The 288,358-nt window shown below is 50.7% G+C and overlaps 4 protein-coding genes and 1 long non-coding RNA gene across 9 annotated transcripts; 4 read left to right on the forward strand and 1 right to left on the reverse strand.

Moving 5' to 3' along the window:
• Positions 1 to 19,702: 19,702 nt before the first annotated feature.
• Positions 19,703 to 32,694, forward strand: LOC133352768 (uncharacterized). Its single transcript, XR_009756300.1, has 3 exons — positions 19,703 to 19,801; positions 31,366 to 31,476; positions 32,558 to 32,694. It is a non-coding gene; the product is annotated as an uncharacterized LOC133352768 (long non-coding RNA).
• On the reverse strand, positions 28,224 to 138,062 carry LOC133352743 (sodium/calcium exchanger 1-like). 3 transcript variants are annotated; one of them, XM_061568591.1, is made up of 8 exons: positions 137,603 to 138,062; positions 128,276 to 130,103; positions 54,006 to 54,112; positions 47,009 to 47,029; positions 41,168 to 41,295; positions 36,505 to 36,604; positions 35,634 to 35,906; positions 28,224 to 35,019 (listed from the first exon to the last, which is right to left on the reverse strand). In XM_061568591.1, exons 2-8 carry the CDS (start codon positions 130,093 to 130,095, stop codon positions 34,643 to 34,645), a joined length of 2,826 nt encoding a protein of 941 aa, XP_061424575.1. In that variant the 5' UTR covers positions 130,096 to 130,103; positions 137,603 to 138,062; the 3' UTR covers positions 28,224 to 34,642. The 3 variants fall into 3 exon arrangements, with proteins under 3 accessions (XP_061424575.1, XP_061424573.1, XP_061424576.1); XM_061568589.1 differs by having other exon boundaries at positions 128,276 to 130,176; XM_061568592.1 differs by lacking the exon at positions 47,009 to 47,029 and having other exon boundaries at positions 128,276 to 130,176.
• A 25,371-nt stretch (positions 138,063 to 163,433) lies between these two features.
• LOC133352752 (atlastin-2-like) lies at positions 163,434 to 180,445 on the forward strand. 2 transcript variants are annotated; one of them, XM_061568607.1, is made up of 13 exons: positions 163,434 to 163,721; positions 165,298 to 165,563; positions 167,586 to 167,717; positions 168,509 to 168,613; positions 169,922 to 169,972; positions 170,500 to 170,556; positions 171,374 to 171,466; positions 173,427 to 173,565; positions 174,122 to 174,249; positions 175,574 to 175,630; positions 175,770 to 175,841; positions 176,257 to 176,688; positions 177,774 to 180,445. In XM_061568607.1, exons 1-13 carry the CDS (start codon positions 163,673 to 163,675, stop codon positions 177,882 to 177,884), a joined length of 1,692 nt encoding a protein of 563 aa, XP_061424591.1. In that variant the 5' UTR covers positions 163,434 to 163,672; the 3' UTR covers positions 177,885 to 180,445. The 2 variants fall into 2 exon arrangements, with proteins under 2 accessions (XP_061424591.1, XP_061424592.1); XM_061568608.1 differs by lacking the exon at positions 163,434 to 163,721 and having other exon boundaries at positions 165,406 to 165,547.
• A 33,641-nt stretch (positions 180,446 to 214,086) lies between these two features.
• On the forward strand, positions 214,087 to 239,803 carry LOC133352785 (alpha-actinin-1). 2 transcript variants are annotated; one of them, XM_061568670.1, is made up of 21 exons: positions 214,087 to 214,324; positions 219,326 to 219,440; positions 220,616 to 220,735; positions 222,918 to 223,004; positions 223,124 to 223,211; positions 223,874 to 223,952; positions 224,166 to 224,247; positions 224,649 to 224,734; positions 227,004 to 227,096; positions 227,707 to 227,937; positions 228,365 to 228,512; positions 228,714 to 228,864; positions 229,296 to 229,404; positions 229,600 to 229,740; positions 229,927 to 230,109; positions 230,837 to 230,971; positions 234,484 to 234,663; positions 235,596 to 235,742; positions 236,167 to 236,247; positions 237,318 to 237,476; positions 237,937 to 239,803. In XM_061568670.1, the coding sequence occupies exons 1-21, from the start codon at positions 214,214 to 214,216 to the stop codon at positions 238,093 to 238,095; spliced, it is 2,685 nt and encodes an 894-aa protein (XP_061424654.1). In that variant the 5' UTR covers positions 214,087 to 214,213; the 3' UTR covers positions 238,096 to 239,803. The 2 variants fall into 2 exon arrangements, with proteins under 2 accessions (XP_061424654.1, XP_061424655.1); XM_061568671.1 differs by lacking the exons at positions 214,087 to 214,324; positions 219,326 to 219,440; positions 220,616 to 220,735; ... (3 more) ...; positions 224,166 to 224,247; positions 224,649 to 224,734 and adding an exon at positions 225,983 to 226,003.
• A 1,935-nt stretch (positions 239,804 to 241,738) lies between these two features.
• Positions 241,739 to 253,001, forward strand: LOC133352789 (calcineurin subunit B type 1-like). The gene is made up of 6 exons (XM_061568678.1): positions 241,739 to 241,840; positions 243,735 to 243,774; positions 246,453 to 246,629; positions 247,175 to 247,234; positions 247,453 to 247,637; positions 247,757 to 253,001. Exons 1-6 carry the CDS (start codon positions 241,838 to 241,840, stop codon positions 247,802 to 247,804), a joined length of 513 nt encoding a protein of 170 aa, XP_061424662.1. The 5' UTR covers positions 241,739 to 241,837; the 3' UTR covers positions 247,805 to 253,001.
• The last annotated feature ends 35,357 nt before the right edge of the window (positions 253,002 to 288,358 follow it).

Consider the following 288,358-nt stretch of genomic DNA (forward strand, 5'->3'; position numbering starts at 1 on the left):
CCTGCATACAGCGCACGTGTCCCAAGCCATCTCAGGTGCCTATGACTGAGTAGAGAGTACATGCTGGGCTTGTTGGCCAAGTTGAGGACTGAGGTGTTGGGATTGCGATCTTGCCATCTGCTACCGAGGATGCGCCTGAGACATCGTAGGTGGAATGTGTTTAGTCGATGTTCTTGATGGGCGTATGTTGTCCAGGATTCAGACCCATAGAGGAGGGTGCTAAGGACGCAGGCCTGGTACACTAGCACTTTAGTGTTGAGCGTTAGAGATTTGTTCTCCCACACTCTTTTGGTCAACCTGAACATAGCTGTAGACGCCTTCTCAATGCGCTTGTCAATCTCTGTGACAAGGGACAAATTGCAGGTGATGGTGGAACCCAAGTAGGTGAAGTCCTGAACGACTTCCAGGGTGTAGCTGCCAATGTTTATGGAAGGAGTGTCTCTGACATCCTGGCCCATGACATTGGTCTTTTTCAGACTGATTATCAAGGCAAAGTTGTTGCAGGCATTGGCAAGGTGGTCGATGAGTGTCTGCAGACCTTGTTCTGTGTGATCTGTCAGCGCGGCATCATCAACGAATATGAGTTCTCTGATGAGGACTTCGCGAACTTTGGTTCTGAATCTGAGATGGCCAAGATTGAAGAGTTTGCTATCAGATCTTGTATGGAGAAAGACTCCCTCTTTTGCTGTCCCAAAGGCATGTGTGAGCATAAGTGAGAAAAAGATGCCAAACAGTGTTGGGGCAAGCACGCACCCCTGCTTTACACCGCTGAGTATGGGAAATTCCTCTGGGGTGGTGCCGCTGTGCTGTATTGTTCCTTTCATGTTGTCATGGAAAGAGGAGATGACTGCCAGCAGCTTCGGTGGGCAGCCGATCACTTTGAGGAGTTTGAAGAGGCCTCCCCTACTAATGAGGTCAAAGGCTTTTGTAAGATCAATGAATGCCAAGTACAGGAGCATTCTCTGTTCTCGACATTTCTCCTGGAGCTGACGCAAGGAGAAGAGCATGTCATTGTGGACCTTCCTGCTCTGAAGCCACACTGAGCCTCAATATAAGTCCTCTCAGCTTGTATATGTAACCTGCTGAGGACCACACGGGCAAAGTTTTTCCCCACGATGCTCAGCAGGGAGATGCCACGGTAGTTATTGCAGTTCCCACGGTCACCCTTGTTTTTATACAGGGTGATGATGTTGGAGTCTCTCATGTCTTGAAGCACTGCTCCTTCTTTCCAGCACTGGCAGATAAGTTGATGGAGTTTTGTGAGCACGGCGGGTTTCGCACATTTCAGTACCTCAGGTGTGATGCCGTCCTGTCCTGGGGACTAGCCGCTGGCTAGTGAGTTGATGGCGTTGTCCAGTTCCTTCAAGGTTGGAACATTGTCCAGTTCGTGTATTGTTGGTAAGGGCCTTACAGCAGCAAGGGCAGCTTCTGACACACCGTTGTCTCGTGAGTAGAGCTTTGAGTAGTATTCTACCCACCTGACCATTTGCTCTTGTTTATCAGTGATGATGGCCCCTGTGCTGGATTTAAGGGGGGCAGTCCTCCTGATGTTTGGACCAAAGGCTGTCTTGATGCCTTCATACATGGCACGGATATTGCCAGTGTCAGAGGTGAGTTGGATCCCACTGCTGAGGTTCACCCAGTAGTTGTTGGCGCAGCGTGTGGCGGTCGTTTGAGCTGCACTGCGGGCAGCTTTCAGAGCCCTTAATGATCCTGTACTTGGGACTTGCTTGTATTTCAGGAGCGCCATGCACTTGGCTTGGAGGATGGGTTCCAATATAGCCAGGTGTTCCTTAAACCAGTCTGTGTTCCGCCTTGTCTGCTTACCGAAGGTGTTGATGGCTGCATTTACTATGGCGTCCCTGATGTATGCCCACTTTGTCTCCACGCTCCCATCTGGTTTGTCGTGTAAGGACTGCTCAAGGATGTGTTGGAATGTTTGAGCTGGCATCAGGCACACGGGTCACCGGTCGCCCAGTCTTGTGCTTCAAAGATGTCTGTAAAGAGCTGCGACATCAACCCAAATGACTGGGAGAAAACTGCCGCGACCGACTCAGCTGGCAGCAGGCTGTGAAAACAGGCCTCCGGAGAGGCAAGGAGAAAAGACACACTGCTTGGCAGACCAAGAGGGAGCGACGTAAAGAAAAAGCAATACCTACCTCTGGAGCTGCCACCGCATTCACTTGCAATTTCTGTGGCAAGGATTATCACTCAAGGATTGGCCTACTAAGTCATTCTAGGCGCTGCAAAACCTGCAGCTGACCTCGTAAGGCGCAAAGAATTGTCTCTCGAGACACAAAGGCCTATGACGTACTCAAAAATCCCGACTGGATGATCATAAAAGCATCCGTGGTCAAATCTCACGATCACGTGATGAAAATAAAACAACAGTCGAATGTGTTGTAGTGGGTCTGAAACCAGGGAAGACACCAATTGAGGCAACACAATATTTATTACTCTTTTCTACAGGGTCCCTAACACAAAGTGGTAGCGGCCCCTTTACCCGATACCTGGGGAGGTATGGCCTCCAGGCTACACGGGCCTAAACACTGAGACCCTGTTAATTCCCCGTCATCCGGGCTTAGGTCCTAGGGGAGGCTATGCTGAAACCGACCGTGCCAGGGTCTTCCGGTCCTGACCACTGGCCTCACTCAGCTTCGGCCCTTAGAAGGACGGCGGAGCTTGGGAACCAGGGTCCTAGCTTCAGCCCAAGTCTTCGGAGTGGAGGTGACTGACTATCGTTCAGAGGTCCAACTTATATACAGGTCCGGAGCTTGCTCTGCCCTGGCCCCACCTTCTTTCCAGAACCTTCCACCAGGTCCTGGAAGGGTGATGTCATCCCCCAATCCCCCCTCCCGGGGTTTGTGGATTGTGTCCCAGGATCCGTTATCCCAGAGATCACCGTTGGCCCCTTTGGCCAGAGTCCTTTAACATTGGTGTAGCCACTCTGCCGCCCCCTGTTGACCCAATAGTGATGCTACCCGCTGACAACATGGGGAGTGCGGAATAACACCTCTACAGTATCATGGTAACGCGACAATATAACAGGACCCTGCGGGGTGGGCTGGTAGGAACGAATAACCAAAGAATAAAAACATAATGTATTTTTACACTTGTTTAGCCAGGAAAGCCCCACTGAGTCTAAATGTTTATGTAGGGTCCTGCCAAGTGTTTGCAGTAGGGGGCGATGTTGCTACACCGAATTGGACGATACGAAGGGAGAGTGTGAGGCCTAGTTCTAGGCTTTAGGCCTAGCTGTAGGCGTTAGGCCGCTGTGAGTTAATTTTTAATTTAAATGTTTTAATTATTTAGGTAAAAGCTTTAAATGTAAATGTTTCTATTTAAAAACACCAGGGAATGTAACATTGTTAAACATTAACTCCCTTTCACACACGCGGGGGTACGATACGAAGGGAGAGTTTGAGGCCTAGTTCTAGGCTTGAGGCCTAGCTGTAGGCTTTAGGCCGCCGTGAGTTAATTTTAAATGTAAATGTTTTGATTATTTATGTAAAAGCTTTCAATTTAAATGTTTCTATTTAAAAGCATCAGGGAATGTAACATTGTTAAACATTAACTCCCTTGCACACATGCGGGGGTACGATACGAAGGGAAAGTTTGAGGCATAGTTCGAGGCTTTAGACCTAGCTGTAGGCTTTAGGGCGCTGTGAGTTAAATTTAAATTTAAATGTTTTAATTAAAAGCTATCTCAGGGAATTAATAAGGGAATGTTACACTTGTTTAGCCAGGAAAGCCTCATTAATTAAAATGTTTTAATTAAAAGCTATCTGAGGAAATTATAAGGGAATGTTACACTTGTTTAGCCAGGAAAGCGTCACTGAGTCTAAATGTTTTTTGTAGGGTCATGCCAAGTGTTTGCAGTAAGGGGCGATGTTGCTACACGGACAGACGGACGGACAGACGGACGGACAACCAGACGGACGATATAATCTATTGTAGGCTGGTCCACTTCGTTCCTACCAGTACAATTTCTTTGTCATGGTGTGTGATGCATGCAATCTGAGATTCGTCTTGGCCCACAACCTCTACAAGGTACAGTTAAAAATAGTGAATGAGTTAAATCTTGACTTAAAGCTTTCGTGACTGCAGAAATTTATATTCTTTTGGTCTTTCGCTGAAGTCACGTAGATAGTCCATAATAAACGTTTTTTGGTTAGATCGCGTTATTTATAAATGTGTCGTAACCCTCCACCACCCGACACGGCCAATTAGCAAAAAAGTGTCACGTTGACAAATAGTTCACTACTTTATCTCACCGGTGTGTTGAAGAGTGAATCCACAACATTTACAGTTTTTGAGTACGACGTTTCGCTGGTAATTACGGGCGAATTGCCCGATTATGCTGGATGTACCGTATTTTCCCACATATAGCCCGCATACACATATAACCCGCAGAAGCATATACCCCGCAAAAATAGCGTTTTGTGTAAAAACAAATTCAGATAGCCCGCACCTCCATATACCCCCATGCATTCATATATGTAATGTCGTTACCGCAGCTTAATTCCATCATATTAATACGAAGTTTACATTTATAATACATTCCACTATCAATTGTTAACATTAAATTATAACGTGCACAAAGAAAACAAACTAACCGGAAACGAGTGGACTTAAAACAATAAATAAGTAACAAAAGTAAATATCCAATAAATAAGTAACAAATAACTGGTAGATACGTAAGTCCAGTTTTAGCCGTGGTAGATTGCGCACTGTGCAGATAATCGCATCACTTCGGTAACAACGTCGCCTCTCCCCCCACCACCTCTCTCTACCCGCAGCTCTCTCGTCGCCGGTAAACAGTGCGCGCACTTCAAACATTGTCGTTTAATTGTACAAACAATTAATTGAAAACGTGATAACATGTGCAATTTTAGTGTGAGTGGTTTATTCAGCAGTGCTTTGGTCAAAGGTAAGTGTTGCATAGTGGATAGTCCTACCATGAAAACAAATTACGAGTAATGACATGTCACACGTGTCAAATATTTTTGGGATAGCCCGCACCTCCATATACCCCGCAGGGTCTTGTTTTGTTTGTAAAAAGTGGCTCTACCCCGCGGGTTATATGCGGCAAAATAGGTAATTACCAGCGAAACGTCGTACTCGAAAACTGTAAATGTTGTGGATTCACTCTAAAGTAGTGAACTATTTGTGTTTTGTCAACGTGACACTTTTTTGCTGATTGGTTGTGTCGGGTGGTGGAGGGTTACGACACATTTGTAAATAACGCGATCTAACCCAAAAACGTTGATTATGAATAATATTGGTCGCGAAAGCCTGCTACGTGTTAAACTAAGTTGACCGAATCTTCTGATTGCCTGGATATCCTGTCGGCAGGAGTAAGCAGCTCGGCCATACGTCCCCCCTTCCATCCGTAGGTCATCCCAAGACTTGTGTGGACACAGATGTTCCTAATTGCCACTTGCGCGGCCTTTTTGATTCGAAGGAGCTGACCCCCGGGTGTGGTGTGTGTGTGTGTGCGTGTGTCTGTGGCCATGTATTGTGAAATGGCTTCTAGAATTATCCATGTAGTGTGGGAGCTGCCTCCATTCCTCTCTCTCTCTTGTCCTCTCTGTAGAGCCTCGTTTACCCAGTTTGATTCTCCCTCAATCAATAAAGTGGCGGTTATCTGCTCTGGTTATGATTCGACTCAACCCAAGTATGAATAACGTGGTCTGGCATGTAAATATTGCCATCGGGAAGACAAAGGCGGTGGGGTGTGGCTTTGGTTGTACCCCTTGCATTATCGTTAAGTTTTACATGCTTAACACAGACGCGTGACAATCATTGTTAGTAAGAATATGCAAAATAGTCACATTAAACCTTTTCACCCTGAGCTGCAAGGTCATATACCAGTACACCCTATCATCAAGTTAACGTTTAACACCATTGATGTTTGAAAATATTCCTATGCGGTGGTGGTCAATTTAAACTTTATAACTTTCCGAGCCAAGACTTTGTTGTCTCAAGGGAGAAGTTTCAGATGCCCATCGTTACTGAGGGTTTTTTTTTTCAGAACGCGCAAAAATCCAGAAATATGTAAAAAAAAACGATTACATAAAAAAATAGGGAATCACTATTAACATACACATTTTCAGGAAAACACAACAGCGGACACCCAAATCATTTGGCTATAATCCATCAAACAAACGTGGATTACAACTTATTTGTGAACGTACGAGGCGGTGGAAGGTACGTCCACCTTTTCATCTAATGGGGATCGGGTGCACATCTGCCCCCGTTTTCGTGGGAACGCGTGCCTATTGCCGGACTGATTGCTGGCTGAGTGGAGACGTGGGAGTCTGTCCCACGGACCCCGGTGATCTGCGGCGCCTGGTGGCAGTCGGGCGCCTGAAATGAGGCCAAGCTGAAATGGTCACCGTCCACACGGCCACCTCCAGGTCGTCTCAAGCTCAAATCTTTTACGAAACAATTGCGGCGACGCTGCTACTGCTGCTGTTGCGTTGGCAGTGCGTTGTGCACAATCAGAATAAACAGCAACAGCAAACGCGACACATTCGCCAGTATCACCGTGTGTGGCCATAAATATGCCGTTTCCGGCAATGGCCGTTCTTCGAAGCACATACACCCTATGAAGAAGGGCTATTTCCCGAAACGTAACCTAAAACCTTTACGGCGCATCTATACGCCCGCCTTTGCCTACCGCGTGGTAAATCTTGACTTAAAGCTTTCGTCACTGCAGAAATTCACATTCTTTGGGTCTTTCGGTAAAGTCACGTTAGATATGTTCAAAGAAAAAAAACCGATGACGTATCGATCGCAACACAAGCGGTCGTCATCAGGAAACTACGACGTTTCGATCGCAACATCAGCAATGATGACGACCGCTCGTGTTGCGATCGAAACGTCGTAGTTGGTTCTGTTATTTTCTTTGAACCTATCTACGTGACTTTACCGAACGACCCAAAGAACACGCATGGTAAATCCTCCCGAAGCGAATGACAACGGCAACGTTCTTTCGCAGCTTTAGTTGCATGCCGTTTCGTGCAATGCTTCGGTGGCTTGGTTTCAGTTGAGAAGGGTACACTACGATGGCGTGCGGCACATTGCCTGCGGGCCCCCCCTCGCCTAACCGTGTCCACCATTGCAGTTGTCGAGCGGGCGGTGTGCAGAGAACGCGTGAGGATATATGGCCACGGTAATACCGGATTGCGATGGAGAGACATACCTGGTATTACGGGCGGCATTGCTTTAAACTAATTAGCCCCATTCCAAGCCGGCAACTAAGTGAATTGAGAAATTAAGCCTCGGTTTATGCCGTTAACGGCGGTGCAAGGTGGCGGAGCTCTGCGGGGGTTGATCGGCGGTGCGTGCGTCCATATCCGATCGTGCTTTTGAATTGTCGCAATTTACACATTTATCAGTTTGTGAGATTACTGGCGTTGTTGTTGTTCCAGTCCTATTTTGCAAGGTCACGCAGAAGTGAAAACATTGGAAGCTCACCTCCCTCCCTCCCCCGAGCACCCCTCCCCCCCGTCCAGTTGTGACATAATTCGCCGAATTTTGGTGTAATTGATTTTACACAACGTTGAGGTAAAAAGTTTACAGATAAACGGAGACACTTTCGTCGGGGCTGATGCTCTTATTGTCCGGTCAAAGGAGTCCGCTTCAAGCCGGCTCAGTTGACAATTAAGTTCTCCTGTGTTGCCACTGTGGCCGTTGTGCTGCGATGGTGGTAATCTTAGATTGTTTTTGATCGCACAGCCGATCGGGACAATTCGTTTGTGCGAAAGGCCCCCTAATGCATACAAATGTGTACGATTAATTTTGATTTGAAGCTTTCGTGACTGCAGGAATCCATACTCTTTGGTTCTTTCGGTAAAGTCACGTAGGTAGAAAATAAATCACGACGTTTCGGCGCAACACAAGCGTCCGTCATCAGGTGGGAAAGCATGGTCCGCTGCTGATGCAGACTGTTTAAAACAACAGGCAGGCATCTCCAAGCCTCTCTGCTGCTGTTTAAAACAACAGGCAGGCATCAGCAGCAGGCTATGCTTTTCCACCTGATGACGGACGCTTGTGTTGCGCCCGAAACGTCGTGATTTATTTTACACCTACGTGACTTTATCGAAAGAACCAGAGTATGCATGATTAGTTATTATTGTATTCCTACCGCCATGGCAATGTGGAGTTTCCCCGAGCAGGGCAGGCGTTCACGCCTCTGCAGCAGCTGCATCGCGGGCAAGCAGTTGACAAGCACACACACATTGCGTCGCGCTCTCGTGTTCAAGATTCGTGCAAAAAGGTCACTCATTTGAATTACAAAATGGAACCACATTGCAATATATGCAAATGTACATCTCCTGATGCGCTGTTGTTGTGCGATTCAGGTCGAAGAAATATATGTGGAGTGGCGTTATTTCACGCGGACAACTTATTTTTTAAAATCCTTTATATTAAGTTCGCATGCTTGCTTGCGTGCTTGCTTGCTTGCGTGCTTACGACCGTGCAAATCTTTCGGTCGTTTTTTAACCCACTTCCCGTGATCCAATCGAGCTGACATTTTCCACACAGACTCGTTGTGCCAGACAATTAATGTTCGTGAAAAAAAAATTCCCAAAATTTTACACTTTTTAGGCAAAAAATAATAATTTTACATATATTCAAATAGAACTCATTTATCGTTTTGGCTGAACGTCACAGTATAAGAGCCCAGAGCGTAACCCCTCCACAGGCCGTGGCGGAGTAGCGCAGTTGGTAGCGCCCTCGCTTCCCATGCCAAAGGTTGCGGGATCGATCCCTGCGTCCTCTACAGGCGAATATATTTTTAAATCCTTTATATTAAGTTCGCTGCCACGCATATAAAGGATTTATAGTGAAAAACTTTGTTTTTACGGGTTATACTTATTTTCTCCTGCGTCACTTTTATTCGAACAGAACTCCTCGCGTTCAACGCCACCGTGACTCCGTCGAAACTCCCCCGCTTGCGCTGCTCGCTTCGCTCTCACTCTCCTAGCCTCTCCGCTGCTAGCCTGTTCTCTCTCACTCTCCTAGCCTCTCTACTGCTAGCCTGCTCTCTCTCTCTCACTCTCCTAGCCTGCTCTCTCTCTCACTCTCCTAGCCTCTCTACTGCTAGCCTGTTCTCTCTCTCACTCTCCTAGCCTCTCTACTGCTAGCCTGTTCTCTCTCTCACTCTCCTAGCCTCTCTACTGCTAGCCTGTTCTCTCTCTCACTCTCCTAGCCTCTCTACTGCTAGCCTGCTCTCTCTCTCACTCGCCTAGCCTCTCCACTGCTAGCCTGTTCTCTCTCTCTCACTCGCCTAGCCTCTCCACTGCTAGCCTGTTCTCTCTCACTCTCCTAGCCTCTCCACTGCTAGCCTGTTCTCTCTCACTCTCCTAGCCTCTCCACTGCTAGCCTGTTCTCTCTCACTCTCCTAGCCTCTCCACTGCTAGCCTGCTCTCTCTCTCACTCTCCTAGTCTCTCTACTACTAGCCTGTTCTCTCTCACTCTCCTAGCCTCTCCACTGCTAGCCTGCTCTCTCTCTCACTCTCCTAGCCTCTCCACTGCTAGCCTGCTCTCTCTCTCACTCTCCTAGCCTCTCCACTGCTAGCCTGTTCTCTCTCACTCTCCTAGCCTCTCCACTGCTAGTCTGTTCTCTCTCTCACTCGCCTAGCCTCTCCACTGCTAGCCTGTTCTCTCTCTCTCCTAGCCTCTCCACTGCTAGCCTGTTCTCTCTCACTCTCCTAGCCTCTCCACTGCTAGCCTGTTCTCTCTCTCACTCTCCTAGCCTCTCCACTGCTAGCCTGTTCTCTCTCACTCTCCTAGCCTCTCCACTGCTAGCCTGCTCTCTCTCACTCTCCTAGCCTCTCTACTGCTAGCCTGTTCTCTCTCACACTCCTAGCCTCTCTACTGCTAGCCTGTTCTCTCTCACACTCCTAGCCTCTCTACTGCTAGCCTGTTCTCTCTCTCACTCTCCTAGCCTCTCCACTGCTAGCCTGCTCTCTCTCACTCTCCTAACCTCTCCACTGCTAGCCTGCTCTCTCTCTCTCCTAGCCTCTCCACTGCTAGCCTGCTCTCTCACTCTCCTAGCCTCTCTACTGCTAGCCTGCTCTCTCTCTCACTCTCCTAGCCTTTCCACTGCTAGCCTGCTCTCTCTCTCACTCTCCTAGCCTCTCCACTGCTAGCCTGTTCTCTCTCACTCTCCTAGCCTCTCCACTGCTAGCCTGCCCTCTCACTCACTCTCCTAGCCTCTCCACTGCTAGCCTGTTCTCTCTCACTCTCCTAGCCTCTCCACTGCTAGCCTGCTCTCTCTCTCACTCTCCTAGCCTCTCCACTGCTAGCCTGTTCTCTCTCTCACTCTCCTAGCCTCTCCACTGCTAGCCTGCTCTCTCTCACTCGCCTAGCCTCTCCACTGCTAGCCTGCTCTCTCTCTCACTCTCCTAGCCTCTCCACTGCTAGCCTGCTCTCTCTCACTCTCCTAGCCTCTCTACTGCTAGCCTGCTCTCTCTCACTCTGCTAGCCTCTCCACTGCTAACCTGTTCTCTCTCTCACTCTCCTAGCCTCTCTACTGCTAGCCTGCTCTCTCTCACTCTGCTAGCCTCTCCACTGCTAGCCTGTTCTCTCTCTCACTCTCCTAGCCTCTCTACTGCTAGCCTGTTCTCTCTCACACTCCTAGCCTCTCTACTGCTAGCCTGTTCTCTCTCTCACTCTCCTAGCCTCTCTACTGCTAGCCTGTTCTCTCTCTCACTCTCCTAGCCTCTCCACTGCTAGCCTGCTCTCTCTCACACTCCTAGCCTCTCTACTGCTAGCCTGTTCTCTCTCTCTCGCTCCTAGCCTCTCTACTGCTAGCCTGTTCTCTCTCTCGCTCTGCTAGCCTCTCTACTGCTAGCCTGTTCTCTCTCACTCTCCTAGCCTCTCTACTGCTAGCCTGCTCTCTCTCACACTCCTAGCCTCTCTACTGCTAGCCTGTTCTCTCTCTCTCGCTCCTAGCCTCTCTACTGCTAGCCTGTTCTCTCTCTCGCTCTGCTAGCCTCTCCACTGCTAACCTGTTCTCTCTCACTCTCCTAGCCTCTCTACTGCTAGCCTGCTCTCTCTCACACTCCTAGCCTCTCTACTGCTAGCCTGTTCTCTCTCGCTCCTAGCCTCTCTACTGCTAGCCTTTATACCCTCGCTTCTCCAACCTCGCCCTTGCTTCCAGCTGGGATCAACCATCACCGCTGGAGAGGACGACGTGTGTGTGGCGAGCAGGGCCCCGGACTTCTCTCGTGTTCACTCTTCACTCCACCCAACTCAACTCCCTGCCTCACACGTTGCCATATTTATCCTGCTCCTCATTAAACGCCCTAATTAAGCTGGCGTCCTCTCGTGCGTGGCTTCTGCTGCTATCGCCTCAAGCTGCAGACTCCGAGGCGCCTACACCGCGTCTGCATTTGCAGCCAGCCAATCACCGCTATGCATCTTAATTGGTCGTCTCTCTCTGGATTACTCTCTCACCAACACCTGTTTGCCCTGACGTGACTTCACTGTCCGCGGTTCACACGTGCATGCACACTGTTTGCAAAACCCCGTACGCGTTACTCCACTACACATGTAACTTTGCGGGGGCTTTCGCGACCGATGTCACAATCCAGAATTGAATGATGCGTCAGTTCCCCGCGTGGGTACAATTCCCAATGTGTGTCGTACATCCCTCCTCCACCCGACACAGTCGAATTAATAAAGCTGTCACGTGAACAAACGCCCCTTTTCGTTTTTCATTGCTTCAAACACGCCGGTGAGTTGGAGAGCGATCCATGCACACGCGACAATTATATTAACAAATCGCCTATCGCGGAGTCGACTGGAACAGTTGCGTCCGACCTGTTGATGCTGCGTCGAGTTCCAAGGCAGCGTTTCGGCGGTATTGGCAACAACAAGCTCGTGAGCACTGCGTCTAATCTCCTCCTCCCCCTCATCCCCCTCGCTCCCTCCCTCCCTTCCTCCACCCTCCTCCCCCAGCCCTCTGTCCCTCCCTCCTCCTCTTCATCAAGAGAACGATGTCCCCCAAGAGTTACGAGGACTCTGTGCCCAATAAAGGCCTCCCACCCACATGGTCCATAGCAGAGGTTGGTACCCAGCTAAGGTAGCAACACTACCGTAGCACTATTCTACCCTTGCGTGTGGCAATATGTTCAGGAGCTAAATTCCCGTTGTCGAGTTTTTGCTAGCCACGAGAAGGCGTCAGGAGAGAGTCCATGGAGTTTTGCTATTCCTCCTCCGTCGAAGGAGCACAAACTACAGTAGTTTACCGTGTGGTCCATAGCTCGGGTTGCATAGCCACAGTCGCACTACTGTGGCTTGTGTCTTTAATTTCCCACTCATGAAGTAGATATTCACATCGTCCTGTTAATATCGATGGTTCCACCAGTGTCTTCAAGGAATGTCAAACTAAGGCGGTTGTGATGTTTGATTCTCGAAATAGGTATTTTTTTCTGGACATCCACGTTGTTCCAATGTGTTTGCCATCGTTCTTCCGGATCTGGGTGAGATTCGAGGATGATAACTGATGTCACTGTGTGGTGCCGGCCCTTGAGGGGCACGGCGTGCGATGTACTCACATCGCGGACATCACGTATGTAGCAGCATCGTGATTGTCACTGAGTAATGCCGGCTCTAGCGAGGCACGGCATGCGATGCACCATCATCGCGGACACCCTGCAGGTGGGTGTAGTACCAGCCCTAGAGGGGGCTCGGTGTGAGCTGGGATAGCGCAGTGGCACCACGTGTGGCGTGCAATGCCGTCTCCCACCGGAGGGAGTGGGAGAGTGTCAGCCCAGGGACAGGGTTATCCTGGGCCATGGCACTCTGGTTGACCCCGACGGCACGTGACCAGTAAAGTCTACAGGGGGACCTCCAGATGTGGGCTAAGGGGTTGTCACATGTCCGGGGAAAAGTGGGCTCGAGAAGAGTCGAGAGAGAACCAGAGCTCTCTCGAAGTTGGGCAAGGCCAAGGGCGGAACCAAGGGCAGAGCCAAGGGCGGAGCCGGCCCCGACCCGGGAGCATATAAGCAGGGTCCCCGCAGGGACCACGGTCGTCGTTGCTACCGTCATCTAAAAGATCTACGTTCTACGTCAAGAAGAAGCCTCCAACACGTGGTCCGGGACCCAAGCCGGGGTCCGGTACATTGTCACTAACTCCCAGTGTGTTAGTATGGTTAGCTGGGTGGTCCAACACCCTAGGCTGTTATCTGATAAAGGGGCAGCTACTCCTTTGTGTATTCGTGTTGGTGTAATTAACGTGTTGCCTCTAAGAAGTATGTCTGCGACTCAGTTGGGCCCACTACACATGTGTAGCGACATCACGGATGTCACTGTTTAATGTAGACCCTAGAGAGGCACGGCATGAGATGTATTGACATCGCTCGCACCACGTGTATGTGGGTGCAGTACCGGCCCTAGAGGGGCTCGATGAGCACTGACTGGGAGTGTTGGATGGCACCACGCTCTGCGTGCAGTGCCGACCCCTACAGGATAGAGTGTGAGAGTGCCGGCCATGGGAATGGAGTTACTAAGGGCCATGGCACTCTGGTTGACCCCGAAGGACACGTGACTGGTAAAGTCTACACAGGGCCTTCAGGTGGGGGCTCGGGGTGTTCACGTGTCAGGGCCGATATCCTGCTCGAGGGTTCTCGAAGGTGGTCGTGGCTAAGGGCGGAGCCAGCCACACCATGGAGGATATAAGCCGGGTCCCCGAGAGGGACCGGCTACTGTTGTTATCCTGAAGAATCTACGTTCTACGTCCTAGAAGAGTCACCAACACGTGGACCTCGACCCCAGCTGGGGTCCTGTCCGTTGTAGCTACTCCCAGTGTAATTAGTGTAGCTAGCCTGGTGGTTACATAGCTAATTACGGTGTAATTAGTGCAGTTAGCCTGGTGGTCCACCACCATAAATTGTTATCTGGTGAAGGGGCAGTCACCCCTTTGTGTTGGTATCAATAAACGTGTTGCCGCCAAAGAGTACGTCTGCGACTCAGTTGAACTCACGACACGTGTAATGAGAGTGAAGTGCGTGATAACCACACTCATTTCACACGGTTATCCCATAATCCACCGTTATTGGCCACAGGATGACGTTGGAAGCACTGAGGTGATGTCTCCTCAGGTGGTACTGACAGGTAGGGGATCTGGTCCTGGTTCATGTATTATAGACTCCGAGATTCGGTGTTTGATGTTTCATTTTGAAAATCAAGGTTGCCGAGCACAGACCCAGGAGGCCAAAAGCCGCGAAGCAGCCAGCGACAGACAGTGGGATAGATAAGAGTGAATACATTCCGTGAATTGAGCAAGGTTGTAATGACTTGAGAAGAGAGACTGCTCGGGATGGTACGAGTTATAACAAAATTCACTTGAAGGCAGTCGTTCCCCCGTATTTTGTCCATTGAAGTTTGCGATTTGCAGCAGTTTTGAAATTGGGGTTCAGACGCCCTTGATTAAACAGGGCCCTTCAACTTCTTTGTTCTTTCGGTAAAGTCACGTAGAAGGGAAATAATAAAATAATAAAAATAAAACGTAATAAAATAATTCTCACGACGTTTCGGCCACAACGCAAGCAGCCGTCCTCAGGTGAAGAACAGGTCTGTCGGAAAGACAGTGTCTGAATTCAGACACTGTTTTTCCGACAGACCTGTTCACATGGCCGTCCTCAGGTGAAGAACAGGTCTGTCGGAAAGACAGTGTCTGAATTCAGGTCTGTCGGAAAAACAGTGTCTGAATTCAGACACTGTTTTTCCGACACCTGTTCTTCACCTGAGGACGGCTGCTTGCGTTGTGGCCGAAACGTCGTGAGAATTTTTTTATTATGTTTTATTTTTATTATTTTATTTCCCTTCTACGTGACTTTACCGAAAGAACCAAGAAGATGAATCCCTGCAGTCACGAAAGCTTTACATCGAAAAGGGCCCTTCAAGTCTATGAAGTAGGTGGACTCGGCTATGTCCCCAATGTTACGTAACATTACATTTGATTTTGCATTGAATGCTGTGCTTTCCAGCACAGACGAGAACAAATGTTTATATTAAGGTTTTAACTGCCATGTGATTATTGTTCCTTCTCTGTAGCAGGGTGTATGTTGAAATGTAGTGCGTCTAAAGTTTTCACATGAAGACATCTCAAATGTAGTTCTGTCATATCTCCTTCCGCAGGCCGTCAATAATACCCCAGGAACAAAAGTCACAAGGTGTGCCATGCATCCGTCGTAAGTAAAAGATAATCCGTGCTTTCCCGTGACTGCAACACCTCGAGGCCAGCGGTTCCGGTGAGGAGCCAGAAGGCACCTTGACTCCACGTCAGGGATTCATCTTCTTGGTTCTTTCGGTAAAGTCACGTAGAAGGGAAGTAATAAAATAATAAAAATAAAACATAATAAAATAATTCTCACGACGTTTCGGCCACGACGCAAGCAGCCGTTATTACTTCCCTTCCACGTGACTTTACCGAAAGAACATGAATCCCTGCAGTCACGAAAGCTTTAAATCTAAAATTTTCCACGTCAGGGAGTTAAACTCCACGATGGGACCGATTGAAGCGGCACAGCTTGGCAACGTCGCAGCGATTTCTTTTCAGACGGACGCCGCGCTTGGCTTTTGGCACTTGCCGGCCGGTCTCCCGTGATCCGTGGCGAGCTCCACTGGGCCGTGGCGTGCATCCCGCACGCAGTTTCCCATGCGCGAGTCGTTCATTTGCATTGTTCACATTTACACATTCATTAGTTTCCGAGCTCCAGTTGTTTGTTCCATTTTAATATAAATCTGCAAGGTCATATAGAAGTGAAAACATTGGCAGCCCATCGCGCTGTCCGCTCCCCGAGGGTACAATGCGATGGGCTTGCCAATGTTTTTCTAATCGTAAAAGCGGTTACATAACCTATATAATTTGGTATATTTTTTTACTCATATTTTAAAACCGAATATTAACTTAAAGTTCAAAGTAAAGTTACCCTATAGGAAGAGGTTCTATTTGGAAGCAATTTCCAAGCCGAATTGTCAGCTAAAGACTGGCGCAAGCCCAGAGTGCTCTCCTGCTCGACTGGTCGTTACCGTCAGTTCCCCTCGATCAAGACTCGAACTCGTGACCTCGTGATCGCCAGCCAGCCGCTTGCCTTCATCGCTGACGCCAATCGGAAGTGCCAAATGAGGCGTTCGCGTTGCCCATGAATTGTTACCAAAAAAAAACGCGCTCTCCTTTCCAGGGTCACAGTGACCCTTCTGGAGTTTGATCTGCCACAGACGGCTATAGAGTTGCAAATATGCGTCCCGCCAGCGGTGAAGATCTATAAATTTCCCACTGAGCCCATCCGGACGCGGCATAACTGAAATTCCGAACCGCATTCCTCCGCGTGTCACTCGCTTCGGGCCCGCACGCATTAGACCGATGCCACGCGGTCCACTGCAGCCGGCAATGCCCTCTCGCCCGCGTTGGGCAACGCGAAGTTGCCCGCTCTGCGTGTATCCGGCCACGTGGCTCAGCGGCAGAGCGAAGAGCCGCGCGCGATCGGAAGGCTGCGGCGTTCAAATTGATTCAGCCCATTAGCCCGCAAGGGTCGATACAAAAAAATTGGTACCACTTTGTGGGGGGAAGTCAACCTGAGGTTGTCCTATGGAAAGACGTGGGAATGTGGAACTTCCACGAGTGGTTTGGGGCTGAGACGACGCTCTTTTGCGCAGGAAATCACTTTCTATTGCCTCAGCGCTGCTGGTGCCAGCTGGACAGGGCACCTCGGGTGCTCAAGTCGGATGTTTGAGGCTCGTGGCTCACACGCCTTCACGGGGGTAACGCACGTTACCGCCACCTTGAGCCGCCAGCGTGGACGTGCAGGCGGCACGCTGCACTCCAGCGATCCAGAGGCCGACGGGTTGGTTTCGATCTCCCGGCGCGGCAGCTGAAACGACGGGGAAGTGTCTTAGACAGCGCGCCCCAACCTCACCCCGCCGACCACCGCGTCCACCCAACAGTCGCTCGGCAAGTCGTCTTAAGTGGGGTAAAGTGTTGGGCACCTTCCATACATGCCTCCACAAGCTTGGTGAGCGCAGAAGAATAGGTTGATGGACAGCACCCTCGAGAGGGTGCTGCCTTGTGTCTTTCTTTTGATGCCCTACCCCCGCGCACCTCCGATTGTTGGCTACATACGGCGCGAAAGAAGTTAAACATACATATCTAGAGGAGCTCCCTCTACCGGGCGCCCTTCTGCCAGCAGTTGCGCTTTTGAGCAATTGCAGAACCGCGCCTTGCAATGCCGACTGGGTTTACGTTTTACCTGATCCAGGGCCGCAGGTAACCGTTCACTAGAGCTGTGGATCCGTGGGCTTGGAGGCCGCGTGTGCCAGGCCGCAAAGGGCTTAGCACCGACTTCATGTTTCACTTTTGGTGCTATACGTCCTGCCACCCCCAAATCCCGCTTCGTTCACGTCGAGGAGATAAGGCCGCGTTTTATTTTATTTTCAAAATAATAACGTTCGTACCGTCGACGGCCAGCCGTCAAAAGTGTCACATTCTCACGGCAGCTGCAGTGGGACGGCAGTCGCAGGCCTGCGGGCCTCGCTAATTGCCACGGCAGACGGGGAGGATCAATCGGTGGCGGGTGGCAGCAGCTTCAGGTGACACGCGTGCGAGTTCGCAAGGCTGCGGATTAGCGCCCCGGTTACAAAAAGTCGCTGTTGGTCGTTATTAGGAAGCCACGGTGGAGCGCGTACGGATAGCTCCTTGTCCTTCAGCAATGACAACAGCAGGTAGCACGTGAACCCAGTGGGTATTGCAAGGTGCGGTTCTGCAATTGCGCCTCCGATGAGCGCGCGTTGGCTACGTGCGGTGCGCAAGAAGTCCCACATACGCATATACACACACACACGGGTCGTCTATTCGTCTCGTCCTTGAGGCCCCGAGGCAGCCGCGTGTGAAATCCCACCGAGGGTACCAAGGCCGACGCGTCGTGTCGACGCGAATGTTGATTTTCGTCCAGATTTGTTTTTTTTGTGTGTGCAGCGGAATTGCGACGACTCCACTTCCGACGAACGACGCGAGATTCGTTCGCCAAGGTCGTGATGTTTGTGTTTGAAACTCTGAAATGGATTCGACTCGGTTGGTTTGTGCCTCTGACGCAGCCGTCACGTCGTGTGGTTGCCTCTCTCTCTGTGTGTGTGAACGTGGCCGCGGGAGTGGTGCCCAACACACCATCGTATAAAGCCCCTGGCCTTAATAGGTGCTCGCTAACAGCACTTGATCGGGCGTTATAAGTGGAGGATTTTTTTTACGCGTGAATATTTAAAGTTGTTCGGCAGTGTAACTAGCAATGATTGTGATAATCCTCACTCCATATCAAAGAGGACCTCTCCCCTGCAAGTCAACATCGCCGTCTGCTGGTAACTGGAAGGAAGAACACGTGGATTCAGGGACAAAGACCCCACGTGTCGCTTATAACATACTGTTGGGGCAAATGCCGTGAGCGAGCACCTATGAAGGCCGGCACGGCTTTTGTCTCCCCAGTGGCGATGTTTACACACCGCACCAGGTACTCTTTTTAGGCTGAGTCAGTCTAGGGGAGGCCCAGCACTGGTTCAGATAATCGTCGCTGGTGTTAGCCGTGAGCGGTAATCGAACTCTGGTAGCTGGGTGCGTAGCGCAGCGTAGCGCTAACCGCTACACCACCGCTCTCACACAGCTGGCGTTCACTACGTGGCGGTGATATCACCAAGGCGCCTGTGCCAGGCTATGTGCACCTTGAGGCCACGTGAAGTGTCGAATGCTCGCTGACAGGAGGTCACGGGGCAGACCCAGATGCCACAGGTCGACTGACTGAGACGACTGGCTGATGCACCACCTGTGCCCCCTACTGTGCTAACTTGCTGTGGTTTAGCCACTCGGCGCTCCGCTCGTTCTTGTGAGCGTCGCTCCTCCGCCCTCCGTTGTTGTTGGAGGGCGACTGCCTCCAACTGCCCAGTAGCGTCCTTCACGAGCCTCCTCCGCAGAGGCCGATCTTTACACCGCTGGTACCAGTCATCGGCAAGTCCACTCAGCTCCACGTCCTCCTGTACCACATCACTCCATCTCTTCTCTAGCCCGTGCCGCGCCCTTTTAGCTTCCTCGATCCGGCCGAACAAAAGCTGTTTAGGCATGCGGTGGCTGGGCATGCGGGCTGCATGACCCAGCCAACGCAGCCTTGCCTGCCGGAGGAGCTCACCGATGGGACTTTGCCCAGATCTTTCAAGGATTTGTGAGCTCCTCACACAATCCAGCCTGGTTAAACCCAGGATAGATCGTAGGCAGGCCAGCCTAAATGTTTCTAACCGGCGAAGATGTTCCATTAGAGGTGTCCATGTTTCGCAAGCGTAGAGAAGGGAGGGAATGACCGTGGCCGAGCAGACCACACAGTAACAACCGCCATTCGCCACTAAGTGGCGGTGACGTCACCACAGCGCTTGTGCCAGGCTATGTTCACGTTAAGGCCACGTGAAGTGTCGAACGCCCGCAGGCAGGAGGTGACGGGACAGACCCAGGTGCCATGAGATGACTGGCCGGTGCACTACCTGGGCCCCACACTCTGCCAACACAGGCACGCACACACGTACAAAGATTCCCCGCATAACCGTTATGCAGAGTGCTGTTAGCGAGCACGTACACACAAGCACACACGTGCATCAATCAACATCGACCGTTACAGGGTAAAACAAATGGGTTTGGGCAGGACACGTGCCGGAAGGGACGTTGATGGCCTAGGGATGCGACTTGGTGATGGAATGGAAGCCAAAGGGGGGTTTACGTGCCCGAAAGGAGATGGAGCGATGAGATCAGGTGATGCGCGGATGATGGATCGTGGCATCGCAGCCCCCGTGAGAAAGTGGCGGCGGCACGTCGGGAGCGTTCGTGCGACACGCACCGGTCCTTGATCAAGGGCGAGGCACCGAGTACACGTGGAACGTTGGGTCAACGTTGGTGTGACGGTTCCAACCGCTGGACAACGTTGACCCAACGTTGAGCCAACGTTGTGGACATGTTTGCCCACGCAGCTAATTGATGTGAAATGGCGAGCATCAGAATAGATGCGTTTTCATCATAACACGGTGCACGAAATGGGCTCACGTGACTGCCAACCGCTAGAGGCCGCTACGCTGATTATTGAATTGATATGTGGCCCGGAATCGAATCCGCCGTATCGGCCGGTGTTTTTTGAGTGTGTAGAAATTCCTCTTCTCGACTGCAGGTGGCAATGCAAACCCACTCGAAATGTTCGGATCTATCGCCACGCTGCACAAGATACCAGTGTGTACATTCACAGGAAATATTGGTAGATTCTTGTCATTGTGAATGTTTGACAAATATCGTCTGTATTCTCAAACCCCCCCCGGCCCCCACAAGTATTTGTAAAACGGGCAACATTTATGGCCACCCATGCACTAATTTGGATTGTAACGCCACAAACATTATTTATTACTTCCATATCGACACGCTTTTTAAATGGACGTGTTTCTTGAAGGGTTCACAGACGTAGTTCTATAATAGCTGCTTCCACGGACCATTCTCTAACACACCGAGGTGATACACGGCTCTGTGAGAGTTCCAAATACTCCTCATCTCGTGATGTCGACAGGACACTGAGCAAAATTGTGAAAACATAACAAAGATTTTGTTGGTTGGGGCAAGTGCTGTTAGCGTGTTATTGAGCACATATTAGAGCCAGTACTGCATGAATGGGGGGGGGGGGCAATACAACGCCCGGCCGGCCGCCTTTGTCTCCCCAATGCTGATGTTTACACACCGCACTAGAAACCCATTTACGGCTGAATCAACCTACAGGAGGCGTTGTACCGGTTCAAATATTCGCCACTGTTATCGCTCGTGAGCAGGAATCGAACTCATGTCGCCGGACCGGTAGCTCGGTGCATTTGGCACTCGTCTCCCTGGGGAAGCGGTGGTGTAAGCGGTTCGAGTGAGCAACTTAATTATCGTGCATCCACTTACACAGCCAGTGTCCGCGCCCTGGTCACCTTACCCATCAGGGTTCATGACTTAACGCTCGTGTGGAAAGGTCTTCGTCTGAGCCCCGTATCCCACACTGCACCTGCCACTGCCTTTACAGACGGAGGTGGCAGTCTGCCACGGGTTGTCCACGCGTGGCATCTCGTGTTCTCGTCAATAGACAACATGCTAACGTTGCGGCAACAGTTGGCATGTGGTTGGAACCGCTGGGATCAACGTTGGCCCAATGTTCCACGCGTATTGCCAATAAGTGATGTTTTATTCCAGCGTCTGAATTCGAGCTGATATTTGATGCACCCGAATCGTACCTCGGGGGTGCCTTGAGCTGCTTGGGGCCCCTACGCTTGCTCCTCGGGGGTTGCTGATGCCCCCGATTGCCCACGCGGCGTTCCTCGGTGCGCTCCAGATGCTCCAGCACGCGGCAGAGGCTCCCTTAGTGGCCTGGCCGACCGGGTTGTGCTCTACCTAATGGCCTGTGTGCTATTTCTGTGAGCGATGTAATTGCAAATTGTAATAGACCTTAGGGGTGCGGGGGGGGGGTCGGGGGAGGGAGCTGAGCGGTAGACGGATGAGTAAACTGGTTTTCATGCAACACAAATAACTGAACAAATTAGTCAATAACCCGGCCTAAATATATATCGGCGACGTTTCAAACAATGGCCCATATTCATTGCAGAGACGTCGACACACCCATTATTCGTTGTTGTGCGTGGAGCTTCATGGGTAAACTCAATTATGAACATCACTGCAATGTGTCTCCACGTAAACATTCTAAATGTGTTAGTCCGTCGCCCGACGAATCCTGGACCAGTCACAACCAAGCTCCATTTGTCCACGCAGGCAAACTGAACGGGCCGCTTGATGACACGGCTCTGGAAAACCGATGGGCACAAGTGACAAACAGCGCCGTCTATTTACATTCACAGACACAGAGCGGAGTTTGAAAAACAATAGAGATATTATATCACGATCTCTCTATTTGCTTTGAAGAAGGTTCAAGTGCCCGAAACGTCCGCCTAATGTTGTTGTTTTCCTTTTTTTTACGGAGAGTTTGTCTTATTGACGGCGTAGAATTTTTGTTATCATCGCGACCGTCGTATAGGCAACTGTTGTATAGGCAACCGCCGTGTAGGCAACCGTTGTATGCCACCGTTGTGTAGGCAACCGTTGTATAGGCAACCGTTGTGTAGGCAACCGTTGTGTAAGCAACCGTTGTATGCCACCGTTGTGTAGGCAACCGTCGTATAGGCAACCGTCGTATAGGCAACCGTCACATAGGCAACCGTTGTGTGCCACCGTTGTGTAGGCAACCGTCGTATAGGCAACCGTTGCATAGGCAACCGTTGTATAGGCAACAGTTGTATGCCACCGTTGTGTAGGCAACCGTCGTATAGGCAACCGTTGCATAGGCAACCGTCGTATGCCACCGTTGTATAGGCAACCGTTGTATAGGCAACCGTCGTATAGGCAACCGCGTACCGATCGTACTCTGCGCGCGCTGCCTTAATGAAGGGGCTTGGTTATAAACTGAGAGGTTTTTTTTGTTGACAAGTCGTGCTGCGTAAAAAAAAAACAAGCCGTTAGCGCGTGCAGCGGTCGATTTCTTACATGCGAGTGCCTGATGAGATCTCTATGATAATTCGATTGCCGTACTCTGCGCATTACTACAAAAAACTATCCGGGAAATAAGTTCTACAGATCTGGCCACCCCCACACAAAGACAAAGATCCCCCGTATATCCTTAACTGAGCGTTGGGACAAGTACTGTTAGCGAGCACCTATTAAGGCCGAAACGGTACACGAGACTGTGGGTGGCCAGCACCAAGCCTGACCCCCCCCCCCCACACACTACCGGATTATAAGACGTACCTGAAACTTTCGCGTTTAAATCCAGGGTCAGAGTGAGTCTTATAATCGAAGGAATGCGGCGCTGTTTGAACGCTGATGACTGTCATCACCATTATTGATGGTGCTTATATTATTATTCACGCCGATTAGTAACGAGGTTGTGCAGCAGAGACCTCCCCCCCCCCCCCCAGGGTTTCCAGACTGATTGGGCTTCTCTGTGGCTCTTCAGCGCTCATTCACTCGAGCTAATTAACTCAGGCCCGGCCTGGGCCACATGGCTCCGGTTAATTCCGTCTGCCTGGAGATGACCAGGTCCTATCACGAAGGCGAATTTAATTAGGCTCCCAACAATTGGGCCCCCCCCCCCAACCAACACCTCTTCTCCCCTCCCACCTATTCTTTTGTTCTTTCGGTAAAGTCACATAGATATAACAATAAAAATTAAGTGAATACAAATAATGAAAATAAAAAAAACACGGATGTAGACTGTAGCCTGGTTCTTAACCTGAGTGAGTGCACTGACAGTCTATAATGTAGACTTATTCTGGTTCTTTCAGTAATAAAAATAAAATAAGAATAAAAAACCCATTACGTTTCGATCGCAACACAAGCGGTCGTCATCAAGAAAAGGGGGGTTAGCCTCTAAAGGCAAGCTGTTTATAAAGGTTTAGAGATGGGCATAGCCCAAGTGTGTCAGAAGCATGGGCGGGGCAGCTGATGTTAATGTTGGAGAAAACAACGTCAACGCAGCAGGTCTACACCAATAAAAGGGCCGCCAGGCAATCATTTGCACCTCGCTCCACACACCCACATTGCTGATGGTGGAGGTTGACAAGAAAACACAAATCAAGTCATGACCCAAAGTGGTTGATGACATCTTTCCAATGATTGCTGAGCTTATAACCATCCTCTCGGTTGAAATTGTGTCTGTATATATGGATAGCTTCATGAACGAATCTTTGTTGATAGCCAGTAGGCTTGCAAAGTACCATCGTCTTAGAGAAATCAATTTCGTGTGAGCCAGCTGCATTAAAATAATGATCAGCCACGGCAGAAGTATTGGTCTTACCGTGTTTCAAATCTGCCTTATGCTCACAAACACGGTCCGAGACATGTCGCTTAGTATCCTCAATGTAACTGCTGCCGCAGATACAGCTTAGTTTGTAAACGCCAGGATATTGCATGTCAGGAATCTTGTCCTTCATAGATGGGATCAGATCATGGATTTTATATACTGTGTTAAATCGGATCTGGATCTTGTGTTTGTTCATGATTTTGGAAATATTTTTGGTTATCCCTATGTATGGCAAGGTGATAGTTTTGATTGGATCCTCAGATGGCTCCTTTTCTACGGTTGGGGTGATGGATTTGCAGATTGTGTAGTCAGAACATCCATTCGCCTTAAGAGCTTGGTGTACGTGTTTGAGTTTACTGGTTAGGTGTTCATGGTCGGAGATACATTGAGCTCTATGGTGTAGCGTTTTTATGAGGGAATTCTTCTGGAATGGATGGTGGTGGGAATCAGGTTTTAGGTAGGCGTCAGTGTGGGTTACTTTCCTGTCGACAGAATAGCTCATTGAGCCATCTGGTCTCTTTTTGATTAGGACATCCAAGAATGGTAACATGCCATCCTTTTCTACTTCCATGGCGAATTTGATGGCTGGGTGTATGGAATTGATGTGGTTGAGGAATTGGTTCAGAGCTGGTCGACCATGTGGCCAGATGACAAACGTGTCATCCACGTACCTCTTCCACAAGGACGGGCGTAGTGTGGATGCTTGGATGGCGTCTGTCTCAAATTTTTCCATGAAAATGTTGGCTACAACCGGAGATAAGGGAGAACCCATTGGGGTGCTTTTAGTTTGTTTGCAGAATGTTCCATTCCAGGTGAAGTATGTATTGGTTAGGCAATGTCTCACCAGGGCTGATAAATCAGCATTCAGTCCTTGTTGGACCACATTTTCAATGATTGCAATAGTATCAGGCACAGGGACTTTGGTGAACAAATAAACTACATCGCAACTAACGAGCAAATCACCTGGGGGCATTGAGATGTCTTTAATTGGCGATACCAGGTAAGTTGAGTTAGGAACAGAAGAGGTGGTCTTATCAGTGAACGGCTGCAAGGTCTCAGACAGATACCGGGCAGTTTGTAGGTGGGTGAGCCAATGGTGGAGATGATGAGGGACGAAGGGGTGTACCTTCTTTATGGATTTTTGGTAAGCCATATAGTTTGGGTGGTCTAGCAGCAGGAGGTTTTAAGGAAAACCGTTTGGTCTGTTCAATTAATGAAGCTGAATCAGTGATTATAATGTTCGTTTTTGTAACGAGGCTGTTGGTGGGATCTCTTTAAATTTTTGTGTAGCTACCATCATTAAGTAGGTCCTGAATTTTGTTATTGTACAGGTTTTTGTCCATGATGACTGTGGCATTGCCCTTGCTGGTGTTGCTGGCTGGTATCTTAGCGCTTTTGAGGATTGCAGCGATTTCAGATCTTGTCACGTCTGCAGCGATGTGTCCCAAACTCTTAAGAGCTACATCGACCTGGGCAATAATATCATCCACTGGTATGTGTTTGGGGGTGACTGCGAAGTTCAACCCTTTAGCCAAAACCGACTTTAGACCATCGGAAATTGGGCTATTATTCAGATTAATAACAACCTTGTCAACGTCTAACTTTTTAACACATGGTTTCTTCTTGGAAAGGAGGTTAAACTTGGAAATCGAGTTATCTTTACATTTAGTTGACATTGTAGCGGCTGATAAAGCAGTAATGTTATCTACATCTTCCCCATCAGATGTAAACATTTTTTTATGTCAATGTTAAATGTGATTTCAAGAGTGTCTTGTCCACATGATCTAGTTCAGTACGGAGCAGTCTAATTCTCTCTGAGATCAGGGGCAAGCTAGCCCTGAACAACATTCTTTGGTGATAGGTTTTTACCCTTTCAACTGGTACAAAAACTGACACCTTTATACAAGGCATCATGTTTGCAATAACTACAACACAAGCAGTCAAAATGAAAAAAAAGAAACAACTCTGATAATGATATGCACTGTCCTTGAAGTTGATTGGTCCACACCCGAGACAGCTTTTCTTAGAGCCTAGTCTCCACTTGCGTTGGAGCAGATGACGCCAAAAGGCGTACAACTCAAAAAACAGCGCACTATCAGAGTATTGAGAGCTCGGGGTAAGCATTTACACTATGAGACCTCATTTACCAGTGGCAAAATATAGTAATAGGTTTTTACGCTTTAAACATTCTGTGGCATTGGAAGATGTGATGGCAGCAGAAGTCAGTGTACATGAGGTCGGTATACCACCTGTAATCACCCAGGAATGTCCTTAACGCTCGTGACGTCACTCCATATCGACCAGCCCCCCTCATTGATATTCATGAGCAGGTGACGTCCTCCAAATGGACACCCCCCCCTCCATTATTATTACCGACCATAATGAGCCAAGAATATCTGTGCATCGCTCGTGACGTCACTCCACGTCGATAAGCCCCCCTCATTAATAATCATGAACAGGTAACGTCACTCCACATGTAGCACCCTCCCCCATCGTTAATAATAATGAGCATTGTGACGTCACTCCACATGGACCCCCCCTCTCATTAATAATCATGAGCAGGTGACGTAACTCCACATGGACACCCCCCTCATTAATAATAATGAGCAGGTGGCGTAACTCCACATCGAACAGCCCCCTTCATTAATAATCATTATAAGGTGACGTCCTCCAAATGGACACCCCTTCACCATTAATATTAATTAGCGGCTGACGTCACTCCACATGGGGGGGGCGAGGCGCCTCCTCCCCTCTCCTCGGCGTCAACTCACAACCCTCACTACAAAGGCAGAACCCTCACGTCATCACGTGATCTCTGTGACGCTGTTGAGACATCGAAGTAAAAAGGACGTCATCATGAACAAGGGATTATAACCTTAAAATGCAATAAGTCCGCGTCACCGCGGCCTTACAAAATGCACACGAATTGATGCAATGAATATCACGTCGCGGTCTGATTTTCGCTTGCAAGTTTCAGAGTTACTGCAATACACCTGTCCTTGGATGGGAAAAAGGCTCTGTTACCTTAGAGTCGGGCATCTCTTAAGAAATGTGACTCGATCAGATGAGCTTTCTTTCCTCGGAGTTTGTTCAAAGGGTCTTATGGCTACGTGGAAACCCTCCCCGTAGAGGCGGTTCAAGTTTGACTGAAAACTTCCGTGACCGGCAGGAATTAATATTCCTTGGTTCTGCCTGTGATGAGCGTGGTGGAACTGGAGGTAGCGAGACCAGGTGAGAGCGAGACCAGCGAAGCGAAGGGGCGGCAAGTCGTCGTGATTACGAGGCGAGCGTGAGGAGGTCTCGTCAGGATACCGAGGCAATGTGTGGGTGAGCGAGAGAGAGAGAGATAGGAGTTGGGTGGCGGTGAGTGTGTGGCGAGCGAGCCAGCGGCCGGGATGAAATGGGGAGACTCGAGGTCTGGTTTCGGCGGGGGAGATGGGGTGGGGGGTTCAGTTTAATGGGGGAAAGGGTTCACACAGCCGCGACTCGCACTCCGTGACACAGCCGAGATCGCGACGCGAGGGGGTCTCCCGGGGTTCAAGGGTCAGGGTCTTAGGGTGTTTGTAGGATTCAATATTTCACGGCGTTCGGGTTTTCTCGCAGGGTTCAGGGGTTCATTGGTTCCGATTCGAGCGCTTTGTTAAATTCGTGCGCGGTGTTGGACATCATCGGTGTGGCAGTCGAGGTCGTCAGGGTTGTGAGTGGATCGACAGGAACACGAAAGAAACTTTAACCTCACAGCCTGGCATTTTTTTTTTACCACCGCTTTGCCCGCTCACCCACCCACCACAGCCTACTCCCTCATCCCAGCCTTCCCCACTCACCCACCCACCACAGCCTTCCCCATCCACCACAGCGTTCCCCGCCCACCACAGCGTTCCTCACTCACCCACCCACCACAGCCTACTCCCTCATCCCAGCCTTCCCCACTCACCCACCCACCACAGCCTTCCCCACTCACCACAGCGTTCCCCGCCCACCACAGCCTTCCTCACTCACCCACCCACCACAGCCTCCGCCCTCATCCCAGCCTTCCCCACTCACCCACCCACCACAGCCTTCCCCACCCACCACAGCCTTCCCCACTCACCACAGCGTTCCCCGCCCACCACTGCCTTCCTCACTCACCCACCACAGCCTCCGCCCTCATCCCAGCCTTCCCCACCCACCACAGCGTTCCCCACCCACCATAGCCTTCCTCACCTACCACAGCCTTCCCCACTCACCACAGCCTCCGCCCTCATCCCAGCCTTCCTCACCTACCACAGCCTTCCCCACCCACCACAGCCTTCCCCACCCACCACAGCCTTCCCCACCCACCACAGCCTTCCCCACCCACCACAGCCTTCCCCACTCACCACAGCCTTCCCATTGTTCAATTCGGCGAGACCACCGATATTTGTACTCATATGCTTAAGAGTTATACCAATAAGTTGGTGGCACAGAAATCAGCGAGTGGCACCGCTGGGCTCGGTTTAAAATAGGGTTGTTAAAATTTGTTTTGTTGCATAACCGGTAACCGCATGTGAGGAGGGGGGGGGGGTAGAAACCGGTTAAAACCGGTTAAAACCGGTTACCGATTTTGCCGTGCATTTAGCGATGTAACGGTCGGTAGCAGCACATTGGAAGTTGCCATCCAGAAGTCGCCGGTTCGAATCTATCTCTCGGCGCGGCAGTCGAACCATTGGTGCAGGGTTTCTCAAATCTCCACCCACCCGCCCACCTCCCGTCATCCAGCAGTAGAAACGGGTTCGCCGCAGTGGATGTGCGGTGGGGTAAAGTGTGGGGGTACGGCCATCTCTTCCAAGACAACCGGTTGAGAGTAGAGTCGTAGACCAAATAGCCTCTTGCCAGAAGAAAGCAATTTCAGGGGCTGCACCTTTACCTTGAAAACTGGAGAAACGAAGGGCGAATGCACCAGGCGGTGACTTAGGCTGCGGTGCTGTTTGTACGCACACGTGTGCCAAATCGGTGCATTCATTACCCACATTCCAATGACAACGGTTAGCGGTTCATGACCTTCCGGAACCGGTGACCGATTATGAAAACGGTTACCGGTTCACCGGTGGCCCTTAAACAACCCTAAGTGTGGACCGTGACTCGTGGGAGCGAACGTAATTGAATGGAGTGGTCGCGGTTTTTTTCACTGATCAAAACCGCTTGCCCAACAGAAGACTCTGAACGTTTCCTGTCACACGGTCGATTTAAATACTTCCCTCCTCCTCTTCCTCCAAATCCGCTGTACAAAAAAAGGTGAAATTTCTGTTTGTTTCTGCTTCGTTTGGTGCCTTCTGCAGATCTGGGTTCTCGGTCGCAGACCGAGTGTGCCACGCAGTGGGGGGGTGATCTGAGAGCAGATGGCACGCGTGCATTGTAACCCAACGCGACCGACGACTCCACCCTGGTGCCGTTGTTAGGTGCCTTGTGAAATCAGTCTCGATGAGGGCCGCCCAGAGTTTACGGAGGGGAGCGCTGTTGGGAAGGGGAAAGAAGGGGGGTGGGGGGGGGGTAATTCGCCCACTTAACAGGACCCCCAAAAGGGACCTGTTTCTTTTGTTGCTAAGGAATAAGGCCCCCCCCCCCCCCGCCCATGTGGCATCTAACCCGGCCTCCAGGAACCTCTGGGCAACCGTGGTACTGACATCGTGGCAGGGCAAGCCGATCGGCAGTGCAAAGGTTACTCGATAGGGTTCCGAGTAGGCTCGTTTGCATCGACAAGCGAAGTTTGCCTGTGTAGAAAGGGCTTTGGGGATCTAAATCGATCAGACGGAACAACATATTGACAGGACCTTGAATTGAAAAAAACGCACTCAATATCAAGACAAATATTTATACATCCTTAATACATTGAATATACAGGGTGTTTGAAAAAGATGGACCCGATTTGAAATCGCTATTTCTCTGCAACCACGAACCGCCCATGAATGAAACTCTTACCACTTGAAAGGGCGGGGCATAGAGAGGGCGGGGCATATAGTTTCAAATGATCACCGCTCGATGCCTCTCCCAGCGCACAAACAGCCCCTAGCCTCAGTCATTCGCAAGATGGCGACCCCGCAACACAAGGCGTTTTGCGTTCTGAAGTTCAGCAAGACTGAATCCGTAATTGCGGTGCAGCGCGTGTTTCACCGGCGTTGTGGCATTGATCTGCCAATGTCAAAGAGCATTCCTCGTTGGTACCGACACTAATCTGGATGACCTCAAAAACAGAATCACGGCAGCGGGGACTTCAGTGGAAGAAGACACTTTGAGAGGCGTTTGGGACGAATTCAACTATCGTCTCGATGTTGTCCGTACAGCAGGTGGCGGTCACATAGAGCATTTATAAAATGGTTCGTAAACCTTGATAACTCATTAAACCGTTTGTAACTTTCTGTGTAATTGTAACATGTTGCCATCGTGAAATATACTGCTTTGAAACTGGGCCCATGTTTTAGCAAAAACACACTGTATATAGTTTTTAACATATATAGAGCCATGAAAATCACACGTGACCGGCTGATCGACTAACTGTGGGGAAACACTTTTATACTGCTGGGTGGGCAGAGGCGGAGAGGAGTTTGGAGGGGGAGTGGTGGATTTAGAAACTTGCACCATTGTTTCGACCCTATGTCCTCTGAATTGCAAGTCCGGTTGTGGCCGACCACTACACCGCTGGGCGGAAGCTCCCATTCTTTCGATAAATCACTCAACGCTCGCTTGACCAGTGGTGCACCTCATCCTGCTCCTCGTTGGAAACACCCAGCGAGGGGAAATACTGCGGCAAACGGGGGACCCCGGCTCCAGGGGGAGTCAAGAAGAGCTGCAATGCCTTAAAATCCACACCCTGACAAATGACCCTGGGAAGCCGAGCAGTGACAGATTCACACACCCAATAAATACAGTCTGTGCAACCAGGAGCTTATTTTCACACAATTCGACAACAACAACAGTCAATAAGAGAATAATAATAATACACGTGGACTCCCAGGAAATGCTCCGATACAAAGTGAAAACTCGGTCGCCTCGGTAGACATGCTTCTTCGCCGCCGGACGCAGGCCGTTCCCCTGTTCCGCGGCGCCGCTGTGTCGAGGGATTTGCGTTCAAAGTTCTTGTTATTATTTTAAAAACGACAACGCTTTCCACTCGGACGAGAGACAGGACAAACGCTCGCGCGGTCCCAGGTATCGACACGCACTGGGGGGCGGCGGCGGGAAGGGGGTCTGGGGTCGGGGGTCAAATCCACGACGACGACCGCCCCCCACGACCCCCAACACACGCACACAGCGACAGTCGTAGTTGTCCTGCGGCCACGCTCAGACGTGCGCGTGTATTTATAGGTATGTACGTATATACATGTATCTGTTATTATATATATATATACGTATGTTTATATATACTGAATATATATTTCTAATTCATTAATTTAATACATGTTTTTCTCCCCCCAACCCACCCACCCCCCCTCCCGCGCAGACCCGAGTGACACTGACGATGGATGTGGGGACGCGATGGATCAAACGGGACGAGATGGGGGGGGGGAGCTGGCAGAGACCTCGAGAGACATCAACAACAACAACAATAACGGTGGTGGCCACAACAACAGCAACAACAACATAAATAAAGTAACATCCCTGAGAAAAATGATTTCCAACGCCCACACTCCCACGTGTAACGCACATGCCCCCCTCCCATGGCTTTTATATCACACAGCCGAGTGGACTGCAGTCCTCACGGACCCACACGCACGCACGCCAGCACCACACGGGTCGACCCGCACATGCATGGTGCATTCCTACGGGACGTGACGAGGATTGGTCTCTTAGGGTGGCTCTCGCGCTCACACGTATGGGAATTGTTCATGCTCACGACAATGTGTAAATAATGCACAAAGTTTAAACTGACTCGCGTTTGGTGGACTGCCTCTGAACGAACGAGTTGGCGAGTGAGTGAGCTGCCGTTGGCGGTGCGCGAGAGCGCGCGAGCCTCGCACGGCGGAGCGGTGGCACAAGGTGCAGACGACGTTTGCTCGTCGCGCTCCGCGGAGCCACTCCGCTCCCGCAGCGATCGTGGACGTCTGAACTCTTGGATCTGGGAATCTGCGCTGATCCCCCCAAAACTTCTTTAATCGCACGTTGACCGCCGGCGTCCGCTGGTCGGTCTTACACGGCTGGCGTGGTAAGCGGGCCTTGTTCGCGTCGCACGTAATAGTCTGTGGAACGTCCGCACTTAATGGGGGGGGGGGGGGGGGGGAATCCCAACTAAAATTAAAACGAGGGAAAAAAATCTAATAAGCAGGTGATTTGAAGCTGTGGTAAAACAAGAGGTGTACACCGCTTGCATGCAGGGCTTAATTGTAGCCGGGTCTGTCCGGGTCAGGTCGGCAACCTGGATCATTATTTCTGCATCCGGCACACCACGTCCAGTATATATATATATATATGCCATCTTCCTGGTCTACCAGCGACCCGGAAAATATACGGTGAGAAATTAAGCCCTGGCCTGAAGTGGTAGATGAGAAATGTAATTCAGTGCTCGGGCCAATGACGCAGCGGCTCAACGTTCCACCACCGGTGAATGTCCACCTGCTGACCCTTCCCACCACTGAGGCTCTACCCACGAATAGGGGTGGCGGCGGACTTGAATCTGCCGTGTGTGGAATGCGCAGTTCCCGTACTGCGGCATCCCGGGGAAGGGCCGCTCGACGAGACATGGCGCGAGGTACGGAACGGGACGGACGGGTCGGCGTCCTCGTGTCTGCGCCAGGCGCTTCGTCTCGCCCACTGTACGAGTCCGCACAGGGACGGAGCATCGAGGACGACTCTCTGCCGTGGTGGAATTGCCAAGTCGGAACATTTTGTGGCCCTGTCCACATTTTTTCCCCATCGCGAATGAATGTTCTCTCCTCCCGGAATTTATTTTTTTATTTTTTTTGTAATCTTTCTTTGCATGTAGGTCCACTTTCAACTAAAACACCTTGACTTTAAGCCCACTTTTCAAAACTCGTGAAACTTTGCTTTAGTAATAGCTTTACTTGTTTTATCCCATCTGCTCGGTCCTAACTTTGTCCCAAACATTTTGACACCAGCACTGCGTGGTGCGTTCTCTCCTTTGGCTGTAATTCAAACACGGGTCTCATCCATCGCCCATCATCCCTTCTCGTGAAGCATCCAGCCCCAGCCCACTTACTCGCCTCAGCGGTCAATATCATGCCTCTATTTCATAATATATTCTTCGATCCACGTGCTCCTCTTCCTGTCAGTGTCAATTAAAAGCGCACATCTGTCCAACACTTCTCTTCATCTGAAGTGCCGCCATCTCGGTCGATGCACGCCGCGTATGATCTCTGTCCTGGCAACCCGTCTGTCACCTACGGTCCGTCTCCGCGTGGCCTCCAAACAGACCGCCTGGGCGCTAAAACACAAAGTCCTCGTAGAGATGCATCCCACACATTTGCTCCATGGCTGCAAGACGCCGTGACACGACTATGTCTCTCGCGTTGCAGGGAACTGGACTCTCTGCCTCATCTCGCCACCACCCGCTCCCCCCCCCCCCCCCCGCGGCTGGGCGTTGGCGTAGTCAAGTGCCCGATGCACGAAGCCCGCCCTACAAAGCCTCCTCTTGCGTGGGTGCGAGCCTCGGGAGGTCTACGTGTGGGGAGCAGGTTTCTGGGAGGCGGAAGAGGGGTAGTTAAATAAATAAATGCATTTTAAATCCCTGGTGGCATGGGCTCAGGAATTAAACGCCCCCTTCCCCCCTTCCTCCCCCACCCCCCACCCACCTAGTCCAATTTACCCCCCATGTTTGTAGCCCTGCAATTGGGCCCCTCCAGCCTATGAGCCCTGGGGCAGTTACATGGCCTGCAAACTTTGCTACGTCTCACTATTTGAAACGGCAACGCATGGAGGTGGGAACCATTGAGAGTTGAGAAGGGGGGCTGGTGGCCGGGCCGAATAAAGAGGAGTGTGCCCCCCGCCTCCCCCCCAATCCCCCAGCCAACATCCTTGTCACACGCGAACATCGGTCAGATTCGGACGTGGGAGTGCAACGGGGATGGACTTTGACGAGGCTTGTGTTTAAAACGAGATGCGAAGGAACGCCGCGCGGGGAGACAGCGCTAAATACATAACGGCATGCCGCGTCTTCATGCAGGTGCCTTCTCGAACTCGCAATAATTTACTGACTAAATGCCTCTACAGTGTTTCCTTTTTTTCTTCTTTTTCCTTAATCAAAATATACAAGAACCGTTTCGGGTAAAACGATGGAAATTCAGCAGCATACGGGACACACGAGACGAGCATTCAGAGCCACCTATATTACCCCCAACACGTCTCCCCCCCCACCCCGCCCCTCACCCTCCCCACCCTCCACCTCCGCACTCAGAAAAATATAAAACATAGAAAAAGAGTCGGTTGCCCGTAAAACAATACGCGCTACTCATGCAGATGGGCGCGAGGGGGGCGACGGACGGGAAGGCGCCGGAACCCCCGCACGCAGGGGCCGCCACTTCCATCGGACGCTCCAGTCCAGTCGTTCATGCAGCTGCGGACGGTGGTTTCAGCGTCGAGCCGTTAACTCATCGTCCGCATTTTCACCCTCTGTTCATGCGAGCGGTCGCAGCCTGGTAGAGCGTCCCTGCGTGTAAAAAGCCTCTCGCCGGCGTCAGATCGTCAGAGCCCTGTTGCGTCGTGATGGGGAATACTGTCGTCAGAAGGGCCGGTTTCACTTTTCGCTGCCGCCGCCGCCGCTTTGTTCAAACGACGGAGATGTGGCAGTAGGCCTCGAGGCCCGAGATGATGATATAGATGAGCCACAGCGAGAAGAAGAGCAGGCTGGTGAGCAGCTTGGAGCCACGCGGGCCCCCCAGCTCCCCGCCGATGCTGGGCTGGCGCCGGTACATGAGCACGGCGACGGTGATGAAGGCAAAGATGGTGAAGAGCGTGACGGAGAAGGCGAGCGTGCCCGCTTCGACGCGGAACTTCTCGCCCTGCGTCCACCAGTAGATGGCCGCCACGGACCACGCCAGACCGATGCCCAGGAACACGTTGACGCCGTTGCTGCCCGTCACGTTGCCGATCGAAGCGTCTGCGTACTGGTCCTGGATGGCCGCCACCTTGCTGGCGAACGTGTCTGTGGGGGGCACGGTGGGGGGGGGCAGGGAGAGGTACGGATGAGAAATGAGTCGCATTAGCAGTGCAAGTGGCTCAATGCCAAGGATTTTCTGTTGAGGTCGGAGAGAGCTGCTGCCATTGCAAAATGCTTCCAGACGTTTAGAGTGGGACAGGTGAGATGCCACTCGACGATATTTTACTGCTATAAATTCCCACATGATGAACTAACTTCGTTGATCAATCATGTTTGGCCAGGTTGCTTCTGAAAAGCAAGCTAATAGCTCAGTGGGCTTTTCCTGGTAAGATAAAAACACGTTTAGTTTAATTGAAAAATGTTTTTAAGTTGTTTGCTCACCTATCCTTTACTTTACACTTTGATCGTGGTTTTGTATTGTTGGTTATTGTAACGTTCTGACCTGCCCCTACTGGACATCTGTGAAACAAAGCTTTATAGCTTATCGGATTCCTCCCGTATATATAAATATTCTCATCTGAAACTCCAGCCCAGCACCTGGGCCCGTCTAGCCGCTTGCACACTCAAGTGTCGAATTGTATCGACCGCTGTCTACCCACGACCCAGGAACAAAAACAACATTCGGTGACGAAATTAAATCCCCCTCGAGCGCGACTCACCAGGCACGGAGGTGCCGAGCGCCACAAAAACGACCGCGGTCACCGAGTCCTTGAGCCCCACGGTGCAGCCAAAGTGCGAGGCGAGGTCACCGATGACGGCGGTGAGGATGCCGATGACGCAGATGGAGACGATGAAGCAGGCCCAGCCGTTCATGTACTCGGTGGGCGGCACGCACGCGAACAGCACCTTCCAGAAGACCGTGAGGAAGTGCATGATGTAGTCGCAGCAAGAAGGCATGCGCTCCTCCGCCCCCTCCTCGTCGTCGTCGTCACCTGGAAACGGGAGAGATGATGGCGGACGATCGGACCTGGCCCGGGCCGGGACGATCCAGCGTGGCTCGAAGACTTAAGGCTCCCAAACGTCTGGGGTGTGTGTCTCTCACGAGGGTTTGCTGCTGCCTGGACTACCTGAGCAGTGGGCGGCGCCAAAATCTGAGCCAGCCAGTAGGAGGAGGAGGCCGTTTTCTGCACGAGCATTGCTAAAGATTTAGTGGGCGTGGTCATGTAAAAGTGGGCGGGGCTGATGGAGGGAGGGGCTTCCGGCTCCCCACGTGCCCCCGGTTGAGCCTCCCAGAAATTTGGTAGCTTTGTGGAAGCTGTGATTGCTGACGACGGCAGTGCGACCGAAAACCCCACGCATGTGCTAGATATGCGACAGCCCATCGCACCGCCCCTGTCCTGCCGATTTTTAATGAATTGTTGCGATTCCCGGTCGTAAATTGTAAGTAATCTATTAATCATATTTTTTCCATCTAATACCACACGAACCCGACACGGAACGTGTTGAGTAGTTGCCAACGCAGCAGCATCACCAAATAACTTCACTTTCGGGGGGGGGGGGGGGGGGGGGGGCACACGAAGGCGTTCTCACCTGCGCTGACGGTGATGGCCTCTACAAACTGCTCCCGCCACGAGTTGGTGCCCACCACCAGAGCCAAGTTTGTCTTCTTGATCAGCTTGTCCACCGTGCTCTACAAGGTTTGTTTTGGGGGGAGAATGGGGAAGGGGGGGCGGGGTGCAGGATACAGAATTTCTTGAGGCATATCCGACTTTTAATGTAAGAGGTGGCCAGGAGATGGCAGTAGAGCGATGAATTAAGAATCCGTCTGGGCTGCGCTTCGAGTGCTGTACCCTTGTACGTTTGGTCGATGTTCATCGGTTTCCTGCTGCACGGAGCCAAATGCTCAATAAGTGAATTGGCCAAACATCCCAATGTAGCAGGACCTTCCTGTGAAGGTATTGAGACTTGGTGAAGCTCTACTGGATAAACAAATAAGCATTATTATCATCCTGGTTGTTTACCCAGGAAAGTCTCAAGACTAATTTTCAGGAAGGTCCTGCCAAGTGTTTACAGTAGGGGGGAGATGTTGTTGCTCTGTGTAATTGAGTAATTTGCGGGTACCTTTTCAGCATTGGGATGTTTGGCCAATAGCAGGTGAATGGTATGTGTGTTTTTTTAGCGATTGTAAATGTGTAAATTACAAATGCATAGGGGGGGGGGTGTTGAGGTAAATCAGGGGTGTAAATATGAACTGCCCTGCCCTGGTGATTCTATACAGTTTCGCAATTCAGAATTGCGATTCGATTGAAGAATGATTTATTTTTGTTTATATCGCGTGAACGGTAACGGCCTCTAGTGTCTTGCAGGGGTCACGTGAACCCATCACGTACACGAATCAAGACGAAAACGTCGATCCTTGCTCGCGGTTCGTCGCGTGCTTCGTGAGCCCTAAAGAATCGATATTGTGGACGGAGCAGAAGCTGCTTCGCTTGGCGTCTACATTGTTCGCCAATTTTAACTGATTGTCGAGCTGGCCATTGTGGATCTTCCCCCAGCATCTCACGAGCACCGGGGTGCGACGACGCGTCGATCCGCTGGGGACTGTGTGTGGTGAAGTGTGTGGTGCCTGAGGTATGTGGTGCGTGAAGTGTGTGGTGACGGTGTGTGGTGAGTGAGGTGTGTGGTGAGTGAGGTGTGTGGTGTGTGAAGTGTGTGGTGAGTGAGGTGTGTGGTGAGTGAGGTGTGTGGTGAGAGAGGTGTGTGGTGAGTGAGGTGTGTGGTGAGTGAGGTGTGTGGTGTGTGAAGTGTGTGGTGAGTGAGGTGTGTGGTGAGAGAGGTGTGTGGTGAGTGAGGTGTGTGGTGTGTGAAGTGTGTGGTGAGTGAGGTGTGTGGTGAGAGAGGTGTGTGGTGAGTGAGGTGTGTGGTGAGAGAGGTGTGTGGTGCGTGAAGTGTGTGGTGAGTGAGGTGTGTGGTGAGTGAGGTGTGTGGTGTGTGAAGTGTGTGGTGAGTGAGGTGTGTGGTGAGAGAGGTGTGTGGTGAGTGAGGTGTGTGGTGAGTGAGGTGTGTGGTGTGTGAAGTGTGTGGTGAGTGAGGTGTGTGGTGAGAGAGGTGTGTGGTGAGTGAGGTGTGTGGTGTGTGAAGTGTGTGGTGAGTGAGGTGTGTGGTGAGAGAGGTGTGTGGTGAGTGAGGTGTGTGGTGAGAGAGGTGTGTGGTGCGTGAAGTGTGTGGTGAGTGAGGTGTGTGGTGAGTGAGGTGTGTGGTGTGTGAAGTGTGTGGTGAGTGAGGTGTGTGGTGAGTGAGGTGTGTGGTGAGAGAGGTGTGTGGTGAGTGAGGTGTGTGGTGTGTGAAGTGTGTGGTGAGTGAGGTGTGTGGTGAGTGAGGTGTGTGGTGAGTGAGGTGTGTGGTGTGTGAAGTGTGTGGTGAGTGAGGTGTGTGGTGAGAGAGGTGTGTGGTGAGTGAGGTGTGTGGTGTGTGAAATGTGTGGTGAGTGAGGTGTGTGGTGAGAGAGGTGTGTGGTGAGTGAGGTGTGTGGTGAGAGAGGTGTGTGGTGCGTGAGGTGTGTGGTGAGTGAGGTGTGTGGTGAGAGAGGTGTGTGGTGTGTGAAGTGTGTGGTGAGTGAGGTGTGTGGTGAGAGAGGTGTGTGGTGTGTGAAGTGTGTGGTGAGTGAGGTGTGTGGTGAGAGAGGTGTGTGGTGAGTGAGGTGTGTGGTGTGTGAAGCGTGTGGTGAGTGAGGTGTGTGGTGAGAGAAGTGTGTGGTGAGTGAGGTGTGTGGTGAGAGAGGTGTGTGGTGAGAGAGGTGTGTGGTGAGTGAGGTGTGTGGTGTGTGAAGTGTGTGGTGAGTGAGGTGTGTGGTGAGAGAGGTGTGTGGTGAGTGAGGTGTGTGGTGTGTGAAGTGTGTGGTGAGTGAGGTGTGTGGTGAGAGAGGTGTGTGGTGAGAGAGGTGTGTGGTGAGTGAGGTGTGTGGTGTGTGAAGTGTGTGGTGAGTGAGGTGTGTGGTGAGAGAGGTGTGTGGTGAGAGAGGTGTGTGGTGAGTGAGGTGTGTGGTGAGAGAGGTGTGTGGTGAGTGAGGTGTGTGGTGAGAGAGGTGTGTGGTGCGTGAAGTGTGTGGTGAGTGAGGTGTGTGGTGCGTGAAGTGTGTCGTGAGTGAGGTGTGTGGTGAGTAAGGTGTGTGGTGAGTGAGGTGTGTGGTGAGTGAAGTGTGTGGTGAGTGAGGTGTGTGGTGCGTGAGGTGTGTGGTGAGTGAGGTGTGTGGTGCGTGAAGTGTGTGGTGAGTGAGGTGTGTGGTGCGTGAGGTGTGTGGTGAGAGAGGTGTGTGGTGAGTGAGGTGTGTGGTGAGAGAGGTGTGTGGTGCGTGAAGTGTGTGGTGCGTGAGGTGTGTGGTGAGTGAGGTGTGTGGTGCGTGAAGTGTGTGGTGAGTGAGGTGTGTGGTGCGTGAGGTGTGTGGTGAGAGAGGTGTGTGGTGAGTGAGGTGTGTGGTGAGAGAGGTGTGTGGTGCGTGAAGTGTGTGGTGCGTGAGGTGTGTGGTGCGTAAAGTGTGTGGTGCGTGAAGTGTGTGGTGCGGGAGGTGTGTGGTGAGTGAGGTGTGTGGTGCGTGAAGTGTGTGGTGAGTGAGGTGTGTGGTGCGTGAGGTGTGTGGTGAGAGAGGTGTGTGGTGAGTGAGGTGTGTGGTGAGAGAGGTGTGTGGTGCGTGAAGTGTGTGGTGCGTGAGGTGTGTGGTGCGTAAAGTGTGTGGTGCGTGAGGTGTGTGGTGCGTAAAGTGTGTGGTGCGAGAGGTGTGTGGTGCGTGAGGTGTGTGGTGAGAGAGGTGTGTGGTGAGTGAGGTGTGTGGTGAGAGAGGTGTGTGGTGCGTGAAGTGTGTGGTGCGTGAGGTGTGTGGTGCGTGAGGTGTGTGGTGAGTGAGGTGTGTGGTGCGTGAAGTGTGTGGTGAGTGAGGTGTGTGGTGCGTGAGGTGTGTGGTGAGAGAGGTGTGTGGTGCGTGAAGTGTGTGGTGCGTGAGGTGTGTGGTGCGTAAAGTGTGTGGTGCGTGAAGTGTGTGGTGCGTGAGGTGTGTGGTGAGTGAGGTGTGTGGTGCGTGAAGTGTGTGGTGAGTGAGGTGTGTGGTGCGTGAGGTGTGTGGTGAGAGAGGTGTGTGGTGAGTGAGGTGTGTGGTGAGAGAGGTGTGTGGTGCGTGAAGTGTGTGGTGCGTGAGGTGTGTGGTGCGTAAAGTGTGTGGTGCGTGAGGTGTGTGGTGCGTAAAGTGTGTGGTGCGAGAGGTGTGTGGTGCGTGAGGTGTGTGGTTAGTGAGGTGTGTGGTGAGTGAGGGGTGTGGGTTTTGGTGTATTGTAGGAGTGCGGCGATGGCGTTGTGTGGAGGAGTGTATGTGGTGCCGGGGTGGTGTGCGGTGTGTGGTGAGCATGCCGCCGTGCATTAACACGCCAGCACTCCGCATGATTAGAGGCATTACTTCATTTTTCTCGTGAACATGGCAGGCCATTTCTCACTCGCAGTCACGGCCGCTCGATGTGGAGGTGGAGATGGCTGCCAAAACAATTAATTTAGGGACAATACCGATGATTAGTCCTTCGCTCAGCAGCGATGCCGGGGGTGGGCGCGGGTTTGAACTCGCATTATCAAGCATCGGTGTGGCGACGCTGGCGGCGGAGGCTGCACGCTGCCGTGCCCACGCGTTATAGCCGGGCCCCTGTGCAGCAGCAACAGCAGTAGTCGCGCACCGTCTTGTACGACGGGAGCCGCGGGGATCGTGTGTGTGTGTCGGGGTTGCGCCAAGGAAGAAGCGTGGTGATCGAGGTGGTCCACGGTGTGGAGGCGGTTCAGCCTCGCGGATCGGGCCGTGTTGGTGAGACAGGAGACGCGTGTGGGAAGAGAGATTTTTGGGCCCCCTCTGATGACGTGAATCGCACCTTCGATGGGGATAGCACGAGGATGGCGATGGTGGTGGTGCTGGAATGATGACGAGGTGAATTAGGATGACGTTGGTGGGATTATAGCTGCTGGGATAGGGATGATGATGATGGTGGTGGTGGTTATGTCGGTGGATATGGACATTGATTGTGGAGGATTGGGACACATGGAAACTTTATTTATAAAGCGTGTGTATGCAATTGGATGATGATGATGATGGAGGTGACGATCGCAGTGATGGTCATGCTAGAGAACACGAAGCGGTCGAAGAGATGGCAACATGACGGGGTAGGCTGCGATGACGACAACAATGACGACGACGATGACGACGATGAGGACACCAAGGAGGCACCTTAAACTCGTAGGACTCCTCGATGACGACCTCGAGGCGGTGCGGCTCCCCCAGCATGGGTTTCCCCAGCGCCGCAATCCTCCGCGCCTCCTCCTCCTCTTTGGTGAGCAGCAGGCCCTCGGGGCCGTCTGCGGGGGTCACCAGGGGTCGTTACGTAGAGCAGGTTGCGCTCGGTAGGGGGGGGGGGGTCGGGGTGGGAGAGGGCGGGGGGAGATGGAGGGGGGGGGTCTCACCCCTTGCACTCCCGGCGCCGCTAGCCAGGCTTGGGTGCCGCACACGCCGTCGGCGATGGATTTCAACTTGCCGATGTTGTCAGCGGGCCACGTTCAAGGCCACGTTCACACGCCGTGGACAGCCCCCCTCCCTTTCCCCCTTACCCCCCGTTCCGGTTTCAAATACCGCGCGATGCGCCCCGATCCAGTTTCAAATTGAGAGTTTTTTAAAAAGTAAACGGCGGGAGAGGTGGGCGTATCTGCTCGGAGGGCAGCGGCCGACTCGGGGGAGCAGATGTGTCTACGCGCGACGGGGAATGCCGCTTGCGCACGACCGCTTCTGGGTCACGGAAATGTAATTTGCTCACGGTGGGTCGTGAGTCGCCGTGTTTGGAGAAATCCTTTAAATCTGGTTTTACGTGAACCTTTTAGCCAAATCTGGTCAGCCCACGACCAAATCGCCCTGAATGCACCCGATCATAGTCACCCTCCACCTTGCCCGGTCCTCAACCACGCATATCAGCTGGTTGTGATTTACAGCTCGGATTCCCAACATAGCGGACTGGGTGAAAGAGGTTCAAACGCAGCCATTTAACGCCATCGATCCGAGTCTGAATGTTTGGAGAACGCCGGAGGAGGCTGACGACGAGGGGGTAACCGCTCTCCGGGGCTGCTCACGGAGCTCAGCCAGAACCTCGCAGCTGAGGTCACCATGACCTTCGCTCGGCCCCTGCCACTCCACGCTGTCGCCACCACTGTCGCCGCCGCCGCCGTCGACAAAAGAATGCATGAAAGCGTGGAGTGTTAATTCATAGCGAGCGCGGGCAGTTTGTCACAGGCGTTTAATTTGCTAAAAGCGGGGTGGGGGGAGGGGGTCCTGTGGCGGCGGGGTGTGGGATCGTAACGAGACGGCGCTCCGGGTGGGGCGCACCGTGTGCCGCTGCCGCGAGCCACTTAATTCGATTACCGCCTGCGGTGACGGCCACGCCGGCGGCTGTGGGGGTTTGTGCGAGCGACACACGGGATCGATGGTAAATCACACGCCGCGTCTGGCGCGCGCGCGCACGCGAGTGTTGCCGCACGAGCCGCGTCTGAACTCTGACCCCGGGAGAACCGTATTTCGTGAGTTGGGGCTGACGGCGTGAAAGAGCAGACACGCAACTTTTGTGAGTGCGACCGCTTTTGGATGTGAACTCGCATCTTGAGTGCTCCGAGAAAAAATGTATACCGGACAATATTCGGTGAGAAATGCCTTCCCGGCCGAACTTCTAGCCACGTAACGAACAGGCCCACAAAGCGTAACGCGGGTAAGTCGCACAGGGTGGCTGTGCAAATCGCCGCGCGTTGGCACCGCCGTAGACGAGTGACGTGCATACACGGGGGGAAATCTTGGGAGTAATTAAACACATCTGTAATTGCGCGCGTAATGGGGGCCGTTGTTGACAGCTGCGGTTTTTCCATCACGGTGGTTCCCTCCTCCTGTTGGCAGCTCTGGTGGCAGCACGCCTCCCGGGTCTGGCTCGGTGGAGCGTTAAAGCGCCAATACGCTCTCGCGTGTGTCGTATCACCACGACGTGCCCTCCGAAACTAACCTCATTAGGACGTTGCGTGTTAAATGAACACGTAAATGCCATTTACTTATCGGCCCGGTGTCTCAGCGGGAGTGCGGGCGGCTTGCAGTCGGAGGGGTTGCGAGTTAAACTCGCGGTTGGCCGTTGATTCAGGCCATCGCTTTGGCTTTTATTTATGTGGCACCATTTTAAAGAGAGTCCTGCATTGAGATGTTTGGTCAGTTTTTTTTTTATAATGACTGGTTTTGCATCACGTGGGAGGAAACCGCAAGGCCCTGAGAAACCCCAAACTTTGCGAAGGACAAAGCGCAGCGGTCTCCAGTCTGCAGAGCAATGCCGGCTCCTCACCTCCACCGGCCTGACACTGCCATGAAACAATGTCGTGTCACGGACAGATGCGCAAAATTATCCCGTCCAGTCTGCCTTAGGGGGGAAGGGTTAGCGGATCCCAGACTCGCTGAGCTGTGACGTGGGCGGATGGTGGATCCATGAACCCGTCTTTGAGTATGACACTTGTACGCGAAGCGAGGCATTGGCGTGTACACCCTCATTTAACCGGACGCCACTGCCTGCTGGATGCCGGCAGTGGCGTCGCTTGGCGGGGAGGATGGGTACCCCGCAGGGGGGAGGGTGGGGGATTGAACGGTAATTCGAGATTATCAGCTAGAAGAACAGCAACAAACGAATTATTATCGGTATCATAATTATCTGCGTGCAAGCCAATTGAAATCGTAACGTCCGCAGACGTAAAATGGGGCCCTTGATTTTGGCGTGAAATTGCCACCGTAGCTCCGTTAACCATAACGACCCGTCGGAATCGAGAGGCGAGGTTCAAACGGATCGCCTGGCTGCGCTCGGAATGCAACCACGCGTGCAACAAGCAACCACAACGAGCAACCGCAAGGAGTGTTCGCGATCGGGCCGGGCCGACTCAGCCGCGGCGACGAGAGCGAGCGGCGGGTGTGCGCGCGCGGTCTCTATCAGAGACCACGCCACGCGCAGTCGGTGCCGTCGCCCGTCTCCGCTCGCCTCCATCCATCTCATTCCGAGCGGTTGTCAGTAACGTCCTTCACCCTCGCCCGTTCGTTTTTCCCGGAATCTGTGTTCGAGCGCATCCGGGCCTCAACGAATGGTAATAGAATTAAATCTTGACCTTAAGCTTTCGTGACTGCAGGAATTCATACTCTTTGGGTCTTTCAGCAAAGTCACACAGATAGAAAAAAAAATCATGCCGTTTCAATTGCAACACGAGCAATCATCTTCAGGTGAAAAAATACAGCAGGGAAGACCACTTCAGCTGTACTTAATTCAGCTCACTTGGTATCTCTAATTAAAGATATCTCACTATCTCTAGGTGATTTGATTGGCAGTTTCGATGTAGTTTCTTTGTTTACCAAAGTTCCTGTGCCTGACACCATTGCAATCATTGAAGATTTGGTGCAACAAGGACTGAATGCTGATGTACCGGCCCTGGTGAGATACTGCCTCACCAATACATACTTCACCTGGAATGGTAGATTATACAAACAAGTTGAAGGTACCCCAATGGGTTCTCCCTTATCTCCAGTGGTAGCCAATGTTTTCATGGAAAATTTAGAGACAGATTCCATCCAGGCATCCATCCTACATCCTTCCTTGTGGAAGAGATACGTAGATGACACATCCACATGGCCTGCCAGCTCTGAACCAATTCTTCAACCACATACATTCCATACACCCAGCCATCAAATTCACCATGGAGGTGGAAAAGGATGGCACGTTACCATTCTTGGATGTTTTAATCGAAAAGAGACCAGATGGCTCATTGGGACACTCTATCTACAGGAAAGCCACCCACACGGATGCCTATCTAAAACCTGACTCCCACCACCATCCAGACCAGAAAAATTCCCTCATCAAAACTCTACACCACAGGGCTCTTTGCATTTCCGACCATCACCACCTAGCCAGTGAACTGGATCACGTACACCAAGCCCTTAAGATGAATGGATATTCGGATTGCACAATCCGTAAAGCTATCACCCCAACCGTTGGGAAAGAACCATCTGAGGACCCAATCAAAACCATCACCTTGCCATACATAGCAGGGGTCACCAAAAATATTTCCAAAATCATGAGCAAACACAAGATCCAGCTTCGATTCAACACAGTACATAAAATTCGTGATCTGATCCCATCTGTGAAGGATGTGATCCCTGACATGCAATACCCTGGTGTCTACAAACGAAGCTGTGCTTGTGGCAGCAGTTGCATTGGAGAAACCAAGTGACGTGTTCGTGAACACAAGGCGGATCTGAAACACGGTAGGACTAATACCTCTGCCATGGCTGATCATTGTTTTAATGCTGTGGACACACATGGAATTGATTTCTCCAAGACCAAGATGCTATACAAACCTACTGGCTATCAACAAAGATGTGTTCATGAAGCCATCCAGATATATAAACACGGACACAATTTCAACCGAGAAGATGGATACAAACTGAGCAGCCATTGGAAGGACGTTATTAACCAGATAAAGTCATAACTGGCTGTGATGCTTCCATCCTACCTGCCGATGTTAACAGTTATATCCGACTCTCTGAGTTACATTACCTTGTTAAATGTCTTTACATTAACAGGCTAAATGTCTCACTAACATAGCCGCTACTTCCCTTTTCCTCGATGTGGTGTTGGCTCTCGTTGTTTAATAGGCTGAATGTGTCTCATTATCACAGCCGCTGCTGCGGGAGCCATCTCACATTGACATGCTAATCTCTAATCTGGAGCAATACAATGGCTTCTTCAGCACCGTAGTCGTAGGGTTACATTAACAGATTGACCTGATAATCTGTAGCAATATCAATGGGTGAGGTATATTCCTTGTAAATTCCACCTCTAGCCCCGCCCACTTACCCTTGTACCCATCTAAAACCTATATAACCTCTTGCTGCAGTAGTTCTCTCGCTATATTTCTCCTGCCTCAGCAGTTCGCCTGCTGTATTTTTTCACCTGAAGACGATTGCTTGTGTTGCGATCGAAACGTTGTGATAAAAAAAAAACCAATTATATCTACGTGACTTTACCGAAAGACCCAAAGAGTTATGGTAACAGACTTGTTCACTTCAGAGTGAAACGCCGCTCCTGCTTAGTGTCCATGTCTGACAATTATGCCTCATTGACGTCGAATGTCTCTGGATTATTCACACGTTGCTGCTGGTGGCTGGCTGATGCCACTGCGTTGGTCCAACGCTCCTCTCAATATCTCTCCCGTTTCTTTCTTTTGTCCAAAAGCAAGCGACAGTGCTGGGCATTCATCCTCCTGTGCGTCGCACCACCGCATCTCATCCCACCACACCCGACTTCCAGTCGCACTGTGTAGGGGAAGCAGAAGCACTCCTGCCCCCCATTGGGGTGGGAGGTGGGGGGAGGGGAAGCATGGGAGGGGAGTGGGGATGGCGGAATGGGGGCAGCAGCAATGAGTGATGGAGAGAAACTCATGACGCGAGCACTTTGCAGGAGAGATTTTTGAAAGATGGGACATTTTGAAATTACAGCAATTGGAATAAACAATGCCGCACTCGCCCACTGCGCGTCTCAAAAAAATTGTCAAATTTCCGTGCAAGGGCACCGCAGGTAATTGTGCCCATCAAGCGTCCACGCGGCCCATAAAGTGTCCGCAAATTGATTGTGTTTTCCGAAAGAAGGTCTTTATATTCCCATACAAAGTCCCTCCACGGTAACTTGCTGGAGAGGGTGATGCGTGCGCTGCCGTTGAAAAATCCCAAGGTGCTCTGGAAACCCGCTCATATATAAATATGAACCCCCTCCCCCGACACAACTGCACAGGAGTCTGAGGGCTGTCGAGTTAGTTATCATATCGAATCCCGGCATTGCTTCAACTCAGTCTCTGGTCTTCAATAGCTTTAAAAGCCCGGCCACTATGCGGCCCTTACACCGCCACTGCCGCCAACACCTTGGGAATGAGCAACGGTGGAAGGAAGCGAGGGAAGGAGAAGCATGTGGGGGTCGAAACGCCGAGCAGTGAGCAAGGCTCGGGCAGCCGTGAGAGCGCTTACCTTGCTCGCGCAGCAGGAGGGCTGCGGGTAGGTGAGAGAAGTGAACACAAACACAACGTTAGCGAAACGACCCCCCCCCCCCACGTCACGTTCAAGCACTGCTGCCCTTTTTGATCACAGCGCCGCCTGTGACAGGTTGACGCCGGATAGTGAGACCCCCACAGTGCTGACGTAGAATTGCGGCCAGGGCCATCAAACGTTTTTGGAGGCCCTGGAGGAAAATTCCAGATGAGGCCGCATCCGATGGGCCATTTCCCAAAACGTCCTTGATATATATATATTTTTTGAGGCCACAGTGTTGTTGACTATTGCATGTTCTGAGCCCCCCTTGCCCTCTGCCCTTCCCCCGTCGTGCTGCTCTGTCTAATCCTCAGCGCAGAGTGGATAAAACACAGGTGGAGTTTTCAGATGCCGCTTTCTTCCTCACGTGACCTCAAACCCGGACACCTCCTTCCCCGGTCAATTTGCCATATATTACGGAAAACATTTTCTAAAAGTGAGATTTGTTTATACGGACAAATGCAAACGTGCGGTAAAGCGTGGTAATGAATTGTCAATGTCCACAACAAGGCCAGGGTGTTTGCGTTGAGTGCGACGCGTAAACGTGGGATGGAAAATCTGCAGAACTGCGCCAGCGTATGGCTGCAAAATGCAAGCCCATGACCAACACCACTTGCACCGCAAGAGGCTCTCTACGGACCCAACCTACCCACGATTACCTTTTCCACTGCCCTGGCATCAGCTGCCCCTTTGCAGCACTGCCGTAGCCAGAAATGTTGTAACCCAGAGCAAGGTGCCAGCCTTGTGCTGCCGCCCTCCCACTGTTTTTCTGTGATGCTGGCGCCATTACAACCAACAGTAATTTGAGCCACCAGATGCCACTGCTTGTTTCGTTTCCAATAATTCAGCTACACGCTCGGGCAGCCTCGCTGATGAATCGCCCACAATAACGACAGAGAGCTCTCGGGCAGCTGCTGAGCATCATGGGCGGAGCAGGACAACGGAAGTGTAGATCGTGGGGCCACATGACCGGCGACTGACTTTATCTGCCCATAAAAAGAGGGGGCATGCGAGCCTCACCGCTCAAGGCGAATCGTGGCCCTCGCGCGCCGCTCTCGGCAAACAGAGAGGAGCTCTCGGGCGACGAACATTCCTTTTGCCGCGGTGTTCAATGAAAAATTAAGTATCACAACTCGGGATTGTTTTAGGCGACGAAAGTTACCGCAATTAGCCGTGGAGATTTGAAAGCATTCATTAAAATCGAATGCCACGTCGAGGTTGCTCTCCGGGCCTCGTTAAGCTCTGGGTTTTGATACGCGTTCTCCATTGATCCGATGCGAGCGAGCTACGCCACTCAGAAAATCTGATGACAAGGTCGTCGTCGTCGGTTCCAACATCGTTGTCGCTCGTTCCATTTTCGCAGCGTCTTTTGCACCGAATGCGTCTGGATGTGCAGAGAACTGGTCGCCTGTGGTTAGGCATCGCTCCTTGGAGGAGGGGTTGGCGAGAGGTTAATTTTCAAGCCCCATTCTGTGGTTATGGGTTCATCTGGTGGAGCTATCCCCGTGTGTCTATGTCGAGATCATTTGAAATTGATGTGCCTGGTCCTGTCTGATCTCAGGAGCTAAGCGGATGGATGATGGCGCTGCACGCTGGCACAGGCTGCTGCGGAGTGTGCATTGTGGGCAGCAGGGGGCAATGCGGGCAAAATTAACTCTCCTACTCCACTACTGCAGTCATTGGCCCTTGCTGACCAGCGTAGTGAAGTATGGTCAAACAACCCCCCTGACTGACTTGCATGGCAAGAGGAGGCCTCAATTCAGCCGCGGATTTATAAAAGGCTGTAAATGCACACATTCCTCCTGTAGGAGGTGTAGCTGACAGTGCTCTCCCTCGGGAGGGTTGTGGTCTGTAAGTGCTGTGCCTCCAGCACAAATATCCTTCTGTGCACCCTGCCGCGCGTATTATTTTTGCTGCCTTAAATCAAACGGAGCAATCTCCCCGACCTCCTGTGAAGAGGAGGCAAGGAGCTGAAAATGAGACTGCGTTTCACGCAGTCCTGCACACGCACCCTGCTGCACCGCGTGGAAAATGTAGCTGCCAGATTAACATTTCTTTGAAGACGGTGTTGGGCGACCGGAGGAAGGGTGGGAGTCGTGGTGGTGGTGGTCGCGGATGGTGCCGCCTGTGCGATGGCTGGCTCGGCGAGAGCGAGGGCCGACCACCAAACTGACCCAGGGATTCGCCACTGCCGGCCAAATAAGTGCGGGAAGAGGCGTCGGTTTGGCCCGCGTAGCGAGCGAGCCGGCCACTGCATGATCCACCTCCGCAATTTACAATCCGCTGACGAGGGCCGGGCTCGTGGCAGTCGTGGGGTCGGCCCACCTGCTGGTGCAGGATAGGAAGGCTTGCGGCCGTCCAGCGGCCTGGCCCGCGGGGACGTCGTGTCCGGGACACGCGGTACGATTGCGGGGAGGGGGGGGGTGATGAAAACAATTTTTTTTTTCTCGCGCTTGCCGATTTATCGTTTGAGCACGAAGAACATTTCAAGGCGTGATTACTTTAACTCGCGGAGCCCGGGAGAGAAAGGGTCGGAGGGGGTCAACGAGAGAAATGTTCTGGCGTGCGTGAGAGCGGCTCGGGAATTTCTGCTCGCGAGTGGCGAGGCCACGTCGGATCCGCACGCCGTTCCCATATACGGACTCTTCTCGCAATCGATGCCAGAAGCCGCCCGGCGGAGCGGAGGATCTTGCTTCGCCCGCGCCGCCCTCAGCTTACGGCCACCGGGTTCCTAATTTCCCCGGCAAGGTTGCGAATTCTCGCGACGAGAAGTAACGCACCGTTACCTTCTGACCCTGTAACGTAATCACTGCCGGCTGTTTCTTGCCTGCACGTTGAACTTGATCGCATTGCTCCGTCTTTCGCAGCGGTTGTCCTCCTGGGCGATCTTCCCCCCTTCTTTTTGACTGCCATTTTGTCACCGGGCTCCCTGCTCAACGTGAGCCGTGTCCTGGCCAAGTCCCGCTTTCTTCTCTTCACAGTCAATCTGCGGTCTCTGCTCTGCATTCCTTCTCCGGTCCAGGCGTGGTCCTCCTCTCATGTCTCGTATTGTCACTTCAGGCATGGATGTCCTCCGTTTCTTCTTTGCACGGCCTTCAGATTTTGTTTCATTGACTTTGCCCTCACCCGCATGCCTGACCATTCACTGCATCCGGAATCAATTTAACGAAAGGACACGAGCATATTTGTCCCTGGTCCCCGGGATATTTCCTAAAGGGGTGTATTCTCTATATATGTGTGCGTGTGTATATATGTACATTCCAATCTGTTTTCCAACGCTTTTAACTTGAATAAACAGCAATTACTTGAGAAGGGGGAAAAAAGGCAATTGAAAACTCAGCGGGCATCGAAAATGATGAATGCGGTGGCATTGTACATAGTCTGGCTCTTTTCACTCGTTTTAATCTCAGCTCGGCTGCCCGCGATCTCGCGTTGTGTTGGCGACGACTGCCGAGGCTGTGAGCCGAGCTCGCTCCGGGTGCTTGCGGGGAGCTGACAAGACGCCGGTTGCTCTGCCTGGGTAACGTCTCGCCGCAACCTTGTGTCGGTTCATCCGAGAAACTCTTCCACGACCCTTTTTACTTTAAGACTTTAAAGTGCGAATCCATCAAACTCAACGCATGAATCTGTAACAGTGGGGCATTTTAAAAAAAGAAACGTGTATTGTTCGCAGCATAAAGAGGGGCCAGAGATTTGAGGTGGATGATCAACGTCATCTCTCGTGCTTCTGTGTGCTGTGAAGACAAGCCATTGCCCCAAACATTTCCTATTACATACTTTTTATCTTTTAAGGTCACAGCAGTGTTATTGACGAATTAATTGGGATGCCTGAGCATTTACCTTTTTGATGATAGCTCCTGTTAGCTAACTATTTACAGTCAAAACCCGGCCATGAGAAAATATTTTCGAAATGTAATTCTCATCAGGCCCCACGGTGTAAACAAGTGCCATCACTAATCCTTATTATTCACCCTATCTCCCTGGCCTCTCCATTTATGTGCTCTGAAGAAGAAGTGCCGTGGCTGAAAAACATCGACTTTTATATATTTCTTCTTTTAAGGCCACACAAGAGTCACTGACGAAGGTGTTGAGATTTATTCGTGCACCACTGCCAACGGAGCAGCAGCAGCAGCAGCATCACCAAATACGTTGCTTAACTTGAAAAGTCCTACAACGCTCCACGCAGCTCACCAACACCATGGCCCTGATCTGTGTTGTTCCTGTCTAAGATCGGTATAAAATATTAAAACAAAAATGTTTATATTTCATAAATCAAAACTCCGTTGTGTTCCGAGATAATTAGCGAGTGCACGGTGGGGCGCCGGCGTGAGCGTGCATCATCACAGTTGCTGAGCACAGGCTCAAAGACCCAAAGCGCCAAGCAGCCTGCAACAAACGACATTATTCAAGTGGTAAACGATGACTGTGAATACGGATGTTTTAAATTGAGCAGGGTGTTTTATTACCGTTAAGAGAGCTTTGGAAAAGAGATGGTGTGGGGAGAGGATGTCAGCAGGGTCATAAAAGAAGCAGACATAGATGTATTGTGACTTGCCGTGTGGTGAGTGGGTGAGTGAGTGTGTTGTTGTGACCTGCAGTGTGGTGAGTGGGTGGGTGAGTGTGTTGTTGTGACCTGCAGTGTGGTGAGTGGGTGAGTGAGTGGGTGAGTGAGTGTTGCTGTGACCTGCAGTGTGGTGAGTGGGTGGGTGAGTGTGTTGCTGTGACCTGCAGTGTGGTGAGTGGGTGAGTGAGTGAGTGTGTTGCTGTGACCTGCAGTGTGGTGAGTGGGTGAGTGAGCGAGTGTGTTGCTGTGACCTGCAGTGTGGTGAGTGGGTGGGTGGGTGAGTGTGTTGCTGTGACCTGCAGTGTGGTGAGTGGGTGGGTGGGTGAGTGTGTTGCTGTGACCTGCAGTGAGGTGAGTGGGTGAGTGAGTGAGTGTGTTGCTGTGACCTGCAGTGTGGTGAGTGGGTGAGTGAGCGAGTGTGTTGCTGTGACCTGCAGTGTGGTGAGTGGGTGGGTGGGTGAGTGTGTTGCTGTGACCTGCAGTGTGGTGAGTGAGTGGGTGAGTGAGTGAGTGTGTTGCTGTGACCTGCAGTGTGGTGAGTGGGTGAGTGAGTGAGTGTGTTGCTGTGACCTGCAGTGTGGTGAGTGGGTGAGTGAGCGTGTTGCTGTGACCTGCAGTGTGGTGAGTGGGTGAGTGAGTGTGTTGTTGTGACCTGCAGTGTGGTGAGTGGGTGGGTGAGTGTGTTGTTGTGACCTGCAGTGTGGTGAGTGGGTGAGTGAGTGGGTGAGTGAGTGTTGCTGTGACCTGCAGTGTGGTGAGTGGGTGGGTGAGTGGGTGAGTGAGTGTTGCTGTGACCTGCAGTGAGGTGAGTGGGTGAGTGAGCGAGTGTGTTGCTGTGACCTGCAGTGTGGTGAGTGGGTGTGTGAGTGAGTGGGTTGCTGTGACCTGCAGTGTGGTGAGTGGGTGAGTGAGTGAGTTGCTGTGACCTGCAGTGTGGTGAGTGGGTGAGTGAGTGAGTGTGTTGCTGTGACCTGCAGTGTGGTGAGTGGGTGGGTGAGTGTGTTGCTGTGACCTGCAGTGTGGTGAGTGGGTGAGTGAGCGAGTGTGTTGCTGTGACCTGCAGTGTGGTGAGTGGGTGAGTGAGTGAGTTGCTGTGACCTGCAGTGTGGTGAGTGGGTGAGTGAGTGAGTGTGTTGCTGTGACCTGCAGTGTCGTGAGTGAGTGGGTGGGTGAGTGTGTTGCTGTGACCTGCAGTGTGGTGAGTAGGTGAGTGAGTGTGTGTGTTGCTGTGACCTGCAGTGTGGTGAGTGAGTGGGTGAGTGAGCGAGTGTGTTGCTGTGACCTGCCGTGTGGTGAGTGGGTGAGAGAGTGAGTGTGTTACTGTGACCTGCAGTGTGGTGAGTGAGTGGGTGAGTGTGATGCTGTGACCTGCAGTGTGGTGAGTGAGTGAGTGTGTTGCTGTGACCTGCTGTGTGGTGAGTGGGTGAGTGAGTGAGTGTGTTGCTGTGACCTGCAGTGTGGTGAGTGGGTGAGAGAGTGAGTTGCTGTGACCTGCAGTGTGGTGAGTGAGTGAGTGTGTTACTGTGACCTGCAGTGTGGTGAGTGAGTGGGTGAGTGTGTTGCTGTGACCTACAGTGTGGGGAGTAGGTGGGTGAGTGAGTGTGTTACTGTGACCTGCTGTGTGGTGAGTGAGTGGGTGGGTGAGTGTGTTGCTGTGACCTGCAGTGTGGTGAGTAGGTGAGTGAGTGTGTGTGTTGCTGTGACCTGCAGTGTGGTGAGTGAGTGGGTGAGTGAGTGAGTGTGTTGCTGTGACCTGCTGTGTGGTGAGTGGGTGAGTGAGTGAGTGTGTTGCTGTGACCTGCAGTGAGGTGAGTGGGTGAGTGAGCGAGTTGCTGTGACCTGCAGTGTGGTGAGTGGGTGAGTGAGTGAGTGTGTTGCTGTGACCTGCTGTGTGATGCTTGAACACGGCGTGGATGAGACTAAACACACGGGGTAAACCGAGCACTCAACGTGGGAGGGGAAATCGAGGAGTGAAGCTCATGGGAGCAGGCACCGTGGCACTCGCGACAGAAGAGCGATATGGGTGCACGTTTGCGCGTTTCCGTTTGTACGGTCGAGCCGCGACTTCCCCTCGCACGGCGCCGCAGCCCGCGGCGACACAAGACAAAGAACTTGGAAAAGGCACAAAGATTACCATTATCCGTCACCGCAAGAATCTTGGACGCACTCATCGAGCTCTAGAGGGAGGTGGTGGGGCGTGTTTCGCTTTTAGAAAACGCAGCGAGCTATCGCCTAACGCCAAGCTGTGCGTGAATGCACGCTTGTCTGCCAAAATGTGTTTTGGAAGTCCAGGTTTGGGCGCCGTCACGATGGGAGCTCTCTCGCTCGCTCACCAGTTGGGTCCGCCGGCGCAGCGCGGCCTGCGTCTCGTACCTTTCCTCTCGCTCATGTCCATGAGGCGTGGCTCGCCCAGCTCCAGGAAGAAGTTCTTGTTCTTCTCGTACTCCTCGTCGTCGATGACCCGGATCTCGATCGTCTTCCTGAAACGGAACGAGGGGTGGCACGGCGTGAGAGAGGCTGAGGTCGCGCTCATCGCCAAATAAAACTTGCTCCTGATGTAGGTCTCCTCCCCAGCGTATTGCTCTACCACGCCGGTCAGCACATGTTGGTGAAGGGGTGGGGGGTGCCCAGGGTGCTGTTCTTAATTTTCGGGGTCACAGTCCACCTAGAATCTCCATTGCCCCGGGGAGGCTCTGTAGGTGATTGCTGCAGCCAAAACTCGCGATCAAAACTCGCAAAAACCGTCAATGCTTGAAATTCCGGTCGCGAATTACACGGCACTCGCTTTCTCGACGCAATCCACGCACTCTCTGATGCTCGCCCGTCACGGCGACGCGCACGCGCTAGCGTCCGGCGTGGTTAATGTTCATGCGGGACGGGCTTCTAGAAATTCTCCCAGCCCCATTCTGGAATGTTTTAATGCTCCTAGAGGTCCGCGCTTGAAGGCAGTGCAGCCCACCACTCACGGTCACCAGAGGTCATAGTTAATGGTAATTTGATTTCATTGGATTTAAAATAAAGCAATGTGGGAGATCGAAATTCAGGTCAGGGCATTTTTAATCTTTAACGGTTTGATGAAATCAGTCAGTGTGCTGGTGCTGCGTGGATTGTTACATCGCAGCATCGTGAGAGGTGGTGATGGCTTTGGGAGGGAGGCCTCCATCTGGCAGTGGATTGACCATGGATGACGATAACGGTGATTAAAACAAATGTTGGCTTTCTAGGTGTGCACGAATCGTGTCGCAGGGGCCACATGTCCCACCGTATTTATTGTGCAATGAACACACGGCCTGCAGCGGCTAACGAGCATCAATATACGACGAACATCCATCGGAGTTTTTCCAAATGCAATCGCGCCGTTGGCTGCGTGTGGATGTGTGCACAGCGATGATTTAGTGCCACCGCGCCGCGTCTCTGGCTGCCAAGCACAAGGCCAACGGCTCTTTCAAAAACACAATCGGTGCTGGACAAAGGCTGCCGTCTTCCCCATGCCCGCCAGACGCCGCTCAAAAGATATTTCGTGCTGCTTGGTCTGGCCGTGCAACTGGGCAGTACCGCTCGCGATGCCACTTATGGGCAATTTTCTGGTGAATCCACGCCGTTGGGAGATCATTTTGTCACCTGCTGCATCACAGCGAGCGGCAATCGCACGACCGCGAGTCCATACCACCGCACAATAAACTCATGGTTACACAACCCGTGGGTGCGCAAATCCACGGCCACACCAACCCAAGGGCACGTAAACGTCGGGGAGCATAAACGCAAGGGGAACACAAACGCAGAGGCGCACAAACCCACGGACGCACGGGCAGGATGAATTGGAGCGGGTATTTTTTTGTGAGAGTGACTCCAGGCTGCTTGTAGCGGGGAGAGCGGTTTGTTTATTTATATCCGTGTATACGATGTGTGTCCCAGTGGTGTCATTGCACAGGCGTCTCTGGAAAATAGCGACACCGCGTCCATTTTCGCCGGAGTTGAGCGACGGTGGTCGGACCATCTCATCCCCCCCCCCCCCCCGCGGCGCGCGGATGATTAGAGCCACGGGGCCAGTGCCATGCCGCCGTAGCCCAAGGAGCAGCTACAAACTCCCAGTAGAATTTACACGTTTGTGGCGTCTGATGGCGTGACGTGGAGTGGACTATTCCCTGCAAGCTCGTGATGGTGAGGGGGAGATCCGGCTAATTAACCCCCCCCCCCCCCCCCCCACTTTGCCTCTGGCCATGGTACGGTCCGGTTCGCTCCGTTAGGCAATTCTTTGCACGGGCAGCGCTTGTTTGTTATCTGTTTATTGTGTGCATTTTTCAAATTATTTTCTTAAGCGCGACGACATTTATTTGCTAATCTTGAAATAAATTCAAATAGCACGTCACCGTTCAAAGAAACGCGTAGCGCAGAGACATTTCACACGGTTGCGTTTTTTACGTCGGTATTTTTAGCAGTACGCAATTGTTTGCTGTGCAAAGATAACAAACCACTCTCGTCGAGATAATGTGACTCATCGTGCAATTTCGTTTTGTAACGTTCATCTGGTTATTTCTCCAATCCCTTTATTTAGAGGAGGGTTCGGTGGGGTCACGTGGCCTAGCGACCCGAGCGAGGCCCTCACAATGGAATCATGAACCTTTACCGCAAACGACGAGGATGGAGATTTCCTGGCGCCGCCTTTTATTGTGCCCTTGACACAAAGGCAAGGGTTATGAATTTTTCATTCTCGTTTTTTTTCATTCCCCTCTCTTCCCTCCCTTTCTCTCTCCCCCCTCCGTTTCTCACCAACCGAAACGGAAACTGTACCTGCCACTGATCTCTCCATTCTCGTCCCACGCACCTCCTCCGTGGCGACCCTCCCACAACGGCGTGCGCGCGGAGACCCGACGACGTGCAGAACAACGCGGCGTGACCGGAGAACCACGATCGGCTCGCGCGCGGCCGCCCACGGTCAATTTTACCCACAAGCACCGCGGCACAAATTCCGATTTTTGTTTGGGAGATCAGAGATCCAGAGTCGCACGAAGCCCGGCGCCAGGGACGTGCTTACACAAAGCAGTACTCTCACAGGCAAGTGGGGTTGCCAGGTGTTGTAGGCGCGAGGTTGGGAGGTGGAGGCTAGGAGATGGCACCGCGGAGTGACGCACATCGGTCAGTCCGTGTGTGTGTCTGTGTGTGTGTCTGTATGTGTGTGTGTGTCTGTGTGTGTGTGTGTGTCAGGGGGAGCGGCAGTGTAGTGACCAGCTCCGGTTTGACAGCAGAGGTCTCACTCCGAATCAGTCGGGTGACATTATCGTCTGCGCAATGCTGTGTGGAAGCTACCCGGTCTGTCGCTCCGCACGAAGCTTCTGTTCTTCTCGGCCAGTCATGCCCTCCCTTCTCTATGCTTGTGATACGGGGATCCCTCTAATGCAACATCTGCGCCGGTTAGAAACATTCAGGCTGGCATGGGTTTAACCAGGCTGGATTGTGTGAGGAGCTCACACATCCTTGAACGATCTGGACACATTCCCATCAGTGAGCTCTGACAGGCAAGGCTGCGTTGGCTGGGTCATGTAGCCCGCATTTCCAGCCATCGCGTGACCGAGCAGCTTCTGTTTTGGCCGCATAGAAGGGGCTAAACGGGCACGACATGGGCTGGAGAAGAGATGGACTGATGCGGTACAGGAGGATGTGGAGCTGAGTGGACTCTCTGACAACTGGTACCAGCGGCGTTCGGATCGGCCTCTATGGAGGAGGCTCCTGAAGGACGCTACTGGGCAGTTGGAGGCAGTCGCTCTCCCGTAACAACGGAGGGCGGAGGAGTGACACAACAACGAATGGAGCACCGGGCGGCTAAAATACAGCAAGTTTCCACATAAGAGGGTACAGCTGGGTGCATCTACAGTCATCTCAGTCAACCAACCCACTTGTCAGCGAGCCTTTGACACGTCACATGGCCTCAAAGTGCACCTGGCTTGGCACAGGCGCCTTGGTGACATCACCGTCACTTACTGGCGAATGGCGGGTGTTGGTGTTGGATTGGTAGTGTAGCGGTTAGCGCACTGCACTACGAACCTGGCGGCCTTAGTTCGATTTTCGCTCACGGGCAACATCAGTGACGATTATCCGAACTGGTCCTGGGCCTCAAATGAGTACCTGGTGCGGTGTGTTAAAATATCGCCACTAGGGAGATAAAGGCGGATGGGCGTGGAGCTGGCCAACCACCCCCTCGTGTGCCGCTAACAGCACATGCCCTAACAGTCTGTTAAGGTGATATGGGAGATATTTGGCTTGTGTTTGGATACTCTGGAGGAAAACGTTACCGTAGATCATCTGATGCGTTTGCTGTAGCTGCCTCCAATATGGCTGCAAAAGCCATTAATTCCCCCTATCTCGTTGCATCTGTAAAGCTAAGCGGGTTGAGCCTGGCTATCATTTGAATGTGCAATCACCTACCAGAGATTTCCAGATGTTGTAGGCGTGCGTATGCGATGACTTCACACCCCCCATTTAAGACAGGACCTTTTCACAGTGCTGGCTACTGCCTGATGGTGCTGGTAATAACTATCAGCGAAACCTCATACCCATTGCTCGCCAATACTGCTGGTGGTACTGCTGAAGCAGTAATAGATTGGCGCGTTTGGGTGGAGGAGGGCTTACGACACAGTTTGCTCACGTGGCGATCTGACCCAAAAATCAATGACGACGGACTTTTGCGTGAAAATGCATATGCCAAGAGCGCGTGTCGTTCGAGAGGCGCGGCGCTCATAATGAGAGCGTGTGGCCGTGCGTGGCTTGGGGCCACGCAGCACGATGTGGCACGCCAGCCTTCCCAGTGAGCCAGGTCCGCGCGTCTCTTCCAATCGAGCGGCCTCTGAAATTGGCCGCTGTGATGAGGCTAATAACATCATTGGTGCCTTGCCAGAGGGAGGATAATTCGCCCCTTATCTGCATCGCAGGACAATGTCAAGAGAGAGGGCCGATCCATACAACGTAATTTATTGAGAATATTCAGAAGAGAATATTAATTGAATGTGGGTAAACAACGGTGCCGAACGCAAGCAGCTGCGACAATATTATACATCCCGGGTAAAAACCGCCAGTGCTGGAGCGGAGAAATTCAAATTTTAAATGTTTAATGAGCAGAAAAATTCTACGCACTTTTCAGCGAACGCCACTGACGGCAGCGCCCGCGATAAATGCACGCAGGGTAACGGCACTTAGGCGAGAGCGCCAGAGTAATGCCTCGTAAGTGGATTCGGTTTAGCTCCGGCTGGGGGTTAGGACGGGCGGCGTCAGGAATCTCGGCGGAGTTGGGAGTGCAGGTGGCGGGGCCGGCGGGACGCGCGTGCCGCGGTGGTTGTCCCCCCAATGCTGACAGAAAGCAGAAAGCCACGCAGGTCGTGCAACAACCGCCGCACTTTCGCCAGGCAGACGAGCAGGTCGCGTGGAAACATTACACCCCCGCAGCAGAGAGGCGGGCAAATCACGCACGGAGCGCAGGGGAGTTTTTCAAGCGGGCCTGTCTGGGTCGGTGACCCGGAAAATATTTACGCAATCTGGCACACCACATCCACTATTACCACTCATCACTATGGGCTGCGGCGAATGGTCACGTGCCATCTCACGACTTGTCAGCAACCCGGAAAATATTCAGTGAGAAGTGAAGGCGCAAGAGCACCTCCTCCCTATGAGATGTGTGAAGGTCTCAGACGCCAATGCAGCGCAGCAGAATGCCCTGGCAGCTTGCGGGAACAGAAGATGCTCAATTTGCATGAGCCCGAAAGCCCCGTACATTGCATTGAACTGCAGATGTTGAGGCTCATCGCCATCCTCGTCTCCGCCATGACCTTCCTTGTCACTATCATCCGGCACGTGCGGAACTTCGAGCAGCTGTGGCACCGTGTGTCATCACCCTCCCGTCTCTCACGATGCCATGCCTGCCTCGTCGCTCCCACCCCCCACGCTCGCCCCAAGCGTCGCTCGCACGCCGTCTTTCCAATGCATCTTCCACCTCCCTCTTCCCTACGAAATATTTCCCTGCTGGATGGTGGCGATAATGATGAAAGGCAAATTCACTGTGGGAACGAGACAACGTTCCCCATACAGCCTACATAGACTCTTGCGGCAAGCAAGTGTTTGTCAGCAAGCACATGTAAAGACCGGCGCAGCGCACAGGATGGTGGCCATCACCACGCTCACCACATTTGTCCCCCCGGTGCTGATGTTTACGCATGGCACCAGTTACTCATTTATGGCTGAGTAGACCTAGGGGAGGTTCTCACACTCGTGATCAATGTTCATTGTGGCCTGGAATCGAACTCGGGTCGCCTTTTTCACAGCACGGCGCTGTTACCGCTCCGCGCAGCCGCGCATTTGCGCATTTCTTGACCAAAGGCAGGCCAGGCTAACACGTGTCGAGATCACAGTCAGATTGGCTCGTTGTGGCTTCATGGGCATGCCGGTGGCATTTACTGGTGAGGCTCACACGGGCAATAACTCCTGATAATGAGAGGGCCACAAGCTGCGCGCGAGGCTGCCACTGTTGTGGTGACCCCTGAACCCACCACGTTCATTCTCGCCCCGAAGTCTCCTATCCAACGCTCGCACAGCACCCTCTTTTTTTTGCCATTTTCTCCGAATGTAGGTCCGTGCGTAGCAGGCATTCGAAGTCTTCGCGGGGTCGCTTTGTCCTTCACTCGCAGCTCGGCCGAGCGTCCGTGAACTCTGCGGCGTCCCGGGCCCGATCTGATCATCGGGGCCGCTGGCCAGCATCTCCCCAGGCAATCGGCCTGCGCTGACTTTGGAGACACGGCGACATTCACCGCAGTTTGCGAATGCAGATGGCTTATAATAACTACTCCGCCGTTAGGATTGCAGAGATTATCCCAGAGTGTACATTAATATTTCATGTCCACCTTTAGGCCACGCGTTTTTACATTTGTTGCCGAGTGCAGTAAGACAACAACAACAACAACGGACAGCAAATGAAAGATGCTGGCCGATATCCCACGTGGCTTGTACATTCAAATCGTTGTGAAGAAATACTTGCGCATTATTATCATCACAATAACCTGCCCAGTTGAGAAATGTCCTCCGTGCTATTTATGCATAAAGGAGAATTGACTGAGGACATGTTCACACGCGCGAGTGCCTGCGTGCATCTCCTTGTTAACGATGACCGCCCAATGCCGCGTGCACGCACGCATGCATGCACGCGACCCTTTTGTGTCGGTCCACTGCTGGATGAAGGCCTCCCCCAACAATGTGCGGGGTCGTGGGTGGGGGTCATTGGGCCACACTTGGCCCACCCTCGCGGCTGCGCGCGACTCGCCCAACGACACCGGCCAACTTGAAAACAGCAGTCAGAATAATAATGACACTCGGGGTCCCGTCGCCGTGCTGACATTCTGCGAACTTTGCATCAAATTGCTCCAAACTAAACCGAGCGGTGAAAATTAGAACGAGGTTCACGAAAATAATAACGTCGTTAGCAGTGGTGGCGCGATGCCATTTCGCGAAAGATCAACCGGGCAGCAACGAGGCGAGGAGGAAGGCCCCACCGGGGCTCAAGAGAGACCGCACGGTTTCCAGTTCGGTTGCAGTGTGTGTGTGCGTGTGTGCACGTGTTTGTGTCGTGGGGAGCAGTGGCGCAGCGGTTAGCGCACAGCGTTACTAAACTGGCGACACGACGAGCTCGATTCCCGCTCACGACCAATAGCAGTGGCGAATATTTTAACGGACTCTGGGTGACCTCCCCTAGGTTGACTCAGACTTAAATACACACCAGGTGTGATGTGTAGAGACCAGCGCTGGGGGAGGCAAAGGCAGCCGAGCGCTGTGTTGGGCACCCACCGGCTCGTGTGTCGTGCCAGCCCTGAGAGGTGCTGCTCACGAACGCACTTGCCCCAACAGTCTGTGAAGGCTACACGGGGCGAGGGGGGGGGTCTTTACAGCCTCGTGGACTATTTGTATTGAGCGCGAGGATACGTGCAGTCACAGTGCGCCACACGGGAACGCGACTACCCTGGGACCGTCGGTCACGCGCGACACTTCCACCGCCCCCCGGGGCTGCATAGCCCCCCCCCCCCGCCCCCCCTCCCCTCCACTGGTGGCGTCGGTCGTTAAATCACCGCGATTTTAGTTTTCTCCCCCCGCGAGTGAAGTATTTAGCCGAACGATGCCAGAGTCCCTTTTCCCGTGCGTTTCACGCCGCTCCGAGGGTTGATGCTGTATAAGTCCAGAATGCATGTAATTGCATCGTGAGCTACTGGCTGTGTAGGTAGCATTGATAGAGCCAGATGTATCGGTGGGGCATGATCTCCCTCCCTCCCTACCTCCTACCTCCCTCCCTCCCTCCTGACAGCAGCGTCTCTAAGCAGCGCACGCTTTTCCCGTGGATTCGCCGCGTGTTCAGCCAAGGTGACCTTGGATTGCCGACAAAAATAATATGGGTAAATGGGAGTCGCCTGGCGCGCAAGACTCCCTCCCTCGGCCGCATTGCCATCGAGAGAGACGCCCGGTCCATCCAGGACCACGCGTGCCCGTTACGGTGGGGGGGGGGGGGGGTTGAACGCACCTTTGCCAAATAAAAGAGTAAAAGAGTTCGACCTCCGCACGGGAGAGAGCCGTTTGCTCGGGGATTTCCCCGTAGAATTACCCAACGCGACAGTGTCAATGAAGGATTTGCCAAAGCCCATTTCTCCAATAATTGAGTGCAGTGTGCGCCCTCATCTCCGACGGCCGTCCCCCCCCCCTCTCCCTCTGTCTTTCGCGTGAAGACAAATCGAGAACGCTTCCGTTTACTCGCGCCTTACCCTCCCCTCTCTTCAGCGAGTCGAATTACCAGGCAGAGAGGGGACTCGCTGTACTCTCTTTGCACGCTACGGTATTTTGTAATGGGGAGCACCCCCAGCAGGCTCAACGGTGGCCCGCCCCCGATTTCCAGGAGGCTCCACGTACACCGAGGTGATTCAGAGGCGTCCGATTAGACGTCGAGGCGCGGCGAGCGAGCGCTTAATCACGCCGCTTCCGTGGCTTTTTCTTTCGCGGGTGTGGAGTTGGGAGATGCCATCAACCTTCCCTGCGCTCGCCCGCCACAAATTTCCGCCGCGACCGTGGATGTTTTTAGAGTTTATCTATGGGGGGGGGGGTTTGTCTTTTTATTTCCATTGAACCAAGAACAAATGAAACTTTTTTTTTACGCGTCTCATTTATCGCCAGTTCTTTCGCGCCCCTTCATCAGCGAGTAAACAGACGAGCCGATTGAGCGACCAAATTCGTAGGACTGTGACTCCCGTCTATGATACCATTGCGTTAGGACTTATTAATGGACGGAAAGCGATGCGTTCCGTTGATAAGTTGATAACTGTGCACATTTTCTGGGTTCAAACGGTTACAAAGGCCCTCGCAACCTTCGGGCACGTCGACCCACGTTGCGTACCGCCGCGCGTACCGGTTTGCTTTCGGCTCAACAAATAAACTGGCGTAAAACTCGCGCACCTTACCGAGGCCATTCAAGTCTCGGCGTGACCAGTATCCACACGCGCTCGCTGCCCGGGCCTCGAAATGATCACGTGGAGCGGTTTCCCAGCAGCCGAGTTGGTTCCAGCGGGTGAAGTTTTATTGGCAGCGAGTTTTTTTGCGTTCATTATTCATGGCGCCTAAACGGCGGGCGTGCGGTGCCGAGTGCTGGCTTTTTGCACGGCGGTTTCGACGCGGCGAACGCGGACTCGGATCGCGCGCCGAGGCACGTAACCTAAAACAACGCCCTCGTGGTAAATATTTAAACGAGAGAAAAAATTACATTGTGGCTGATTTTCAATAACCTTCATTTTGTATTCTCGGGCCCTGACATTTTGGAAAGTTTGCACAGTCTTCGCCTACGTTCCGCACGCTCGTGTCCAGAGCGAATAAAAAATTAAGCGTGCATTCATTTTATTCGTCAATATCCATGTTACTTATTCATGCGTTTACTGTGCGAGGCCAAGGGATCCGGTCGTGGTGATATCGTGACGCCGCTCGCAAACAGCTCCATTCCAAGCAGGTGCCTGCCATCCACCGTGAGAACTCTACGATCCCCACGAGCAGCCAATTATGCACATCGCTCATCATCCCGTCCCCCCCCCTGTCAGGCAGGCAATCAATGCTCACGTCACGCTCCGCGTTTGAAACTGCGTCTCGGCGTGCTCCATCAACGGCAGCATTATTAATGCCGCCCCGTGAAATAAAAATGAGGGCGCGAAAACGAGCATCCGCTCCCGGAAAAAATTGAAAATACAATGCCCATGACCAGATCACCTGGAATGGGGCCTGATCTCGTTGGATCGCACGAACTCTGGCAGCTTGAGCCTGGGGGAGAACCGCCATGCATGTTGACTGCTGCTGTCGGACTACATCGTCAGCGGAGGGCGTCACATCAAAATGCACTGTTGTACTGCACTATGCTCCATTGTCAGCTCTCTCCGCCTGTACCAACGTGCACTGACCAGCGTGACGTCAGAGGTTTAAATGACCCCCACGACTCGCGGTGCGGCTCATTGCACGTTGGGGATAAATACGGGGACGGCGTTGTCGCTGTGGCAAGGACGAGTGAGGTCCGCCACTCGCGGTCCACTTGGCCGGCACGGGAGAGGAAATCCCACAGGGCGCGTGCCTCGGTGGGTTCCAGGATGGCTTAATAAATTGAAATTGATTAATTTCCCCCGTGCCGATCATTCTCATCTATCGATTGTGTTTTCTTTACTCGGCTCGGCCCAAGTGAGCGGAAGTCGGAGTCGATACGGCGCTTATCGGAGCGTGCTGGCGCCGCAGCTCAACGTTTGCTCGACCGTGACAAAATAACGAAACGGGACACGCGGTGCGGGACGGCGCGAGCTCTCGCGGGGGTCTCGTCCCTTGACGACGGCCTCCCAGTGGGAAGGTCAAAGGTTGCCGTGGCGTCGGCGGTGCGTCTCTCAATGCGGTAGGTCTGCATATGACAATGTGAGGTGCCGGCGCAGCCCGCTCGGCCTGCAGGTGGCAAAGTAATACTACAATCTCCGCCCCCCCTCCAACCCTCCCCCACCCCCGTCTCCATCCGTCTTCCACGGCTGACCCCGTGTGACCCGCAGGGTCGCTTATCTTCCTTCGCAGAGGCCTCGTCCGTTCAATAGAGGTCGAGCGTGGCCACGTCAGGTAGGGCTCTGGGGCAAGATTCCAGATGGGCCTCGGACCCGGGGTCCAGGGCAAACTGGGGTGCAGGCTGCAGCATGGATACAGTGCAGGAGAGACTTTTTGAATCTGCACGCTGCATTGGTTAGACATGTCACCTCTGGGTTTTGACCTTCGGAAAAATCAAAAAGCTTGAGAACCACCGCTTTACAGAGGCCTCGGGCCACCAGCTTCGGCCTCGGAATCCGGGGCCGATGGGGCCAGAAGCCGCCGCGGTGCAGCACGTGACTCGACCGGCGTATGATCCTGGCTCTCGGATTGGCGCCGAGTTTTGTAATTGCACAACTGAGACTTCGCCTCTCTGTCCACGTCGACGTGAGTGTGAGTGCGCGTGTACACGCCACACACGCGCGCGAGTACCCACGTCGTGGAGGTGGTGTGGGTGCGTGACACCCACACGTGCCTACCAACGAAGCAGGTGGCGCATGTAAGATTCAATGTGCACATGATTTGAGTTCCCTAGGAGAGATGCGGGTTTCTCTGGGCCCTCCGGCTTTCCTCCCGTGCGCAAAAATACCAAGAAACAAGGAGGGAGACGCCGCAGAGCCGCGAGATGTCTCCCGTGGCCGCTCGCGTTTCCTGCTTCAGGGTTTCAAGTTTTTCCCGCGTTCCTGTGCCGTTCCTCTCGGACCACATTCTGCAAGGAGTCTAAGCACCGCAGTCTCTTTACAGAACACACTCACTCAAAAAAAAACATTCCGTTAATTAATCGCCGCCGCATTCCGTGGCCTTTGGGTGCCTCCGGCGCTCACGAGGGGCCCCCTTATTTGGGTGTTTCCACGGAGACGAGTTTTCCATTGCGATTGTGAGTAAGGGGTTAACGAATCAGTCGGCCACACTCCGATGAAGCGGGCCTACCCTCGGCGCGGTGGCCCGGTTAGTGGGAGCGGCACCGTGTCAAGGTTGCCGTGATGGTAGTGTCTGACGAGTGCGCAGAGAAGCGTGGAGAGAGATGCGTGCTCGGAATTATACACTGACAGACGTAAAGAGGAACACATGGCCGAGGGGAGGCACGCAAGTTACTGACGTGAATATCATAAAGCCAGCGGCCTTGGGCTGGACGCGTCGCTAGAAGGGATGATGGATGACAGTCAAGAATAATGATGGAGTGGCAGCCAGGGAATGGACTGCGTCTGAAAGAACATCCACCAAGGAGATGGAGCAATTGGTTTATGTGCAGGTGCTGGGTTGATTATTCCATCGCAGGATCGCAAGGTGAGGTGACTGTGATGTGGGGAGGCCTTCATCCTGCAATGGATTGACCACGGCTGATTGATGATGTTTAAGCAATGGCTGATGATGAGGACGACGTTGGTGCAAACGATCATGCATGCGCGCGTGCGCGTGTATTTCGCTGGGTTGCGTCTGTCCACCTGGGCCCAATCGGGCTCCGGATCGCGGATGAGCCGAGGTCAGGATGCAAGGAAATCTGTCAATTTGGGGCTTACGGTTATGTGAGCCGGCGATCGCGCACACACTCGGGAGAAAGAAAGAAAAAAAAAACCTAAACCGGAAATTCTTGGAATCTGCGGCATGATTGCCTCCCGGCGGGGATCACCGCTGTCGACCAGGAGTAGCCAAAGCCAACGGGGAAAAAAGGAGCATCGACAAAATATTTCCGCTTAAACGTCTCGCGTACGAGAAGAAAAAAAAACTACATTCTTAGCAATTGTGGCTTCTCGTGCAGAATGACGCCTCTGGGTCTGCTTAGCACGCAGCGCAATCGCACGTTAATTGTTTCTCTGTTTGCAAAATTTATTTGTTCCGATTGATGGGAAGCGCACAGTCAAATTGAAAACTAATTTCTTTGCAACTGCTTTTTATGTTTAGTTTGTTGTCCTCCTACACCTCTGATTAGTACGGTTGGTTGCGTCCGGTGCGAAAGAAGTTCAACGGTACACACATACATGAAAGAAACATGCGTACCCAGAGTGTGATTAAACGAAACGATCTCAAATACGCTCCTCTCTCTCTCCTTCCCTCCCTTTCTCCCATCCTCCGTGTATCGCTCGCTCTCCCTCTCTCTTTCTCCTGGACCCTCCCTCTCTCTCCTGCTCTCTCCGTCGCCCTCGCTTTGAATTTTGTTCACCCTTTGCCGATCCGTATTACTCGGCTCTCTGTGTTTGCGAGCGTTAGTTCGATCCTCACGTCGGCGCCTGCTCGTTTTGTCGCAGTCCCATTATTTGCTAATCGGTGTCGGCGATGCCAGGAGAGGACCGCGGCGAGTAAGGGTCGCACCGCGCGACGGGCGAGATGGCGCCGTGCTCGTTTTCACGGCCGAAACAACGCCGCCTCCGCTCGGCCGTGCAATAGTAAAAGATCAGACGTTGGTCGAGACCCGTGCCAGAATGGCGGACAAACAGGAGGGAACGCGCCCGTAGAAATGGGGCAAATAAATCGGCCCGTAGCGCAGGAAGAGAGACGGGATTAGGGCTGAACGATTAATCGATTTCAAATCGAAATCGCAATTTGAAACAATGCGATTAGAAAATCGCAAAGGCTGCGATTTTTTGCGATTTGAAAAGTCCTACTATTACTTTTTTATTGGAATTGGTTCATTATTTATTATGATAACTTTATTTATTTAACGTAACAATTGTTCTATGTTTGATTGTTCTATTTCAATTAAATGTTTAATAAATACATGTTGGAAGAAATTCATAGCTTTTAAGTTCTCATCCTTGCATTAGAATATATAGAGCAGTTCATATTTTGATGGTATCATATGGTAATGCTCCATCACATGTTTTAAATCTATTACACGGTGAATATTGAACTGAAGCTTCACTTTAAAAACATTTAATCGCAAATCAAATCGCAATATCTGTCAGAAAAATCGCAATTAGATATTTTCCCAATATCGTTCAGCCCTAGACGGGATCATCGCATTGCAGGGCCGCGAGAGGTGGCGACGACTCCAGGGCGAAGGCCTTCATCCAGCTGTGGATAGATCACGGCACGCCGTGCGCGACACCGCACGGCGTGCCGTGAGTGACGGTCCTCGCGCTCGCAGTAATTGACCGCAGAGCAATTCAGCTTCATTGCCCCCGACATCCATCACACACGCCACGGACTTAACCCCTCCCCGTGCCGTCGCTGCGTGGACACCGCCCAATCGGGGGTGGATCGAGGGGCACGAGGAGGGAATGAGGAGGAAGAGGAGGAGAGAGAAGGGTCAGGTTTGGTGGTCATTAGGGCAGTAAAGAGACAGCCGCTCCATCAACGATGCAATGAATTGGGATGCACGGCCACGAACCACGGTCACGGTTCACGAAATTTATTTTTCAAAAAAATGTTTCGTTTGTGTTGTCGTCTCATGTACTTTGTGTCTCATTTGTACAGATTTGTTCGGTCCATTAGCCTAGATGAAATGCTTGCATATTATTTCCATATTATTTTCACAGCCCGGTCCACTATTGGATGAAGCAGCACTTTGTGAGACTCGCCGTCCACCGTAGCATTGTGGAATTCCCACCACTCGCTCAGGAGATGAGCGCCAACGCCTCAATGCTCATTCGAGCAGGATAGGTTTCGTTTGGTGGTCACCCAATGGCGTCTGCGTTATTCTCTTTGGGATCCGCCTGCAGTTGGGCTTGCAGTCCGAGGTGACCCCCCCATCATCCCAGCCGTACGCATCCTCCTCTTCTCACTCACCTCACCTTGCGCTCGTACCGGGCCGGCTCCCGACGATGGCACGTCGGGTTCGAGCGTGCGTAGACGTCGCCCGAGCTGACGATTGGACAGATGGCGAGTTCGTCGCCGGATTCCGAGTGCCCTCACCTGCTTATTGCTGCGTAAGCAATCCCCGCGCGGGTAATTGAGCCAGCGAGTACGCAAGGCAGCGCAGGCCCCGGCGGACTTTCCGCGCGGTGGAGCGAAGTAAGTTTCCGTTCAACTTCTCCCATCCCGCTGCCCCTCCTCCCCTGAAATGGACCGGCGCCCTTGGCGTCAAAGCCGCCTTTGTTGACGTCGCCGTGCAAATGCAATTAACGTCACAACGTCACTTTGTTGCGCGAATTTGTAATTTCTCCGCGGAAAGGCTTTGCCCGCACCCCCTCCCCTCCCCCGCCTCTTGGCGAGCAAATTCCATCAGCGGTGCAAAGCCCTGCCTGGCGAACGCCCACCCCTTGTCAAAACACACCGTGGCTGGGTGGAATTTTAAATGTTAAAATACAGATAAAATTTTTTATAAATGGGACAAATTAGTTTTCATCAATTGGTGCCCATTTAGGAGCTCGTTGTCGTCGTTCGTGGCAGCGGAGAGCGCCGCTGTCCGCGCGCGCTCCGTCTGCGCCGGGGGCCCCACGCGCTCACGGGATCAGCGCCGCAACTCAAGCGCGCGCGCTCTCGTTTTGTTTTCACGTCGCCGTCACGGCCGATTTCCTGCGCGACTTAGCAACGCGCGGATGCGTTCCAGGTCGCGTCGCTTGCCGGCATTGCTTGTGACAACACGGCTGGTGGTGGAGGCGGCGTGGGGGGGATGTGTGATGAAGCACTTTTTTTCGCGCAAATTTCCTGTGCTCTTCTCACTTGCTCTTTCCTTCTGCCACAAAGACAAATGGACTCTTGGGCCAAGTGCTGTTAGCGGCACACGAGGGGGTGGCCAGCACCACGCATACTCGCCTTTGTCTCCCTAGTGGCGATGTTTTTACGCACCACACCAGGTACTAATTTGAGGCCGAGTCGACCAAGGGGAAGCCCAGGACCAGTTCAGATAATCGTCACTGGTGTTGACTGCGAGGGGGAAATCGAACCGGGGTCGCCGGGTTCGTAGGGCAGCGCGCTAACCGCTACACTACCGCTCCTTCTCTCACGTATGCACAAGCACGTGCGCGTGCGTGACACACGTGCTCGTGCGTGATACACGTGACACGCGTGAGAGGGGCTGCGTGTATGGCGTTACTCGGGCAGCCCGGGCGGCCAGGCGGGGTGACACGGAGCACAGCCGAAGTCTCGAGGCATGGTGCAGAACGTGACGAAATAGAGCCGTCGGGTCTGCGCTGAACCAACCCTGAGCTCCTGGAAAAATGTACTCTCTAGTTCTCAGCCTGGGACGGGGAGGCAGGGCTGGGAAGAAGCTCCACGGGCGTGCGGAAAAGTATCGGAGCAGCAAAAATGAAACGCGGTAGTGGAGGATGAGCGAGCACGGTGGTGGTGGTGGTGCTGCAACACGGTGCACGAGAGCTGGCACCGCTCGTGCTCCCTGTGGCGCCGCACGCTGCGCCGTAGCCACGGCAGCCCTCTGGGCCCCATCATAGGCGAGCGTCGTGCAGCCCTCCCCCCTACGCGCGCGTGTGTGCGACGCGGCACGGATCGGAGTGGGGGGGGGTCTGTCGCGTGCCTACTTGAGTCGCGGTGTGGGTGCAGGGCCGCACCCCCTGTGCGCTCGGTGTGAGGTGTCGGATGTGAGGGGTGGGTTGAGGTGAAGGAGGAGGGGTGAGGGTAGCGCATTCTAAACCACGTGATTCCATACGTTGCACGCTCCTCGTGGTGTAAATAAGCTGCACATTTGCAAGAAGGTACTGCTTGATTTGACAAATGTAACATCAATGCTCCTTATTTGCCTACGAAAGCCTCACTTGGGAGTTGTTTTCAGGCGGGTGCAGCATCTGCTGCTGCTGCTCTGCGTGTTTCTTTGCAATCGAGCGACACTTCACGTCACGCGGTTCCCCGCGCTCTGAGTCTGGCCAGGCGAATCCTGGCCACGGCTAACGTCAGCTGCGAGTGACATCTGGGCGGGTCTTTGGAACTCCATTCACCAACCCGCACTGACCAGCGTGGTGAAGTATGATCAAACAACACGATCCCCCATCACTGACATCGATGTGGAGAGGCCTTCATTCATCAGTGCTGTAATCATCACGATCATTGCACTCAGTACTACCCATCCAAAAATCAATTGGTCATTAAATGTGTACGCTACAAATGCAAGGACTTAAACAATAATTGTCACTGTACTGTTTAACTATTGGCATAACCTTAATATAGTTTTTTTTGGTGAGATTCCGTAAATATAAATGTGTCGTTAAACCCGCCACCGCCCAACACAGCCAATTCGTAAGGTTTGTCACGTTAACAGAACGTGTCAATTCGTCACTAGTCCAGCACACCGGTGTGTTGGAGAGCAAATCCACAACATTTACAATCCGAGACCGACGTTTCGCCAGCAATTACAACGAGCTTCATCAGGCGACAGACAGATTTGGATGATACTGGTCGCGAATGCCAACGGCGTTTATTGGCATTTACCTTCGCGCTGTTCACAGCCGACCGCCGGAATTGATGAGAGCGGCGCAGTGCGGCGTGAGAGGAGGGCCTGGGCCGGCGGTGAATACCCGGAGCTCCTTCCACGCCCACGCTCCCCACCCACACTCTCCACCCACACTCATTGCCCCTCGCCCACGCACCCCACCCACACTCCTTGCCCATGCTCCATGCCCCTCACCCACACTCCCCACCCACGCTCCCCACCCACGCTCCCCACCCACGCTCCTTGCCCCTCGCCCACGCACCCCACCCACACTCCCCACCCACGCTCCCCACCCACACTCCTTGCCACTCGCCCATGCTCCCCACCCACACTCCCCACCCACGCTCCTTGCCCCTCGCCCACGCACCCCACCCACACTCCCCACCCACGCTCCCCACCCACGCTCGTCTCTCCGCCGAGCCTGGCCCGTCCCGCCACCGCGGCACGCACCCCACCACACCCCCACCCCGGCTCCGCCGAGGATAGCGAGGGCGGTAACGCTTGGAGGCATCGGTAATGATAAATACACCTCGTTATCTCGCCGTCAGTGCGATCTATCGGTTAACAAGACGCACGCTCCCGTAGTGAATAAAATTAAAGTGTTTTCTTGCCCAATCAGCGACGGAATTCCCTTCGCCTTTCTGCGATCATTTAGCCCGGTGATATTTGCATTTTTCAGCCCTTGCGGCCTCGTGCAGCCGAGGAGGCCACAGCGAATCACAGTTCACTAACGCCACACTCAAGACCCCGTGCGCGATTCATTTCTCATCGAAGGTTTATTTTTTCTTTGGATTGCTTCGCATACTGGAGTACGCAGGTGGTACGTGACTAATAGCCACAGCCGTAGGGTGAAGTCCACTGGACGCAGTGTGCCGGATGCGGAATAATCTCAAGACGGGGTCACTGGGCCCTGCACCCCCACCACCTCCCTTACGGCACCTCGGATCTTCTTCCTGCAGCGGGGGTGGCTCGCGACCGTCGGACAAAAGGAGTACTGAGCGGTCGGAACCGCTCGCACGCCACACCACGAGCGTCCCCTGAGCTCCTGTCCGGAATGGCTAGGGTTGTAAATAAGTAAAAAAATCCCCTGTGGCCAATTGAATCGCCGAGTAGGTGACTACTCCTTACACCCCGAAGGAAAACACAGGACGCAACACACGCCCAGGCTCTTGTGCATCGCCTTTGCCAAAGCGATCACCCTCCTCTCGGTGTTTGGACTGTGTCACAGACAATTCCACACTGGCTCATACGCTAACCGTATGGGGCGGCACTCCCTCTCTTTAGCAGGCCTGAACCGGTGGTGTAAAACTCCGCATCGCCATGCTGGGTGCCAGCCTAACCGCAGGATGACCACCGCTGACTCCCCGCGGACTACGACTCATTATGACTGATCCCACAGGGCCGATGGGCTGAGTTGCTCCCCATGCCAGGATTTGAAACTTCCAACACGGTGCCAAGCTGACAGGAAATGTCTGTATAAGTGTGTGTGTCTCTTGTGTGCGTGTTTGTATAAAAGTGTGTGTGGCTATCAGTGTCTGTATCGGTGTGTGTGTCTGTATCAATGGAACATCCTCGCCGGTTAGAAACATTTAGGCTGGCCTGCCTACGATCCATCTTGGGTTTAACCAGGCTGAATTGTGTGAGGAGCTCACAAATCCTTAAAAGATCTCGACAAAGTCCCATCGGTGAGCTCCTTCGGCAGGCAAGGCTGCGTTGGCTGGGTCATGTAGCCCGCATGCTCAGCCACCGCATGCCGAAACAGCTTTTGTTCGGCCGGATCGAGGGAGCTAAAGTGCCGCAGCACGGGCTAAAGAAGAGATGGAGTAATGCGGTACAGGAGGACGTGGAGCTGAGTGGACTTGCCGATGATTGGTACCAGCGGTGTCAAGATCGGCCTCTGTGGAGGAGGCTCGTGAAGGATGCTACTGGGCAGTTGGAGGCAGTCGCCCTCCAACAACAACGGAGGGCGCAGGAGCGACGCTCACAACAACGAGCGGAGAGCCTGGTGGCTAAAGCACAGCAAGTTGGCACAGTAGGGGGAACAGGTAGTGCATCAACCAGTCGTCTCGGTCATCTCAGTCAGTCGACCCGTGGCACCTGGGTCTGTCCCGTGATCTCCTGCCAGCGGGCGTTCGACACTTCACGTGGCCTCAACATGCACATAGCCTGGCACAAGCGTCGTGGTGACGTCACCGCCACTTAGTGGCGAATGGCGGTTGTTGTGTGTTGTATCTGTATGAGCGTGTGTGTGTCTATATCAGGTTGTGTGTGTCTGTATCAGTGTGTGTGTTTGCCTGTATCATTGTGTATGTGTCTGTATTAGTGTGTGTATGTGTCTGTATCAGTGTGTGTGTCTGTATAAGGAGAGGGAAGGAGGGTGGCGGGGGGGTTTCTCTGCCCTGGAGTCCCGGGAGGGTGGACGCCTACATCTAGCTCTGGTGCAACCCGCCAAGTCCCGGACGACTCGCTCGCCGTGGTTCCAAATCCTCTGGCATGCACTCGAATACTGGTGCGTGCATGCGCGTGCGGGGAGTGTGGTGCGTGCCGTTTCCACCGCCACGCGACTCGCCGTGAACACGGCCTCGGACCTGAGTACAACGTCGTCTCCTTGTTCTACGTAACCCCCTCTCACCCACGCCACGCTCGTTCTCTCTCTCTGCAGATGTTGCCTCCCTACCTGTCTCTCTCCCCCAGGGTGCGACGAGGAGGTTTATTTTCTCAGCAAGGCTCGTGCTTTCACGAAACCGTCGAGTAACGGCACGTCCTCCCACAATGCCGCTGCGCTGTGCTCGCCGCTCCCCTTAGAAATCCATTTCGTTTACGCGCAGAGGAAATAAAAACTCGCCTCGCCTTAAAAGCGGCCGCGGCGGCGCGGAGCACAAAGACGGCGCAACAATGACATTTTTTTTCAGAAAGGAAAACCACAAGAGAAGCAATAACAAAAAAAAACCCCGTCCGCATTGTGACACGAAACCATCAGAGACGCGAAAAAATGGGCACACGGCTGCTATCGGGGGACCCTGAAGGCAGCTGTCACGGCCCCCCCTCCCCCGCCGTCGAGCGCTCAGCGGTAGAGCGAGTGGCTCGTACCACCCCCCACCCACCCCGGGGCAGCACGAGCGGCGTCGGCTCGGAGGGAACCGCGGCGAGAGGGGCAGCAGAGGGCAGGAGGAGAGGTGGAAAGGTCACGATCAACGTTGTTGCCGCGTCTGTCCCAACCTCGATATCGACTCCCTCCCAAAAACCGTGGCGCCGCGATGGATTGCGGCACGATGGGCTGCGGTGGTCACTGCGATGGAAACCCTTAAAAGGCACGCGGCATTGAAGTCACCCTCAAATATCCCGGGATTATTTCGATGCACTGAGACATCTGATCTCGGTGGCATCACAACCATTCACTCTGCCTCACCTGAAGCCACCGAATGGATTGCTAAACTCAACATTGAACTCCAACTGCTTCTCCCAGCCATACCAAGAAGAAAAAGAATGCATGTGCACATTGGGTAACAATGGCACAGGTCGGGTAGGTGGAACAGCAACGCCGGCCCGATTTCCACAGTAAGGGAGGCTGATGCGCAGACTGTTGCTGATTTAAAGCTTTCGTGACTGCAGGGATTCATCTTCTTGGTTCTTTCGGTAAAGTCACGTAGAAGGGAAGTAATAAAATAATAAAAATAAAACATAATAAATATTTTATTATGTTTTATTTTTATTATTTAAAATAAAATAATAAAAATATAACATAATAAATATTTTATTATGTTTTATTTTTATTATTTTATTACTTCCCTTCTACGTGACTTTACCGAAAGAACCAAGAAGAAGACTGCTGCTGCATAAAGGGCCTCGTGTAAACGCTGCATTTACCCCTCTCGCAGACTCAGCAATGGCCGCGTGGAAGGAGCGAAGAAAGGAGAGACTGTGCCAATTCCTCGTGCCAGTGCGCTGGTGCCCCTCATTGGTATGCGCGGCGAGCCACCGGTGCCCGGCTACTGATGCCGCTGCTGCCTTCGAAGCGCTGCGCTGCCTGTCCGTTTGTTCGCCCGTGCGTCCATCTGCGCAGGTTGAACCGTGAGCACCGTAAGGTTTACGCGACATTGCGCATCGTTGACTTCACCGTTTGAATTCTGAACGTTTTTCGTACTGAATGTCAGAGCTTGTCAAGTATCTGGCCCCGCGAAGAAAATGTAACAATCGTGAGCCATGCTGGGGATGGAAGGAGGATGACATAGCCGAGCTTTTGAGCAAAATAACCCGGTTTGTTTGAAATATTAATTCGCTACGCCGCAAAGGCACGGTGTCTGCGGCGTTTAAATTAAAATCCACGAGGAGGGTTGAGCCCTACAGTGCGGCTTAGTAGCAAATAAAAAAATGATATTGATGTGGCCAGAAGGCGATAAACCAACGTGGGAAATGGTTCACTGGGCTTCAAGTAAAATTTATACTTTTAACAAAAAATAACTGGACAAGAATTTACACCGCTGACTTAATGGTCGACCCTTTGGGGCCACGCAGAATGTAATAATTTTCTGCAATGAGTTCGCTTTATGCGATGTGGCCGTTGTCAGAATTTTGTGAAGAGGTGGATCTGCCAAGGTATGGATTTACAGAGGGGAAGGGACCGAGGTCATGATGGAGTAATTTCGAGATGGGCTCCCGTCTGGCCAAGTGGGACACGTGGCCCTGAAGCAGCCGCCCCAACTGTGAGCGCGTGAGTTAAAGAATGTCCGCTAACCAAGTCGAAGTGTGAGTGACCGCGTAACTGAGTGACTGACCTCTGTGAGTGACTGCGCAAGCAAGTGAGCGGCCGAGCGAATGACTGCACGAGCGACCGCGTGAGTGACCGAGTGACCGACTGTGAAGATCGTAGTGGCCCGTGCCCATAGTGACACAGCTCCTAAGCTGCCAACCCCAACGGAAGTCCGCTTAGAAGCGCCTGCACGTAAGGGGCACGCGCTGGGCGCCCGGGTGAACAAGTAAATAACTCCACTGCGCTGTGATCTGCGCCGCGTCGCTTCTCTTTGAAGCCTGCCCTCAAAACCACTCTGGCTTTTTCCCTCGCTGGTATGCTGCTGGTCACGTACCCACCCCCCCCCCCCCCCCAATGCTCCTCGCTCCCCTGCGTGGCCACAGTGACTCTGCCGTCAAAGCACAAGGACATTTATAAAAAATATAATAAGTACATTTGGTGTTTGCGCTATTCTCGTAGCACGGAGGCTGTTAGAAAGGCAATATACGTTCCTCCGGAACATCTGTTCCCCCAGGAACGAATGTGCAGGAATGTTGGTTCCCCGTACAAATATTTGTACCCTTTTATTTTTTCGTAACAAAGTAAATCCGTCCTTGAATGTGAGTATCTACGCATTCGTTTTCATCTAAAAGCTCTATATTAAGACCACTTTCCCAACTTACTTGTGAGCCCAGTTGCTCAGTTTGTCTTCCAGCGTTGTGCAAAACTTCAGGGATCTTGTCGCGCGAGCAGCCATTTGGCTCCTCGCGCGACGAGGAACTCCCATTGTGACCCTTCAGAGAAACAGCGGGCGCGCATTCACTACTGGAACACAATAAAAAAAAAATGTAATTCTCGTAGCACCTCAGCGGGTCCATCTTCTAACATTACCGACCACCCAACCCCAGCTCCCCTCTCCAGCATAGTTTAGACTCTACCTCCCCATTGGGGGCCCTCAACATGAATTATTTTGCCCCCCTCCACCCTCCCCCACCCCTTCCCATTCAATATATAAACTCCAAGAAGGATGTGTCGTTAAACCCACCACCACCCGACATAGACAGTTAGTAAGGTTTGTAACGTAAACAGAACATGTTAATTCGTCACTGGTACAGCATTCCAGTGTTCTGGAGAGCCAAGCCACGCCATTTACACTCTGACTACGACGTTTCGCCAGTAGTTACAACTAGCTTCATCAGGCGACAGCCAGATATCGCAAACACCAAATTTACGTGATCTAACCCAAAAAAAACTGTATTATGGATGACATTGGTCGCGAAAGCCTACGTGTTAAACTCCAAGAAGGATACAAGAAGAGATGTAAGATTTGAGATAAATATCCACTCCACTGTAAACATATAGATGCAGCGAGATGAGAGAGATGTGGACAAGAGATGGAAATGTAATTAAAGGAGAAAAAATATACCGACGAGAGATTAATTCCACTTTTCACGTTAATGCATTTTTTTATTACCATATGAATTCGAGCTGTTATCGGGTGGCTTTGTTCTCTTTTTGGTGACTCAAGGGCCCCCTCTTGAGCTTGTTGGGATTCCTGAGCTGTCGCTTGGTTTGCTTTAGCCTCGCGTCACCGCGGAGGCCACCTCTCTGCGAAGCTCGATATTTCCTGAAGAAGGCTACGTGGCCGAAATGTCGAGGCCTCGCCCACTCAGCGATGGTAAAGACAAACGCTGTCCGGTGAGCAAACCCAGAATATGGAGGTCAACATCATCACGCATTACCCAGAGTACACACACAGGGCACACGCAGGACTCCCCCTCGGAACTCGCCCCCCCCCCACCTCCTGGAGCACAAACGTTCACTCTCACGGAGCGGATTCAATTCAGTGTTTTGGTGACAGGCATTTGCGCTTAGAGATTTGCCTTGTCAATCTGAGCTTATTTGTGACAAGCGATGATGACGGTGATTTTAAGAAGCTACAAATCGCGACTCCCCATGAGATGATGGTGACATCACAGATTGACATGAACTCTAACAACAGTCACAATAATAACCTCATTAATTTAAACAGAAAAGTGTCAAGATGTTTATAGGGTAGGTCTTGCCGTTGGACTGTTGGCAAATGCCATTTTAGATGATTGCTTTACGCTTTCTGCCTCCGCCCGGTTCGGCCTCGGCGCGCGCGCTGTTGCTGCGCTCGTGATCAATGTGTGGGTATGTTGATGATCCCCAAGCGTGGCGAGGCAAGTCGCACGCTGAGTCAGCACGGGGGAACCCGCTCGTCACGCCCGCTCCTCGAGGGGACTGCGGGGGGAGGGGGGTCACGTGGAGCGTTGAGATTTAATTAACGATGCGTCCGCAGCGATTTGCGGCTAAATTCGGTTGCGATGTCCTCTGCGCGGCGTGCGATTGGTGACACACAAAGAGGCCTAGCCCCCTCTTCGGCAGCGAATTCTGCACCAAATGTTGTTGCGTAACGGACATTGCAACGCCGGTGACGCTAATACATTTTGCCAAAACCTTATATTTTCGAATCATAAGTCATACAAAAAACGAACGTTTTAATCTCCCGTCTGGCTGTTAACGCCGCTCGGGCTGAAGGCGCGCGGCGTGCGTGAGAACGTGAGCGATGGGGGGTGGCGGGGGCCGCCGGTCCTGCGCCAGAGTTAACGGAACACCGCCGAGAGAGGCAAAACGCCGCGTTTTTTGACGCGGCGCGCTCTCGAAGCATCTACCGAATGCGGCGCACGAGCCGAGCGTTTCGATGCGCTCGGAGAGCGGACAGAGCAGAGAAAAGGGCCTCGTCTTGAGTGCAAACACCCGCGGGGGCTTTGGAGGCGACGTGGTTTGGGGCTTTGATCGAGAGACGCAAATGGGCGGTAGCCGCCTCTGTTCGCTGTGCATCCGTGGCCCCGATGCTGAAAAAAAACACGTCAATAATGGAATTCCCTTTGTTGGGCTCTGTCCATGACATTTATTCAACAACTTTACATTAGAAACTCCCAGTAGCATCCAACTGTTCAAATTGCGCATGATGTAACGTGATTCGCTGTGGTCGCCGCCTTCTTGTAGCAATAATGTTTCCAGTCAAAGCAACATTCGTATTCAGTCTCTTTTGTTTTCTCACTACACGACCAATACATCTGCTTTTCTCTAATGATTCTCATTAACGTTGCTTGTTGTGTCTCCTCGTGCTATCCGCAACACTATTTACGTGATTCATCTCGTCCATCCGTGACGTTTTTAACACAACTATAAACAACTAATCCGCGCGCCGGCGAATTCGTTTTTTTCTCCCCAAAACAAATTGTCCGCTCCTCCTTCGCCCGACGATGGTGGCGGCGGCGGCGGCGTCGTTTGCCGGTGCCATTTCGAGGACTCCCCCCACCTCCCCCGGGGGTCTCGACGTGCGGCGGTCACCATCGTGAAACCGTGACCCGAGTTCCCGTCTGCCCGTAATCTCGTCCGCCCCGTTTCACGACGCAACGATCGTCGTGAAAGGTGGACGCCTCGCGCGCGTAGCAGAGCGCCCGCGTGCGGAGGGGGGGCACGTGGGGGGCGGGGGGGGGCTCCCTCTCCCTCTCCCTCTGCCGCCCCCCCTAACGACCCCGTCTCTATAGTGACGGTCTCCTGGCGGCGCTCGCTGATTAGAATTCACCGGCGCGGTGAGCGTGGACATTTAGCGCTACACACGATCCTCACGGCAAATGATCTGCAATGGTTCACGGAGTTGTTTTTTCTTTGCTTGTGAACGAAGTGACGGGCATTTGTTTAATGCCCATCAGATTTTGCATCGACAACACGTTAGTCGTGTAAATAATCATTTACATGCCTGTTGCAATGCACTGCTGGGTGAAGGCCTTCCCCACCATGCCATGTCAGTGATGGGGGTTGTTTGGCCATATTTCACCATGCTGGTCAGTGTGGGCGAGGAAGGGGGTGTTGCAGAACGAGTTGAGATGTCACCCGCTTCTGATGTTAACCGTGGCCAGGAATCGAACTGAGGTGGGCGGGTTGAAAGCGCGGTGCACGAACCGAGGCCCACCGCCCCAGCCCCTCCCTAACGCACCGCTACAAAAGACACGAATCGTGAATAAATTCGCTGATATACAAAATACTCAAATAGTGATGGCTCCTCCGCTCGTGATTGGCTACAGATTATTTTGCCAGCAGGACTTGAAACGCGCGTTCGGTTTTTTTTCTTTCTGTTCAGCCAAAATTACATTTTCCACACGGTGAGCCAGTGGTGGTGGCTCTCGATATTTTATTACCCCCATTACCCCCAAGGCCTCCGTCGGTGACGCCCGGATTCCCTGTAAACAACCACACCGCGTCTGTTTGCTCTGGGAATGATGAATATTTAAACGGGCACGTCTCTGCGGCCATCACAGGCGGCGTTTGAGCGAATCACCCGCAAATATTTACCCCGATGCGGACGGCCCAGGGCATTTTCACAAAGTTATCACAATATCGCATCAAGTTGTAAACGATTGCAACATAAAAGATTGCCTTTTGGGGCGACGTCCAAACACAGGGAAAAAAAAGGAACGAATGTAAATTTTTTTAAGCCGCTTAAATGTATCGCTGCAATAGAAGAGATGGACTGGCAGCTGCTGCGGAGATGATGCTACCGATGATGATGATGATGATGGTCGTACACATTCATCGCTCAAATGAACGATTTCGTCTATATCGGTAACGTGAGATTTACCAACGCGGTCTCGTCCACTCCAAAAATACCGAGCGATGCGGGTTAATTGCATTAAAATGGTGCAGCTCATTACGAGAGTAGTTCTCTCCAACGCCGACAGCTGCTCGCGCCTGTCCAAAGAGTTGTCTTGGCTATGAGCAGCTGTCACAACAGCTCGGGTTGAGCTTTTTGTCACATTGTCAACATTCCACGGATTGTACGCATCACTCCAATGTCCGACCACCGGCTGGTGTCTCTCTGTGTCATGGTGTCTTTCTCTGGGCGTCTATCGCTCTGTCTGTGGGACTGGCCCCTTTATGCATGTCTGTCACGATGCCCATCTGTCTCCGTCTCTGTAGCATCGCTGCTTTCGTGAAGGGGAGGTGACTGATGAAAATAAACGTGCTTGTTTATACCACAACAAACACAGAGTTCGCCCCCCTCCCCTGCCGCCTGATGTACAAGCTCTGCACGTGCATTTTCTTTTTAAAGCTCATTTCCAAGTCGTCTCAGCAGTTGCGACATTTTTTTTCAAAGCACGAGGATTCGCGGCAAGGCAGTGGGGAAGTGAAGTCATTACAGCGACATCAACCGCAGCAAGCCACCACCACTCAGGCGCAGTGCGGAGAGCGAACGATCCAATCTCGCTCTTGAACGATGGCGACGAGCGGCCACGTGGCTTTGTCACGGCGCCAGCCCCGCGTCCGTGTAATGCCGTGCGACCCACGTGTGGGTCCGCTGCTGGATGAAGGGGGCCATCGGAGTGGGTAGCCGGGCAGTTGGAAATGTCGTGATGAGAAATACTTTCCTGTCAGATCTGCAGTTCGCCAACATTGATTAGGCAAACTCTGCTCTGCTGGTGAAACTGGTCCAGACTTTTCATGTCTTGAATCAGTGCTGCTGAAATTATGCACTCCCAGAAGGCCGTGCGGCTGATGGGTTATGTAAGGAATACTTAATTTTTTTTACATGAAGAGACATTTATAAGAAGGAGAATTTGTCCGCATATTTAAATTGTCATATAAGTATACTCATTGGTTATTCCGGTAAAGTCACGTATGTAGAAATAAAATAAAATTAAAATAAATCACAAATAAAATAACATTAAAATAAATCACTGAAAGAACCAATGAGTATAGTAATTCCTGCAGTCACGAAAGCTTCAATTCTAGATTATGTCATATAAGTACTAACGAGGCTGAAATCTGCTTGGCTTGTGAAATTAGAGGAGTTTGGGCACTGGCATCACACCCAGCCTTGGGGCACCCGCCCCTCGGCTCTTAGACTACGGCGCCCGCCACAGCGCCGGCGCTCGCTGTGACGGGCGGCGTTCCCGCTCGGACACCCACAGAGCGCCAGCTGCTCGGTAATTGCCGACTTGTCACCCCCATCGACGGCTCCTTGGAGACCGAGCGCCGTGCAAGAGCTGCGTGCCACGGGGCTGCTTGACCCAGTGGGGTTGCCCGGCCGCTCGCCCGCCCGCGCGATGGGTCATCCAGCGCAGGTGTTTTTTTTTCCCAGTGAGCATGCGGAGGCCTTGACAGAGAAGTGGATTGACGAAGGGCTCTAAGTAAGTAGGAGGTAGCAGAGGTGGCCCGCTCGCTCAAAGGTCAGTGCGCCGAGCCAGCACCGCTGAGATCGAATCCAGGTTTCAGCCGCCCGTGATTAAATGGGTGCTGCAGTCTAGTGAACTGATGGTCTCAAGGGGCAGTAAGTTATGAGTATGGTTATTTATTATTAACATTGATGCCCCGCATTGAACCCAATTGCACAGTGATATGAGAAGACAAGTGACCGACATTCTGAGTGGGGGTGACGGTGGCGGCGGCGGCGGCGGTGACGATGGTGGGGCGATGGATTTAAAATCCCGGTGCCGAGCTGCACCGACAGGTCAGCAGGGTCACCACCCACGGCGTCACGCCTCTGCCAACGCGCGCAGCTGTCGGTGGAGCCGGTCCCATCCGGCCGACGTCTCGCGCCGGCGTCGCGCCCCGTGGCAGAGCCGAGCAGGTGCGGACGAGAACAACGCCGCAGCTGGTAACCCACCCCAACCCCCCCTCCTACCACCCCCCCCACCCCACCCCGGAGACGGATAGCGGCGCGGAGAGTGGCAGAGCGCCCGGCTGTGATGATTGCGCGGTCTCGGGAACGGATGTCCGTCGCATGTTCAGGTGGGCCTCTTTAACCGCACTTGAAGTTCACCGCCGTGGCTCTGCAGAGAGCACTTAGCCAGGAAAGCTTTGGTGAGATTTCTGAGTTTGACATAAAAGGACCTTGATTACAGTTTGTTTTCTTTGTCAATCCGCTCGTTCACCCAGGAGAACTTCACCAAGTCTCAAGACTCTCTCAGGTTGATGCTGCTGCTGCTGCTGTGTGTGTGATTCCAATTGAGACATTTGCAGCGAAATTTTCAGCACAGGGATCTTTGACTGATACCAGCCACATTGTGCGCGGACTCCAGGCAGAGAGGCGCCCGCGTCGGCACGAGTGTTGCCACCACGCCACCGCACCGCCATATTAGGCTGGATTATATTTCCCATCGTGATTATAGAATGAGTGTTCGAAGTGAGCCATCCGCCCTGGTTATTACCGCGGTGTGTAATCACCACAACGGTACCACGCGCCGTCTGCATCACAGTGGGACCTTAAAGATCCCATGACGTCAACCGCAAGAGTGGTGGGCCATTGTGTGCCGGCGTCGGAGGGGGAGGGGGGGGGTCCATATTTTCCCAATTGGAAAAATTACACCGCAAATTACTCAGTTGGGATTGTGCACGGCAATCATCGTTTGATTGGTAGACTCAAGCCCCAGGTCACTCTTGCAAATGAGACTTTTTTTTTATCCTCATCCCGTAGGCTCCCGCGTGGTGAAATAAATGTAGTTTAGTTGGACAGGCTGAGTGGGCCTCTACATGAAACAAGACTGCGGCGTGCAAGATGAATCCGTGTGTACCCCGAGGGAAGTTCAGGTTACGGCCCTTGAACAAAATGGAGTCGACGCAGAAAAACACGGTCTAAAGTTGCCCTGGTCAAAGCATTGGAATGCATCAGCGAGGACGTGCACCGAGGAGACGGAACGATGAAATCAGTTCTGTTCGCAGGTTCTGGGTGGAATTGTTGCACCGCAGGATCGTGAGAGGTGGTGGTGGCTTGGGAAGGCCTTCATCCAGTAGTGGAATGACCATGGCTGATAACGTTTGATGATCAATTCAATCTCGAGCTGTCAGCTGTAACTGGCTGTGGGTGTGAAGGAAGGGAAGAGTGGTGGGTGGGAGGGAGGGGAGGGTGGTGAGTGGGTGGGAGGGAGGGAGAGAGTGAGGGGGAGGGAAGGGTTTTGGGTGGGTTTTTAGGAGGAAGGGGAGAGTGGTAGGTGGGTGGGAGGGAGGGGAGGGTGGCTGGGAGGTAGGGGAGGGCTGGGGTGAGTGTGTGTGTGTGAGGGGAGGGTGGGTGGGGGGGGCAGAGGGATGATGTTGATGGGGAAATTGGGAAATGTGTAAGGCTGGAGATGAGATCAAAGTGGAGGTTTAGAGGACAGAATAAATGTCTCCAGATGCTGACATTCGTGCGAGTTTAATTTCTTATATAGTCATCAGAGATATCGCAGATTTGTTTTAAAATAGACGATGAAAGGGGTTTGAAGACAACGCCGGTATTCTGCCCGCGTCGACCTTATTCCCAGCGGCGCGCTGTCAAAACGACGCAATGCACCGGACGCTGCGCAGTGGCCGAGTCTCGCTGGCACTTATACGAGAGACTGACCAAGAACATCGGGCGCTGCAGGCGTGCTGGCCAGGAGATGGCGGTACAGCAATGGATTCTTAAATCTATCCGTGTGGAGCTTTGCGTGTTACCCCTTGAGCGTGCGTGACGGCATTCCTCCAGGTAATCCGGTTTCCGTCCGCGGTGCCAACCGGTCAAGCGGTCGCTGGAGATTGGCCAAACATCCCAATGCAGGACCCTCCTGAACAAACAAAAGTCTTCGAGACTCGGTGAAGCTTTCCGATGTGCTGGGCAACTGCAATCGCGGGTGTTGTTTTTTTTCTTATCGGAAGAACCGCTGAAAGCCACAGCCCTCGCGATTGTGCATGGCTGCACCCGCCCGTGTAACCTTGACGCATGTCCTGAAACCACAGGACCATTACGCGTCTAATATGACTGCAACAATCCGTGGGTTTCAGCTCTCTATTTTTAGAGAGGCACGGCATTTATTACGGAGTGCGGCCAGTCTTCACACATCACCTGCCCTGATGCCATTAGGCTTGCGGCAAACAGTATAATAATGGATGTGTTTATATAGAAATGTCCAAGAGAGATTTTGAGTCACACAACTGCCTTTTAGGGATGATCCTACATGGCACCGTTTAGCTGCTTACTATTTAAGGGTGGTTTTTTTTTTCTCTTCACGTGAGAGGAATCTGGAAAAATCCTACGACACGCATGAAGAAGGTTCACAGTGGTGTAAATATTAACCCACTTGCTGTACTGCCCAATTGATAATGATACGTAATAACAATGGTAATTCCTGGTCTCCTTGCAGTCGAGCAGAGTGCACCATCACGCGTGGCTCAATTATCCCGGGCAATTCTCGCCACTATTTCAGACTCACCTCACACTTTTTTGAAACCTTCCATTAAAGTGACACAATTTTAATTCGATTTAAAAAAAATTCAAAATTCATGTCCCAACCCTCTCCGCGGCACGAAAGAGCCGCTCTGCCGAGACGTTTCCGCGCGTGTCCTCCCTGCGACGTGTTTAGGGCGCATTGTGCGAAACACCGGAGGAGGTGAATCCATCTCCCAGAGAAGAGAGAAAAATAAACGGAAAAAAAAATCTCACGATGAGTTTTATACAGCGTCATCGTTCATACGAATCGCTTCTCACAACCGCCGAGGAATCGCAATCTGAAAGGCTGCCAGGCGGTGAGACGGCACCACCAATTTATCTGCAGTTCTCTATATCACCGTTTTGAGACGAGGCTCAAAAGAAAGATGTCTCTGGTGTGGACCAATCAGTTTCAAAGACAATGCATATATTATCAAAGTACGTTTTTTTTGCATTCTGACCACAAGTATTGTGGTCAATGCAGACATGATTCCTTGCAAAAGGTTTCAGTTTGGTGTTTTAACATCTTAACACCTGTTCTGTTGCCAGAAAAAAGGGGAAAACCTATCCTCAGTTCTCTAAATATGAAGATACTTTCAGCCAATGAGTGCTTCTTCACGTGGGCGGAAGCTGGAGCACGCGGAGAAAACCCACGCATGCGAGGGGGGCAACTCGATCCCGTACAGAATGGGCAGATTATTTCAGTCCACACTTTGCTGTACCACATTCTGCCGGTAATCCAGGGCATGGCTCCTCGATACCTACGGGTCTCGCAACATTTTGTTGGTTGTGCGGTGATCCACCGACCCCCCCCCCCCCCCGCTGCTGCCTCCACGCAGAGCTGGTTTGCCGGCTGCGTGCATAGCAGCCCGCCGTCCGACAACGCGAAAGCAGCGCTCGCTCATGGGATCAGCGGTAAGATCGACGCACCGCACGCGCGGACGTGTCGCGCCACTCGGCACCGGGGTCACCATTTCGTTGCCCCCCCCCCCCCCCCTCTGATGGATCTTTTCGCACGCGCTCTGATGCAAGAGGTCTCATGGTCAGGACGTCTGCATCAGTGTGGGCAACAATCAAATGGCAACGACAGGCAATAAACTGGAACATAGGGGGGTAGGGGGGTGGAAACAACATTACTCGGCGGAAAAACGATCAAGAGCAAGAAAGAATAGTGGAGGCAATGAACAATGATGCAAAGGGAAGCAATAAAATAATAAGAATAAAACATAATAAAATAATTCTCACGACGTTTCGGCCACAACGCAAGCAGCCGTCCTCAGGTGAAGAACAGGTCTGTCGGGAAGACAGCGTCTGAATATTTCCCTTCTACGTGACTTTACCGAAAGATGAATCCCTGCAGTCACGAAAGCTTTAAATTGAAAAATGATGCAAAGGTCACTGGAATATGTTGGGATGAAGTGGCACAGGTGGACGGAGGTCAGGAGTTGTGGCGAAGCTGTGTTGCCCGATGTGCTGCACAGGGTGGGAAGTGCAGTCAGCCGATTGCCTCAAGGAGATGTCCATTAGGGGCCGTCCATAAATGACGTCACGCGATTTTGGACGATTTTTGACCCCCCCCCCCACGTCACACGGCGTCACAAAAAGTCAAACCACCCCCCTTAAATATGACGTCACAAAGCTCTGCGCCCCCCCCCCCCCCAAAATAAAACATGCTTGAAATCGCTTTCAACTATTGTCATTGTAGTGCGTATTTAATGTGGCGCTGCACTCTGATGGAGGAGAAAACATTTATTAAAAAGTATATTTAATTAAGTAGAACGTGTTGTCTATATTTATTTAAAGTTGCGCATTTTGAAGTGACGTCACATTTCTCAAACCCCCATCCCCCCTCGTCACACATCGTCACAAATCTCTGACTCCCCCCCCCCCCTCCAGGTGCGTGACGTCATTTATGGACGGCCCCTTACCGCTATCATCGTTGTTATAACTCCGTGACACACTGGGCACCCCGCATATAGCCGAACCCCACCGGGCTATGAGCGAACGTGAGTGCTGTTGCCGATGCAAGCATCGCCTATGAATGCTCTAGCCGAGCCGTGCTCAAAGAGTTGCTCAAAGTGTCGCTCAGAGCAATAGGCTCTGCCACTTGCCCTCGTCCCAGCTGAGAGTCTGCGCGTGTGTGTACGTGGGGGGCCGTGCGTGCGTGTAAAGTGTGCGTGAGCACGCCTATAGGAGTGTGCGCACACGCACGCGCTCACTCAGACATGTATGTGAGTGCACGCGTACACAGAGGTGTGTGCGTGCACGTAAACCCTCTCCGCTGGGCGAGCACGATGGTTACACGAGCGAGCGGCGTTGGCTGTAACGCGAGACGCCGCGAGTCGCAGCCACGGTGACGGGGGTGGGGGGGGAGGTAGTTGAAGGGGTCGATGCGGCCGGGTGGCGCAGTGACAGACTCCACGGTAACGTCCAACTTGGCACGGAGCAGCGCCGACCACACTCCAGGTGCCCATTCTGTCTCGGAGTGTGAGAGTTACCGCCGATGAAATGACTTCTTAGCCCGCCGCACGCTCACGACGATCACAGCGGCGCTAATGTTCGTCTCGTGCCAACAAATCGCAGGATTTTCTCCCCCTCTCGCCCGCACCTCCTCCTACCACTCCCGGCGTAATAGAGACGACGGCATTCGTAACGGCTCCGCGTGTGCACGGTGCCAGCGTGGTTTGACGCAAATGGCACGAAGACAAAATCCCGAACTCCAGCCCAGGATAGAATCCACCCTCGGAATCCGAGGGTACTCTTCTGAAGCAGCAGCATCTGCGGCTTCAACAACAGCAGCAGCATTGCTGTGTGCGTGGCTGAGCTCAAAGACAGCCCCTGGAAGGTGACGGGGTCCAGTTGCCATCGGCTACGTGAGGTCATACGCGAAGACAGCGCAAGATGCGCTATGGCGGTCGGGCAAGGTGACACACGCCTTCGCCAAAGCGACTCACGGAGACACTCGGCGATGTTTTTCCCGACAGAGGATCGGAGAAGTGAAGGCAATCAAACTCGTTAGACGAAATTCCCACCTCCGGCAGCGCGAGCCCCGGGGAAGGGAGGAATCGAACGTCACTCGAGGTGTTTTAAGAAAGCGGCTTCAGGCCACGGGACAAACGTGATGATGCTGACCAACCTCGCCTCGCACGGCGGCTGGAGGGGAAGCTGGCACGGTCATGGGGTTTTCGAGTGGTTTATCGCCGCGGACTTTTGCAATTCATATCCCCCGCCTTATCGGCCTCCTTCTCGCGGGGAGTGATGAATGGAAATGTGAGCGCATCACGGCGCGATCCGCGATCTCTCCCCGCGATGCACACCGCCGCCGCCGCCCGTCACTCAGCGTCGAGCAGTGAGCGGCAAGCATCGAAGTCGCTCCGATGCCATCGCTTGCTCCCGCTCGCTGCCGGAGGCTTCGGGAGTCGCAGAGTCGGAGGTTTGGCGCGGGGCGGATTTTCTCCCAGGAGTGAACATTCAGTTTCGCCCTTCCCATCATTTGTACCCCCTTAATTTATCATTTATACGCAGGCTTTCTTGACCGATATTATGATTGGTTTATTTTGGACTAGGTCGCTTAAGTAAAAATGTCGACTCTTGATATTATATATGTAATGTTCCAATAATGTCAACTGTTGACATTATACCTACATGAACTAACACCGAAAGAAAGCAAACACAAACCCTTAATTAGTGTTACAAAAAGGTGACCGTTCGTTGTATAAACGTCTACATCAACGAATTTTTCAACCATAACTTTAAAACAATTTTCGCCAAATCGACACATTTCTTTCAGTGTAGTTTAACTCCTTTCGGCCCCAAACTTTGTCCTCGCCAATAAAGCGCCTGACCCCGAACCTATGGGGCACAAATCAGTTGGGTGGAACAAACATTTCGCTGCTGGGGAACAAATATTCATTCTCCTGGGGCGACCAATGATCATGATCTACACCGGATTTCCCGAGCATCAGAAGTTTCGTTGCGACTTGGACAGCGTGTCTTGAGACTGAGAAGACCCCTTCATAATCGGCGGACGTCTTGACCACCCCCCCACGATCCCTCCTCCCCAACCCTTGCACTTGGCCGAGAACTCTCGGTGACAGCAGCCCTGGAGGTGCCACACGCCCGCCGCAGGCCTGTGTTTTATTTGAGTTCGGCTGATTCAAAGGATAAATTTATAAATCGGATGATTTAAACCTGGGGCTGGAGATCAATGGGTTCAAACTGGGCGGTCGAAATCGATGCGAGGGAGGTTTGCGCGAGAATGCGTGATCGATGATCGATGACAGCGATAACAAAACATCGACCCGACGCAAACAAGCGCTTGCTATCGGCGCGGAACACGGTTCGCTTTGCATCCGAGCCTCGAGGAACGTCGGCGGGAGACGAATGACGAAGCGGCGGCCGGAGGAGGAAGCACGCCTGAGGTTCACGTCCGCAGCGGAGACGGAGCGATGAGGGTCAGCTCGTGCACAGGAAAGCACGAGCGTTGTTCCATCGCAAGCCCACAAGAGGTGGCGACGGCGGCTTGGGAAGGCCTTTATCCAGCAGTGGATCGATCATGGATGGTGATGACGATGTTAATATGCGTAAATTCACGTTATTACGTGGCCATCAAGAGAAGGTACGGCGCTCTTCTCTCCCACGTGCAGTTGTGTGCAGAAACACCTCAATGCCCGGCTCTGCTCTCCACTCTCTTACTCCTATTAACATCCATCACGGGTTGACCAGAGCCTTAGTCGTGCGGCAGGCTAAGAGTGGGGCTGGGCCCATCTCTGCCAGGAGCCACCAGCAGCTTAGGGCTGCCACCATAACCTTCAACAAAGTTTGGGCAAAGGGTACGCACCAAAGTGCTCAACTTGGGGATGACATCTCCTGGAAATTACGATGTGTTCAGGAGAAGAGAATCAAATCGCACAAGCGGCTATTCAAAGAGCCGAAAAGAGTCACAGCAGCGCTGGTGACACCGATGTGAAATTGGTTGTCCCTGCTCATTACACGCACTGGACTTGTCATGCCGCAGGTCGCCAGTTCGAGTTGAAACAAAGTGAAGGCTTTTCAAAGCCAGGGCCATTGTGTGCCGGGGTCAAAGGTCCGAATTTCTAAAAATTATGCCGCAAATGACTCAATTGGGTTTATGCCCGGAGACTCGTGCCCCAGATCACTCAGCTTGGCCGGCAGGTCACGTGTGGTGGGGTAAAGTGTGGGGTATGCCCACCCCAGACCCGCCCATATTGGACATCTGTGACAGAGGGCATTAAACAGAGATTTCTGAATCCAAAACGTCTGCTCAGCGTGGAGGAGCAGGCCAAACACCCTCGAGGGCTCCCTTTCGTGGAGGCCCTTCTGTCAGCAGTGGCGTTAGTGGGATATTACAGGGCTGCGCCTCTGCCTTTGCCAATTATGCTCGGGTGGCAGCCTGACCCGCAGGCCCACGCGCACTGCCGCGTAATTGCAGCCGTGCAAACAGCGAATTAATCACAGTTTTGTGTAATTCCGCCCCGTATCTTTGAAGCCTATTAATTAGTAATTAGGTATTCACCAAAAAAACATTATACAATGTTATAAATACAGATTTCAATATTTCACAAGCCAATGCATTTTCACTTCAGCGCGTTCACTTGGTGATGTTTTTCTTCCCCTCTTGCCTCGCGTTAATTATTCACGGCTGTGCGTGGCGGCAGAAGTTGGGCACGGACATTAATCTGTGACGGAGCGAAAACACCCGACAGACGCCTCCTCCTCCTCAGTAGAGCCGAGTCATCGCTACAACCCCGGCATCCTGGCACGCCCGGCCTGGCAAGCCCAGCCTCACAAGGCGACCTTATCAAAAAGTCGAGTCCGTGTGACCTCCGACTGAAATGAGCATCGACGCAAAGCTCATCTCCCATTAACTGCCCCGAGCCAATGGTGCAAATTGCACGTTCCTATGGATGGGGGATGGAGTCCATCCACAGGACAAATATTGTCGACCCCGACCGTGACCTTCCGTTTGAGAGCTGCTCGTTCTACCGCTGAGCCACCAGGCAGTGGATCGCGGCATCTGCCTGGCTCCGTAATATCGACGCGAGTGAACGAGCGGGCGGGTGCAGTGGCTGCAGGAAGTCTCGCGTGGTCGCACGGCGTGCCCCCTTACCCAGCTCCCAGCTCGCGCCTCGCGCGCTCCAAGCCTCATTTGGCACTTCACTCAAACCTCGAGCGATGCTCCCGTTAATCACTGACGGAGCCGAGAGCCACGGCGCGTTCAAGCCGGGGGCGTGCGATGCTGTCACAATGCAGCGGGGGGATTCACGTCGCGTGCGAATGCGTCTCAAGATGCGGGTGTAACGGCTCGTCCATGAGAATTGATTCTTACCGTGCCGTACCCAGGCTCGCCAGCAGAAGGCGGTACAGCAAACATTTGAACTAATATCACCTGTTCCTTCTGTATGGGATAGAGTGTTGCCCCGTCGCACGTGTGTGTTTTCTCCCGGTTGGTCATTCTCTCTCTCTTAGACAGTGAGCGAATGCCACGAGGCGACGGCGCATAACGAATGAACATTCCTCTAATTTCTGGGTGCAAGCGTCACTTCATTCAATTGGCATTTGGTGAGGATGTTCGATGGCTCGCGTGCAGAAACTTAGGGGAGTTGTTGTATCGCAGAGCTGTGAGGTATTGCGATGACTTTGCACGGTGCCTTCATCCAGCAGCGGATAGATGATGACGACAGCTCTTCACGTAGCAGAAGGGGTCAATTGGTACATCGCGAGTCCAAATCCGAGAAAGGAAATATGAAAAGGAATTAAAATGTTAAACCTATAGGTGGCTTGGAGCCCAGAGCACTGAGCCAGTTCTGTGTGAGATTAGCTTACAAGCTGGGTTTAAGCTGCCTGCGATTAAACCGGATCCTCAAGGATCGCAAATTGATGGTCTCAACCCAGTTTCAAATGACTGGTGCATAAAAAATACCGTTGTGATTAGATGACGTTCCCCACTCAATTATTGAGCGTCACGCGGAGACCATCAGCCTCATCGTGCAGTGTGAGGCAAAGTCCAACCCTCATGTAAAGAGAGAGGAGATGGTCTGTGGAAGCCTCTTTAGTTGATTGCTTTGATACAGTTGATGAACTTTAATTGTATTTTGATGCACCTCAATCCTCTACATTGCACGATTTTAGGATTTCAATGTTAATCCCCATATGAAATCAGCTCAAGCCTTCAGTAAATCACGTGACTTAAGTGTGGTGACCTCCACTCTGAATCCCTGCCCTTTGGCCGCCCCCTGTGCAAATAGACACCGCTCCGTGCAGCTCACTTCTGCTGGCTCCTTCTCACTTCTCCCTCTATTCCCATCCCTCTCATAATCATCACCACCACCACCCTCTCATCCCCAATATCTTGCCCTGGTCATTCCGTCTCCCCCTCCTCCTCCTCCACTTCCTGCCTGATGCTCCTTTCTTCCGACTACTCATCTTGAGTCGCGCCCTCCTCGTCGTCCGTCTTGGTGGGTACTTCCGTCCCGGCATCCCTTTCCTTCCTCTTATTCCCCATTCATTAGATTCTCGACCCCACTCCCATTGCCGTGGTGTGCTGCGGGCAACCGGTTTTATATTCAAGGTTACGACGAAACAAACTCGCGTCAAAGTCTTTGCGTGCATGATCAGCAGCAACAACAATAACAAACTACTTGCGCAGAATATTACATTTGTGCAAACCTTCGCAGGGTGCAATCAATTATGTCCGCCGCGCATGCCTCGTTTAAATGGCGTTCCGGTCGTGCGTTTAAACCCGCGCGCGACGCCGCTCGCGATGTCATTCCGCCGCTCGTCGAAGCCCGTCTTGCCCTCTGCAACATCCAAGAACCGCCACGCGCGAAACAAGCAACCCAACTTGTGCGGAACGCGTTCGGCGCGTAACTGCTCGCCCAAAGATTGTTGTGGAATTTCAGATGCCGCGGCGGCGTTCATGGCTCCGTGTCGTTGTCGTTCCAAGACAACGAGGAGCTTGAAGTACCGCTAATGTCGCTCCCCTCCTCCCTCTCTCTCGAAACAAATTCACGAGCGAGTATCTACATAGAACATGAAACCAAACAATACCGGCAGCCAAACGTCACAAGCAGGACTCTCTCCTGAAAAGGAGTCTTGAGACTCGGCGAGGCTCTCTCTTGAATGAGCAGAGAATAATCATAGTGATGCGAGACGGTAACAAAAAAGCCCCCGCGTGACAATGGATTATTGAATCTATCTGTGCGGAGCTTTGAGCTTTACCCCTTTAATGCGTGGGATGTTTTCTCCGGGTTCTCCCGCGTGAAGTCCTATGCTCGGCAACAGCGTTGGCCAAACATCCCGGCGCACAACCCTCCTCGCAGTGAGTCACGGTTCTCGGTGAGGCTTCCCTGTTAAATACAGGGCACTGGTCGTGTTGCTACGTGACCCATCTGGCTTGCGCACACGTCGAGGGGGCACGCTGCCCCGCCATTGTGTGGCACAGCAACAACAATCACGACGTCGCTGGTGCCACACTAAATTGAGACGTTGCTGGTTTGCAGCGCCAGCCTGGTGGCCTCCAGACGGTGCTGGTGGCAGCGCCAGCCTGGTGGCCTCCAGACGGTGCTGGTGGCAGCCGGGGCTGCCTGCCCATTGTGACCTGAGCCTACTGACTCTACCACAGGGCTGCAGGCACACTGGGTTCTGATCAACGGACATACAGCGAATATTTACGTTTTTTAATACTCCCAAGATGAGAATTGACCACACGGACAAGCTGGCCGTTGGGCCTTGTCCATTAAACAAGCCAACTGGGCGTTTGGAGGCAGCCGCCCTCCAGCAACAACGAAGGGCGGAGGAGCGACGCTCGCAACAACGAGCGGAGCGCCGCGCGGAGGTGGCCCAGAGGGGGGGCACCAGGTGGCACCCGGGTCTGTCCTGTGACCATCCAGCGAGCCTTCGACACTTCACGCAGCCTCAAAGCGCACCGAGCCTGGCACAAGCGCTGCGGTGATGCAATCGCCTGTTTTTTTGTCGCGTGTCGGGTGCGACGCTCACTGCCCTGCGATGGCATCTGACATTTTCCGTCACCTCCCCCCCTACCCCCGCACCCCCAACTCACGCCCCCCCCGCCGCCGCCCCCTCCCTCCGGCAAGCACGTGGCGCGACGCCCGTGGAATAAGAAACGCGCGTCCGCTGCATTGCGGGTGGCGCGCGGGGCGAGGGGCGAGGGGCCGGCCACCGCTCCCCCGATTGTCCGTCGGGATTTGCCGCGAGGAGTCACCTCGACGGCTCACGAACGTGCCCCTCGAGCACGGTCACACCAAGGCGAGAGGCGCGATTAACAACAACAACAAAACATTCATCAACAACACGGCGGCCTTTGAAGAAGAGAAGATGATATAATAGGCGATTGTTTGGAGCTACTGCCCTTCCTCCTTGCACACTAATAGCGAGGCCAGAGAGATCAAGTGGAGTACACGAGTTGGGGAATGCACTTTACACCATGGGGACCGATATGGTGCAGGCTCCAATTCTTATTATCCACTCTCTCTGGCCTTTCTTTGTCATCTGTTGTCTATTTTCTTTTTACTTTTACGTCACTGCCAACGCAGCAGCAGCAGCATCACCCAGTGGCATGGCTAGAAGGGACATAATGGGAGCCAAAGGAGAGAACGCTCCAGCGAGGCATTGGCTCTTGCGCAGGCGATTCGATTGTGACATCTCCTACGGATCGGATCATAGGGCAGCGAGGTGGCACGGCTGCATGGAGGTGGGGGGTGGGGGGGGTTTGGAGACCTTCATCCAACAGCGAATAAACCATTGCTCACGATGATGTTGCTTCAACGTGGAGAAGACCCTACCTAGGGTTCTGATTTCAGACGCATCGGGCTTCAATCTCGGCCGTGCGCAAGAGCGACGCCGTTTTGAATATCACGCGCACACACACGGGCAGAACGTGTTTTTTCCCCTTCAAATTTCCTCTCGAGGCGGGGGGAGTATTTTAAGCAAGTCGCCCCACGAGACGGTCGCGTAATGCCACGGCGAGCCCCGACGGCCAACATGAAAGAGCTAGGGCCTGCGCAGTGCACGATGGCGCTCGCCGCGCAGAGTTCACAACGACGAGTTCTGAGTTCCCGATCCCATCAGTTTATCGAGCTCTTGTGGAATCCATCAATTCTCATTTTGATGTCTCCTTTGATCTCTCCGTCTCTCCTTCCCCATCGAGCGAGGGCGGAGAAGACAGGCGGCAGAGACCATGATGACGACGACGCCGACGACGATGACGCACGGCTAGCCCTCTTTAAAATTCGCGTGGTGTGAAGGAGACGGGTTTCCACACGAGCGACCGGGGTGGTGGCAGTGGCGGCACCGCACGGACACACGTGCATGCGCACTCTCAAAGGCGAAGATCCCCTGTATAGCCTTTAACAGACTGTTGGGGCAAGTGCTGTTAGCGAGCACCTGTAAAGGCCAACCCCGCACACAGCTGGCTTTGTCTCCCCAGTGCCGATGTTTGATATCCATCGCACCAGATACTCAATTGAGGCTGAGTAGACCTAGGTGAGGCCCAGGACTGGTTTAGATAATTTTTGGCCATGAGTGGGTATCAAATTCAGGTCGCGGGGGTTTGTAACTCGGTGCTTTAACCACTGCACCAGCGCTCATGTGAACGCACGCACACACACGTGCACACTTGCACACACAGACACACACGCGCACACTTGCACACACACACGCGCACACACACGCGCGCGTCTGGGAGCCACCCCCGCGACAATGGCGCGGTCGCCTTTGCGGCCACCGGAGCCCCGCGGAGGGCCAGGTACATAAAGAGGGGCACGTCCCCCTCCCCTCCCCCCTCCCACGCCGCGCCACGCTTCAATGAAACCAACTTATTCATTTATTTCTCTGTCGCCTCCGCTGACTAATTGCCCCGGCTCTGTGCGGCCGCGACGCTTTGTCACGGACATTGATTTTGCGCGCGCGCTCACGAGAGGCGCTCCAGCAGCGAGTGGCGAGCGGCGCCCGTTAGCGCTCCGCGGGCTCCGCGTGGTCTTGCATCCCGAGACGCTGTCTCTCTCTCTCTCTCGTTTGGTTCCTTGCCGCTCGCTCACGCCTCTGTTTGGTCGAGGGGCACGAGAGAGCCCCTCTGGGAAGGTACCTCGTCCGCGAGTCTTGGAAGAGATTAGCTGTGCCCACACTATACCCCACGCCACCGCAACGCAGCCTACCGATCGAACAGCTGCCGGTGCACCCATTTTTACCGCAGGATGGACAGGGGCGCGGAGATTTGAGAAAAAAAACTTGAGCCACCATTTCAACTTCCGCACCCCGGGATCGAATCGTTGACCTCTGGATTGCAAGGCATTGTGCCAACCGTTACATCGACGACGTTTGGTTTTACATCGAAGAAAATGGCCGCTATTGGCCGCATACACCTGGTGAGTGAGAAATGAGAGGGCAGTGACATGGCCTGGTCAGCATACGTGGAGGTAATGAACTCAATCAGTGCTGGCGGGGGCCGTCACGCGGGGACGTGAAGCAGAACCAGAGCCGCCGGCCTGTTCTCCCGGTTCAACGAATCGATCCACAGCCTCGCAATCGGCACGCGATGCACCGCTCCGCTCTCGATCTCTCGTTCCTTAATTTTTCAACCTCGCCGTTGATAAAAGTCCACCGGACATCGAGCGCGACGTCGACAAATGCGCCCGGATAAATAACGGCCGTTGGCGGCGTTCCGCGACCAGAAGACCAGGCGTGCGCCGTGGCGATGCCATGGGGTCGAGAGGTCAAGGTCGCCGTGCCGCCCCCTCCTCCTCCTCCTCGTCGTCGTCGTCGCGCTCACGAGCACCGCTGACTCTCGCCGTGTCCGTCTCGCGACCCGAGCGGCCGTCCCGCCACCAGAACCGCCGACAAAAGCCGGAGATTCGATAAAATAATAAAAAATAACAGAGTAGAGCGTGTTGTTTGCTTGACTTTGTCTAATGGCCTCCTTGCCTCCAGAAGGCAGGGCTGGGAAAATAATCCATGATGTGGCGGGCAGCGCGGAGCGGGAGAGGTAATTGCGCGCTCGCTCTGAGCAATGACCTCTCTTTCGGCCGATTGGCGGGCGGCAGCGAGCCTGGCCCCCCGCGGCATTTCCTGCCGTCCCACCCCTCCTCCGGGGGCGATCCCGAGATAGGTCACCAGGTATCGAGGGCAGGGCTGAGATTAGGACGCACGCTAAAGGTCCTTCCGCGCGTAGCCAAAAGAAAATGAAAAAGAAGCTCATCCGCCCTCCGTTTGTTTTCCTCTTAATTGATTGAGGAGATGGAATTGCCGAGACAGATGGGACAGGGGAGACTAATTTTGCGAGGGGGGTAGGCGGTGGGAGTGGTGGGTGGTGTGGGGTGTGAGATGAGATTCCCAGATAAACGAAAGACTCGGCGTGCCAAGCTGCGTGACACGCGAGCGCGGCGCGCGGCCGGCTCGGTAACTGCTCATCTCCGGCGTTATCTCTGGCAGACCTTGCCGCCGGCTGCCACGATTTGTGTGCATATAGCATGGGACCTGCCGAGAAGAGAAATGCGGCGGTGTGTCGGCCGGACTGTTGGCCGGACGGGGTATTCGGCCGGATGGTGTTGCGGCCACACGGTGTGGCGACCGTGTGTCGGCCGGACAGTGTGCTGGGCTCTTGTGGACGCCCACACAACGTGGCTGTTCTGTTTCGCGTCCCCGTTGCTCGGCGGGGGAACTCTCCTCGCCGTTCTGGGTGGCGGCGAATGCCGGGGTGGATCGTGCGCTGCGGTGGCGGCTCGCGCGTTTTGTTGAACAAACTTATCAAGGGAAATAAAACGCGAGACGAGGCCATAACTTTAGAGGTGTTTTGCAGCCATCCCGAAATCGTATCGGAGAAAGTTTTTTTACTGGGTGTCAAATCTCAGCGTGAATCTCTATGACCTGATTTCACTTTATTTTGTTCTACAACATAAAACTGTTGGCGCGGGTATTGATCAGCGAAGCGGTGGTTGCAGCCGGTTGTGAACGTGCGTGCGTGCATGCGGCTGCTCGTGTCCATATGTGCACGGCCATACGGCACGGGGACGCTAAATCGCTGTTTTGAAAAATGTAGGTAGCCATATGGCACAAGATTAAACTATTCCCATGAGTGGAGCGTACAAAGTCTGTGCACTAAATATTTCGCCATGCAAGAGGTGCCATTCGCATCACTTACATTGTAAAACGATTATATAAGAGGATTTAGATGCATATTGCATCCTAATGTGACCACATCTGGTGATGCGGTCCAGAGACAAGAGTCATATTTACTTCATAGAAAGAGGCAACCGGTTGAAGGCAGAGGAATGAAGGAAGGTCTGGAGACTGAACTTGACCAAAGGAAGACAAAGATCCCCCGTGTAGCCTTCAACAGAGTGCTGGGTCAAGTGCTATAAGCGAACACCTCTTTTAAGGCCGGTACGGTACACGAGTGGGTGGTGTGGCAAGCATAATGCAGCCGGGCCATCTTTGTCTTCCCAGTGGTGCTGCTGAAACACCGCCTCCAGTAACTGATTCAAGGCTGAGTCGACCCAAAAGAGGCACAGAATCGATTCATATGTTACCCGACACTGGTACTAGCCCTTGGCCGGGAATTAATTTAACAGAAACACATGCGCGCATGCAACGTTAAAATAGCCCTGTAGCTCATTTGTCCCTGCTCCGACTCCAAAATGCGAATGCGAGCGATGGAGCGCCGAGACTAGAGGGTGCCAGGTACGCGCCTGGCACAGCGTAGCGTCACGTCGTATCGCACCAAGCGCCCATGACGGTAACAAACCCCCCACCCCCCGGCAATTTGGCACAAACAACCCCCACCTGCTACCCGCTCCGTGCGCTCGCCTCGCTCGCTACAATCAAATCGCTCTGCGCCGGGTGACCTTGGGATGGGCTTGCCACCCCCTTGCCCGCCCACCCGCCTCCCGCCCGCCCGAACACTCGCTCGCTCTCACTCATGGCTTCCATTGTGCGGGCAGTGCGCAAACTGCGGGGCTATGACGGTCGCACCGCCCCCTCCGCCTCCCCGCGCTCGACGAAACGGGAGAAATGGGAGCGAGAATTTGACTTTGGGCAGCACGAGCGTGCGGGTGGTTGTAGGAGGAGCGTGGAGTGGGGGATTAGCGGCCACGGAGGCCCGCGCGACGGTGCTGATGGCTTCAGTGGCTCGTTGGGCTTCTGGGTTGTGGCCGGCGGTCGTGGCGGAGTCGTGGCACGGGTGGCGGGAGTGGAACACGCCAATTGATTAATGTGTCTCTACTCCTATTTGATACGTGGCTGTGTACATACGAGTGCAATAATCGCCAAATTCCATTTGAACTTTTATTCATCTTAATCATACTGAGAGCAATTTGTCTGAGCCAACTTTTTGTTATCAGAAATTCTATTAAATTCAATATTTACTTGCATTCATGAGTGTTTTCGATTTCTCCCATAATGGGTTTTTGCTTCTCATTGCTAATTGCTTCATCGCTGCACTTTATTTTTGTTGTTCTTTTTCTACCTTCATCATTTTGAGACTTTCCTGGTCTCTTGAGTTTCTCAGCTGGTTAAACAAAATACAATTTCGATCTGTAAAACGCGTGCCTTTACAATGTGCTCGCCACGTGTGTGTACACATTGGGCAAATTAGAGGCGGCTTACGCTTGCACGCGTGTCTCCCCCCTCGTAGTCAGAGAAGGGAGAGGGCGAGAGAGACCTTCTTAGGGAATCGCCCTCCGGGGACACCTGTGCAAACACCGCATTTGGGCAAAAGCCGGGATAGAAGCGCAATGAGTGCTACCCACTATTTTTGAAAGTTTGGGAGGGGAAAAAAATATATATTTTTAAAACACTCAAATTCTCATATATGGAGTCGAGAAAGAGAAAATGGGTCGAGCCCTTTTGTCAGAATAGCTCGGATCGTGTTTTCCTTTCGTAGCCACGAGCGTTGTTTTTCGCTGAAATTGCCCCGCGCGGTCACTTCAGCGCCCGGCGTGGGCTTTGAGACCGGGGCTCACTGGGGTCACGCGGGCCCCGCGGACACGCACGGGGAAATTAAAGGTGGGAATCTTACCGCCGGTTTGTGATCTTTGGCCGCGGCGAGACTGTGCCGTGGGGGCGAGATGGAGTGTCTGTTGGTGGTACCCCGGGGGGTCAGGGTGCAGGGGTGAGACTCACGGCGAACATTACAAACATGACACGTGCATTTACAGAGGGGCATCTAAACACGAGCGCACCTCAAGATCTCAAGATGTAGTATTGAAACGGTGGCTATGTTCCCTTGGGAGAGAGAAAGAGAGCGAGAAAGAGGCAGTCAGTTGTAGTCAGAGTAGAAGGGGTACGATTGTGAGCCTGGACTTGGCAGGCAGGCGACAGCAAGGATCGCTGAAGCAACAGATTGTGGTGGTGGGGGGGGGGGGGGCAGGACCTGGTCTGGTTGAGCGGGGCGTGCGGTCCATACGTTGCGTGGAATAAAAACGTCGAAAATTTGGGCCAGAGTAATCGGACAATAGGGTGAATATTGCTCAAAGGTCCGCACGGATGGGTTCACAAACCATCTCCTGGTCACCTGGCCCCCACCAACCCCTGCCTCGATGGCAGCACATCGACAGCACGTGACATATGGCGCTCGTGTAAATATTATTTATTTATTAATCATAGTTAAACACAGAAGTAATGTCCTGACACTCAAACAGCAATCGCAGTTTGTTGACTGTGAGTGACCTCATTAATTCTACAAGCGCCGCCGTGGCCCCAGCACGCCACTCATTATTATTTACCTTGAACCCACGAGCCTCCTCCTCTTTCTCTCTCCACCGCTCACAGCTGGGAGCACTCAGCCCGGCTGTGGTGGCAGCTTCCGAGCACGCGAGCACACGCGTCGCCTCCACCCTCCTCGCGACCTTGACAGCCCATTACCCCTGCTCAATGCTGGACATCAATTAGCACTCATTTGCCTCTGTGAGTGTGCAGAGAGAGAGAGAGAGTAAGCAGCAGGCAGGGAGCAGGGAGTCCCCTTCTTGAGGGCCTCGGAGCCGGCAGTAATTCCCAAAACTAGCTGTGTGCCGAGCGGAGTTCCATAACCGAACATGATGTACCGACGTCATCGCGAGAACCTCAGTGCTCTCCCAACCCCCACCCCCCCCCTCGCGAAGCTGATGTGCCCCGAGAGGGAGGCAGCTCAAGGTTAAAAGTGGCCTTTAATGTTGTAATCTCTGGCGCCAGGCGGGTGCTCGTGGGAGATAAGGACGATCGCGAAGGTGGTCTCCGAGCTGCGCGCAACTTCTGAGACTTGCTCGGTGGTGCAGCCAGCGGAATGTTCCAGAGGGAACGAGTAGTTGCCGTCACAAGAGACGGACAAGACGCAGGGAGTTCTCTCAATTCTGCTTCCATGCCAGATGAAACACTTTGTACAGGACGCTCAATAGCGCGATCAATTTTACACTCGCCGGTTCTTTTCCTGCACATTTTTTAAACGTGCGTTGAGAGTGTTTGGCTGCTGTAATTTCCACGTGGTAAGCCACTTCGTGGAGCTATCCTTTGTGGCGAGGTCACTTCTGAAAATGAGCTCTCCGGCTCAGTGGGCCTTTCCTGGAAAAGTAAATAGTTTCGAAATTCAAATTCCGGCTGATGCGCTTTAAGGAACTGGCACGCTTGATGGCTCGATCCAGGTTGAGACGAAATTGGGCCATCGCTTCTGCCGCAATAACCGAGTGGCCCCAGCTGTGCCCAGCATGGGTCCCTTCCTCCGGCTCGGCGTAACAACCTCGCAGAGACGTGACCGGAATTCGCAACGGAACGTTACGTAATCCCGCCGTCACGTTGACAAGGCACCGATCAGAACACGTCGGTAATAAACGAGCATGCGAAGCAATTAACCATTTTAAATTAAAATAATTGGCCGCTACTGAGCATCTACTGGCAGTCACTGCTTTAATCCATTACCCTGCCACTCCTCCTGGCCAGGGACAAGATGAATCGGCGCTGATCCGAGAGAAGAAAATCAATCCACTTCAGGTTTTCGCATTAAAAAGAAACACAATTAGTTCTGAAGATATAATTGCCATCGCCCTAAGCCGGTGAATCTCTATGACTCTCAATGCGGCTGTCCAAGTGACGGGTTGTGATTTTACGTCTGCGGCCCTCACGGCCGTAACTGTGAACCAATCAATTGTTTGCCCCGCTCTCGTGTGCGCAGGGCAGGCACGTTTCAAACGACGCATGGAGAGAGAAGAGCGCCGATTGCACTCAGCACTTGAAATAATTAACCACTATGAAATTGCTCATTAATATTCGCACGAGGAGTGGGCCCTTGATGGCATTATTACTATTAATATCAAGCCAGCATGGACCGACTATACTGCCGGAGTGTTTTATGAGTTACTCTGAAGCACAAGTTGCAGCAACTTATCTTTGCCAACAAAATCTGCATCGGTCTCACCTCTGTATTCCCACCCAAGTATTCCCACCAAGGTTTTCAAACCTTCCTTACCCTCTTGATGTCAGCAGCACGGCTCGGCAGTGGAAAACAGCCTGGCTGCTCCTAAAGTGCGCCGGGCTGACTCGGCACGGGGGCCGTCCATAAATGACGTCACGCGATTTTGGATGATTTTTGACCCCCCCCCCCCCCATCGTCACACGGCGTCACAAAAAGTCAGACCCCCCCCTCAAATATGACGTCACAAAGCTCTGCTCCCCCCCACCCAAAAATAAAACATGCTTCAAATCGCTTTAAACTATTGTCATTGTAGTGTGTATTTAATGTGGCGTTGCACTCGGATGTTGTAGGAGAAAACATTTATTCAAAAGTATATTTAATAAAGTAGAACGTGTTGTCTATATTTATTTAAAGTTGCGCGTTTTTATGTGACGTCACATTTCTAAACCCCCCCCCCTCGCACACATCGTCACAAATGTCTGACCCCCCCACGGCCCTGGCTTGGCTCGTTTGTCCAATGGAAAAGAGGGTGTCGGTGAACACCCGGCATGGCTCGCACCGGCGACGCTGTGAGTGCACGTCGCCGTCCACTCACACGCCCGCCCGTCGCCATGGAGATGGAAGCCAATTCCTAAGCCTCCCCGGCAGGCCACTCAGGAAGGCCAAGGGGCGCTTCTCAAATTGCCGTCCGCGCATTGGACACCTTGGGAGCGCGAGCGCCCTTTTATCGTGGCGGGGCTTGGGCGCTTCCTGCCCGTACGCCAGTAACGAAATTCGCCCGGTGTCGGTCGGGGGCCCAGTTGGGTGGCACAGCCGCCGCGTGATGGCCGTGCCATGCACGGTGAGCTGGGGTCACACGGCCCTGCCGTCGCCATGAGCCCATCGGAGTGGCGGGGGGTTCCGCGTGGTTTGGGCCACGCTCGCAGTTAGAGCCCACGGGCAGCGAACGGCACACTCTCGGATTGAAACGGAATAAATGGGCCTGCCATGCGTGGCCCTCTCCACTCTTGGATGCAGATTCTAATCTGGAGGAGAAGGCACGCGCGGTGCGTTGCGACGGCTCTCAATGCGTCGTGAATGTTAATTTTCTTGGCACTGCATTTCATTTATTTATTTTCCACCCACCACACGGCAACTGCTGGGATGGATTCCTACGCGAGATAATGGCCTGAAACGGAGCGTGCCGACCAATAAACACCCGTGCGGGGGCAAATCTCACACAACGCCTTGCCTGGCCCAGAGAGGGGAGGGGGGCAGGGGGGTCGGTAAATGGGAGGGGGGGCTCCTAACCTATGATCATCGGCGCAAGGTCACGGGCTCGCAGTGGTGTCCCCACGCCGAGTGGCTGTTTACGATCTTAATAGGCATCTCGAATATCCGGCAGCTGTTTCTGTCACCGGGGACAGAAGAGAGGTGCTCGCGTAAGGTCCCAACGTCATGGCGAAACCGTTGCATGGGGGAGAGGGGGGGATGCAAAGTGGGGGGAGGGGGGGGGATGGGGGGAGCACAGGGGGGGAAACGTGGGGAGAAAGGGGCAGTAGCCACACATGGCCGTTCCCGGAGGCCGCTAACGGCCGAGCGCTCTCCCGTGCGCGAGCGCACACGCGCACACGCACGATGATGATTTTGATGAATGCTGATGGTAATTGCGCAGTCACCGACTATGCATTTTGCCGGTTCGTGAACCATGAAACTCAGCGCGGCGATCTCGCCGTGGCCACGCTCGCGCTGCGGCCACACGCGAGTGAGCAAGCGTGTGGGTGATGCGTTGCGGCGTGCGCGATGTTGGGGGGCAGGGCTCGATCCTCCCGTCCATTTAAATATCAGCTTCACGACTCCGGCCGCAGCGCGCATGCTCCTGAGCCCTGGCGTTTGGCACAGCTGACCCAACGCTGGATGCGCAACACTGGGCACGCACGCGTCTGCAGCGGCACCTCTCAATCGCATCTGAAAGTGGCGAGAAAAACCATCTCCGTGACGGAATCGTAGCACGGGCCGGAGAACGGCGAGTTTCAAACAGAATGCAAATGTGTATAAAAAACGCACAGCCTTTGCGCAGAAGCAAAATGCTGAGCATCATCTTCTTACGTGATCATCTCACCGCTATCTCCCCTGCAGATTCATACCCCCTTATTTGTCCAGCATCTTGAGATGCGGGCGCGTATAGATGCGCTGTAGCGGGGAGCGGTGGCGTGGTGGTTAGCTCACCGAACTAGGGTATTTGACTCCCGGCCACAATTAACATGAGTGGCGAGTGACATCTGACGCAGCCTTGACCCATGACTGACATATTCCGGGGAGGCTCTCATCCAGCAGTGGGCTGACAAGTCACGGTTAAGTTTTATGCAAAGCTATGACTGTTTGTCCCACGCAGGGCTCCCTTGATGTAGAGTATCGCCCTTGCGAGAGAGAGAGAGACGCTGGCGATCGTATTGAACGCGAGCAGTGCCCAGCCCTGAGCCCCGTTTCACCCACAGCTGCGCACACCGCACATTCGGCGCCTGATGATGCACGTCATTACGCAACACTGCCACTCATTCCTCTTGCTCCGACGCTGCACTGCTGCACCACTTGATTTGCCGGGCGCCACGACCACCATGGCGCACGACGATAAAACTCCTCCTCGTTAGCCTGGCACGTGGCCCTCGTGCCGTTGGGACGGACGACTTCCTGGGAGTTCGACCGCACCGACCGGGATCCGCATTCACCGTCCATTTCTCGGAGGCCAGGTGGGAGCGGGGGGGGGCGGTGTGCGCCAAAGACGACTTTCCTCGCGTGGCGCTCAGCGAACTCCCCCCCTCCTCCCGAGAGGCGCCGGGGAGTGATTTGTTTCCCCGATATTGTTTTTATCGCGCCGGCGCAGTGAAGCGTGGCGATGCGGTGGCAAAATACACGTCGCTTATCTATCGAAGAGAGGGAGGAAGGATTCTGCGTTACCAGTTTGTTCGCCTGAAACCGGTGCCGATGTTGTCGCGCGCATTGGAGATGGTGAGGCCGCACGGCCACCGAAAGCCACGTTGCGTCTTCTGTTGTTGGGCGCCACGCGTAACATTTGGTTCGGCGTCGAGCGTGCGATGGCCCGAGCTGAGCTGCATTGATTAATCTCACAGAGCACCGTGATGAGATTTACTCCGGGAGCATTGAATATGTTAGCAAATATCACTTTTTCAAAAGCCGCCCTGATGCATTCCTGTAATGGAATGCGTCAGGGTGAGCTATGACATGCCTTCACGCGCCAGGGAAATAAGGCTCTGTGGCCCGCACTTTATTTTCCTGCAGTGAAGGAGAGCATGGCTGCTCAGCCCCATCTCAGATGAATTTCTGCCCCATGTCATCCCCGTCCAAGATTCATCATCTCATCTCCATCATCCTAGGTCTGTCACCCTGACTCTATCACCCTGGCTCTATCACCCTGGATATAGCACCTTGGTTTATCATCACAACCCCATACCAACATCATTCGAATCATGCCTGTTTTATTTTTAATTGCTCAGTCAAACATTTTACGAGCTGTGCACCGTACGGCTTTGAAAACCGAGCATATAATTTCGAGAGATAATTTACAATAAGTAAGCATTCACAAACAATACCCCCCCCCAGACCCCACCCTGCATCTGATAATTTCGTCTGCCGCCAAGCATTAGGGTGCAATAACGCAGCCGCTCCAGTAATTTTGGTAATTCCACACAGCGCAAATATCCCTGGCATCTCTTGGGGCCCACGCGGCGAGGATGCGGTGGGCGTGGGCGCGCTTTCTGGGGACGAGGCCGCTTTCATCTTCTCACGGTGGTGCGTGTGGCACCCCCCCCCCACCCCTTGCTGCCACCTTACAGACTCCACCGCCACGAGGTGGCATCACGCGACGTTTTGTTGGTGCCAGCAGCGGATGCACCACACATCGCGGGACGCGCCAATAACCATCGCTGGGATGGTGCAGGGAAGTGATTCTCAAATTCTGCTTTCTCGCATTTCCCCACGGTCCGTAATTATGTGATTTCTCATATTTCCCATCTGTATGCAAATTAGGCTGCAACACGCCGCACAAACCCGATGATTGTCAATAACGAAAATCTGCACTGGTTGACACACGCTCGTATACACGGCCATGAGTCGTGCATTCAATTTCACTGGAATGTTAAAATGAAAAGTGGATGGGACAGGATGCGACAACTTTTGTGGCCAGGATGGAATTGCGCGGGCGGCTGAGCGCAATGCGACCTAGGCTCTATCGAGTGGAACATCGCTCGTGTTGTCATTCATGGCCTTCAGCGGCAGCAGCAGGTGAGGTGTGGTCGAGCGATTGCGCAATCCTGAACCCAGTTGCTCCCTAAGACCCGACACCGCGGCAGCTTTCCCTTCCCCAGTGACCCCGCCGACCCCAGTGCCCTCGGTAAACCCGGCCACCCCAGTGACCCCGGCGACCCCGGCACACGTGGGTTTACCGCTCTAAAGTCGCATTTCACGACCGCCGACCGATTTTAGCCACGCGTAATCAATACCCGTCGTTATCGATGTCCAATATACGGATGTATTTTTACCGTCTCCGTATCTTTTGTACGTCTATGCTTGGTTCTGATTAATGCCAATTAGATGGCATCAATTTGTAATGAAGGGGGCTGCAGAAAATAATTGCTCAGGCTGAGGTGTGAACTCAGCACTTTCCCAGTGTGACCCCGGCTCTCTCCTCCTCCCAGCTCAGAGCCCTTCTCTCCGACCCTTTAATGCAAATCTCAGTCTCCGTGCTTGGATGAAAGTGCATCATGCGCATAAACGTGTCCCCATCATCGCCATCGTCACCATCACCCCCAACCATTGTCTCATTCCTGGCGTGAAATCCAGAAAACCCCCTCCCTCGCCGAGGCTGCCTGCTCGGGGTGGAACCGAACCCCCACCCGCTCTGCACCACGGGGGTAACGATCATCATCACCATCAGCGCTATCGTTGGCAAAACCAACACAAGCTCACGGCGAATACCGTGGAGACCCAACGGCCGAGACCTCCGTGGGTGACGACACGGAACTCCACGTGCGAAAACGAGCTCCATCGCGTGCGGCAGGGACTGTGAAGTGGGGGCTAGTGGTGGGGGTTAGTGAGGGCTCCCCCCCCACCCCCACTCCCCGCAATCCGTCCGGCCACCCGTAGCGATGGCGCAACAGGGGCCGTGTGAGGTGACGGCTCTCCCCAGAGGTTCAGGGAGCGGCGAGAAGCTGGGAAATGTTCCACTACTCGTGCAGGCGCAGGCAACCTCATCGATCCCTGCTGCAGAATTCACATGCATCACCTGTTCGGGGGGGGGGGGATGGTGGATAAATGGGAAAAGGATTTCTCATGTGTTTTTATCACTCTGTGATTCACTCTGTCAAGCAGCAGATAATATGTACAAAAAAAAAACAATTCCACAAATTGTATCCCAATTGTGCTATCGGTGCCTTGTGATGATATGAAGAACACATTGAGATTTCTCACAGAGCAGTGCAACCCTTGTTGTTAGTGACTGCCCCATGGAAGCAGATGTCACAGTGCTACCTCTGAGATCTCGAAGTGATCTTTGGTCCACAAAGTAGGGGGCAGGAATATCCCACTCGCACTGCAAAGTATTTGCTCATCACGTGACAGTGCAAGCGATCTTTTTAATCCTCAGTGTTGTAACATTGCCAAATTTTGTGCTAAACTGAATTTTACTTGTTGGTTTTATGGGCGGTCATTGGTGAACGGGCCGAGACCATCAACTCACGACATTTGAGAGCCCAGTTCAATCACAGGCAGTTGCCTGGATTAAACCCGGAAACTCAGCGATGCCGGCTTAATGCTCCAACCTCGGAGCTGCCTGGCCACCTCTACCTCCTGCTTCAGATATTTTGTCACCCCACCTGTCTGTGAAGATGTCACTCTTTGAGCCACTGTGGAGATGGTGAGCGAGCCAGGGCACTACCCGCGCACCGAACGCCACGATCAGCCGACGCCTGATGCGACGCCACCATCGCGGCTCCTCTGCCGCATTCACCTGCTACGGACATGGCCATGACTGATTTATCCAACGGCGTTTAATTGACGGAGCTGGAATTTCTCCTGGGGAAAGGCACAAATAGCGCGGCCGAGCCTCGGGACCCCCGCCGGTGCAATGACGCGCGGTGGGATTGTGAGGCTGCCAAGTTCCGAGCCACGCGGTGTGGGGACGCGAGGAGTCGCAGTGGCCACGCGCGCCGCGTGGGTCGGCCAGGCCAGTGCTTTGTGCAAACATGCGCCGCGTTTGCACCTCCAGCTCTGCCTAACAGAGCCCATCGTACATCCATGGTCAATTGCAGTGACGTACCTACGAGGTGTGTAAGTGGTGCAGCTGCACTGGGGCTGGAGTGGCTTGGGCAACGGGCTAAAGGGAGGGAACATTGGACTGGAGATCCCACGATTGCATTCCACGCAGCGGGACCCTTTGCCAACAATGCAATACCAGCAGTCAATTTTCCCGAAAAAAAATTTTTCCCCGAAAACCATTTTATGAAAAGTCAAGTGGTCGTTTTATGGGGTGAATGGTCCCCACCATGAAAATGTAGAATGTCCACCGCTGGCGCGGAGCCGGTGGTGGAGACGTGTGGCGCCACTGGCTCGCTTGCTCAAGCAAGGAAGATGCGGTGGCTTTACCTTGCCCATAGAAGTGGCACTCAGCATCACCTTTTTCCTCGGTGCGCTTCGTTGTGCTCGGCGCATTTCGCTACGGTTTATGAATTTAACCACTCAGTGCCAAAGCACATGTCAGGTATTTGTTGTGAATCTAGTCACGGCAAGAGCAGGGTGGCCATTCCCGTGCGTGGATGCAAGCCTCATATCTCACGCTAATGCTGGTGGGTCAATATTTTTTTTTTTCTTCCAATAGCCATTCATAACAATGTGAGATTTCGGGGGAGTGGAAATCTGATTTAGAGATCTTAGCGGCTTTGTACCGTGGCTTTATTTTGAGCAGATTGCGCAGATCAACATTCGCAGGTTATATTTTAAACCGGGATTGTTAATTTAAACGTTCACTTGAACTAAAGGTTAAGGAACATTTCAATGAAAAATTACCTGTTCATATATCCTTAAATGGGGCAGGTCACAGCCCAGCTCCTAATTTCCCCACGGGCTGGAAGGTCAGTGAATACCAGCAATAAATTAGGAGTTTCCCACCAATGTAACATCCTGCTAATGAACAAGGCAGCTGCCCAGTTCACTGAAGTGGTCGAACCGTCCTTAGCACAAGCCAAAAGATGGTGTCCAGCTACGTGGCCCAGTGGGGCACCGTCAGATTCAGACTCCTGAAAATCCCTGTTGGAGACATCTGGAGACCCCTGGTGCAGGCTCCTGGGTTTTCTAGTGATGGACTCTGAATGTGCCTGGTGGAGGCTATTAGAAGACCCTCTGACACAGTTGTGTTTGCTCGGATGTCTATTTGCTTCATTGCTTCACTTCATTTGATTTGTTTGCTTTTATCATTTTGGTGACCCAAGTCACTCTTGAAAATTACACTTTCCTGGTCTCTTGGGTTCTCACATGGTTAAAAAAAAAATTGACCCTGATACAGGCTCCTGGATTAGTCTGCTCGAAGCTTCTGGAGGGCCCTGATGGATGTCCAGTGGATACACCTGGGCCATTGTGCGTGTTCTCGTTTCACGCTGTGAATACGCTCACCTGAAGCTGCGTGCGGTGTGTGCCTCTCTGAAGTCCACATTTCCACTTCAAAGGGGGATGACGTTAACGCATGCAAATTGAACGGAGACGCTATTTAGCGCACTCGGGTCAAAAAGGCCACTCCCGTGAGCCGTTACCGTGCGGCAATGATTAAAATGAGCGCTAATCACGGCACTCGGGGCGTCTGGAGGCAAGGCTGGGAGACCGGCGGGGTACTTCTGGTCAAGGAAGCGGCATCTGCCCGAGCCGGTGCTTAGTAAGCGCCCCTCCTGCGATACGGGGTGATGAACCGTGGACGGGTGCGCGAGAGCACCCTCCAGCAAAGGAGTCGTGTGTGCCGGGAGACCGGCTGGGGATCGGCAACAAAGGTCTGTGGACGCGCGCCGAGTGCAGGTGATTTCATGAAGAATGGCCAAACTTAACGCTTCCGCTCACTCCCTCCTTGTCGAAAAACACTGAGCCTGTTTTCTTTAAAAGGGGGGAAAAAAACACACGGCCGATTTCTCCACGCAATTCCACTCAGGAAACGCTTTCCTGCCGCCTCAACCGCCGTTCCGTCCAGGAATGAATTAAGTAGCCGGTCCCTGGAGATGTAGTCGCATCACAGGGCAATCATTTGCAAACGCGCGCTTAGAATTTCCGCTTCGTTTTTGCTTCCATTTCAGTGGCAAAGGACTGCGGGGATAAGGTGAAATGAGGTGACTTTGCAGGCATGGATTTAGGAAAAGACGTTAGTGTGGTTTTCTTCGTTGGAATTAAATCTCTACGCTAATCCATTGAAATGGCAACTGGGCAGCTTCGAGCTCTGAATCTGGTCTAACGAGTTTTCTTGCCGGTAGATAGGATTAATTTTTTTCCGCCAGTATCATTGAAATTTTTCGCCAATTTTGGGAAATCAAGGCTGTGCCCGCGTTTGCATCTGCGTGCGCATTCCGCCCGTGCGGGTGTGCGCGCATGTGTGTGCGTCTGCGTGCGCATGTCATTAACAATTGTGTCTCATGTACAGTGGCTTCAAGTGGCCTCTCGGGATGTTCTAACATCTGCATGTACTGTCTATATAAAATAAATTATTCAGGTACAATTTTTAAGATATACAAAAGGACAAATATTCTCCATGTAAGCCTTTAACAGACTGCTGGTGCCAGTGCCGTTAGGGAGCACACAGCTGCACTAGCGCTGTAGAGTTTTAACTTCTTTAGAGACAATGGGGACAGTGAAAGCAGCCGATGCACCCTTGCACAGCACACGGAACGTACTGGGCCTTGTGATCTGGTCACTGCAGGCGTTCAGGTGAGCACAAGTGTAGTGCCCCTTTCAAAATGCCACGTTTGATTATTAAAATCACAGCACGCAGATTCGTGTGAACATCTCTCCACTGAAGGGACATCATTAGCGTCGGAGAGAGCCGCTCTCAATCCCTCGTCCTTGCCTCAGCGCTCGGCCAGACGCCGTGAATTTCCATCATTAGGCAGTCTGTTCTTCTTTCCCAGCTCAATGGCATTTGGGTAAAACAATTCACACAATATCCAAGCTGGGTAACACTGAACTCTGCAATGCGCCTTTGCTTACCGCTCCCCGCAGTGCCACCTCTCCATATGCCACGTTCCGCGATTTTATATACCGGCTGTTAATATAATATATTCCCCAGCCCTTAACAGACACGATCGATTAATAATCCGAACGCAAGCAAGAATATCATCTCGAGACAAATATGAAAAGAGGAAAAAGTCACGGCAGCTCCGGCAGCCTCCCTTTTCCTTGAAAATGGTTTGAGCGGTCGCTTCTGCCACGAGTTACAATCCTGAGTGGCGGAACAAATGTTCTCAGAACCGACGTGCGTTCAAAGTACGCTCCTCGCCGCCTCGCCGATATCGGGAGACGGACACAGATGTACCTGGGCATGCGTGTAATTTGTGGACTCGAGATGCTCACGACAGCTGCGCCCGCCTCTAGAGTGGACGCGGAGAGTAAAAGCCCATGTTACGACCCCCCGCCTCCCCCGGCTCTCCATTTTCAACCTTTGGAAATGGGACCTTGTGCTGACAAGAGCTCGTCCATTTCATTACCGACGTCCCATTACCCATCCAAACACCAGCCGCGAGCTCCTCCCGCGAGACGGCCCGGGTGCAGGCGTCTCGTCCCCGTCCCACGCGGCCTGGCAGCGGAGGGGGGGGGCCTCGGAGGCCCCGGTAGGCAGGACGGGGGGCCATGACGCCGCGTTTGGTTTTGATTAAAACGCTGCCCGGAGCCGGTGTGGTCCAGCCCCAGCTTAGCTGTGTACCCGCCGGCAGCAGTGCCGATTGCGATCGCGCCCCGATGTCGCTGACCGTTAAACGCCCACTTATAATTCGTCGCCGTTTTCCATCTGGGGTGCGTGCACGATCGCGCGCGCTCTCTCCACTGGTGCGGTGGGGTCGCGCTACGAACCCGGTGACCCAAATTCGGTCACCGGCCGTGGCTATCATCCTTGGCGAGCGATATTCGAACCAGTCCCGCGCCCGATCAGCACTGACCAGCGTGGCGAAATATGATTAAGCAGCCGGTGCATTCAACGAGAAAAGTCCACTCATACAAGGAGAGCAATACCCAAAGCTCCGCACCGGTAGATTCCAGAGGTAATTGCTGTGCTGCCTTCTCCTGGCCACTGTGCAGCCTGTGGTGTTCCTAGGTGGTTAGCCATCCAAGACTCAGCCCTGCTTAGCTCTTCCTCTGTTCCCACGAGGTGCCCAAACTAAACCCAGTTTTACCATGAAAGACAGGGCACGTTTGTGGCTTAAAACTGGCGCAGCAGCGCACACACTCAGATAAATGAGGCCGTGAAAGCACCGTGCATATAAGGCACGCTAATTCCAGGTAATTTGAACGAGGAGAAAATAAATATAACTCAAAGTGTTGCCATATGGTGTTTGTGATAAGGTAAAAATGGAGGGCATTTGTTAGGATTTGACGGGCAAGTAGCGGCAACAGTAGCAGCAGAAGGGGGAGACGATCGTCCTTTGCCGGTGAAGGCAACGAAGCCGAGCGCGGCTGCCTGACAAGCGCGGCGAATCATGTGGCGCGACACGAGGTCGTGGCGCTAAGTTCTACTCCTTACGGCACGCGGCCCTGCGGCACTGCCGCGGGACATCGGAAAAAAGAATCAAATCAAATATTCAACCTCCTCCCACCACCAGCTCCTCGGTCAGCCTTGCTGCTGTCGAGCAGCCAATTTGTTTAGCCGCTGATGCCTCTAATGCCTCTGATGCTGCAGCTGCTGCTGCGAAGGGAGACTCAGCAGCGGCAATGCGGCAGATGAAACCATAACTTACCGCCGTAAAACTGACCCGGGGCGGCGACAATTCGGCAACAAGAAAGGAGAAGGCGTGGGGAGAAACGCCATTAAAAAATCCAAAAAATCAACAACGCTAAAGCAAGCACCGAGCGCGCTTTAACGCTGATGGCGGCGGTAAGTTAGCGGGTGGATTTAATGAAAAGCCTCCTCATTGTGCATGCCGCACGCCACGCGCGGAGCGCCGTACATTTGACGGACCCGGGGTGCTCGGTCCATCTTCGTGCCGCACCACAGCAGGCTGCTCCAAACGATCGCTGCGGCACGGGAGCGGCGCAGAGGTTTCCGCCGGTTTCCCTGCGCGGGTGTTGACAGGTGTCGTGGTTATTCGCGCGGCGAAGCGTGCACGCGGCGCTTATGGTTTTGCGAAACGCGTCTCCCTCCCCGTCTCGCCGACCGCGTTCACCGCGATGATGAATAATTCGCCCCCTCCTTTGGGATTTAGGAACCGTCTCAATTTGTGACCGCGAGACAATTTAAATGATCGGTGATTTTATTTTTGTATTGTTCTACATTCTAGCAATGTGCACGTCCTGTGGACGCGACCTCTAGCCAGCCAGCAAAACATGTTTTCCAGTATATAGTCTGAAGCGATGTATGCCGAACCCATTACACACCACTTGATTGACAGTCAATCCACTGCTGGATGAGGGCCTACTCACGCCAGACCGATCATTGGGTTTTTCTGACCATACCTCAACACCACGGGTTGGTAAAGGGTGTCTTTTCAGGACCAGTTCAGATACCACTCGGGCAGTGGTGGTGGCTATGCACGTGACCTGCTTGTAATCCAGCACTGTGGAGGCAGCAGCAAGGGTTGGTGGATCATCACGCGAATGCCGTGAAGCTCCCTTCCCATGGGCATTGAGGAGCCATGCCCTGACTCGCCCTAAAAAGGCGGTATAGCAAATGCGGATTCGACCTGTTGCTTCTGATTGGGATTGAGTGTTACGTCCTCCCTCCCAATTCCACCTTAATATATTGAGGAACGCAGAGCTCGGGGGCGGGATTTGGCTCCAGCTCACCACGTGGCTGCCTTTCCCCCATTGTCTGTGGTTCCTCGTGTCTCCGTGTCGTCCTCTCTCTATCGTGAAGCCGATGCGACAGCCGAGTCCTCACGGGGGTGTTAGAAGAGTTTTCCTTTCTTGCTTTCATGCAAATGAGCTCGTAAGCCGCTCACGATCGTTGCGTAAACAAGGCAACACGGCGACCCAAAGTCTACAGCAGGGCGACGGTTTGGGCCCGCTGGGAAATACAGTGCCTGCGAATGTCATCGAGTGTTACGCTTATCGATCACAGGGCGAGCGGTTTTTAATGAAATGTGTTTAAGGCATCTGCTCGAGATTCGCTCCGATATGCACCCCTAATTGCCGTCATTACAGACGCTTTGTGCGGCCATGCGGGGCCCCGTGGCCAGACACCGTGTGCGGCCACGTGGGGCCCCGTGGCCAGACACCGAGTGAGGCCACGCGGGGCCCAGTGGCCAGACACACCCTGAGCGTACCACGCATGGTAACGCCGTGGAATATTCAGCTCCCAACAAACCGTTCCTAAGGTCGTAATTCGAGATTATTTTGTTTGTACATCTTTGCTGCTGCTGCTGCTTCATCCATCTGGGAAAACGGTGTACGGGCAAATGTATTTCTCTTTCAATATTCGAGGCCGTAAACATTCGAAATGGAGGCTGGGGAAGCTGATGCGCCAATATCCACGCCGTCGGATTCCTGCTGGGACACCCGAGCCACGCGAAGGCCCGGCGAGTGCTGTCGGACACTGCACCGAGCTCCCCCTACGCGCTCGCTGCCACTCTTGAGTGGGCGGCACGGCGCTCAGAGCATGTGGTTCCCAGCCTCGACTATTTAAACTATTTACGGGCACAGCTTTTTTGTCAAGCCACTGCCGGATGAAGGCTTCCCCTTGCTGTCTCTCGTGGAGGTTGTTTTTACCCCTCCACGCTTGTCAGTGCGGGTTGGTGAAGGAAGGTGCTCAGGACCGCTACGGATATCTTTGGCCACAAATGTTAGCTGTGGCCGGGAATCAAACGCAGGCTGCCGAGTTCATATCACCAGTGCCCGGACCACTGTCCCACCACAACCCCTTCTTCAGGGTTGATAAAATAAGTATCAATTTTTGGGAAATCAACTGTAGATGTCCTATCCTTACCATAGGAATGTGGAATTTTCACCACTGGCTCTTCAGGGATGTAAACAGGAATTGCCTTATAGCTCATTTGAGCTGGAAACCATTTGACCTTTTTTTCTCCCATGGGGAATCATCGTCATCATTGTGGTCATTATTTGTAAAGTCCTCACGTGTCTCAAGGCATCAATGCAAGGTGATTAATGCTCCACCGATAACAAAATAATGGGGAACGAATAAACAACCGCGGAACAGAGGTAAGCACGAGCCGTACCGGATGTGGCATTTGTACGACCAACATTTACATGAATGCTTGTGTAGGGACAGTGCGGACAGAGAGAGACGGTGCGTGGGTGGAGACAAAAGGGGGATAGGGACAGTGCGGACAGAGAGAGACGGTGCGTGGGTGGAGACAAAAGGGGGATAGGGACAGTGCGTGGCCAGGTGGTCACGAGGGATAATGACAGGAGGGAGCCACGGGGTGGGGATGTTCGGGATTGGTTGAGACAGTTCGGGGAAAGAGGGCGTGGCCAGGGACGGGGCGTGGCCACGCCGGGGGAATATAAGGCGGAGGCTGAGAGTGCTCGGGGCTGCCCTGGGATGGGGATGGGCTGTATCCACGCCGCCGTTGCTGTCTTCGTATCGTCGCTGTCTCCATGCGGTCGTTGCTTGGGTGCTGTCCTAGCCCAGGCATCTGTTGTTATCCGAGCCCAAGTACCTGTTGTTATTCTAGCTCAAGCGCTGTATGCTAGTCATAGCTAAGTACCGTAGGATATGGGAGTGCGTTATCTGCGCGACACGCCTTAATAAATAAAGAACGAAGGCAGGAGGTTGTCCGAGGGGTATTACAGTTGTATTAACCAAAATGTAAATAAAATTATTAAAATGTTTACTTTGCAATGTTATGCCAGGAGCATGCGGGCCCCTTTGCGAGTATACAGATCCCTATGCGAGTCTTTGCTCATCATCACTTTTACTTCTCAGAGCTTGGATGCAGCACAACTTCCTCCAGGTGACCACGTCCACGCCGCCGCCCTCGTGTACCACGTCGTGCATTCTTTTGGCCCCGCCCCCCCTCCCGATGCGTTCTACGTGGCACTTCGTGCCGTCTTTGAGCCCCGCCCCCCTCCCCCCCGATACGTTCCATTCATTGGCTACCACATTCTGATGAGCTCCCCCCCCCTCTCCTCTCCCCTCAACTTGCTTTTAAGGGATTACATCTTAAATCATTGCCTCACTTGATGCAGCAAATCTGGCTGTGACGGTCCCACCTGATAACGGAGACTTGTGTTGCCTCCGAAACGTCGTAATTTTTATTTTATTTTACTTTTATTAATTTTAATGTTTTACCTACGTGACTTTACCCAAAACACCTAAGAATATGAATCCTTGCAGTCACGAAAGATTCAAATCTCGAGATAACACAAAGGTTATGCTCATTGGGTCTGTCACCAACCCGCTGGTTGAGGCTGGGCCCATTCAGTCCCGATGATGCATGGTCACAAAAAAGGCCCTGCAGAGGTAGTCAGGAAGCTCGGTGAGTTCCTCGATCCATCTTTAACTTTTTCGAGTCGCACATTTAAAAATACAATCGCCAAGGTTGCTTTTTTTCAGTTACGGAACATTGCCCGGTTACGTGCCATCCTCTCAGCCGCTGATGTGAGGAAATTGGTTCGTGCTTTTATTTCCCCACGCATTGACCACTACAACGGCTTGCGACCTGGAACCCCAAGTAAGGTGCTTTGTTGACTCCAGTCCGGTACTCTGTTGACTCCAGGCTGGTACTCTGATAAAAACTCTGAGGTGGGTGGACTTGGATCTTCTCTGCATCTCCAGAACGAAGCTCACGTCCATGGACGACCGCTGGGCCTTGGCTTTCCTGCCTCCTGGATTATGGGACTCTCTGCCGAAGGCTGTCAGCGAGTCCGGTTCGGTTGGGATCTTTTTCAGATTTTTTTTTCTATTTATTGCCATTGATGTAAATCGCCTTGAGATTCTATGAAAGGCTGTAAACATGATGCGAGTCTATGGGTCTCTTTCTGAGAACATTCCTCTCTCTAAGTACGGGCCTCTATGTGAGCCCGTGGGTCTCTAAATGTGTCTACGGGTGTTCCGAATTAAGAAGGGCTGCCCACGCAACATGTGAAATCCCAAAATGAGTTATGCCTCGCATGCGTGGGTGTGTTCAGTCAGACCCAATGTGACCTGGGCCTCATCCGCCCTCGTCATCGTGCAGGCGGCGTTTTCACGGGTCATGACCTCTGGCAGTCACTTCGTGTTTCATCGTCGCCCAACAATTTTGAGCGCTCGCCGGCGTTGTGGCTGCTCTCTGTGTCTCTTTGCGCCGGTGACCCGGAAAATATTTCTTCATGCGGCGCACCGCGCCACGACCATGGGTGCTCATCACGCACCACCCACCCTGTCTACCACAGAGCCAGAAAGTATTTGGTGGGAAGTTCATCCCTGGGTGCCACTCTCTTGCGTCGGTGGCCAGTGAGGTTTTAGCGGCAGAAAGAAGTTCTGCGAATTCCTCAGGCTCACATGGCCACGGCAATCTTGTGCTTGCGCTACCCGCTCAAGCCGATGTTTGTGAGTCCAGGGAGGACAAGCAATTTTTGTTGAGCGACCTCTCTTGAGCGACGACCTCTGACCAGTGACGTCTGATGAGCGACCTCTGTTGTGCGACCTCTCATGAGCGTTCTCAAATGTCGAGTCCACGTGGGTAATCGTGGTGATTGGAGCTCAACCGTGGTGCTGGCATGGCCAGTGGCGTAACACGTGCGTGCGTCAACCTTCCCGACGTGCGCTCCACGCTGGCTGAGAGAGCAACCGCCCAGATGCACGCGATGCACTAAGAGTGCTAATCAACAGGCAAATAGATACAAGCACAAAAACACGCAGAGGAGAGAAAATGGAATGGCGATTTTGCCAAGACTTAAAGTGCCATGGTCTCAACACATTCTCTCCTCGCTTCCTCCCGAAGCACTCTGCCATCGCGAGGCTCCGTAATTAGACTCCCTCTTATGGAGCTTAATGTTCTGTCCATCTTGATAGATGCTCTCCCCCCCCCAACCGTCCCACCCACTGCTGCTGCTGCGTGATGAGAGCGACCTCCCTTTGCGGACATGAGGAAACCCAGCTCAAATTCCCGGGGAGAGCCCTGCAGGAAGCGTTTTAATTATTGGCAGAGTGCAGAGAACCCCCCCCGCCCCCCTGCATGGATGGCCAAACATAGCATTATCATCACCGCTATCTCACTCACCATCGTCAGTATCATCCGGGCCTGCTGTGCGTGGCTGCATGTTTTGTTTAAGTCTCTGGCTTGTTAAATTTGCGAGCCGATGGCTGAGATGGCCGCGGTGCCACACACAAAGCGCAGCGCGGCCCGGCCCGAGAGTAAATGGAACGCAGGAGCCAGGACGCACGTGGACCCGAGACAACCTCGTGCCCTCATTCTGCAGCAGATAGAGAATGGGCGTGCGACGATCGTGTGCCCGGCGGTGATGTCTATCGACCGGATACCGAACGCTGACCAGCTCCGAACAGAGGGCATTACTGGGTCTCGTGAACTTCGGTTTGGCCCACGGCGGGCCCCTGCCGAAGCCAGCCTGGGGGATGACGACTTCCGATAAGGGCAAGCCCCAGCTGAGAGCTGCGCACTTCGGCGCTCCCAGGAGTGATGACAGTTTCGTGCCAAATGTACTCGGGGCGGCCTCACGCATCGCGACGCGCAAAATCAAAAGAGCCGCGTGTGAGCCGAGCGAAACCGGCGAGCGCTCGCGCAGTGCCAACCACAAACACCGCGGACTACCGGGGGGAGTGGGGGGTCGACGGGTCGAAGGGGCGGGGGCGGGCATGCCGGGTGCTACCTCGAGGCAAATAGACAAAGTCAAACGTTCCCCGTGTAGCCTCTAGAGGCTCTTGTGGCAAGTGCTTGCGCTGTTAGCGAGCGCTTTATTGAGGTCAATGTCGCCAGCACGTTGACCTGCCGCGTTTATCTGCCACGAACGAGGAGGGAGCCCCCCCCTCCCCCCGCCACCCCACGCGAGAGCTGAGTTAAGGCTGAGTCAACATAGAGGAGAGCCAGGACCGGTTCCAACAATCACCGCTGAAATTATCCATGGCCGGAAATTGAGCAGCACGAGCCGGTGCCGATGAAGATGAGGCTTAACAGACTGTTGGGCCAAGGGCTGTTAGCGAGCACCTATGAAGGCTGGTATGGCACACGTGGGGGTGGGTGGACAGGATCTTGCCCAGCCGCCTGTTGTCTCCCTCATGGCGATGTTTGTACACCGCACTAGGTACTCATTTAAGGTTGAGTCGACCTATGGGAGGCCCAATACCAGGTCAAATATTCGCCACTTTTCGTGGTTGGTTAATGGAGGGCACGGGACCAGTTCAGATATCGCTCGTTGATGATTTTAGCCATGGCCGGTGACCAGATTCGAGTCGCCGGGTTCGTAGCGCAGCACGCTAACCACTGCACTACCGCTCCCCACACACACACGAGCACCCACACGACTGCGCACATCAGTGCTCCTGCCGCTCTCTCGGCCCTCGTGCACACGGGGTGGACAATGGGGCGGCGTCAGCGCCTTCCTGCCCACAGCCCCAGGAAACCGGCGACCCTGACGCAGGGCCCCTGACCGAGGCTTTTCCCCCCCAGGAACCGCTGCTGCCACCGCCGCCGCCACAACCACCGCGGTGGTCACTGTAGCAGCAGCAGCCAGAGAAACAAAGCAGTGTTCCTGCCAAAAGCCCCAAAGCTCGTATCGCGATGTAATCACAAGCAGCGTAATAATGTGGAACTTCCTCCTCGCGCTGCCCGCCCTTAATTGTCGCATCTCGCAGCTTGCCACCTTTTATTATTTGCTACATTTCCAACGCGGGGGGCTACGATACGGCTTCGATGGCAAGAATCATTGGAGGGCCTCATTGCGGTGTTTTTCATTTTAATCGAGTTTTTTTTTACTGTCCGAGGGAACAAGCCGTAAGTGTTTCCTTACAAAGTATCTTAAATATTTAAACTCCGGCAAAGGTTTTGTTGTGTAAACGTCATTATCGTGGAGAGGAGGGCGCTCTGCGTCGGAAAATAAACACTTCACGACATAAAACCCCTGCGGAATGACCACATTTATTGCCGGGGTAACTTTCCCAGTGGTGGCCGCAAGCCACGCACAACCGCAACGGTGTTTCACCACCATCCGGCGCTCGCGCGAATTCTTTGCTCCGCTCCCTGGGCCGCAAAGAAACCGAGGCCAGCGTGGTCTCCACTATCTGGTGCGCGAGCTTCCTGGGCGGCTGCAGCGCCGCGATTGCCCCCCCTCTCCCTCCTCCTCCCCCGACTTCACTGAAGGTGTCCAAATCGCACACCCAAACAACGTCCATTGGCTCCTCGCGTACAATTTTTTCGCAAAAAAATAAAAGCGAGGGAGCCGGCTTGGGCCCTGCGCTGCCGCCCTCTGACCTCCGTTAAAAGGGTGGCGGTCCCGCATGCCTCGCGCCTGCATTAGGGGCACATGCGGCGCGAGGGCTTGGGGTGGTGGACCCCAACAGGGAGCATGGGGGGTGCCCGGGATGACACGAAGGTGAGGATCTCTCGTGTGGAGCGACGAGGGGACTCGGTCCCGTCGACCGGCCCTACCGTTCCTCGTCCGCTTTTCCCACAGCCGTGCTGGCAGGTGCAATCACACCACGACTCATTCTTCCTGCTCGCCATGCCGGCTACTGCTGCTGCTGATGCCGCTGATATGTCGGGGTTGGGACCCTGGTTCTGGAGCTGACGTTGCCTTGTTCGCATGGCCACGTGCGAATGCACATCGCCGGACGCAGGGTGACGCGTCCGACGGTGCCATTACGACTCATTACCGGGGTTTGCGTGGCCGCCTTCGTTCCCAGCTCCGCACCACCTCCCGTCTTTAGCCACGACAGCGGCAGGCTGCGGAGACGTTTCTGTGACCCCCACCCGCCCAAGGCAGAGTGTTGCGTCTCTCTCCGGCTCGTTATCGGCGTCTTGCTTGGGCACGATGCCCAGGTGCATCAGTTCTTGAAGAAGCTTCCGTGGTTAAGTGGAAGCACAAAACGTCGGACTTCGTGCCCGAATCAAGACGCCCGGTATGACCTGGAAAGCTGCACGGAGCGAACGTGAGAACCTGCATGGGGGGCGGGGGGGGGGGTTCTCAATGACGCCGCGTCCCGTGTGGGTTTTGTGGACCGTGACTGGGACTCGAACCGGGCACCCCCCCCCCCCCCCCCCCCCACACGAGGTCGCGGGAAGAAAATGGGCAGAGCGCGAAATCCATCAGAAGATGCGCGCGAGAGCGGCCCTTGAACTCCGCGCTGATTGATGGCCACGACGTCGAGCACACGTGCAGCGTGAACGGCTGGCAAGGTGCTCAGTCAGGTGGTACTCAGTCACGTGGTACTTAGTCACGAGGTGCTTAGTCACGTGGTACCTGCGGCACGGTGATTCAGGGGCACTGTGGCATGAGGGGGTGGAGCAGTGGCACAGCGGTTTACGCTGTGCCCTGCAAACCCAACCACGGCGAACATCGCTGCTAAATGACATCTTGACCCGCACCAACCGGTGTGGTGAAGTATGGTCAAACTCAAAAAAACACCGTTACCGAAAGGTATGGGAGACCGTCGCCCAACATTAGATTGGCAAATGACCCCCCCCCCCCCCCCCGTAACTGATGCGCTCCCCGCAAATTATGCCCAAGGAGTGCCCTTTGGGACGAAATCTCAACTAAACAAATGCTTTTCTTGTTAAGACGTGACCTGGCTATCACAAATGCTAGCTCAACGAAGTGGCCCATCACGTAGCCAACTAATCTAAACGCGTGGTGTTGATTCTAAAAAGTATAGGGACAAACCGGAGGACCCGAATAAAAAATCCACACGACAACGGGGAGAGAGAGAACGTGCAAACTGCACATATGCAGCAGGCGTCACGGTCGCGATAGAACCCACGACCTACTGTGCACCCCGCGAGGTAGTTAACATCACCTAGCCACCGTGATGATCATGATGAGAGAGAGAGAGACGCAAACTGCAAACACACAGTAGGCTTCATCAGGCTCGGGATAGAACCCACGACCTCCCGTGCACCCTGCGAGGTAGTTAACATCTTCTAGCCACCGAGGGAAGCGGCAACGAGTCCCGGGGAACGCGAGGAGCAACGTGCCGAATGTCTCGGTGCACGGCACGCGCTTTGCATTTAGATGGGCCCCGCGCCGGAGCCGCTCTTCACCGCGTTGACAAATGTCACCGGCGGAGCGAGCGCTTGTTACGACACGGCAGGGAGCACACTCCCTGAACGATGGCTGTCCTCACAGGGCCCACCACAAAACGATTCTGCATCACCATTCCATTCTGTGCCCCCCTCCCTCCCTCCCCTCCCATCGGTCAGAATAATCGGGCAGTGGAAGAGCAGAGACGAGCGAGGATTCCGTTACGAGCGGACGGCGGGCAAACGAGACGGAGGGCATAACAAATGGATCGCTGCGATTTGTTGTCATCTCGGAGTGCGAGACTAATTGTCCTAATGTTCGCTGCTGACGGGGATGGTTTTTTTTGTTATTGCTGCTGGCGCCTAATGAAGGTTTAATGGCAGGAGCGTTGATTAAATTGAACACGTTTCCCCCTCGTTGCATCGCTGATTCCTGCCGCACGAGAACAAATAAACAGCAGCGATAACTGTGGGCACACGAGTCCTCGCGGTTGATTACTCCCTGAAAATGTTGCATCTGGGGAGCCCTGGTGAGTGCTGGCACAGAGCGGGGGGGGGGGGGGGGGCAGGGGGGTGCATCGTCTCATTTATTCCGTGCAGCTTCTGCGAGGGCCCATGTGAGGAGCAGGAGGAGTAAGAGGAGGATGACTCCGGCCTTATTAGTCTCGAGCCGAGGGCCACAGGCACCACGGCAGCCGCGCTCAGATGCAAACGAGTTTGATGGACTGCCGGGCGGGAGGCGCGGCGAGAGACGGCCAAAGGGGGTTCCACCACACCCCCAGCACAGCTGTCTCGAGCCTCGCTCACAGCGAGCTCCGCCGTGACAACCCTCGCCGGGATTTCCCTCCCCCCACCAACCCGTCCCGGTCTCCCGGCAGCGATACCCCCCCACCGCCCCCCATCCCCCTCCCCCGACCTCGTGTCACCAATGGAATTTCGTGCACGGTAACGACGCCGCGCTGGATGGTAATTCTGTCCGCGGTGAGGAATTCTGGCCACGAAGATTGGCGGCGTGCGGACACTCGCACGGACACGCGCACGGACACGTGCACGGACACGCGCACGGACGTGTGCGACCAGACGCCGCTCAATTGATGTTCCGCGCAAAGCCGTTGATTTCACCACAGGGCCGCAAACCTCTGGCCTGGCAAACCAACGTTTGGCGACGACGACCTCCGTCAACACTTGTCGCCGGCGGAATGACGACGCCGCGCGTCGAATGGTGTCGCCGCTCGTGAATAAATCAATGAATAACGACTGCCGAGTCACTCAGAAACGTGGCCGATCTCATTGGATCTCCGGAGCTAAGCAGGGGAAGAGCCCGGTCAGATCTCATATTGGTGACTACCGATGCACACCAGGTGTTGTAGGCTTGGGGGCTGCGAGGTCGCCACACAATGGCAGTGCAGCAGTTGATCCTTGAATCTATCCGTGCGGACCTTTGGGTGTAATCCCCTCGTGTGTTTTCGCTTCCCCGGATTCCCTGCTCGTGAGTGCTGCAGCAGGTGTGTGGTGTCCCGGGCGGCTATTCTGAGCGGGTTCACTCAGGACATTGAATTTCCCGGGTTCAGCAGAAACAGGAGTGGACTACAGTTGCTGCGATCCTCCAGGGAGCTGCGACCGGCACCCTACAATTGAAACCAATCCAGTCGCACCGCTCCGCTGCGTGGAGCTGGGAACTGTCACCTGGTGGAGCATGTGATATGGCCAGGGTGTGGTAGTACAGAAAGTTGTTTTTGGAATAATAATAATTATAATAGGCACGATTTATAATGCACGAATATTTCACGAATTGGACCCATTGTTCGATCGAGAATTCAAGAGGCGCAGAGCCTGTACAAGTGAAAGCCTGGACAGGTAAGGCCTAAATAAGTGGAAGCTGAAAAAGGTGAGAGCATGAACAGGCAGGTGAGAGTTGATGAGTCTCATCTGGTCGATGGTTACCAATGACTGGACACACTAAAAAAAAACCCAACTGTTGTGGTGCACATAATTTCGTTCACTGCCATCTCTTATACATTTTCAGTTTGACGGGCGTGACAGATAATCCTTTCAGGGCATGGAGTGTGGATGAAGGTGTCAATTGATGCGACTTCACAAGAGGTTCCGTGACCTCATCTTTCACGGCTGTCTAAGTGGACACGGTGTGGTGCACTGCTCGCTGCAGAGTTCCGGATGGAAATATATCGGTGTTGTGACACGGTGGCGATAGCGCGTTTGGAATACAAACATGGATTTGAAAGAAAAATAAGCGGAAAGTTTGGCAAATAAAATAATAACGTGTTTAGCAGAGCCTGCCAGGAGTAGTGGATGAAGGAGGCAGGGGAGGGGGGGGGCAGCGTCTCTCATGGCCCCTCGGCCTCCCCCCCCCATGTGTGTACGCATGTCGGCATATACGTGCGTGCACACGGTGGGGCCGTGCGTGATGGTGTTCACTGTCCTCCCATGACCCCGCCGGATGCCACGTGACCTCCGGCCATGACCTAAAGTAAGGCATCCCCCAAACCCCCCCCACCCGCACGCCACTGAACCCCGGCGCCCACCCACCCATCCCGCTCCTCCACACACATACACACACAGGAGCAATCGTTCCGGGCCCAAACTGCAATTAGCCCAACGGTGACAATTAGCCACCACAGGGCTGTGCACTTTGCGTGCCCGAATCACAACACCGCGGGATCACGTTGATGTTGTTACAGGCTGGAGGGTGGTTGGGTGGGTTGGGGCGGGACGACCGCTGTAGATTTCACAAAAAAAACAAATAGCGAACGTGACGCCGCCACGCATCACCGTGAACTCGCACCGTGAAGCCCGCGGCGACGCGCGGGGAACTTGGTCGTGGTGGGGGGGGGGGGGGCCCGTGGAGACACTCACGGTGGCGCCGGCGGCACGAGAGCCAAACGCATCACGGATTCTAGAGCACCCCCCCCCGCCCCCTCCCCCCCACTTTCGCTTCTCCACTGCGAGCGGCCTTTAGTCATGGAAGGCTGCCACGTGCCCGTAGTGGTCTGTAGTGCGTGACTCGGTTTGTGTGTTTAATGTCAACTGCGAATGCCACCAGCCCATGGTGGGTGTTTTTGTTGCAAGGGGGCATTGCCGAAGTGGGATTTGCCCTTTTTCATGGCTGGGAGAGAATTTTGTTTGTGGTTTTAGCCGGGAAACAACACGCGTGCGCAGGCCTCGTCGCTTTTTTTTTCCCCCACCGATCGCCGTGCGGCCGCCTTCACCAGGGCTCTGCCACCGGTCCCCCCCCCCGCCCCCCTCCCCCGCTGACCCCTGGCAAAGGGGGACCCCACGTGCGGTGGTGCCGCTACAGTTGCCACCGTTGAATGTGATGAATAATGGCATTATCTTTCAATCATAAGAAGACGATTTTCAACGTGGGCAATTTCGCGAACGGATTAAGGTTCAAGCATGACTCGGAGTTGCGGATCGCGCTAGCGAAGTCACCGTACGTTGTTTGGAGCGGCAGTGCGGAATCCTTCGCGTGGCGATCTGAAGAGTTGAATCAGCGCCGCTTGCAGCAGGACTCACGTTGCACGTGAAACACGGACCGGACGGGGCACGCTGATCGCGCAACGCCGCTCCACCTCAAGCCGCTCGGCCTCAGCCCATGTGCGCTGACAGGGCGACTGCGCCGTGACCACCAAACCCATCGAGTCCACCAGCCTGCCGTGTCCACCGGGGCCATCATGCTCGGCCACAACCCACCGCACTCACCGCACCCACTCTGCACCGCTTTAACGAATGTGAAAACAAATACAGCGCTATTTGCTGCTCATACAAACTGCGAAAAGATCACCTCGCAAACACTGAGCATCCCCTGATATATTCACGCAGCATACAGATGTGCAGGTGTGGCTATAGACACCCAATGTATATCATCGTCGTCATCATCATCATCATTCCAACACCATTGCCCATCACTCATGGTCCTGCGATGGCCACAGTCCATCATCTCGCTCCCTGCACCCCAGCCGCTTTTCCTCGCTCCGTCCGCACCACGGCCAGATGAAGACGAACGCCCCCGCGAGGACCGGCATCCCGCCCGCACACGGCGAACAAACGCGCGCTTGCAGTGCCGCAGCCACGTTCGGAAGGCAAACGGGATCGCTGCGTGCTCGGCACACAACAACAACGCCGCCACCGTGTGCTCCACGCGGCCCTCGCGCGGACACGCGGGGCGAGCGGCGCGCACGGGCGGGCGGGCGAGGTCCTCTTCACACCGTGGCTCCCAGGACCCCCGTGCACGCCAGCCGTCAATACGGGTAACGTATCACCAGCCATGTCCCCTCTCGATTTCCGCATCGCAAAAAAAAAAATCGATGGAGGGGCCACGGAGCCAACCTCCGGGCACGCGCATTGCACTCTCAGCACGTCCCGAGTAATTATTGGGTTGGGGGTAAATTACCAAAGCGTGGGAGGGTGGCAGAGGGGTAGGGGAGTGGGGGTGGTCTGGGAGAGTGCGCTAAGATGAAAAAACGCACGGTGCATGTACCGCTCACGCTCGGAACGTACAGGGCGGGGAGAGAGAGAGAGACAGACATTTTGCACCGCGCAAGTCTCGTGAAAATTATTCCATCGCTCACGGAGATTTAGAGCGAGGTTTGTTCTCCGCTAATGCAATAACGGCCCCGCCGCTCTAAAACACCTTAATGGAAGCGCTAGCAGGCCTTGTGCGACACCGGCATAAATATAAATAAGAGATGAGCTACGCTGCTCTAAATTACGACAAACGACGCCTAAATAATTGCATATGGTAATGCCCCCTCTCAGAGTAGCTCCCGGCAGCGCAACCAGATCAGAACAAAATCCTACGGATGTAGAACTACATTTCATAAACCTTTTGGTTGAATTAAATTAGATGTGAACTACGTGGGGGGTAGGGGGGGGGAATCGAGGTTTTCATTTAAAGAAACATCCGGGAAAATAGCAAATCCAGAGGAGTGGAAAAACCCAACTCTAACACAAACCCAGCTCCAACAACAACACGGCAAACACTGGCCACTGAAGTAAAACTTCCGACACGACAGCCAATGATTGCGGGTGTGGATGGTATGGGCCATGGTGCGAGAGGTTAAATGGCTCCACCTTTCCCTCCCTCTTCATAACTCAACTCCTGGGCCCCTCCGCCCCGTGGATCCTGGTGCAGTTACACCCAGGGCTGCCTAGAATGCGGCACATACAAAACAGGCAATTTCCCCCGGGCCTCGCACAAAAGAGGGCGTCCACGCCGGGCCTATTTTTGTCGCTCGTAACGGGCAGGGCCCCACGTGGCCTTCTGCCCAGGAACTCCAGAACCTCCGGGCGGTCCTGGTTGCGCCACCTGCACTGCTCGGCAGCTACTCCACCGATGACGACGCCGCCGCCTCCGCACGGAACGGTGGCACGCGGGCGTGCGCACGTGCGTGAGGGGGAGGCGCAGCGGAAAGGGGTGCGTGTGTTCCGGCACCTACGTGATCTCGTCGTTCTGGAACAGCAGCTCTCCGATCGCGTCCTCGTAGTCCTCCCCGCCGCCCTTGGCCAGGCCCTCGACGGTGCGGAATGGCACCACGACGGTGCCGCGCGAGCCCGAGCTGCGCGCCACCCGCACCTCCATGATGCCCACGCTCTCGCTCACGTGCGTCACCGACTCCTCGAAGAGGAACACGCCGGCGTGGTCGTCGTCCAGGATGATCACGGTGGCAACCGACGGCTCGGACAGCAATGCCCTGGGCGCCGCATTGTTGTGGTTGGCCTCGAACTTTCCACCGCCGCTGGCGCCTCCGACGCCGGCGCCGCCGTCCTCGCTGGCAGTGCGCACGTTGCTCAGTCGCACGTAGAAGTGCTCGTCCTCCTCGAAGATGTCGTCGTCGATGATGCCGATGGCGATGTCCTTCTCCATCTCGCCCGGCTTGAACACCACCGTGCCCTCCTGGAACTCGTAGTCGGAGCCCGCGTTGGCCGAGCCGTCCTCGGTGCGGTAGTCCACGTAGAGCGTCGCGCTCGGGTCCCCGCCCCTGCGCTGCACGGTCACCGCGCATGTGCCGCAGTTCTCCAGGCACTTGTAGGAGCTCGGCTCGAAGTAGACGCGGCAGCGCAGGTCGCCGCCGCCGCCCGCGCCGTCGCCCGCGTCGATGCGCACCTCCTGCACGCTCGCCGCCTTGCGCGCCTGGTCGGCCGCGTGCTTCTTCAGGATGTTGCCGGCGCCCGTCATCATGCGCGTCGCCTGGATGCGGTAGAAGGCGCGGCTCTTCTGCTGCTGGCTCAGCAGCTGGTAGTTGGCCATCTCCGTCAGGTGCTCCATGTCCTTGTCCGGGTGCTTGCGCTTGAGCTCCTTGAGGATCTGGATCATCTCCTTGCGGCTCTCCTCCACGTCGCGCTCGTCCAGCGCCGACAGCGAGCTGTCGATGGCCGCCACGTCGCCGTGCGAGTTCAGGATCTTGCCGTCCATCTCGATGGAGCTCTTGACGCGGTCGCCCTCCGACTCGATGATGAGGCCGCGCTTGTTGCGATACTTCTTGTACATATACTTGTAGAAGAGCAGCCGCCGGTCGGCCACCCAGGCGAACACCACGCAGATCGGGAAGAACATGAGCGTGACGAGGCCCTCCCAGATGTCCACGATGCCCGGAGTGATCACGGCCAGGATCAGGTAGAGCCAGATGTACGCGAAGATGCTCCACGTGGCCGTCACGAAGAACACGCGCAGGTGCTTGATCTTGCGCGTCTCGCCGTCGGGCACCACGTACACGCAGATGGCGATGATGACGAACATGTTGAAGGCCGCGCTGCCCACGATGGTGCTGGGCCCCAGTTCGCCCGCCTTGAACTGGTGCCCACACACCTCGATGACGGAAAGCAGGATCTCAGGCGCCGACGAGCCCAGCGCCATGAGGGTCAGGTTCGACACCGTCTCGTTCCAGATGCGCACCGTCGTAGTGATGGTCTCGCCGCTCGGCTTCTTGATGGTGATCTCCTTCTCCTGCGACGTGATCACCTCGATGGACGACATGAAGCGGTCGGCGATGATGGACACGCCCAGGAACATGTAGATCATCCCGACGAAGTATACCACCGCCCTCGCGATCTTGTCACCGGTCGACGGATTGCTGGGCAACCACACGGGCAGCAGCAGGCCCTTCCTGCACTCCATTGTGCCGTTGCACACCCTCGACTTGTTCCCCCCCGTCGACGCGTCGACCTCGGCGCTGGCGTCCTGCACCAGCAGCACCGCGGCCGCCACCGCGAGGGGCAGCCACGGGCAGCGCAGCGGGGGCAGCCGCCAGACGCCCATCGTGGATCCTCGGGGGGGGGGGGGGGGGGGGGGGCGGAGGGCGCACGCCCACGGCGAAGGGACGCCTTGAGATCCCGAGGCCTGGTAGACACACGCCGGACACGTGCCCGTTAATGAGGGACTGTGGGCAGTCAGAGATTCATTTCTCACTCTCGATACTTTCCACAACATTGCTAGGCTGCCTCGGAGTAGGGATTATCAGAGTAATGCACTATCGCTCGGATACGAGCTACGCCTAACCATAGCAATCCTGTATTATTGTGCCCTGCGTTCACGTAATCACATCAAGACGAAGTAAATGTCGTTAGGACTAATTAAGGCGAGGTGGATGTGGCTGGGAGCTCGAATAATTGCCAGAGTGGTGTTCCGAACCGTTCCGGCTGACGTTAAGCACCAGAGCACGACCCACGAGCTGGCGAATGTCCCTTCTAAATTTGGCTCTTTGGCTCAAACGTTCACATTTCCATTTTCCGCCGATAAGGTAAATAACCCGGGAAATGTTTCAGCCGCGTCGTCACGATGCTAATCTGCCTCGTGGTGAGGATTGTTTTTTTTTCAATTATTTACCCAGGAAAGCCTCGATTAGTCTCCTTAAACTAAAACTATTAAACAATTTCTTATTTTACCAGGTAAGGCCCACTGAGCTATAAAAAATATTTTTCAGAACCTACCTGGTCACAAATGATAGCTCAACGAAGTGGCTTATCGTGTGTAAATGTACAGCAGCCATGAACTCTAAAGGCATGTTTCTAAATGTGGAGGGAAAAACCGGACAACTCGGAGAAAAATCCACGTGACCACTGGGAGAGAGACACGCAAACGCCAAATATACAGGTGTCAAGGTCGGGATCGAACCCATGTCCTCCAGCATACGAGGCAGGGGAGTTAACATCTCGCTAGCCCTGGCACTTTCACGTCAATGAAGGAGGGCCCTCCTTCTTCAGCAGGGTCCTGTCACACTGGGATATTGTGCCAATTTTACTCTCCATGTTCTGTGAAGAAAGAGGTCCCATTGCCCAAAACGTCGCCGAGTATGTCCTCTTCACTATTTTTAAGGCCCACGGTGTTATTGCCGAATGTTTTGAGTTGTTGTTGTTGTTTGTGCTTGTGGGCCCCTGCCAGCGCAGCAGTATCACCAACTCAATTCCATTAATGACAGTTTGGCATGTGACAGGCAACTGTCGTATCCGGAGAAAACCCCCCACTCATACGAGGGGGGTGGGCACTCAACACTGCCACCTCCTGGCCACACCCTCGCAGCCCCACGCCTGCGGCACCCGGCCAAAGCCCCATGTGGTCACCCGCAAAACACGAAGTAGGGCTCCAACCCTCGCTCAGCCTCCGAGAATCCGACGAGATCGGACGCGTTCAGGGTGATTCGATCGTAACCCAATTTAAAGTCACACCTGGGTAATGACATTCACCCACGCCTAACCCAGCAGCAGCGCGAGAGAGGCAGAGGCGATGCGGTCGCGTGCCTATGACCCCGTTCAGCCTTGATTTGTAATTGATTCATGAACTCACTGGCCGGGCGATTATTTAATTTTTTTGCCGGTGGCATAATGCTCTTCTGAGGGGAAACAAAAGGGATATGGGGCTACTCTATCCCTATGGAGGGAAAGCCATTCTATTTGGACTTGGGGGGGGGGGGGGTGGGGTCAAACCATTCACTGTGCTCCCTAAATTAATATTGGATTCATGGGCGACCCTTAGCTGCACTCCCTCCGCCCCTACCATCTTCCCACAGCCCCGCCGTCGCGTTGTGGGGAGACGGGCCTGATGGTGAGCGCGTGGGTGGGAGCAGGAATTATCTGAGGGATGAAATGAGGGCGGAGGGGAGAGTGCGAGGAGTAAAAGGCCATGGGGGCGTGCGGAACGGAGCGAGCGAGAGAGAGAGAGGGAGTGAGATACGTGGCCGCCGTTCAAGAGTTCGGCTCACGTTTCATAATTCATCGACGTGAGAGTCTTTTAATGCACTTTGATAAATGTATGGAGCTGCTCCTGGGGACGCGGATCTGGCCGATGCTGACTGTCAGTGTGGGCCCGGTGCCTGCCTGCCTGCGACGGTCACTTCCCCTGGCGCGCGAAGCCTCGGATTTCCCACCACGCAGCCTTTCTCGCTCTCGACTGCCTCTGGGTCTTTGCTAAACGCGGCGCAGCCCGACCCGAGGTCGGCAACAACGGGGGTAGAGAGGAAAAAGAAAAACCCACGTAACTCATTTAGAACTCAATCGTGAGATTGTGTACGCAAAAAAACCCACGCACAATGCGGACAAACGCAACTTGACGGCAGAGAGGGAGCGACGGGGGAGGGCCATGGGGAAGGCGAGGGCAGCGTAATTGAACACTGAATTGCTTAAATAAGGGGACTCATAAATCACGGGGCCCTAATCGCATTAAGACAATTACGTTGAGAGGCATGCATTGTAACAGGTGCGTTATTTCCACGAGGCACACACGAAAAAGTCGTCAGGATCCTTCTGAAATGTTGCATACAGCTGGGTGGGGTGGGGGTGCCTGTCCGAACGAAAAACTCTGGCCAGCGTTGCCCACTCAGGAAACCCTATAAAAAAACATTTGACAGTGGGTTTGGGTTTTTTTCTGGGTCAAGAGGCAAAAAATATAAATTTCCATACGTTGACCAAGCTGAGCGTAGCCTTAACAGCGGAATGAGACGCGTGCTCACGTAGACTCTACGACATAATTTCTCTCGGGCGCAGTAGTTGTGACCGCAGATTGAGTTTTACCGGACACCTATTTGACTCGGGTTCCTGCCCGTTATGTTTTTCTTTTTTTAAATCCCGCCGCCGTTTGGGGGACCTTTTATCTTTGCGTGCTGCGTGCGTGCCTGCTTGAGTAAGCAAGCGCACGATGGGATGTATGAATCCGGATTTGGCCGTCAAAGTTACGCAGACCCCAGCGATTTCTGCTTCTCCTGGTGGTGACCGTGATGGGGGTGGGAGTCGGGGCAGGGGGTGGGAGGGGGTCTCCCATTTTCCAGGGCTAGTGCCCGGGCTCGTGTGGTTGGTCTAGGGGGCAGGCAGCAGAGCGGTGTGCGCGTGCCCCGTAGCTTAGCACCTGTTATACGGAGGCGCGCGTGAAAAATTAATGAGCTCAACTATAGCCGTTGCGCTGTTCGCATCGTGAAGAGCGGCAGTGAGACAATCAATGTACGCCGCGCATAGTCGCGGGTTCGGCAGCACTGCGCCGTGAGTGCATCCGAGATGAAACCACTTACCCAGCACCGACCTCTATAATGGCTCTGCCAAAGCAGCAAAGTCAGCGAAAGCGAACCACACAACACTTCTACCATCTGGGATGCTCACGTGCCTCCCCATCATCATCATCGGCAGCATATGCAGTGGCACCTACAGCTCCACAACGTGTTTAACTATGTAGAATCCCAGTAAACATGCAACGTTGGAGCTGATGTTGGTACATTGGCCCAACGGTCCCAACCACGTGACCAACGTTGCATGTTTACTGGGTCTTCACGGTCGAGCTACATTGGGCGTAATTTTAGCCCAAATAGTCTGGAACGCTGTTCCGGGAATTATGTAAGCCACAACACATTAATCTTGCCCTATTTTGTCCCAAAGGAGTTCATAGAGTTACATGAATAAATTACAAAGAATGTAAGATTCATATGGAGAAGGCATAATTTTGTACTCTAGTGGTAGTGCCTTATGCCGATTATCCTTGCTCCAAGGCAGCCCCGTCCCTGCAGCGTCCCGGGAGATATCGCGTGAGAGCCGTGAGTCTCTGTGCCACAGCTCTCAGAAACTGCATCGATTAAGCTCGCCGCCGCCTTTGTGCTCACTTGTGTGTGTCTGTGTGTGTCTCTGTGTGTGTCTGTGTGTGTCTGTGTGTTTATGTGTGTTTCTCTGTGTGTTTCTGTGTGTGTGTCTGTGTAGTGGGGAGCGGTAGTGTAGTGGTTAGCGCGCTGCACTGCGAACTCGGCGACCCGAGTTCGATTCCCGCTCACGGTCAACACCAGTGACGATTATTTGAACGGGTCCTGGGCATCCCCTAGGTCGACTCAGCCTCAAATAAATACTTGGTGCGGTGTGTAAACATCGCCACTGGGGAGACAAAGGCGGTCGGGCGTGGTGCTGGCCACCTTACCTCCTCGTGTACCGTTCCGGCCTTCATAGGTGCTCGCTAACAGCACTTGCCGCGACATTCTGTTAAGGCTCTACAGGGGATCTTTGTGTCTGTGTATGTTGAGCTTCTTTCTGCACCGTACCTAGCCAAACGTGCTAACCGGAGCTGCGGTTGTTGCTGAAGAAGCTCCCGGCGGGTTACGAGCAAAACGTCGGACATCGTGCCGAACACCGCGCGGGATGAACCCCACAACGGACAGCGCCGCGTCTGTTTGTTTATTTATTTACCGAGCCCACTGGGTTTTTTTTTAACATAGAGGCCGTCCATAAATGACGTCACGCGATTTTTGACGATTTTTTACCCCCCCCCCCCCCCTTCGTCACACGGCGTCACAAAAAGTCAGACGCCCCCTCAAAAAAAAAAAACATGCTTCAAATCGCTTTAAACTATTGTCATTGTAGTGCGTATTTAATGTGGCGCTGCACTCTGATGTTGTAGGAGAAAACATTTATTAAAAAGTCTATTTAATTAAGTAGAACGTGTTGTCTATATTTATTTAAAGTTGCGCATTTTGATGTGACGTCACATTTCTCCCCCCCCCCCCCTCGTCACAAATGTCTGACCCCCCCCCCCCCCCTAGATGCCTGACGTCATTTATGGACGGCCCCATATACAGTATTTATATTATGTGTTTGGGGAAGTAAATGCATGCACGTGTGCGTGCCGTGTGATAACCGCGATCATTGCCATCCACGCGTCGCCTGCTCCGCAGTGGACCTTAAAGAGCCCCTGACGTCATTCGCAAGAGTGCGGCCTCTGTGTGCTGACGTCAGGATCCAAATGTGTCAAATTAGAAAATTACACCGCAAATCGCTCAATTCGGATCACACAGCATCAGCAGCAGCAATCATCGCCCCCTGCTGGTGGACTGATTCCCCGGGTCACTCTTGCAAATTAGACTCTATCCTGGTCTCTTGAGTTCTCGTCCCAGTTAAACAAAATGAACTTGAAAGTTGAATAACTGGAGCGCTGTAATGGCACCGTTGGACCAACGTTGGCACTACGATCCGTGTTTAGTGGGATGCTGGTTGTGTAGAAGAAATCTGTTCCTTGTGTCCGTGGGAAACACGTGTTTTAGTCCATCAGCCTATCGTCTTTCCAGACCAATGTTATCAGACAGCGTTCGTTTAAGCGAATAAACCCTGGACCGGTTTTGACCTTCTACCGGATTAACAAATGTTATTTGCAGCATAAGGCAAGATCTCATTGATATTGGTGGAATAAATCACTTCACTCAGACGCAATAAGTGTCATGGAATCAATTCAAGCATCTGTTCTTCTTTTATGATCGTGGTGAATGTAGCGGCCTCCTGTGGCTGGAAGGGGTCACGCGTACACCGTTCGCGAGTGCTAATAGGCGCTCGCAAACAGCACTTGCGAGAAGACAAGCTTGGTTTTTGGTAACACCGCCTGTGTGTTTGTGCACCGAGTGTTGGCACATTGGGTGGTGGTGCATTAGCAGCGTGTTAGTACAGCGGGTGTTGGCACACCGATGTTTACACACCGCACGTGTGTATTTATCGGCGCTTCGATCTGCTTGTATCTGATTTCCGTGATTTAAGAGACAAACGCGATCGCCATAGGGGTCTGTGGGAGGTGGGGAGGAGGGAGGGAATTGGGGGTGGGGGCCGGGGGGGATGCCCCGCTGTTGAGTCGGATCAATTCATAAAACCGGAGTGGCTGGAACCACAGATCCCCATACACAGCCTCACCAGCTCCCAAGTCCTCGATCCATATCAGTAAGCAAATGCAATCCACGTATCAAATCGCACGAATAGCGATCGATTTATCTTATTCAAACATTCGTATTTGTTGTAGCGATAGCCATTGTTGGACTGTACTATGCTGCCACGTCGATGTCCTCCCCACCCCCGCGCTACGCCAACCCGCACCGACCAGCGTGGTGAAGTATGGTCAAATAACCCTCAGGCACAACCCGCACGGCGCAGGGAGGCTCTCGTCCAGGAGCGGATGTGCAAAACGGGCGGTCCGTCGTGCATGCGCTTGCTGCACGCAATGGGTGTTCGCGATCCCCTCCACCGCGGCAGACACAAGTGGCCGCTACGTTCATCGTGATGCAATCACCATCAATCGAGTCGTGAGCCAGAATAGTGATCATTGACGCGAGCACCCCATCACAACACACCACAACACACCTCAGCATCATCTCTCCACACCAATAGACATTGCATGATTTTTTTCAAAAAACATATCATTTCGAAACCCCTCTCCACGCTCTCCCCCCCTCCTTCCGCTCCCCCCGCCCCCTCCCCACCGTGGGAAGTTCATAGATCCACCTCTGCTACACAAAGTCGCTTCGTCATTTCGTACCAAGGCAGTTTGAGTGTGGCAAGGACGATACTGTACCCTGCCTCCCACGCAGATCGACCACAGCCTCGGCTTAGTCGGCGTAAGGGCGGTGGGTCGCTCCCTCTGCTCCCGTCTCTGTTGCTGCGCCCCTTGTCTGGAACTCCCCTCGCCCTCATTGCCCGCCCTGCGCGCAAGTCTCTCGTCCAAAGCTCCCCCCACCCTCCCCTAGGTAGACTCAGCCTGAAATTAGGTCCTGGTTTGGAGTGCAAACAGCGGCACCGGGGAGACGAAGGCGGCTGGACGTGGAGTAGCGCACACCACCATCTCGTGCCAAGTATAGGCGCTCGCTAACAGTACTTGCCCCAACAGCCTGTGTAGTCTATACGGGGGACTTTTGTCTAATTACCACATAGCTCTCCCTTGCTCTGTCGACATGCATCGCAGCAACCGCTTCGCATCCGGAGAAACCCCCACACCGCCCATCGAAGAGTACAGCGCTCCAATGTACAGTCCGCACAGATTGATTTAAGAACTCATTAGCTGTGCTGCCATTTCAAGCCAAGCACCGAGAGAGAGAATGGGGGGGGGGGGGGGGAGTCTATTGCAGACCTCAAAGGGAGAGAGTGAGCCGTGGAGTCAAGATGTGCGATTGCGTTCGGGCGCTTCCTAATAAATAATAATTCGCCCACGAAGAGCCTCGCCGAGCCTCAAGACTCTTTATCAGGAGTGCCCTGCCGCACTGACATCCTTGGCTAATCGCTTCCAATGAGTGATTTGCTTTCGAGATCTCAGCGCGCTGCATCGTCTGGGGTCTGTTGATGCAGCCTCATCAACAGCTCTGATCAGCAATCCACGCTGCCCCCACATCTCATCCCGACCCACCCACCCACCCACCCACGGACGCCGCGAAGTTCCTGCCGATGAGCGCGCCCGCACCCGACCGGCTCGCTCGATGCGCAAAATATGCGAGCTCCTATTAATGCAGCAGCGAGCCCACCGGCGACGCGCAAGAGCCGCGGCGATTCCCTTTTACCTCTTTGAGCCGAGTCCTGGCAGCCACCGGATGGGCGATGCTGGCGAGCAGAAAAGGGTCCGGCAAAGGAGCGGTAGACGATGACACGGCGAGACAAACGAGGAAGAAGGAGGAGGAGAGGCAGGCGATGCGAGGAGCGAGCGGACCCCGGGTACGTGGCGGTCGGTTATGCGGAGGAGCCCGGACAGAGCCAGCCGAGGGGAGTAGGTGGGGTGGGTGGGTCGCGCACGGATCAGGCGCGGTCGTGCTGCATTATTCTATGAGCCCGGCGCTCCGCTGTGATCTCGTTGGCCATCGCCGCCACCGCCGCCGGCGATTCAATCCGAGAGCTCGCAACTCGCCGCTTCCACCACCCGCGCTCCGCTCCGCGCTCTCAGATTCCCCCCGATCCACTGCGCCCCGCCCGGCGTCGCGAGTTCTGCTCGGGAGATGGAGCCGCGGAGGCGAGCCGGAGTAGATGATGGAGATGCGGACCGCCCTCCCCCCCACCACCACCACTGCCTCACCTCCCCCCTCCTACTTCACCAGCACCCTAACCCTATCCTATTCCCGCCCCTGCGCTCCCCCTCCCCTATCCCTCTCTCCGCATCTCCCCTGCACCCCGATCCCTCCTCTCTTCCCTCCCTCCCTACCTCCATGCCTCCCTCCCTCCCTGCCGCCCTTCATCCATGCGTCCCACCCTCTCTACATCCTACCCTCTCGCATTTCCCCTCTCCCTTCCTCCGTACGGGGAGTCATACTATCCCGATGCACGGGTGCCTGAGGCTTATTGCGGTAAGCCGGCTCGTTGGAAGCAAGGGTTGTCGGATCACTTCGAGATTTGTGGAACTCTCAGCCTGGCAGGGCTGCCAAGTGGCCAGGAGATGGCAATAGAGCGATTGGGTTGCCGCCCACCTCCAAACACGCTGATCAAACAAAGCAAATTTACCAAATATAATAATGCAGTGCCTTCTTGAAACAAAAAAAAATCGCTTTCCGTGCAATTCCAAGACAACTGACCAGCGTGATCAAGTATGGCTAAACAACCCCACATAGCCGAGCTGGGGTGGGGAGGCCTGCTTCCCCCTTGCAGTGGATTGATTGGGCCTCTGCATTATTGATGATTACATTGCATTAGTCGTATGGTATTTATCGCATTGTTATAGCGCATTGTCATAATCGCACTGAATGTTGGCTCGACTGCACCTCCGGTTTGGGGCGAGAGGAGAGGCGGTGCTGCTGGGACGTGCGCGGCGTGAATCGAAGTGTTCCGATTCTCTCGTCAGCAGCAACAGCAGCAGCCATGGTCTACCCACTGCTGGATGAAGGCCGACCCAAGCCATCACCATCAGGCACGGGTCAGCGATGCAACAATCCATTTAGCTCCTGTACACGAATCAGATTGTTGGTGGTAGCTGGGGGAGAAAGCAGATAGGCGATTCATAGATAGGCACACATGCAGGCAGGTGTGTGGGTAGATTGGTAATTGGATGAGTGATTATTGACAGGTAGGTGAGTGGGTCGGTAGGGAGATGAATAGGTAGATGGGTTGGCATATTGTGGGGTGAAGAGTGGGTGGGTAGGCAGATAGGTGGGTGGGTAGGTAGGTGGGTGGGTATGTGAGTAGATAGGTGGATAAGCGGGTGGGTAGCGACTGTAGTAGGTAGATGGGTGGCTAGGTAGGTGAGCAGGTAGTCGCGTGGGTAGTCCTTAGAATCAGACAAGAGTCCACAACGAGAAGAAGCCGCCTTTACAAATGCGACCTTGAATTAATACGAGAACATAAACACATTATGCAAACAATGACATAATTAGCTAGGCGTATATAAATTGCGTTAGGGCAAAGGTGACGTACTCGACAGAGAATTGCAAAAAAACAAACGTCACTTGCTACAATTGAATGCGATTAAAATATCCCTGGCGTAGTGAGGGGCCGAGGCGGTCCGGGTCCGTGGCCTCCAAAATATTAACATTCAGCTCTGCCAATTAGAGACCAGCCCGCCACGTGGAACCTGAGCGGGCTGGTCTGGGCGCGGGGTGCGGGATAGTGCCCCCCCCCCCCCCCTTCTAGCCCCCCCATCACCCCCCCCCCCCCCATCATTACCCCCCCCAACCCAAACCCCCCAGCACACCGTGTTCACAGTCACCCCACGGACCTCCCCCGGCTCCTTCCACAACCTTCCCCAGCTCCTTCCACAACCTTCCCTTTCTCCTTCAACAACCTTCCCCAGCTCCTACCACAACCATCCCTGGCTTCTACCACAACCTTCCCTGGCTCCTACCACAACCTTCAACGGCTCCTACCACAACCTTCCCTGGCTCCTACCACAACCTCCCCCAGCTCCTACCACAACCTTCCCTGGCTCCTACCACAACCTTCCCCGGCTCCTACCACAACCTTCCCCGGCTCCTACCACAACCTTCCATGGCTGCTACCACAACCTTCCCTGACTCCTACCACAATCTTCCCCGGCTCCTACCACAACCTTCCCTGGCTCCTACCACAACCTTCCCCGGCTCCTACCACAACCTTCCCTGGCTCCTACCACAACCTTCCCCGGCTCCTACCACAACCTTTCCTGGCTCCTACCACAACCTTCCCTGGCTCCTACCACAACCTTCCCCAGCTCCTACCACAACCTTCCCCGGCTCCTACCACAACCTTCCCCAGCTCCTACCACAACCTTCCCCGGCTCCTACCACAACCTTCCCCAGCTCCTTCCACGACCTTCCCCGGCTCCTACCACAACCTTTCCTGGCTCCTACCACAACCTTCCCTGGCTCCTACCACAACCTTCCCCAGCTCCTACCACAACCTTCCCCGGCTCCTACCACAACCTTCCCCAGCTCCTTCCACGACCTTCCCCGGCTCCTACCACAACCTTTCCTGGCTCCTACCACAACCTTCCCTGGCTCCTACCACAACCTTCCCCAGCTCCTACCACAACCTTCCCCAGCTCCTTCCACGACCTTCCCCGGCTCCTACCACAACCTTCCCTGGCTCCTACCACAACCTTCCCTGGCTCCTACCACAACCTTCCCTGGCTCCTACCACAACCTTCCCTGGCTCCTACCACAACCTTCCCCGGCTACTACCACAACCTTCCCTGGCTCCTACCACAACCTTTTCCAGCTCCTTCCACAACCTTCCCCAGCTCCTACCACAACCTTCCCTGGCTCCTACCACAACCTTCCCCGGCTCCTACCACAACCTTTTCCAGCTCCTTCCACAACCTTCCCCAGCTCCTACCACAACCTTCCCTGGCTCCTACCACAACCTTCCCCGGCTCCTACCACAACATTCCCTGGCTCCTACCACAACCTTCCCCGGCTCCTACCACAACCTTCCCTGGCTCCTACCACAACCTTCCCTGGCTCCTACCACAACCTTCCCTGGCTCCTACCACAACCTTTTCCAGCTCCTTCCACAACCTTCCCCAGCTCCTACCACAACCTTCCCTGGCTCCTACCACAACCTTCCCCGGCTCCTACCACAACCTTCCCTGGCTCCTACCACAACCTTCCCCGGCTCCTACCACAACCTTTTCCAGCTCCTTCCACAACCTTCCCCAGCTCCTACCACAACCTTCCCTGGCTCCTACCACAACCTTCCCTGGCTCCTACCACAACCTTCCCTGGCTCCTACCACAACCTTTTCCAGCTCCTTCCACAACCTTCCCCGGCTCATACAACAACCTTCCCCAGCTCCTACCACAACCTTCCCTGGCTCCTACCACAACTTTCCCTGGCTCCTACCACAACCTTCCCTGGCTCCTACCACAACCTTTTCCAGCTCCTTCCACAACCTTCCCCAGCTCCTACCACAACCTTCCCTGGCTCCTACCACAACCTTCCCTGGCTCCTACCACAACCTTTTCCAGCTCCTTCCACAACCTTCCCCGGCTCCTACCACAACCTTCCCTGGCTCCTACCACAACCTTCCCCGGCTCCTACCACAACCTTCCCCAGCTCCTACCACAACCTTCCCTGGCTCCTACCACAACCTTCCCTGGCTCCTACCACAACCTTCCCTGGCTCCTACCACAACCTTTTCCAGCTCCTTCCACAACCTTCCCCAGCTCCTACCACAACCTTCCCTGGCTCCTACCACAACCTTCCCTGGCTCCTACCACAACCTTTTCCAGCTCCTTCCACAACCTTCCCCGGCTCCTACCACAACCTTCCCTGGCTCCTACCACAACCTTCCCCGGCTCCTACCACAACCTTCCATGGCTGCTACCACAACCTTCCCTGACTCCTACCACAATCTTCCCCGGCTCCTACCACAACCTTCCCTGGCTCCTACCACAACCTTCCCCGGCTCCTACCACAACCTTCCCTGGCTCCTACCACAACCTTCCCCGGCTCCTACCACAACCTTCCCCGGCTCCTTCCACAACCTTTCCTGGCTCCTACCACAACCTTCCCTGGCTCCTACCACAACCTTCCCCAGCTCCTACCACAACCTTCCCCGGCTCCTACCACAACCTTCCCCAGCTCCTACCACAACCTTCCCCGGCTCCTACCACAACCTTCCCCAGCTCCTTCCACGACCTTCCCCGGCTCCTACCACAACTTCCCCTGCTTCCTACCACAACCTTCCCTGGCTCCTACCACAACCTTCCCTGGCTCCTACCACAACCTTCCCTGGCTCCTACCACAACCTTCCCTGGCTCCTACCACAACCTTCCCCGGCTACTACCACAACCTTCCCTGGCTCCTACCACAACCTTTTCCAGCTCCTTCCACAACCTTCCCCAGCTCCTACCACAACCTTCCCTGGCTCCTACCACAACCTTCCCCGGCTCCTACCACAACCTTTTCCAGCTCCTTCCACAACCCTCCCCAGCTCCTACCACAACCTTCCCTGGCTCCTACCACAACCTTCCCCGGCTCCTACCACAACCTTCCCTGGCTCCTACCACAACCTTCCCCGGCTCCTACCACAACCTTCCCTGGCTCCTACCACAACCTTCCCTGGCTCCTACCACAACCTTTTCCAGCTCCTTCCACAACCTTCCCCAGCTCCTACCACAACCTTCCCTGGCTCCTACCACAACCTTCCCCGGCTCCTACCACAACCTTCCCTGGCTCCTACTACAACCTTCCCCGGCTCCTACCACAACCTTCCCCGGCTCCTACCACAACCTTCCCTGGCTCCTACCACAACCTTCCCCGGCTCCTACCACAACCTTCCCTGGCTCCTACCACAACCTTCCCTGGCTCCTACCACAACCTTCCCCGGCTCCTACCACAACCTTTTCCAGCTCCTTCCACAACCTTCCCCAGCTCCTACCACAACCTTCCCTGGCTCCTACCACAACCTTCCCTGGCTCCTACCACAACCTTCCCTGGCTCCTACCACAACCTTTTCCAGCTCCTTCCACAACCTTCTCCGGCTCATACCACAACCTTCCCCAGCTCCTACCACAACCTTCCCTGGCTCCTACCACAACCTTCCCTGGCTCCTACCACAACCTTCCCTGGCTCCTACCACAACCTTTTCCAGCTCCTTCCACAACCTTCCCCAGCTCCTACCACAACCTTCCCTGGCTCCTACCACAACCTTCCCTGGCTCCTACCACAACCTTTTCCAGCTCCTTCCACAACCTTCCCCGGCTCCTACCACAACCTTCCCTGGCTCCTACCACAACCTTCCCCGGCTCCTACCACAACCTTCCCCAGCTCCTACCACAACCTTCCCTGGCTCCTACCACAACCTTCCCTGGCTCCTACCACAACCTTCCCTGGCTCCTACCACAACCTTTTCCAGCTCCTTCCACAACCTTCCCCAGCTCCTACCACAACCTTCCCTGGCTCCTACCACAACCTTCCCTGGCTCCTACCACAACCTTTTCCAGCTCCTTCCACAACCTTCCCCGGCTCCTACCACAACCTTCCCTGGCTCCTACCACAACCTTCCCCGGCTCCTACCACAACCTTCCCTGGCTCCTACCAAAACCTTCCCCAGCTCCTTCCACAACCTTCCCCGGCTCCTACCACAACCTTCCCTGGCTCCTACCACAACCTTCCCTGGCTCCTACCACAACCTTCCCCGGCTCCTACCACAACCTTTCCTGGCTCCTACCACAACCTTCCCTGGCTCCTACCACAACCTTCCCTGGCTCCTACCACAACCTTCCCTGGCTCCTTCCACAACCTTCCCTGGCTCCTACCACAACCTTCCCTGGCTCCTACCACAACCTTCCCCAGCTCCTTCCACAACCTTTCCCGGCTCCTACCACAACCTTCCCTGGCTCCTACCACAACCTTCCCTGGCTCCTACCACAACCTTCCCTGGCTCCTACCACAATCTTCCCTGGCTCCTACCACAACCTTCCCTGGCTCCTACCACAACCTTTTCCAGCTCCTTCCACAACCTTCCCCGGCTCCTACCACAACCTTCCCTGGCTCCTACCACAACCTTCCCCGGCTCCTACCACAACCTTCCCCAGCTCCTACCACAACCTTCCCTGGCTCCTACCACAACCTTCCCTGGCTCCTACCACAACCTTCCCTGGCTCCTACCACAACCTTTTCCAGCTCCTTCCACAACCTTCCCCAGCTCCTACCACAACCTTCCCTGGCTCCTACCACAACCTTCCCTGGCTCCTACCACAACCTTTTCCAGCTCCTTCCACAACCTTCCCCGGCTCCTACCACAACCTTCCCTGGCTCCTACCACAACCTTCCCCGGCTCCTACCACAACCTTCCCTGGCTCCTACCACAACCTTCCCCGGCTCCTACCACAACCTTCCCCGGCTCCTACCACAACCTTTCCTGGCTCCTACCACAACCTTCCCTGGCTCCTACCACAACCTTCCCCAGCTCCTACCACAACCTTCCCCGGCTCCTACCACAACCTTCCCCAGCTCCTACCACAACCTTCCCCGGCTCCTACCACAACCTTCCCCAGCTTTTTCCACGACCTTCCCCGGCTCCTACCACAACCTTTCCTGGCTCCTACCACAACCTTCCCTGGCTCCTACCACAACCTTCCCCAGCTCCTACCACAACCTTCCCCAGCTCCTTCCACGACCTTCCCCGGCTCCTACCACAACCTTCCCTGGCTCCTACCACAACCTTCCCTGGCTCCTACCACAACCTTCCCTGGCTCCTACCACAACCTTCCCTGGCTCCTACCACAACCTTCCCTGGCTCCTACCACAACCTTCCCTGGCTCCTACCACAACCTTCCCTGGCTCCTACCACAACCTTCCCCGGCTACTACCACAACCTTCCCTGGCTCCTACCACAACCTTTTCCAGCTCCTTCCACAACCTTCCCCAGCTCTTACCACAACCTTCCCTGGCTCCTACCACAACCTTCCCCGGCTCCTACCACAACCTTTTCCAGCTCCTTCCACAACCTTCCCAGCTCCTACCACAACCTTCCCTGGCTCCTACCACAACCTTCCCCGGCTCCTACCACAACCTTCCCTGGCTCCTACTACAACCTTCCCCGGCTCCTACCACAACCTTCCCCGGCTCCTACCACAACCTTCCCCGGCTCCTACCACAACCTTCCCTGGCTCCTACCACAACCTTTTCCAGCTCCTTCCACAACCTTCCCCAGCTCCTACCACAACCTTCCCTGGCTCCTACCACAACCTTCCCCGGCTCCTACCACAACCTTCCCTGGCTCCTACCACAACCTTCCCTGGCTCCTACCACAACCTTCCCCGGCTCCTACCACAACCTTTTCCAGCTCCTTCCACAACCTTCCCCAGCTCCTACCACAACCTTCCCTGGCTCCTACCACAACCTTCCCTGGCTCCTACCACAACCTTCCCTGGCTCCTACCACAACCTTTTCCAGCTCCTTCCACAACCTTCCCCGGCTCATACCACAACCTTCCCCAGCTCCTACCACAACCTTCCCTGGCTCCTACCACAACCTTCCCTGGCTCCTACCACAACCTTCCCTGGCTCCTACCACAACCTTTTCCAGCTCCTTCCACAACCTTCCCCAGCTCCTACCACAACCTTCCCTGGCTCCTACCACAACCTTCCCTGGCTCCTACCACAACCTTTTACAGCTCCTTCCACAACCTTCCCCGGCTCCTACCACAACCTTCCCTGGCTCCTACCACAACCTTTTACAGCTCCTTCCACAACCTTCCCCGGCTCCTACCACAACCTTCCCTGGCTCCTACCACAACCTTCCCCGGCTCCTACCACAACCTTCCCCAGCTCCTACCACAACCTTCCCTGGCTCCTACCACAACCTTCCCTGGCTCCTACCACAACCTTCCCTGGCTCCTACCACAACCTTTCCAGCTCCTTCCACAACCTTCCCCAGCTCCTACCACAACCTTCCCTGGCTCCTACCACAACCTTCCCTGGCTCCTACCACAACCTTTTCCAGCTCCTTCCACAACCTTCCCCGGCTCCTACCACAACCTTCCCTGGCTCCTACCACAACCTTCCCCGGCTCCTACCACAACCTTTCCTGGCTCCTACCAAAACCTTCCCCAGCTCCTTCCACAACCTTCCCCGGCTCCTACCACAACCTTCCCTGGCTCCTACCACAACCTTCCCTGGCTCCTACCACAACCTTCCCCGGCTCCTACCACAACCTTCCCTGGCTCCTACCACAACCTTCCCTGGCTCCTACCACAACCTTCCCTGGCTCCTACCACAACCTTCCCCGGCTACTACCACAACCTTCCCTGGCTCCTACCACAACCTTTTCCAGCTCCTTCCACAACCTTCCCCAGCTCCTACCACAACTTTCCCTGGCTCCTACCACAACCTTCCCCGGCTCCTACCACAACCTTTTCCAGCTCCTTCCACAACCTTCCCCAGCTCCTACCACAACCTTCCCTGGCTCCTACCACAACCTTCCCCGGCTCCTACCACAACCTTCCCTGGCTCCGACTACAACCTTCCCCGGCTCCTACCACAACCTTCCCCGGCTCCTACCACAACCTTCCCCGGCTCCTACCACAACCTTCCCTGGCTCCTACCACAACCTTTTCCAGCTCCTTCCACAACCTTCCCCAGCTCCTACCACAACCTTCCCTGGCTCCTACCACAACCTTCCCCGGCTCCTACCACAACCTTCCCTGGCTCCTACCACAACCTTCCCTGGCTCCTACCACAACCTTCCCCGGCTCCTACCACAACCTTTTCCAGCTCCTTCCACAACCTTCCCCAGCTCCTACCACAACCTTCCCTGGCTCCTACCACAACCTTCCCTGGCTCCTACCACAACCTTCCCTGGCTCCTACCACAACCTTTTCCAGCTCCTTCCACAACCTTCCCCGGCTCATACCACAACCTTCCCCAGCTCCTACCACAACCTTCCCTGGCTCCTACCACAACCTTCCCTGGCTCCTACCACAACCTTCCCTGGCTCCTACCACAACCTTTTCCAGCTCCTTCCACAACCTTCCCCAGCTCCTACCACAACCTTCCCTGGCTCCTACCACAACCTTCCCTGGCTCCTACCACAACCTTTTACAGCTCCTTCCACAACCTTCCCCGGCTCCTACCACAACCTTCCCTGGCTCCTACCACAACCTTCCCCGGCTCCTACCACAACCTTCCCCAGCTCCTACCACAACCTTCCCTGGCTCCTACCACAACCTTCCCCGGCTCCTACCACAACCTTTCCTGGCTCCTACCAAAACCTTCCCCAGCTCCTTCCACAACCTTCCCCGGCTCCTACCACAACCTTCCCTGGCTCCTACCACAACCTTCCTGGCTCCTACCACAACCTTCCCCGGCTCCTACCACAACCTTTCCTGGCTCCTACCACAACCTTCCCTGGCTCCTACCACAACCTTCCCTGGCTCCTACCACAACCTTCCCTGGCTCCTTCCACAACCTTCCCTGGCTCCTACCACAACCTTCCCTGGCTCCTACCACAACCTTCCCCAGCTCCTTCCACAACCTTTCCCGGCTCCTACCACAACCTTCCCTGGCTCCTACCACAACCTTCCCTGGCTCCTACCACAACCTTCCCCAGCTCCTTCCACAACCTTTCCCGGCTCCTACCACAACCTTCCCTGGCTCCTACCACAACCTTCCCTGGCTCCTACCACAACCTTCCCTGGCTCCTACCACAACCTTCCCTGGCTCCTACCACAACCTTCCCTGGCTCCTACCACAACCTTCCCTGGCTCCTACCACAACCTTCCCTGGCTCCTACCACAACCTTCCCTGGCTCCTACCACAACCTTCCCTGGCTCCTACCACAATCTTCCCTGGCTCCTACCACAACCTTCCCTGGCTCCTACCACAACCTTCCCTGGCTCCTACCACAATCTCCCCTGGCTCCTTCCACAACCTTCCCCGGCTCCTACCACAACCTTCTCCGGCTCCTACCATAACCTTCCCTGGCTCCTACCACAATCTTCCCTGGCTCCTACCACAACCTTCCCTGGCTCCTACCACAACCTTCCCTGGCTCCTACCACAACCTTCTCCGGCTCCTACCATAACCTTCCCTGGCTCCTACCACAATCTCCCCTGGCTCCTACCACAATCTTCCCTGGCTCCTACCACAATCTTCCCTGGCTCCTACCACAACCTTCCCTGGCTCCTACCACAACCTTCCCTGGCTCCTACCACAATCTTCCCTGGCTCCTACCACAACCTTCCCCGGCTCCTACCACAACCTTCCCTGGCTCCTACCACAACCTTCCCTGGCTCCTACCACAACCTTCCCCGGCTCCTACCACAACCTTTTCCAGCTCCTTCCACAACCTTCCCCAGCTCCTACCACAACCTTCCCTGGCTCCTACCACAATCTTCCCTGGCTCCTACCACAATCTTCCCTGGCTCCTACCACAACCTTCCCTGGCTCCTACCACAACCTTCCCTGGCTCCTACCACAACCTTCCCTGGCTCCTACCACAACCTTCCCTGGCTCCTACCACAACCTTTTCCAGCTCCTTCCACAACCTTCCCCAGCTCCTACCACAACCTTCCCTGGCTCCTACCACAACCTTCCCTGGCTCCTACCACAACCTTTTCCAGCTCCTTCCACAACCTTCCCCGGCTCCTACCACAACCTTCCCTGGCTCCTACCACAACCTTCCCCGGCTCCTACCACAACCTTTCCTGGCTCCTACCACAACCTTCCCCAGCTCCTTCCACAACCTTCCCCGGCTCCTACCACAACCTTCCCTGGCTCCTACCACAACCTTCCCTGGCTCCTACCACAACCTTCCCCGGCTCCTACCACAACCTTTCCTGGCTCCTACCACAACCTTCCCTGGCTCCTACCACAACCTTCCCTGGCTCCTACCACAACCTTCCCTGGCTCCTACCACAACCTTCCCTGGCTCCTTCCACAACCTTCCCTGGCTCCTACCACAACCTTCCCTGGCTCCTACCACAACCTTCCCCAGCTCCTTCCACAACCTTTCCCGGCTCCTACCACAACCTTCCCTGGCTCCTACCACAACCTTCCCTGGCTCCTACCACAACCTTCCCTGGCTCCTACCACAATCTTCCCTGGCTCCTACCACAACCTTCCCTGGCTCCTACCACAACCTTCCCTGGCTCCTACCACAACCTTCCCTGGCTCCTACCACAATCTTCCCTGGCTCCTACCACAACCTTCCTTGGCTCCTACCACAACCTTCCCCGGCTCCTACCATAACCTTCCCTGGCTCCTACCACAATCTTCCCTGGCTCCTACCACAACCTTCCCTGGCTACTACCACAACCTTCCCTGACTCCTACCACAATCTTCCCTGGCTCCTACCACAATCTTCCCTGGCTCCTACCACAACCTTCCCTGGCTCCTACCACAACCTTCCCTGGCTCCTACCACAATCTTCCCTGGCTCCTACCACAACCTTCCCCGGCTCCTACCACAACCTTCCCTGGCTCCTACCACAATCTTCCCTGGCTCCTACCACAACCTTCCCCGGCTCCTACCACAATCTCCCCTGGCTCCTACCACAACCTTCCCTGGCTCCTACCACAACCTTCCCTGGCTCCTACCACAATCTTCCCTGGCTCCTACCACAACCTTCCCTGGCTCCTACCACAATCTTCCCTGGCTCCTACCACAACCTTCCCTGGCTCCTACCACAACCTTCCCTGGCTCCTACCACACCATCCCTGGCTCCTACCACAACCTTCCCTGGCTCCTACCACAACCTTCCCTGGCTCCTACCACAACCTTCCCCGGCTCCTTCCATAACCTTCCCTGGCTCCTACCACAACCTTCCCCGGCTCCTTTCATAACCATCCCTGGCTCCTACCACAACCTTCCCTGGCTCCTACCACAATCTTCCCTGGCTCCTACCACAACCTCTTCCCTGGCTCCTACCACAACCTTCCCTGGCTCCTACCACAATCTTCCCTGGCTCCTACCACAACCTTCCCCGGCTCCTACCACCACCTTCCCTGGCTCCTACCACAACCATCCCTGGCTCCTACCACAATCTTCCCTGGCTCCTACCACCACCTTCCCCGGCTCCTTCCATAACCTTCACTGGCTTCTATCACAACCTTCCCCAGCTCCTACCACAACCTTCCCTGGCTCCTACCACCACCTTCCCTGGCTCCTACCACAACCATCCCTGGCTCCTACCACAACCTTCCCTGGCTCCTACCACAACCTTCCCCGGCTCCTTCCATAACCTTCCCTGGCTTCTATCACAACCTTCCCCAGCTCCTACCACAACCTTCCCTGGCTCCTACCACAACCTTCCCCGGCTCCTTCCACAACCTTCCCCGGCTCCTTCCACAACCTTCCCCGGCTCCTACCACAACCTTCCCTGGCTCCTTCCACAACCTTCCCCCGGATGGGACCCTTGGTCATTAGGTGGGTGAGTGGTTAGGTGGGTGAACGCGTAGGTAAGGCGAGTGGGTAGACGAATGGATAGGCGAGTGGGTTTGTGAATGGGTAGGTAGAGTGGGTAGGTGATATTTTGGGCGAAGTTAATACGTGGGTGGGTTCAGATATCACTTGCTACGGATGTGAGTCGCAACTGGGAATGGAACTCAAGTCGCCGAGGGCATAGCGCGGTGCACATGTTCACAGACCCGCTCACCCGCAAACAGACACACAATTTCACCCGTAGACACACACAATCTTGTGCCAGGCTAGGTTCCCAAAGACAGCCTCACACGCACAGACACGCAAAGACAGCCGCACAGACACGCAAAGACAGCCACACAGACAACAACGATACCGACCCCCCCACTATAGCCTCAACAGACTATTGGGGTATGTGCTGTGAGCGAGCTCACAGTCACACACACATAGACACCCTGACGCACACCGTGTCTATTTGTAGCGCTGTAACTACAATCGTATTACATTGCCAGTTCGGGCTCTCTGCCATTTTCCGTATTCCCCATTTCCAACGACTGTTTTTTCCCCCCACCTCCGTCTCCCTCGTGTGTTTTACGCTCGCAACTTCGGGTCGTTAATATCGTTCATTCTGCATTACCGCTAACCGAATGAGGAAAAACAACCGGTAATAACCGGTTGCCGATGTGCCGCACAAGAGCAAGACGATGCCTTGCCCGTATGAACTGAAAAAACGAAGGCAGCTGTCGCAGCGGTGTTACGGGCAGCAGCAGCAGCAGCCGCGGCAGCGTCGTTGGACTTTGCAATCCAGAATTCGCCGGCTTCTATTCTATCTCCCGGCGCGGCACTTCCAATGGGTGCAAGTTTCTGAGATGGGTACAACGCAGTCGGTCGGCAGATCGCACGCATGGTGGGGGTCAAGGGTCGGGGGGGTGTCCCACCCCTTCCTGATAAGAGGCCACTGGAAACGATTACCGGTTCCGAAAGGAGCAGAAATCGATTCCCAAAACGGTTACCGGTTTTTTTTCCGCCAGCGCAAACTCCTCCACACTCGCACGGCTGTTGGTTGCTATGTTTGCATAACAACCCTATATTATTGCATACTACTATATTCTCGTAATCGAATGAGCAGATTTAGATCGATGTGGCACCGACTCATTTGAAATAATTCCCAGAACGTCTTTCCGGACTGTTCCGGCTAAAATGAACAAACTCGGGTACACGATGGGCGTGTGGCGTGTGGCCAAAATCCACGCCCAGCTGCCTTTGTCTCCCGGTGCTTTGCGAGAAGCGCTGGGCATCGGTAACAGTGGCATCGTAGCGTGGTTGGCATTGGGCCCTGCTCTCAGACATGAAATCCAGCTTGCTCCCACCCCCACCCCATCCCTCTCGTAGCCCGGCAGTTGCACTGCCTGCGCACTCAAGCGACAGTTTTGACGCCACTGTGGGCACAGCCTTTCACCCACCGCCCCACGACCTCAGCGCCTTGGGTTCGAATCTCTACTATGATATTCTTAGGTTTTTTCGGTAAAGTCACGTAGGTAAAAAAATTAAAATTAAAATTAATAAAAGTAAAATAAAAATAAAATACTAAATAAAAATCACGACGTTTCGGAGGCAACACAAGCTTCCGTCTTCAGGTGGAACTACGTGACTTTACCGAAAAAAACCTAAGAATATGAATCCTTGCAGTCACGAAAGCTTCAAATCTAGAACTCTACCATGATGTAACAAACGCAGAAACACGTGATTATTTGAACTCGCCATGTGCCCTCCCTTCTCCTTCGGTCAACTCAGCCTTAAAGCAGATGGTGCTGTGTGTGAGAAACGCGCAACCCACAACACTGGGGAGAAAAACGTGACCGTGCATTGTTTTGGCCACACCCGATTCCCCCCTCACACAACCAACCCTTGCATGGATGTTCGCTAACATCGCTTGCCCTCAAGAGTCGATTGCCGTATTATCCGGATTACAAGGCGCTCCGTAAAGCAAGACGCAACCACCAAAACGTGCGCCCGGTGTAAATGAATGAACACGAATCTGGTCGCTCGCGCAGCGCACCGACCATATTGTAAGACAAACAAAACCTCCAACATTTGATTTAAAATGCAGGCGGCGTGGCGGTGTTCGGGCAGTGCTTCTTATAATCCTAATCATACAAGAGGCTAAACAGTGTTCCGTGTGCACACATTGTTAGCGTGTACGAGCCGCGGTTCATTCTGGCTGGGTTCGTGATGGTGTTGCCATTGTCTGTAAACGGCGGCCACTTAACGACTGCCTCAAGCGCGAATTATTAACGTGGCCCTGATACACGGCGCGTGGATCATTCGAATAGCGTTATTCAAAAGTGTGCTTATTGCATTCTGCAAACTCTATCCCTAAGAGAGTGCAATTTATTAACAACGTGAATGTGCTGAGTTTCTTCAAGTCATGCTTCACGGCTGAGAAGTTTATACGTACATAGTTGCAGTATTAGATATCCATAAATTTATATTATTCCGTGTGGAGTATATAACTCTAACTTTAATTAGTGTGAAATGCGTACAGACCCGTGCACAAACCGGAATAAATCACTTTCACATGAATGTATTAGCGTATTTATTTTGGAGCAGAACACAATTATCTTATAATGGGGTAATAAATAAAAATAATAACGCGTGTAACTTAGGGCCCTTTGTTAACCCACTGCCGTATTAGGTTACCAGGTTCACGGGATGGTGTGCCAGCTGCTGTGCCATTGCTCTACCTCCCCCAGTAGTGGGATACATTTACGTAAATAATTGCACTCGCAAGTCAACCTTGTGACGGCAACACAAGACATCCCGCCTTAAAAAAAAATCTAAAACAATCAAAAGTGCAATGTTTTGTAACAAACACCGGGGCAATTTGAAGACAACCGTAAGGAGACAAGTTGCTTTGCTAATACTGTACAATATGGTATGTTCACGTGTATCGCTTTTATCTGCAAGGCAGAAACCATGCAATTTGGTTGCACAGAGCGTCACCGGGGCTGGGATCTGCCGTCACGTGTGGTGAAGATTCGAGACATGACGAGATTAACAAAACATATTTTCTTTTCTTTTTAGCGCAATATGGTGCTCTTGCCATTGTGTCTTGAGTTGGGGACATTTTTATTCGGAAGTGTCGCAGCAAGCAGTGCATCATGATACCCGATACACTCGGTTTGCTCGCATGCGCTCCAACTTGTATTCGAACCCAGGCTCCTCGCAGCGCCGATTCAATGCCCTAACACGGCCATTATGAACCCTCTGCACCACCCAGCCTCACCGTCTGGCTCGGGGGGACTTTAAACGGACAGAACAGTGCGTTTCAATCGCGTGGAATAATTTTGACCTTTGACATGATGACCGGATAATCAATCCCCAGCGAGTGACCTTGAAATTGTATTGAGGATCGGTCAAACGGCTCAGAGGTAAAATATCGCGGGGCACGACAAACACGAGATTACCGGGCTGATGCATGCCGCTCTCCCTGTCGGGGCGACCACTGCCCAGGAAATCCATAGTAATGGTCCTCACCGATTAATCACCGCGGTGGGTAATTGCGACTCCATTGTAATGAGGCAGGGGCTTTGCTGGGGGCGGGTGGGAGATGGAGGCCAGGGAGACATAGACACACACCACAACCATACCCATGCCCGCTCATGTGGTCGTTTTTTGGCCGCTGCGTTGCGCTTTAAGCTAAGACAATAAACACGCAGTGCAGGCAGAGTCTAGACTCCTCACCAAATAGGGTACGAAAAAAGCATTTTCCGTACAGTGACCCATTACCTTTCTCTGCATGTCTCCATTTTAACAGGCGACTCGTGAATTTCTGCTGAATTACGCTTCATTAACCCCAAATATGCCTAACAATTTTGGAATATTTTTCGTTGACTTCATTTGTTGCCAAGGCATTTTCTTCTACGATCAAACCAACCTGAATTCGCTCGCTCTCATTCGGACGTCGGAAGCTAGGCAGGTTTTGAGCCTGGTTAGGACTCGGATGGGTGACCAACAGGGCTTGCCAGGTGTTGTAGGCATGGGCTGGGAGGTGTGGCCAGGAGATGGCAGTGCTGAATCTCGCTCCCCTTCTACGCTTGGTCGGTTTTCTCAGGTTTCCTCCCAAATGAATCTGAAATCTCACGAATGGAATTGGATCAAACATTCCAGTTATGGCAGGACCCTCCTGAAAACAGTCTTGAGACTCGCCGAGGCCTTCTTAGAATAGAGCAACCAACCAGCTATGTCCAGCTTGGTGAGGTATGCTGCAACAAATACCGTTGACCGACATAGCTTGGGGAAGCCTTGTCCAGTAACGTATTAATACGCGTCATGCATTATTAATTATTACAGGGCATTAGTATCATTACATTGTTGTATTGGCTGCATCGTGTGCTCCATCAATTCTTGGAGCCTCGCTGGGCCGTGCGATGCAGTGAGACTCACCAGAGTAATTCAAGGGCATAATTATAATTATGAGAATATCAACATTGCCGTCATTGCTAGCCAAGCTACTGACTTCATCACTCCTATCGGCAAGTCGGTGTCGTCACCCCAAACTTAGCAACATTTTGTGTATTTACCAAGGACACAACCCCCCAGGGACAAAGGCTGGCAACATCATTAAGGAAATGGAGCTGCCCATTTCAATCAAAACAGGCTGACCTCCTCGTTAAGTGCCGATTAATTATCTCAATCACGGAATGCTTTCGCAATCATTGCCCCCATCAACAAAGGGCAGAAAACAGACGTCATTGGTCTTTAACATTTGCTGTGTGTCTTCATCGTGTGTGTTTTACGGGTTTCTTTTTTGAATACACAAACACACACTCGCACACATCATCATCACCACCACCACCACCGCTGTGTCTACATGGCTGGCATGTGTTTATTGCAAAGTGTGGTTATGAAACAAAACTATGGTTGTCAGTAAGGATGGCGATGCCAATTTGCATCTGGGTTCATATTTTACATCCAGTATATAATCTATGAAGGTTATGGACTGGAAAAGTGACGTGTTGGCTTCGGGTACATTTGTCGAGGGTTAGGCACTTACGAGGACAACAATGCACTATTTGGTTATGGATAGAAACTCTCAGAATTAAACACTCAATATTTAGGAATATGAGCTATAGCGTGCAGGGATAGGAGGGTTAGGGACTGGGGAGTAAGGGACATGGGGCTGATGGAGTTAGGGACATGGGGCTGATGGAAGTGAGTACCACTTTGCAGCGAAGTTAACATTGGTTGTCGTATGGAGAAACTCGCCCCACCATAGGAATGTGGATTGCATATAGCAGGAAAACACATTCCTGCGGAGGGAGCTGGTAGGAACGTTGGGTTGCTCGGTCAATGGCCAGGGTCAACGGCGGCGTGCTGTATTCCGCAAATATGCCCGACTTCGAGGGCGGGCACAAGCCGGCGTGAGTATGTTAAACGTTGAGTTTTATAAGGGCACCACGGGGTGACCAGCCTCTCCCCACCCAGCCCCACCCCTTCCACCCCCCACCCAGCCCCTCCCCACCTTCCCCACCCAGTCCCTCCCCACCCACCCACCCTCCCCTCCCCACCCAGCCCCACCCTCCCCACCCAGCCCCTCCCCACCCTCCCCTCCCCACCCAGCCCCACCCTCCCCACCCTCCCCTCCCCACCCAGCCCCTCCCGCCCCATCCAGCCCCTCCCTGCACGACTGGCGGACGGACACAATAATCCCCAGTGGGCTGGTGTAACCAGGAGGTTCCTACCAGTATAACTTTGACTTGTTTTGACATATCGCCTCTCGTGTATGAACTACATCCCACTGCGTGTGAACACAGCTGCCATCAGACTACTTACTCCCTGCGTACGAAGGAGTTGTAATTTGTCAACTTGAGTAGAACATGAACTATACACTGTACTAGTTACGCGAGCAGGCTTTGCCTAATTAAAAAAAGAATCAGCTTTAGTGTCAGACTTTTCTGAAAAGTATCTCAGAAAATGAGTCACCAGTATCTGTTGCAATATTTGGCAATTATGACCTTTCAAAACCATTATACGCAGGTTAAAACTTCAAAGAGCTTAAACAGAAATCGATGTGTTTATATTTGTAAAACGGTATTTGTGCTCAATATCAGCTTCGTGGCCCTTCTAGAATATCATTAGAACGTACGTCGCTCAGTCTGCACCGATTCACGACTTGCTGCTGGGCATGATGTGGTTAAATGGCAAGGCAAGAACGACAACAGTTCGCTATATACATGGTGATGTCGTTTGAAAGTGGCACACTGTATGCGATAGAGGTTCGTTAAATCGGCTTTGTCAAAAACACGGACCAAGATGGAGGTTTTGACGAAGTAATATAAGTGACTTTTGTTTATCCAGAATATATACTCAGTCTTAAGACTATTTTAATACGAATCCTGCATTGGGATGCCTAAGCAATCTCATTAATCTTTTAGAAATAAAAAGTGCCTTAAAACAGGGGATTGTTAAAATTATGTTAAAGTAGACATCAGTACAAAGCAGATCCGAATGTGATATGTAACTTCAAATCATTAAATGAGCCCTACGGCCATGTCTTCATGTGGGTAAATTCTCTAATTAATGTTAACACTCACGAAGAAAGAGACAACTGTTAAAAGTATTCCCTCTGGGTTCCTGCATTCACCACGTAATCATTATTCATCTGACAGATCCACCCCTGCCACATAGCACATGCTGTGCAATTGATTGCCAGGAATTTGTATTGTGCCGCTAAAGGTAGGGAGGTAATGATGCAGTTATAATGGTCAAGTGCGTTTCAGGGCTGAAAGGTGGCCAGGAAATGGCAGTACAGCAAATGGGTTCCCAAAACTCAATTGGGTTTATGAATCCAAATTGCTGTCCTTTGTCCTCATGCCAGCTTTGAGGCCAATGAGGGCAAAGGAGCCATATACTAATTTCTATAATAACTAACAACCCATTTGTGTGAACCTTAGAGTGTCATTCGTTCTATACGTGGTTTTCGCAGGGTTTTCTGGCTTTGACGAAATATTGTAATGCAAAGACATCTTGAAAACGAGCATTGAGACTCATGGATGAATGCCGTAGCTATCATCATGAGCATAACGCGAGTATCCTCGTGAGCCAATGTGCTCCGTGTCCCCGGTTCGATTCCTGGCACAGATGTCGGGTGCATTCTTACAGTAAATTACCAAAGTCTACCCCGAAACTATCTCGAAAGAACTTGCTTTGAGACCAGATTACAATTCGAAATTAACGTAATTAGATATTTGTTTGATGTGTACATATAAAATGGGATCTAATTTAAATATAACCCACGGCCTCTATAAAATACCGAGTATATACATTTATACAGGAATACACACTTTAAAGGTAACTCTTTTGAAACTCATAATTAAATATAAATGGATATTTTCGTTTCTCTCTGGTAAAGTAAAGGACATTCATCAAATGTCCTTCGCCAGTAAAGGTAACCCGTGCATGGAATAAAGTTATTGCAACCGGTTCCCAATTAACTTTCTATTTACCGTATATCAGTCATATATAATCGGCAAAAGTTTGTTGAAAAATAAACAGAATAGGAAAAGTGTTTAGAGCCTTCCTAAAGTGTATGATGTATGTTAAACTTTGTTAGCATCATACATAGCCTACCGTGCTAATCGGAGATGCGGTTATAGGATGAACACGTGTGTATTTGTTCTATTTTGGGGAATAAACACATTTATGGTGTGGTGAATATGTAATTCTATACAAGCTAAATCTGTTGAATTCCATCCAATCACAGAAGACCTAAAATACTGCTGTGAATAACTTTGCCGAAAGTGTGTCTCTGTCTGAATGTACTTCCGATGCGTCATTTGTAACTTTCTTCTGTAATCTCGGCGTATGGTTTTGGTATGGAAATGGCTTTTGTGATTCCTAAATAACTTCGTTCTCTTAAGGCCAATGTTTATGAGAGCATGGATGATTGACTGCACCAATTTCGAGTGTGTCAAAGCCTTTACCATAGTCTGCAGAAGTTATATACATGATGCATGTTTTAGAAGAGAAAATAATTCACATTTCCGGATGCATGGTACACTTCCAACAATAAACATTCTGCCCGACGTCACAGGTCGTACGCATCATTAATTTCAGTGTCTAATATTGGAGTTTTACAGGGTAAGTACATTTTTTAATTTGTATATATATACTGTATGTGGTGTGCGAGGGTGGGGGAAGGAGGACGAGGGGCAGGATAGGGGGGGGGGTTACATATGGGAGGGTGATGAGCTGTACAGTATATCTGAAAGGGATTTTACGTGGTTGACGGGGATATTGGGCCCGGGGTTGCCTGCCATATGAAGGGGTTTTAAAGGGTAATCTCTGAATGAAACCCGTTTATAACGGGACTTACTATGCTTTATACCCTTCCACAATCTGATTGAGAGTATGCATATGGTCGATGGTAGATAATCCACTCCTAAATTCGGCTTGCTCAGGGTTTAGGAAAGGTTTCTCTACCATCAACCGAACACATACTGTCAATTTGATTCGAGTGATGGTGATCACCATGATGGCACTCAGCTGGAAAAGCAAAAGCAAAACCAAGTCGGGGTGTGTTCAGTCGGTGCCACAGGGAGGCGCCCTCGCACTCCTAAGTAGTAAAAAAAAACTTCAGAAATTATGAATAGGGCACTTTCAAGGACTCATCCAAAATCTTAACAATTTATTTGGGCAATATTTTCTCAACTAGTTCAGCTAATCTTGATTTGAAGCTTTCGTGACTGCAGGAATCCATACTCTTTGGTTCTTTCGGTAAAGTCACGTAGAAATATAATAGATCATGACGTTTCGATCAAAACGTCATCACGGCGTCTCGATCGAAACGTTGTGATCTATTATTATTATTTTCTACGTGATTTTACCGAAAGAACCAAAGAATATAGTTAAGCTAAGATGATTCATAAACACAATGGTAATCACTGGTAATTGTAAAAAAAAAATGTGGTTATTCGTTGAACAGAAAATAATATTCGTCAATTGACCGTATTCTCTTTCTACCCTCGACTTTGGAATTCCCTCCCAACGCCTCTTTCTCCAAGGTCTAATAACCTCGCTCAATTCAATAAAGTGTTACACTCTTATCTATAACAACTCTGAGAGTGCTGATTGTTGCCGGCCGCTTGGCCTTTGGGCCTGTGCCCAGCAACTGTTTAAAAAACATTACAGTACTGTGTTTAATTGGTGATTTATCAGTGATCTACTAGAGCAGGGGTGGGTAACGTCAGGCCCGCGGGCCGTACAAGGCCCGCAAAATCATTGGGTCTGGCCCTGCCAAGGCAACCGCAGGCGGGACTCGAAATTCAATAAATCTAGGAGCAAACCTGGAAAAGCAGTTGCGAGTAGCAACATCATCAATACCAGCTAACATCACACGCCTCGCCAAAGAGAAGCAGTTCCAGCCATCACATTAGGGGGGAGTTAATTAAATGTTTGACCAAATATCACGGGCACATTTTTAAGTTTATAATTTTGTATGGCCCGCGAATGATGTTATAAATATCCAAATGGCTCTTGCCAGAAAAAGGTCCCCCACCCCTGTACTAGAGTTTCGCTGTTGTGCGATCATTGCCCAAAGCGTCAACTTTTATATGCTTATCCTTTTCGGGCACTGTTCATGAATGTTTTGCATTTTCTTGTTATTTGTACTTGTGCACTCCGGCGAATGCAGCGTCCAATTTTGGCTTGTTTACTCAAAATTCAAGTCGAAGTGATTTCTTGCTCAAATGAGCACAGACGCAAGTGCTAACCTCCTGTTCACAGCCATAAGCCAGTGGTGTAAAAATCCGCATTCCTATGACGGGGATGAATCTACAGATAGAACGAAAATTGTTGACTTCCCCGCATCCAAACTAAGATTTGAACTTGCAACCTTCCGTTTACAAGCCGCCAGCTCTCGCTCCCCGGCTAATCCGCAGGAGCGGGTGATCGATGAGGCTTAACAGATCACTGCTTTCTGCGATGAAGAACGGACATTGCACGAAATGTCACCTATTATACTGTATATTATTTCATTTTACGGCTGTGTTATTGACGAATGTGTTTTGTTATTTGTGCTAGTGCACAACTGCCAAAGCAGCATAAATTACAGTTTTTGTTTACTCTGGTTAGGGTTATAGTTTTGCAATGACCATGAGAAGGAAAAACACATGATATAAAGGTCGTAGATCAGTAGATGCCGTACTGTATATGGTAGATCAACGGGAAGAATAACCAATTGTCATTTGTTTGGCGGTGCTGGCCCATTGGGGTCCCTAAGTAGAAATAATGTGTGAGGGTCGTTCTCTTCACGCATCAACTCCCATAGAGATGACAGAGGAGATATAGATAAGAGATATATTTATGTCGTGACATGAGATAAATGTCGATAAGAGATAAGAGGGTAGGGCCTGAGATGAGAGATGACACACAGATGTAGTGAAATTTGAGAGATGTAGACAAGATACAAATATAGGGAAATTAGGGAAGAGAGATAGGTTTGATGGGAGATTAGTTCGCGTTATTATGTAAATTCGCTGATTGATGTTGACATTCGGTTCACGCCTATATTTGCCATGAATCCGAGGCCCTATGCTGTTCACAATTTTCGAATTGGATAGGACCCACGTGGAACCCACATGGAACTGGCCAGCTTATTATTGCACAGGCTTTGCCCGCAGTGTCTGTTTTGTTTTTAGTGAGACAATGCGTCTCGCAGTGTCGGTGGCAGGCAGCTCGAAACGCGACACCGTCGGGGTAGGAGACGGACAGGGGCAGCTGCCATCGGCACGGGTGGTTGGGACATTGCTCGGAACCCGGCTGCCTGCCACCACCACCACCAGCAGCACCACCGGGTCCACCGTGCGCTTCTCACACGCGTGGACATCTGTACACCTTCACGCAAAGACAAAGACCCCCCGTATAGCCTTAACAGACTGTAGGGGCAAGTGCTGTTAGCGAGCACCTATGAAGGTCAGAGGGGGTGGGTGGGCCAGCACCACGCCCGACCGCCTTTGTCTCCCCAGTGACGATGTTTACACACCGCACCAGTTACTCATTTGAGGCTGAGTCGACCTAGGAGAGGCCCGGGACCGGTTCAGATAATCGGGAATCGAACCCATGTCGCCGGGTTCATAGCGCAGCGCGCTAACCGCCACACCACCGCTCCCCATGAACACAAAGACACACACAACACACACTCGCACGTGTGAGTATTGACACACCACTCACTCATGTACACACTTTCACAGCAAACACTCCTGTGTGTGTACATTTACACAGTCCTGAGGGACCATGGGTCTATTCTACAGGCTGTGGGGGTGGTATAACCCAGTGGCGGCTCCTGCAAAATCTCTCAGGGGGGGCAAATGTCTGGATGATTGATAAGGATAAGGTCCACCGATGCAATGGATAAATTAACAGCTTAAGCATGTAAAGGAAACTTTACTTCTTTAATATTAATGAAAAATAAAGTCACTCTTACAATACATCTTGTTTGTTTCTATACTTACTATTATTACAATCCACTCAGTTTCTTTTCTTAAAGATTCCACTAGGTGGCGACAAATAATATTGTTGACTGAAACGTGCTTACGTAAGTGCGAGCCCTCCCGGAAGCCATAGAGAATGCATTGCAACACCCGCCGTTCGAAAAAAAACATATTTGAATGTAAGTCTATGGGGCCACTCGGGGCGATTCTCAGCCGGAGTGAAATCGCCCAAAAAGAGGCGGTACTCCACAGAACGGGACATGACGCTGATTGGACTATATCCAGAGGCACAGTGACGGCTAGCGTAACTCTGTGGTTGAGATTGGTGGTGCGTCGCCCAATCGCCCTAATGAAGAAACCGCCCCTGGTATAACCATACTTCACCACGCTGTACACATATGTACACCTGTACACGGGACACGCCGATGCTCCCCACAGCGCGATCTCGCTGTGTTTTAGCCGCCTGGCGTTGTTGTGAGGAGCGACATTAGCGCACTTGTAAACCTATACGAATTTACACAACTTGTACACCAGTACATACTAACATATTTGCACTAATTATCGCACATTCCTGTACATATCAACACACCCGCGCACATCAACATAAACGTAGCTGTGCATATTAAACACAGCTGTGCACATGACTGCAAAACACACACACGTCTGTACGTATTCAAAGGCTGCTGCTGCTTGTGCAGCATAACGCCACGTGTCTATTTACTTTTAAACAAGATGACAAGCCAGTCTATTCAGGGAGTCTTTCCGGTTTTTTTAAATCCTTTATATTAAGTTCACTTGCTTGCTTGCGCGCTTATGACCGTGCAAATCTTTTGGTCGTTTTTAACCCACTTCCCGTGATCCAATCGAGCTGACATTTTGCACACAGACTCGTTGTGCCAGACAATTAATGTTCGTGAATTTTTTTTCTCCAAAATTTTACACTGTTTAGGGAAAACAAATTAAATATTTAATTACCAATTGCTTAATGGTGGCAGACAATCATCTGACCCATAGGTGGCATCCATCTCAAGCTAGAGGACGAGAGGACTCTAGCCGTCACGCATATAAAGGATTTAGAGTGAAAAACTTTGTTTTTACGGGTTAATTTTTTAAAAATCCTTTATATTAAGTTCACTTGCTTGCTTGCGCGCTTACGACCGTGCAAATCTTTCGGTCGTTTTTAACCCACTTCCCGTGATCCAATCGAGCTGACATTTTGCACAGACTCGTTGTGCGTGACAATTTATTTTCGTGAAAAAATTTTCCACTTTTTAGGAACATTTTTCTTCCATATTTAATTTAAAATACCAATGTGATAAAAATGAAACTCTTACTCAAGAAAAACATAAATGAATAATACAATAAAACCGATGCCACGCATATAAAGGATTTACAGTGAAAAACTTTGTTTTTACGGGTTAATTTTTTATTGCTTAGGGGGAGCAGAAAATTTTACACGTGGTCAGGGGGCATGGCTGGGTGTAGTGGGCACGGCTAGAAGCGGTAGGCTTATCTCGATGAAGTTGGTGGCGATGAAGACTGGACGTTAAGTGAAGAGTATCGGGTTCATTGGACCATTGCTGCGTCGTAACGCGGCTCGCGTGCAATGCGGGTGGGTTGAGGTTGGGTTGTAGTGGGCAGTCCGGGGCACGGTGGGCAGGGCCGGGGTCGCCATAACAGGTGGTTCGTGTCTACAGATACACACCACGCGTTCAGCGCGCACGACCCACGGAGTTTGGGGGCCGGGGGTATCAGGATAACGAGAAGAGTTGAAAGAAGAAGGCGGCGGTGCTGCTGCTGCTGGGAGACGAGAGGCCATGGCAGATCCTGCGTTGCGGCAACGGCGGCCCGTCTACAACGGCACGGGTGAGTTGGAGTTGGAGTCGGGGGGGGGGGGCATGAGGGTCCGCGCGGCCGGGAGGGAGCGCGCCTCCCCCGGCAGGGCCGCTAGACAAGGCCGAGGCACTTTCGTTTGACTGGGCCTCTGCGGTGCACTTTGCGTTAAAACTTAAATTCGTGCGCAACAAAGTGCAGCGACTTTAGAAATAAACTTTGTTTTATCTGTGGAAGTAGTTTTTGTGTAAGTTCAACTGTGACGCGAATGTATGTTTTTGCTTTCTTTGGGTTATGGAAAGTGCAGTTTGACGGGTCGACTAAAACGGCTACAAGTCACTTTATTTCAACTCAAAACTTTTGTTACTTTTTATCCTCACTTTACAAGCTCAGCGATGTGAACTTCAACGCGGCAAAACAAGTACCGTGTGTGTACAATACTACTACTACGAGAAGACAAGGGTACAGCAGGTCACGCGAAAATAACGGGCTTGGCAAAAGCGCGCCAAAACAGCTGCTTAACGTCCAGTAGCTCGTGATATGTCCACGTTATTTACTGACTTTGATGACCTTGTGATTTTTAAGTGGTAACATTTCACGTAAATAGGCCATGTACTACTGCACAGTAAATATCGTAACATGCCGTTACAGCCTTCAACAGTCCGCAATGACCAAAGTGGTGAAGTATGGTCAAATCCCCATGACCGCCAGGGCTGTAAATTGTCATTATTTAAATGATATGGGACCGTTGAAGTGATTTTTAGCATCAGACGGTACCAACAAGTTCAATGTATTTTGTCTGTGGCGCGTTTAATAGAGGCATTAGATTGAACACTGAAGGCAACGCTGTCCCTTAATAGGGGCACAATTGAGTGACCACCATGGACTCTGAGCCATGGACTTGGGACTCATCGTGGAAACTTTGCTGGGTCACTGACCACGTTACATCTACACACATTGTGGTACTATATTGGTTTACTTCATGGCATGCACCACCCAGTAAGTTAAATGCGCAGCAGGTGTAAATCGTTATCACACAGAGGTAGGCCCCAATGCATATACAGTATTGACAAACGTTTAGCTTATCTGATTTTTTGTGCGTGTGAAAGTTTGCCGGTGTGTTTTGCTATCAATAATGCAAATGGACAGAGCTTCGTGTTGTGGCCCATAGAGTGTTGTTCATGATTCAGGGTATTAACGTGTTACAAACTATTTGTCATTGAGCTCATCCACCTCGATGTAATCAATGTAACTTACAATAAATTCCAAAAGGATATGGCATCTGAATACAACTGCGACTCAAGCCACTAAAAGAAAAACAGCGGGACATGTTTACAGTGGAGAACAGGGGGTGCAAACTGTATATTGTTTTCAGGGAGACAAGCATTAACTGGGGAGAAGAGCGAGGTCCTGAACCTGGGCTTGAACAAAGGCGGAAAGTCAAGAACACAGATGGCTGTGAGCTGTGAATTCCAGGCAGTGTGAATGTATTCAGGGAGGTGTTTTATTAAAACGAAGGGAAAACAATCCGTGCGCATGTGAGAGTGTGCGTGTGCATTTATACCCGTTTATTCCAGAATTGTTTTTGTCTGACGCCTTGGCGTGACAGGTGACAACGGCCTCCTGCACGGTGGCAGGGACGTGACAGAAGGGCCCCCCGCCGTGCAGGAGGTGCCCATGCGGGAAGCGCGGCCTGTGCAGGTGGTGCGGGCCTGCTCGGACCACTCCTTTGAGCTGGACGAGGAGGCGCTGGGACACGTGCTCCTGGACGAGCGCGTGCGTGACAAGGACGTGGTGGTCGTCTCGGTGGCCGGAGCCTTTCGCAAGGGAAAGTCTTTCCTGCTCGACTTCATGCTTAGGTACATGTACAACAAGGTGAGTCTGCGTGCGAGGTGTTGGTCGCGTTCGTTACGTCTGCGTCCGTCAGTCATGCACGTTTTTACCGTTTAGTTTTTCTGTGGTTTATAAGCTGCGCCGCAAATGCGTTAAGCCGAGTTATCATCACCACCACGGCTGACATCAGTGACGAGTGATAACTGAACCGCTCCTGAGTCACCCCTCCCTTTATCAACCCACACTGACCAGCGTGGTGAAGTATTGGCAAACAACCACCTTGACCATCACTTTGTGGGGAGGCCTTCATCCAGTATGGGATGGATATACTCTAAATTAATTGTTTGTTTGGCTGAGCTCAAATTAATATATTTCTGCCTATTCTCTACTTTTGCAAATGTTTGTACTTGGAAATTTGATTTGTGTTTTTTCCTTGTACTCACTGTCCAGCCTATTGTACTGTTCTGGCGTGGACAAACATTTTAAGGGGCAAGGCTACTCTGAAATGGGGGTGGGGTCTTAAAATAAATTCACAAGTGAATTAAGTACACAGCTCCCCGTGTCGCATCTACATTGGTTGCATAACATGTTGGGGAGACTGAGCGTAAATGTGACCGGCTATAATTTCACTTTATCCCCTTAGTATTGTACTAGGACGTCTTCTAGGACATGAGCCTGAACGTGAAACATGCCATGAGCAAAGTAACTGATAGTTTTATGCAGTTAATGTACCCGTGCAATGTTAAAGCATTTTCACATCAGGAGGTTAACTATCGAAGTGGCTGCTGATGGGGCTGCACACTCATTCCTCGCTCTGTCCAAGGGCATGCCCCCAATCCCAAATGCTTCCTGCAGAATCCACACCTGTTCTTATGTTCACAGAATGTAAGGTGGTAAGAGTTATGTAATGGTATAGGCACCTGTGTCCCCCACATAGCAGTTGCTCGGATGATCCATTGCCTCATGGTAATTGCTTAATTGAGAAGCAGAGCATCATCATTATGACGTCTGCTCTGGGTCACCTCTAACATGACCATGTTCCCAATGGGAGTCCAAACTGACGATGACAAATGGTGCCATTGGCCATATTACAGGCTATGAATGAGCCGGCTTTCATGCACACAATAGCTCGTCATTTTTTTAAGTGATGCACTCCATTATTTGAGCCAAATATGGCCACAGCTACATCAAAAGAAACTCAACACATTCGTAAAGATCAGTTTTTCCTATAATTCCTTGGTGGTATGTTCTGAATTATTCATGGCCAATCCAGATAAAATGTAACTTGGCAAAGTATACTTTTTGCGTGCGTTCGTAAAGCCGCTCTTTAATTAAATACCAAATCGGTATAAGATGAGCTTCGGTGAGTCTGTTAGTGAATTTTTAAAAACTTTAATCCTTGTTATTTTCCCTGACGTTGGTTCATATTTTGGCTGCCCCCCAGAGAACCCCCTCCGTCACGGTCTAACTATAGCCATAGCCGTTAGATCCTGCACGGCAGGGACACACGTCAGCAAGTACTATTTCTAAATAAGCCAAGTTATGGGAGCATGCACATGGTGCGGGGTAACATCACAAAACATTCTGGTGTGCATTTATATGAACAGCCCTTTGTCAATCCACTGCTGGATGAGGGCCTCCCCACACCATTCTTGTCTTGGGGGTTATTTGATCATACTTCACACCGGTCACTGCAGCTTGGTCAAGGCTGGGAGCATAAATGTGGGAACATAGCAGTACAGTAGAACAAATTATTACTTTTTTTCACTGCTTTCTGCTGCCTTTAGCGCCTGTCGTTTGGTAAAATGACCCCCATAGTTCGCACTATGTGCTGAGGCCCTCATACATCAATGGCTTCTGAATAGGGCTGTACATGTACACGTACAATCTTTTTTTAACTCTTTTTACGAGGGTTGCCATTGGTGGTTTCTGGGCAGAAGTGGTACACATCTGTTTCCAGGGTTTAAGTGGGCATACGTGCATGGCATGCTGGCACAGGGTCATGCAGGTCTCAACGTACTTTTGTGATGTGGAGCGGCTGACACTGTTGTGACCTCGGGGCAGACGGGTTCCTGGCTCGGAGGGAACGACGAGCCACTCACCGGCTTCACCTGGCGCGGCGGCTGTGAGCGCGAGACGACGGGGATACAGATGTGGAGTGACGTCTTCCTCGTCGACAAGCCTGACGGCAGCCAGGTGACCCCCCCCAGCTCACCTTCGTCTTGTCCAGTGCCGCTCATGAGTTTAGTTTTCTCGCTTGTATTTATTTTTGCTTACAAACACACTCCTCGTATTGGTGTATTGCATTTCATTATGACATGGCCCAGCGGTAAGGTGTTCGGCGCTTTTGCAGAGGTTCGTGAATGTAAACTGGCAGGCCGCCCTGTTATGACTGCGACTGTATTAACCAAAATAAATATAAACTCTCTGCTTTAGATTGGACGTTGAAGATCCCTTGACGTTCTCGAGACGAGTAGTTCGTTGTGTGCTAATGTCATGGTCCAAACCTGTCAAATTTGGAATAACGCAACAGCCACTGGGCTTGCCCTTCGAATATCTGAGATGAGATGTGATGCCCTACTGGGAATGTGCCCAAGTGGATGTCCAATGTGGAAACGGAGTGATGTAATCAGCTCGTGTGTAGGTGCTAAATGGATTGTCACATTTTAGAACCATGAGAGATAGTGACATGGGGAAGTCTTCATCCAGCGCGATCATGGCTGAGGATGAGGACATTCCTTATATATGATCAGAGCTCGTTTTTTTGTATTTCGTTTGTTGTCCTTCTCCCCGCATCTCTGATTTATGTATGACAGTTTTTGTCATTCATAAACATTACATTCCTGTGTTGTGTATGAGAGGTTTTATTTATGCTTGGCCTAGCGAAAGCGCTGGCATTCATTGACCATTGATCTCTGAACCCGGAGCTGAGACTGGGCGATGGATTGTCACGTGACTCGTTTGTTGTGTCCGCGGCATGCTTACAGGTTGCCGTGCTACTGATGGACACTCAGGGCGCGTTTGACAGCCAGTCGACCATCAAGGACTGCGCCACTGTGTTCGCCCTCAGCACCATGACCAGCTCTGTGCAGGTGTGGGGCCCCGTACCGCAGGCCCTGGAACTGATACATAGTTGCTTTAAAACACTTGGAAGCTCGACATAGCCGATGTATCACTATAATACATGTGCATCTCTTTTTTCCATTCAAATGATGTATAGCGGCCTCTCGGCACCATGACGGTCATTTGGGTTATTTGGCCCTACTTTACCATGCCGGTTAGTGTGGGTGGGTGATGGTTGGGTTCATAGATGCAGGAGCATAGATGTACAATGGCTTATGATCACTGGCGGAGCCAGTGGGTGGGGGGGGGGGGGGTAGGGTGGCACGTGCACCCCCCAATGATCTGATCGAAATTAGGGATTTCAATCGGATCATTGAGATTTAGTAATTTGGCATGTGGGTAGTTTCCAGACTACACAATGCAAAAAGGATAACAAAAATAGACTTTTGTTTTTTTCGGCGGGGGGGGCGCAATAATGGATATATTTGCACGGCAAGTGAGCGGTGATGTCACATCTGTGATGTAACCCGCATGCGGAAGTATCACGCAGTGTGCATGCTGATGTCACGCATCTCCCCCCCCACCCTCCGTGTAGGCCGTGTATTAATCTAAGACAAGAATCCAAGTCCCGGGCGAAGCCGGGTAGTTAAGCTAGTTAGTAATAAATCGGCATTTTGCGATCCCCACTGCCACTGTGTAGCATATTCTTACGTGCCAGGGACTCTATGAGATGATAGGACAATAGTCTGAGTCCATAATTGGCAATAAGTAACGGCAAAGCAGTTATAAGTGACTCAGAATTGTGCGTAGTTGCGTAGACAGTATACCACTTTCCTGAAGGCAAACACCTTCAGCGAGCGCGATGTCGATCACGCACGGTTCAAATTCGACCCTCGATCGATGGCTGCGCCATCACCGCACACGCATCGAATAAAAAGCAAGGGACAAGTCCTTACTAACAACTCCTCTATCATTTTTCATTGCTGGAGGGGTTGCCCCCCTATCTGATAATCCTGGCTCCGCCATTGCTTATGATGCACTGCCCTCTTGCTGCTCACCATGCAGCACCACAGCCTCTTATCAACCTATTTGCACTTGGTGGTTATCCATCCAAGCACAATCTGGACTGACAACTGCTTAGATTGCAAATTATTACCAGTTATAGAACATTCTTTTGTGATTTACTTCTAGGCTTGACTTGTTTTGAGAAGAAGGCTTATTTTTAAGGGCAAGTATTTGTGCTCTGCTAGATGTTTGTCACAATCTGTATAGAAATAAATAGGCACGTTTTAAATGACTCGACCAATTAATTGCATCGTCGTGTTTTATTTTAACAGGTTTACAACTTAACGCAAAACATCCAAGAGGACGATTTACAGCATTTACAGGTGCTGATCTGCATTACGAATGCTGAAATGTAAAATGTTCATGATTGCTAGCACCCTTGTAAACCACGTGACAGTTGACTTATGCCATCCCGAGGACAGTTAGGGACATCGATGGCAAGATCTACTGCAAACACCTGGCCTTGGGTGAATCGTGCAGTGGCTACAAATTCCTGCTCTTACGTCTTTTGAGAACATTCTAGCCTTGTAGCAGATGGAGGATCAAGGAGCCATCAGTGTAGAATTTAGTTAAATGTAAATGTGCTGCACGCTTCACGTATAGTGGAGATCTTTATCCTTTTTCATAAACGTTTCATTATGTAAACTGCTTCTATTCAACGTTACAGGAGTTCAGATGTGGCTTTGAATATTTAAAATTTGCAATAATAATGCATCAGGTAGGGACACTGATTTAATTACAAACTCATTTGAAAATGTTAGTGTTGTGAAATTGGATAGTGAACTACAGTTATTCATTCGCATTAGGCTAAACAATCGCCTTCTCATCTAAATGTCTGTCTTTCTAACAGTTGTTTACTGAATATGGACGTCTTGCGATGGATCAAGTCATCAACAAACCCTTCCAGGTAACTTTGTATTCATTCGTTGTGCTAAATATGCTGACATTACTGATGCTTCTGTGTTAAAATTACATTGTTTTTTTCTGTCACTCGATAAATGGTTTCCCTCTCCACTTGTTTTTCTTTTATGAATAGAGTGCTTGCTCTTCTCCTTGTTAAATAATTGCAGTGCAAATAATCAATACAGTCATACTTTCTGTTCACGTTCACAGCATTGTCTTGTAAGATTGTAGCAATGCCTGCTATTGACAAACCTAATTTTAGTCATCAGAAGCCTTCGGTGGGCAAAATAAAGCCCAGATTAGTCTGGTGGAGTACAGTAGAGCCTAAGCAAGGCGGCCAAATCCAGCTTAAAAATCTCATGCGGGGCTGCTGCTGCTGCAAGGGGCTTTGAAGAAGCTCATGTCCAGGGGCAGCAAAGCATTGATTTAGTTTTACCACCGCCACAAGATGCACGCTGGTCATGTCCGGAAGCGTGTGCAGTATCTGATTTCACACGCGTGTTCTTGCTGATTTGTCCATCTCGTAAATGCTGAGCCGCCCTCGCCTCCCCTTGGCGTATGTTTTGCACCGATAAGTATCACCGAATAAAAGTCATTGGTGGTGGCGATAGTGCTTATCGGAAGCTTAATTGGTGAGGGTTTTCGGCAAGCCTGCTAGCGCACAGCCAGTAGGCTAAAATTAAAAGCCCTGTGAAAAATATCCAGTGCACATCTCCATTTCACTCTCGTGCAGCAGGGTAGGGAAAATTAATCTGGTTTTTGATGATGATGGTGGTGGTGTTGTTCTCATCTGGGCTGTTACCCCCTCTCCTCCCCCACAGTCACTCATGTTTCTCGTAAGAGACTGGAGCTTCCCATACGAGTATCCATATGGCCACGAGGGTGGAAATAAGTTCCTTGAAAAACGGCTTAAGGTGAGATGCAAGTGCATGTTTCCAACTCTAAAATGCACACCTTTGTGATCTTTGTAGAGGCTTCGAGAATGATTTCATTTACTCTGTAAAAGGGGGGGTTTAGTTGGCAACTCTTGAACTCATACTTTCATATTCTTTTGGTCTTTTGGTAAAGCTCCGTAGATTTGGGCTATGTCCATTTCAAACCTTTATAAGCAGTTGTCTTTTGAAGCTAACCCTCCCTTTTCCTGAAGACGACCGCTTATGTTGTGATCGAAACGTCGATATTTTTTGTATTTTTTTCTGTCTACGTGGCTTTACCGAAAGACCCAAAGAATTTGAATTCCTGCAGTCACGAAAGCTTTAAGTCAAGAATCATACTTTCATGTTGTGGCTCAGCAAGCCTTACAAATGGAAGGATGCTATAAGTTGGTATTCCTAAAAATGTAATGTTATCTCAGTCCTTGCTTACAAGTGGTGTTATTGTGCTTACCTTTCAGCATGCAAACCAACACCATGTTCTTTTAAAAGCATGTTTAGCTCTTTTTACAAAACGTCCTGATTGTGCTATCGATATTGTGTCATGAGGCAGAATGTCCATTAGACAGTCCCTCCAGAAAAACGCGGAGTTTTTTGGTAATTGTTGCAGGCAAAAATCGTTGATTATGCGGCACGTTTTCTTAAAAAATGCGATGGAATATGCGGGATATTTATGCAATTTTATGCGATTAAATTGCGGGAACTTGCAAAAATTGCGGGAACTTGCAAAAACTGCGGTTTGATGAAAAAGAGAAAAAAAAGTGATTCCCCCAACACCCTATTCACTAGGCTACTACTTTAATGTAAAGAGTCATTTCTTATTACTTCCTATGATAAGCAAGCATACTGCATCACAGAAAGTGCTGGGAATATTTAAGTTCTCATCTTGTTTTATTTCAGACCTTAACAAACAGATGGCTCAAACTTACAAAACATTGAGTCGAACAAGTTCTGTAGCTTTACAAAATGAATATGCTACAACTTCTGTAAAAATGAATAAATAAAATATTAAAAAATAAAATGTGTGCTTCCTGTTTTACAGAGGTAGCTATACAAAACAGACATCTTCTGTTAAAATAAGTGTTTTCAGTGCACAGTAACGTAAGCAATACAGTAACAGTACAGTCTTACAGTAATGTAAATTTACATACTACTAACAAAAAAGTGCAATCTTACAACTGTAAAGTTGCATAAACTCCTGAATAAAACTAACTACGTAGCCTCTAACACTTCATAACGTTCCCATGGCAACAGGGGAAATGGCTGCGCTTGTGTGAAGTAAACGCAAAATTTTTCAACTTTCTGCTAAGATATATGTGACTTTTTGCAACGAAAATGCGGGGATTATGAAATCATGCAAGCCCGCATATTTTGCGCGCGGAAATCTGCAATTTATGCGGCGAAAGTGCGGCGTATTTGAAAAAACGCGCCCCCCGCATAAATATGCGGACTTTGGCTGATTTTGCGTGGAATCTTGCGATCGCATAATCGCGTTTTTCTGGAGGGACTGATTAGAGGATTGCACAGGGTGGTGTAATCGTGTAATCGTTCATGTTACAGATTAGCCTTGGAAGCGCCTACTACAGAGCTACCGCTTCATTCCCTTTAAGCGGCCTCTGGTCCACACAGCAGGGGGCAGCACTTTCGACAACTGCCAGACCACTGAGCGTATAATGTTCGTCGCACGACGGTCCAACTGATATGTTTAATTCGCGGAGCTGGAATTTCGCCAAATTAAGTGAAAACCCGAATGTAATGTGATGGGATTATCGTGCAGTCATTGGTGAGAGACCATCAACTCACTGCCACTTGAGAACCCGGTTTAATCACAGGCGGCTGCCTGGATTCGAACCCTGGAACGCTGCGGCGGCAGCCCAACGCTCTGACCTCTGTGCCCCCTGGCCACCTTCCGACACAACGCAATGTCGTTTTGACCATACAGTTATCGGAGAACCAGCATGAGGAGGTGCAAAACGTGAGGAAGCACATCCACTCGTGCTTCTCTAAGGTCGGCTGCTTCCTCATGCCTCACCCTGGCCTCAAGGTGGCTACCAACCCAAACTTCGATGGCCGCCTAAAAGGTACTTACTAAGGTGCAGCCCTATGTCCATCCACTGCTGGATGAAAGCCTCCCCATGCCGTGCGGGTCTTCAGTGTGATATGACCATACTTGACCGAACTGCTCAGTGCGGGTTTGTGAAGGCAGGGGACCATGTATGTCGGAGCTTAAAGTTTAGTACAAACATACATTTTCATACTCTACCCTTTGCTGCCCACAGCCTAGCTCCACAGCCTATAACAACCTAATTTACGCATGTAGTCTCCTATGCAAGCAAAATGCTGGTCAATACTTGCTTTTCTTCCAGTTAAACTAGGTATATGGGCACAGTTTTTTTAAGGTCTCTGTGTTTATTTTGCTGTAGAGCCTGTAATGGGTTGTTAGAGCCTCTTGATCTTGAAAGCCTCAGGAAGTCTACAGATAGGTGGTGCTGTTTGCACGAGTGTTTCAGAGTTTAAAGTAACTTATAACAGAAGGACAAATGAGGACGCGTTTTATAGTACGTACGTTTTTGACAAATTACGAAGCATGCTCGTGGCGTTGACCTCACGTAAGTGCGCCCCTGGACACGTGTACAGACATTGACAGCGAGTTCAAGCAGAACCTGCAGAACCTGGTGCCTCTGCTGCTGGCCTCACAAAACCTGGCTGTCAAGGAGATCAACGGCTCCAGGATCACGTGCCGCGCACTCGTGCAGTACTTCAAGGTGATTCCCACGTCTGCCCGGGGATGGCAGGGTGGCGAAGTGGTAACACTCATGCCACAAAGCAAAAAGGGGATAGTTTCGATTTCTGACTTGGGGGGCCTTTCTGTGAGGAGTTTGCCTGTTCTGCATGTTTCCTCTGCGTTTGTCGGATCCTCATAGGAACCATACAATGAAATTGGTGTTGGTTAAATATCCAAATGTTGATACATTTACTGGGAAATTGCTCAATAGAGAATACACATAGCAACATCTCCCTCTTCTGCAAAAACTTGGCATTACCTTCCTGAGTATGAGTCTTGAGGCTCAATGAGACTTTCCTGGGGGAACGAGTGTAATAATAACTCATATAATATATTTCATTGAGATGTTTTGATGTTAAAAATGTATTGTGAATCATAACATTGGCTCGTAAAACCTAATGTTAAGTTAGATCTGTGAATATTCACCGCCTGGCGATCCGGTGAACTGCCACAATTCAGCGCTGCAAAGTAATTCTTGTCGGGTCTCATTTGTACCTTCTCATTTGATTTGGTTCTTCTTTCTTCTGTCTAGGATTATTTTTTGGCTCCGTTGGCCTAAATGGAATATCATTTATAACTAAAGGGTACAGACTGACCGACTGATATAATGTATCTTAATTTAAAATGGTCGATTCTCGCGCACACAATTGGATGTGTGTATTGTGAGCTATAGGAATGAATCTTTATGAATCAATGCATCGCTATATCCTGATTAAGACACAAAAAAACTGTTGGGCAGTTTTGTATATATGTTTTGTACCATTCTGTATATTAAGTTGTATTGCCTTGGGTGTGTTAAGGACCCTCGGCTAACTTGCCTGTAAACATGAGATGGTCTGTGTGGGTATGTGTGTATAGTATGCCTTCATAGCTGCTCACTAACAGAACTTGCCTCAACAGTCTGTTAAGGCTTTACGGGGGGATCTTTGTCTTTGTAGTTTGCTTGTGGGGAGCGGTAGTGTAGCGGTTAGCGCGCTGCGCTACGAACCCGGCAACCCAAGTTCGATTCCCGCTCACGGCCAACACCGGTGACGATTATCTGAACCGGTCCTCGGCCTTCCCTTGCTCGAATGAGCCTCAAATGAGTACTTGGTGTGGTGTGTAAACATTGCCACTGGGGAGACAAAGGCGGTCGGGCGTGATGCTGGCCACCCACCCCGTCGTGTGCCATGCCGACCTTCAAAGGTGCTCACTAACAGCACTTGCCCCAACAGTCTTTCAAAGCTATATGGGGGTCTTTGTCTTTGTAGTTTGCTTGATGCAACATAAATGCATTTTAAGATTCGACAGTTTTTGACTTGCAGACGTACATGAAGATTTTTCAGGGAGAAGAGCTTCCACATCCAAAGTCTATGCTGCAGGTAATTATCATTAAATGCCTAGTTAGTATTTAATTTGAACAAAAAAAAATCAAGTCTCATAAATGAATATTTAATACAGTGTACACGCTTATCTAGGTTTAACATGTTTAAAAAAAATACATTTTTATTTTCTTTGCAGGCCACAGCAGAAGCCAATAACCTCACAGCTGTTGCCACTGCAAAGGACATGTACAATCGGGAAATGGAGAAGGTAAACATTTGCTTAAAAAACACAACCCTCAAACATTGCTCACTTCTTATAACCACCATTCTCCCATTGCGATGGGGTTAGTTAGACTGAATCTCCTTCCTCCACTTGTGTCACCCTAGCCACTCTCATGTGCGTGTTTATGTTTTCCTTAACGCTCATCCGGGTTCTTCCTCAAATTACTTCAATCTCTGATTTAAAATCTCTGATTATGATGTTTCCCTCCTCACTCTGCACCTCATGGCCATACCTTCCCAGTCTTACTTACCTCGCTTTGTCTGCAAATCTTCCTACCCACCATTGTTTGATATTCCCACTTCTAATCTTTCAGTGTTAGTCCATACCATGTCTACCGGAGGCAAAATAACAGTCCTTGTAGCATGCACAGAGTAATTTCTTTAATTTTTAAACATTCTAGGTTTGTGGAGGTAACCAGCCATTCCTGGCACCATCAGACCTGGAGCAGAGTCACCACAATCTCCTGGAAGGCTGCATCAAGCAGTTCCGCTCCACCAAGAAAATGGGCGGCGAGGAGTACAGCAAGAAATACGAGGAGCAGCTGGAGTGCGAGATTCAGGAGACCTTTGGGAACTTTTCCAAGCACAACGACAGCAAGAACATCTTCAAGGCCGCACGCACGCCCGCCACGTTCTTTTCCGTCGTGGTGGCCATGTACGTGGCGTCTGGCGCGCTGGGGTTCGTGGGGCTGTCGGCCCTCGCCAGCCTCTGCAACCTGGTGCTGACGATGTCGCTGCTGCTGCTGTGCACGTGGTCGTACGTGCGCTACTCGGGAGAGTACCGCGATGTCGGAGCTGTCATTGACGACCTCGCCAACATTCTCTGGGAACAGGTGAGCGAAGTATCCCGACACAACCGTTTGTCTCATTGTATTGTGTGGCTACGTTGTCCGTAGATGGTAGTGCAGCAAAAAGCATTTATGTGCGGTACAATGCGCCAAACTCTATGTTCCACACTTTCACCAACCAACATTGACCAGCGTTGTATAGTTGAGTCAAATAACCCCCCGTGACGTCCATGGCATAGGGAGGCCCTCATCTAGCAGTGGGCTGACATAAAACGAGTACATATTGTGATCATGCTATCGTTGTTGTGACATGAGGCAAAGACGTTTCTGTTCACAACGGGCAGTGCACTGCTGTATTAAACGTCACAGAACCTACTTCTGAAGTAACTTTTATAGGCCTCCCCTTTATCCACACTGGACACACCTGCTTATGCCCTGTAAAAAAAGTGTTTGTTCTGTGTCAATGAAATTTTACTATTTACGTCTCAAGAGCTGTAATTTAGGAAATTCAAGTGACAAACGACATTTAACGTGGTGCAAATTACTGACCAGGCTGAAACGACTTTCTCACTATGCCTAACAATTCAGTTTATTATACTTCCCGTCCTTATTTGGTGTCAATGCCATGTGTGGTCATGCTGTGGATAGGAGGGCAGTTTTCAGTGTTCACATTGTGCTGTTATGAACCCAATGTAAAGCTCCCTCTATCGGTGATGTTTAGTGTGCAATTACTTGAAAACACATTACACGTGTTATGTATGACCTTCCCATAATAACTGGTGGCAGGACCTTGGTCTGTTGTCCCTGTTTGATGTGGGTTTTGTAATGGATTTCTCCTATCCCGTAGTAGATGACTGCCATGGTGCTTGTACAGTGTTTAGAACACCACAATGCAGAGATTGCAGTCCGCTCTGAGTGTTTAATTTTAACAGGCTATACTTTGCAGACGTTCAGACCAAAATAGGATAACCAGTACAGTGAAGTGTGTTCCATGATGATCACAGGATATCCTTTGGCTTCTGCCGGCATGAGTGTTGAGGGGACACCCCTGCCCAGTGGTGTCACTGCATGGGATCGAGGTGCGTTGAGCTGTACCGGAGTAACTCTTCCCCCCCTTGGTTGCCCTGCAGGTATTAAAGCCGCTTTCAGAGTCTCTGCTGGAGGACACGATGCGCCAGACAGTGAAAAACTCCATCAGGGCCGGACTGACTGACTCAGCTCGGGGTTCAGGCAGACGCTAGGGCCACCGGGACACGTTCTCGTGCCAACACGGTGCCTCCAGCCCGTTGCTTGTGTGAGATCATTGAGGCCACCGGAGGGGGGGGGAGCGGGTGGCCAAAGTCACCGAACATCACACAGGCTGTTCCCCTATGTGCCCTGCTTAAAATCATTGTTCATAATTCACCATACCTCTACCTTGGCAATACAAATTGTCGGACGTCGTAACTAAATATTTATTCTATGTGGCCAAGAGATGAAAGATGGGCAAGGTCATTCACACTTAAGCGTGCTACTTAAACTTATCTCCGTGTAATCAGCTCATGCCAGTGCAGTTGCACACCAGCAAAGGGCTTGAGCGCATAATCACCGAGCACCGAACAAAGTCGTGGTGAGCGTTCGTTCAAACGTAAAACTAGCGTCCACAAGGGAAAAAAACAAGTTATCAACCTATGCACAAGAATACGCCACAATCTGTATCATCAGCAACGAGTTTAAAGCAGTAGCGGCATTGGTCACGAGGCCAAGCGTGTTTATTTTAGAATCAGAAACTGAGTGCGGTCTCACACGAGTGTCACGTTGTGAATAACTTGGCTCCGTCTACGTGTTTATACTGTGTGCCTGGAATTGTCAATCCCCGCTCGGGAACGGGCAGTTCTCTTCACTTGTAGGCTAAGGAACATTGGCCTGGGCTTTGCTTATTTCACTAAATGCAACGATTGCACTCTCCCTAATGGCATTGTCAGAACGTATGGCTATTTTGCGTGGATAATTAAGACGTATATTTTGCACAATTTACCCACAATCCTTGATGTATTCACAAGCCTAGAAATGGAAAGTGTAGATTATGTTAAATTACAGTATTGCGAAGCTTTACAATTTACCAAAATGTTGGAGCGTATTCTACAATGTAGGCTGATGAGATCGCCAGACTAAGTGTTATATTTTGCCCGCAATACACGAACGTAGCATATGGTAGCTTGTGTTTACAGCAGTACAGTTTGACTGCCTCGCAACAGAGCCATGACTGCTGAGAATGTACATGGATTTGTCCGGGTGCTTTACCTGTGGTCTCTTGAATGCAACAGGCCAATATATTTTCTTGACATGTTGGAACATTTAAAACCGTTTGAACATTGATATTTACCATATGTTGTTACATACATAAAACGCTCTATACTAACCGGCGCAGCAACCACAGCGCCTGTCCCCACTGGAGATTTGTGAATGTACTCTACTGGTGCCACTTCCGGTCACGTTAGGTGACTGGATTAGACCCTCGAGCCAATTCCCTTGTCCTCTTCAGTTTCAGATATCTTCATCATCAGCCATGTTCAGTTCACTGCTGGATGAAGCCGTTGCAAACTCTCAACGATTCAACGATGCAAATAATTCACCCAGCACCTGCATTCGAACTAACCTAATCATTGCAGCTCCTCTGTCAATGACCTGTGGGATACGCTCATCACAGTAAAATGAGCCTGTTTTTACACACGCAATCAAAATCTGGAACCCCACCATCGCAGGCAAACCCATGAATGGTGCTGAACGACTTGCTTGAGAGCAGATGTTTTTCATGAATACCCAGACATGGCCCAAAATGTAATCTCCGCTTCCACCCCTCGTTTAATTTGGTCAGCTAGAGACTCGCAAAGTTCCCGTTTTTGTTCAATTGCCACGCCATTTCATTTTTGTTTGTGTAGCAGATGAAACATTAACGCTTCCAAGTGTGCCGACCACGTGAGACGACCTGTTTAGGTCTAGCATGACCTTTCCCTTGGTGCTTTCAGTAGCCCCGTGGCTATGGATGGGTTCTGAGATTACAGATGGGGAAGGTTTGGTGATGGTGAGAGGCCCAGAGAAGCCTTACGAGGGAGGGATAGCTTTTGTGTAATGAGAAACTGTTGATCTTGCAGGTCGCATGCAGACTTGATTTCATTGATCCAAATATTGACTGAGCAGTCCATAGACATTTCTTGGTTGGCTTATCCTGATGACACTATCGTGGATTAGTATTGTTTAGGAGCAGTGTTGCTAATACGAAGTGTTGCATATGTTCAATACTTTTGTGCCCTTTCTATTGTTTTCCATTGATGAACACATGGGAATTGATATTTAACGATTGAATGCCTAAATAGCGAGTGTTCCAAATACATATCTTTATTTGTGAAATGCAAATGTGCACTATTTATGCTTTGTTTTTTTTGCAGAGGTTAAATATCACTCATTGTAAACCAAAGTTTGTAAATTCCGCGGTTGGGCATTGCCTCAAGATGCTCGCCTTCGGTTGTTGCCCGGGATGTGTTTGTGAGATGTTGTTTGCATGCACTGTGTGTATATTCCGCGTGTGACTTCGCTGGTCGGTGTTTACTGACGCGTGAGGGGGGGGGGAGGCTAACGAATCAGCAGGGAAGTCTGTTCAGTTTCAAATGAGAGACATTAAAAAAAATCATTAATTTTGAATTGCATCTCGGTGAGTGAATATTCCAACACGCCTTTGCAATGCCTCGTGAGAATAAATGCAAACCAATTATTTATAGACCGCGAAAGCCCATTCTGACATCGTTGCTCTCGAAATGAGTAAGGGGTGGGTGTGTGGGGGGGGAATTAATGGAAAAGCAGGGTGTTCACGAGGAACGTGTTCCAGATTTTTCGGTTAATCCAAAACGGACCAAGATGTGAAATGTCGGATGATCACATTTTTTAAAAATCCTTTATATTAAGTTCACTTGCGCGCTTGCTTGCTTGCTTACGACCGTGCAAATCTTTCGGTCGTTTTTTAACCCACTTCCCGTGATCCAATCGAGCTGACATTTTCCACACAGACTCGTTGTGCGTGACAATTAATGTTCGTGAAAATTTTTTCCAAAATTTTACACTTTTTAGGACAAAAATATTATATTTAATTACCAATTGCTTAATGGTGCCATGCAATCATCTGACCCATAGGTGGCAGCCATCTCAAGCCAGAGGACGAGAGGACTCTAGCCGCCACGCATATAAAGGATTTATAGTGAAAAACTTTGTTTTTACGGGTTATACTTGTTTGCTCTTGTGTCAGGTTGATCCGAAAGTTCGACGTCACGAGGGAATGACGTCACTTCTTTGGTGTAGTTCCACGCTTTTCCCGACCAAAATGTTGTGTCTCGTGGCACCGGACGACGTCAAGGGTGGTTAGCGTGGATTAAAAAGGAAAAAAATTAAATCACGACGTAATCGCGACGTTTCGGAGGCAACACAAGCCTCTGTCTTCAATTACTGTAACAGGTGTTACAGTAATTTTTGCTGTGACGGTTCCACCTGAAGACGGAGGCTTGTGTTGCCTCCGAAACGTCGTGATTTAATTTATTTGTTTTCCTACGTGACTTTACCGAAAAAAACCAGAGTATGGATCCTTGCAGTCACGAAAGCTTCAAATCTAGAATTAAAGGTTAGCGTTTAAAAGCTCCAAATTTTTCCTTTAAAAAAATCGAAAATATGAAAATAATCCCTAGTACTGACATAGCCTGCTTCAGCTGATACATGCATTGCTTTGGAAATGATGAAAACTTGTATTTTGTTTTAATATTAAAAGGGACTTGGCAGTGTTTCACGAGCGCGAACGATTACGCACTTGCCTTGTTCGTCATTAAGACTATATAACAGGAGAAAATGAGTTGACATTCTTCGAGCGGGACTTCAGTTGTTAAGGAGAGCAGAGTGACTTATGGTTGGTTGTCACACGTCACGGTGTTAATGGAAAAAATATTCACACAGCAAATCCTAACGTCGTTTGTCAACGTCAAAAAAAATGATGGCATAGTGTAAAGCGCGATTTGCAACTAAGTTTGTCAGCCTGATAGCTGCTATGAAAAATGGCCGTTGTCAACATTGAATATTGTTTTTCTCTTACGAGGCAGTATTAATAATTAAAATAGTTTAATATGCCCTTGCGCCCCATTATCAACGCAGTCTGGTAGTAATTGTTTGTTTTCACAATTGCATAATCTGTTTTTTTTGTCATTGGAAAAGTAGATAGAGGACACATACAGTCTAAATTGTACATTTTACAATTTACCATCATTGATTTAAACAAGCCTGACTGCTGATCAGACGCTGGGTGTTGATACCGGTGCAGAGTGTGTTTATACTGGTAGGAACCTCCTGGTTACACCAGCCCACAGGAGATTATTGTGTCCGTCGTGCAGGGAGGGGCTGGGTGGGGAGGGGTTGTGTGGGGAGGGGCTGGGTGGGGGGTGGGAGGGGTGGGGCTGGGTGGGGAGGGGCTGGTCACCCCGTGGTGCCCTTATAAAACTCAACGTTTAACCTACTCACGCCGGCTTGTGCCCGCCCTCGCAGTCGGCCATATTTGCGGAATACACCACGCCGCCGTTGACCCTGCAGGCAATTGACCGAGCAACCCAACGTTGCTACCAGCTCCCTCCGCGGGAATGTGTTGTTAAACTTATGCTGCTGAAAACTTTCACTCCCAGGAGGCTGTTTGCCCAACAGGTGTGTAAAAACAATACTTTCATGGTTTATGTTGCAGCGACAGATATGGGGGAATGTGGGGGGTATTGTCTGCTTACTCTGCATTATGCAAACTGCCACCGTCTGAAGTGGACCTTGTGAATACAGAACGCCCTGCCTCGCGCCCAGTTTCCCCTTCCCCCCCGCCAAGGTCCTTATTACGAGTGTAGCACTGTCCTAATGGGATGATGAATGGCTACGTTTGTTTCTGTGCCGATGGAATTTTTCGAGTTGGGGGGGTTTGTGAGTGGCGTGTGGCTCACGTGGCCGAGCCGGGAATGGGTGTGCACCCGGAGCGACGCTCTTCTCTGCTTTGGTCCGAGGGTGGCAGCACCCACTGTGTGTGAGCGGACCTGCAGCCCTCCCCCAACCCCCCGGTCGTGTTTGCTGGCAGTGTTTACCTCTCGTGGGAGCGTATCCGATGTCCACCATAAAAAAAAACACACACAAACCTCACCGAGACGCACAAACCCAACAGTGTCGAACACAACACTGCGACTTTAGATAATTTTAAAACAGCCCCTTCCCCAGAGATGCCGCCGTGGTGTAATGGTTAGCGCATTGCAATCGGAATCGTGAAATTTTCGATTTGATCTCCAGGCGTGGCAGTTGAAACAATGGACCAGTTTCTCAAATCACCCTGCCCTATCCACCCGGCAGTATGAGTGGGCACACCAGTTAATCGATCGGCGCGGTAAGGAGTAGTAGTCTCAGCTCTTCCACGACGTCGAACTAGCATGCGATACTTGGCCAAGAGTGCTCTCGAGAGCTTCATGTAACCCATCTGCCAGCAGTTACGTGAAAAAGTAGCTGCAGGATTGCACCTTTACATTTATATCGCTATATCTGTGTATTTAATATGCATCCGCAAAATTTGCATACTTGTTTTGTACACAGCGTAGCTTTGTAATCCTCTGTTGTCTTAGGCCAATGTAAAGCTTCGGCCCATACGAGAGTTAAAACGTTACCGCCAGGAGCACGCGAATTATGTCACCGCAGTGACATTTAAAAACACAGCAGTGACCTTGCGCAAGTGCTTTAAACAGTGGCTTTACAGTCGTTTTCAAGATCATCAACATCGCTGCAGTATCACTCGTGCGCATTTTAAATACACCAAAACTTCAGTGACGTCGCTGGAGCGTTCCAGAGTGATTTTAAAGTATCTATCTTTGTTATGACTGAGACTTCGACATCGCTGCCGCTGCAGACATACCCGCGCCTCCGATTAGCACGGTTGTCTACGTACGGTGCGAAAGAGGTTCTACATACTCGAACATTGCCGAGGTACATATCTGCAAGATGAGCGCTGTTGTTGACGTAAAGGCAACCAACCACCACCTCCCAAAGAGTGATCCATACGCATCTTCATCCACGCGTTGCCCCTCCAGGACTTGTGCGAGCCCCCCCCTCCCACTGTCTCAGAACGGTACCCCCTTCCCCACCGGCACGGCCCTGCACAGTCATTGTTCTCTCGACACGCAATAGCTGGCTGCCTACCCCCTCCCTCCCAACCACCACAGGTGTATGTGGGCCAGCGGAGAGAGAGCTCGTGACAGGTAACCCGATTCCCCCGCCGTGGGATCGGGTTTGTGAGATGTACAAAGGCGGGCGAGGGGCTGGGCTGGGCTGGGCAGATGGTGGGGATAACGTGACATGGACCCACAGTGGGTAGAGTTACTCAGTGGCATTAACAACAACAAAAAACGCAACGCGACCGACCGAGTGACCGCGCTGAGTGGGAGACCTTCACTTGCATGGGACCCAATGTCCCGTTTGCTTTCGAGATTAAAAAAAAAACCACACCGGCTTGATGTGTCGATTCACAACGGCGCGGGTGTTAACGCGTCCTCGTGTATCGTGTTCTGAAAGTCTGAAGTCACGCATTGCTTGTATTTATATTTAATTTTGGTTTCCGCCGCCAAGTGGGTGGTACGGCGTCAGATCGCGGTCGTGGGGTTGGCCTTGGCTTTTCCATCCGTCCAGGGTCGGTAAAAAGGGTTCCGCTTTGTGGCAAACCGGTTGTGGTTGTCCTAGCGAGTGCCTCGCCACCGCCACAGGAATGTGGAATTGCCAGCAAGCGGCTCGGTTACTGTAAACGGAAGGGTGCTTCTCCGCGCTCATTTCAGCGAGAAACCCCACTGGCTTATTGGAGGGAGACCGTTGGGTGGCCTTCACGTCGACTCAGCCTGAGACGAGCACCTGATACGGTGTTTTCCGAGGAAGGAAGCGGCGGCTCCCAGCCCCCAAACACGTCAAGTACGAGACCTTCAAACAAGCGTCCCCTGTGGGTCTTACGGAGCTAAAGAAAGAGCCCTTTCTCTATTCCTGCAGTCAGAATTTTTTTTTTGGAAACTAAATCCAGTAGGATTATGTTTAGAAGGTACCCCTAATTTTTTTTTCAAATATACATTAAATTCAAATAAACTGAGTGTACGATGCAATTTGAATTGTAAATATGTACGGTGGCAATCGACGGCGGCGTCCGCTCAAATACGGAATAAAGGGGTAAGTCACCTCTGTTGGCGATCCTGAACCAACACTGGAAATTCTACATTCATTATTTTAGTTTGTATCTGTATTTGGTTTACTCACATCTTACAGTCCACCTAATGTAACCTCAGGTGACTATCCCGAGAGGGGCATGCCGTGCATTGATACATGTAATGGGTTTTACGTGACACCCTCCAGCCACTAGGGGCCGCTACATTCACCCACATTGTTAAATTATTCTTTAATTGAATCGCACCCCTGATTAGGGACGATCATCGCGAGGAGGTTCGAATCGGTGCACCGGTTAATTCAGCGCAGAATCATTGCGTCTGCGTCGCACTGCAGCAGTGTGGTCGTGGATTCCTTCCATTCCTCCTCTTGGAGGCCGCTCGTGCTGCTGCTGTTGCTCAGCTTCATTGGATGGTGGTGGGGGATGGGGAAGGGGGGCGACATTTTATTGTTTTGACCCTCTAAATGCTAGCACATGGCCAAGCAAAACAAGCCGGCTTCTGTGCCAGAGCCTGCCATTATACATCTTGAAAAGGCTCTGTTTCCTCAAACCTTCTGTTTAACCAACAAACCAAGCCCTGTGCTTCCATAACGATGTTTGCGATACATTTACGCAGCAAAAGCTGACAGTTTGTAGTGCAATAAAAAAAAGAAATCGAGTTGCCGTGTTGAGTCGCGGCGAGGAAGCCCCGAAACTCTGAAGCGTCATCGGTGGAGGTAGGGACGCGTGTGCGCTGGCAAGACGATCAGGTGCAGGCTCCCTCACTCACACCTGCTTGGGAACAATGCTCCGGACAAATCATCTATTGTTTAGCAACAAATGTACGAGCAAATAATAAGCAGAACCCCCATTCTGCGTCTCGGCGCATGCACGTATGTCAACCAAGCCCCCTGGATGGATGTCAAGACCAATATCAAGCTGCAATCGTATAGGCAAGCAAACTCCGGACCGGTTTTGACCTCCAGAAACTCATCAGCAGAGTCGGGCTTGTTAAACATCCTGCTGGATTACCGGATGTTATTGGAAACACTTGTCAGGTTAAGTAGCCTATATATAACAAGGCGAGAGAGCTTTGAGTCCAAGACTCTTGTCCTAGGGAGACCGGTTACATTAAAGCAATACAGCATACTGCAAAGAATTCGTGTTAAACGATTGAACAACACAAAGGAAATGCACCAATTTCACTGGAACCCCTTTAGATCGTGCATACAATTAACCATTACAAGAACAATAATGCGGTCCAACGTTGAACGTAGGACATTATATTTTCAGGGAACACACGATTGAATGCGGTACGGTTTAAATCCGATGAACTGCAAAGCTCCTTTTCACAGATGACCTGTATTTCACAGGTGTTCAGTAAAACCACACAGGCTGACATGAAACACGCCACGGGTCCCAGCGGCCGCTCGCTGACTGGGGAAGGAACGGTGTTGTTTAAGCCCAAGACGCGTCGCTCTTGTTCAGCAAAGTTCAGACAAACTCGCCGAACGCGGTTTTTATGGAGCGTTCGTTTCGGATATACATGCACGGTTTACTTCACGAGGCCTGTTTTCGGCTATACGCGGTTTGACGTTGCTAAGGCTGTTGCTATGATAGTTGTTCGGCTTGCGAGAGATGAGTGCCTGGATTCGTCTGGGATGGTACTATGATGTGAATGAATCGACTGTAAGAACGAGTTATTGACCATTTACGTATTTTTGTGATAATGTAACACACTCAGCACGCACAGCTCAAATGTTTACATCTTCCTGCGCGCATCTAGTCGTCGACTCATTGAGGAAGTCAGACGGACGCCTAGATGGTGAATCATGAACGTTCAAGTTGATAGTGTTAGGGGCATGCGTCGGGCGTGGGGTGCCGTTGTGCGGAAAAAGGAATGCAGATCGGGGGTTTGTGTTGAGGTGAACATTTAAAATAAAGAGTGTATACACGCAAGAGATGGAGAGTGACTCAGGATCCTTTAGTACAATAGCAAGGGCGGATATCCTGTAGAATTAGTTAAACAAAGAGGGAGGGGGTGATCAATTTGGACCCAGGAACGCAACCCTATTGTTTCCCATAAGGCCTATTATTCGTTGAACGCGGTTTTGCCCAACAAAGCATTTTCCATGAGCGCAACCACCGTGTTCGACAAGGTTTTCCTGGTGTTTCGATAGCCAACGATTAAAGCTACCCGTTATGCGCCCGATCTCACGAGATCTTGGAAGCTAAGCAGGATGTTGGCATGGATAGTACTGAGATGAGCGACCGCCACCTTCTATTAGAGGGCATTGAAGTAAAGTTCATTGTTCTGTACGTCTGTGTTCCCGTGTTTGTGCTCCCCGCCTTTAGAAATTCCCACTGGCCAACATTAAGCTCGGTCAAATGATCTCCCACAATCCACACAGGCCGTCGAGGCCCTCATCCAGCAGTGGATTGACAAAACGGCGGTGCGTGCACATTGTTTCAAGTGGCTGGGGTGCCAGCAATCCTGTAACGTTAAGGGACGCAACCTGTGGTGCTTTGGATGGGGGCGAGATTACAAAGATGTTGGGAATTGTTGAATTTACTTATGGTCGGAGCCAGGAGACTGGGTTGATTTTGGAGACATTAGAATGATCTCTTTTTGTCTCGGCCGTCTGTCGTGCGTGGTCCACGCGGTGATGTGGGGTTTATACAGTTGAAAGTCACGCGGCTAAAAATGGATGTTGTTTGGACTTTGTCCCAGCACAAATAATTGTAACCGTGTGCGCGTGCGTGCGTTTAACGCCGCAGGCAACCCCTTCGAGCGATCACGTTGCACCTGTGATTTCCTGAAACTAATTTTGCTTTGAGAAATATTACGATCAACATTAATTACAAACATGGAAACATTTTATACCGCAGCCCATGCTCTACCGTGCACATTGCAGCAGCCTTTAGAGCGCAAACGCCAACGACAACGTCACACTGAACGCACCCATTCAGGGTACGGCGAGGCAGAGTCGAGCCAGGTTAGTGCTGGTTATATGGCCACTAGGGCTTGCCAGGTGTCGTACGTATAAGGCCGCGGGCATGGCCAGGAGAAGGCAGTGCTGAGTGATACCCCCCTCGTATGCGTGGTGGGGTTTCTCCGGGTTCTCAGGTTTGGACCCCATGGCAACAGCGCATCGCATGGTGCAGTGACATGGCCCAGCAGCAGCGCGTTTGATGCTGCAGAGGTTCGAATCGGGCAGGCTACGCTATAGTTAATAATGAAGGTGTAATAACTTTAATATGCGGTATTTATGCTTCACTGCGGATGTTAAATACCACTTAACATTATTCAGAGGAGAGTTGGCCATTGCGTGCGAGTTGAACAGTGTATGCAAAATAAAAAACGAGTACTAGCAAATTATTATTTAATTAATATTCTCGGTTCTTTCGGTAAAGTCACGTAGAAGGGAAATAATAATAAAAATAGAACAATAAAATTATCACGATGTTTCGATTGCAACACGAGCAATCATCATCAGGTGTAAAAACCACGGCAATAATTTTTTTTAAGTGGCGGTTTAAAAAAAAATTATTGTTGTGTTTTTTCACACCTGATGACGATTGCTTGTGTTGCAATCGAAACGTCGTAAGAATTTAATTGTTTCATTATTATTATTTTATTATTTCCCTTCTACGTAACTTTACCGAAAGAACCAATAATATGAATCCCTACAGTCACGAAAGCTTTAAATAGAAATGTATTATTTAATTGGTAAGCAGTTGCCCCCGTCTGTGAAAACTTGGATAGAGTATTCCCACCCCTAGCAAGACCTGGTCAGCATAAAAGAGCAGGCCAAAAAACAACCTTAAGATTCTACCTCTACCTTCTAGATATACCTCGAGCAGGAGCACAAGCAAGCAGTGATGCATGTATGTTTAAATTATTCTTTCGCACGGTACGCAGCCAACCGTGCTTATCGGAGGTGCGGATCGCAGAGCTGTACCTTTATCTGTGAATTAAACCTCGTCCACATTCAAGTCAGATCTGTGGACAGACAGGTAGCGGTCCTATGAATAAGTGAGGAGCGAGCAGGGGGCTCGTGTGTGTGTGTGCGTGCAATGTCAGGGAGACACAGCGCTGCTTTGTGGCGAGGCTCTCTGCAACTGGTGGCGCTCTGCACTAGTGGCTCTCAGCACCTGGTGGCTCTCTGCAACGGGATTGGCGAGGGGGTGGCACTGTTCCCCGAGCCGGGCACTGCAATGTAATGTCAGCCAGGGCAAGTTCACAAGAGAGCTGTACACGCTTGCACGCCCCAATGCAGCATGTACGCACATGCCCATGCACCTATGCAAAACAAAGCTGACCCCCCTCCCGTATAGCCTTAACAGATTGTTGGGGCAAGTGCTTGCACGGCACACGAGGGGGTGTGGGAGGCCAGCACAGCCTCCGGCCGCCTCTGTCTCCCCAATAGCAATGTGTACACATCGCACCAGGTACTGATTTGAGGCTAAGTCGAAATAGGGGAAGCCCAGGACTGGTTCAGATAATCGTCACTGGTGTTCATCGTGAGCGGGAATGGAACTCTGGTCGCCGGGTTCGTAGCGCAACGCGCTAACCGTTGCACTACCGCATGCACTTATGCATACACGTGCACATACATACATGCATACACATGCAAGGTCACATATACATAGTCACACGTACGAGCTGTCGTTCAGCACGAGGTGACCACGACGTCGCCACAGCGCTTGTGGCAGGCTAGGTGCACGTTTAGTGCCGTAACGTGAAGTGTCGACGGCTCGCTGGCAGCAGGGCACGGTACAGCCCCGGTTGTTACGGGTTAACAAGTTGGTGCCGTCATCTATATATATGCACATGCACACACTTGCACACAAAGACAAATATCCTCCTATAGTCGTATAGACCAGGCCAAGTGCTGTAAGCGAGCACCTATTAAGGGCGGTACGGGGCACGAAGGGGTGGTGTGGCCAGCACTACGCCTGGCCGTTTTTGTCTCCCAAGTGCTGATGTGCTAAACACCGCACCAACTACTCCTTTAAGGCTGAGTCGACCCAGCGAAGGTCGACCACCGGTTCATATCCTCTGCACTGATATAGTAAGCCATGGCCGGGAATCTAACTTATGTGACCGGTTTCATAGCGCAGCGCACTCACAACTGCGCCACCGCTCAAACCTTACACATCCCATACACAGTCACATACACACATTTCACTGGCACACAAACGGCCCATGTACGCACACTCGGTCGCAATCATACAAACGCATCCATCCATAACATTCACGTGCAACGCATTTGCGCGCATGCATCAATGCACGCATACATCATCCATGCGCGTATGACCCGCACGTACACACACACCGACCTATAACGATCGTTGCAAACATTCTGCAAAACCTGACCCCGGGGGCTTGGAACACCTTAGCGGCCGCCTCTCATCTCACGTCGCTCCCTTCCATGTCCACGCCTTAATGTTGTGCCAATATCGCCGTCCACCACCACCACCACCAACCAACCAACCACGCGATACGCTTGGCCACGGCTGCGAAAGCCGAGTGTGCACGATCGTCTATGACGCAGCGATGCACGGCAGCTGCCCGATAGGATCGCGTCCTTCATGAGAAGCAGCGTTAGGGGCGACTTGCGAAAAGCGCTCATCGGCAGTCGTAGCACGCGGCCAGTTTAACGCGTGCAACCGAGGCCCCCATTCAGGGCCGCGGGCAATAAAACAATGCGCTCCCCCGACGTCCCGCTTGTGCGAGGATCGGTGGCGTTCAGTGCAATTACGCACGGGCTGGACCCTTACGATTATCCCCTCCTCGCTTCCAAGTTTTTGTAATAAAGCACGAGCATGTGCGTTCATCCCGAATCGTAAAGAGAGGGCCCTTGCCAGAAAGACCAAACCGAATCTGGCCACGGAGGGCACTGCCCAATTATGGGAACTCCTCTACTCTCTCCATAACTGCCCTGTTGCTGATGGGAGAGTTGAGGCGGGGTGGAGTGTTTGCTGACACACTCACACATAAGCTCTCCCATACACATGCGCGCGCGCTCCAGTGAGTGGGCTCAAAGGGGAAGCATTGGCCAACAAACACCCGCAGTCTGGCCCTGGCCGGTGGTTGTAGGCCGTGATGGAATTCTCCGAATGCCTCCGTAATGACTTGCACGTAGACTCCAGCCGCAGCGGGCAGTTGCCACCGTTGACAGCGCCGTGCAAAGCGGCAAACAGGAGTGGCGGAGGTGGCGGCTGCCGGCACCACGTGTCACATTCCCCATGGCAGTGCCAGCTGGCTCGGGAGGTTCACCCGTCCCGCAGGTTTCTCCTCCAGCTCTGCTCGAGCTCAACATCGCCGCCTGCCACTGCCTCGCGAGGAGGTGATAACCGGGTTGAACGCTTGACTCACGATCGGGAGAGCTGTGAGGTCGAGGGTCGACTCGGAAATTGTGAATTTGTTTTTGTCTCAGTCGGCTCTTGGCTGCTGACAATTGAAGGTTTCAAGTTTCAACTTGAACGGTTTCAAGTTTTTGCTTACCTGACCAAATTACTCTGCACGCGCTCCATCTCGCCGGATCTTGTAGGATCTCGGAAACTAAGCAGCATGCGACCTGGTCAGTACTTGGATGGGCAACCACCAGGGCTTGCCAGGTGTCACAGGCGTGTGTGTGTATACGAGGTGTGGTCAGGAAATATCAATGTTGGATGTCACCCCTTTGTACGCGCCCTGGGGGTTTCTCCAGGTTCTCCGGTTGTGACCCACGTTCAGCCAACCACTCATTCATGGGATTGGCCAAATATCACAAATACAATATCACCCTCCTGTCTCGAGACTCAGTACGGCTTTCATGGGTATATACTTGCCACGGTTAATTGCCAATCATCCGTCCCGTGTTTAAACGAAGGACCGCTAATTGACGTGGTTGAAGGTCGTTTGGTTTCAGCGCTGGTGCAAAGAGATTAGCAAGAGGCGGGCAGGGGTTTAATTAATCACACGCAGCGTAGTTCATTAAGAGACCCCCGTGTGCGCCAGCGGTAATGAGACGTGGCTCACCAAGGTTCCGTTCACATGTGACTTTGAAGGAGCCACATGGGTTAAATTTCTCATGTATTAACAACATCCATCAATGCTTTTTTTAACTCGGAGGGCTTCACAGAGTCGCAAGACTATTTTAAGAGGGTGCTACATTGAGATGTTTGTCCAATCTCATGAGTGAGTTGTTTGACCTGTCGGTTGAAGGCAGATAACCTGGAAAAACCCACGGGTACCAGATGGTTACATTCAGCACTTTCATCTCCTGACCACCCCTGTCATCCCCACGCCTACAAGAGTTGGCAAGCCCATTTGGTTGCCAATTAAAGTACTAACCAGAGCGGACAGATGCATTAAATAATCCATTACTCGATTGCCATCTTCTCGCCCTTTCTACCGCAGCCCAAGCCTACGACACCCTGGGCATTCCCACGCGGTCTCTCGTACACAGGGACTAACCAGGCCCAACGCTGCTCAGCATCTGAGTTCTGATGAGATGAGGGCACATTCTAGATGATGATTGGTCATTTGGCGAGTGAAGACACTCCAACATCGCGGCGGCTCGCGTGGTCTCTACGCCTCGGGCTGCCCGACACAAGTTTTACATTTCTTTGATGATAAAACACATTTTGAAAGTTACTGTAAAGCTTGCCGCCAGTTGCATTGCGGTGTTACGATATAACGGGCACACACATGCAGGTTTTTCATTAGAGACGTTTCAACATGTGTTGCGCTTGGGGCAGCTTAGAACACACGGCCAATGGATAGGCATCCATCCACATGATTAAGAGAAGAGCTGCGATTTTGGAATTGGCTTTCCTAGAATACGGGAGGATGGGGCTTAACTCATCACCGCTGGTATCTCTGGGCCACAAGCTGACGAGCCGCGTGCGTGAGCTGCGTGGTGGGCGGCAGAGCACGAAGGGCGGTGGGTGGGGGGGCTGTCGTGACGCGGAAAGCCAGGATCCCTTTCTTCTCTCAACCGGGAGCGAATATTCTACAGTCAACGGAGTGAATCAACAAATCCCATGCGTAAGCGGCGTGCCAAATCACCCCAGTGACAGCCGGAATAAAGACTTCATATAAACGAGTCAGGCTTTATAAGGAGCACAAGCTGTGTTCTGTGCCACGCTCCTTGGGGCGATGGTGGGAGAAGTGTCCTCTGCTCTGGGGGTGGCTCCTGTATGGTTCGTTCTTCACTCAGTGCCGCGTGGGGTCGGGCACCATCACTGCCACCACTCTTCGTGCTGGGGGGCCGTGATTATATCATTGATTTTTTTAAATATTTTACCAGGCGAGGACACGTTGAGAATTCTGTGGTGGCTATGCACGTGGCCTGTGATCGAGCGCTATGGAGGCAGCGAGTTTTGGTGGATCACAGACACAAATGTTGTGAAACTTCCCTCGGGCATACCATGGCTCACCAAAAGAAGGCAGTACAGCAAAAGTGTGGACCTCGCAGATATAGTGTTTCCCCCTCGTACGCGTGGGTTTTCTCCAGGTACTCCGGTTTTCTTCCATATGCAAACACTCGTTATTTAACCAATAACACCTTCATACACTGAGGACCGCAGAGCTTGGGTAATTGTTGGCGCCGGCTGCTTTCCCACTCGTCTCTGGTTTCTCCTCGCACCTCTGCGTCGTTCTCATCGAGGGAGAGCCAACACTGTATGCGATACAAGTTGGAATTATTATTTTTCAGTTTTCAAGGGTTATGTTGGTCGTCAGCACGTGGCAATTGGAGGGATGTGATGGCGAGATCGATTGACTTTATTTTACCAGGTGAGAGCTCATTGAGAATTATTTTGAAAAGGGCGACCTGGGTCAACCAGTGGATATCGATGCGGTACAAATCGCGCCTGACAAACGCAGCCGACACAAGTTCCAAGAAAAGCGTTCCGTTCATACGTCTCGAGGTCTGGTGGAGACGGCACAGACGCTAATTGTGGCCGGGACGACGGACGAACGAGCAATGCTCCCGATCTGGTTTTAATTCAAGGGGCACCCTCATAGGTTCGCCCACTGGCTCCCAACCAATTACACGAGAGCCACCTTCGCCTCATTTGCGGTGATTGCCCGGGCCCTGTCTGGGCCGCGCCCTGGCCACGCGTCCGCAGCCTCCGCCGCCGCCGGCTGCACGCGGCGCAGCACCGCCCGTCACCGTCGGCGACGGCGGTCACGTGGGGCAAAGCGGCTGCCAGTCTGACGGGGACGATAATGGGGGCCCTCTGTTGTCTCGCTCTGTCAATATCTCCCGGGCGCGACGTTGACTCCTGTTCTTGCTGCTCCGGATCTTAGCTCCCGAGTCCCAGGAGCTCCGAGCGGAGGCATGCGGAGGAAGGTTTAAGGGCTTAGATTGAGGGTGGTTTCGGGTGGAATGGTGGTGGTGGTGCTGGTTAAGAAGCCCGATTGTGATGCATCTTTCTCCTCTGGAAAAATGAACACAAGAGAAAGACAAAGACGGATGTGGTGGAATAATGACATCAAGGAGTGGACCCGTTTCAGAACGGGAAATATCACGAGAGTGCAGAGAGGAAGTCCTGCCTACACTGACCGTTGACCTCCAAACCGAGTTGACACCGATGGATGGATGGTGGTGTTTTTCAGGGTACAGAGTGGTGGTGCAGTGATCAGCGATTTGTGCTGTGGATCCAGAGTTAGATTCCTTGCCACGACGAACACCAGCGGCGAGTTGTATCTGATCTAGTTCAAGATACCCCCTTCACCAGCGTGGTCAAGTACGGTCAAACAACCCCGACGACCCACACTTTTGGGAGCCTCGCATCCAGCATTGATAGAGGGCTCTAAATACATGCATTGTGGTAAAGCGTGGTGGGGGTTGGGGGCGGTGGGGGCGAGCGGGTGGGGGTGGCTGTTGCGTGAGCCAGGTCCAAGTGGCTCCATGTCTCAAATAGAAATGCGATGACGCAAAGTGATGGGTGCGAGTGGTGAGTTGGAGGGGGGGAGATTGGGACTCGACCATTGAAGAGAAACAGCACTGAGTGAGATTCACTCTCAAAGAATTCAGTGGCAGAGACGCGATCTGGCATCCACACTCACAGGCGGTTAAGGCCCGGCTGTCTCACGCGGTCAGCTGTCTGGCCGTGGCGATGATTTGATTCGCGGTGTAACGGCGCACCTTAGTCGTCGATTATCGTCGATTATCGAAGCTAATTTTCTGTCATTTATGTTGTGCTCTCAATCTTATTGTCTCATTCTTTTCCTAGATTTTTTTTACAGAGTCCCGTGTGGTTTGTTTTGGTATTTTCATTCTTTTTCATATCTCTCTGCTCTTCTTCAACACGCTATTTATGCCTTCAGACAAATTTCTCTGCCTCTTTACTCTGCCCCCCAACTATGAGTGCGCTGTCAATGATAGTGTTCGTTGCTTAATTATTTACAGTGACGATATCCAGTTAATCATTTTGCTTGTTTATGCATTTTAATCAGTTGCTTAGAACCAGTCCGAATTCCTTTCCCTCCTAAACTGCTGGCCGCTTGACATGCTCGGCTTTTGGGCCTGTGCTCAGCAACAGATGCAAATTCCCTAATGTACAAAATAACCGAGATTTTTCTGTCTGAAGCATCTCGGTGTTTTTTTTTTGCCAGTGCATCGCACTGGGTTGATCCCAGAGAATATAGACTGCAGTGCTGAGTGCCACCCCCTCGTGCACGGCGTCGTGGGGTTTCTCCGGTGTCATACCACACAAAGCCCAACGCTCGTTTATAAAAAATAAAAATCGTCCAAACAGGTCCAAAAATGCAGCAGCATCACCCACCTGAAAAAAAGTGTCTTTGAAACTCCGCGAGGCTTTACGTGACGAATAATTGGAATTGTTATTTTGTAACACCGTGGAGAAAAAAAACCCCATCTTCACTGACAAACATCACAGGGAGAATATTTGGACGCAGAACCAGACGGGGATTGAAACCCTACCCGAAAAACCTTGCCGGCATTGTGCATCTGCGTGGCTTATCAGCAGTGGGGGAGGGGGGGCGATTGAGCTTTGCAGCCATCACGTCCCACATTCCTCCTGTGTTTGGGTTTGGACTTTGCGGACAAACAAACATCGCTCAGAGAGGAGCTTGCGACTCCAGCCGCGTGGAGTCAATTCTGGATAGGGACAAGCGCGCACCGTCGGCATTCACGACAGATGAGGCAGCCTTAATAACAGCCATCACAGTCGAGCCATTGATTCCCTGCTGCTCCAGTGAATATCGTGGGGGTGTTCATCTAGAGTTTACAGCCCTGAGCCGGTAGTGGGAATTCCACATTTATATTGCAGGGATTAATTTATCCACAGCAAAACTGCTGTTGGCTTCCCCAAACACTGCCATGCACCTTGTATATTAACGCTGTGTATATGTATGCCCTACGTGTGTGGCCTTACGGTGTTACACAATACACAGGCGTTATGACTCATCACCTCACCAGTCCCCCCACAGCGATTCGATGACACGGTACATTATTTGGTCTCGTTTCTACTGTCGCGTTTGTGTTGTTTCTTGTCCACTCCCGTTCGTTCGGTCTCACTAAGCCACCGTCGGTCGCTCTCCACCAGCGATGCATAACCTGCGGCGAGTGCACGCACCCCCTGGGGGTGCGAGATGCCCTTTCTGGGGGTGCGAGACGTGGGCAGATTTTTTTAGCAGGTAAATCATCGAAACGCAAAATTAAGCACTTGCACGTTAAGTACAACTTACTTTGTTTCATCAAACCTATGTATTTATCAACAGTATGAAATGTTTAAGGATTGAGAACCAAAGGGGTGCAAGGCTGCAATAAAGGTTAATAAAATAGGTTTAAAAAAACTTTATTTTTTTAAACACGCTTTAATGAAATGTACTGTCCGAGCTGCCCCATCCCCTACCCCCTTCCCCAATCGCCCCTCCCCTCCTTCCACACCCCCCGCCCCTCGGCGTGGCTCCCGGTGGCTTGCCGTAACGTAAGAGACCGTGGTGATTTACAGCCAACGTGAGTTGAGCGTCGACAATTAGAGCCATAAAAAATATTTACAAAAATATGTTTTGGATTTTTTTTTTATGATAGAATATCGTGTTGTCATCAGTATGACATACCTATACGAAGTTAGCAGTCGATAGCATATTGGGAAGTGGGTAAAAATTGAGTTACAAGATTTATTTTTTGAGGATGCAACAGACGGAGTGAGTTAAATAAAAGCGTGGAATAATAATAAAAACAACTTCTCTAAACGAATCGATGTGTCGTTTACACGCGTAAAATATATGCTTGCCTTTCATCCAGCAGTGGATAGACCTCGATGGAATTTCCGGAGAGCAATGAGGCTAAGATGTATTGCCGAAATAAAGGACGAGCTCTAAAGCAACATGCTGTTAAATCATCCATTTAATGTAAACGTAATGCACAAGAGTACAACATTGTATCAATATATCCCACAAATAAACGTATGAAAATATATAACGTTAATAAGAATATAACGATAGGAATAATAATGTTTAGCCCCCGGATATATGAGCAACATTTACCAACTTATAATCATAACAACTTGATAATGTACAGATTTTTTTACTCCACTTGTGGATGAAGATCCACTTACTTAAGCACTGCCAGTGACAGGGGTTGTTTGACCATACTTCACCAAGCTGCTCAGTTGGGGTTTGCGAAGTAAGCTGCCCAGGACCGATTCAGATATCACTCGTCGCTGATGTTAACCGTGGCTGGGAGTCAAACTCGAGGCACCGGGCTTATGGCGCAGTGTGCTAAACACTCTGCTACCGCTCCAACAACACAATAACTGCTTTGCGTGACTCAACCTATGGCCGAATCACCCGCAATGCGTCCGATCTCATTACATCTGGGAAGCGAAGCAGGCTTGTTCCTGGATAGTGCTTGGATGAGCAATCACCATGCATTAAATATATATTATAAGCTAATGCTGGGCTACCTTGTGGGTCTTACACTCCATCGTACTGTCCTATGCTCCTGTGATACACTCGCTGCCTTCACCAACCCAACACTGACCAGAGTGGAGAGGTAATGGAATAATTCGTACACTTTGGTTCTTTCGGTAAAGTCACGTAGGTGAACATTTTTAATAAATAAGTAAACTCACGACGTTTCGGGCGCAACACAAGCGCCCGTCATCAGGTGGGACACAACCGTTAGAAACAGCTGCTGAACTGGGCAAGAAATCTGCAGTGAAACAAGACGCTATAAATATATTTTTTCCAAAGAGTATGGATTCTTGCAGTCACAAAAACTTCAAATCTATAATAATTCGTACACTTGGTGTTCGCAATAATCCCTGTTGGGGGAGGCCCTCAACCAGCAGTGGATAGACAGAAAGCCTCACACATGGACATGGGACTGGTGGACCAGTCGTGTGCGCTGACCTTGCAGCATGAATGACTCCTTTCACCTGTGTAATTGTCAATGTATTTCAAGCACAGATGGGTGGCGTTAATAAAGGCGGTTTGCGAGCGCCAATATCAGGCACATGCCCAAGTCAAAAGCTATTGCTTTATTAAGCCTACGCTCTCTTGAGCTACAGTATGGAATTCTGAATGTGCTTTTTATACTTGCTTAAAAATTAAGGCTTGTGTTACGTGCTTTAAAGTCTGTTTATGGTTACGCGTCAATGTGGAATGTAAATTACGAATGGTCTAAAATTTGCTCTTGCGAATGGTGTCACAGACTCTTTCATGTCCACTTTACACCTAGTTTCTTTCTCTCGCAAAGTGTGCGGTGACGCATTGGTTAATTGTTTAGCGCATTCTGCTCGGAACCTGGCGACATGAGGTAAATTTCTGGCCATGGCAAACATCTGTTCTGAGTAATATCTGAATGCGTTATGCTCCCGCCCATTCACCAACCCACACATACCAACGGGAAGTACGGTCAAACAAAGCTGTGGTCAGCGTAATTGGTGCTTGACTCGCAATCGGAAGATTGGGAATTGTAATCCCAAACGGGAGTTGAAAAAGTCCATCATCTTAATCATCATCATCATGTCACTGGGCCGATTAAATACTGTAAGTACCACTTTGCTGGAAAGTCTCTTCGTTAGAGTGTGAGAGATTGCCCTCCAATGCTATAGGAATGTGGAATTTCCACCAATGTCTCAGGGCCACCAGCGGAGTTGAGCATTGGCCCACCCTAATCTGGGCAAGGAGATACTTGCACTTAGAGAAATGTAAACAACTCAACGGGCAGAAGCAGGCTTCACACAACGCGCTCCCCACGTGAAAATAAGCAAACAAGGGATAATGCGCGCGCTGAAAAGGTGTCTTAAACGCAACACGCGACACCAGTCCCAGCGTGCTGTGCATGTCTGGATGATATCGCCATTCCAGCGCACGGATCATCAGCCATGGTCAATCCATGACTGGATGGAGGCCTCCCCAAGTCGTCGTTACCTTCCACGATCTGATGATGCAACGTTCCACCTCGCACCTGCACGAGAACCGATCACATCGCTCCATCTCCTGTGCGAGCGTCCTCTAAAACCCGTTCCTTTCGTTGGATTTCATTCCGTTGTTATTCTTGAATATCGGCCATCGCCCCTTCTAGAGAGGTGTCCTGCCCAAGACCGCTGCTCACTTTTCTTAACATTTCGAATCATGTAAACAATGTGTGTTTTTCTAATCCACGTGTTCCTATTTCTGTCTTTCAGTATAATTCCACGCGTGCATCTCTCCACGCGTCTTAACACCCTTCCCAGTTTTTGTTCCATTTTCTGCCTTAACGGCCGTGTGCTTTTGAAGCATGCGGCACAGCAGTGGGTAAAGTACGCATTGGTGGGTGCCCTGCTGTGGACACTCTTGCAATCGAGAGATGTTTCACCTCCATGGATTTTAAAAATGAAATATCTAATAATAATAACGATAACGTTCTTCTATTTAAAATTGTATGCAACCGGGACCCCCCCCCCCACACCCCCTCCAAAGGCAGCTGTATAACGGTTTTATCATTATTAGCACTCATCGGCTCAGTACAAACACACACCGATAGTGCATGAGAGGGCAAGAGGGCAGGGCCCTGGATCGTCACGAGGGGCACTCGACCCTGCGGAGCCAGTTTGCCTGCAGCTGGAATGCAACCGCCCCAACCCCCACCACTCGATCGACTACTGAAGTCGATTTACTAGGGGACAAGTACGTTCCCGAAACGCGCCGTCTTTCTCGACAGGGCCTTATATCGCACCGTGCCATGAACAGCATGTGCGTGTGTGTGTGTGCAGGTACGTGGTGCTGGCAACCCACCCCCTCGTGTGCCGTGCCGGCCTTCATAGGTGCTCGCGAACAGCACTTGCCCCAACAGTCTCTTACAGGCTATACGGGGGATCTTTGTCTTTGGGGGGCCACCGTGGAGGGGGAGATTCTGTGGGGTCTGCTCTTTTGAAAGAATATACACAAACTTGTCCGTGGGTTTCTCGTGGAGATTAATTGCAATGTGCTAATCGTGTCTGTTAGCTATTCAAACAGATTTACTGAATCTCCGAGCTATTTCTCAGGGGAGTTTAACATTTGGACTTTGGGCCACTTCCTTCGTGAGCATTGTACTCGGTCAATATGCTTATTTTAGTCTAGCTTTGGTTAATTTACAGCCCTTGGTCATGTCACTGCTGGATGAAGGCCTCCCCACGCCGTGTAAATCATGCGGGGGGGGGGGGGGTATTTTGACTGTAATCTAAATATGTAAAAAAATGTGAACATGCACAAATAACGGAGAGCTGTATGTTTATAATTACTGTAGACTGAAAACAGAAAGAGGAAATCATTGGTTAGAGAACATACATAAGTCAAATATATTTTATGACTCTTAAGAAAATAACTTTAGAACACGACTCTATAAAGGATGCATGGTCTGTGGTCGAGACTAACAACGGAATTGCAGCCAAAGTAGGGGGCACGCCCAAGAGGTTGTCCACCTGTACAGATCGACCTCATGTGCAGGTGCTGTATGGAAACACATCATCACATGACAGTGAGACATCGCGACCAGTGTAGGGAGGCCTTCATCGTGGCTCATGAGGATTACGATGATGATGTATGTGCCACATCTGTTTACAGAGCGTTGCTCTTCCAGCAGACATACACATGCGGGGCGGGAGAAGCGGTGGCGAGATTGCTGCCCAGCTAACGCTCATTTCACAGACTCCTTGAAGGAGCTGACGCGCTCTCTCTCAGCCCCCCAAAGTGTTCCCCCCAACAGCTGTGGATATTATTATTTTGCAGCCCAGGGAAGCCAAGGTCAGCTCTTTCCTTCAGCCCATGCGCTTTCTGGGTCCGCGCCCGCACAGTAGTTCACGGGCCCTCTCACGAAAAGCCTCCAAAATGTCATGGTCTGGCCCGGACAGTCCCCGCGGTTTTAAAAAAGGCTGTCCCCCTCGTGTCTCGAAGCTTTTGTGGAAATCGAGATTTTGTCCCAGTTAACAATTGGTTTGCCTCATGCAAAGGCAAGACCCCCCCCCCCCCCCCATACAGCCTACACGGGTTGTTGGGAAAGTTCTGTTAGCGAGCCTCCGATGAAGGCTGGAACGGCGCACGAGGAGTGGTATGGCCAGGCATATAATATCCGGTTGCCAAATTAATTATTTTGTCAACCCATTATTATTATTGATATTATGTTAAAGCATCTGGTGCCACTAACGTTCAGCCACATCAGGTGGTACATTGGTCCTTGCAAGTTGACTGTATAGTCTTTGGCTGATTGTGTATCATACATTACCTAATGCAGAGCTTCATTGAGTACATGTCAAGGTTTTAGGACCCAGAGTGAAAACCTTGCGCATGCAGCAACTGTGCATGCATACATCACATCTACACTCTTTGTCAATTCACGCCTGGACGAGAGGCCTCCCGGCGCCGTATGGGTTAGCTGTTTGACCATACTTCACCACGCTGGCAAGTTGCGGGTTGGTGAAAGCAGAGGGCATTATTCATGTTGCTGCACTTCAGGCCACGCGCGGTGTGGTAACGTGAACCCGCGTGGTGTTGATTTTGGGGGGGGATACGGCGCCACGTGCTGACCTAGGGTGTGCATTTTTATTCAGAGAGGGCGGCAGTCGGCAAGCTGGAAATGTGACGACGAACGAAGCACCTTCATCTCTCGATATACACCCGTCCCTTACCCAGGAAACCAATCCCTGCTGCTGTTTTGCATAAATAATGTTTTGCATAAATAATGTTTTGCATAAATAAATAATGTCCACGCTCAATTATGCATGAGAGGTCTCGGCCCAGCGTGTTTTGGGGGTGGGGGGTATATGAGCAGTGGTGTTGCTAAACGTGAGCAAACTAGGACAAATAATGTATACACGAAATATCAGCTCGAATTGAATAAATATCCAAATAAACATAATTCAATAACACAACAAAAGCCGATTAATCTCTAATCTCGATATTGTCTGCTGTTGTTTTCATCATATCTTCGAGATCAGAGTTGCCTACATCTCCCTTATTTCATTATATCTCTGTCATCTCATTATGCCTCTATTTTCCGTCCACATTTATCTCATCTCATTCCGTCTTCGTATATCTTGTAATCTCACGAGGTTATTGCCCTGCGTGCATAGTGGTCATCCACTCAAACGCTGGTCCAGGCTCTCACCTGACTCGCTAAATTATTGGTTATTTGATCCGAGGCACGGCTACATTAATGGACCGAATATGACTTACCATACAACCTTAGTAGCACAGCCATAGGTCACTTTTTTCAAGAACAGACTGAGCGTGGCACTAAAGTGAAAAACATCAATTTAAAGCTTTCGTGACTGCAGGGATTATTCATCTTCTTGGTTCTTTCGGTAAAGTCACGTAGAAGGAAAGTAATAAAATAATAAAAATGAAACATAATAAAATAATTCTCACGACGTTTCGGCCACAACGCAAGCAGCCGTCCTCAGGTGAAGACCAGGTGTGTCGGGGAGACAGCGTCTGAATGTCTCCCCGACCAGACCTGGTCTGTCGGGGCCGAAACGTCGTGAGAATTTTTTTATTGTTTTATTTTTATTATTTTATTACTTCCCTTCTAAGTGACTTTACCGAAAGAACCAAGAAGATGAAAAACATCAGTTTTAAATATTCACAATTAAGGTGCTTGTAGTGAGGGATAATTATTGTTTGCGGGCCTTGAAAAAGTGCTGCTACACTCGTGGTCTGTGTGCCGCAGGCTTTGTGATATGTAAGTCGAACCCGGTCCAGAGTTTACTCATATGATGCTTGACAATATTGGCCTGGAAAGCCCATCGGCTGGAGTTAATTTGTGTTGTATATTTGTAGGCTCAGCACGGAGTTATATCTGATTTTATCCACAAAGCTCCACGGTAACCGTGTAGGTTTCAGCAGAAACGAAGTCGCGGGTCACGCTCTGAGCCGAGGAAGACCAGGAGGAGACTGCGTGAGATTATGGGCTTGGCTTTTTGAAGTTTGCAATTAACATACTCATTGTAGCGGGAAAGTGAGTGGTGAACAGTTGAATAAAACACGAAGTCATGTTATTTTATGTAACTTGCAGACGCTTCGATGTTAATCGGGACAATTCATACCTGTCAACCCATACGGTTTAGCCCGTATTCTTGTACAGGAAAATTGAGTTATAAGGTCTATACGGCGTACAACCGTTTCAATACGGGCAAAAAAATGTGTGTATGTGTTTGTATTTCTCCCTTGGGATGGCACTTTATAGGATGAACTTTGAGATTTGTAAGGGCACGGGGTGACCACTAAGGTTTGAATTGTTCTTTAATGAGGTAGGCACTGATACGGTGTTGACAGATATGCAAATGGAACACTAATTTGGGGAACGGAGAAGGCAACTTGAGGGTTGTCTCTGTAACAAGGCAGTGGCAGAACATAAAAATTAACCCGTAAAAACAAAGTTTTTCACTATAAATCCTTTATATGCGTGGCGGCTAGAGTTCTCTCGTCCTCTGGCTTGAGATGGCTGCAATCTATGGGTCAGATGATTGTCTGCCAGTATTAAGCAATTGGTAATTAAATATTTAATTTGTTTTCCCTAAACAGTGTAAAATTTTGGAGAAAATTTTCACGAAAATTAATTGTCACACACAACGAGTCTGTGTGGAAAATGTCAGCTCGATTGGATCACGGGAAGTGGGTTAAAAAACGAGCGAAAGATTTGCACGGCAAGCAAGCGAACTTAATATAAAGGATTTAAAAATATATTCGCCTGTGGAGGACGCGGGGATCGATCCCGCGACCTGTGGCATGGGAAGCGAGGGCGCTACCAACTGCGCTACTCTGCCACGGCCTGTAGAGGGGTTACGCTCTGGGCTCTTACACTCTGACGTTCAGCCAATGCCATGAATACGTTATATTTGAATATATGTAAAATAAATGTTTTTTGCCAAAAGAGTGTAAAATTTTGGGAATTTTTTTTCACGAACAATAATTGTCTGGCACAACGAGTCTGTGTGGAAAATGTCAGCTCGATTGGATCACGGGAAGTGGGTTAAAAAACGACCTAAAGATTTGCACGGTCCTAAGCAAGCAAGCAAGCACGCGAACTTAATATAAAGGACTAGCTGTACTACCCGGCTTCGCCCGGGTCTTGGATCCACGACGCCAGGCCGCCTTTGTCTCCCCAGTGGCGATGTTCATACGCCACACCAGTTACTCGTTTTGAGGCAGAGTCCCTCCCTCACCGCTCTTCCTCCCTCACCGCTCTCCCTCCCTCACCGCTCTCCCTCCCTCACCGCTCTCCCTCCCTCACCGCTCTCCCTCCCTCACCGCTCTCCCTCCCTCACCGCTCTCCCTCCCTCACCGCTCTCCCTCCCTCACCGCTCTCCCTCCCTCACCGCTCTCCCTCCCTCACCGCTCTCCCTCCCTCACCGCTCTCCCTCCCTCACCGCTCTCCCTCCCTCAGCGCTCTCCCTCCCTCACCGCTCTCCCTCCCTCACCGCTCTCCCTCCCTCACCGCTCTCCCTCCCTCACCGCCGTCCAATGAAACTGCAGCCCGCGGCGAAGGCGTCGCTACCCGTTGCCAGGGGCAACCGCCGTCCAATGAAAGCGGCGAAGGCGTCGCTACCCGTTGGCAGGGGCAACCGCCGTCGAATGAAACTGCGTATGGTGCGGCAACACACACAGACACACAGACAGACAGACAGATTCGCGATTTTAAATATATAGATTTATTACGGAGTGTTAGAAATAGGTAAGTCAAGAGTGTGTTTAAGTGAAGTGTTTAAAGATAATTTATTACGGAAGTTTAAAAACTAATCAATGAGAACTTGTGGGTACACAATGTTTTTAGTGACACCGCCAGGTGCGTAGACAAATAAGTTTTTGGCGGATCCGACGCGAGAGCAGGCCACGTATAGTTGGCCGTGGGCAAAGCAAGGCGTTTGTAGATTGATCCTAGCAATTAGCAATGTTTGACCTTGAGATTTGTTAATGGTCATTGCATAAGCCAAACGAATGGGGAATTGCGTTCGCTTGAAGGGAAATGGGACATCTTCGGCAATAATGGGGATCCGTGGCAATAGCACTTCAACCCCTTTGTCACTGCCGGTCAACACAACTGCTTCAATTAAGTTAGGAAACAAAGACTTGACACAAAGTCTTGTACCATTGCAGAGTTTTGGAGCATTGAGGTTTCGCAACAAAATTATAGGTGCGCCAACCTTGAGCTCCAGTTTGTGTTGAGGCATGCCTGGCAATTCTTGAGAGTCAAGAAATTCAGTGGGAAAGCGTACTGCATCGTCATTTTCAAGTGTCTTGTTGAACGACTTGTACGTGACAGCAGGCTGTGGCAGCAAGCCCAAAATATCAGCATTGATTGTATTGACATCATCGTTCCGGGGTGCCAGTATAGCTCGTGCACATAGCCAAGTGTACAATTCATGTCCCATAGGTTTGGTGGCGATATCAGGATAGACTTTGTCTTTTAAGTCGCTAGGAGACGACAACATATGACAAAAGTCGATAGGGAGTGCAACGTCATCGTTATGGATTGGCTGCATAGTCCCATTCCCAATGTGGAGTAATGTGTCGGCAAAACGTTGAGCCGACACATCGCCACTGGTCAATAGGCGCATGTTAGTAGCCAACTTTAGCTTATCGACCTGGGTCCAAAGGCGGCTTTTCTTCAAGCACGCATGGACCTCATCCGCCATGGTTCCCCGGGTAATGATAGGCAGGGTCTGACGAAAGTCCCCTGATAAAATGACACAGACTCCTCCCATGACTTGAGCGGGTTCGCGGATATCGCGTAAAGTCTCATCGAGGAGTTCTACAGCTCTTTTGTGTGCCATGGTACATTCATCCCAAACAATGACTTTGCAAGCACGTAACAATTTGGCAGTAGCACTTTGGTTGAAGATATTGCAAGTGGCATGTTCGCGTGTCAAATTCAGAGGTAGCTTGAATGTGGAATGAGCTGTGCGTCCCCCATCCATAAGAGTAGCAGCAATGCCAGAAGAAGCTGTTGCTAACGCAATATCTCCTTTTGACCGGACAGAGGCTAATATGGTGTTGATGAGGAACGTCTTGCCAGTGCCAGCAGGTGCGTCGAGGAAGGTGACGGAACCTTGTCCGGAGTAGATCTTCTCCATCAAGGATACATATGCCGTATGTTGCGCAGGCACATTCTGCAATAGAGGCAGATTGTGGTCCACAAAACGTGAGAGAGCAATAGTATCGTAGTTCTGCTCCCGAACAATTTCTGCACAAAGGGCCACTCCAAGGTCTCGTCGAGGTGGATCCAGACCAAAGTGGTCCAACGGCCGCCCCGCCATAGACAAAGTGATGTTCTCAATCATGATCAAAGCCTCATTAGTCATAGCATCGGACAATTGAAGTCCTTGGTCGTTGGACTCATTTTGCAAGCGAAACAGAATGTCTTCAGCCATGTGATCTTTGTAAGCATCCCACAGGTCCCTCGCATTAGCTGGAGTATACGTAGTCAAAATAATAGCGAATAGATGGCGGATTTTTGACGGTCCTCGACAGTCTACTGCTTCTCGCATGGCCTGGTGCAAATGATCTTCGCTTTCAAGAAGGGCCAAACCTTGGCACGCTTGTTTAAACGTATCACAAAGTTGTCCATCGACCCTTTTAATGAACTCAAAGGATGTTGGGCCTCTGACGTTAATCAAAAGCAAACGGAGATAATAGCATTCCGTTTGGGACATATGAACGGTATACATCCGACCCAATGCGTGGTCCTTGCAAACGCCAGGCCAGCCTTCCACTGGTAGCCCCTTGAGACGACGGTTCCAAGTGTAGTTCTTCCAAGTGTAATACGACGGAATGTCTGAGTACAGTAGCGTACGCGCAAACTCATCGCTTTCGCAAAGTTGGAAGAATGCAGTCAACGTAGTATTGCGACGCACTTGAAGGACTCTGTCGACGTTGCCCGGTGTAAAATACACGCGTTTACCGTTTTCGAGATGCACATCAAGATGGACAACGGCAGGAAACCGATCATGGATCGAAAAGCTGAAGATTCTCCATATAGCCTCGTTGCTGCTTATGTAGCGGCCCTGTTGAAACTGTCGAACCTCGTCCAAATTTTCAGTGCCTCCAGTGACCTCAAAGACAGCTTGGTCGCTGCCTTTGTAGACATACTTGCAAATGTATTTGATAGCCTTCACAGACTGGCAATATTCGACATTGATGTGCGCATGGAACATCTTGCACAAAATAGGCGAGTATGGCACAACATATCGGTTGTCGTACGTAAATTCTTTCCCACGGATAGTCTTTTTGAATGTATGACCACCATGGTTCGAATCTCGTCTTCTGTACAAAGGATACCCTTCTTTGTCAGTTTGTGTTTGGATAATGAATTGCCTCGGGTAGCGCTTGGAACAAACGCCATTTAGCATGCACGGTGAGGAAGGATTGTCCCTTCCGCATGGACCATGAAGCAAGTTTGTAGTGACAGTTGTGTACAAAGCAGGGTCGATGTTGGAATCTGGGATCTCAGCAGTGATAATAAGATCGACTTGATTCGGGCGTATTTTTTCAGCCAACCAAACCAAGATGTGCGCATGGGGCAACCCACGTTTTTGCCATTCCACCGAATACATGTGGCAAATGGTGTCACCAAATATCTTTCCCTTGGAGATGACTTCCATCATCTTTTAAGCTTGAGACGAAAGACCCGAGCGATCACATCGTGACGATGTGTAGGTTTTTGGTTTTGGAATAGATGACGTTCTATTTCCTCCCACTTGGGGTTGCATGTGAACGTAACAAAAAGATCAGGTCGCCCGTATTTGCGCACATACGCCATGGCATCTTGAGCGTATTTGTGCATGTGTCTCGGGCTACCAGTGAACGTAGCAGGCAAGACGACACGTCTCCCAATTTGAGTAGGATCCGCGTCTGCCTGATTCATCGCGTCACACAAATGGAAGTAAGATTCACTCCGCAATTTTGTTTGGTTGTAACGGATAAAGTCCAATCGTTCAGATTCAATTTTGGCGTACATGTCGACCACGAACTGATGGAACAATTCACGAAAGTACAGCAATAGGTTTTTAGTACCGTCGCGAATCATGAGCATGTAGCAGTAGAATTGCATACATGACACCTTTTTAGCACTTTGCCCTCCGTTTTGATAGATATCAAAGTGATAACCATCATGTCCGTTCCAAAAAATCAAGGGGTACTGCAGTGGATCATACGTAGGATTAAATTCGGAAATCCGCACCAAAACACCGCTTGATTTCTCAAGCACAATGTCCCTTCTCTTTCCGTTTTCTCCACAGATGATGACTGCGACGTCGGGTGCCGTTGGTGCGTTGTACCGCCCACGATGCTCATCGCCAGGTGTTTTGTCCCCACGAATGATCAAGCGCTGGCCTGGTGTAGTCAAATTCCCAAGATGGTTTTTGAACTGTCGCACCAACTCGTTGTGGTCATTAAGCATGTCTTGAAGCATCACAACCACCTCACGGTCCTTGTACCGATCTCGTTCGTTCTGAACTGTGAAGCTCAATGGAGCATCGGTGGCGGTGTCGATACCATCGCAAAAATAAATCTGCAAGAACTGAGGATTATTATCACCGAAAGGCAACAATGACCCTATTCTATGGTACACTTGACCCTTGACACGAAACGTTGGCATAAAGCCCCCCTGATCCTTAACGTCTGCACCAAAGCTGGTCATCTGAAATGCAGAGTTAAAGCGCCGGATATTGTTTTGGAAATGCCGATCCAAGTCTCCATTCCCGTACAACAGTTCAATCAATGGCGAAGGGGGTTGTGGCAAAGCAGGCAATACGACCTTGCCACTTGCACAACATAGACCCTTGGGTTCTCCTGCAAACGTCAAAGCAGTGCATTGGACACACCGCTTGTCCATGAGACCAAGTTGGAGAACGCGCATATCGGCATATGGGTCGTCGGGTGAATAGACGAATGCGGCGCCAATTAGGTCTCGATAGTTTGTCGAGACCCGGAGAGCTCTGCGCTGCGCATCGTCAGCGCGTCGTGCTGAGAGCTGGCGTTCATCTTCATTTCGCCGTGCCACGGCAGTTCCCTCGTGATCCACTCGGCGTCGCGCTTCACGCTCTTGGGTGCTTTCGTTGGCACGTGCGTCCGACGTAAGTTGGCGGTCGCGGAGGCGTCGCGCCTCGCGTTGTTCGTCGGTTTCGTTAGAACGTGCGGCCGACGTAAGTTCCCGGTCGCTCTGGCGTCGCGCGTCGCGTTCTTGAACGGTTTCGTTTGCACGTGCGGCCGACGTAACTTCCCGGTCGCTCTGGCGTCGCGCGTCGCGTTCTTCAGCGGTTTCGTTAGCACGTGCGTCCGACGTGACCTCGCGGTCGCGGAGGCGTCGCGCCTCGCGTTCATCGTCAGTTTCCTCGGCACGTGCGTCCGACATGAGCTGGCGGTTGCGTTGGCGTCGCGCGTCGCGTTCTTCCTCGGTTTCCGCGGCACGTGCGTCCGACGTAACCTCACGGTCGCGTAGGTGTCGCGCCTCGCGTTCTTGGGGGGTTTCGTTGGCACGTGCGTAAGACATGAGCTCTCGGTTGCGTTGGCGTCTGGCTTAAAGTTGTTTGGCAGTAGCTTGGGTGCGCAAGCGCGCCTTGCCAATTGCTTTATTCTCGCGGCTTTGTTGCAACGCTTCTGCCGTTTGCGCCGCATGCATAAACGCCTCCCGTTCACGTTTCTGTTTCTTTTGGTCTTCGGTCATAACGCGCTTTGGTGCAGGTATGGAGGCTGCTTCGTCGGTCGTTGTACGGGCTTTCTTGTTGCCTTGTTTAGTTGTCGTGGTTTGCGCTTTACGCTTTCCCTTGCTTGATGTAGACATTGATACTTGTTTTCTATGGAATAGAAAGGAACTTAGAATTAACTCCAGCAAGTTCACACGTGCGTGAGAAAACACGACCAATAGCGCGTAACGCCAAAGCGTCAACACTATTAGTCGGTTGACAGTCGTGTTGTAAATGCCTACCAATGGGGAAACACAAGTGTAGTTTAGAGTCGTGTTGTAGTTCCCTACCAATGAGGCAACACGACTGTGGTGCTGTAAAGTCGTGTTGGAGATCCCTTGCAATGGGGCCCTTCCCATGGGGCAAGACGACTATGGCGCTGTGAAAATAGTGTTGCGTGCCCCCGATTTATGGGGTCCGAACGAAACGTTGACCTGACGCCTTTCAGTATGACCAGTCTCTTTCCACTTTGCGGTGTGAACACGTCTCTGCCATTGGCCATACAACTGTAGTTGTAGACGGTTGGCTCGGATCATTAGCTTTAGGTGAAGTGCGGTTTGGTGCACGAAACAATATAGCGACGCAAGACAAAATTCCCGGACACATGCAAAATGAGTGTGTACCGGCTTCGGGATCCTTGAGATATCCGTACGTGCGGAAGGTAAATGTGGGCAAACCCATGGTACAGAAAACGCACGTTTGGCCGCACCCCCCTGGGGAGAAGTTGATGTGCCAGGACATGAGGCAGTGAAGAATTTAGTTGAGCGTTTAGTGTATTTTTAAAGCATTTTTAAGGGTCAAAAAAATGTTCCCCTCACTACCAGCGTGGCACTTGGCATGAGCCGTCTCCCCCACGAAAGGCGCGTGAGTGGGGATGGTCATGCACATGAATAAATAATAAGTATAACCCGTAAAAGTTAAGTTTATAACTCAAAAATCTTTATATGCGTGGCAGCGAACTTAATATAAAAGATTTGATAATATATTCGCCTGTGAAGGACGCGGGGATCGATGCCGCAATTTTTGGCATGGGAAGCGCCGAGCGGCGCGGTGGAATTAATGAATAAATTTGAATATAACAAAATAGGTCATTAAAGCACTTTAAAGGTGAAGGATTAAAAAAGTGACATGCCTATTCCCATCGCGGGGCACGGGACGTGCCTCCCGGCAAATCCCTCGCAAGCGATCGTACACAGATGGACAGACAACTGAACAGTACGACGTTTGGCTGGTAATTGCATCCAGCATCAGCGAAAGGACGTACTCTGAAATGGGAATTGTTGTGGTTTTACGCTTGTACACACCGGTGGGCCAAAGCAGAGACTTATGAGTGTTTTATCAACGGGACACTTTTTGACTGATTGGCCGTGTGGGGTGGTGGAGGGTTACAACACATTAATAATTAAGGCGAGCGAAAGCCAATAAAGTTATTTTTGAAGAATGGTTGCGAAAGCGTACGTGTTACAAAAAGACTCACTTTACTTAAGAAGCAGGCTAATGTGTACATGATAGACTGGCAGTACACCCAGCCAGCTGAATAAGCAGGCTGCAGTCTACATAATAGACGGGCAGTACGCTAAACCAGCTTAATGACTATTTGTACAAAGAACATTTAAAGAATCGATTATAATAACCAGGCTACAGTCTACATTATAGACTGCCAGTACACCCACTCAGCTTCATAAGCAGGCTAGAGTCTACATGATAGAGTGGCAGTACGCTCACAGAGCTTAATAAGCAGGCTACAGTGTACATAATAGACTGTCAGTACACTCACCCAGCTTAATGAGTATTTGTACAGTCACCATTTAAAGAATAGATTATTGGCGCGTAGGGTTTGAAAGTAATATAAATTGCACACATTGTGTTGGGGGGGGAGTGAAGAGTACGTGAAACTTTGATGAATTTACCTCAGAGTGGCGTGGTGGGTGTCGAGGCCTAGTAGCGTGCAGAGCCTGCGGACTCGCCAAAATTGGGCACCCGACAGAGGCAGGGTACGGGTGACGTTCCTTCCCCCCCCCCTCAGCGCTCCAACAATACTGTGTAATGGCTATTATTTAATTAATTACGGAGCCTATGAAAGTGGCGAAGGCGTGGCTAGCCATTGGCAGGGGCAACCGCCGTCCAATGAAAGTGCAGCCCTTGGCGAAGGCGTCGCTAGCCGTTGCCAGGTCCAATGAAAGCGGCGAAGGCGTCGCTAGCCGTTGGCAGGGGCAACCGGCGTCCAATGAAAGTGCGTATGGTCCGGAGACACACAGACACACAGACAGACAGACAGATTCACGATTTTATATATATAGATTTAAAAATGAGCTCAATCTCGCCCAGCCCACCTCGTTTAAAATCTCTGCGCGCGCGCTCTCTGATTGGCCGTTGCTAGGGCACGTCCTCGCGCGGGGGGGGGGGGGGCGTTTGGGCTCGGGGGGGCGGGGGGTCTCTGAGTCTGGGGGCGGGGGGGGGTCTCTGAGTCTGGGGGCGGGGGGGGTCTCTGAGTCTGAGGGCGGGGGGGGGGGGCTTCTGAGTCTGGGGCGGGGGGGGGGGCTTCTGAGTCTGGGGCGGGGGGGGGAGTCTCTGAGTCTGGGGGCGGGGTCTCTGAGTCTGAGGGCGGGGGGGGGGGTCTCTGAGTCTGGGGGCGGGGGGGGTCTCTGAGTCTGGGGGCGGGGGGGGTCTGAGTCTGAGGGCGGGGGGGGTCTCTGAGTCTGGGGGCGGGGGGGGTCTCTGAGTCTGGGGGCGGGGGGGGGTCTCTGAGTCTGGGGGCGGGGGGGGTCTCTGAGTCTGAGGGCGGGGGGGGGGGTCTCTGAGTCTGGGGGCGGGGGGGGGGTCTCTGAGTCTGGGGGCGGGGGGGGGTCTCTGAGTCTGAGGGCGGGGGGGGGGTCTCTGAGTCTGAGGGCGGGGGGGGGGTCTCTGAGTCTGAGGGCGGGGGGGGGTGTCTCTGAGTCTGGGGGCGGGGTCTCTGAGTCTGGAGGCGGGGTCTCTGAGTCTGGGGGCGGGGGGGATCTCTGAGTTTGGAGGCGGGGGGGGGGGTTCTCTGAGTCTGGGGGCGGGGGGGGGGGTCCTCTGAGTTTGGAGGCGGGGGGGGGGTTCTCTGAGTCTGGGGGCGGGGGGGGGGTCTCTGAGTTTGGAGGCGGGGGGGGTTCTCTGAGTCTGGGGGCGGGGGGGGATCTCAGAGTTTGGAGGCGGGGGGGGTTCTCTGAGTCTGGGGGCGGGGGGGGGATCTCTGAGTTTGGAGGCGGGGGGGGTTCTCTGAGTCTGGGGGCGGGGGGGGATCTCAGAGTTTGGAGGCGGGGGGGGTTCTCTGAGTCTGGGGGCGGGGGGGGGATCTCTGAGTTTGGAGGCGGGGGGGGGTTCTCTGAGTCTGGGGGCGGGGGGGATCTCTGAGTTTGGAGGCGGGTTCTCTGAGTCTGGGGGCGAGGGGGGGATCTCTGAGTTTGGAGGCGGGGGGGGTTCTCTGAGTCTGGGGGCGGGGGGGGGGTCTCTGAGTTTGGAGGCGGGGGGGGTTCTCTGAGTCTGGGGGCGGGGGGGGATCTCTGAGTTTGGAGGCGGGGGGGGTCTCTGAGTCTGGGGGCGGGTTTTCTGAGTCTGGGGGCGTTACCTTGGGTAAAGAAGAGGACTGCCCTCGGTATCCCAGAAGCCACGCCCATAGCTTTGTCGGCATCGCTCTGGAGCTGGATGGAGGGGAGGGGGCGTGTCCTTAATGAGGGGCGTGTCCTCGCTGCGGGGTTGGGGGCGTGTCCTTAATGAGGGGCGTGTACTCGCTGCGGGGTTGGGGGCGTGTCCTTAATGAGGGGCGTGTCCTCGCTGCGGGGTTGGGGGCGTGTCCTTAATGAGGGGCGTGTACTCGCTGCGGGGTTGGGGGCGTGTCCTTAATGAGGGGCGTGTCCTCGCTGCGGGGTTGGGGGCGTGTCCTTAATGAGGGGCGTGTACTCGCTGCGGGGTTGGGGGCGTGTCCTTAATGAGGGGCGTGTCCTCGCTGCGGGGTTGGGGGCGTGTCCTTAATGAGGGGCGTGTCCTCGCTGCGGGGTTGGGGGCGTGTCCTTAATGAGGGGCGTGTCCTCGCTGCGGGGTTGGGGGCGTTGACCACTGAGGCTGAGCTGTGCGCGTCCCTGAGGCGAGAGGCGGCTCCGCTTCCCGCCCGCTCAAACCTCGCGCTCCCGCAGCGCCCTCAGCTCCCCCCGCGCCGTCGCCAACGCCATGGACAACTCTTACGAGAACACGATGGGCGTGGAACCCTACATGGCACCCGAGGAGGACTGGGACCGCGAGCTACTGCTCGACCCTGCCTGGGAGAAGCAGCAGCGCAAGGTGGGCGGGCGAGTTGCAGGCGAGGCCGTAGGCTTTGGCCTAACCGCGGTGCGGTGGTGTGGATGAACGTAGCCTCGGCCATATGAACGGCGAGTTTAACGCTCTCGTTTTCTATGCTTTTATCTGAGCCGAGGAAGGCCAGGAGAATGCGTGAGATTATGGGCTTTTGCTTTTTGAACTTGCAATTAACATACTCTTTGTAGCGGGAAAGTATTGGTGGACAGTTGCGTTAAACGCCAAAGTGATGTTACTTTATTTAACTTGCAGACGCTTCGACGTTAAGCGGGCAAATTGCACATTCATTTGGGGAACGGAGAAAGCAACTTCGTGGTGTTTTATGCAACAAGGCAGTGGCCTAAAGATGCGCTCAAACGTTGGAAGGAGAGGCTCTATTCGCCGAATTCTTCGCTGGATGATGATGACTCCCACAGTGTTGCAAGTCGTGGCGTTTGCGTGACCACCGCACTTTACACCACGCTGTTCGGCGCGGCTTGGTAAATACGGGTACCAGCGTAGATGTTGAAGAACGTGGAACTACAGTACAACAGCACATGTGTCTGCACCCGCTCTCCGTGTTGTGCATTTCACGTGCAGGGGAACAACTCTCTTCAGATGTGCAGCTTAAACGCCGGGGGGTTTGGCCAACAGAGGGATTTAGGTGCCGTTATTCACACCCGCATGGGGCGAGAACTTGGGGCTGTGGGGGGGATGGGAGCGAGCAAGGAATCTGGCAGCACATGGGCTGGGGGAGAGCTTTAGGGGGCTGCTACCAGCAGTGCATGCCCCCCCCCCAATCATCGCTGTTGTTGCCAATCTCGAACAGTCATCACTGCTGAGCAAAAGGCCTCATCCCCCATTTTATTCGATGTCTTCTTCTCATGAGTTTGTTTAGAGCTGCTTTATTGGTTCTTTTATTAATTTTAATGTTTTACCTTCGTGACTTTAGCGAAAAAAAGAATATGCTTTATTGGTGTTTAGTTTTTCCTTCAACGCACCTCCGATTAGCACGGTTTGGGATATACGTACGGCGCGAAAGAAGTTCAACACGACGTAGTTGCTCTGGTACAATTAAGAGTCCTCCGAATTGGTTTTATGGTCGATAAGTCTCATCACATGAATTCACTTTTAAGTTTATATTGTACGTACCACTGTTATAGGCCTTTTACAAAAAAAACCACACTAAGATGGTACTGACAAGTGCATTTTAAAGCTATCCATTATGAGAGTGATATACATTTTTACCGAGTAGCCTCTGTGAGGATGTGAAGATCAATGTAGTATGACATCACCCGACGAGCATGAAGTGCTGGTAGTATTGTGGTTTTATCAAGTGTGCCTCACGCACTCGGGATCTGCATTTTTAAAACAAAGCATTCTTTCCGTTTCGCGGTTACCTTACCATGCTCGCTGAATCGGCAACTATGCACTTTATCCACTTTGGCGGATACGCTGTTACTATACTTAGCCGCCTCTGCAGTGTTTCACAAATTGAGAGCCCATTGAAGACTTTGACGACTTGTAAGGGAGACCTGGAATAAATGTGAATAATTAATGGTCACGGGAACCAATGGATGGTTGCCCACTGGGGTGGGGGCTCTGAGAACGCTTGGGCAGCCCCGTGGCCTTGAGGAAGGGGAAGAGAGGAGAGGGGGGGGATCGACGTGGGTCACCGGCTGGGCTCTCGGGACCCCAACTACCCCCTCCAGGTGGGAGGCGGGCAGGAGGAGAAGGGCATGGCCGCAGGGGATCAACATGTCTCGAGGCAAGTGCCACTGCTTGCGAGGTTGGACTCGGAAATCTGCATGGGAGGAGAAAACCCTCTTAAGTTTAGTGACGGGGGGGGGGGGTTCCTCGATTCGAGAGACGTTTAAGCAATGGTTTGTTTTTTATCGCAAAGGGTCGGTGTTATCCACTGAAGCGGCAACAACTATTAAAACATAATTTCCAGTCGTTTCTAATTAAAATATATCTGTTGATTAAACGATGGCCACTGATACATTATATCGAGACTTGCAAAGTTTGGTCTCAGAGCCCCACACGTTATCATCGGCAGGAGCCTTAAGAAGTGAATACACGTGGGTGCTGTCAAATAATTGGGAAGTGGAGCTGTGAATGAGTGGGTGTGTACGTGGTGCTGGCTTGAGTGTCCACGCGGGGGGGGGGGGGACTGTCACATATCTTTGCATTTTGCGCTAACGTGTTGAGTTTCAAACATATAATGAACACGAACATATCTTGCCGACACGGCTTAAAATATGCATGTCAACTTTATGGTTTCCGAGTTAACCGTTAAGTTTACGAGTTGTACAATAATCCAAAATGCAAATATTGTTCGTGACTGCTCACGCACGTTCATTGATTCCAGATGGTATCTTGGAGCATACTTCACATTCTGGTAGCCGCTCTCAAAGCAATGCAACATCTTTTAACCTGATTTTTTCACAAAAAACATCGAGAACTCTTATACTGTGTGCTGCCTTCATAAAGCATAATACAGTAAATCGATACTCACTCACTCTATTCAAATGAGTTGTGAAACTTAGTATTTTTACTTCCCGAGTTACCATGCTTGAAGTTATTTGGCTTTATGGGTGGTGTCTTTTTTACAAAGTGAAAACATCCTCCCCCCCCCATGTCATGTGATCAAGTAACCGTTCGGAAATCTCAGAGCAGGACATCCCCCCATTTAATTTGAAACCTACTTGCCACTGATATCGATATTTTTTAAATTCTCGGAACAGGATTTCAGCCAAAGTAAGTGCATAATCAAATTTAACATTTTGTTTGTGTTGGTGTACTCTATTATTATTGGGCTGAGACCATCAACTGACTAACCATGAGAAAACTGACTTAGTCACTGGTTGCTGCCTGGATTACAACGCAGGATGTTAGTGGTGCAGCCTCAGAGCTCTGACCTGATTCACCCGGCTGGTATATTTTGTCGAGTTAAGCCAGACGAGCAAAGTCTACTGAATAAGTCTCATGGGAACAATGTTGCCAAACGATGACCACTGAATACGCACCTTGTGCTGTAAATATATAAACAGGAGAGCATTCATGGCTTTGGTTCTTTGTATGTGTCAGGCACTGAGTCTGCCTTCAGCTGGTCGAAGAGTCAGCCTTGTGTTTGGCATTTGGATAGAGGTTGGTAAACAGCAGCATCATGCACCTGCGCTGTCAAGAGCACAGCAGGACGCTTTGTTTGCAGAGTTGTGCACACACGGGGAGAACAAACAACTGCGCCTTCTGCAGCAAGAACTTAAATGTGCAGTGTTGATGTTAAACCAGATTCCTGATATAAATACTTGTGTTTCTCCAAATGATGATTGTATCACTGCAAGCAAGCTAGTCAATTGTAGCTGTCATAATATTTAGCATTTGGCAGCAAAGTGTTGTGAGTTGCTTTTGAGAATACCAGTTGGTATTTTTTGGAGTATTACGGCTGTAATGAATGGGTTTTCTGGGTCGTAATGTTATTGCACCATTACTGAAAGAATGAACAGCAAATGTATACATTTGTGAGCCAAGTGTGTGTAACTGTAAGGGGTGTGGAGATTTTCAAGTGATTGAGATGTTATGTAAACAGCTTAAGCTGTCACTTGTGTTAGATGTTGTGGTTCTTTTGATGTGTATATACCTGTCAGATTATGGATTTACACCCTCAACCGAAAGGTGATATAAAATGAAACTTTGTCATTTTAAGAATAACCTGTTGCATTGCATATTAGTCGTACATGGCGTTGGTATGTGTTCTCAGTGCCCAAAGCACGAACTGACATAGACTGCGGTTAGAGTTTGAAGTTAAAGGTTTTTTTTGTGTGGTTGCCTGCAGGCTTGAATGTTAAACAGTGAGTACTGAGGGCTCTGCTCACTTTCGCCGTGTGTTTTTTTGTGCTGAACAGGGGCCGTATGTGTAGTATGCTAACTCTGCAAACAGGATGTGCAGAGCAAAGGGGAGCTTATTTTTGCCAACAATGACCGAGTCACATGATGTTTTATTGCAGCACAAGACTCGAGGGGGCAAACGTGCTGGGTTTGTTTTGCTTGAGAGTGTTCTTACAAATTTAGCAAACGCCGCATTATGATATCTGTGAGGCTAAATGTTGTGATAGTTTACTGTGGTTGTCATAACGTTCCAGGATTCAAATACTTAACCTTGCAAACAATTTGATTTGCACTATATATGGTGTTCCAGAATACATTTATTTGTTTCAAAGTATATGTTAAAACTTTAGTATGGAGCAGTGGTCTGTTTCTATTATTGCATGTGGAAATATGTTCAGGAGCTAAATAAGATGGTAGCCTTCGTACAGCCCGCCTGTTAGGTGTTTTCATGTTACCTTCAACACAACTAATATTCTCATTTAGGTGAATTAGATATGATACATTTTCATCTGACTAACCAGGCATAAGTGTGTGTATGTGTACATGCGCGGTGAGATTAGGTGGCTTCGAAAGGCACCTATTCTGGTACTAGCACCATGGTGACATCACCATAGCGCTGTGTTGTGTATAATTACGTGGTGAGTCAAAATCGTGCGTGTCTGTTGGCGTGTGTCCGTGCATGAGTGTATCTTTGTGCGTGTACGGTTGTTTGTGATTGTTTGTCAAGTGTGTATGTATGCATGTATCAGATGTGTGTGTGGGCATAATATATGCCTGTGTGTTGATGTAGTGGGGAGCGGTAGTGCAGCAGTTAGCTATGAACCCGGCGACCCAAGGTCTTTTGCTGCTCATGGCCAATACCGGTGGGGATTATCTGAACTGATCTTTGGCTTTACCCTAGGTCGACTCTACCTCAAATGAGTACTTAGTATAGTGTGTGGAAACAGCACTGGGAATACAAAGGCGGTTGGGTGTGGTGCTGGCCACCCACCTCTTCATTTTCTGTGCAGGCCTTGAAAGTTGCTTGCGAATGGCACTTGCCCCAACAATCTGTTAAAGGCTATATGGGGTATTTTTGACGTTGTTTGTGTGTGCTGTTGCCTCTCGGCCCCCTAGACGTTCACGGCATGGTGCAACTCACACCTGCGCAAGGCCGGCACAGGCATCGAGAACATCGATGAAGATTTCCGCAACGGCCTGAAACTCATGCTGCTCCTTGAGGTTATCTCAGGTGAGTTCACGCTTGGTTTCAACCGGTGATATTCCACCAAGCACAAGGACGTCGTCACCACGTCAAGATGCATTGTCCATCGAGTGCAGCGAGTGACGACATCTGAACAGCTGGATATTGTGCCGGGTTTTGTACAAGTGTAGGGGGACGGAAAATATTCGATTGTGATAATTTTAGTTTCTTTCGCAATTTACAGAAAGTGTTAAAATTGGTATAAGTGTAGGATGAATCGCTTTGTTTTCTGTGAAATCACTTTTTTAACTGAACACAATAGTAGCTCGTAGATGAAGAGCATTCTGACAATCGTTAGAAGTGCTGTTTTATGTTGGCTTGCCTTTACTTTTGTGTTTGTGTTTTTTAATTGCCCTCTTTGGATTGTTTGTTACCATTTTTGAAATTGCTTCAAATAAATGAAAGGCTTAGTGAGCATAACAGATCGAATTGTTGGAAGGTTCAAATCACAATACATTTAGTAGAAAATCATTTCCTGCTGGTTGACGTATTGGGAGTAATTGGGTCCAATTTGTAAGTGATTGTTTTTTTTTCTCACCATGGAATAATTGGAGCTTGCTTTCCGGCTAAGATCTGGCGGCTGCTAACGAGATGTGACTAGCTGTCAACTTCACACGAGGTGTAGTCGTTGGATTATTTTCAGCAGGCTGAGTGTATTTACTAATAAGAAAACGCAATTTCAGGCTGCAAGCCGCTGCTATGGTAGGAGGTAGACGTTTAACAATGTACTTCCCCCCCCACCCCGACCCTCATCAAGCTCGTCAATGAATTGTCACGATTGAGGGTTACGATTATATTTAATAATATTTTCAAAGAAAACAATGTTCTGAATGTAGCAGCCACTGGTGGCTACATCGATGATGCAAACCTATTACATACAACATCTGCATACATGCGATTATTTGCATGCATCGATAATAATTTATATATTCATGCAATCTTACAATTCTAGTGAAACATAGACATTACCAGCACAATCTTGTACCTTTATTTTCCTCAAAGTTGAACATGTATTCTGTAGAGTGGTATAACTTGAATGGTATTTTGAACTTGTGATCTGTGCATATCATGCGTTATTGCTCACACGTTGGATACATCTACGGCTATGAATGTAGAGCTCGGTGTCGTGAGCTTTACGCAACGGCGTAATGTTTACTTTACAGGTGAGCGTTTGGCCAAGCCGGAGAGGGGAAAGATGAGAGTGCACAAGATCTCCAATGTCAACAAGGCTCTGGATTTCATTGCCAGCAAGGGTGTGAAGCTCGTGTCCATTGGTGCAGAAGGTGGGATTGTCATAAGCTGATTTCCTCTTGTGTCACTGCCCCCGGTGCCCTCTACACCGTGGGATTCAGACATGACGGGCACTCCGTAATTCAGACGCCCGGCTCGATGCCGCTTGAACCGGTGCACATGGGAGATGGAGGGCAGGGTACATCATGAGAAGGGATGATGGTCAGTGGTCGAGACGAGCTATGTAGTGGCAGCCAAAGGAGAGGGCAAACACTGGCACATGTCTGCCAAGAAGATAATGATGAGAAGAGCTTGTGTGCAGGAGCGAGGTGCTTTATTGTATCGCGCGACCATGAATGATGGTGATGGATTGGGAAGGTCTTGAGCCAACGCAAGCAAGATCGTGGCGGATGATGAAGGCAGTTTTTAATAATGGTGGTGGTAAAGTTGTTTTCAGCCCTCGTTTAGTGGGGTCTTTTGAAAATGTAATCCTCCTGCCAGCTGTTTTACTAGCTGTATTTGTGTAACTGGTGGAGTGCATGGGTTTCATATTGGTGAATGTCTGCTCCTGTTGTAATCGTGGTGAACGGCTTTGTATTTGCCTTTAACCTTGTTTCTAATTATGCCCTCCACTTCTTCAGCCACTTGGTTTTTATCGGCTGAATGTATTGAATGTAATAATAACCGCAACTTGTTTAGGTCATGTTTCATCCTACTTTCATCTCAGTTTTACAGAACAGCAAACACACGACATTTAAAGTTGCACTAAATGTGCTTCTCTTGGTTGATGTAAAATACTTCTTATCCAGACAGCTTCCATGAGCAGAGTTCCCAACTGTGTTGGCAGCCTGGCAAACTGACAAACTGGGAAGGGATGTGGCCAAGTGGTGCATAGCCCTGTGCACAATGTGGAGTCCCAGGCACATGCCGGACGTGCCGACATTCCACCGTTAATCTGCAGATCCCAAACTGAGCGTAAATCATTGATTTAACTGCCATGTTACATCAGGCATTCACATTGTTACCACGATTTTGCTTTATTCATATGTTATCCCCCACCCCCCACCACTTCTATGATTAAATGCAGATCACATTTTAATTAAGCCTCTCTGACAGCTTGTAATGTTGCGGTTACATGTATTGATTTTTATTCCTCCATAAATATGCCACTTTATAATGTATTCAAGAAACGTAAATACTTGGGCCTCCAGTGTGTAAAGCGGTATTTGTATATATTTTTTATTGTGCCAAGCGGTAGTGGTGCATGCCTGCAATCCATCACTGAAGGCGGTGGTTGGTGGATCGCACAAATGTTGTGAATCTCTCTTAGAGCGAGTGTCGAGGAGTTTCCAAACCCTGGCTTGTCAGGATAATAGCAGAATGTGGTACTGGAAAATGTGGACTCCACCTTTTCCACCTGTATAACGTAGAGTTTTGCCCCCTCTCGCGTGGGATTTTCTCCAGGTGCTCCGATTTCCTCCCACATATAAACAATTGTTAATTGTTCTTCTTCTTGGTTCTTTTCGGTAAAGGCACGTAGAAGGGAAGTAATAAAATAATAAAAATAAAACATAATAAAATAAAATAATTCTCACGACGTTTCGGCTACAACGCAAGCAGCCGTCTTCAGGTGAAGAATGAGACAATGCCAAGCTAGGAGCTTATATATAAGCTGCGTTGGAGGTGGAAGAAAGAGCGCCTTAACAAAATAATGTGCATATGAAGAGGAATTTAGCATATTCATGGCAAATGCTAAATTCCTCTTCATATGCACATTATTTTGTTAAGGCGCTTCTTTCTTCCACCTCCAACGCAGCTTATATATAAGCTCCTAGCTTGGCATTGTCTCATTCTTCACCTGAAGACGGCTGCTTGCGTTGTAGCCGAAACGTCGTGAGAATTATTTTATTTTATTATGTTTTATTTTTATTATTTTATTACTTCCCTTCTACGTGACTTTACCGAAAGAACCAAGAAGATGAATCCCTGCAGTCACGAAAGCTTTAAATCGAAATTTAAATTGTTAATTGACCGATAATGCCTAAATATATAGAGGACCATAAAAGTTGTGGGGAGTTAGGTATCAGCGAACTGCCAGGGCTCCCTTACCTGATCGTTTGTGGTTCCTCGTGCAAGTTCAAATGATTCTTATAAAGTTTGTTAAAATGTAGAGACCATCACTCACTTTTCTTTTTATATGTTTATGTTTCTTTTTATATGTTTATGTTTTTGCAGAAATTGTGGATGGAAATGCAAAGATGACCCTGGGTATGATCTGGACAATTATTCTGCGTTTCGCCATTCAGGACATCTCTGTTGAAGGTAAGTGAGCCTCTGTTGGAAAAACGTGCATCTAGGATCAAATGTGTTGTTCATAGGCTAAAGTTACATTTATTACTGCGCACACTCGCAGACAGAAAAACGGCTGCATTTTTGTACAGAAACCTCTGCCAAGGAGGGCCTCCTGCTCTGGTGCCAGCGGAAGACGGCTCCGTATAAAAACGTCAACGTGCAGAACTTTCACATCAGGTTAGTCCGTCTTGTCCTCAGCTTTAAGACACCTGCTGTAAGTTAGAAAGATGCAACTGACTGAATTTATTTCCGTTTGCTCATTGCTGGCAACCAAATATGCACCGGTTAAGTATCATTCCAGGCAGCTGGGTTATTGTTTTTCAGAAATCTAGAAAATATTCAAGAGAATGTAAATAACAGTGGTGGGGATTGAAATTGCAAGCCAGAGCTTGTTGTTTGTTCCAGATCTGTAACTCATGAGTCTCCACTGAGCCCTTGCATCTGAAACAGCCACTGTATTAAATCTTAATTTTCCAGATTTAAACCTCCCTCCTTATATGTACTAAGTCGGCATGGATTAAGATTATAATGCTTGTGAGAAAATTAAGAAGGTTTTGTGTGCATGCATGTGTCCAACTCGCACATTTTATTGTAGCCTTGGGTTGTGCGACTCCCACTCGTCACTTTTTTTGTATGTTTCACCATCCGCTCGTTTGATGATAGAAGCGTAGAAGGTATGCAAGTCCATGCCCCAGCGAGCATGCCGCTGATAGATGGCCCCTCAAACGTGACCTCCGTGGAACACATTTCTGCTGTGCAGCCGTGCTGAAAAAAGGACTTGAGACGATCGGCTTGGGTCCCCGATGGATGTAATCTCGTTGTTTGTGCCCTCATTGCAGCTGGAAGGATGGCTTGGCATTCAATGCCCTCATACACAGGCACCGGCCGGACCTGATCGACTACGAGAAACTGCGAAAGGTACGTGTACTGTCTTCTCTTTTGCAATCTCTGTTGGTACAGGCGAGGAGTACATTCTTAATAATTGTTGATGTAAATATGCAGTGTTTTTAAGAATTTAAATCCTTATATTTTACATACATTCAAATGAGGATGCATTTATTTTTTATTCAGAACTCTAGTTTTATACTCACAGCTTGTTGTGTTGATTGTCCTGGGCATTCTTATTGGCAGGATGATCCCATCACAAACCTCAACAATGCCTTCGAAGTGGCAGAAAAGTACTTGGACATTCCAAAGATGCTGGATGCAGAAGGTAAAAATTGTTTCAGATTATTATTTTCATTATCATTACTATGCTGAATGGAGTTGGTGAAGTTGGAAACAGTTGAAAGTCTCATGGATACTGGCTGTGAGCAAGCGTATTGAATTATAGATGTATAATAAATACCCTAGGCGCAGCTGTGAAGACTGCATTCTCTTTGATCAGCTTTCAGGCCAGCAGGTCATCGGTAGCTTTTTAACAAGCTACTTTTTACGAGGCAAGAAGTGAGAGTACATTATGTTAAAATCGTACATTTGTCTAAGGGCAAAAGGGGAACATGGTGACTGCTAATGCATTGTTAACAGCATTTGTTATTTAATTGCTATTTAATCTGCATGCATGATAGTGTTTACCTAATCATGGCTGTTTTTACGGCACGCGTGTCCGTGCAGACATCGTGGGCACAGCACGTCCAGATGAGAAGGCCATCATGACCTACGTGTCGTGTTACTACCATGCATTCTCGGGCGCGCAGAAGGTGAGCCCACCCCGCCCCCAGGGACATCTGGAGTTGATGCAGGCATGGATAGTCGCTTCCTCCCTCGTTATGAACTCGCACTTTGATAGTGGATCCGAGAAGGTCGCTGGCGCGTGCGTTCGGTTATGCACTACCAACAACGCGAGCACTGTGCGGTTGGTGGCATTCGTGCCGCTATTGGTGAAGCCTGAGCAGCGTAACTGATGTTTATTAAGGGATGCGCGGAGGGTGAGATTGCAGAGACGGGTAAAGGTACAGGCATAAGTTTGCTTGCCAACTTCATTGCTGGTGGAAGGGCCTTCATTGGAGGAAACTCATGAGAGAGCCCCTCGAGATTTGATTTTGGACTACTCTTCCATGCTAGACATTTGTTTTTTTAAATGTTTGGTGTACCCACATTTTACTCCACCCATATGCGACCTGCTAATCGACTAACTCTGGTGTAGCCATTTATACTGCTTAGTGGACAGAAGCGGAGGGGGGGGGTGATTTAAGAAACTTGCGCCATTCTTTCAGCTGCTGTGCCGAGAGATGGATTCGAACCAGTGACCTCCGGTTCGCAAAAATCTAGAGCATTGACCGTTGCACTGCAGTAGCATCCCGAAATTGCAGTGGCGATAAGCAAACGTAGGAGAACTGAGCTCGGCGAGCGGTATTCTGCCGTTGAAGCAAAGTTTCCACAACTTGGTTGCTATTGGTGCAGGCGGGTGTTTGTGGGTTTTGCGCATGAGCACTCGGGAGGATTTTCATGCACGCGGCATAGCCGTGGAGGGTGTTTTATCCCAGCAGCAGGCTCTGACTTGCCCTCTGCATGTCACGCGACTCTAAGCCTGGCTCGAAGGACACTTGGCAGCTGTTTTTGTGTTCAAGCGCATGCAAGTGTTGTTTTGAGGTAGCGGTGTGCGTCCTATTGAAATTATAGTGTGCCATTCAGCCCACGTGCTAATGCAATGAAAGTATTTCACTTTCGACGGTCGTTATCTTTGGCTTGTCCCTTTGATACGAGAGGTGGCGCATGTTCAACGTGCACGTGTTTCACACGTTAAGTTACGCGGTGCGGCTGTAGTGAAATTTTAAGTACGACGTGTTGTCCGAAACGTGTCTTGAAAAGATTGTTTACATGAGGCTTTGCAGAAGTATATCACGGTTAAAGATTCTCTCCTTCCCTCTTCCCCGACTGCCCTCCCTCTTTCCTGTGTAGTTCCCAGGACAGACGTGTTAGGCTTTCCCTTTCCTGCTTTTCCCCCTTCTTGATGGTGCTCTGCACAGGTATTTGCCTTCCTGCTATGCTCATTATGCCCCTCTCCTCCTTTGTGTATACACGCTTGGATTTTTTTGATCTTTGAAGGCAAATGGAGGCCTGCGTTCTGCTTGACTGCACGTCGCTACTCATGGCCACTGAACACGTTGGACTGTTAAAGCACAGGCGCTTACCATTGTTCAGACATCTGCTGACATGTTAACGACGATTTTTATAGCAGTTGGAGGCAGCCAACCTTTACAAGATGATTGCTGAAGAATGGGATGCTTAATTATTACTGATTGACAATAATGAGCGGTCTCAAGGGTAACTAACAATATTAGATACGTTTTGCCTTGTGCGGTGATGATCATTTTCTGTAGAGCGAGAAGTGAAATCTTTAATTATACAATTTTCTACTGAAATAATTTGCTGTGACAAAGTACAACTTAATAAAATGTAAAAGTCCATAGATTAAATTTTTTTGTTCACTTGATTAATACTTATTGTAATCGCTGTGTCACATCAAGGGTCACATGAGTGTCTTTATTCGTGTAGCGGCGTATCTAGATTTAATAGGTCAGTAGAGAAGCAGCTGGAAACCACTTGAATGCTTAGCTGTGTAATTCGAAACAGCGATGAAGTCTGGTCTGACTTTGGAATGAGAAACAAGGAGGGCTCAATTCAAGATGCACGCACTGCTCCACAAAGTCCCAATAGTATTATACGAACCCATTGATACGACTTCATTGGTTAATGTTAAACTTGATGTTTGTGACATTTTTCACCTCCTTATACCAACCGTGTCGCTCAAGATGTGCGAGTGAACTTGGCGCACGATTCATCTCTGCTGCGAAAAAGTCGGAATACACGCATGCACCCTTGAGATGTAGCGTGTTGGGTAGGTACTATAAAGTGTCTTGGGGCGTTGTGGGCAGTCATTAGACGTAGTTGTGCGTTGGGGATTTATTTGTTTTTTTTGCGCAACGATCTTTGCATGCTTCATAAACGTTGTGTTTCTTTGCGCAGGCCGAGACGGCGGCTAACAGAATCTGCAAGGTCCTGGCTGTCAACCAGGAGAATGAGAAACTCATGGAGGACTACGAGCACATGGCCAGCGATGTGAGGAGCGCCGCCACTGCCACCAGCCAGCACACGCACACACGCTTTTACATCACTGTAGGGGGTACGCATAGTTGTTATTAAAATGGTAACATGTCACATCATCAATCTCAGCACTTTAGAAAGGATTTTAAAAGCAGTTTTTTACGATGTACATTTTAAAAAATATTTCTGACACTTTAAAGATGTAGGTCATTATTAGTGTAATCATGGAGTGGCTCTTTTACTTGGGCATAGTATTTCAACAGATTAGGAGTTTGTCAACTTTTCCTGATAATGGAGAAATGCTCATAAAATACGACGGTGTCAGACGTACTCGGACAGACTTGACATTTTCGTCCACGCTGTGATGGTGGATTCAGTTTCATATATTGTGCCAAACCGTTGACTTTTTGCATTAATTTACGAATTAACAATTAAGATAATTATGTTCAAAATCACACCTTGAATTTATTGTTGGGATGATTTTGAAATGTTCATCATTAGCTTACTTACTTTGTGGAACATCCCACAAGCGGGTAACTCTCACAGTATTATTGCAAATATCGAGTGCTACTGCCAGCTGTGTAGACTCCTGACAAGCGCCGTTGCTTTGTGATTCCATGTTCAGCTGCTGGATTGGATCCGGCGCACCATCCCGTGGCTGGAGAACCGTGTGCCGGAGAACACCATGCAGGCCATGCAAGGCAAACTGGAGGGCTTCCGCGACTACCGCCGCGTGCACAAGCCGCCCAAGGCCCAGGAGAAGTGCCAGCTGGAGATCAGCTTCAACACGCTGCAGACCAAGCTGCGGCTCATGAACCGCCCCGCCTTCATGCCCTCTGAGGGCAAGATGGTCTCGGTGAGTTTCGGTCTCTCTGGCACAGTAGTCTTTCTCTTGGCCTGCAGTTTACATTTATTTTACTTGGTGCAGCCTGTGACGACATCTCCTGGAATGCAGTGCCCAATCCGGTCCGATCTCAGAAGATAAGCGGGATTAGAGCCTGCATCGTCCTTGGATGGGTGACCGCCATGCATGAAACAGATGTCGTAGGTCGCGGGGCTATGTTGTGGGCAGCAGACCGGAGTACAGAACTTTGGCCAAATCACCCCCCTTCCCCCCGCCACTCGCATGGTGTGGGAAGGCTCTCATCCAGCGGTGGATTGACAGTAATGCTGCACGTGTACACATGGACATTTATTCGTGTGCCTCATTTGTTTTGTGCGTCATGGAAAGAGAGGTGTCACCAAACCGCGTTTCACACCTGCACGTGTACTTCTCATCACAGGACATCGCGAATGGCTGGTCCATGCTGGAGCAGGCGGAGAAGGGCTACGAAGAGTGGCTCCTCAATGAGATCCGACGCCTGGAGCGGCTCGACCATCTGGCCGAAAAGTTCAGGCAGAAGGCCAAGATCCACGAGGCGTGGACCGCAGGTACCACTTCCAAAACCATCGCTTCAGCACGTGGTTATGTCCATAGGTGTGGGCTCCGTGGTACAATTAGCAGTTCAAACTGGGGCATCGGCATCTGCCGCCCCGGAGGAGTGGTGAATGCGATCGTTCTGTTGTTCAGCGTTGTGCTTGATGCTGCTGCTGCTCTGCCACCTGCTAAGCCCGCGGTTTCGCGTGTGCCAGGCAAGGAGGCAATGCTGGAGAAGCGCGACTATGACTCGGTGTCTCTGACGGAGCTCAAGGCGCTGCTGCGCAAGCACGAAGCCTTTGAGAGCGACTTAGCTGCTCACCAGGACCGAGTGGAGCAGATCGCCGCCATTGCCCAGGAGCTCAAGTATGTGTGGCACGCATAGAGAGGGAGAGATGGAACGTGGCACTTGGTCCGCGGGTGCTCTAGCACACGTGCTGTGCGTTTCATCTGGCGTGCAAATATGACTCAACTTGTTAATCGTCATTAGCCCGAGCATTGTAAAATTATTGCATGGAATAATGCTATTGCACTGAGAGAATAGTCATTTACCACTTGCCATTTTAGGGCTATGGCACATATGAGGTCTTTAGAGAAAAGCGAATCCAGCGTGTGTTGCTGACACCTTGTGGCCAGTCATTAAAACTTCCAGTCGCTGATCGCCCATGTGTCTGCGTAAACCTATCAATTGCTTGTTTTGCACTCTGGGGATTATTATCCACTGCATCTGCTGTCTACAGAATGAACTAAATGTTTATCTCCTCCCCCACATTGCTCTCCTCGGTGGCCTCGCGTAGTGAGCTGGACTACCACGACGTGTCGAGCGTGAACGCACGCTGCCAGGACATCTGTGCCGAGTGGGACAAGCTCGGCGACCTCACCCAAAGGCGCAAGGATACCCTAGAGGTGAGCTGCTGTAGCACGTGTCCGCCTGTTTTCACTGTTACATTTTTGGTTGTTGTTAACTAATTCCCTATTCTCTGGATATAATAATAAATACGGTTTCCCCTGTATTTCAAAGCAAAAGTAGCGGTTGGTGGGGGTTCCTCTCGTATCAAAAGCCACCGGTTGAATTGCTGTCGATCGTGCTTGTGAACACAGAGGACAGAGAAGGTCCTGGAGACCATCGACCAGCTGTACTTGGAGTTCGCCAAAAGGGCGGCGCCCTTCAACACGTGGATGGACGGAGCTGTGGAGGACCTGCAGGACATGTTCATCGTTCACACCATCGATGAGATACAGGTTGGCAGTGTTGGCACCCTTTATATTTTTTACTGATGATGCAATCATAATTTTACAAGAGTGTGCGTTCATAGTTTTGGGAGCCAACAAAATTTTCTGAGATGAAAGTGCATTTTATTATGAAAGTATATTTACGTTTTAATTTCACCTTCATTAAACTGATCAAATGTTTACATTTCTGTGCAGGGTCTGATATCGGCTCACGAGCAGTTCAAGGATACCCTGCCTGAAGCAGAGAAGGAAAAGAGCGCCATTCTGGGCGTGCACAACGAGATTCAGAAGGTGGCGCAGACGTACAACGTCAAGCTGGCCGGGCCCAATCCGTACAGCGCCATCACGCCACACGACATCTCCAGCAAGTGGGAGAGGGTGAGCCATCCCTCACAGCTCACAGCAATGCACGCAGCCTCCTTTGGGATAGAGCGCAAGCTTTCAAAGCACCCTAATCAATCCTGAAACACAGTGCAGAGCAGCCAGTGACAATGCCGATGTTCTGAACAAGCAGTTAATCGCCAATCCCTAAGGGAGAACCTTCCGGTTTCAATTTACCCTGTAAACAATGGTCTGCATTAAACTCTATAAGATCATCGTCATTTGGTGAATTGCCATGATTTGAGGTTGACTGAAGAATAATTTTTTGTAATATTGTGAATGTAACACCTCGTGTGTTCAGGGGTCACAAGACAGGTGACTCGGGGAAGGGAATTTCAGACTATTGCGGGCAGCAGAGTAAAATGATTGACATTCCACTGACAGGGCTTTGATTGACATTGTTCATTGCTGGTGTGGGGAGTGCATGGCGGGGCTTAGAGCAAGGTAAGAGGGTAGATGTAGGAGAGTGCACAGAGGGGAATAAGTGGGAGATGAAAGGGGAGAAGTAGGAGCATGCATTGAGGGGGGGGGGGGAGCGAGTTTAGTGAGATGAAATGGGAGAGGTAGGTAGGGGCAAGTCCATGAAGGATCTTGAAGATAGTGAATGCAACATTTTATATTGATCCATAACTGGTCTGGGAGCCACACTTTGATGCATATGTGGTGAGCATGAGTGTTGATAGTAGTGGATGGATTTATGTATCTCCTTCTATTCTGCCGGCAGATGACACAGCAGGTCCCACTGCGGGACGACTCTCTGCAGGATGAGCTGGCACGGCAGCAGGCCAACGAGACGCTTCGTCGGCAGTTCGCAGCCTCGGCCAACATCGTGGGGCCCTGGATACAAACCAAGATGGAGGTGAGCCGTGTGCTTGGGGCAGCACACAGTCTCGCCGTGGGAGTTGCGTTGGAAATTTTTTCAAAATGTCAACCGTGTGTGGAAACCTTTTCTGCGGGTCCCTTTTTAGTGTATTGGTTTAACTAGGTGAGAACTCGAGACACCAGGATAGTCTCATTTGCAAGAATGTCCCGGGTCACCAAAATGTCAAGCAAAACAAATATACAAAGTACACCAATGAAGCGAATCGAAATCGGAGCAAAAATAAACTGTCACATGGGAAATCGAAAATGTTGCACAAATAATCTATTTTAAATCGTAATTTCCCTGTAACGTAGATCTGCTTTGGTGGATGCTTTTAGACTGATCGTAGTGAATTAAAAATAAGGTACAGAATAATTCAATAGGTAAGAGTGACTGCATGAAAACAGACACGGTTTTACGTCAAATGCAATTGGAAGTAAAGTTATCACAGAGAATTGACAGTTTGGCAGCAATTTATGTTTTGGATAGGAGTTACTTATTGGTGACCAGTTGGTTATGCAAGTGTGCACATCGAGAATTATTCGGATAATAAACTTGAGTTTATATTCTTTGGTTCTTTCGGTAAAGTCACGTACATAGAAAAATAATAAATAAACACTAATGTAGACTGTAGCCTGGTTCTTAACCTCGGTGAGGGTACTGGTAGTCTATAATGTAGACTTGCCTGGTTATTAACCTGAGGGAGTGCACTGGCTCTGGTGAGACACTGCCTCACCTATACATACTTCACCTGGAATGGAACATTCTACAAACAAACTTAAGGCACCCCAATGGGTTCTCCCTTATCTCCAGTTGTAGCCAATATTTTCATGGAAACATTTGAGACGGACGCCATCCAGGCATCCACTCTATGCCCGTCCTTGTGGAAGAGGCACGTGGATGACACGTTTGTCATCTGGCCACATGGCCGACTGGCTCTGAACCAATTCCTCAAGCACATCAAGTCCATATACCCAGCCATCAAATTCACCATGGAGGTAAAAAAGGATGGCATGCTACCATTCTTGGATGTCCTAATCATAAAGAGACCAGCTGGCTTCACAGCAAAGTAACCCATACTGACGCCTACCTAAAACTTGATTCCCACCACCATCCATCCCAGAAGAATTCCCTCATCAAAACGCTACACCATAGAGCTCAATGTATCTCTGACCATGAACACCTAACCAGTTAACTCAAACACGTACACCAGGCTCTCAAGGCGAATGGATATTCTGACTACACAATCCGCAAAGCCATCACCCCAACTGTGAGGAAGGAGCCATCTGAGGATCCAATCAAAGCCATCACCTTGCCATACATAGCAGGGGTAACCAAAAATATTTCCAAAATCATGAACAAACACAAGATCCAGGTCCGATTTAACACAGTACATAAAATTTGTGATCTGATCCCATTTGTGAAGGACAAGATTCCTGACATGCAATATCCCGGCGTCTACAAACTAAGCTGTATCTGGCAGCAGTAACATTGGGGAAACTAAGCGACATGTATCGGACCGTGTTCCTGGGCACAAGGCAGATTTGAAACACGGTAGGACCAATACTTCTGCCGTAGCTGATTATTATTTTAATGCAGGCTGGCTCACACGAAATTGATTTCACTAAGGCGATGGTACTTTGCAAGCCGACTGGCTATCAACAAAGATTTGTTCATGAAGCCATCCATATATACAGACACAGACACAATTCAACAGAGAGGATGGTTATAAATTCAGCAATCATTGGAAAGATGTCATCAACCAATTTGGGTCATGACTTGATTTGTGTTTTCTTTCAACCTCAACCGTCAGCAGTGTGGGTATGTGGAGCGAGGTGCAATGATTGCCTGGCAGCCCTTTTATTGGTGTAGACCTGCTGCGTTGACGTTGTTTTCTCCAACATTAACATCAGCTGCCCCGCCCATGCTTCTGACACACTTGGGCTATGCCCATCTCTAAAACTTTATTAACAGTTTGCCTTTAGAGGCTAAACCCCCCTTTTCCTGATGACGACCGCTTGTGTTGCGATCGAAACGTCGTGGTTTTTGTTTTAATTTTTTAAAATAGATTTTTATGACTGAAAGAACCAGAATAAGTCTACATTATAGACTGCCAGTACGCTCACTCAGTTTAATAACCATTGCTACAGTCTACATCATAGACTGCCAGTACACTCACCGAGGTTAAGAACCAGGCTACAGTCTATATTCTCGACTGCCAGTACACTTACCCAGCTTAATAACCATTGCTACAGTCTACATTATAGACTGCCAGTACACTCGCCAAACTTAATAACTAGGCAACAGTCTACATTATAGACTGCCAGTACACTCACTCCTATTAAGAACCAGGCTACAGTCGACATAAGTGTTTTTTTATAATTTATTATTTTATTATTTGTATTCACTTTATTTTTATTATAATTTTTATATCTACGTGGCTTTACCGAAAGAACCAAAGAATATTAATTCCTGCAGTCACGAAAGTTTTAAGTCAAAATTTTAACTTGAGTTTGTCATACAAACATCGCCATGGTATTATCATTGCTTCATATGCACTGATGAATAATTGCAAAATGTAAAGGTTAATGTTACTCTTAATTGTGGAGCGTTTTTTCACACTGAGATTTATTTTCTGTCCTGCTGATGTATCTGCTAAACCCAGATCTCCCATAATAGATTCGTGGTAGCAGGAGGCGCTCTTACCTCTTCATAAATAGAAGCCGTCTATCTCTCGGAATCATCTTTCACCAGAAAATAATTAGTTTTGTATACATTGGCACGTGTGTGTGCATTTCACATGCTGTGCAATGCCTGTTTAGCAAGCTGTGCATGTTCATATGAAGACATAAATTATACAATTTATGGTTGCCTATAATTTTGTGGTAAACATTCCCACCCATGCTGAATAGTGACTTGCAGCACATTGAAACTTGATTGAGGTGGAATTGATGCCAATTTTTACATGAAGTTATGATTAAAAAATGAATATTTAATAAGGGCCAATATTAACTTATATTTCTCATTAAAGCTAAATGTAGGTGTACTCCTAGGTCATTAAATAAAGGTCAAAATAATTTCCTGCTTAAATGAGCATTGAGGTGGTTCTCCTCTCCTTTTTACAGCCAGTGGTGGAAATTCCTCATTCCTACATCGGGGCCGAGTCCCTAATATAACCACGGATAACTTCCCCACAAAGTGGTGTGTATTTTTTCGACCCCAGAGAGATGATGGCCCTGAGTCAAACGCGAACCAGGAGTTGAACTTGCAACCTTTCCGATGGTTAGCTGCTCGCTCTACTGCCCAGCCACATGGCTGGTTCTAAAATAGTTATTAATAATACTGTGATGTTAAACATTCTTAGACATTTTCACCAGTTATGGAAGCTGTTTTAAATACGTACCATTTACTATTTTCGGGAGTCACAGTGACATTGAGCCACCCGGCTGTCTTTCTCATTCAGCCTTCAAATATGCCATGTGCTGCGTGTTGGGCGTTTGTTGTTGCAGGAGATTGGACACATCTCCATCGAGATGCACGGCACGCTGGAGGATCAGCTGAACCAGCTGAGACGTTACGAACAGAACATCATCAACTACAAACCCAACATCGACAAACTGGAGAGCGAGTACCAGTTGGTGCAGGAGGCCCTCATTTTTGACAACAAGCACACCAACTACACAATGGAGGTGCGCGCGACACACGATGTTCACCGCTGCGCATGACGCAGGTGCACCAGCTACGCTCGGCAGGCAGAGGCAACGACTCGAGGTCGTTGATTCTGTAACACCTTTGCATTGCTTCCTGTCGATCCCCTAGTTGTTAGGTCAACACCTGCCTGTCAAAGACCCCCCTGTCACTGTATCACCAACTTCACCTTCTGGCTTTAGGTCTGAATATTGGATGCAAACCCGTGGGTGATCATCGCAACCTCCTTTGCATCTATAACCCTCTCTCACCCTATCGTGCAATAACTAAGCCATACTAATAATGTAATTTACGCAGAAAAGTCCTACTTAGTCTCAGTACTTTTTCACGAGGGTCTTGCATTGAGAGTTTTGGCAAATTTTTTTGTAAGGAGATTTGTTTATGGCATACCCACAGAAAACCCATGCACAAGAGGGGAAAACACTCTTAGGTCCAAAAAATAGGTTAATGAACCAATTTGCTGTACTGCCATTTCTTGGCCTGCTTACAGCCCAATGGGAATAAAAAAATGATGTACCAACGTTTGCCTCCAGAGGGCTCGATAACAGGTGTGCACCATCAAGCCCTGATGGTTGGACACTGCACATACCTCGTTCCTCGCACCAACGAGGTCACACACGGGCACGCGGCAAACACGACTCACAGTGGCGGTGCACACACCCAACATGCAGGTGTCAGGCCAGTGGTCTCTATGGTAATGTCATGCTTTGTCTCTAAGACCCTGAGTAGATGGAATTAGCTTCATCAGTATGTAATGTTATAGCTACGTATGGTTAAGCATTACATTATACTTTACCCTTATCCTGTAAGGTGCGGGTAATGTAAAGGCAGGCTGAGAGAATGTCATACATTTACGTCGCGGAATATGAGCGCTCTGTCTTAAGAGGTTTATTGCACCGTGTCGTGTGTTCAGCACATCCGCGTGGGCTGGGAGCAGCTGCTCACGACCATCGCTCGCACCATCAACGAAGTGGAGACCCAGATCCTGACGCGGGACGCCAAGGGTATTAGCCAGGAGCAGATGCATGAATTCCGCGCCTCTTTTAACCACTTCGACAAGGTACTGCAGGTTCTCTTGAAAATATAATAAAGTGGCAATTTATATTCAATACATTAACCGCAGCGCGTACATATTTAGTTTTGTAATTCACTCCATTAAGAAGCATGAATACATAAATGTTAACAATGCAGTACTTGAATGTGCTTATTTTTACGATGCTTATCAGGTGGACTTCATCTGGCCTTGGGTTGACAATGGTTCTACCGTATTCTCTGGAATATTATAGACACTTTTCCCCCTGTATTTTAAAGTAAAATTTGGTGGGTGCGAAGCATTTTGTACAGGAGGTCTGCGTGTGACCAGATTTGTATTACTTTATTGACACCCTGCACTTGTTTTGGGTACGTCTTACGGTAAATGTAGATGTGTGATTTGCTGATCAATGGTTTAAGTTGGTCTCGCCAAACTGTCCCTCATGGTCTAGGATCACTCTGGCAAGCTGGGTGCGGAGGAGTTCAAGGCTTGCCTCATCAGCCTGGGCTACGACGTCGGGAATGACCAGCAGGTGACGTGCAGCCCCATAATTATTTCTGACACCATAAATTGGCTGTTAAGAAGAGTATCGAATTTAAAATACATACACAGTGTGTCCTAAATCGATTTGGAATCTATTTTAGGTATAATATAATTTCTCACATCGTCACTGGTTTAGGTAGAAGTATAGTCTGGGTTGTAAAGTCTTCGTAATAATATTTAGATTGGAATAGGGAGTTTAAAAAAATTGCCAAATGCGATTGACTAAATTCTTTTTTAACTTTCGATTTAAAGCTTTCGTGACTGCAGGGATTCATCTTCTTGGTTCTTTCGGTAAAGTCACGTAGAAGGGAAGTAATAAAATAATAAAAATAAAACATAATAAAACAATTCTCACGACGTTTCGGCCACAACGCAAGCAGCCGTTCTCAGGTGAAAACCAGGTCCGTCGAGGCGACAGAGATCTCTGTCGCCTCGACGGACCTGGTTTTCACCTGAGGACGGCTGCTTGCGTTGTGGCCGAAACGTTGTGAGAATTGTTTTATTATGTTTATTTTTATTCTTTTTTAACCTTTCCCCTAATTTTATCTTGATAATGTCAATGGCATGTTTTGAGATCAAGTTTACATTTTCGTCTCTCGGAGAGAAGTTCAACACACTGTGTGAGAGAAGAGCCCACAGTATCGGATATCAGCTTCATCTGAGATCCTTTCAACTGACCTTTCTTCCACACAGTAGGGGGCAGCACTTTCCCACCCATTCTCCCACTGAGCTTGATGTTCCTTTCATGACATTAAAATGTACATTCTCAGAGCTCAAATTTATCTATATTACGCACATAACCTAATTTTACAAAGTGTTTTTTTTTGTGAATTCATTGGAGACCATCCTAAGGCCATCCAATCACTACACTTAAGAATCCGGTTTAGTCACCGGCGGCAGAATCCTGGATTAAATGATTCATCTGAGCGCAGCGCTGCCTTAACATTCTGAACTGAGACACTCAGCCAACTCCAACGTAACTAAATACTTAAGGTATTTTGTGTATGAAAATGCATTCTACATTGCTAAGTAATTGTCTGTTGTCCCTTGGCCACACAGGGAGAAGCAGAGTTTGCGCGGATCATGACAGTCGTTGATCCCAACAACACGGGCCTGGTCACATTCCAGTCATTCATCGACTTTATGACGCGCGAGACCACCGATACCGACACAGCCGACCAGGTCATCGCCTCTTTCAAGATCCTCGCCGGCGACAAGGTCAGCGTTTCTAGCAGATCATGGGATTTCCCGTGATTCTTTTCTCCTCTGGAGTCAACAGGAATTAAGGTCTGGCTTTTGGACCCGACTTGTCTGAGATATAATTTTTTCTTCTTTGAACATGGGCAACTGTTTTTCAGATTTAGAATGGTTGGCTATGTATGGTGCGAAAGAAGGTCGACATACATTGTATACCCATCAGCCCATTGGTTGTATCTCCTGTCCTTTGCTCTTTACACATAGATGCAAGAGACCTATTCCGTTGATGAAGAAGTTGGAGATCAGTCCTCCTTGAATCGATGCGGCAGGGCCTTCATTTAGGAGTATATTGACGAAGTCTAACAAATTTATGTACAAAGCAGTGTAGGGAGTGTTTTTTTGTGTAATTGTGTACGCCAAAGAAATCGAGTGCTCGCTGAATTAGTGTGTGCTGCCGATGTGTGTGAACTCATGGGTGCAGAACTTCATCACGGCCGACGAGCTGCGGAGGGAGCTGCCCCCGGATCAGGCTGAGTACTGCATCGCCCGCATGGCCCCGTACCGCGGGCCTGACGCCGTGCCTGGCGCACTCGACTATATGTCCTTCTCCACCGCTCTCTACGGCGAGAGCGACCTGTAACCACGGAGAACCGCTCACACACACGCACACCACGCACTCGCACATTCGCAACACGCAGTCACTAGACACAGCACATCCATTCTTGACACCCAACTTCCCTACACTATTCAAGCAGCTTTCAGATGATCCTGACTGCTGCGCACAACAGAGATCGGTTACTAAGCGTGCAGTTTGCCTATCCATGGTCACGCTTGAACAGATCGTGTGCTGAAGTGTGGACCGATGCTGTGCAGAAATTCATGATCCTGTCCTGTGATCCACATGGAGGAATGGCGAACTGGAGTCTGACACTCCCACGCATGACGTGACCACGAATGAACTTCACTTACTGCGTCCTTGGAGAAGGGGGAAGGACAACAGAACACGAAATGCAACAATGAATTTAAATCGAACATACACCTAAACAAGTATACACAAAACAAACTTCGTGTATGTACAGTAAACAAATTTATTTGGCTTACCACCATTGGGTTATTGCTGTATTTGTTTATTATTAAGTAGTTATCAAGATTTACAGAAGTGCCCTTTTGTAGAATAAAAAATTAAGAGGGCTTTGTTTTTTATCTAGTATTTTACTGATATTTCTCGTATCTCAAAACATGTTAAGGCTTAATACATACCATTTTTAGCCATCAGCGCATCATTGAGGAGAAGCCCAGTGTATAAAATAATGTACCCAGGACAATACTTAGTTCTTAAAAAAAATCTATGCATGTCCGGTTGGAAAGCATCAGGCATAGGGTGATACTCGGTCTTGTAAAGAATGTGTTATTTGAGTAGTAATGCGATCTGTTTACAGCAGAGGTGGGAAACGCAGTTAGCATTGAGTTGTTGAGCTGGGTAGATCCACAATTTGGGGGTCTGGTGGTGTGTTTGACTGCACTTGGTGTAGTATTGGCATCTGGAAACACATTGCTTATTTGGCCTAATGACTTCACAATGGTCAGAGAAATATTGCCCACCACTGGATTACAAAAACCTATAGTTATTGTTTTCTTAATATACAGTAGCAGCGTGTGCTAAAAATGTAGGGTTTTTAAATGTAATGTGTAATATGAGAATCTGTTTAAAAACACAAACCGGATGTTACAACCCACCACTTTTAATAGTGTAGGTCTTTACATTTAAAAGCAACTTGGATTTTAATCCCACTGCACAGCATTGTCATTTGAATAACTGCTTCAAGTTGGTGGTCACTGTCCCCCTGCATTTAAGAATGTCTTGCTCCCAAGTAAACCCCGTCTTATTTATATGAAACAGTGTTAGAATTGGATCGGTGCTGATTTTAAATTCTACATTTATATTGTATCTTAACTTTCTTATGAATTTAGTCTTTCCAATCATGGGGCTTAGACAAATGGACCAAGTTACTTAGCTGTATAATGGTGTGTTATTTAACAATTATTTTTTACTGTACCACAATAGTGTTTGCCCTTTATTTTAAACATCAAATGTGGAAATCAGTGGTTTTTAGTGGAAAGACAGCGAGGTGAAGTGTTAATCTTGCTGAATGAAATGTTGGCGTTTTACGAGTGATTGCCTTTCCACGGTATTGTTACAGGGTTTTAACTTTGACCGCATATTTTTAATGTGGACGTGGAGATAAGCAGGCCTCAATGAAACTCCACTGGGCAGACCGCAGACGTCCCTGGATGCATTGTGCAGATGTGTAATCACGTGGGTAAATAAAGGCTTACGTTGGATATAACCACATTGTGCAAGTATTTGTCATTGCTATATGCCAGGTGAATCTTGCGTACAGTAAGATTTCAACCCTTTAATGGAGTGGTTCTCAAAGTCCAGTGCGCAGACCAACAGTGATCAACGAAGGTCCTCCAGGTGGTTCACGGACTGTGGTGCAAATGCAGGTTGATCCAAATGCAGGAAACAATGTTTATATACTGTTTGTTTCGGACATGAATTCGCATTTCACTTACGATGTTGAGTAAAAAAATGAAGTTCGGTAAACTACCCCGATTACGCTAACCCCGAGATCTAAATTCCCCCTCCAAAATAAACCTTATACTGTAGCTGTCTTCTTTTAATGTTCTGGTAAACGAATCATTGAGTATCACTGGCATTTCTGGAGAAGTGAATGCGTTTTGTCACTGGTCCGCGGAAATGTTTGCATTGGTTGAGTGGTCCGCGGGACGATACAAGTTTCATAAAACCGCTTTAATGCACAACAAAAATGTAAACACGTGGCGTTGGGCTTGGGGTGAGATTCCAGTCGCTGAACCAATGACCGATGCTCCCATTTCCACCAAATGGCAATCCGTGGTTTTGGGAAACCTTCCCTGATTTTCATTGCTGCTTACTGTAGTGTCGTTTGCAGCATATGACTCGGCAATGGCCTTTGTTTCAGGGTCATTCCTTGTGCTAGGTGTGTGACGAGTGTGCAGTTGAAAAACACATTCCTGCGGAGGGAGCTAGTAGGAACGTTGGGTTGCTCGGTCAATGGCCAGGGTCAACGGCGGCGTGGTGTATTCCGCAAATATGCCCGACTGAGGGCGGGCACAAGCCGGCGTGAGTAGGTTAAACGTTGAGTTTTATAAGGGCACCACGGGGTGACCAGCCCCTCCCCACCCAGCCCCACCCCTCCCACCCTCCGCACCCAGCCCCTCCGAGCCCCTCCCCACCCTCCCAGCCCCACACTCTCCACACAGCCTCTCCCTGCACGACGGACACAATAATCCCCTGTGGGCTGGTGTAACCAGGAGGTTCCTACCAGTAAAATACTGTACGATATACCTTGCTGAATTAAATGAGTGAACATTCACAAAGTGTGTTCGGGTTCGCCCCAAGATTGATCTGTAACCCTGTACATAACATCGCAAATCGTATTTTATATGCACCATGCCATGTTTAACTTTGGAGTATAGTTCAGCATTGTAGGGCTGTATCTAAGATAGAGTTTCAATGCCATTAATCATGTGTATTGCGACCAAGTACGTTTTGGGAGTGGTGGTCATAGCTACGTTTTTGTGGTTGCAATGGGGACTGGTGGCTTCGAGTTAGAACCAGAGCAATGGATTCGGTCATTGTTTAGCATTGGCAATTTGGAATTGCGCCTACGTGGGCTTTCGCCAACTTAATTTTGGCTTTGACGAGCCAGTTTAAGGGTTTGAATTCACCATGATTAGGCATTAAGTTTGGCGGCACCGGGGGGGGGGGGGCTATGGTTTACAACTATGGCTTTTGGCAGGGGTATACTGTAATAATGTAATACAGGCATTAAACCCAGCGCCAATAGTTTTGCAGATCACTCCACGCAAAAGTTGTTCCCGTTTCAAAGAGTTGAGCCCTTGGCTCAAGCTCGGACCGAGTGGGTCCCCGTTAGACGCCGGGTTCAGGGCTGGGGGAGGAGCCTATGACCGTTGCTCAGCAGGTGAATCGATTACTACCTTAATCGATCCACAGATTGCATCGACGCGGCGTTCCTCGCCACCGCTCGTCTCCGCGACCACTTTAAGCTTTCACGCAGGTCTCGCATTAAAACCAGCGTCAGGGTTACACCCAAAAAGACCTCGAGCGAGGGCAGCTGGCGCTGCGGGGCGCACGGAAAGCTCAACTCTGCGATCCGCGCGGGGAATCGATTCGTGCGGGAGAATCGCTGCCGGCGCGAAGTCGTGACTCGCGCCGTGGGACCCCGGATGTTGTCGCCTCCGCTGCCGAGGTCCGGGCCGCGCCTCCCGCTCCGCTCCCGCCGTCCTGCAGCGCTCAGCGACGTCCAGCCGCCAACATGGTGAGTCTCTCACGGGGTTCCCGGGGCCGGGAGATCCCCGGGTCGGCCGAGTGCTTGGGCACCGCGGGCGGCGTCGTGTTCCGAAGCTCGCGACCCGCACCTTCGCGGGGTTCCGAGACACCCACCCCACACCGTTGTCGGCTAGCCGGTCCCACCGACCGAGGGCGCCCTTGCCTCGGCGGGGTTCGCTAGGCGAACGGTGGGGGGCTGTGAGGCCTTTACGAGGCCTACGCTTTAATACATTGTCAAATATGAGATGCAATGTTGAAATGTTTCAATTGATCTACGATGCGTATCTTTGCTTCGATGTTTACGCCTGCAAAGCGCGTTGGCTGCTCTGATTTTAAATACATTAAAGCCGAGTAGCAACCGAGGAATGGAACTCGTTCGCGAAATTAACGTCCACCGAGGAGACGGAGCGCTGAAATGGGCTCGTGTGTATCAATGGTGAACTTATTTTGCACCGATTCGCTGCCAGTCGTGCAAAGTCGGGAGTTGCGAATGTGTCGGCGCTACGCCGCACATCGCACGGTCGTGAGAAATGGCGACGGCTGGGACGAGGCCTTCATCCATCGGTGGAATGACCATGGGCAGTGATCGTAAAAGATGATGATTGTGGTGGTGGTGAGGCTGATAGGGATGATGATGATTGTTCGCGGGATCACGGATGGGGATGGTGGCCTATGTGCTCGGTGAGGTTTTGGGGTCCGTGGTGCCAGGGTTGGGGAGGGACGTGCAGTGATGGAGACGCGGCTTCGTGCGGCGAGGGATCGGCCTGCGCTGAGCCCAGAAACAGCCGAGTATTTTATTCTTAAAGCGCGAGGAGATACAATCTCTGTTTGTATGTCAATAAAGCATAGGGTGGTATGTGTGTCAGCGTTGCGCAAACACGAAAGTAGTACAGTACGAAATAGCACGGCCCACCGCTTTAGCCATCGTCATCTGAGCCTATTTTATTGTACATGCTGGAGTGTGTAGTACATGTTTGTGTACACGTTTGATTGTACGCGTTTCACACTTGCTTGCGTACACGTTAGAATGTGCACACGTGTGCGCGTGGTTCAAGAGTGTACACGTTTAGCTTGTGTACGTGTTTCAGCGCGAGCGTGTCCTTGTTTACGAGTTCTAAAATCCGCACACGCTCGATTGTGTACTTTGTTTGTATGGGCGCGTGCTCCGCTTGTTGATGTGTTTGGATGTACACACGGTGGAATGTATTCGTAAACAAGCCCGTATTTTGCTGCAGTTTTGCTCTGCCTCCAAATGAGTCCGCTGAGATGCGCCTTGGGGTGGCTCGTCCTTCAGTGAGCCATCTTATCTGTCTTTTGTGTTTAGAAGCGGGCAGGCCCGTCTATTAGAAATGAAAGATAGATAATGATGTTTAATAACAAACGCGCCCGCGGTAAACCCTTCTGAAATGTTATGTCAATAAGGTCCCCGTTGGAAAATATAAAAACGCAGTAATGAGCTCCCCTTTCCACGCTCTCTCCTGTGTTTCACACGTACGTGTATGCTAATAGTCGCCCGAGTTAAATGGACTTTCTCGCCTCTTGAGTGTCTTTAAAGCTGAGCCGCCGGGAGCCACATGAGGCAATGGAAGAAGAAATCGACTAGTCGTTAAATACATTAGTAAATCGTGTAATCGGTTAAATGATCACGACTATCTCCAATTAGTTGTGTTGGTGGAGGGGGGGGCGGTTTTTATGTTAAAAAATAAAACAAAACAAAGCTTATTTTAGAGCACGGCTCAGTTTTCATTTGGCTCCATTCGCTGCTTGTCAACATAACCTTCATTGTGTATATATTGTCCTGGCAGGTATAGTACACGCGGGCTTGTGTGAATGCGCGCCGTGTATGCGTGAGCGCTTAAAGGTTTCGTGTTATTTCTTTGCAGGGGAATGACTTGAGTTATCCGCTGGACATGTGCACGCACTGTAAGTACTCACCCGATTGAACGCGAGTTGGTGCTTTAAACGCGTGGGCAGGGAGCGCCCGTTGTTAGTGTGATCAGAACGAAGGGTGCCTGACCCGGAGTTCTCTTTGTGCTTGTTACGAAAGACCTAATCAGGATTATTGCACATTTCCCTTTCGTATGGACGTATGTGTGAACGTTTTGATGTCTTAAAATAAGGAGTGACTCGACAGCTGGCAGCACAGCACAGCTGTAGGTGTTGTGTGTGTGCAGTTATATTGCTGCCTTACCCATGTCAAGGTTTTGTCCTCCAGTTAACTAAAATCCAAGCGCCTTTACCGAATTTGCACTGTACGGTTGTTATTAATGTGGTGGTGATTTTTTTACGCAGTTTTATTTACAAAGACGTACATTGACGAAGTCAATTAATGATGATGTTAACGACCGTCACGAATGTTATTTAGAAAATGTTTTTTAAACATATGCCCCTCAAGTAATATTCTCTTGCTGCGGCGGCCATCCTTACCAAATTTATCTCACGAGGCTTGTAAGGGATATGTTGCACGGTGCAGCTAAGGGGGATACGGACCATAATCGGGCCAAGATGTCGCTGGTGGCGTGACCTTGTGGTCCGACCCCATGGGCTTGCGGAGAGCGCCAGCACCCGGGAACACGTGTCCGCACAGGTTGGCCATTGTGTGCCCGTGTTTGCCACAGAGGGGAGAGTGGGAGACTGGTGAAGATTGGTTTTGGGTGGGGGGGAGTGCAGTTGTTTTTGTTGTAGTAGCTGCTGCGGAGCATTCTCTACACAGTTTGGATGTAAATTTTTTTCACCGTTTCTTTCCAAAGTACCCGTGCTAAATAGGCAAATCTATCGAATGTTCATCTTTGTGTTGACCGAGAATAATGCAAATAATGATACAGTTAGTATGAATGTTAAATAATTTTACTTGTGCAAACCCATACTACGTAATTATTCAACAAGTTGTGGCGTGTGAATTATCGCTCATTAATATTCCACATCTACTTACAGAATTTACTATTGCCCCCACAACTGCCTGTGCAACATGCTTTAGGCCCACTGATGATTTACATGCTGCATGAACCGTTACCTATTATACGTTGTCAGAGAGAAGTATAGTTGTTATTTTGGAATTCTGTGAAAGTTAATATTTCAGCTTTGTATTTGGCTGCCGGAGCTCAGAGGCCAGCTGTACGTTATGTGATTCTGAGAAATAGCATCATGCTCTTGAGTGTTGTGAATTTGTGTACTGGTTATCATTGAGGTACAGATCAAGTCGCCGTGCAGTCCTGTTGAAGCACAGGTGGTATATTAGAGTATACTTAAATAATTCAGGTATATTTAATATACGTTGTGAATGTACAGCATTTTGCTTTATTTGCTCTATGCTATTGTTACAGAGCTCGTCATTCTTTGTGTTTTAGGTCAACTTTAGCATTGCATCATCACAATGGAGAATGTATAGTGCCTTGGCATTATTAGCGGACTACATACTTGGCAATTGACCTCTATGTGTCCATTTACAGCTGCTGCCGTTATGTTTAATGTCAGTAGGTTAGCTGAACAATGGTCAGCATTTGCATCTCAATAAACATTTTACGGTTGCTTCATGGTTAATTAAATTACTTTTAAATGCTTATAATGCAGCGCTTCAGGTTATCGCGCGGAATATATTTACATGCGTGATTTACAGACATTTAACAATTGGAGTGAAGTGGTGGGAGCAGTGATTACTGCAGTGCACCACGAACATGGTCACTTGAGTTTGATTCCCAGACCTGTCTCACATCAGTGACGAGATATCTGAACAGGTCTTCGATTCTCCCTTTTTCCTGCCCACACTGACCAGCGTGGTGAAGTGTGGCCAAGCTCACACAATTGACACAATTTGGGGAGGCCTTCCAGAAGTAGATTGGCAAATGGCTGTTTTTTATATTGCAATTAAACATACATTTTTTGTTTATTGTCCTGTGAGGCCCACTGACATTTTCCATTACATCTAAATATTAGTGGGGAAAATAATACCAATTTATCCAATTATTCACTCCTTGACTTAAAGCTTTTGTGACTGCAGGAATTCATATATTTATTTTTATAAATATAAGACTTTACTGAAATACCAAAATAATATTCACTCCTTCAGTTACTGTTTTAAATAACTGATGGATAATCTGTCCCAAGTGCTTGACTGTGATGTTGCCTTTTTGTTGGGTTTGCAACTCAATACACTTTTTTTATCGTGCCGTACTTATAGCACGATATTTTGAGTTCTATGTTAAATATAATAATTTCACATTTGAAGGAATTATAGAGAGATCAAAGAGACTCACCCCTGGTGGCTGGTAGTATTTGTAATTTAATTACACAAAGACCCCACTGTAGACTAATGACATCTGAAAATCTGCAGATGCAAGCAACTTCTTTTTTATACTCGCAACTTGCATTAACGTAATGAATCTGTTAATATAATCTATGGACTCACCATTGTTTAATCATTCCATTTGTTACTTGGCAATCCTACAAAACTGTCTCAAGTTTTTAATTACCGCAATTGTCTCTGAAGGCCTCGAGTGCCGAATAACTTGATCATCCATTTTCTGTCCACTGCAGGATGAGGATCTGCCGTTGACCACGACTGTGCATGTTTAAAAGGTCCCGTCTGTGTCGCCACCGTGCAGTTGACGCAGACGAGATAAAACGGCTGGGGAAGCGATTCCGCAAGCTCGACTTGGACAACTCGGGTTCGCTGAGCGTGGACGAGTTTATGTCTCTTCCCGAGCTGCAGCAGAATCCTCTTGTGCAGCGCGTCATCGACATCTTCGACACTGACGGCAATGGGGAGGTCGACTTCAAAGGTAGGAGCCCCCAGCGAACTAACGCCCTAATGCGATCACCAGCCGCCGCTTCTTGCGTTTGCTATCGCAGGTCGATATCCAAATCACTCGATCGTCACCCACACGATCGAGTTCACTCAGCCTGCCAGCTGTTGCCATATCCTGTAGTCCTCGAAAACGTTTCATGGTCAGCATCATGGTCACATGTCGTAGGGGTGGCTCGCGTGTACCGACGTGGTGCCAAATCGGCATGCCAAGTCAACCGTAGCGACGCACCAGGGGCATGAGTACAGAACGTGCTTGTAAAGTCCAGCAGGCAGGGATTATGGGCAGATACTAAATGTCATGAGGGAAAGCGTATAAAAATTCCAAGAAAATTTGGCTGTGCTTGTGAGATTGCATAGGTGTGGCCGTGGTTGTTTGCGATTACATTATCATGCCACTACTGAAATTCCCCGAGGCAGCACGAACCTACGTGTTGCAACGTTAGTGGCCATCTGTACAAAAGTAGGCTGTGCACAGTGCGAGTGTATGAAATTTACTTTTGCTTTAAACTTTGTTCACAGAATTCATCGAGGGTGTTTCTCAGTTCAGTGTTAAGGGCGACAAAGATCAGAAGCTGAGGTGTAAGTTGCTATCCTGTGTTCGCATTATGATTTATTATAATTAATCACAATGTAAGAATTTACTTAATTTTCATAGATTTGGAATGCATTTTTGCAAGTAAAACCTTTCTGCTTCACATTGTGAAACCTAACATACAATAGTGTGCAACCGTGCGTTTGTCCCACAGAACATGACATTTTCGTATGGGTTTTTTTAATCTTTCCTTCACGCCCGACAGTTGCCTTCCGAATTTACGACATGGACAAGGATGGCTACATCTCAAATGGGGAGTTGTTCCAGGTGCTGAAGATGATGGTGGGAAACAACCTCAAAGATACACAACTTCAGCAGATCGTTGACAAGACCATCCTCAATGCCGACAAGGATGGGGATGGACGGATATCTTTCGAGGAGTTCTGCGCCGTGAGTTTTTTCTCCCAACCTTTGCCTGCCTAGGGCTCACTTAGCGCGCACCGCGACACCTGTGGATTGGTTGTGCTCGTCGTGTTGTAGAAATCTCTGTTGTGTGTATTTTTTTGCAGGTGGTGGGAGGCCTCGATTTCCATAAGAAGATGGTTGTTGATGTCTAATCTGCCAATGCCTGGCATCTACGTGCGTACCGTTTGCTGTGTGCACACTCGTTTACTGCTTTGAAATGCGGCTGTCTGGCAGCCAAGCCCAGTGAGCCATCTACTCCTGCCGTACTCAAGTAGTGCCATTTTGTTTCAATTTCTTTAGTCTCAAAAACAAAACACAAACAAAAGAGAATCTCAGCGTGGGCAGTAAACCGATATATCTGTTCTGGTCTCCTCTTGAGTATAAGGTGCCCTAGCACTCCATGGCGTTGTCAAATGACTTGCCAGCGGCCTTGTACTGTGCCAGTCAATGAGATGATGACAAGCACGACAGTATTTTAAACTCCTGGCTGTGAAACGTACCGACTGCTTCGTGTCCACCCTGCTCCCCTGCAGAACAGCCTAGGAAGCACTGCGAGCCGAGTATGAATGCTTGTTACTTTTGCATGTTGAGACAAATGTAACTTCATAATGAGATTTTGTTAAAGATATATATGAGTGCATTACACCAACTCCAGTTTCCTTGATGTTATATATTAAATTATTGCGACTTTACACGCATCTTATAGATATTTGTTTACCTGGAAATTTTAAGTCTAGCTAGATATTTATGAAGAAACGTAGCGTATGTTTATATTGCAATTATTTATAAAACTGCATTTTCCGCACCACAGAGATAGCATAAAAAGTTACACTGCAAATGCTTGAAACTCGATTTTGAATTTTTTTTTGTTTCAAATAGACTCGTACAAGAACATATTTCATATTTAGTTGAAACATGAGGTGGTCTTTATGTCGTGAAGTGCAGATCAATCGTTTTCACTCTCTTCAAGTAATATTCAGCACTTCAAACAAATACTCTGAGCTCCTGGGCAAAGGGGATAACTGGGAGCCTTCACCTGTATTTTCGGCACTTTCTGCAAAGGGTATATTGGCCTTAAACGTTGCCTCTGTGCAGGAAGAGGAGTTGGTGTAATGCGCTGCCAGTGTCCTGGTCCGTGTTTAGCATGCAGTGTGAGTGGCCGGCTCCCAGCAGACGCACACGCGTGCATGTGTAACGCAGCACCCCTGTGCCCCCCGTGGTATGTGCTGCCGCCGTGACTTTGCTTGCTTCACGTGTCGCTGTCAGTCGCGGCCGCACGCCTGCCCGGGGTGCGTAGCATGCTCTCTTCCTCCGCCTGGACGTTTGTCCGCTCGCCCGCCTGACAGTCCTCCCGCTGGCCCATCCATCCATCCACCTACCCACCCACACACTCGTCCGCACCTCCGCTGCCCTACCCTCCATGCGTAGGGACGAGCTTTGCGCATGCTTCCACCCTGTAGCCGGGCAAGGGTCTGCACAGTCTTCTTTATTTTTTTAAATGAAAATCTTTTTACTTCGTACGACATTTGTAAATTGTAATTTATTTTCTTTTGCTTTCAATGCAACTCGGACAATGCCAAACAGGTCTGAATATGGGGGGGGGGATGAGTTTCCAGCAAATGGCCAGCTAGCAATCGATACAGAACAAACGCTTACGCGACGCTAAAAGGGGGACAATGCAGAGGGAAGTTAACAAACGTTCAAAGTTAAATATTTTCGTCGTGGTATAATTTTTGCGCGAAGTTCATTACTCAATGGAATGTTGAGTATATCTGTATCAAATAATTATCTTTATTTAAATTCGTTTTTTTTGTCAAAGTATAACTATAATATTCCAGCACAGTTTGATAGTGAAGTGAATGCTTTGTCCTGAGTGTGTGGATTGGTCCCGGGTCACTGATGAGTACCTATCTTATAGGTATGCAATATTTTTAGCAGACGTTTAAAACTGGTGATTGTTTAAATCGAGCAGTTTATGCGAGGCAACTGTCACGCACTGCTTTAATTTGAAAAAATTGTATCTTCGATGGTGCGCACTTGAATGAGATTGGCCTTTGTTATGTAGTATTGCTTTTATACATTTTAACCATGTAAAAGCAACTTGGCAGCTGTTAATATGCTCAACTGACAACTGGTATACAACTGTGTTTATATTGCTACATAATTAGCGTACACATTTAACGTCAAACTGTTCCCGTACTGTAGACTGGTAAAAACTGCGATGAAATTGAACCTGCCGTGCCTTCTCGTATAACCTACGTTTCAGAATGCTGCGAACTCGCACGCATTAAATGGAGTACAATAGCGGTAATTTTCATCAAGTGAACCTCATGGCGGTACCCCGGGATACCATAGTACAACCCCGGCTCTCGCGTAATGTCCGTGATGCAGTCATTTTTAGTCTGGTGGTGGTCGGCGATGCGGCAATCGATTCATCTCGACGAGCTGTACACGATGCACCACTACGGTCCGTGTGAGCGTTCACGGTTTCAGCGCAATCGTCCTTGCTGCGTTTCGACATCACGGAGTAGCACTGATTTCGGACTGATTGGTACCCGTGTCGCGGAGTTAAGTACACCCCTGGAAAAAAATAGTGTCCCAGATAATAAAATATTTAATTGCCTCGGCCATTTTGTATTATTTCTTACCTCGTTGTACCGCCATAAGGATCAAGTGGCTAATTAACAGCGGCGCTAAGAGAATTGGTGCTAATGCTTTTATTTTAAGTGTTCCATCGTCCACGTGTCGTCGTAGTAAATTTCCATATCATTTAACAATCAACATTAAATCACTGGTGATGGGATGGTCCGAGTGGACAGGGGGGTTGGTATGCTAGCAGTGTAGAGTTGGTGTACATTTTATGCTGTGTAAATACATTTCATTTTTTTTTATACAAGCTCCCAACATACACAACACATACTTTGGCTTAACAAAATGAAATTCAGTTTGCGAATTAACTTAAAGAAACACGGAATCTGTATTGATTGATCTTGGCAGAAATAATCAATTGAAAATTACATTCTCATGCAATAGACTTCGCTGTTTGGCTAATGGTTTAGTTTTAACAGGTACCGCGTTGCACAGTCATTTTGGTATTGCCGTAAACAGGTGACCGTATTTTAACATGCATTTCATGTTGGTGGCTGGTGCTTTGCAAGCAGATTTTTTACCAGTCTAAGCAGGCAGTTGAACGTTGTTTTAGGGATGCACAATAACAATGCTTCGTATAGTAGGTGCATTTTACTGGTTGCTTATTATGCTGTTTTACGTCCCAAAATTATAATTATATTTGGGTAAAGGACAATTGGTTGTTTATTAATTCTATAGATTGTGAGGCCCTGCACGCATGCATGCAAGTAGCTGGATTATCGACTGGCTTGCAAGTCAAAGCTGGCTCTTAGCGTCTTGCCACCTGAACTGATCTTAAGGTATTGCGCTGGAATGCAATGAGAAATTCTAGGTTGTGTTTCACGAGAAAATGTAATCATCGGCAGGAGTTGCTTAAAATTGCTCGGAACGTAGCAGCCATTTCCTCATTTCAATTACGTATAGTTGCAAACTCAATTATGGAAACGTCTTTCTACTGAAGTGAGCATCCGTGATGTGACTGGGTTAATGACACCATGATGCGTGTGCATGTATCTTGCATGAACACATTCGTTGGTAAAATTTTGATTGAAATATGCATGTAAAGCACGTAGGCGATTGACCCGTAAAATACACTGCTGTATGCGCCCGTTCACATCTAAAACGCATGTCAGGACAATGATGACATTGAGGAATTGAGTTTGCAATTGATAACGTGGGCTGTTTTTGGAAAGAAAAAAAACATTTTGTAATGAAACCGGAGAACGGCTGTATCAGTTTTACATGATCCTGTCTTGCATGAGGAACTTTTACGAGTCTCGTGATTGGTGAGAGCACGTGTGCTCTTTAACTCAGTGGCGTGGTCATGTCGCACTACCCTAGAGTACATATAATGCAAGCATGGCATGGTGACCTTTGCTTATTGTTGAAGTACGTAGGTGATTTGAGTTTGTGCTTTCCATCGATGCAGTGCTAGGTATTTTTCAGCTTTTTTCCTGGTTAGTATGAAGATTTCTTAAGTGCAATGTTTCCCTGCATGGCGTATCTGATGAAGGGACAGTTGTAAATAAGTTTGTAGCTGCTGACGTGCACAGGATGAAACTAAACGCAACGTCGCCAATTGCTAGCGGGGATTGTATGCAAGGAGAAAGCCAAAGTATTTGTGTATTTCGAATATGCCTGTTTATTTTATAAATCAATCCAAGCATGACGTTGACTTTAATAAAAATGTGAGTTGAAGTCGTGTAGTCTAAACGGCCACTTAGAGAAACAGCAGTCATCTGCACATTCTTTTGTTTGGGATGGTTTGGAGTCTCGAGGGAATTTTGATGCAATATTACCTGTTTTCTGTGAGCTATTCAAAAGGGGGAAAAAACGTAAAAAAAATGCTTTTAAATATATTAATATTCCGTTTTAAGTTTTACATCACACACTAGAGATCACCTTCATTTAGCGGATCGTGGTAAAGCACTAGCAGGAATTTGAGCGAACCAATATCGTGCAAATTATGTTTTGGATGCAATAATGTAATATTATGAAGAAAACATTTTCATCATGCAAGATGGAACCACCAATTGCAATTTTTTTCCAGCCAAAGCAATGAAGTTTGTGTAATTTTCTACACATTCATGCCAATTGTTGGCCATGATGCATGCAATTGAAAACTGATTTTTTTTTCAACTTTTGGGTCAAAAATGATCTCGGCAAAGGAATAATTGTTTGCTAACAGGGGATTAAAAGGAAGCGAGCATAAATTGGAATAGATTACAAAGTTTCAGATTCGCATTAAACATTCACGATAAAATCGGACATGAATATTCCCTTGAATCTGCACAACAATCAAGGAATAAATTCGGGTGTGCGATGCTATGAAATAAAGTGTGTCGGTCACGTAGTAACTCGTGTGATATTTGCTTGAATTGGAATTCCGCATTCAATTGTACGATAACTTCACAAGAAGAAGCCTGTGACTTTTTGCATGCCCGTTAGCCATAAATAACGTATTTAGCAGCAGCAGCAGCTTCTCTCCGCGTATGGTAAATGTAAACGTTAAAACTCGATGATTCTGAAATACAAATTTAATCGCGTGTTTGCTGGGATGTAACAAATGAGCTGCAATAACAGGATCTGAATTGTGCTATTTTTTTGTACATAACTGAAAATGGACTGTGCTCTTTTGCATGTTTATGGATTTGTACATTTATACATGTTACATTTTTATCTGTTGTCAAAAGAATGAGAATAAATATTTGTTTAAAGTTATGGTATCTCCTCGGTGTTCATTCGTTGTCCGTTTTGTTTTGTTTACAAGCGGAAAGAAGTACGGATTCTTCCGTTTATCTCACATTTTAATCTCGTGACACGTGCATCAAATTGTGCGTGCAAAGCCGGCAATGTTTTTTTATAGTACCGTATGTTACCACCCTGCAGCTACCAAAGGTTGCTACCATTCACAGCAACGTCAAAAAATAAATAAATAAAGGGACTCCTCTACTTACGAACGAGTTAGGTTCCAGTGGTCCGTTTGTAAGTCAATTTCTTCACAAGTCCAGCTTTACTCCTGTCGATTCCAAACATGTTGTACAGCATGTACACTAAACATGGAATGGCTTTAAAAAGTGTATAATCTCCTGTAGATGTAGATGCCACTGGTTCACGTTCTGCAGATGTAGATGACACCACCGCCATCTATTGCGCAACTCGGTCTGAACAGGCAACTGAACATATGGACAGGTTTGTTCGTATCTCTGAAAGTTCGTGAGTCGAATGATCCGAAGTAGAAGAGTCCATGCTTCAAATAGTGACCCTGAACCGTGGCAATTCACCACATCGCCAGGAGAGCTGTTCAATTAGTCTCGAGAAACGATGTTACTATGCATGTTGAACTTCTTTCGCACCGTACGTAAACGTGCTAATCGGGATAATTGTTTTTTACAATGTCATCCAGCACCTGTCACGCACGCAAAGAATAAGGTTATTTTGCACAAGGGTAGGTTTGATGCAGATCTAACCACATACCAACGTTGCATGTTTACCGGTAGGGCATCATCTCGCAGGCCTTGTGGCCTCTCAACCTTGAGGGCGTTCACCATCCCAAGAGACAGCCGTCAGTAACGTCATGGTCCCACTGCTACCTCGACGCGGGGATTGTGGCCAGGATGGGGTGGCGGCGGGGAGGTGGGGGTCCGGGACATCCGGCAATCCACAAGTGAGGCCACAGCCTTTGCTGGAGGGCTCCTGGGAAATCCCCAATTATAGGGGGCGGGGGTGGAGGAGGGGGGGGGTTCCTGGGAAGACTGCAACGCCTGGTGGTGGCCAGTCGTAGAACCACGTATGTCGCTTTAGTTGGGTAAAAAAACAAGTGTGATTGTGCTGCCAAGGTCAACATGAAGCCCTCTGATGACGGTCAGGGCTGCCATTGCCTCCCTTTCGGGTCACAGCGCCCCCTCGTGCACGAGTCACTCGCGGGCCCGCGCCACTGCGGCAGCTGCCAAACCGCTGGGCTGGTTCAAGACCTTGGCACCGTTGAGACCAGACCGTCGGTCACCTGGCATTACAATCACACAATCATTGTTTCCCACTCATGGAGTTGGCCCAAATATGCCAATGTATGACCGCAGGAAGCCACTGGAGATGTGCACTTTTAAATCTGGATTTAGAATGCTTTTTGTTTTTCGTTTGTCCCCCCCCCCCCCCCCCCGCACGTCCGATTAGCACAGTTGTCTACGTACGGTGCGAAAGAAGTTCAACATACAGTACCTACACAGAACTCGGGCAATTGTTGGCTCTTGTTGAGAGCGAAACCTGCGCGTGTGAGACATTCTACATTAAATTAATCCACTTACAGTTCATTGTATAATTAATACAAACGACACGATTACAACAACTGCATTTGACCCCCGGGGTCTGGCTCTAACTCCGCGTCTCCCATCTCCTTCATCTGGCCGCAGTCCCCTCTCGCTGTTGGCACAGACCCACAGAAGTGGAGCCCTCGCGACTCGTCGTCGTTTAGCTGTGCTTCAACACCTAACGACATTCAGGAACTATAAAGACTTTGACCGCATCCAGGGTGACTCCTGCTCACGACGAGCGGATTTGTTGAATGCACAGTACGTAATGTATGTTTTTGTTATCTCCCAAAGCTAAATTAAGCAATGAATTAAACCGGTTCACCATCACGGCCGTTCTGATGAGGTCATGCCACGAGTCAAGCAGCTATTCCACGCTAGAGCTGAGCTCTTATTAACGCCTAATAATGCTGGACATAATCTCCAGTGAAACGTTGGACAGCATTGCCAACATTTTGGTTACTTTTCAATTCTTTTGGTTTGCTGGAAAAAAAAAACCCAAACCAATCGGCATATTTGTCCGCGTGACAATTTAATTGTCTATTGCTGGGTGGTGGACGGTTATTATTGTGACTCACATTTTGCCTGCACCACGACCTGACCCAAAATGCAACTAAATTTTGAATGACAAAGTTTCGTGTCATCTTTTGTGCAGTCGTTGGTGGTGTGGGCGAGACCCCGACTCGCGTTGAGAACCCGGATTCAAACCCCGACGCTCATTGGACTCGGCTCAATTTCTCTGACCCCCGGGATCCACCCGGTGACCCTGTCCATTGGCTGAGTTCTCCTTCGATTGCAATCATCGACGGTGACCACCAGGGGGCGATGCTCACCGTGGAAACCCACTCGGTGGGAACCTTTCCTCGACCTCCCAACAACCACTTGATTCCTCGCCCCTTCCCATCGCAATAAAACTACCCCACCAAACTCCAGTCAAAGTGAACATTGAGGCGATGCTCATCGTACAGTCGTTGAGCCAGTGGTGGAAATTCCACATTCCCATGACAGGGGCGAGTCGAGCTAGAGGACAGACCACTTTAGTCTTCCTCCACATCGTGGTGTTCGTTTCGAGTGGTGCCTGGAGGACTGATGGGTTGAATCAACACCCAACCAGGATTTGAACTCGAAACCCTTCCGGCACTGGCCGCGTCTGACCTCACTCTTGAGCGTGCGACGTTTGGAGACGGTAACCCCGGCACGATACGCGCACCAAGTCGCGTGTGCGCAGCGATCAATGTTTTATGATTTGTAGTTGCTGCGCCGATGCAAGCGTGGAGAGGGGGCGGCAGATAGGGGAACGAGCACGCCGGATGAGAGAACGCACGCAAGGTCGAGACGGCGCTTTACTCAGTGAAGTTAAGAGGGCTTGGGGCAGGGACGCGTCGCTCGAAGGGACGATTGCCGCGGTGGTCGAGACTCAGGACGCAGTGGCAGCCAAAGGAGTTGGGAGGAAGGGGGCTTTGTTCTGTCGTGCGTAGAACACGGTTGCTGGTGGTAAGGGTATTTTGCACGTAATAATATCATGTGGCGTCCATAATAGAGGCTTTTGAGTTAACGGCACATTTATATTTAGGCGATCTAATCCAAAACACCTCTTAAGGATATTGGTTTGCAAAATTCTACGTGTTAAACTGATCATGTGACGTATCCAGCTACTTGAGGCCGCAACACTCACCGCAATGTGATCAAAATAAACAATCATTGAATCCAATTGAAAACCAAGAATTTGCGACGAGTCGTACAAGTCTCATAACGACCATATTTCGATTTAAAGCTTTCGTGACTGCAGGGATTCATCTTCTTGGTTCTTTCGGTAAAGTCACGTGCCTTTACCGAAAGAACCAAGAAGAAAAAAGGACCATATGTGAAATAAAATTTCATGCAAGTAACATGCAAAGGTGTAAGTGGGCATGAACTGTAATCTTCGAAGCCAATCCACTGCTGTCACCACTGAAACACAGTCTGGTAATAATCATAATCAGATATGATTATAATTTGAAACAACCATCACGAGCTATTCCCATAATAATGCATCATAATCAGTAAGTGATCATTATTCGCTTCGCTCTATGGAACTGCTGTGTGGAAGGCCTCCCCACAGGCAGTCGGCCACCTTCTTCAGGGCCTCACGGCCTCTCCCCCCGGGGTCTCACCGTTTCCGTTCTCATCATTGCCTCGGGCGGGTTTGCCGAGGCATCTTCACAAAGCGAGTGTCTTCACCGTGGCCACGCGCCGCGCTCGCCTGTCCTTCATTAGCGGCGCGGTCTTTTTTTTCTTATTCTTCTTCTTCTTGTTGGGATGTTCTGTTGAAATACCACACGTGCTGAAATCCGACATCAATAATGTACCCCGGGAATTTCAAAGCCCGAGCTTAATTAATGCCGCGCGATCTACGGGATCCCAGCACTCACAAAGCCAATTACACGCAGTTCTAATTATCTTTTAATTATTGCCGTACAATATTTAGTATCTAAAGTCGGGGGATGCCTGGCCCAACTAATGGGAGGATGCAAATTCACAAATGACCCCCCATTAGAGCGGACTCGTGCTAGCTGTTTGCTTGAGTGTTCCGCTGCATCTGATCATCCCATCTGCCTCGGCTTCATCCATCTGGACGGACGGCGGATGCCTCGTATTTTTTTTGGGGGGGGGGGGGGGGTTTAATAACGCTAAAGCTGTTGATTGCTTCTGGGCGAGCAGGGGTTACCCAACTCGCACCTTTGCCTCTGACCATATTATGGCACGGAAATGTTTATTTCCGACACCTGTGCTAAAACTCACACACACACACAATGCCCCCCCCCCCCGTATTGCCTTTCACAAGACTCTTGTGGCAAGCGCTCTTCGCGAGCACCCCGAGTGGGTTGTCAACACCACGCCCGGCCGCCTTTGTCTCTTCAATGCTGTTGTTTACAAACCTCGCCAGGTTACTCATTTGAGGATGAACCGACCTAGGAGAGGCCCCGGACCGGTTCAGATATTCGTTAGTGATGTTGGCCGCGAGCGGAAATCGAACCCCGGGTCGCCAGATTTGTAACAGCTCTAATCACTGCGCCACCGCTCCTCATTCACACACACGCACGTACACACATGGCAGACGTTCACCAGGGATGCAGTGCGACGTGACACTCGTGGAACCTGCAACAGAAAATCATTATCCTCATCAGTCATCATCTATCCACTGCTGGATGGTCTCCTGAAGCCGTCACACAAACCATTTGTTGGCATTTTTCCGCAATTTTTGTAAATGGCTAACAGACACCCCAAGGAACATTTTGGATAAACATTCACGGTGTGGTTGAGTTGGTGTGTTTCTCCCGTCAACGAGGAGCCATACATTCCGATGGTGCTGATGATGGACGTACCGCCCCTTAGACGTGTTTCTCTCCTTTGGCCGCCGCTCCGTCATTATTCTCGACCATTGGCCATGATCAACCCTTGTGGCCACGTGTCCTGCCCAAGTCCACTTCATTGTCTGAACAGTCAAAACAGTCAACATGTGGCCTGTCGCCTGCATGTGTTCTCTGATCCATGTGTTCCTCTTAACGTCTATTTCATATAAAAGTATAATAATTATAATTGCAGCTGTAATTATTTCTAAGTTTTGGAACCTCTCTGCTTGCAGTGAAGGGGGTAGAACAATGAGTCCCATGAAATACTCTCGATTCTTCAACTGCTGATATACGCAGGGCCGTACATCGGGAGATGTGGGCGCCGGGGAAAATCACGCTGCGTGTGTCCCCCAAGCCTTCAAACTAAATTAGAAGTATTACATCCGACACCGTGACCTTGAAGCGCGCCCCCCCCCCAAAGCGCGGGGCCCGGGGCGGTCGGCCCGATTCGCCGTACGGTAGGGTAGGGCTCTGAATATGCGGCATCGCGTCGTGTAATCAGCAAGGTTTTATTTGTATTCATACCTGTTGCATCGGGTCACGAGTAGCTGCCACATTCACCATTCCCCGACTATTGTAGTGGCTACTTCCCTCAGGCAAAACTACGACACTGACTTTACATACTCACTTCAGTATATTATATATATTTCCTATCCAATATGATTGTTGTTATTATTTTACTTGCTGTATTTAGTTACAAACCGTTTTTGTGTGCCACTCTTGCACATGAGGCTCATATATTCTGGTCCCTTGAGTACTCACCGTCGCAAATAAAAGCACCTGTAACTGACAACATGATCCTGTCACATTACCTGGTGACGCATACAGCATTTAAATGTAAAAAACATGCTGATAAAAAAACTCAACACGTGTCAAAAACTGAAAACATTTGTTAAACCATTGATTTAAAAGTCATTGATATGTGCTATAAAGGGCCGCTGCCTGAAACGTCGACCATCTTACCGATTCGTGTTATTGACGAATGTCCACTTTTGTTGTTGTTACACATCGTAATCATTTTTATTTTAAGCCCGTCACTGTATACAGCGACGCGTCATAATAACCACAGCGACCGCGCAGCCGCTTCCCGTTGGGGAGCCTCGGCTGTGTTGAGTTTCCCCGTGCACGTGGCGTGCGCGCTACCCCCGCGCGCGCGCACCCCACGGCACTGCCGAGTCGAGGGGAACCGGCTTCAGCTCTGGCCGAAAGTTCCGTCCGATCCCGAGGACCATCTCCCGCGCTGCGTCAGCTCCAACTGGAGGACGGACATCTCCCGAACACAGGTGCGCTGCGCATCTCTTTCTCTTTTTTTGTTACACGATCAGAGGAAACAAGAAGATGCTCGGTTTAGTCGGCACTTTACTTCGTTCATCATTTAGTTTTTTTGGTGTTTTTTTGCCATTGCTTTGTTTTATGTGCTCCCCCCCTAGTTTAATGAAATATTTTACGTGTTTTACCATTGTGCAACAAAATCAATCTGTGCTACTTTCTTCATAGACACAAAGATCAACACGAAGAAGCACGCTCTGCTCCTCGTCCTTACCGCTTCACCATCTCTCTTCCCCCTCGCTCTCTACCCCCTCTCTCTACCTACCCCCTCTCTCTTTAACCCCCCTCGCCCTACTCTCTCTCTATGTCCCCCTTTCTCTCTCCCACATCAGTCCGTCCTAAATATTTCCCCCCAAAATAATGGTTAAATGAGATGGTTTGCCCTCGCCTTGATACCTGAACGAATTTCCAGAAGGCAGCACACGGGGGAGAGCTGAGACTCCCACATCTGATCCTCTTCATCCTCCTCATCATCTTCCTATTAATTATTCTCCTCTTTATCCGCTGCCATCTGCACACTGGCGCACGGGAAATGGCCACTGCACATTTTGTTTTTTAAATAAAGTTTTTCAATTAAACTTATAATCGGAGGATAAGGAAGAACAAATGTCTTCCCTCCCCCCACCACCGCGGCTTTTTTTTTCTCTCGCCGAGGCTGGCGAGAGAGAGAGAGAGCCTTGTTCAATATTTGAGGAGGCTGATTGAATGAGGTCCACGCCAGATTACCGCCGCCGCACCAATCCCGCCACTTAATTTGCCAAGTGGCGTTTCCCTACGACAGTTTAAACAATTCATTTCTCGGAAAGAAATGCAAACACAACTGCTGTGTGGCAACAAAGTTACCGGTGCGTTGCGCGAGCGTTTGTTAATCGCATTCCCCCCCCCACACCTCTTTTTTCTGGAACGGACACGTTTATAAATGTTTACAAATGGAAAACCGGTGTGGTTATCTTATCGTTAGTCCGCCATACGGCGAGCTGCGTTTCCCTACTTTAAAACAGCTTTGTCGGCGGCGCTTCGCGTCAAGTACTCGATGGATTCTCGCGCACAGGAGGAGTCACGGCCGCAAGGGATTTGACAAACGAGCGCGTAGTCGGCGCAGCTGTGCGAGCGAGCGCGAGAGAGAGGAAGAGATGGAGAGACTTTGACTTTTAAACAACTTTAATTGCCGCCAGCAGCAACAGCACTGGAAGCGATTCCGATACGAAATACACAAAGTTACCAGCAAACAAATAACTCAATAAACAACAAAGGCGCTGTGGCGTGTTATGGGCCGCGCACAACACGAAAGAAAAGTCACGTGGTGGTGGTGGTGGTCATCGCGCACGCCACGGTGACGAGCGAGCGCTTCAGAAGGTGAACACGAGGTTGCCGTCCACGCTGGTACAGAGGGGGGCTTTTTCGCCCCCCCCCCCCAGCGTTCGAAGAAGACGCGCTGCACATCACCGGCATGTGTGTGGTACGCGTGCTCCAGCCGGAGCCGCGCCCTGAGCAGGCCCCTGAACACTGGAAGCACAGAGCAGCCGTCAGTGTCACAGAGAGAGAGGGAGACAGCTTAAATAATACAATGTCAAATGATTGTGATTCACTTTATTAAAAACTCAAGTCAACTGCGTCTTAACAGCAAATGGTCATAAGTCACTACAACTGATGGTAAAAAAACATCGAAATAGAAAAACCATGATTCTCCAAAAAACAAACAAGTTTATATAAGCTTATCCAGAGCACGCATTTGCAAATGAATATTTCTATCTCTCAAGCACATTTTTCCGCGGTTTAGTTCTTGTCTTCGTGACCGGGCCTTGTTTTTCATTATATATGCTGCAAGGTACTCAATGGGATTTGGTGGTCTGTCCTTGGCAAGCACAGACAGCCCCTGGAGGCGGATAGGCACCGCTGTTTGGTCAAGATATGCACGCGTAGGCAGCGCCTGCAGGTCCCACTCCCGCTTGGAACGGTCCCCGGCAACCCTCTCACTCTCCATGGTTTTCTAGAGACTGTCTGCAAGTCCGAACTCTGCATGTGGATCTTCACGTCCCTGGGACTGCGACTCGGCCGCTTGCTCAGCCGACACCACCGCTTGTTCGTCCGCCATCGCTGCCGCCTCAGCGCTCTGGTCGGTGCCCAGGGTGTGTGGGGCCAGAGTTCCACCATGCGCGGCCGACCCACGCCGTGCCGGCCTTCATGGAGCAGTGGGCGCTGGAGGAGGCCGTGTGCTCGGTGGGAGAAGACGGAGAGCTCTGCGTGAAGATATGAGCTACCGTCGGAGGCCGTCAGACTGCGAGGAGTGCTGGGTGTAGATGCAGCAATTGTCGTAGTTTACAAAAAAATTACATAGAAAACAGGGGGAACAGAGAGAGAGAGAGAGAGTAGGCAGAGGGGGGGTAGAGAGAGGGGGTTGAGAGAGAGGGGTGGAGAGATAGGGAAGGGGTAAGGAGGAGGAGCAGAGCATGCTCCTTCGTGTTGATGTTTGTGTGTCTACGAAGAAAGTAGCACAGATTGATTTTGGGAAAATACGTAAAATCTTTCATTTAAAAAAAAGGGGGGGGGGGAGGAGCACATAAAGCAAAGCAATGGAAAAAAACGAAATGATGAACAAAGCAAAGTGCCGACTAAACCGAGCATCTTCTTGCTTCCTCTGATCGTAAAAAAACAAAGAGGGAAAGGGAGGGAGGAGGGGGGAGAGCGATGGGTGCTAGCGTCGCCCTCGGCGCGGGGCTGTTGGCAAGCACGACGGCTCGCGGGGGGGACGCGCCCTCCTCGCGTCTTTGTGCCAGCCCAGCCGCTCGTGGTCCGTCGCCCTCCAACCTCGTCATTAATAACGCATCGCCGACAAAGTTACCGGAGAGTCGGAAACGATTCCGCGTCGCGCCAGCGGAGGCACTCGCGCCGTGATCCGGCGCTTTTGGACGAGACGGTCGGTGGATCGCGTCGAGATTTATGGAACTCCCCAAATTTCTTCCGAGCCGCCGGCTGGTATTTCGGTTTCTCCTGGAACGCGGTTGCTATTGCTGTGGTCTTCTCTCTGGTTCGTTGCTGTATTTTATTTTCCTGGCTTTTGTTGTTTTAGGTGACCCAGGTCACTCTTGCAAGGGAGACTCAATTGCCTGGGTCTCTTGACTTCTCGCGTGGTGAAACACGCCAACGTGAACCCTGAACTTCAGACGCCAGTGCAGCAATTGTCTTGGTGCACACATATCCGTGTGACACTTTACGTGCCATCCACTTCGCACTCAAGGGGTTTTCTGGAGGCTTCTCTGGATTATCGCCGCACTCGTACCACTGCCATGAAAATGGAACTGGCCCAATTTCCCAACCCAGAGCCCTCCTGAAAAAGTCTAGAAAGTACCGCAAGGCTTTCCCAGATAAACACATTGCATTATGAATATAAATGTATCTTAAGTATCTTCTTGGTTATTTCGGTAAAGTCACGTAGAATTGAAGTAATAACATAATAAAAATCTAACATAATAGACAGCGTCTCCCCGACAGACCTGGTCTTCACCTGAGGACGGCTGCTTGCGTTGTGGCCGAAACGTCGTGAGAATTATTTTATTATGTTTTATTTTTATTATTTTATTACTTCCCTTCTACGTGACTTTACCGAAAGAACCAAGAAGATAAATCCCTGCAGTCACGAAAGCTTTAAATCAGTATCTTAAGTAATTAATTTTCAATTCAGCAACTTCGCAAACGTGCCACCACGAAGTTTAGCATCGCTCACAGTGGGAGACGGCGCCCTGAGAGCCCCTCTTGCCGTCCGGTCACCTGGCCGGCACCGCCGCCGCTCACCTGCGCACAGGGCTGAGTCTCCTACTCAATATTCATGGGTCGCCTGCAGTCGCCACGGCTCTACTGGATTCGGTCTGCCAGGTACAGAAACATTTCTCCAGGTGACTGAGCCCGGCAGACCCGGCTGAAATCCATCCCTACCTGCGCTGTCCGCAAACTGGAACCACCGACCACTTGTGTTTGGAATTGCGCTGGGAGACAGAGAGGGGATTCAAGAACCAACACAAGTTATTTTGACAAACCTTGTATTAACTGTTAAGAAATATAAGTGGGCCTGGACAAAGGACATCGCTGGAAGGGATGACAGCCGATAGTTAAGACCAACTATGGAATGGCAGCAAAAGGACCGAACACACGGAGGACGCAGCGGTGAAATCAGCTCCTGTGGTGGAGCAAGATTGATTGTTACTATGCTGGACCGTGAGAGATGGTGACAGCTTGGGATGACACATCATCCAGCAGTAGATGGATCACGGCTGCTGCAGCTAATGATGGTGACATGCCTGCTCTCACCGCCTGTGCCAGCTCTGCCAGTGGGTGGCCTCACACTCCCTCTGTAACTTGCACGTCTCTAACCCCCATGACGGCTCTGTCGACGCATATCGCGACGACCACACGATGCCAGGTGGGTCACAGAGACCTCCTGCTGCTCAACTGAGCCACAGTGAAGGATTGGTGCTTGTCTCCTGTTACAAGCCCTGCAGAGCCAGTGGTGACAATTCCACACTCATATGGACGGGGGCGATTCTATCCACAATAGAACAGCTACTTAGCACGTGGGCTTTCGTGACAAACATGACGATTCCAAATTGATTATTGGGTCAGATCGCGTGAGTAAGATGAGTGTCATACACCCTCCTCCACCCGACATGGCCAATTAATAAAGTTGGAACGTCCTGAAACGTGCCAATGTATTACCGTTCTAGCAGCAGCAGCAGCAGCATCACCGGTGGCGTTGGAGAGCAATCTATATAAATGTAACAATTTGGTACAATGCATTTTAATCGGTTGTGTTGGGTGGAGGAAGGTTTACGACATATGTGTTTACTTACACGGCCTTCTGACCCTAAAATATATTACGAATTCGGACAACCACCGTTGCCCACAAAGTGACACGTGGCGTGTCCCCGCGGTCCCCATCATTCGGGTACGGCAGCGACGCCCCGTTTTTCTACAATTCCATTTCAACAGATGCGCGCAACGAAACGCGTAAGTAAACAACAAGAACAACAAAATTAATCGCAAATACCAGCCGGTCAAGAGGTGGAGTTAGACTCGTTGACGGTGGTGGTGATAGTTGGTGACATTCAGGCACGGCGTGGGCCCCCGTTCGTTCCCTTTGGCCGGCGCTCGCCCACCGTTCGGAGCGCGGGACAGTTCTGTAAAGGTCACTGAATTTCAATCAAAGAATTTCCTCCTAAATGTCTGCGGCAGATGGATTGTGCCGGTGACATTTTTTTTTTTGCCGGCGGAGAGGGAGATTTAGCGATCGGCAGATGGCCACCGATGCCCTTAATGATGTCAGGCGAGCGCGACACCCATCGCACATTAGCGGTTCGGGACGGAAAAAATATAATTCTCGAGCGTAGCGTATGAGTGAGTGTGTGTGGTTCTGCAGTGGTACCGCTGCCACTGCTGCTGCAAGATTTTTTTTTTATTATCAGCTAATTCGTGCAGTGTATTTTTTTCTTCATACATTTTGATAACATTATGCATTTCATTTTTTAAAATTGCATTTGAGCTCCCCAGCGGTTCGAACGGCGGTTCGTGTGCGAGGAAGAGATGCGCGATATGGAACGGAACGATCAATGCCGGGTCTCATCTCGCCACGTACATTTAGCATACATTTTCCAATTTCTTGTTTCCTTATCTTAATTTGGTTTTAATAGATTTTTCTAGACAAAAGGCAAATTGCATTGGCTACACTGATTAAATTGATTACACTGCTTTGTCAGCCAGTGAGAACAAGGGATATCGGGTGGGGGGGGGCGGGGAAACGTCCACGTTAAAAATTTCAGACGCGCAAATGTATTATTATTCACCAGCTTCGCGGGCAATCGCTTGGGACTTAATTGGCACAATCCTAACTTTAACGGTGTTAGTCGATGCGTATTGAATATGTAGACAAATCGATATCAATATCTGTCCATGCATATCAATCAATACATACATGCATGGATGCATGTATGTTGAACTTCTTTCGCACCGTGCTCTTAAAATGACCAAAACTCAGAAGCTTAGCAAGGGTTAGCCTGGTTAGGGTGGCTGAGTGCGCGCAAACCCATGAGTGAGCGAGTGGGAAGGTAAGTGAGCGAGTTCGTGTTCGACCGAGTAGGTGAGTGAGTGAGCGAGTGGGTGAGTGAGTGAGCGAGTGGGTGAGTGAGTGAGCGAGTGGGTGAGTGAGTGAGTCAGCAAGTGGGTGAGTGAGCGAGTGGGTGGGTGAGTGAGCGAGTGTGTGAGTGAGTGAGTGAGTGCGAGTGGGTGAGTGAGTGAGCGAGTGAGTGAGTGAGTGCGAGGGTGAGCGAGCCGAGCGAGCGAGTGAGTCAGAGAGCGAATTAGCGAGCGAGCGCACAGGTGAGCGAGTGAAAGAAGGGCGAGTTAGTTGAGCAAGCAAGTGGGAGGGCGAGCGAGTGAGCGAGTGGGGGGGCGGGCGAGCGAGCATGCAGGTTGGGCAGGAGGGAGGTGTTGAGCGGGGGAGGGGGGGTGGTGCATGTGCTGGGAGGAGGAGCAGGAGAGCCTCTACCTGGGCATGCATATGGATGGCCCTGCCAAGAGAGCTACCAGCAAAAGGCGCGATGACAGCTGATCTTTGTATCCCTCTGTTGGGCTGCGGCAGGACATGCAGACAGGAACCCCCCGCGGGCCAGCCTCGTTACATATTAATGACGCCGACCTGTCGCTCAGGAGCCCTCGGGCTCCGCCGCGGGATGGCTCGCCGTGGATGAGCCGTCCCGTGGCAGTGGGGGGCTATTTTTGAACTCTCGCGCTCGTTGATTCTCTAATCGGCCGCGGGGCAAATTTGGGCACAAGTGTTGTTGTTGTTGTTCTATAGCCGCGGAGGCAACACCGTGGAACGAAATGCGGCTCGTCGCTGCGATGAAGAGTGATAATATGAATAATACAATGTTAGCAATACAATATAACGACCGCGTTGATTATAATCAACAGGGTCGTTATAATGTGTAACAATTCTTTGTGTTCCTGGGTAGTAAGTATTATTTCCTAATTGCTTATGCCTCAAAAGTACAGAAAATGGCTATTATTCCAAACAAAGTTTGCTTTTTTGACTAGGACATTGATATATTGAAATGTACCTATTTTCCAGAATATTCCAGATACATTTAATGCTGCGTAAACTTGGAGTAACTTCTAGAACATTCTAGAACTTTCCAGTAATATAAATAGTAGTATAAATACAGGGGCCTTAAGACCACCAGTTCAGTTTAGTTCCAGCTGCCTAAGTGGATACATATCTGCATTTTTCTGAGATGGCATCAAGAGGCTGCAAGCATCCGGCAAACGCATTTTGCTATGTCTGCGGCCAATTTATCAAGACAAGAGCGAAAAAGTACTCTGCTGAAGCATCTGCTAAGATGTGTGAGGCCTACAAGGCATATTTTGGCATGCCTGTCGGGGATCAAGACAAACCCTGGGCACCTCATTTCACCTGCAGCAATGCAAAAAAACTCTGGAAGGTAACATGGATAATTGTTGCTCGGAATTTTATCTTATCAAATGTGTTAACATTTTTTAAATGGTAAAAGTTTTACATTTTAAAATGTTTTACATTTTTCAATGGTATTGAAAAAATATATATCATATATAAAAATTGTTCCCAGAATCTTTTACACATTAGTCATGGGTGAAATACATTTATTTTTGTAGGATGGTACAGAGTGGAAAAGAGAGCCATGAAGTTCGCTATCCCAAGAAATGGCGGGAACCCACTGACCACTCAAGCAACTGCTACTTCTGCATGGTGGACCCTTCCAAATGTCGGACTGGCAAGAATGCACCTGCTATCACGTATCTGGACCAACCTTCATCCATCACCCCAGTGCCACACTGCCATGAGCTCCCCGTACCAACTCCTCCGGAGAGAGAGCAACTGTCTTTAGAAGAGAGCAGCAAGTCAGAGAGCGAGGAAGACGTTGTAGATCAAGATGACCATGTCAGAGGTGGAGCTGAGAAGAGAAACCCATACTACCCCAACCAAAAAGACCTCAACGACTTGATCAGAGATCTTGGTCTCACCAAGTCCAATGCCGAGCTTTTGACGTCTAGGCTCAAGCAGTGGAACTTGTTGGATAAGTCGCAGATCAGAGGAAGCGTCACCAACCTTATTGCAGATTCTTCACCCGTCAAGATGGGCTCTGCTTCTGCCACAATGTGACCAGTTTGTTCGAGGTAATCGGAATCGCCTGTAACCAGAATTAGTGGCGCCCCTTCATTGACAGCTCATTCAGGAGCCTCATAGCCGTGCTACTCCATAATGGTAATAAGTACTCGTCTCTTCCCCTGGCTCACTCGGTGCACCTCAAAGAGGATTACAAAAGCATAAAGACCTTGCTGGACTCCTTAAAGTATGATGAGCACGGCTGGGAGGTCATCAGAGACTTCAAAATGGTGGCATTCCTGATGGGTCTCCAAGGCGGTTTTACCAAGTTTCCCTGCTATCTTTGCCTTTGGGACAGTAGGGAGACCAATGCGCACGACCACACGCAGTACTGGCCACAGCGGACCGAGTTCTCTGTGGGGAGGAACAACATCAAGTGGGAGCCACTGGTGGACCCCCTGAAGGTGCTGATGCCACCACTGCACATCAAATTGGGCCTCATGAAAAATTTGTCAGAGCTGTAGATAAGGAGTCGGCAGCCTTTCAAGTATCTTCAAAACTTCTTCCCTAAGCTGTCTGAGGCAAATGTCAAAGCCGGTGTCTTCGTCGGACCACAGATAAAGAAGATCCTGGAGTGCAATGAATTCCCCAAGAAGCTCACAAGTAAGGAGAAAGCAGCTAGGAACAGCTTTGTCGCAGTGGTTCGTGGCTTCCTAGGCAATCACAAGGTCAAAAACTACGTGGAGCTGGTTGAGACTCGTGAAGAACTACAGCACAATGGGCTGTAGGATGTCCCTCAAAGTCCATATCCTTGATGCTCATCTTGATAAATTCAAAGATAACATGGGAGCGTACTTGGAGGAGCAAGGCGAGCGCTTCCACCACGATATACTGGACTTTGAATGCCGCTACCAAGGACGGTATAACGAAAACATGATGGGAGACTACATTAGGGGGCTGATTCGTGAAAGTGATTTGCAGTATAATCGTAAATCTCGAAAAACTACTCCACTTCTAAATCTTTTGTATTCATTTTGATTCATGTGTTTTTTTTCTGACTTTATGTGAACGAAAAGACACAAATTCGCCCGTTTTTTCATTGAAAATAGGTACATTTCAAAATATCACTGTCCTGGTCACAAAAGCAAAGTTTGTAGTGAATAATAGCCATTTTAAAAATACATTTTAGGCATAAGCAATTACGAAATAACACTTACTACCCAGGAACAAACATTGTGTTACATAGTGCTATGTACACGTGCAGCCCAAGTGCCCATCTGCTGCAGGAGGAGGGCCTCCCCACGCAGTGCGGGTCACGGGGGGGTTATTTCACCATACTTCACCTCGCTGGGCAGCGCGTGTTGGTGAAAGCGTAGACTTGGGTGGAATAAAAGCACGGTGCAACAACAGATGCGCCCGACGAGATAAGATGCATTCCGATTTGGTGGATGTCCTCTCGAACGAATCCGGGGGCACATCAACCGAGGAGATGGAGCAATGAAATCAGTTCGTGTGCGGGCACTGGGTGGATTGTCTCATCGCAGGATCGCGAGAGGTGGTGGCGGGCTTAAGGAGGCCTTCACCCAGCAGTGAATCGATCAAGGCTGATGATCATGATGATGAACATTAAACATATCTGAAATTACATTTACATGAAGGATTATTCATTATGATAATAGGATTTTCCCCCTTTTTTCTGGAAATAAAACAGGCGTTAAGATGTAAAAACACCAAACTAAAACCTTTTACAAGGAATCATGTCTGCATTAACCACAATGCTTGTGGTCAGAATGCAAACAAAAAACATACTCTGATAATATATGCATTGTCCTTGAAACTGATTAGTCCACACCAGAGACAGCTTTCTTTTGAGCCGAGTCTCAAACGGTTTTAGACCAGAGGACGCCAAAAGGCGTACAGCACAAAGACAACACCTGTTTTGTTTCCAGCAAAAAGGGGAAAAAACCTATTATCATATTTTGGTACTGGCAAAGGAGGTCCCATGATGATGATTAATTAATTTTCTATCTTATATATTTATTCAATAAATGCTCTATGACATACATTTTTCGGGGGAGGAGGGGGGGGGCATAACTGAACATTTTACCCTCCCGCACACAGGAACAAAAGATAATAAACACACATACATTCCTGCCATTCTCTATCCACCAAATGGATGGAGGCCTCCCCATGCCGTGTGACCATTTGCATCAACACCTACATCCCTTAACCCCTCCTCCTCCGCAGTTTGGCCAGCGGTGGCGCAGTGGTTAGCGTCACTGTCAACCCGAGTTTGATTCCCGCTCGCGGCCACAAAAACCAGTGGCGATAATTATCTGAACCGGTCCTGGGCCTACCCCATGTCGACTCAGCCTCAGCTAAGTGCGTTGTGCGATGTGTAAACGTCGCAACCGGAGGGACGACGGTGACCACCCACTCCTTCGCGCGCCGTATCGAGGGGGGCGATGTGCCCGGTGTGCTCCGGCGAGTTGGCGCGTGGGTCAGCTGACCAGGGACTACTGGCCGTTAACGCGTGCGTGCCGTGGCCGGCGGGGATGCTGACGGTGGTGCCTGGTGGATGGCTGTCCACCGCGCGCATTCAAATGCAAACGAGCAAGAAAACATCTTCTCGGAGCACTGAGCCAGTATCGTTAGGAACCTGGGTTCGAATCCAGGCATATGGTTAAATCGGGTGCTGAAGTGCAGGGCCGCTTTATCCAATAGGCGCAGTAGGCACGGTTGGCACTGTGCCTCGTGCCCACGAAAAATAAAGTGCCTACGAAATATTTTTGTTGACCATGTATGATCAAATGTAACCAAGGTATCTTCTTGAATAAATATATGTGTACAGCAAGGATAGGCAGAGTGATTATACAAAGAGGCAGAGTCATGTCAATGACAATGTGTGTTTTTAGAAGTTGAGAAATTGCTAAATTATCAATAACATCTACAAGTGTTTTTTCCGCACAATCTCATTGTCACAAGAGAGCAGTGCAAGAGAAGATAAAGTGTCGTCGTCCTATGGTTGATCAGAGACAGTTTTTTTTGTTAATCAGCTTCAGTTTCGAAAACGAACGCTCCCCTTCACAATTCACACGATCCCATCAAATCAGGGCACAGGCTAAATAATGAACTTACCAGTAACGGTATCTGTCCAGCGGTTGAACAAAGTACGCGTGAAAGAAAGTGAGTGACAGCGACGATACTAACATGGGGCAGCAGCACCAAAGAGGTCACTGAAGGCCTCTGAAACAGAAGTGCATGGGTCTCTACGAGAACCTTAATCAGGCCCGGCTGAAGTGGTGTGAGTTGATGGCCGCCGATGGCTGCGCACAACAAGAATCAACACTCCATCACGCTCAATTTTGTTTGTGTGCTTAACTTGGCTAAAATGTTGCTTTGCTCTTCCGTGTGTGGACCAGAGGTCACGTGAAGAAGGGATCTCAGAGGTGGTGCCGTTGTATCAATCTCCCTGGGCCGTTCCCTGACGCGAGGGGCCAGACTGAACGAACAATTCGTCTCGTGTCGCGACGCCAGAAGCGCAACCGGGGTGAAGTTGTGCCAGATTTTTTTTTTATAGCCGAATAAAAACATAAAAAACAACATCTTGTCACGTCCGTATCGGAACATCACTGCCCGGAGGCACGGTGGGCACGGGATGGCCGCGTCGCGCGCGATTACAGAGACGCAAACCTCTCCTGAGTGGCGCGGCGAGCGAGTGCGATCGGGATGTACCATGACGAGGTGGAATGGTATCAGACCACGTCCGCCACGGCCAAAGGTATCGATAGCGCAATGACCATTTCCACTATTGAGTGTTCACGGGGGAGAGAGGGAAGCAGGCGTGAGATGCCCGGAGAGAGCGCGTTTGTGTTCATCTCCGGTTCATTTCTGGTCGAACGGCTGCTCTGCATGCCCGCGCGCCCATCGCATGAATAACAAACAGCGACCATCCATTACTTAGGCTATGTTTGGGTGTTTGTCGGCCTCTGTGTTCGTGTAAATTGGAATTTTAATGTAACCGGTTCCCCCTCTTTTCTATCCGCACGTGTGCGGGACACCCGGGTGAATTTCATGCCAGCGCCATGCTTCGCTGTACCTGTGGCAAGGCGGGTCTTGATTAATGGAAGCGATTACAAGGGCCGTGTCAGAGCAGATTGACGCCATTCATCAAATTTGAGCCTGCAGAGTACAGAGAATTTCTAAGTTAGTTGTCCGTTCCACATGGCACCAAAGGCATTAAAAACTCAGACGCGAGTTTTTTTATTCAATTTCACGAAATTTTTTTTTTACCGTAATAGCTGACGCACACACACCACGCACACGCACACACACACAAAAATTACGAAAGAAATAAAACCCAGCAAGCAACATTGCCTGAATCGTGCCTGTGGCACCGTCCCAAAATATCTTTCATCTCGCTTCGCACTTGCAAAGTATGTTAAAAAAACAATAATTAGCCAGACTATTAACATCAAAACGCCGCGCGTGCGTTGGCGAACCCGCGTGCCCCGGACCGTTGGCACGCGCGCCGGTTTTCGTCGCCGCCACTTTTCTTCGGGAGGGGAGGGGAGGGAGGGAGGGAGGGAGGGAGGAGGGGAAAAATGATTTTGCTTGACAAATAACGTGCAAGCGTGAGCGGAACACGGCGAGCTCCAAGTGTTAAGGTGGCGAGTTTAAACGCGATGGATTTCACAATAGCGGGTCTTTATTTATACCACTGGCACGCTTATCGCGAGCCCAGAAACAGAATTCCAACCCGATTTTAACGTGCGGGGGTTGGGGGGCTAGGGGTGCCGGAGGTGGTGGGCGGGGGGGGGAAGAAAGCAAAATGATAAAGCGCCCGGGGAAAATTGCTGCTTTCAATTGTGGGACAATGTCTGCCCACCTCCGCGCAGGACATCTCGATAGCATCTCATGCCAATTTCCCCGCGCTTTATGCCGTGTGACCCTAAACAGAAGAGAGGGAGACCAAGATCTGTCTTTGATTTACTCTGCAATCATAAAGCGAGATGGAATATTTGACCGTTCTTTGTTTCTGGCCGACACTCAATTGCCGGCACATCACACAGCCGCACGGCCGAGTCAACACACCGGGTCAGTGCAGGTATGGAAAGCCCGGTGCCCGTTGACAATCACACACACACACACACACCTGTGATCAGTGCAGATGGATGCCATTAAAAGATGTGTACCAACCTCGAGTCAATTTCACTCGGCGACCCGGTAAAAAAAAAAATCCGCAGAGCCCGCGTTTAGTGGCGTCTCGCGAGGCCCTCTGCATCTGCTGCATGGCGGCCTCGTGGTCCCTGGAATTAGACCACTGACCGCATCAGCATTTCCAGTGCAACAACGACGACGACAAAACCCAAACCCCCGACGAGGGATTGGAAACAACGCTGACAAGGTCATCACTTGAAATTGACAAGCCTTCTTCAGCACTCACAACCCCCCTCGGTTGTTGACAAGTGGCCTAATCCCGGCTCTCACTTCAATCAGGCGGGATTTTCTCCAGGAGCTTGCAGGACTGTTCACATTGATCAAGTGTTAAGCACCTTGATCTTGTCCACCGCAAGGACACCGGAGGCTCCGCTAAAATATTCTAAACAAAGTTTGCGACGGTGGCTGGTTGAACCCCGAGCGGTGGTTCGGGTCCGCGTTGCGCGCGGGCACGCCCTTGGAAGGACGCTCACGACACGCACGCGCCCGCCCGCCCGCCTGCCCGAGCAGTGAGAGAGACCCAAACTTCACCCCAATTAGCCAAACGAGTGAGGCAACGTTCTCTGGATTGCACACGTCAGTCGTAGTCGATACACTTAATTAAATGATTGATGGTTTGCCGCGCGGTTCGCATTAGCCACGGAGGCGGCGTGCTGCACATGCACCGCGGGACGCCATCGATGATGACTCATTTGAGAGCGGCAGCGATGGAATTTCACTGCGCTCCCCCGTTTGCGATGTCTTGAAGGACACGCTGCTCAAGCATTCCAGCGACTCGCTGAAATTCTCATTTGGAGCCGAACAATGGCAGCTTCTAAAAATAATGCCGGCCCCCTCCACTCCACTCCCTCTCCCTCCTGGACAAATAAATAAAAAATAAATGCTGAAATCTAAAACCCTTTCATATCTCGGCTTCGTCACTTACGTTGCTCATCATTGTCATGATTCAAGGTAAAAAAAATGGGGTAAAGATGCGGCCCTGGAATTGCTTGCTCGTGCCGCTGTACACAGAAGGGCCTCCACTCGGGCGTAACTTGGTCTACTCTTCAACATTGACCAGTCGTGTCGCATCCACACTTTACCCCACCACGCTCGACATGCCAGTCGACTAACTAACCGTGGGTGTTCCCATGTATACACACTGCTGGGTGGACAGAAGCTTGCACCGTGGTTTCAACTCCGATTAGCACGGTTGGCTACGTACGGCGTGAAATCGGTTCAACATGCATGCATACAACTGCTGTGCCGGGAGATGGAATCGAACCGGCGACCTCTGAACTGCAAGTCCAGAGCACTGACCATTACACCACGCTGACCGTTACAGTGCGGTGGTGGCTTGCGAAGGGTTCGCGTAATTACAGCTGATTACGCACACAACACATCACTTCTAGGTGTGGGGGGTGGAGGTTATTCCTGACCACGGGGGGTCATTATTTACAGAACCTTAAAGAAGCCTCTTTCTTCTTATCTCATTACATCTCCCAGTCTCCCAGTGCCGTTAGCCTAACTGCTGCGTTATTGAAATCTGTCAGCATTAAAATGTTTTATTAACAATATTTTTCTGCAATTTAATTCCGAATGTGCACTCGGTGTGTCATGCCATGAAATGAAGAATCCATTTGGAACTCCAAAAGAGGAGCGGAAACCCTCGTGTCATAGATCGTTGACAGAGCAAGTGGATATCACAAAACGACTCCTCAGATCCCTTCGGGTGTCCTGTTATCAACAATCAGGAGCGACACTTTTTCACACACCGTGCTCCAAAAGAGAAATGTTGGTCACATGACAGTTAAACCATTTTTTTCTTCCCTTACCAGGCCCGGAGGTTAGAAAAATAAGTTTAAAACGAAGTTTAATTACTTGTGTGTGTGTGTAGTCATTAGTGACTGGGCTAAGATCATCAACTCGCCACGCGTGAGAATCCGGTTTAATCGTGGATGGCTGAACCCGGTTTTGAACCCAGAATCTTAATCGTGTCAGCTCAGCGCTCCGACCTCAGAGGCTATCCAGCCACTTCTGCATTTCCAGACATTTTTCTCCTATCAGTGGATCAAGAATTACTGGCGAGAGATGATGGCGATGATTGCAATTCACATGACAAATGCAATGTCTTTGCCATTGGTTACAAAAAGTGATTTCCTGGTGCTCAAATGAGCACTGAAGTGGTGTTCATCTCCCGTCTACAGCCCTGAGACAGTGGTGGAAATGTCCTCATTCCTATGGTGGAAGCGAGGCCATCCATAGGTTAACCACTGTTGGCTTTCCAACAAAAAGGTTCTCATTTTTATCAGGACGATGGGCTGAGTCAAACCCCCACAGCCAGGGTTTGAACTCGCAACCCTCCACCGCCCAGCCATTGCCGGCGCTGAACGCGCGTCCACGTGTGCACGCTCGGTGGAAAATCCTACATTTGCAAATTTGCACCGCATTGTAGCGAAGGCAGGCGGCATAATCAGAATATATATATTGTTTCTGTGTAAGCAAAGACATCGCATCAACACAGGAAGAGCCAAGGCTGTTTCAATCAGCTCTGCGATGCGTCTGCGGCTGCTCTGGGGCGATGAAGGCCGCCTCCGAGCGAGCTGGTTTCCGTGCAAGCGGAAGAACCCGGCGGTGTCGCGTTAATGCCACCGCCATCGCTGTTCGGGTCCGACATCGGCAGCGACGGTCTGATCAGTCGCACCGCACAAAACATCTGTGAGCCCGTGACGCTATACCTACACGCGATGATGTCTCCGTGCCTTCCTAACCCCCTCCCCACCCACCCACCCAACAACACCCGCCGCCCCGCCCCTGCTCTCCCATAATATTGTGTACATGTTTGTAACAAAGCCGACCCAGCAATGTCACTTATTTTGAAGTGGGCTGTCACGTTTATTTAATTACAATAATGCTTCCAAGGGTGAGTGAGCGATGGGGCTTCCGACATTGTCCGGATAGATTAACCCCAGCAGTGCGCACCTGCATCGCTTGGGGGAGGGGGGGCAGGAGGCTGTCGAAACGCTGAGTCGACTGCGTCTTGCGCAGCAATGAACCAACCACGCCGAGTGGATTGCAGTCGGAACGCAAATGGCTTAGCCCGCGTAAACGCTGCTGGCTGTCGTTGTTGTTGACGTTGTATCGCTTCCGCCACCGCAGAAGTGTGGTCACCACATCTACGCCTCGATATAAGGAACGAAACAGGTGGACTTCTCCAGAAATCTGGCTGTCGCCTGATGAAGCTAATTGTAATTAGTGTCGCGAAACGTCGTGCTCAGATTGTAAATGTCGTGGCTTGGCTCTCCAACAAACCGGTGTGCTGTACTCGTGACAAATTGGCCACGTTCTGTTTACGTGGCAACCCTTACTAGTTGGCTGTGTCGGGTGGTGGCGGGTTTTACCGACACATTTATATATTTACGCGATCTAACCCCAAAAAAACTCTGTTATGGTTCAGGCTCTTTGTCTCGCGAGGCAACGAATGAAGACGGGTCGCGACGGCTTGGGAAAGCCTTCATCCAGCAGTGGATAGATCACACCGGTGCTGAAGTAGTGATCAATTGGCATGTTCTGTTGACGTGACAGCCTCACTAATTGTCTGTCGGGTGGAGGTGGGTGTACGACTTCAACAAAAACGTTGCCGTGACTAATATTAGCTGTGAAAGCCTACCCATTCAACCTATGATTTGCCACAATTTGTGGTCAAGATTTTATTCACTGGCTGCAAGTGGTTCTCCCTGAGCCAATCACACAATTGTCGTGCAGTATTTAATTATAGCTCATTGCCAATCCGCTGCTGGACGAAGGCCACCTCGCATGCCCTATCGGATTCGGGGAATGTTTCACCATACTTCACCACGCTGGTCAGTAAAAAAAAATGATTGGAGAGGGTGGGGTGAGGAGTGGCCCAGGGCTGGTTCATATATCACTCGCCACTGATGTTCGCCGTGCTGGGAATCGATTTCTGGTTGATGGGTTCATAGGGTAGCGCGCTAACCTCACACAACGAGTGCAATTCGTACATCACTGTTCTGTGTGTTAATTTGCATATTAAGAAGCCTACGTGAGCCTATTAATTGTTGGCTCGCTCCATTCCCGCTCCATGCACGTGTGCTCAACCGCAGTGTGGAATGCGACGCGGCTCTGCCATGTGTCTCTCCTCCCTGCGGGGTGGTTTTATTCCCACTCCCGCCACGCCGCCATCTCCCTTCTCTCTCTGCCCCGCAGCAATCTGCCCATTGTCTCCCTCCCCTTTGAAATAAATCATTTTATGTACACACAGCGCGCCGCGTTGCAACGGTGAGCCGCGCGCGCAACTGCACTTGCAATCCGGGACGCCGCCGGTTGGATTCTATCTCATGGCGCGGCAGTCGCGAGGAGGGATGATGGTCGAGGGTAATGATGGAGTGGAAGCCATGGGACGGAATGTGTCTGAGAGGAACGCCCTCCATGCAGGAGACGGAACGATTAAAATCGATCGTGTGCGGTGAATCATCACATCAACAGGGCCGTGAAAGATGGTGATGTCATCTTCTTGGTTCTTTCGGTAAAGTCACGTAGAATGGAAATAATAAAATAATACAAATAAAACATAATAAAATAAAATATTTGATTATGTTTTATTTTTATTATTTTATTATTTCCATATTATTTTATTACTTCCATTCTACGTGACTTTACCGAAAGAACCAATAAGATGAATCCCTACAGTCACGAAAGCTTTAAATCGAGATGGTGATGTCTTGAGAAGGCAGTGGACTGACAAAAACTGATGATGATGATGATTGCGTTTTGATGATGTTGATTGCATTTTTCCCTTTCATTGGCCACCGTTCCAGACGTTATCTCAGCGTCGAGGGATACTTTTTGGTCACGTTTCGTTCGCCGATATCCAAGGGAAGGCCGGTTCATTTCCGCGGACTCTCCCATGAATGAGGCGGAGGGGATGAGATTATTTGTAGCCGGGCGGTAAACGAGGTCTCGCTGGGACGGGGTCCCCGGGGTGGCACCATTAAGGGGAAGGATCCGTGGTGAAGTCGTCGCAGATCAAACGGTGGCAATCCAGCAGGGAGATGTAAACTGCAACAGCTGATTACGCGGCCCTCGGAAAACAACAACAACGATGATCGAAGGCAAGCGAGTTATTTGAAAACAACGTTTCGTTCGCTTCGCCATGAGAGGAGGAGGAGGCCGATGGCGCGGTTCATATGGAGGAGACGCGCGGGATAAGGATTGCATTATGCGTGATGCACATACAGTACGTGTGTGCGGCAAGGCCCTATAGGAGCTGTAGTGGGTGGTGAGCGAGTGATGCTGAGAGAGCCAGGCCAGAGACGCGTCTCAACACGATTGTCCAACCAAACCCCCCCCCCCCTGTTCCCTTCCTCCTCCTGCCCCCTGATTGGCTCTACAACAGTGAATATTGGCCGCAATGTTCGCCCGATGAATTATTATTCTGAGTATTTTTTCCGGGGTAATTCGAGCGAGATGCTTTTACTTGGCAGTAATAAACAGTTGTCCAAGAAATATTCAATTGGATTGCGGTGGAATTTAGATTTTTTTTTTAGTTTTTGTTTGCACGAGCGCACTAAACTTTAGGAAGTGGTCACGCTTGTGTTTTTGTTTTCCGCTTCCGAAATGTGATTTCTACGCACGCGACGCCGGCTGTGCGCCAGTGACCACAGCGAACGGGAATGTCGTGCATTTTTACTTTGTATGGTATGCAGGGCAGGGGGGAGGTGGTGATGCTGGTACATTGGTTGGATCACTGCACGATGAATCCGGCCACCTGAGTCCGATTCCCGATCACAGCTTGCATCAGTGGCGAGCGCTAACAGCACCGGCTCTGGCCGTTACTCCCTTCACCAACCAAGTGGTTAAGATTCCCCTTCCCCATGATGGGGCCTACATCTGGTCAAAAAACCCCAACCGTGACCGACAGTGCGGGTAGGCCTTCATTCAGCAGTGGATTGACAAAGGCCTGGCGAAAAAAAGTTCGGATCTGTACGACAATTAAAACAAAACTATACATGGAAAATCCGGTGTGTGTGTGTGTATAAATGATTGTAGCTTTCAACAAGTATTGCACGGTGGCAATAATTTTTTTTTATTTTTTGTAGTAACGACCGTAAACAGCAGCGCTACTTAATTATTGATGCAATTACTTCCGTGCGTGGCCGCGCGCACGATACGAACGGGGAGCAACGGCGCCCGTACCTCCTCCTCCTCCACCACCACCACCACCCCCCCACCCGACTCTCTACCCGGGCCCCGTGGGGAGCGGTGGGAGGCGCCGCTCTCACATCGCGCGCGCCGACAATGCCGCCTCCCCCCCGCCCCCCCGACGCGCAGAAAAAAAAAATCTAAGATTTATCAACAACTTTTGTGCCGCTTGCAAGAGACCTTGAGGCCACGCGCCCCAAGCCCACGGAAATGTTTCCAAGGCAGCTTGAATCTGCAATTGCATGCACGCTGCCAGCCCTCCACGGGTCTTGGCAATTCTCTACCTTGGCTGAGAAGAAAATTACCCATATCCCCATTTCCTATTTCTCTTTCAGAAAATTGCTTTTGGCGATGGGCACACCGCAACGCATGTTTTGTGCGGTCGCGATTTGGTCGTAATAGACCGGCCGGTGCAAAACAACAGAAAATTAACGAAAATATATTATAAAAAGGGAATAATTGCATTTTCTTACTGTGCACTTGTGTTTGTGGTGGTCAGGCATGGTGCTGGCCACCCACTTCCCTTGTGTGCCGTGCCGAACTTTATAGGTGCTATTCGCTAACAGCACTTGTCCCAACAGTCTGTTAAGGCTATACGGGGAATCACGCAAACTGCGGTCATCCTCGCAGCGGCTTTTGGCTAACCATCGAACAAAGGCGGTCACCGCATCGCGCGTTTTCAGATGCTTTTCTGGGATTGTCTGGAACGATCTTCCTTCCGATGTTAGGAAGCCACTGGGGGTATTCACTTTGAAACATACATTTGAAACTCGTCCTTTAGAACAGCTTTTTGTGTTTAGTTTGTTGTCCTTCCCCCGCACCTCCGATTAGCGCGGTTGGCTACATACAGTGTGAAAGAAGTTCAACATGCAAACAATATTTATTTCATGCCGATCCACACTATTTTCTCGTGCTCCACGCCGGCCTTAATATGTAGTGGCTAAGAGAACTTGCCCCACCCAGCCTCTGTAGGCTACTTGGGGAATCTTTGACTTTGTTTTTTTTGTGCTTGCTTGCGTCATCCCGTCACCGTGCGCGCTCCGTCCGCCCTAATTAAGCACAAAACAGGCGTCACGAACCTCATCGGCCGAAATGCGTCGAGTAAGTGACGGAAATAAATTCATGCAAACAAAATCCGCTTGAAATTGGACAGAGAAAGGAAAGACACCGGTTTATCGCTTCCTGCAGAGTGACCGTGCCGAATAATTTCAAAGAGCGTCTCTCTGGGAAAAACAAAAACAAAAAATCCCCCTCCTCCCCTTATCTTTTAGCTGTTCCAGTGTTTTCAGTGAATCTGATGACTTTGTTGGATTATCCACACACCCCTTACGTACGGAGGGGCTCCGTTGTTTATCACTCGAACACAGGGACAGCATCTGGGTCACTGATTCCGACGCGCGACTGGGAATTTCTGCGCTCGTCTTTCAGCGTCAAGTGACAGGGAATTTTATTCGGGTTTTAAAAAAAATTCAAATAGGCCAGCCGGGCATCTTATCATTCATGGCCTGCATAAAGACGCGCGGTGGTGTCCTTGGTGCATTCCATAATGACGCTCGGTTGTGAAACGTGGACTCTTTAAGAAATCTGAAGAACAAAGGAGAATCACTGCCTTCGAATAAGAAAGCCTTCTGGAGAATTTGTAAAATTCCGTGCAAAAGCGACACAGACAAAGGAGTCAAGGCCACATAGTCAGATCAAGTGCGAGAAACTGCTAAAATCTGGGAGAGGCGAACCGAATTGATGTGGACGCTCAAAAGGATGCGTCGGATGAAGTCCACGATCTGACCGGATGTCCAACACAACAAAAGCGACCCAGACACGGACAACAGAGTCAAGGCCACCTAGTCAGATCAAGTGCGAGAAACTGCTAAAATCCGGGAGAGGCGACCCGAATTGATGTGGACGCTCAAAAGGATGCGTCAGATGAAGTCCACGATCTGACCGGATGTCCAACACAACAAAAGCGACCCAGACACGGACAACAGAGTCAAGGCCACCTAGTCAGATCAAGTGCAAGAAACTGCTAAAATCTGGGAAAGACGACCCGAATTGATGTGGACGCTCAAAAGGATGCGTCAGATGAAGTCCACGTTCTGACCGGATGTCCAACACTGGACGGGGCGGAGAGAGAGAGAGGCAGCGACGGGCAGAGCAAAGGAGAAGGCGGCACCACACGGAGACATTTGGTGGAGGAATTGTCACGCCCCCCCAACGGCGTAAAAGGCCAAGGGACGAGAAAAAGAAGGCACGAGGCTCGTCGAGTTCCACGATGCAGCCGGAAAAGTGGAGCGCAGACACAGATCGTGGTTGTGCGTGCTTTCGATCCAGCACTTGGAGGGTGGGGGGGGGGGTTGGTGGATTATGTGGAGATTTGTGAAGCTCCCAAACCGGCTGGGGTGGGGTGGAATGTCACTGAAACGGACTGCGCAATCCGTCTGTTGCATTAGCGTTGTCTGTGCGTAAGGTTTTCTCTGGGTGAGGCTTTCCTCGATTAATTACATTCCTATTATTATCGATAAAGCAAAGGCCATTATCGCCACTAGATGCTCAGTCAGTATTTAAGACCCCATTCACTTGTTCGTTCGTTAGTTTCTCAGTCCGCTTGTCCTGATGAGGGTCACGGCGGCAGCGTGTTGAGTAGTGGCGGTCCAGACCTCCCTCTCCCTGGTGACAAACTCCAGCACTACATTACTATACACTATGCACTACTATACATTACTATACACTATTATACTATGCACTACACTATACACTATACACTACACTATACACTACACTACACTCCCTTTCCCTGGCGACAAACTCCAGCACCACATTATTATACACTATGTACGACTATACATTACTATACATTATTATACTATGCACTACACTATACACTACACTATACTATACACTACACTATACACTACACTACACTCCCTTTCCCTGGTGACAAACTCCAGCACTACATTACTATACACTATGCACTATTATACACTACTATACATTATTATACTATGCACTACACTATACACTACACTATACACTACACTATACACTACTATACATTCCTTTACACTACTATACACTATTATACATAACTATACACTACTATACATTACTTTACACTATTACACGATGCACTACACTATACACTACTATACATTATTTTACACTACTACACTATGCACTACACTATACACTACACCATACACGACACTACTATACACTACAATATGCACTACTATACACTACACGACTATACACTTACACTACTATACACTACACTATACACGACTATACACCATACACTACTATACACTACACAATACACTACACTACTATACACTACACTATACACTACACTATACACGACTTTACACTTCACTGCTATACACCACACTACTATACACTACTATACACTACACGACTATACACTTACACTACTATACACTACACTATACACGACTATACACCATACACTACTATACACTACACAATACACTACACTACTATACACTACACCATACATTACGCTATACACGACTTTACACTACACTACTATACACTACACTACTATACACTACTATACACTACACTATACACGACTATACACCATACACTACTATACACTACACAATACACTACACTACTATACACTACACCATACACTACGCTATACACGACTTTACACTACACTACTATACACTACGCTATACACTACTATACATTATTTTACAATGCTACACTATGCACTACACTATACACTACACCATACACGACACTACTATACACTACAATATACACTACTATACACTACAGGACTATACACTTACACTACTATACACTACACTATACACGACTATACACCATACACTACAAAACACTACACAATACACTACACTACTATACACCACACTATACACTACGCTATAAACGACTTTACACTACACGACTATACACAGACTCGAGCTCTACCTGGTGAATTCCCAGGCGCTACCAGGCCCGCCGAGTGACATCGTCCTGCCAAAGTGACCTGGGCCGGCCCCGGGGGTCTTCGCCCAGTGGCACGTGCTGCTGCTGCTGCTGCCCGGTAGAGTTCCAGGGAGAGTATACCGGGGGGGGGGGGGGGTGCATCCTGACCGGGTGCCTGAACCACACCTCAACTGGCTCCTCTCCATCCGGAGGAGCAGCGGCTCGACTCTGAGGCTCTCCCGGTGTTACCTGTGGGCCCGCCATTCGCAAGACGAAGGGTGAGGGGCCGGTATGGCAGGGAGAGGGATGGTTCCCTTCACTTGTCTTGGTAACATGGATTTTTCCTTAGTTTCATAGTCATAGGAAAATAGCATTTGGTTTCAGTAAGGATGTACGCTTTCACCAAAAATTGGATCATTTAAATTTTCTTCCGGCTATTCCATCAGCGGAAAATTGGACCCTGCGTTTCCCTGCATTTACATGCGAACATGATGTTTTGCCAAATATACAGCGCACGCACTTTCGCCAAATTACCTCCTTATAATGCCGAATGAGATTTTATTCGCAAGTCCAGAAGACGCACAGCGACGGGACACGGCGATGACGATGACGATTCGGAACCCGCTTTTCGAATTTTCCGCGAAAGGAATTTGGTGGCAGGCGCGATCCGGTCACCGCGACGTAAGCCCCGAGTTGCAAACCAGAGCCGGCATTGAGAACGCCGATCAATCTGCCCCGTAGCCCGAGTTGCAAACCAGAGCCGGCATTGAGAACGCCGATCAATCTGCCCCGTAGCCCGAGTTGCAAACCAGAGCCGGCATTGAGAACGCCGATCAATCTGCCCCGTAGCCCGAGTTGCAAACCAGAGCCGGCATTGAGAACGCCGATCAATCTGCCCCGTAGCCCGAGTTGCAAACCAGAGCCGGCATTGAGAACGCCGATCAATCTGCCCCGTAGCCCGAGTTGCAAACCAGAGCCGGCATTGAGAACGCCGATCAATCTGCCCCGTAGCCCGAGTTGCAAACCAGAGCCGGCATTGAGAACGCCGATCAATCTGCCCCGTAGCCCTACGTCGCGGCGCCGAACGCTTTACTGCCCCGCGAGCCTCCAGGGGATTGTTAAAGAACAGCTCGGAGCCATTTTGCCTCTCCGAGCCAGCCGCCTGCCACAGCCGCCGCCGCAGAACGCACACGCGGCCTTTGGCTGGTAGCAGCACAACGTGTGAGCTCGTTGGCAGCGCGCTCACACGTTGTGCTTTCCAACCGTTGGCCGCCCCGACCAAATAACCACCCGCGCCCAGTGCGGTGTGAGTGCGTGGCGTGACCGGTGGTTCTTTTGCCATCGTCAGCATTGTTTCCGTCAGCCACTGCCGGGCGAAGGTCCTCCCCAAGGGGCCGCCACCTCTGTGATTCCCACCCGGCACCCACTGCGCACAAACTGATTTCACCACTCCACCTCCTCGGTGGACGCGTTCCAATCCTTGGAGCGTTTTCTATAGGTGTCCAGAATGATCGGACCTTGTCACATGTCCGTGCTATACAGCAGTCACCGGCGAGTTGGATATGTAGGCGCTGCACATTTGTTTCTCTGTTGTTGTTTTTTCCACATTCCCAGGCATGGATCTTTTGTCTTGATCATTCAGATGGAGTGGTGGGCGCCGTGGTTAGAGCGCCGCGCTGCGAACCCGGCGAGTCGGACAGTGCGCGGCGTTGCGTCTGCACCGAGCGCGGCACAGAGAGGAGGAGGAGGAGAAATTAATTCACCAGCGCATTGTGAAGTGCAAATCAGACGTTTGGTAGTCACCCTATTCGAGAACGATGTTAAAGGTCTGCCGAGGCTGCGGCCAAACGGATGATGATACCGGCCCCGGGCTCGAACGCTCGGGGGACATCACTTCCACTCCCCCCGCCCCCACCCCCCGTACCTGCCCCTGGGCCTTTCCCGGCTTAGGGTCACCTACCCAGTGACCCCCGGGTCAGCCCTGTGGGATCGGCCAGGCACAGATGGTCCGGCCCACAGAATCGTGATTTCGCATTTTGAATTAATGATAAAAACGAGGATGAAGCGGGGTGGGAATACGGTTTACTTTTGAAGAAAAGGAAGGGAAAAAAACACTTTACATAACGCTATAAATAAAAACACGCAATACTGTGCGACGTGCGTGCGCATACCAACGGCAATGCGCTAAATGTGTGACTCTTAAAGTAATGAGACATTTAAAATGCAGGTATGCATTTTTGTCGCATGGCACTTAAATAATGCCCATTATTCACATCCGCACCGCGCAGATGTGGAACGCTAAGTTACCCGCGAAATGCGATCTAGCATCCGGCCTCCAGTGCAATCACATTTATCTTCAGCCACGAATATTCCAGGCTGCCCCCATCTCGCCGTGGAGGCGATATTAAGGTTAAGCCTGGTATCGCCGCCCTTGAAAGGACGGATTTTAAGTTTTCGTGATAAGGGGGCAGGGGCTGGCGAGAGATGCTAAATTGTGTGAAAAACTATGCATGACTGCCACAAAATACAGGGTCCATGGCAGAGCCGGACAAGGCGGGGAAATTGTGCCGTTCCTCAAAACACCACTTTCCGTTCGGGCGAGAGGCAGGGAGCCAGGAGACAATTTCAAAAATATAACAGAAATAAAAAAAATACGGTGAGATTGAATCACCACAAAATGGTGGCTTTCAGTTTGCGAGCAGCACACACACATTGGGGGGGGGGGGGGAGAAGGGGGGAAGATTCTATATCGTGATAAAAAAAACATTAAAAAAAATATTTGTTCACTTAAATGCTCAAGAAATAAAAAAACATCGGGGGGGGGGGGGGGGCACCGTGGCACATTAACCAAACGCAACGGGATTTCACGGGCACCGGAGGAAATGTGATGGCTTTTATTCCGCGGCGTTCATCACGCGCCGATAAAGCGGCCCTCTCGCCGCTCGCGTCGGGAGCGGACGCCCGCTGCCTCCCCCGGCCCCGGCCTAGGCGATGTCACCGAGCAATTTGAGGCTCGGCGAAGTCACCGCCGACGCGGCGGCGACGATCGCCCGCTCGTCCGTAACGGCCACGCAGTTTAAAATTCGACGTTAGCTGCCCAACGCGCGGCTTTACGGAGGGACGGGGGGGGGGGGCAAAATACGCTTCTTTTTGGGAGGGTGGGGTGGGACTGGGGGGAGATGCAGCGCATCAGTCAGTCTGGTACGTCACAGCGCGGCTGACACGCTCAGCTGACACGCTCAGCCGCTGTTGAGCACGGCAGAGATAATATATTTCGTTTTTAATGGAGTCGCGAAGCATGGAGCCCCGAAGGCCAACCGCTGATTGAGATGAAGATGGTCCCGGTGGCCGCGTCTCAGCCCATCTACCGCCCGCTGAGACACGACCGGGCGCACAACCACCACCCACCACCCACCACCGCCCACCACCACCGCCCACCACCACCACCACCCACCACCACAACTGCCGATGGGGCGCGGAGACTGACCCGGCTTGCCCCCTCCCCACGCCGGCCCACACACACCCCTGCGGGCGCTGTAATAGTCCGATGTGCCCCAAAGAGCCCAGGAATTTTAAATAAGTGTCCACAAAGCGCGACTCTTGCGGGGGGGGGGGGGGGCGGGGGGGATTGCCGTGACCCTTGGCGCCTGCCGCAGGAGAGGGTTTCCACTCTCACAGCGCTCAATCAAACGCAGAGTCGCGGCAGAACGAGAACATTGGCTTGGGAAGCAAACAAGAAGACCGGTCGAGGGAAATAACAGAGAAATGTGTGGACACGTGCGTGCTAATGTACACACACGTGGGTGTATCTTTATCTATGTGGGAGGCGTTTATGGCCGCACGATGATAGAGAATAAAATAAAATAAATATTCCTGTGATATTTCTTTGACAAAGCAGAAGCCTCGTTTCTTGACGATATATTACATCCGATGTGAGCCGGAGCTTTTGATTTCTGCAGTCAAATCTCATAAAACTCCCCGATGAATGATTTATATGGCAATGAAGGCGTCGTCGTGGTTCCAAGCTTAAGAGGCAATTATTCCCAATCTAGAAATTTTAATATTGCAAGGACATTAGCAGAAAAATTTCGTATATATTTCCAGCACATGTTGGAGCGCGACGACACTGTGATCGCAGGCCAGGATGGATACTCACTCGCAAAGCTCATTATTGCAAGCACCTCTGAGTGTAAAAATCAACAAATGAAATTCTTTCACCCGATAATAATTTGCATTATTGTTATGATGCTTGTTTACCCAGGAGAGTCTCACCGAGTTAGCGGGGTCCTGCCAAGTTTGCGCAGTTGCAGGCGACGTTGACACGTGTGATACCAATTGCGTCCTGTGCGGTGAATGCTCTTCAGCATTGGGATGTTTGGCCAATACCAGTTGCACTGTGTGGGCTTTTAGCTATGGGAGGACTCTATATTACAAACCTGCTGATAAGGAACCTCCCTCCCGCAGTGTTACAATGGTTATGGAATCTGTGCTGTCGGGCGGTCGGCCTGCGGGAAAAAAAACCGTGTCACTGGGGAACCCCATAATAGGTTGATGCCGTGGGAGTACACGCCAACGACGGCCAGAGCAGACACGTGCTGGCCCGACTATCGTCCGACAGCCTCCACCAGGTATTGAGACAGGGTGAAGCCCCTCCAGGATTCCTGTCGTACAACACCGATCGGACACGGAGACGCCCGGTCCCGCAAGCGAGCGAGCGAGCGAGCGAACGCCACTCCGTTCACATGATGCACAAACACGACCACATCTCAGAAACGGTGGGCGTCTTTATTTTGTTGAATCACTGAGCGATGGGGGGGGGGGGGGGCAGTCGGTCATCAGCAGAAGAGGAGAGGGAGTTCTTGAGCTGGGAATTGACTGGGACAAGGTGCCGATAGCACGGGCGGCTGGGGGAAGGGAGCTCCGGTTCCAGGCAGACACGAACCAAGACACTGCGCTCATCACAGCCTACGACTCCCGTACTGATAATCATCATCATCAGCAGCGGCGGCAACAGCGCAAAAGGGGCAGCTGCTGCTTAAAGAGCCGACAGCTCGCGATCTCTCGTCCAGAGCTCGGCGATGTCCCCTGCTGCGTCGCTGCGGCGGCGGCGGCGACACCTGGAGACAGTCGACGTTGACACCGCGAGGCGTCGTTAATGAGCGGCTCCGGCCTCCGCGGACGCGGTTGTGCCGGAGGCCGCTTTCCCCGCGAGCATTCGCCCACGACGGTGGCGCCGTCACAGCCGTCGACGTCGACGCAGCGGCGGCCCAGCACCAGTGCCGGATGAAGCTAGTGCGGGGCCTGTAGCATTATGTTATAAAGGGGCACTAAATAAAAAAAAACACGTACATATTAAACCACACATTTTTTTACTTGCATAGTAAATTTATAGTTTTTTTTTTGCATTTGCTATACAGCCAGATAATACAAAAAAAATCGCTAACCTTGAACACCCAGTCGTTCATAAAAGTTGAAGGCAGTATAGTACTATAGTAATAGAGCGAGTGCAGAATCACTGAACCGGAATTGATAGCTTGAACGCAT

Source organism: Lethenteron reissneri, chromosome 41 (genome assembly GCF_015708825.2).
Source record: "Lethenteron reissneri isolate LAM-NWPU_2019-01 chromosome 41, ASM1570882v1, whole genome shotgun sequence".
Lineage (NCBI taxonomy): Eukaryota > Metazoa > Chordata > Hyperoartia > Petromyzontiformes > Petromyzontidae > Lethenteron > Lethenteron reissneri.

Coding starts and splice junctions, on each gene's coding strand:
- LOC133352743 (XM_061568591.1), bottom strand. CDS start 130,095: ATGGGCGTCTGGCGGCTGCCCCCGCTGCGCTGCCCGTGGCTGCCCCTC. Junction 35,907..36,504: donor GGCCATCACCGTCAGCGCAG/GTGAGAACGCCT, acceptor TCCCGTTTCCAG/GTGACGACGACGACGAGGAG. Junction 35,020..35,633: donor GCTCGGCACCTCCGTGCCTG/GTGAGTCGCGCT, acceptor TGCCCCCCACAG/ACACGTTCGCCAGCAAGGTG.
- LOC133352752 (XM_061568607.1), top strand. CDS start 163,673: ATGGCAGATCCTGCGTTGCGGCAACGGCGGCCCGTCTACAACGGCACG. Junction 168,614..169,921: donor CCATGACCAGCTCTGTGCAG/GTGTGGGGCCCC, acceptor TTATTTTAACAG/GTTTACAACTTAACGCAAAA. Junction 173,566..174,121: donor CTTCGATGGCCGCCTAAAAG/GTACTTACTAAG, acceptor ACACGTGTACAG/ACATTGACAGCGAGTTCAAG.
- LOC133352785 (XM_061568670.1), top strand. CDS start 214,214: ATGGACAACTCTTACGAGAACACGATGGGCGTGGAACCCTACATGGCA. Junction 230,972..234,483: donor GGATACAAACCAAGATGGAG/GTGAGCCGTGTG, acceptor TTGTTGTTGCAG/GAGATTGGACACATCTCCAT. Junction 234,664..235,595: donor ACACCAACTACACAATGGAG/GTGCGCGCGACA, acceptor TCGTGTGTTCAG/CACATCCGCGTGGGCTGGGA.
- LOC133352789 (XM_061568678.1), top strand. Junction 243,775..246,452: donor GCTGGACATGTGCACGCACT/GTAAGTACTCAC, acceptor GCCACCGTGCAG/TTGACGCAGACGAGATAAAA. Junction 247,235..247,452: donor CAAAGATCAGAAGCTGAGGT/GTAAGTTGCTAT, acceptor CACGCCCGACAG/TTGCCTTCCGAATTTACGAC.